Raw genomic sequence first — 247,282 nt, forward strand, 5'->3', positions numbered from 1 at the left:
CTCTCAAATTGCAGATTGAAACTTATTGCATTATGGTCACTACTTCCCAATGGCTCCTTCACTTCGAGGTCCCAAATCAATTCTGGTTCGTTGCACAATACCAGATCCAGAATTGCCTTCTCCCTGGTAGGCTCCAGCAACAGCTGTTCTAAGAATCCATCTCGGAGGCACTCCACAAAGTCTCTTTCTTGAGGTCCAATACCATCCTGATTCTCCCAGTCTACCTGCATGTTGCAATTCTTCTCCCAAGTGCTCAGGATTTGGATGGTGCTGTCTAAGGATTTTTGGTAAATTTCTGTGGTGCATCTTGTAGATAGCACGTACTATTGCTACTCAGTATTGGTGGTGGAGGGCGAGGATATTTGTGCACGTGGTGCCAATGGAGTCAGCTGCTTTGTCCTGGATGGTGTCAGGCATCATGAGCGTTATTGGAACTGTACTCATCCAGGCAAGCAGGGCATTTTCCACCACACACTCACCTGTGCCTTGTAGATGGTGGACAGGCTTTGGGGAGTCAGGATGTGAGTTACTCCCTGCAACATTCCTAACCTCTCACACACTTCCAGGAATAGCTTCTCCAGTTCCTCTAATGAGGAACCCTGATGGTAATTCGAGAAATTGACCCTGCACTCTCTCCAAGAACTTGACATATTTCTCACGTCTGATCCTCAGAACGGAACACACTATTGAAGCTGAGGATTAATCAATGATTTGTGAAGATTTGGGAAACCTTAACTAAGGATTATTAAGCTTTAACAGCTTAACGTTTCACATTCGAAGATTCAGGGTCATACTCTTCCCAGGTACTCTTTAAAATTGTATCATTTAGTGTATTCTGCATCTTCTCATTCCTTCTTGCAAAGTTCATCACATACTGAATCAGTTTGTGATGTTCTGAGTGTGCGAGAAATGCAAAACGAACACAAGGACTTTCTTGCTGCATTACTGCTGTTGTAAGGTCGTAGATTTTGCTCCAAAGATTGCATTATAATTGAAACTCATAGTGACCTGTTTTATGCAGAACCAGCTTCAGCTGGAGTGACAAGGCAAGTTCCCATTCAGCAATTCTTCGAAGTTCACTGCAGGTCTGACTGTTCAATCAGCTCCAGTCTCAGCACAGGAGACCAAAACACCCAACACTCTCCACAGGAGATCACCTGGGGTCGTGGAACCAATATTCGTGCATTTAAACAATCCACCTCCCAAAGCAACTGCATTAATCAGCCGTCCACCACTGGCTGCTTGTGAATTTTACTCTGCAAAAACAGATGACATGAAACAGTATCAGCTTGTTACCTCACATGCTGAAAGTAATAAAATGGGTCAAAGTTTTTCAAAGGAGCTTCTTCAAGAAATGATTGAAGGAAGGGTCTGACATTAGAAATTATATTAATAGATTCACAGAGACTTACAGCATGTAAGGAGGCCCTTTGGCCCATCGTATGCGTGCCAGGAATCTATTTTTTTCTAATCCCATTTTCCAGCCCTGGACCTGTAGCCTTGTTGTGGTGTTTCAAATGCTGATCTAAACATTTCTTAAATTTCCAGAGGGTTCCAGCCACTTTTAGGCAGCAGGTTCCCATTATCTCCAACCCTCTGACTAAAAGAAAAAGAATCCCCTAATCCACTCTCCCACCTCCTGTGGTTTATTTCACAACTGCCACACCTCATTACTGAGCCCTCGAACAAAGTTAAAGTTTCTTCCTATCCACTCCCCACAGTCCCCACTGTATATCTCAATCAGGTACTCTCTCAGCCTTCTCTGCTCTAACGAAAACAACCCCAGCCTATCAGTCTCTCTTCAGAGTTGAATTGCTGCAGCCCAGGCAGCATCCTGGTAAGTGGGAGATATCATGTCGAATAAGCATAGTTCACCAGGTAGGTGGGGGAGATATTTGCGGAGGTAATTTCAGAGTTTCACAACCAGGCAACGACATCAACGGTGGAGTAACTAACATCAGGGAGGCAAAGAGGATAGAGTGAGAAAGGACTGGTATTCCACATGGTTGTGTGACTGGGGAATGCAAAGACAGTGAGAAACAAGGTCATTTGGAATCTACACTATCACACCCCTCCAGATGTTTGTACATTTTTGTGAGATGACAGCTTAATCTTCTAAATTTCAGGGACTCCCGGTCTGACTTACTCAGTTTTTCATCATAGGACAGCCTCCTCTTTACAGGGAGCAGTTTAGAGAAACAATGACATTCCTTTTCCCTTCCTAGCCACTTGAGATATCCGCATACTGATGTGCTGTGATGAATGCAGCAGGACAGCCAGACCTCTCGGCGCCTCACTGTTCTGTAATCTCTAACTGAAACATGCCACATTTCTAGTCTTCCTGCCAAATTGCACAAGCACGTATCTTCTTACATTTTATTCCATCTGTCATTTTTTTCTTGCTCACTCACTTATCCCAAACTGTTTTTACAATTTCATTCCCTTCCTGCTTTTAAATCATCCTCAAATGTAGCAATGATATCGTCATTCTCTTCATTGAAGTCACTGATACGAATTGTAAGAAAATGGAGGTCCCAGCACTGATTCCTGTGGCAGTGTGCTAATTACAGCTCACGAAATCAACAATCATCCAGCTATCTCTACTCTGTTACCTAACCAATCCTGTACTCAGGTTAACATCACTCTCTTCACTTGAAGGAATTTTGTATCACCATCTTTTAAAATGTCACTTCGAAATTTCACACATCTGGAGGTGCATTTTGTCGACATTGATTCCTCAAAGAACACTAACAAATTTGTGAGGTGCTATTTCCCTTCACTAAACCACTCTGCTGCTTGCATTTTTGATCTTCTAACGGTCCTTCTATAAACTCCTGAATAGATTCTAAAAACTTCGGTGTTCCATATCGGCCTCAGAAGCCTCTTGATTTCTCCTTGCTGTCTCCTTTGTTTCTTGCATACAGAATTATTTTCTAATTTGATGGGATCTTAACAGAATAGTGAATAGTTTGGAAAGTGAGAACTCAAGCATGTAGTATCTACGCAGCTTGCATTTTGGGGTCTGAGAAGCAATGCCTATCAGATTCTCAGTATCTGTCAACCTTTCGTTCCAATCATTGTCTCTGTATGCTTTCCTGGGTTGTGATTCTTTCACGTTTCTCTCTCCTTTTCATATTTTGATTTGCTATTACATTTGTGACGTTATTTATATACAATGCAGACACACCAAATATCTGTTTATCGTTTCTGTCAATCCCTTAACATCCAATATTCACTCCCAAACCCATTCAGTAGAAGAATAATACACTTTAATTTTAGAACACTTACACTCAGAGTTGTACAGCATGGAAACCCTTTGGTCCAACTCGCCCAGATATCCTAAGTTAATCGAGTCCCATTTGCCAGCACTTAGCCCATATCCCTCTAAACCCTTCCTATTCATGTACCCATGCAGATGCCTATTAAAACGCTAAAATTGTACCAGCCTCCACCACTTCCTCTGGCAGCTCATATCATACACACACCAACCCTTTGCATGAAAAAGTTGCCCCTTAGGTCCCTTTTAAATGTTTCCCTCCCCCCCCCCCCCCCCTAAACTTATGCCCTCTAGTTCTGGATTCCCCCAACCCAGGGAAAAGACTATTTATTTACCCTATCCATGCCCCTCACGATTTTTATAAAGTTACAGAACCTCTATTTTATACTTCTTGCTAGTTTATGTTATCTTCCCATTTCATACCTTTTTTCCCCCTTCAGCTACACCATTGTTAAATTCTTTCTAATCTTCACACAATTATGACGTTTTCTCTTTCAATTTTTTGGTCTCTTTAATATTCTTAGTTAGCCACAGATGTGCAGCCTTCTCATAGAAACTCTCTTTCACACTGCAAAGTTACTTTGCAGAATGCAATGAAATATAATCTTAAATGTCTGACACGATGTCTCATTCAGTCATCCATAAACTTCATTCCGCAGTTCCCTTTTGTCACCTGTGTCTTCATAGCCTTGTCCTTGCCTTTACTTGACTTTCAACATCTACTCTTAGACCGACTCTTCTCTCCCTAAACACGAATGGGAAATTCAATCTTCCAGTGATGACTTAATGAGAGGCTACTTCATTATGAAGACATTAAATCAGGTCACGCTTGGACAGAAAAATCCAATCACTGCATTTACTTAAGAACTTGCTGCATCTCAATGGGTGGGACAACTGACTGACCTCCTTCCCACACGCAAAGCAGGTGCTGTGTGAACATGCTGATGTGTCAGCAGACAGACTAACACAACAAATCCCTCACACACTCTGAACAAGTTAATGGTGGTTTGTGAGCATGCTGATGTGTCAGCAGAGTGGCTAACAGAGTGAATTCTTTGCCACACTCCGGGCAGGCGAAAGGCCCATTCCCAGTTTGAACGTCCTGGTCTGATAGCAGCTTGGATGAATGAGTAAATTCCTTTCCACACTTGGAACATATGAACAGTCTCTCCCCAGCGTGAACCCGCTGGTGACTCAGCAGGGAGAATAACTCAGCGAAGCCCTGCCCACACTCAGGACAGGCCAGTTGTTTCGGCTGAGTATGAATTTTCTGGTGTTTCAGCAATCTGGATCCCCGAGTGAATTCTTTCCCACAGTTGGAGCAGGAGAATCTTTCCCCAGTGTGAGTTCGCTGGTGGGCAGCGAGATGGGACAATCGCCTGAAACAACGCCCACAGTGAGAACACTTGAATGGTCTGTCGTCAGTGTGAACTTGCTGGTGTCTCAGCAGGTTAGACGACAGAGTGAATCTCTTACTACAGACGGAGCAAGGGTATGGCTTCTCTCCAGTGTGAGTACGTCGGTGGGTTTCCAGCTGAGACGGATACATGAATCGTGCATTGCAGTCCACACATTTCCATGGTTTGTCCCCAGTGAGCTTATCAACACTGCTTTCTCCTTCCATGTCCAGAATCTTATCAGGCTATGATAAATTCAGCAACTCTTGTCAGACCCTGATGTGATGTTTGGGTTGTAAATCCTCCACCTCGAATGTCCTGTGAAATTGAATTAAAGCATTAAAAAAAAAAGGAACTGAGAGAGAACTCACTGGAACACAGAGGCAGGTTGTGAAATTGACTTAATGGGGCCAGCACATTGAACTTTCTCAAAATCTTGAGGTCATCCAAAACTTTGCTACCCATAGACTAACACCAAGTCTTGTTTACCATCACCCTGTGCATACTGTTCGACAAAGGTGATTAATAAGCATCAAAGCTTAAAAATGCTCATCCTTGCTTTCCTTCATAGTTATCACCATCCTATCTCTAGTCTCTGCATAACCTTCTTGCCAGGGTTGGAGGGCTTGAGCTATAGGGAGAAGCTGAATAGGCTGGGGCTGTTTTCCCTTGAATGTCGGAGGCTAAGGGGTGACCTTATAAAATCAAGACAGGCATGGATAGGGTAAATAGACAAAGTCTTTCCCCTGGGGTGGAGGAGTCCAGGACAAGAAGGCATAGGTTTAGGATGAGAGGGGAAAGATACAAAAGGGACCCAAGGGCAACATCTTCACACAGAGGGTGATGCATGTATGGAATGTGCTGCCAGAGGAAGTGGTGGGCGCCCACACAATTGCAGCATTTAAAAGGCATCTGGATGGGTATATGAATAGACAGGTTTAGAGGGATATGGGCTAAGTGCTGGCAAATGGGACTAGATTAGTTTAGGATATCTGATCAGCATGGACAAGTTGGACCAAAGTGTCTATTTCTGTGCTGTACATCTCAATGACTATCTCTGTGCTCATCAAATTCAGGCCATTTCAGCATTCCCAGTTTTAAATGCCACCTACTTGGTGGCTTTTCTTTCAGCTGCAGAGGGCTCCATCTCTGGAATTTTCTTCCTAAACCTCTCCACCTCTAATAAATATCTTTAGAGGGGAAAAAAATGAGTTCATGTTACCTTTTTGACCAAGCTTTAAGTCACTTGCCCGAACATCTCCTAATGTGGCTCAATATTAATTTCGGCTGTATAACCTTCGTGTAAAATGCCTTGGATTGTTTTCTTATTTGAAAAGTGCTACACAACAACAAGTCATTGTTGCTGACTTGGACATATAGCAATGATTCTTCAGCATCGCTGAGAATGTAGCTTGCATATCCTTAACACACAACATTGCGGGAGCACCGTCACACATCCAGTGAATAAGTCAAATAACTTCTCCGGAGACAACTGGAAATTGGAAACTTTTTCTGACTTGCTCATGACGCACAGATGTCAAGAATGAACTTTAAAGATTTATATATGTAAAATAGACAAGCATTTACAAGAAATATCTGGCTGAGTCCAGGTAGATAAAGGAAAGCTCTTTGCACTCACTGATCGTGAGAAAGTTACAAAGCAGAAATTTACAATTATGGGTAAGACCCACAGCAAGGGTGAGAGGAAGAAACTTTACGCAATGAATGCAAATGACTTTTGACTCAATGCTTACATTCAACGGCTGAGAAGACTCAGGTCGAGTGATCCTGGCAACATTTAACGTGATGCTTCTTGACTGCCAACCTTCTTTGAACAGGCTGTGAAAGCAATTCACAAAATTATCAGTCAGTCCCGGATAAGAACTGCGAAGAGACAAAGACTTAAGTCATAGTATCCCTACCGTGCAGATAGAGGCCATTTGGCCTGTCAATCTGCACCAACCCTCTGAAGAGCATCCCACACAAGCCCCATAACCCTGCCTTTACAATGGCTAATCCACCCAAGCTACATACCCTTAGACACTACAGAGCAATAGCCAATCCACCTAACCTGCACATCTTTGAAAGGTTGGAGGAAATCAGAACACTGGTAACTCACGCAGACATGGGGAAAACATGCAAGTTTCACACAGACATTCACCCAAGGTCAGAATCAAACCCAGGTCCCTGGTGCTGTGAGGCAGCAACTGTCTTGGTTTAGTTTGCTGTGTGCAAATCATCCCATTCTCATCCTCTGTAAAAGAGGATCTCACCCTTCACCTGATGAAGGAGCAGCGCTCCGAAAGCTAGTGCTTTCAATTATATCTATAATCTGGTGTTGTGTGATTTTTAACTTTGTACACCCCAGTCCAACACCGGCATCTCCAAATCAGGACTATAACCTGGTATTGCGTGATTTTTAACCTCTGTAAAAGGGCATTCCAATACACCTTCAGGTAGTAATTTACAACAATCCCCCCTCCTCCTGATTCAGGATGGCCCCACGTGTTCTCAGGGGCACTCTTCCCAGCTGGCAATCCCTCAATCCCAGGAATGACCCAGCCTGGTGAAGCTCTATGCTGGCCCTGCCTGCCACTGATTAAAGCCAGAGACCTTTGGACACGTGGGGCAGGAAGTCGCACCAGGCAGCAGCAAGAGCAGAACCTGTTTCCTCTGCCTTTCCTTTGCGCAGCCGCACCGCCCTCCCCATCAGACATTGGGTGTGAAAGGGCTAATGCAGCTTGATGGACAGGCCGTCTCCATTCTGAACAATGGGCAGCAAGCCCCGCCCACTGCTCCTCCCCAGGGAACGAGAGCGGCCGCACATGCGCCCTTGTTGACCAGCTCACCCACCCTGAAAGAAGGCTGACGTCACCACGCGGTGCCAAATTAAGAGCTGGGACCCCGTTCCCTTGCAAACGGCGGAACCGGAAGTTATTTTTCCGGATTTGTAATTCACAGAGGACGCTTACGAAGCAACTCCTCCGCCCCGTCGTCCTCCCCGGGAAGCAAGTCCTCCGTCTGAACCTCACCCTTTGCGGAGCCGAGACAAACACAGACCTCCCTCTGCGGGACGCCTTTCTGCACATGCTCTGTCCGCCGCCCGGCACGCCACCTGCGCCTCGCTTTGTTTCGCGACCAGGCTGTATTCACCGCCGCACGGAATGCTGGGTTACCCGCAACGCCATTGAATAGGCCAACCCCCCCCCCCCGGTCTCGACACTTTTTTTCAATTTTCAACTTTTAAGTTGAACTTTAAATTTCCACAGTTCTCAATTTTAAATGGTCTAGACGCCAAATAAAATGTTCAGAAGTAAAGTTTAAGGTGATAACCACGTGGGGCAGAGGCTGATGCAATATTACTCAAAAATTGTTGAGGAGAAAGTGGGGACTGCAGATGCTGGAGGTCAGAGTCGATGAAGGGCTTATGCCCGAAACTTAAGCTCCTCGGACGTAGCCGAACGTTCTGCGCTTTTCCAGCGCCACACTTTTCAACTCTTATATGTTGAGGATCTTATATTAGAGTCAGAGTTATATAGCACGCAAACTACACATTTATATAAATAATTTGGATGTGTATGTGGGAGGAATGGTTAGTAAGTTTGCAGAATACACCAACATAGGTGGTGTAGTAGACAGTGAAGAAGTTTACCTTAGACTGCGATAGGACCTCGCTCAGATGGGCTGAGGAGTGGCAGATGGAAGTTAATTTGGATACATATGAGGTGTTACATTTTGGGCAGGCAAATGAGGACAGGACTTATGCACTTAATGCTTGGATCCTGGGCAGTATCGCTGAACAAAGAGACGTTGTGTGCAGCTTCATAGTTCTTTGAAGGTGGAGTCACAAGTAGACAGGATAGTGAAGAAGGTTCAGTACACATGCCTTTATTGGTCAGTGCACTGAGTACAGGAGTTGTGATACCATGTTGTGGCTGTACAGGACATTGGTTTGGCCATTTTTGAAATACTGCATTCAATTCTGGGCTCCCTGTTATAGGAAAGGTGTTAAACTTGAAAGGGTGCAGAAAATATTAAAAGAATATTGTTGGGTTTGGAGAGATTTAGCTGTAGGGAGAGGTTGAATAGGCTGGGGCTATTTTCCCTGGAATGTCAGAGATTGAGGGGTGATTGTATAGAGGTTTATAAATTCACGAGGGATATGACAGAGTGAATAGCCAAGGTCGTTTTCCCTGGAGAGGGGAGTCACAAACTGGATGGTATTGGTTTGAGGTGAGAGCAGAATGATTTAAGAGGAACATAAAGGGCACCTTGCACTTTTTCATGCAGGGTGTGGTGCGTTTCTGGAATGAGCTGCCAGAGGAAGTGGTGGATGCTGGTAAAATTACAACACTTAAAAGGCATCTGGATGGGCACATGAATATGAAGGTTTTAGAGGGATGTGGGCCAAATGTTGATAAATGAGACTAGATGAGTTTTGGATACCTGGTCAGCATGGACAAGTTGGACTGAAGGGTTTGTTTCCATGCTGTGTAACTCTAAATGATAAAAAGCAGTGAAGCCAGCACTGATCCTTGCATCACACTACTGGTCACAGGCTTCCAGTCTGGAAAACAACCCTAAATCATCACCCTTGGTCTCCTACTTTCAATTTTCTATCTAAAAGGCAAGTTCGCCCTAGATTCCATGTGATCTAACCTTGCTAGCCAGTCTGCCATTGGAACCTTGTCGAACGTCTTGCTGAAGTCCATGTAGACAATGTCAACCGGCTTGCTTTCATCAATCTTCTTTGTCACTTCTTCAAAAAATCTCAATTAACGTATTGAGATCTGATTTCCCACATACAAAGCCATGTCAACTATCTTTAATCAGTCTTGCCTTTCCAAATGCCTGTAAATCCTGTCACTCAGAATTTGCTCTTACAATGCTCCCACCACTGACGTCAGGCTAACTGATCTATAATTCCTTGGTTTCTCCTTACCACATTTTTAAAATAATGGCACCACGTTAGCCACCCTAAAATTTTCCAGCACCTCAACTGTGCCTATCGATGATACTAATATCTCAGCAAGTGGCTGTGTAATCAATTCCCTAGCTTCCCACGGAGTTTTGGGAGATATCAAATTACGTCCCAGGGATTTCTCCATCTTTATACATTTCAGGATGTTCAGTACTTCCTCACTTTTCAATATAAATTAGAAAGCTTCCGTGCCACCCATCACATCTGCGTGGTTCTCCATATTATTTGATGCTATTTTCCTAAGTTATTTTCATACTGTTGCTAATTTTACGAGTTCAAATAAACATGTGATTCCCTTTTGAATGCCTCAATTAAATCTGTCTGTACCAAACTCTTGGGTCATGCTTTCCAGATCCCGACGATGCACTGCTTGAGCAAGTTTTTTTTTTCCTCATACACATTTGGCCTCATTTACTTCCATTTTTCCTCTCTAAATCCCGATCTAGTTATGAGAAGGAACATTCTCTCCCTATTTATTCAATCCAGACTCCCAGGATTTTGCATGTTTCACTCAGACTTCTCTACTCAAGGAAAGCAGTCCTGATGTCTCTAATCTATCTTCATATTTGAAATTCTTATCCAGGGAATTAATTTTTTAAGCTTCTCCTCTCCAATACTTTCAGATCCTTTCTTAAATGTGGCACCACAACTGTGAAAAATACTCCACTTGAGGTTTAATTGGTGCCTTCTTTAAGTTCAATGTAACCTCTTTGCTCTCAAACTCTACAGTCTCTATTAACAATCTTAGGACATTGCATGCTTGATTAACTGCTTTCACACTTTCAATCATTAAACTTCATCACTCTGCTCCTGTACATTCTTTACATTTGATCCCCTTTCTCTGTACTTTCTTTGAATGCTCATTTGACAAAAATGAATCACCTCGCGCCTCTCCTGTCTACCAATCCACCCAGCCACTAATTTGTCTAAGTTGCTTTGAAAATCCATACCAATCTAATCATAGCTTACAATACATCTAAGTTTCCTTTAATCCACACATTTCAAAATTATCCTTACACCTAATGCATGGATAATTAATATATATGGACATGTTTACATAATGGAGAAAACAAGGTCCCAACACTAATACATGAAGAAGTCCAATTCAAATATTTCCCAAAATGAAAAATGCCCATCAACCATTATTGTCTATCTCCTCCAAGCTTCAGAACTCAGTGAGGTTTCTCGTCATTTCTAGCATTGAATTTGAAACCAGACGAGTAGAACTTCTGTCTAACGTTCAGCTAAAACCTGATATGTATCTTCTTGCAGCACATCTCCTGAACAATGTAATATTATTATAGTTCCACTTTCTTCACAGTTCAAATGATAAGTGAGATATGCACTACTACAATTTTCGTAAAAAGTGCACAAGGCTAGAGTGAGTGGTATGGGATAATATGCACTGTGCATGTACGTGTAACTAGTATATTGGAGGATCAGGAAGATCAGATCCTGCTGTACTTCATACTGCAATCTGTCAACTTATTATGTTGGAATGCCTTACATTCCCTCTCTTTGATTTATAGTTAGGAGTTGAATTTGAGATCAGCCTGTGTTTACACCAAGCAGCCTGGTGTCAGGACTGGCAGAGGGAGCTTGAAATGAGGCTGAATAGAAGCAGTAGGAGAATCAGAGAGCTAATAGACCTTTGTCAGGTATTGCAATGGGAAGAACACTAAAGTAGAATGTTACATTCACAGATAATGAGACAAATTCTGAACAAGTTCTCAAGAAGGGTCACTGGACCTGAAACGTTAACTGTGTTTTCCCTCCATAGATGCTGCCAGACCTGCTGAGTTTTTGCACCAAATTCTGATTTTGTATAAGACTACAAGACATAGGAGCAGAAATAGATCATTCAGCCCATCAAGTCTGCTCTCAATTGCATGAGATCATTGCTGATCTGATGACCCTCAACCCCACTTTCTTGTCTTGGAGTCACAGCCATAGAGATGTACAAAACGTAAATAGACCCTTCAGTCCAGCTCGTCCATGCCAACCATATATCCTAAATTAATCTAGTCCCATTTACCAGCACTTAGCCCATACACCTTTAAATCCTTCCTATTCATATACCTATCCAGACAACTTTTAAATTTTGTAATTGTACCAGCCTCCACCACTTCCTCTGGCAGCTCAGTCCATAATACTCCACCCACTGCATGAAAAATTCACCCCTTCGGTCCCTTCTAAATTTTTCCCCTCTCAGCCAGTGTGGCAGTCTCAGCCTAGTGTGACGGTCTCTTGGCTGATGTGGCATTTTTCAGCCCGGTGTGGCCATCTCCTGGCCCAGTATGGTGGTCTCTCAACCCGGTGTGGAGGTCACTTGACCTGGTGTGGCAATCTCTCGGCCCGGTGTGGCAGTCTCTCGGCCTGGCGTGGTGGTCTCTCAGCCTGGTGTGGTGGTCTCTCGGCCCTGTGTAGCAGTTTCTCAGCCTCGTGTAGTGGTCTCTTGGTCTGGTGTGGGGTCTCTCATCCTGTGTAGCAATCACTTGGCCTGGTGTGGCAGTCTTTCGGCCTGGCGCGGCAGTCTCTCAGCCTAGTGTGGCAGTCTCTCGGCCTAGTGTGGCGGTCTTTCGGCATGGTGTGGCGGTCTCTCGGCCCGGTGTGGCGGTCTCTCGGCCCGGTGCGATGGTCTCTAGGTGGCCCACCATAGCCTCTTGCGGCCTCCAGATGATTCCAGTGAGGTCACCTGGCCTCGATAGCCTCAAGATGATGCTTGGTATGGACTAGAGGCTAGGTGAAGGTGTGGATTGGGTTGGAAAGACTGTTATTCTGAACTTTATTTCTTCATTTTTCTAATTTATTCTGATGATCAATAATGCTGGACACTTTATTTCTGGGGTGGCTCAGTGGTTGGCACTGCTGCCTCGCAGCGACAGGGACCCGGGTTTAATTCCTGCCTCGGGCAACTGTCTGTGTGGAGTTTGCACATTCTCCCCATGTCTGTGTGGGTTTCCTCCGGGTGCTCCGGTTTCTTCCCACAGTCCAAAGATGTGCAGGTTAGATGAATTGGCCATGCTAAATTGCCAGTAGTGTTAGACGAAGGGGTAAATGTAGGGGAATGGGTCTGGGTGGGTTGCTCTTCAGAGGGTCGGTGTGGACTTGTTGGGCCGAAGGGCTTGTTTCCACACTGTAAGTAATCTAATCTAATCTTTATTTTTCTAATTTCTGTTTCCAAAGAATTTGTACTTTAGGATGTGTTAACAAAGTGGCGCAGCAGGTGGCGACATTTCACTGTTTTCATGTGAGTGCAGGTGACAATAAAGCTAATCGTAGTTCATTCTATCCAGTCGCTCGCAGCGCCCTCTTTAGGATCGTCAAATAACAGCATGGTACGCGCTGCAGGGTGACTGGGAAAAGATGGGCAAACAGGACTGACCCATTGTCCTTTGTCTCTGCTGGGGTGACTCCCTGGTTGAAATACCAACAACACCGGTGTAAATGCAGGCCTGGCGTCATGGCTGAGGGGTTAAAGTGATCCATTGGAGATTCCTTGCGAATTCCCTAGTCGAGGTTCAGAATCAAAAACACTGAACGTGCTGGAAAAGCTCAGCAGGTCTGGCAGCATCTGTGGAGAGAAAGCAGAGGTAATGTTTCAGGTCGAGTGGCCCCTCCTCATGACTGAGGTTTCAGAGTCATGGATTTGTTATGATGCAGAGAGAGGTCACTGGCCCTCTGTGCATTTATACTTCTGTTGAAATAATTAGATTACTTACAGTGTGGAAATAGGCCCTTCGGCCCAACAAGTCCACACCGACCCGCTGAAGCGCAACCCACCCAGACCCATTCCCCTACATTTAGCCCTTCACCTAACACTATGGGCAATTTAGCATGGCCAATTCACCTAACCTGCACATTTTTGGACTGTGGGAGGAAACCAGAGCATCCAGAGGAAACCCACGCAGACACGGGGAGAATGTGCAAACTCCACACAGTCAGTCGCCTGAGGCGGGAATTGAACCCGGGTCTCTGGCACTGTAAGGCAGCAGTGCTAACCACTGTGCCACCGTGCCGCCCACAATTGCACCGAGTATGGTGGCTCAGTGGTTAGCACTGCTGCCTCACAGTGCCAGGGACCTGTGTTCAATTCCAGCCTCGGATGACTGTCTGTGTGGAGTTTGCACATTCTCCCCATATCTGCGTGGGTTTCCTCCCGGTGCTCCAATTTCCTACCACAATCCAAAAAAGTGCAGGTTAGGTGGATTGGCTGCACTAAATTGCCCATAGTGTTCAGAGATTTGTAGGTTAGGTGCATTAGTTAGGGGTAATTGTAGAGTAATAGGTTCAGGGAATGGGTCTGGTTGGGTTATTCTTCGGAGGGTCAGTATGGACATATTGGGCAAAAGGGTAGGGATCCCCACACTGTAGGGATTCTAAAAATTATCCAGTGCTGTCATGCCAAGCGGAAGGTGGTGTGTGTATGGAATGAGCTGCCAAATAAAGTGGTGGAGGCTGGTACAATTGCAACATTTAAAAGGCATCTGAATGGCTATATGAATAGGAAGGGTTTGGAAGGATATGGGCTAAGTATTGGCAAATGGAACTAGATTAGGTTAGGATCTCTGGACGAGTTGGACCGAAGGCTCTGTTTCCATGCTGTACATCTCTGACTCTGTGACTCTGTCACATGCCAGGCCGAGAGATCGATATGTGCTGAGGACTGGAGTCCAAGTCCATGCTAAGGCCAGGAATTCAGGATATTGTCGAGAAGGAAAAAGGGGGAAACACAAAAAGGGGAAAAAATAGTTAAAACAAAGAAGAAAAACCGACAGAGTGGATGAGCTCTGGCTGAGAATTGCTACTCTGCTGCCATCTTGGTTTAGTAGCGAACCTGAAATATTGACAGGAGTGGGTCTTCAACCCACATCTTCACAGAAACTGAAACACCAATGAACCTGCCTTGGACCACTTAGCCAGGCTGCTTCATTTTACTTCACTCACTGCTTTGACTGGTATTGATACTGAATTAGAAACACAACAAAGCTAGCATCAGCAAACGACCTTTTGACATATCCAGCCTGTTTAAAATGGGATGTGTGTCACTGACACCCGCATTTATTTCACACCCTAGGAACCCGTAAGGTGATGGCAGTGTATGATTCATGTAACTTGCCCAGACACCCATTACTTGGGAGAAAGTGAGGACTGCGAATGCTGGAGATCAGTGTTCAAAAGTGTACTGCTGGAAAAGCACAGCAGGCTAGGATAATTATCCAGTTCAGTGCCAGACTACTCAGACCCCTTGGCATCATTATAGCCTACAAGCTCACCAACACACTAGAACAGCAGCGAATGAACTTGGAAGACCCTATACAGACAACAAGCAAAACTAATGTTATTTACAAAATACCGTGCAAGGACTGTAACAAACACTACATTGGACAGACAGACAGAAAAATAGCCACCAGGATACATGAACATCAACTAGCCACAAAATGACCTGACCCTCTTTCACCAGTATCCTTACATATGGATGAGGAAGGACACCACTTCAACTGGGACAACACATCCATTCTAGGACAAGCCAAACAGAGATACGCATGAGAAATTTTAGAAGCATCGCATTCCAAATGGAACTCTATCAAAAAATACATCGAGTTAGACCCCAATCTACCACCCCCTGAGAAAAAGAACAGGAAGTGACATCACAACAGAAATGATGTCACGACAGGAAATGACATCACCAACCCAAGAAACCCAAACATAAAAATAGAAAGCAGGAATTATCAACAGTACTTCACCTGGAGGCCCCCACTGAAGATGTTACCTAGTAGGGTGACGAAACATCTGGAAATAAACCTTCCAGCTCAGCGAGCAAACCTACATCCAGAACCTCAACCTGAGCTACAAATCTTCTCAAAACTCGCTAAGCTCAATGTATCTTGAACCTCTGTTGCATTATTCGTTTGGCTTCACGTTAAAATGTATCAGGAGGAAAACATGCAAGAGGAGGACTTTCAGTTTCTATCCTCCAGGGAAAGGCCATTAGCCTTCGGCCTGAAGAAATATCCACAGACGGTTTCCCAGGGATATTATACAACACAGAGGAGAAAGTGAGGACTGCAGATGCTGGAGATCAGAGTTGAAGGGTGTGGTGCTGGAAAAGCACAGCATCCAAGGAGCAGGAGATATCGATGTTTTGGGCATAAGCTAACATGGTGTGACACGGAGGCACAGAGTTGAGAAAGATCTTGGCCAAACAGTTTGGGGTCCAGGAACTATCCCAGAGGAGGACAGTGTGGATTGCATGTTCAATGGTTGTTGACACAGAGCGAGGGAGTTATTGCCGTTGTAGTTTAACACATCATTTGGAGGAGAAACCAGTCTCTCATGAAATTGGCTGGAATGGAAAACCCAAACGGCAAATGGGATAAGTTGCTAACCTACAAAGTTGTTTCTTTTCCCCTCAGCTGGTGAGAGTTCAGCACTTTCATCCTGGCGATGTGTCAAGAATAGAGTGGTGCTGGGAAAGCACAGCAGGTCAGGCAGCATCCGAGGAGCGGGAAAGTCGAGGTTTCAGTCAAAAGCCCTTCATTCAGGAATGGCAGGCTCAGTCCCTGGTGAGGGAATCGCTTTGGTGTGAACTGTAGAAGGCGTGCAAATTTCCGATGGTTTCTGCGCGCAAAGCAGCTCAGCCAGAGCTGAAGCCGCAAATGTCACTGGAGTAACAGGTCAAGAACAAACTGGGAACGAGGAAAGAGAAGGGCTGTCAGAGACATTGTGAAGAACTGACTATCGTGATGGGGCCAGAGGATGAAATCTGGGCCTGGTGTTAGTGTGACAGCTCTCACCGTTCAGTGTTTGGACAGAGCTCAAAGATCACTCTCCCTCAATCAAAAGCAGCACACCAAGGCCAAATGGCCTGCTGCTGTGCTGTCAATGTTTCCCATCTTCCTGTTTCCTGACACTTCCCATTGGCTCTTTCACACTCGATGTGGCGTTTTAAACCCTCTCTGCTGAAAGGCCTTCCCGACCTTCTCACATGCGCGTCGGATCGCAGGACACTGAGACGGTTCACAGCACGGCAGAGTTGTTACAGCGCTGGAGGAGGCCTTGCCATCCACCGTGCCTGCACTTGTTTCTTCTCACCTCCATCCAAGGCCCCAAAGGATCCTTCCACATCTGGCACAGAGTTTCCTGCACCTTCAAACACCTCGTCTACTGTGTCCATTGCTCTCGGTCTCTTCTCTGTCAGGGGGACAGGATGCCAACCTGTGGAGTCTTTCAGAGAACATCTCCAGGACCCAGCCAACCCCACCGCCCTGTGGCCGAACACTTCAAACTCCCCCTCCCACTCCGCCAAGGACATACCAGTCCTGGGCCTCCTCCATCGCCAAATCATAGCCACCCGACACCTGGAGGAAGAACACCTCATCTTCCGCTTTGGGACCCTCCAACCGCACAGGATCAATGCAGATTTCCTCATCTCCCCTCCCTCCACCTTATCCCCAATCCAAACCCTCCAGCTCGGCACTGTCCATCTTCCTTTCCCACCTATCCGCTCCACCCTCCTCTCCGACCTATCATCATCACAACGCCCCCCCTGCCCACTTTCATCTACCTATCGCATTCCCAGCTACCTTCCTCCTAGCCCCACCACCGCCTCCCTTCCCATTTATCTCTCAGCACCCCCCCTTGGGCCACCCCCTCAATTCCTAATGAAGAGCTTATGTTCGAAACGTCGACTCCTGCTCCTCAGATGCTGCCTGACTGTCTCGCACTGGGCCATTCTTATTAGCACGCCTGCTGTTGATTTTCCATGGCAGTCGTGGTCTTGCCCCTTGTTTTGATCTCCGCCTGTAGGCTTTATCCCTTGCCTGCCGTGCCGGCGTTCCCTCTCCACCACTTTGTTTTCCCACCGCTGCTCTCTCTCTCTCTCTCTTTTCCCCCTTGCTTTGAGACAGCGAATTAATCCGCCTGAAGAAACCTATCGTAATAGATCTGCTCCGAAGAAGGGGCACTGAACCCGCAACATTTAACTCTGCATTCTCTCCACAAACGCTGCAGAGCTTTCTGTTTTCGGGAGCTATGAATTTCCATTGCTGACTGCATGAACTGTTAATCTACCAGCACAGTTAAAAATCACACAGCACCAGGTTATAGTCCAACAGGTTCATTTGGAAGCACTGGCTTCCAGAGCACTGCTCTGTCATCAGGTGGCTGTGGAGCAGGATCACAGGACACAGAATTTATAACAAAAGATTACAGTGTCGTGGAATCGAAATGATATATTGAACAAAGCTAGAGTGCTGTTCAGTCTTTCATCTTTTAGAATGCGTTGCATGTTTTGGTTCATTAATACGTAAATCCCACAACTTCTTTCACATCACATTCTCGAGATAACTCAAGGTTTTATTTTAAAAAAACCTGCAGAGTAACAATGAAAATATTAAACACTGTCAGTAAGTTCAGCCCTTCTTATGTCTTTTCAAACTAGGAGGAAAGCCACAGAAGATTGATGGGGACAGGTCATTGAGTGTATTTCAGATGGAGATAGATGGATTCTTGGTTGTCAAGGGGATCAGGGGCTACAGGGAGAAAGTGGGAGAATGGGGATGAGAAACCTATCAGCCATGATCGAATGGCTGAGCAGATTCAATGGGCTGAATGGGTTAATTTCTGCTCTTATGTCTTATGGCCTTATGGACCGGATGTTAGTGTACTGACCTCATACTGAGCTACAATTTCTCTCCACACTGAGAGCAAGTCTGATTGCATGTCTGGTTTTCAAGCAGGAACTCCGACACGACTGAAAGTGAATTGGACAGACACTGGGCTCAAATCAGTCAAGATGAGAAACAGAATCAACAGTGCTCGAACCTACCTGAGCAAATTTCAAATTCATCGTTATCACCACTCGACGATGACAACAGGTCACTCAGGGGTGTCAATATTTTGAATCATACAATCACAGAATTGTAGGGAAACAGACCTTTTGATCCAACCTGTCCATGCCGACCAGATATCCTAAACTAATCTAGTCCCATTTGCTAGCACTTGGCCCATATCCCTCTAAACCCTTCCCATTCTTAAACCCATCCAGGTGCCTTTTATTGTATCAACCTCCACCACTTCCTCTGACAGCTCATTCCATACACACACCACCCTCTGCATGAAAAAGTTGCCCCTACGTCCCTTTTAAATCTTTTTCCTCTTACGTTAAACCCTCTAGCTTTGGACTCCCCCGCCCCAGGGAAAAGACCTTGCCTATTTACCCTCTCCATGCCCCTCATAATTTTGTAAACCTCTACAAGGTCACCCCTCAGCCTCCGACACACCAGGGAAAACAGCCCCAACCTATTCAGCCTTTCCCAATAGCTCAAATCCTCCAACCCTGGTAACACCCTTGTAAATCTTTTCTAAACCCTTTCAAGTTTCACAGCATCCTTCCAACAGCAAGGAGACCAGAATTTCAGCCGATATTCCAAAAGTGGTCTAACCTATGTCCTGTACAGCCACAACATGACCTCCCAACTCCTGTACTCAATACGCTGACCAATGAAGGCAAGCATACCAAACGCCTTCTTCACTATCCTGTCGACCTGCAACCCCACTTTCAAGGAATTATGAACCCGCACTTCAAGATCTCTTTGGTCAGCAACACTTTCCAGGACCTTACCATTAAGTGTATGAGTCCTGCCCTCTCTTGCCTTTCCAAAATGCAGCACCTCACATTTATCCAAAATTCAACTCCATCTGCCACTCCTCGGCCCATTGATCAAGATCCCGTTGGTACTCTGAAGTAACCTTCTTTGCTGTCCATTACACTTCCAATTTTTGAGTCATCTGAAAACTTACTAACCATACCTCCTATGTCCACATCCAATTCATTTATATAAATGGTGAAAAGCTGTGGACCCAACACCAATCCTTGTGGCACACCACTGGTCACAAGTGTCCAGTCTGAAAACCAACCCTCCATCTCCACCCTCTGTCTCCTACCTTTGAGCCAGTTCTATACCCAGATGGCTAGTTCTTTCTCTATTCCATGTGATCTAACTTTGTTAACACTCTACCATGAGGAACCTTGTTGAATGCCTTACTGAAGTCCATATAGATCACATCCTCCACTCTGCCCTCATCAATCCTCTTTGTTACTTCTCCAAAAAACTCAATCAAGTTTGTGAGACATGATTTCCCACACACAAAGCCATGTTGACTATCCTTAATCAGTCCTTGCCTTTCCAAATACACGTACATCCTGTCCCTCAGGATTCCCTCCAACAACTTGCCCACCACCAACGTCAGGCTCATCGGTCTATAGTTCCCTGCCTCTTCCTTTCCAACTTTCTTAAATAGTGGCACCAAATTAGCCAACCTCCAGTCTTCCAGCACCTCACCTGTGACTACTGATGATACAAATATCTCAGCAAGGGGCCCAGCAATCACTTCTCTAGCTTCCCACAGAGTTCTCAGGTACATCTAATTGGATCTCATGGATTTATCCACCTTTATGCATTTTAAGACATCCAGCACCTCTACCTCTGTAGTATAGACATTTTTCAAGATGTCACCATATATTTCCCCACATTCTGTATCTTCCCTGTCCTTCTCCACAGTAAACACTGATGCACAATACTCATTTAGTATCTCTCCCATCTCCTGCGGTTCCACACATAGTCAACCTTGCTAATCGTTATGTGGGAGAATGGTTTGCTGGAAAAGCACAACAGGTCAGGCAGTATCTGAGGAGCAGAAAAATGGACATTTTGGCAAAAACCCTTCATGAGGAATGGTGAAGGGCTTTTGCCCGAAACATCAATTTTCCTGCTCCTCGGATACTGCCTGACCTGCTGTGCTTTTCCAGCACCGCACTCTCGACTCTAATCTCAAGCATCTGCAGTCCTCACTTTTGCCTGGTCTTTGAGGGGCCCTATTCTCTCTCTAGTTACCCTTTTGTCCTTCATGTATTTGTAGAATCCCTTTGGATTATCCTTAACCCTATTTGCCGTAGCTATCTCATGTCCCCTTTTTGCCTCTTAAGTGTATTCCTACTGCCTTTATACTCTTCTAAGGATTCACTCTGCTATCTATACCTGACATAAGTTTCCTTCTTATTCTTAACCAAAACCTCAACTTCTCTAGTCATCCAGCATTCCCTCCACTTTCCAGTCTTGCACTTCACACGAACAGGAATGTACTACCTCTGCACTCTCGGTATCTCATTTTTGAAGGCTTCCCATTTTCCAGCCATCCCTTTACCTGTGAACACCCAGTCCCAATTAAATTTTGACTCTCCATGTCTGCGTGAGTTTCCTCCCACAATCCAAAGACGTGCAGGTTATGTGAATTGACTGTGCAAAATTGCCCATAGCATTCAGGAATTTGTAGGCTAGGTGCAATAGTTAGAGGTAAATGTAGAGTAATAGATTCAGGGAGTGGGTCTGGTTGGGTTACACTTCGGAGGGTCAGTGTGGACTTGTTGGGCTGAAGGGCCTGTTTCCACACTGCCGGGATTTTATGATTCTATCACCAGCACAAGGCACCACCAGGTGCCTAGGTATAAATAAGAAAAAGGACACATTACATTACAGATATACATAATATAAGTTATGAAAATAAGAAATAAAGCTAAAAACATAGACCAAGCTGTTCTATGCTTTTGATTAACTTAAAAAACAAAAGTAAATTGAATGGTTACGTAATTAAGTAACGAATTAATTTTTCTCCTATTTCTTTTTTTTTAACTCCTTTTTTTTAAATTTTACTACCGACTAACAGCGGTCGCAGGAAGTTTTTATTCTGTTGAAGGTGTTATATAAATGCACACTCTTGTTGTTGGCTGTGTGCTCTCCCGCCCCCGAACTGAAGCCCAGCATTCCCCGCGGTGACTGTCTTCCCAATCCACAAACAGGAGAGTAGTGCGCAGGCGCGGTCCCGGGCGGTTTATGGAGCATGCGCGGTCCCGGGCGGTTTATGGAGCATGCGCGGAGCTGTTGATGACGGCGGACGGACTTTTTTTTTCGTCTTCGGTCCGTTAACGGTGAGAATGAGGTGGGGTGGGGTGGGGCGGGGCGAGAGCGACGGATGCAGCGGGTATGGGCGGATTCCTGAACACTTTGTTTTAATCTAAAACCCCGAAAAAGAATTTATCAGTGCTGTCTTTGCACGGAGTGGGGAACGTGTTGTCAACTGGAGGCTTTTTGCCAAAGTTAGGCCCCAGGGTGACTGTCGCCATCTTTATAGGGGGCACTTGGCTTTGTGGGTGGGAAGGCTGTTCGCAGCAGCCATCTTTATAGGGGGCACTTGGCCGTTGTTGGTAGGGAGGAGGTTCCCGTGTGCAGCAGCCATCTTTATAGGGGGCATTTGGCAGTTGGGCGTGCGCAGCAGCCATCTTTATGAGGGGCAATGTTTGGAATGACTGGGAGGAACTTGCTTCCCATTCTTCTGAATGGAGGTAACTTGGAGATCTTTCGCTTTTCGCACACTATGTCCTATGGATAAGGCAGAGTCGAAGAGTGTGGCGGTGGAAAAGCACAGCAAGTCAGGCAGGAGAATCAACATTTCAGGCATAAGCCCTTCATCAAGAATGAGGCTTGTGGGCCAGGGGAGCTGAGAGATAAATGGGAGGGGTGTGGGGTTTGGGGGGGAAGACAGCTGGGAATGCCATAGGTAGATAAAGGTGGGGTGTGGCAAAGATGACAGTTTGGAGAGGAGGGTGGATTGATAGGTGGGATCAGGTAGGGCAGTTAGAGTGCGGTGCCAAGTTGGAAGATTGGAACTGGGATAAGGTGGGGTGGAGAAACTGGTGAAATCGATGTTGAACCCGTGTTGTTGGAGGGTCCCAAGGTGAAAAATGAGGCGTTCTTCCTCCAGGTGATGTGTGGTTAGTTTGGTGATGGATGAGTCTCAGGACCTGCATGTCCTTGGCGGAGTGGGAGGGGGTGTTAAAGTGTTCAGCCACAGGGCAGTGTGGGTGTCCCAGAGAAGTTCTCTGAAGCGATCTGCACATTGGCGTCCTGTCTCCCCAATGTAGAGAAAACCACATTGGGTGCAACGGATGTAGTAGATGACGTAGGGAAGTACAGGTAAATCTCTTTTGGATGTGGAAGGATCCTTTGGGGCCTTGGATGGAGGTGCGGGGTCAGGTTTTGCATGTCTTCTGGTGGTGGGGGAAGGTGCCAGGAGTGGAGGGTGGATTGGTGGGGTGTGTGGTGTTGGGGGGGTGTGGACCTAACAAGGGAGTCGCAGAGGGAATGGTCTCTCCAGAACGCAGATAGGGGTCAGGAGGGAAATATACCCCTGGTGGTGGGGTCTATTTGTTAGTGGTGGAAATGGTGGAGGATGATGTGATGTATCCAGGGGCTGGTGGGGTGAAAGGTGAAGAGCAAGGAGTTCTGTCCTTGTTGCGATTGGAGGGATGGGGTTCAAGGGTAGAACTGCGGGATGTGGATGAGATGTGCTGGAGGGCATTGTCAACCACGTGGGAGGGGAAATTGTGGTGTTTGAAGGAGGAGGCCCACCTGGGATGTTCTGTGGTGGAACTGGACCTCCAGGAAGCAGATGCAGTGGAGGCGGAGGAATTGGGAATAATTTTTACAGGAGGCAGGTTGGGAGGAGATGTAGTCCAGGTAGTTGCGGGAGTCAGAGTCGAGAATGTGGTGCTGGAAAAGCACAGCAGTTGAGGCAGCATCCAAGATACAGGAGAACCAACATTTCGGGCATAAGCCCTACAAGCTGAGAGAATCAGTGGGTTTGTAGTATATGTTTGCGTTGACTCAATCACTGGAAATGGAGATGGAGAGGTCCAGGAAGGGGAGGAAGGTGGCTAAGATGGTCCAGGTGAACTTGAGGTCGGGGTGAAAGGTGTTAGTGAAGTTGGTGAACTGTTCAACCTCCTCGTGGGAGCATGAGGTAGCGCCGATACAGTCATCAATGTAGCAGAGGAAAAGGTAGGGAATGGTGCCGGTGTAGTTGTGGAAGATGGACTGTTCCATGTACCCAACGATGACGCAGGCTGGGACCCATGCAGGTGCCCATGCCTACCCCCTTTGGTCTGGAGGAAGTGGGAGAATTGGAAGGAGAAATTATTGAGGGTTCCGGAGAGACCATTCCCTCTGCGATTTCCTTGTCAGGTCCATGCTCCCCACCAACTCTCACTCCATTCCCAACACCTCCTGCCACCACAAGAATTGCAAAACCTACGCCCACCCCACCCACCTCTGCCAAAGGATCCTTCCACATCCATCAGAGATCTACCCACATTTCCGCACATGTCATCTACTGTATCCGTTGCATCCAATATGGTCTCCTCTACGTCAGAGAGACAGGGTGCCAACATGCAGGTCGTTTCAGAGAACATCTCTGGGAAACCGACACAGAGCAACATCACCCCTGTGGCTGAACACTTTAACTCCCCCTCCCACTCCGCCGAGGACGTGCGGGTCCTGGGCTGCCTCCATCGCCAAACCCTAACTACTTGACGTCTGGAGGAAGAACGCCTCATCTTCTGCCTTGGGACCCTCCAACCTCAGGGCATCAATGTGGATTTCACCAGTTTCCTCACTTCCCCTCTTCCCCCCACCTTATCACGGTTACTACCTTCCAGCTCGGCACTGCCCTCTTGACCTGTCCTACCTGTCAATCTTCCTTCCCACCTATTTGCTCCACCCTCCTCTCCGACCTGTCACCTTCTCCCCCACTTCCATCTGCCTATCGTATTCCCAGCTACTTACCCCTCCAGCCCCACCACTCCCCTCTTATTTATCTCTCGGCCCCCTTGGCCCAAGAGCCTCATTCCTGATAAATGCCTTATGCTGGGAACATCGATTCTCCTGCTACTTGGACGCCACCTGACCAGCTGTGCCTTTTCAGCACCACACTCTCGCCGCTGATCTCCAGTATCTGCAGTCCTCGCTTTCTCCGGTTGGGTAAGGCAGAGTGGTGAGATGGAAGGAAAGGAGGCAAATTCTGGATCCTCATGGCTCAGACGTATATGTTTGAACCTCTGCAGCTCTGGTGGTGTAGATACAGAACGACAGAAGGCTTACAGAAACAAATTGCTGCAGATGTTGGAATCTGTACGGAAAACGACAAATGCTGGAGACCACAGGGGGTGAGACAGCTTCATGGAGTCAGAGCAAGCTAATGTTTTGAACCGAGAGCTGAACTGTGGAGGGGACAGCATTTGTACTACAGTTTAGGGGTGGGGGCGGGTAGTGAGTGTTGGGTGCTGATGAAGAAAAGATGTTGATCGTTCAGGTTAAGAGATCGGAATATGAGAACGGCAGAACAACGGTGTGTCTCCTGTCAGACTTGAAAGGGACAGACAGTCCCTACTGGGATGGCGGGGAGGGGGAGGACATGATAACAAGCCAAAAGAAAGGGGAGAAATGGGAACTGGTTAACAATTTAAAGGTGTTGAACTCAATATTAACTCTCGAAAGCTGTAAAGTGCCTAGCCTGAAGATGAGATGTTGATCCTCCAGTTTGCGCAGTGATTCACTGGAACGCTGCAGCACGCCGAGGACAGATGCGTGGGCATGCGAGTGGGACACTGTGTTAAAGTGACCAGCTACAGGAAGGTCGGTTGCGCACAGGTGACAAAGCAGGCACCCAGTCTGCGTTTGGTTTCTCCGATGTCGAGTAGGCCACATTGGGTGCAGCGGATACAGTAGGCAAGATTGGAGGAAGTGAAATGCTGGATGGTGAGCAGGGAGGAGGTGAAAGGGGCAGGTGGTGGCACCTTCTGCGGTGACATGGGAAGGTGCCGTGGAGAGGGGGTGTGGTATTGATGGTTATGGAATGGACTAGGGTGTCCTGCAGGGAACGATCCCTGCCAAATGGAGGCGGGGGGGGGGGGGTGAGGGGAAGATGTGCTTGGTGGTGGTGGTGGTGTCTTGTTGTCTGAAATGGCAGAGAATGATCCTTTGAATGCGGAGGATGGTGGACTGAGAAATGAGGAAAAAAAGAACCCAATCACACTGTTGTGAGTGATGGGAAAGGGCAAGGACAGAAGGATGGGTGATAGGTCAGATGCGGTTCAGTGCCCTGTCAGCCACAGTGGGCGGGAAACCCCAGTCAGGGAGGATGGAAGCCATGTTAACAGCGCTGCTTTGGAAGATGACGTCATCCTAACAGATGTGATGTAGGCGAAGGAACTGGGAGAATGGGAAGGAGTCCTTGCAGGATGCGGAGTGTGCCCAGCTGTATTGGAAGTAGCTATCGGAGCAAGTGGCTTGACTGCGGATGGTAACGGGACAGTTCATTCCCTGTAATGGAGAGGTCAAGGAAAGGAAGGGAAATGTCAGGAATGGACGATGTGGAAGCTATGGAGGGGTGGAAATTGGAGGCAAAATGAATGAGGTTTTCACGGTCCTAATGGGGTAATGAACAGCACCCAAACAGTCGCTGATGTACGGAGAAGATTTGTGGGAGGGGGCCAGTGTAAAACTGAAACAAGGATCCTTCCGCATAATTGATCAGCTGGGGAAGTGGGCACGAGAAATGGCGTTTAATATAGCGAAGTGTGAGGTCTTGCACGTTGGAAAGTCAAATCGAGGTAGGGGTTTCAGGGTGAATGGTAGGGCCTCAAGGAGTGTAGTGGAACAGAGGGATCTTGGAGTTCAGGTGCATGGCTCTCTGAAAGTGGAGTCCCAGGTAGACAGGGCAGTGAAGAAGGCTTTTGGTACACTGGCTTTCATCAGTCAGGGCACTGAGTATAGAAGTTGGAAAGTTATGTTGCAGTTATATAGGACATTGGTGAGGCCGCACTCGGGAGTATTGATCTCAGTTTTGGTCACCTTGCTATAGGAAGGATGTTATTAAACTGGAAAGAGTGCAGAAGGAATTTACAAGGATGTTGCCTGGACATCGATGGTCTGAGTTATAGGGAGGGGTTGGATGAGCTAGGAAGTTTTTTCTTTACAGCGTAGGAGACTGAGAGGGGATGTTATAGAAGTGTACAAGATCATGAGAGGGTGTGGATAGGGTGAATGCACTCAGTCTTTTTCCCAGTGTTGGGGAATCGAGGACGAGAGGGCATTAGTTTAAGGTTAGAGGGGAAAGAATAAAAGGGAACCTGAGGGGCAACTTTGTTGTTTAAACAGAGGGTGGGTCAGATATGGAATGAGCTGCCAGCGGAAGTGGTTGAGGCGGGTACATTAACAATATTTAAAAGGCATTTAGACAAATATATGGATAGGAAAGGTTTAGAAGGATATCGGCCACGTGGAGGGGAAATGGGGTTAGCATGGATGGACATTTTGGTCAGCATGGACCAGTTTGGGCCAAATGGCGGCACTCTATGCTGTAGGACTCTATGCCATACCCATAAAGAGGCAGGGATAACTGGGGCCCATCTGGGTGCCCACAGCCGCTCCTTTGACTTGGCAGAAGTGAGATGAACTAAAGGAGAAATCGTTCAGTGGGAGACGAGCTCAGCCAGGCAGAGGAGTGTCCCCGGCGGATGGGAATCGTTCAGGCCTCTGGTCAAGGAAGAAGCCGAGAGCGCTCGGAGCATCCTGGTGGGGAGGATAGAGGTTTGGCGGGATTGCACATCCAGGGTGAACAGGAGGCAGTTAGGACCAGGGAACAGGGAATTATCAATACGACGGAGGGCATCACAGGAATCGCGAGCAGAGTCTGGACAAGTGGAGAGAGGTTGGAGTCAAGGTTGGAGGAAATGAGCTCAGTGGGGCAGGAAGAGGCTGGTACAATGGGTCTCCTGGGGCAGTCTGATTTGTGGATTTTGGGAAGGAGGTAGGAGTGGGCTGTCCAGGGTTGGGTGATGACTAGGTTTGAGGCAGTGAGGAGGGAGGATCTCCAGACGTAATGAGGTCAGTGACAGTCCTGGTGAGAGTTGGCATTGTCGTAATGTTGAACCTCCTTCTCCGCACTCACTCCTTCCAAAAAGTTTGGGTTTGAAGGGCCAGTTTAATTGTAGCTAACTGGGGTGGCACGATGGCTCCGTGGTTAGCACTGCTGCTTCACAGCGCCAGGGACCCGGGTTCAATTCCAGCCTCGGGTCATTGTCTGTGTAGAGTTTGCACATTTTCCCCGTATCTGCGTGGATCTCCTCTGGGTGCTCCAAGTTTCCTCCCAGAGTCTAAAAAATGAGGCCATGCTAAATTGCCCCATAGTGTTCAGGGGTGTGTAGGTTAATCAGGGGGAAATGTAGAGTAATAGGTGAATGGGTCTGGGTGGGTTATTCTTCGGAGGGTCCGTGTGGACCTTTTGGGCCAAATGGCCTGTTTCTACACTGTAGGGAGTCTGATTTCTATGATACTGCCTCAGACAAAAGGCTTTCAAGGTTAAAACAAACTTGTACAATGAAAGGGGAGTAGCCAGTTTTCCCAGCCAGCTTTTTTTTGGCTTGGTCTGGCTATTCACTGAAAGCAGTCAGGCATGGAGGAGGGTGTTCCATGCTGCCATCTCTCTCTGTCTGTCTGTCTCTCTCACTCTGTGTGTCTCTCTCTCTGTCTGTCTGTGTGTGTGTGTGTGTGTGTGTCTCTCTCTCTCTTTCTCTCTTCCCACCCCCTTTTCCTCCTCTTCCCCCCCCCCCCCTAAGTCCCTGTGTTTGATTTTATCTTTACTACCATTGGGGTGTTTAGAGGGCACTATTGGGAACACCATCGTTAAGTTGGGATAATCTGTTGGGTTTTTAGATACATTATTTTATTCTGTTCTGTTTGTGTTTCATTTGGTAATCTTGAAAATAATTTCTGTTTTGTTTGAAACGAAGTGATTTGACCAGCTGCATCCTTCCTGGAATATCTGTGTTACACTGGCTTAAAAAAACTAACACAGTTAGGGTCTGAGCTACTTTCTTGACATGTTTGAGGGGGTCTGGCCTGGTTCGTAACAAACCGGCTGGCGAATGTGCTGCTGTTGTAGTCTGGCATGCGGACTGTTACCTTGCCAGCTCTCAGACACTTCTTCCTAACTCCCCCTGACCATGACCCCACCTCTGAAAATCAATCCACTGGTGCCAGGGCTGTCACCAACCTCATTACCTCTGGCAATTCCTCCCCCCCCACTGCCTCTGACCTCACAGTCTCCCGACCCCAGACAGCCCACTTCTACTTCCTTCCCAAAATCCACAATCCAGACTGCCCTGGGAGACCCATCGTATCAGCCTGCCCCTCTGAGTTCATTTCCTCCTACCTTGACTCCATCCTCTCTCCACTTGTCCAGACTCTGCCCAGTTATGATGCCCTCCACCATATGGGCAATTTCCAGTTCCCTGGCCCTAACTGCCTCCTGTTCACCTTGGATGTGCAATCCCTCCAAAACCCCACCCCCCATCAGGATGCTCTAAGAGCTCTCGACTTCTTCCTTGACCAGAGGCCTGAACGATTCCCGTCCGCCGGGGACTCTCCTCCGCCTGGCTGAGCTTGTCTCCCGCTGAACGGTTTCTCCTTTAGTTCATCTCACTTCTGCCAAGTCAAAGGAGCGGCTGTGGGCACCCACATGGGTCCCAGTTATGCCTGCCTCTTTATGGGTATGGCATAGAGTCATCAAGTCCTACAGCATGGAGAGAGGCCCTTTGGCTCAAACTGGTCCATGCTGACCAAAATGTCCATCCACGCTAACCCACATGGGTCCCAGTTCGTTATGGGGTATTTGGAACAAACGTTGTTCCATTCCCAGACAGGCTCCGTCCAACAACTCTTTCCTCGCTACATCGACGACTGTTTCATGCCGTCCCGTGAGGATTTTGAAAACTTCATTCATTTTGCCTCCAATTTCCACCCCGCCATAACTTCCACATAGTCCATTCCCGACACTTCCCTTCCTTTCCTTGACCTTTCCGTCTCCATTTTGGGGAATAAACTGTCTGCTACCATCCACTACAGAGCCCCTGACTCCCATAGCTTCTTTCATTACAGCTCTTCACACCCTACGTCCTGCAGGGATTCCATCCCAATTCATTCACCTACGTCGTATCTGTTTGGATGATGCCACCTTCCAAAACAGTGCTGCTCCTTCTGTACCTGTAGTTTCCCACCCGCTGTGGTTGACAGGGCCCTCAACCGCATCTGACCTATCAGCCGTGCTTGCATCCCTCGCCCCTTCGCATTAGTCACAACAGCCTGATCGGGTTCCCCTTGGCCTCAATTTTCAGTCCACCAGTCTCCCCATTCAAAGGATCATTCTCTGCTGCTTCAGACAACTCCAGCAGAACGCCACCACCAAACACATCTTTACCTCACTCCTCCTCCTCTACCCCCCCCCCCCCCCCAACACCTTCAAATTGTAAACCATTCCCATTTCTTCCAGTTTGGTTTGTTACTGTGTCTTACCAACACCTCCCCCCCCCCCCCCCCCCCCATCCCAGTGGGGACTGTCTGTCCCTTTCATGTCTAACAGGAGACACACCATTGTTCTGCCATTCTCACATTCCAATCTCTTAATCTGAACTATCAACATCTTTTCTCCCCAACACTCACTACCTACCCGCACCCCTAAACTGTCCTGTAAATATTGCCCCCTCCACACTTCAGCTCTGATGAAGAGTCATCTGGACTTGAAACTTTAGCTCGCTCGCTCTCTCTCTCTCTTAGAATACCCAAGGAGGCTTCCCAGCCAATGAGCGTTATGGCACAGTACCATCTCCCTGACTTTCCCCTGTATCTTTGAATAACCTCCAATGCATTATTGAACCTGCCTTCCCTGCACCTCCAGGCAGTGTATTCCAGTCACAAATCACTCATTGTGTGGTACAGTGTCGTCTTGCATCAGATTAGTTCACTAGCCAATCACTTTAAATTTCAGCCCTGTTGTTTATGAGATTAGATACCCCTACAGTGTGGAAACGGGCTCTTCAGCCCAACATATCCACGCTGACCCTCTCTGAAGAGTAACCCACGCAGACCCATTTCCCTCTGACTAATGTACCTAACACTGTGGGCAATTTAGCAATTCATCCTGACCTGCACATCTTTGGAGTGCGGGAGGAAACCCACGCAGACACGGGGAGAATGTACAAACTCCACACACAGTCGAAGGCTGGAATCGAACCTGGGACCCTGGCGCTGTGAGGCAGCAATGCTAACCACTGAGCCACCGTGCCCACTCATTTTATAAACGGGAACCATTTCTCCCTAATGACTGCATCCAGACCACTCATGGTTTTTGAAATTTTACTTTTATCGGGAGTGCTTTGGTTCCTGACAATGCTGGTAGATAAGAGGTTATCCACCCATTGATGTTGAAGTAATTGTATCACATGTACAAATCAGCAATAAACACCTGTATTTTTACCATGATTGTAAAGTTGTTGTGGTTCTGTTCGCCGAGCTGGGAATTTGTGTTGCAGACGTTTCGTCCCCTGTCTAGGTGACATCCTCAGTGCTTGGGAGCCTCCTGTGAAGCGCTTCTGTGACCTTTCCTCCGGCATTTGTAGTGATTTGTCTCTGCCGCTTCCGGTTGTCAGCTTCAGCTGTCCGTTGCAGTGGCCGGTATATTGGGTCCAGGTCGATGTGTTTGGACTACAAATGCCGGAGGAAAGATCACAGAAGCGCTTCACAGGAGGCTCCCAAGCACTGAGGATGTCACCTAGACAGGGGACAAAAAGTCTGCAACACAAATTCCCAGCTCGGCGAGCAGAACCACAACAATGAGCACCCGAGCTACAAATCTTCTCTCAGACTTTGCATTACTTAATAATCATTCAATGTTCCAAGGCATTTGTACAGGACATTGGTTTGGCCACTTTTGGAATACTGCATTCACTTCTGGTCTTCCTGCTATAGGATGGATGTTGTGAAACTTGAAAGGGTTCAGCAAAGATTTACAAGGATGTTGCCAGGGTTGGAGTGTTTGAGCTGCAGGGAGATGCTGAACAGGCTGGGGCTGTTTTCCCTGGAGCGTGGGAGGCTGAGTTTTATAGAGGTTTATAAAATCATGAGGGGCACGGATAGGGTAAATAGACAAGGTATTTTCCCTGGAGTGGGTGAGTCCAGAACTAGACAGCATATGTTTAAGGTGAGAGAGGAAAGATTTAAAAGGAACCTAATGGGCAACTTTTTCAAGCAGAGAGTGGCGTGTGTGTGGAATGAGCTGCCAGAGGAGGTGGTGCAATTAGAATTAGTTTAAAAGGCATCTGAATGGGTACATAGAACATTTCAGCGCAGTCCAGGCCCTTCGGCCCTCGATGTTGCACCGACCTGTGGAACCAATCTGAAGCCCATCTAACCGACACTATTCCATTCTCGTCCAGTGACCATTTAAATGCCCTTAAAATTGGTGAGTCAACTACTGTTGCAATAGTAATAGACTCGCCAAATATGAATAGGAAGGGTTTAGAGGGATATGGGCCAAACGCTGGCAAATGGGACTGGATTAATTTAGGATATCTGGTTGTCATGGAAGAGTTGGAGCAGACGGTCTGTTTCCAGGCTGTACAGGTGTATGACTCTACTTCACAAAAAATGTCTGAGTGTGATATTTGACACTGGGGTGCATACAGAGATGTTGGGGCAGGTGACCAAACATTTTGCCTAATAACAAGGTATGAAGGGACGTCTTAAAGGAGGAAAGGAAGGTAAAGAGACAGGGAGTTTGAGAGAGGAAACTCCAGACTTTATGGCCTTGGTAACTGATGGAATAGCTAGTATCAGTGGAGTGATTTAATATTTATTTGGGAGTGTATTTGGATTGTTAAGTCTCCAGGAAGCAAAGGAATGGATGACGTTTCTGCAGCAGGTGAGGTTAGACTCGGGTAGAGTTAGGGGATGTTACTGAGGTGGCAATAGGTGGTCTTGGTGATGATGGGGATGTGTGGGTGGGGTGAAATATTTCACTGTGATTGTGAACAGTCTAGTTCAGCCTCAGACATTTGCCAGGGAGATGGATGGAGTCGGTGGGGGGAGACGGATGGAGTCGGTGCTGAGAGTGCACAATTCGACAAAGGGAATGAAGGTAATGGCTTCAATCTTCCAATATTGAAATGGCGGAATTTGTCTGCTAATCCTGTGCTGGCTGTCAGACAAGTGAGGATGGTGTGTGACTGGGAAGTGACGGTGTTCACATTCATCGGCTGGACTGGTCCTTCCGGATGGTGAAAATTCCAGGATTGAGAAATTTCTGATCAAGTTGGAAGCTGTTTCATATCCTTCTCCTTTACCACCTGCCTGTCCCTTTGTCTTACATTCCTTGCAAGGCCAGAGTCTTCCGTGTGTCGGAACTAGGTGTGGGTGTTGTGCTTAAGTGGTAGACTGTGGAAGAAATTTCTTGTAACCCGAAATTACTTTTAGGTTTCAAATCCAGCTGCGCAGAAAAAAAATTGATTTCTGAGAGAAATTTAGAGCTAATATTTTGACTGATGTGACCTTGCAAGGAACAAAGAATTTTATCAACATAAAATGCAAGCATTATTGAAATCAACGATAATTTATCTCTATTATGTATCTCTGCCTGTCCAAAGTCATTTTCTCTCTGCCTACAACCCCAAACGCCTACATCCCCTGCCTCATCCTATTACAGATTAGAGTTTTATGTAAGACCAAACCAGGTGGAATGTTCCCTTCCCTGAAAGACATTTGTGAACAACTGGGTATTTATGACAATCCATTAGCTTTCATGCTAACTTTCTCCCAGGGCCAGCCTTACAAATTACAAGATTTATTCAACTCGATTTTCCCAACTTCTCTTTTCTGGGTTCTCTCTCACTCATTTTTTTCTCCCCCCTCTGTCTTAAACCTATTTCACAGGATACCACAAGAATAGTGTTTGCAGTTGGGCAACGAAACCGAATGTTGAATCAGAATCTGACAGTCGCCCAGTTTGTCTTAACCTGAATTTTGAACATGGAAGAAGACAGCACCGTTCTCAGTGGAGAGAAACCGTATACAGGTTCTGTGTGCGGACAAGGATTCACTCGAGCATCTGATCCGTCAAAACCCAAATGCGGTGACGGTGGGGGGAAGCCGTGGAAATGCGGAGACTGCGGCAAGGGGTTTATTTCCCCATCAAAGGTGGAAATTCACCGGCGCATTCACACCGGGGAGAAGCCGTTCACCTGCACCAAGTGTGGGAAGGGCTTCACTCAGCTGTCTGACCTGCTGACACACCAGAGAGTTCACACGGGGGAGAGGCCGTTCACCTGCCCTGACTGTGGGAAGGGTTTCACCCAGTTCACCCACTTGCTGACGCACCAGCGCGTGCACACGGGAGAGAAGCCGTTCGCCTGCTCCGACTGTGGGAAAGGCTTCGCTCAGTTATCCAACGTGCTGCGACACCAGCGGGTTCACACCGATAAGAGGCCTTTCAAATGCCCAGAGTGCGGGAAGTGCTACAAAAGCTCCGAGGAGCAAACGTCCCATCAGCGTGTTCACACGGACGAGAGGCCGTTCAGGTGCTCTCACTGTGAGGCTGGTTTCAAGCGCTCGTCTCAACTGACTCTACACCAGCGGGTTCACACTGGAGACAGGCCGTTCACTTGCTCCACGTGCGGGAAGGGGTTCACTCAGTTAACCCATCTGCTGACACACCATCGAACGCACACCGGGGAGAGACCCTTCACCTGCTCGGAGTGTGGAAAGGGCTTCGCCCAGCTCACCCACCTGCTGGTCCACCAGAGATCTCACACTGGGGAAAAGCCGTTCACCTGCTCTGCGTGTGGCAAGGCATTCACGGCCTCGTCCATTCTGCAGGCACACCAGCGGGTTCACACTGATGAGCGACCATTCAGGTGCTCCTACTGTGGGACAGGGTTCAAGCACTCCTCTCAACTCACTGTCCACCACCGTCTTCACACGGGGGAGAGACCGTTCACTTGCTCCGACTGTGGCAAAGGATTCACTCAGTCATCCCACCTACTGAGACACCAGCGAGTTCACAAATAACTGGAGGGATTGAACGTTGTTGTGGATTCAGACTCTCTCTCGAGTGGTTTATTATTGATAATTAAGAGGTACTGTTTTCTGTCCTTAAACGTAATAGGCTCCGGGACTGGAGGAGGTGCTGACAATGGCACTGAGGGAAATGAAAATAGAAACTGCAGCGATACTGCCATAATATTCTAATCTGCCTTACACAGGGATGGTGCCAGAGGATAGAAGAATTGCAAATGTCAGGCCCCTTGTTGTAAAATGGCCATAAAGACCAGTTCAGTCAATGGAACAGCAGCAATGAGTATTCTTCTGGAAGTATTCATTCGAGACAAATTAAAGTTCATATCAGTAATTACTGGTTAGTTAATCAGAGTTAGCATTAATTTTAAGGCAAAATTGTCATTGCTGGAGATTGTTTTAAAGTTCATCAGTTAATGTGGTGTGTGTGTGTACCTCTAAAAGGTAACTGATACAATGCCACACAACAGACCAGTGAGCAAAGTTAGAGCTCATGGAATGAAAGGGACATGGATATAGAATTGGCTGAGGGACAGAAAACTGAGAGAGAATGGATGTATTTCAGCTGGAGGAATTTTAGTAATGGGTTTGTTATGGTCGGTGTTGAGATGTCTGCTTTTCCTCATGTATTGACACACAACATTTTCAACCAACTTTAACATTTACCTGTATCCATTTAGTGACTGTTTTTTAAAACCTATTAAATGCCCTGATTTAATCATGTGACTGGAATGAGCAGCAAGCTTGTGAAAGCCTGTTCAGAGTCCGTGAGACATCACCAGCTTGTATCCCTCCTGATGGGACTGCAATGATAAACTATTGTGTTAGAAACTGTTAAAAAGTTGTGTTACTGTGTCCAACAGAAAACCCCAACACAGAAGAATTGCAGTTATATCTGCCCTTCAAGAAGATCTGTTTATTGCCCCACTTTCATTGGATGGGGTATTGAGTATAAGAGCTGCCAATTGTACAAGACATTGGTTCGGCCGCATTTAGAATACTGCGTACAGTTCTGGTCGCCACATTACCAAAAGGATGTGGATGCTTTGGAGAGGGTGCAGAGAAGGTTTACGAGGATGTTGCCTGGTATGGAAGGTGCGAGCTGTGAAAAAGAGGTTGAGTAGGTTAGGTTTATTTTCATTAGAAAAAAGGAGACTGAGGGGGGACCTGATAGTGGTTTACAAAATCATGAAGGGTATAGACCGGGTGGATAGAGACGAGCTTTTTCCCAGGGTGAAAGATTCTATAATGAGAGGTCACGCTTTCAAGGTGAGAGGTCAAAAGTTTAAGGGGGATACACGTGGCAAGTACTTCACACAGAGGGTGGTGGGCGCTTTGCACGCTGATAATTCCTGTTTTCTATTTATATGTTTTAAGTAGGAATTATCAACAGTGCTCCACCCGGAGGCCCACTGAAGATGTTACCTAGTAGGGTGACACACTAGCTTTCGGAGCGACGCTCCTTCATCAGGTGATAGTGGAGGGCTCGATCCTAACACAGAATTTATAGCAAAACTTTGCAGTGTGATGTAACTGAAATTATACAATGAAAAATTGATTGTCTGTTAAGCCTTTCATCTGTTAGAATACCGTGATAGTTTCACTTCTTTCATGTGTAAATCACAAAACCCTTTTTAAAAAAAGTTGCATTCTCGGGTTAGCTGTTAACAATGGTGATAGCTAGACAATATGTTGAAGGTGTTGGCCCCCTGTGTTCTCTGTCTATGCCATGATGTTTAGATTGATTCCAATCTAAAAAGTGAGATAACAGTTTTACATAAATTCATGCAGTTTTTCAGCAAAGTGCAACCTAACTCTGTACTTTGCTCAAAAACCGCATGCATTCATGTAGAACTCTGAGCTCAAAAACTGCATGAATTTATGTAAAACTCTGATTCCAATCTAAAAAGTGAGATAACAATCTAAACATCAGGTTTAGACAGAGAACACTGGGGGGCCAACACCTTCAACACATTGTCTATCTATCGCCATTGTTAACTGCTAATCCAAGAATGCAACTTTAAAAAATAGGTTTTGTGATTTACACCTAGAATACAGTGATAGTTTCACTTCTTTCAACAGATGAAAGGCTTAAAAGACAATCAATTTTTCATTGTATAATTTCAGTTACATCACATTGTAAATTTTTGCTATAAATTCTGTGTTAGGATCGAGCCCTCCACTACCACCTGATGAAGGAGCGTCGCTCCGAAAGCTAGTGCTTCCAGTTAAACCTGTTGGACTATAACCTGGTGTTGTGTGATTTTTAACTTTGTACACCCCAGTCCAACACCGGCATCTCCGAATCATGAGAGAGGGGAAAGTTTCGCAGATACTAGAAATCTGAATCAGTGATATCAAATCACTGGAGAAACTCAGCAAGGAGAAAGTGTGCACTGTAGATGCTTGAGATCAGAGTCAAAACGTGTGACGCTGGAAAAGCACAGCCGGTCAGGCAGCAACCGAGGAGCAGGAGAGTCAACATTTTGAGCACAAGCTCTTCATCAGGAATTGGGGGCACGGGGGCTGAGAGATAAATCGGGTGGGGCTAGGGGAAGGTAGCTAGGAATTGAAGGTGGGGGATGATAGGTCATAGAGGAGGGTGGAACGGTTAGGTGGGAAAGAAGATGGACAGGTAGGAGAGTGGAGAGTTGGATCTGGGATAATGTGGGGGTGGGGGGAGGGGAGATAAGGAAACTGGTGAAATCCACATTGATCCCATGTGGTTGGAGGGTCCCTCAGCGGATGATGAGGCGTTCTTGCTCCTGGCATGGGGTGGCTAGGATTTGGCGATGGAGGAGGACCTGGACTTACATGTCCCAGGCAGAGTGGGAGGGGGAGTTGAAGTGGTCAGCTTCAACTGATCGGCCACAGGGCGGTGGGGTTGTCCACTCTCCTGTTCTTATTGGGAATAGAGGGTTTGAGTTATAAGGAGAGGCTGGGACTTTTTTCACTGGAGTGTAGTAGGTACAGGAGTGACTTTATAGAGGGTGACCTTATGTAATCACGAGGAGTGTAGATAAGGTGATTGGAAGGTGTCATATTTTTAAGCTGAGGTGAGGGAGATTTGACAAGACACCAGGGGCAGTTTTTTACTTTACACAGTAGTTTGTGTGTGGAATGAACTTCCAGAGGAAGTGGTGGATGCAGGTACAGTTGCAGCGTTTAAAAGACATTTAGGTAAACACATGAATATGTTCGAAGGGATAAGGGCCAAACACAGGCAGGTGGGACTAGTTTAGTTTGGGATTACGGGTCAGCATGGACTGGTTGGACCGAACGGTCTGTTGCTGTGCTGTATGGGTCTACGGAGGTGAGGGATGGAGGAGACAGGGGAAAGAGAATCTTTCAAAATGAACCATACAAGATGCTTTTAATGAATGTATGTGCTTAACACAAACCTGATTTGTGAAACTTTTGTGTGAATATAGACAACAGCACACAACTGTCGTTGTCAGTCACTTTGCCCATTCAACCAGCTCCCCCATTTAATAAGTTCATTACTGGCCTGATCTGGCCTCCACTCCACATTACTGAGCCCCCACCCTGTACCTCTTGACCCACTTGTTAGTAAAGAATCTATTTAACACTGCCTTAAGAATATTCAATGATCCTCTGTCCACCAGTCACTGGAGCTGAGAATTTCAAAGATTCATGTCACTCTGAGAAAGAATTCTTCTCAACTCTATATTCAGTGGGCGATTTTTTTTTAAGTGGATCCTATAGTCCCAGTCCCTCCAATAAAAGGAAACCTCCTTTCAGTATCCACCCGTCAGGCCCCTCAGGATCTTATGTTTCAATAAAAGCACTTCTTGTTTTTCTAAACTTCAGTCAATATAGGCCCAACTTGTTATTATCATGTAACCGCCACAACAGGAGTCATTTGGGGGAACCTTCTCTGAACAGCTTCTAGTAGATTTATATCCTCATGCAACGTGTCAAAATTCCGTACAGTGCACTGAATATCCTCTGATGGATACGTGGTACGACTGGAGGGAAACCTCCTACTGTGGACGCTGCAGAACGAGCATCGCACAGGACTCAACGTTAACTGTGTTTCTCTCTCCACAGACCTGTTGAGTTTCTCCAGCGTACTGTGCTTTAAGTCCCTAGTTTTACATTCCATTGCCTTGCAAAAAAAAAACCCAGTCTTGCTGCCCTCCCAATTACTTGCTGTACCTGCCTGCAAACGTGTTGGGATTCATGTGACAGGACACCCCAGATTCCTCTGTACATTCTGCAATCTCTCACCAGTCACATGCTTTTTTTTTCAGTTCTTGCTGCCAAAGTAGGAGGGTTCACATTTTATCCACCATTTCCATGTTTTTTCTCCTGCTCAACCCGTTGATATCCCATTGCACAGATTCCTTATGCTCTCGTCACAACTTCCATCTTTTGTGGCAGCAGCAAACGCAGTAGCCATATTTTAGAATACAGCGCAGAAACAGGCCCTTTGGCCCTCGATGTTGCGCCGACCTGTGAACTATTCTCAGCTCGTCCCCCTACACTATCCCATCATCATCCATGTGCTTATCTAAGGATTATTTAAATCTCCCTAATGTGGCTGAATTGACTACATTGGCAGGTAGGGCATTCCACGCCCTTACCACTCTCTGCGTAAAGAACCTGCCTCTGACATCTGTCTTAAATCTATCACCCCTCAATTTGTAGTTATCCCCTCTCATACAAGCTGACATCATCCTTGGAAAAAGACCTTCACTGTCCATCCTCTCTAATCCTCTGATAATCTCGTATGTCTCTATCAAATCCCCTCTTAGCCCTCTTCTTGCCAATGAGAACAGGTTCAAGTCTCTCAGCCTTTCCTCATATGACCTTCCCTCCAGACCACGCAACATCCTGGTAAATCTCCTCGGCATCTTTTCCAATGCTTCCACATCCTTCCTGAAATATGGGGACCAGAACTGTACACAGTATTCCAAGTGTGGGCGCACTAGCATTTTGTACAGTTGCAGCACGATATTGCAGCTCCGGAACTCAATCCCTCTACGAGTGAAACCTAGCACACGGTATGCCTTCTTAACAGCACTATCCACCTGGGTGGCAACTTTCAGGGATCTATGTACATGGACTCTTCATTCCAAGTCAGTGAAATAAACGGTGATATCCCAGCACTCCATGCCACAGGAGGATGCCTCACTTCTGCCTGCTCTCATTTTCCCGTTAGCTGAATAGCCATCTGTCACTCCTTTGCCCTGCCACTCATGTTTGTACAATGATACCTTGTTTTTTCAATCTGCAGCTAGTTTCAATTCCCCGTTGTTAGCCACGGATTACTACGTCCTTTGCTTCAGTTACTTATCACTGTGATGTACCTTATCTGAGTAGCAGAACACTGGAACCAGGAACAGGAGGAGGGTATTCACCCCCTCAACACCGCTCTCCCATTTAATACCACGATGACTGATCTCATCTTGGCCTCAACTCCACTTTCCTGACCACTCCCCATAACCCATCCAAATCATAACTATTTAAAGATCTGTCAATCTCCTCCTTAAATTTATTCCATGTCCAGACACTGGTATAACGAATTCCACAGATTCACAAGCCATTGATAGAAATAATGCCTCCTCATTTATTTTAACTCTGCCACCTCTTATGTCCCAACAAAGGGTGGGGAAATGTCTTTACTCCGTCTACTTTGTCGACCCCTTTTACTACCTGATATTCCACAATTAGACTTCCTCTCAGTCTTCTGAATTTGAGTATGGGCTCACAGTGCACAACCTGATCATAAGACAAGCCTTATCTCTGAAGATAATGTAGTGAACCTTCCCTGAATTGCATCCAATGCGATTATATCCTTCCTCAAGTCAAGGGAAAAAAAAACTGTATGCACTGCTCCACATGCAGCCTCACAAATGCCTCGTACAATTGCAACAACACTTTCCTACTTTTATACTCCCATTCTTTTAGCAATAAAGGTCAAAATTCCATTCACCTGTCTTATATCCTGCTGGGAGAAAGTGAGGACTGCAGATGCTGGAGACCAGAGTTGAAAAGTGTGGTGCTGAAAAAGTGCAGCAGGTCAGTCAGCATCCGAGGAGCAGGAAAATCGACGTTTCGGGCATAAGCCCTTCTTCAGTAATGAGGCTGGTGTGCCAAGCGGGCTGAGATAAAAGGTGGTGGGGGGGGGGGGGGGGATTTGGGGGAGGGACACTGCGAATACGATAGGTGGAAGGAGGTGAGGGTGAGGGTGATAGGCCGGAGAGGGGGTGGGGGCGGACGGCTATCCTGCTGTACCTGCACACTAGAGTTCTGCAATTCGTGGACAAAGACACCCAGAATTTTCTACACTGAAGGACTTTGAAGTTCTCTCCATTTAGATCATCATGAAATCCCTACAAGAGTGGAAAGAGGCCATCCGGCCCAATCGACTCTCCAAACAGCATCCCACCCAGAGGCAGACCATCCCTGTAATCCTGTACTTACTGCAGCTAACCCACCTCGCCTGTACACAACAAGGCAATTTAGCCTGGCCAATCCACCGAACCTGTATATTTTTGGACTGCGGGTTGAAACTGGAGCACCCGGAGGAAACCCACACAGAAAATGTGCAAACTCCACGTGACAGATGGTCACCCAAAGCTGGAATCAAACTCGGTCCTTGGCACTGTGAGGCAGCAGTGCTAAACACCATGCTGCCCCGAAGTTGGGTTTTAATTCTTCTGACCAAAAGGGATAGCCTCCCATTCATCCAAATTTAACCCCATCTGCCAAATGTTGGCCCACTCACTCACAGTGGTTAGCACTGCTGCCTCACAGCGCCAGAGACCCGGGTTCAATTCCCGCCTCGGGGTAAATGGGTCTGGGTGGGTCGCGCTTCGCCAGGTAGGTGTGGACTTGTTGGGCCGAAGGGCCTGTTTCCACACTGTAAGTAATCTAATCTACCTATATCCACTTGGAAATTTTCTATTTCTCCCTTTCAACTTATGTTCCCACCTGATTCAGTGTCATCTGCAAATTTGACTAAAGTGCATTCTATCCTTGCCTCTAAGTCATTAATAAAGATTTTAAATAGAACCATTACAAGTTATTGTTGACCAACCAGAAAAAAACCTATTTCTGCTGACTACAGTCAGTTCTGATATACTGCATTAAAAATCACACAACACCAGGTTATAGTCCAACAGGTTTAATTGGAAGCACACTAGCTTTCAGAGCGCTGCTCCTTCAGCAGACAACCAGCTGGTGAAGCAGCAATGCTCCGAAAGCTAGTGCTTCCAATTAAACCTTTCGGACTATAACCTGATGTTGTGTGATTTTTAACTTTGCCCACCCCAGTCCAACACCGGCATCTCCAAATCATCACTGATATACCGCGACAGTTAAGTTCTCGCCCAATCTTGCGTGTAAGAAAATTGTGCAATGGTCGCCCTATTGAAATGAACGGGGCCAGCATGGCGTTATAGCCGATAGAAGTGAGGAAAGTTCACGTTTTACAAATAACGGTCTAAATTCTTCAATCGCATTGAAGCCTATTTGCGTTGAAGGAACAGGCGTTACAGCAGAGCTGACTGTACCTGCTTTCCAGATGGCCAATCTTCTATTTAATATATTATCCCTAACCCCATGTGATTGGATTCTGAAATATTTTCTTGAGTGACTGCCATTGCATCTCTACTGACCTATGGTTTAACCTCATTTGCCAATTCATTTTAGCCGGCTGTGACATCATGCCCAATTTCCCTCATTTAGGTTTAATATAGAACATTAGAGTCATAGAGATGTACAGCACGGAAACAAACCCTTTGGTCCAACCCGTCCAGGCCGACCAGATATCCCAACCCAATCTAGTCCCACCTACCAGCACCCAGCCCATATCTCTCCAAACCCTTCCTATTCATATACCCATCCAAATGCCTCTTAAATGTTGCAATTGTACCAGCCTCACCACTTCCTCTGGCAGCTCATTCCATACCTGTACTACCCTCTGTGTGAAAACATTGCCCCTTAAGTCTCTTTTGTATCTTTCCCCTCTCACCCTAAACCTATGCCCTCTACTTCTGGACTCCCCCACCCCAGGGAAAAGACTTTGCCTATTTACCCTATCCATGCCCCTCATAATTTTGTAAACCTCTATAACGTCACCCCTCAGCCTCCGACGCTCCAGAGAAAACAGCCCCAGCCTGTTCAGCCTCTCCCTATAGCTCAGATCCTCCAACCCTGGCAACATCCTTGTAAATCTTTTCTGAACCCTTTCAAGTTTCACAACATCCTTCCGATAGGATGGAGACCAGAATTGCATGCAATATTCCAACAGTGGCCTAACCAATGTCCTGTACAGCTGCAACATGACCTCCCAACTCCTGTACTCAATACTCTGACCAATAAAAGAAGGCATACCAAACGCCGCCTTCACTATCCTATCTACCTGCGACTCCACTTTCAACAGCGCTGATGAGGCCCTTTTGCCCTGGATGTTGTGCCGACCTGTGAACTAATCTAAGCCCATCCCCCTACAGTATCCCATCATCATCCATATGCTTATCCAAAGACTGATTAAATGCCCCTAATGTGGCTGAGTTAACTACATTGGCAGGCAGGGCATTCCATGCCCTTACTCTAAACAGCATCCCACCCAGACCGCTACCCTAAGTCTGTAATCTCACATTTCCAATGGCTAATCCACCTAATCTGCACATTGCTAGACACTACTGTGCAATTTACCATGGCCAATCCATCTAACTGGCAAATCTTTCAATCCGTGTATGGAAACCGGAGCACCCGGAGGAATCCCATGCAGACATGGGGAGAATAAGCAAGCTCCACACAGACAGTCACCCAAGCAGTGATAACCACTGAGCCGTCATGCCATCTATAACCAAGCCACAATGGCACCCATACTGAGGCACCATGCCACCCATACTGTGGCTTAATATGCTAGACTTATACCCGCACTCCTCTCCCTTGAATCAATGTGAAACTCAATCATATCATGATCGTGGCTGTCCAGAGGCACACTCACTGAAATAGAAATAGAAACCCTACAGTGAGGACACAGGCCCAACAAGTCCACACCGATCCTCTGAAGGGTAACCCACCCAGACCTATTCTCCTACTCCTATATTTCCCCTGACTAATGCACCTCGCCTCCACATCCCTGAATAACATGGGCAACTTAGCAGAGCCAATCCACCCTAACCTGCACATCTTTGGACTGTGGGAGGAAATTAGAGCACCCCGAGGAAACCCACACAGACACTGGGAGAACGTGCAAGCTCCACACAGAGCGTCCCCTGAGGCTGGAATCAAACCGGGGTCCCTGGCGCTATGAGGCAGCAAAGTTATCCACTGAGCTACTGGGCTGCTGTGAGGTCATTGAATAATAGTGTTTCGCTGCACAATAGCAGCTCTGGCATAGCCTGCTCTCAGCATTTGTTTTCCAGAACATGCTGACCCTAAACCACTCCATGAACTCATCGTCCACATTACCTTTGCCCAGCTGATCCTGCTAACCTATACGTAATTAAAACTACCATTATCTCTTGCTGATTACCACATTGTACAGTCATGTGGCTGTTCGTTGACCTGTAAAAATCTACCACAAGTGACTTTTCGTTGTTTTTAATCCCAAAGTTATGAAGGCATTTGGGGTACTGCATCTTTAAGAGAGTTGAAAAGCTAGCAAGGACTTAGAGAAGCACACAAATTACTGGAAAATTTAAAATGTAACAGTTGGTCGAATTGCTAGCAGTGGCTGGGTTGCTAGGAGACAGAAACAAATGCAAATTCGGCCAATCGGTTTAAATTATGCCCCAAGATACCAAACTCAAATCATGTTTGAATTTAGTATTTTGACAATATGAAACGATCTGATGTTTTGGGGTCCGAGTATCAGACAGTTTGACCAGTTAGCCAGAATGGCAAAGAGAACTGCTAAGCCACAATAAATACAGGCTGCCCACTACTCTGACAGGTACCCTGATCTATCAATAACCTGTGGAACAGAAGTCCCTAAGAAGACAGAGGAAAATCTATAGAGCACACTCAGCAAGCTGACTGGTTTTGAAACTTGATTTTTTTTTTGTAAATCATAATTTTTTCATCAGACCAGACGGGAAGGTAAAAGTTAGTGTTTAGAGAAAAGAGTTGTTAATTTTTGTGAGATTTGTAGCTCGGGTGCTCATTGTTTACCACTATAAATGCCGGAGGAAAGATCACAGAAGCGCTTCACAGGAGGCTCCCAAGCACTGACAATGTCACCTAGACAGGGGACGAAACATCTGCAACACAAATTCCCAGCTCGGCGAACAGAACCACAACAACAGAGTTGTTAATTATTCTCCGTTCGACTTAAAAAATATATAAAAAGTTGTTAATTTTTACTTTAAATAGTGCCTTTTGGGATAGTCCTTTGCCTCTTGAATTTACAGCACGGGTTGAATTGTTTCTTTATTGCTGGTTCCTGTGTCATAACCCTAACCCAAACTGATTCTACATTTTGATTTCCAGAACTAAGCTCATCTCGCTTGCTATGCCAGTTTTTTTTTAAAACACTATTTTATCCAAAATACTAAACACTTGACGAGTTTTGAGAAGATTTGTAGCTCAGGTTGAGCTTCTGGATGTAGGTTTGCTCGTTGAGCTGGGAGGTTCATTTCCAGATGTTTCATTACCCTACTAGGTATCACCTTCAGTGGGCCTCAGGTGGAGCAGTGTACATGATTCCTGCTTTCTATTTATATGTTTGGGTTTCTTTGGTTTGGTGTTATTTAGAGCTGAAAATGTGTTGCTGGAAAAGCGCAGCAGGTCAGGCCGCATCCAGGGAACAGGAGAATCGACGTTTCGGGCATAAGCCCTTCTTCAGGAATCCCCAGCTTATGCCCAAAACGTCGATTCTCCTGTTCCCTGGATGCGGCCTGACCTGCTGTGCTTTTCCAGCAACACATTTTCAGCTCTGATCTCCAGCATCTGCAGTCCTCACTTTCTCCTCCTTGGTGTTATTTAGGACAAGCCAAACAGAGACACGCATGAGAATTCCTAGAAGCAATGGCATTCCAACCAGAACTCTATCAACAAACACATCAAGTTAGACCCCAACTACCACCCCCTGAGAAAAAGAACAGGAAATGATGTCACCATATGAAATGACATCACCACAGGAAATGACAGCACCAACACAAAGAAACCCAAACATATAAATAGAAAGCAGGAATCATGTACACTGCTTCACCTGAGGCCCATTTAAGATATTAACCCAGTTGGGTATTGAAATGTCTGGAACTGAACCTTGCAGCTCAGCGAGCAAACCTACATCCAGAACTAAACACTTGAACTAGGGTTTAGTTTATTATCAACAGAAACACATAACAATGAACATTTGATGAGATTTAACAGGCAAGTCCAAATATTGCAGTTACTTGTGAAGTCGCTGGTGTGTCAGCAAGTTGGATGAGTGAGTGAATCCCTTCCCACAGTGGGGGCAGGTGAACGGCCTCTCCCCGGTGTGAATCTGCTGGTGTCTCAGTAGAGTGAACGATTCAGCGAATCCCTTCCCACACTCGGAGCAGGTAAACGGCTTCTCCCCAGTGTGAACTCGCTGGTGTTTCCACAGGTTGGACGACTGAGTGAATCCCTTCCCACACTTGGAGCAGATGAACGGCTTCTCCCCGCTGTGAGCTCGCTGGTGTTTAGTGAGGCCAGATGCTGTCTTGAATGCAGTCCCGCAGTGAGAGCACGTGAATGGTCTCTCATCGGTGTGAACATGTTGATGGGATATTAGTTCCCCGGAACTTTTGTAGCACTTCCCACACTCTGTACATTTAAAAGGTCTCTCGTCGGTGTGAATCCGCTGGTGTTCCAACAAGTTGGATGAATTAGTGAAGCCCTTCCCACACTCCGTGCATGTGAATGGCCTCTCCCCAGTGTGCACTCGCTGGTGGATCAGCAGGCTGGAGAATTGAGTGAATCCCTTCCCACATTCAGAGCAGGTGAATGGTCTCTCGCCGGTGTGAATACGCTGGTGTGTCAGGAGATGGTACAACCGAGAGAATCCCTTCCCGCACTCGGCGCAGGTGAACGGCCTCTCCCCGGTGTGAACCCGCTGGTGAGAGAGCAGGGTGGATAACCGAGTGAATCCCTTCTTGCACCTGCAGCAGGCGAACGGCCTCTCCCCAGTGTGACAGCGTTGATGGGTTTCCAGTTCAGAAGGGGATCGGAATCCCTTCCCGCAAACCTCACATTTCCACGGTCTCTCACCGCTGGGTCTGCAGTTGTGTCTTGAAAGGCCAGAAGACTGGCTGAAGCTTTCTCCACACGCGGAACACGTGAACCGCTTCTCCCCGCTGCGAATGGTGCTGCTGCCTTCCATGGTCAAAACTCAATGATATTCAGGTTCGGAGACATTGGACGGCTCCATCAGATCCTGAGGCGATGTTCCATCTCACGTCCTTGACCGCAAATTCTTCCCTTGCACTGCTAATTTAAAACAGAACAGTGAGGCGGAACCCACAAAAACACACAGACAGGTTGTGAAATTAGTCTGGTCAGTGGTGGGGCCAGCACATGGAAAACATGACCAAGGAATCTGCTGGACTATCATAAAAACCTCACCGATTGACAAATATCCTTAGGGAAGGGAAGGTGCCATAGGTTAGAGTGGGCGTGGGCACGGTGGTTAGCATTGCTGCCTCACAGCGCCAGAGACCCGGGTTCAATTCCCGCCTCAGGCGACTGACTGTGTGGAGTTTGCACGTTCTCCCAGTGTCTGCGTGGGTTTCCTCCGGGTGCTCCGGTTTCCTCCCACAGTCCAAATGATGTGCAGGGTCAGGTGAATTGGCTATGCTAAATTGCCCGTAGTGTTAGGTAAGCGGTAAATGTAGGGGTATGGGTGGGTTTCGCTTCGGCGGGTCGGTGTGGACTTGTTGGGCCGAAGGGCCTGTTTCCACACTGTAATGTAATGTAATGTAAAAAATGTAATGTAATATAAAGGCACAGCAGGTCAGGCAGCATCTGAGGAGCAGGAGAATCGACGTTTCGGGCAAAAGCCCTTCAGGAAGGATGCCCTTCCTGACGAAGGGCTTTTGCTCAAAACATCAATTTTCCGGCTCCTGGGATGCTGCCTGACCTGCTGTGCTTTTCCAGCCCCACTTTAAGCTTGACACTCATCGCCAGCATCTGCAATACCCACTTCTGCTCATACACTGGACCACAGACACACCACACACACACACACCACAGACACACCACACACACACACACCACAGACACACCACACACACACACCACAGACACATCACACACACACCACAGACACATCACACACACAGACACAGACACAACACACACAGACACAGATACACCACACACACAGACACAGATACACCGCAGACACCACACCACACACAAAGACACACACACACACACCAGACACCACACCACACACAAAGACACACACACACACCACAGACACCACACACAAAGACACACACACACCACACCACACACAAAGACACACACACACACCACAGACACCACACCACACACACACACCACAGACACCACACCACACACAAAGACACACACACACACCACAGACACCACACCACACGCAAAGACACACACACACCACAGACACCACACCCAAAGACACACACACACACAGACATGCAGACACACCACACACGCAGACACACCACACACACAGATACACCGACAGACACACACACCACAGACACCACACCACACACAAAGACACACACACCAGACACCACACCACACACAAAGACACACACACCACAGACACCACACCACACACAAAGACACACACACCACAGACACCACACCACAGACAAAGACACACACACACACCACACACAAAGACACACACACACCACAGACACACCACACACAAAGACACACACACACCACAGACACCACACCACACACAAAGACACACACACACACCACAGACACCACACCACACACAAAGACACACACACACACACCACAGATACCACACCACACACAAAGACACACACACACCACACACAAAGACACACACACACACCACAGACACCACACCACACACAAAGACACACACACAACACAGACACCACACCACGCACAAAGACACACACGCAACACAGACACCACACCACACACAAAGACACACACACACACCACAGACACCACACCACACGCAAAGACACACACACACACCACAGACACCACACCACACCCAAAGACACACACACACACCACAGACACCACAACACACGCAAAGACACACACACACACCACAGACACCACACCACACCCAAAGACACACACACACACCGACATGCAGACACACCACACACACACAGACACCCAGACACACCGACAGACACCACACCGACACAGACACCACACCGACACACACACAGACACACAATACCACACATACACGACACACACAATACCACACATACACGACACACACACCCCAACACACCACACACAGACATCACACACCAACACAGACACCCACACACCACAGACACACCACACATACCGACACACACACACCCCGACACACCACACAGACTGTTTCCACACTGTAATGTAATGTAATGTAAAAAATGTAATGTAATATAAAGGCACAGCAGGTCAGGCAGCATCTGAGGAGCAGGAGAATCGACGTTTCGGGCAAAAGCCCTTCAGGAAGGATGCCCTTCCTGACGAAGGGCTTTTGCTCAAAACATCAATTTTCCGGCTCCTGGGATGCTGCCTGACCTGCTGTGCTTTTCCAGCCCCACTTTAAGCTTGACACTCATCGCCAGCATCTGCAATACCCACTTCTGCTCATACACTGGACCACAGACACACCACACACACACACACCACAGACACACCACACACACACACACCACAGACACACCACACACACACACCACAGACACATCACACACACACCACAGACACATCACACACACAGACACAGACACAACACACACAGACACAGATACACCACACACACAGACACAGATACACCACAGACACAGACACACCGCAGACACCACACCACACACAAAGACACACACACACACACCAGACACCACACCACACACAAAGACACACACACACACCACAGACACCACACACAAAGACACACACACACCACACCACACACAAAGACACACACACACACCACAGACACCACACCACACACACACACCACAGACACCACACCACACACAAAGACACACACACACCACAGACACCACACCACACGCAAAGACACACACACACCACAGACACCACACCCAAAGACACACACACACACAGACATGCAGACACACCACACACGCAGACACACCACACACACAGATACACCGACAGACACACACACCACAGACACCACACCACACACAAAGACACACACACCAGACACCACACCACACACAAAGACACACACACCACAGACACCACACCACACACAAAGACACACACACCACAGACACCACACCACACACAAAGACACACACACCACAGACACCACACCACAGACAAAGACACACACACACACCACACACAAAGACACACACACACCACAGACACACCACACACAAAGACACACACACACCACAGACACCATACCACACACAAAGACACACACACACCACAGACACCACACCACACACAAAGACACACACACACACACCACAGACACCACACCACACACAAAGACACACACACACACACCACAGACACCACACCACACACAAAGACACACACACACCACAGACACCACACCACACACAAAGACACACACACACACACACCACAGACACCACACCACACACACCACAGACACCACACCACACACAAAGACACACACACACACCACAGACACCACACCACACACAAAGACACACACACACCACAGACACCACACACAAAGACACACACACACACCACAGACACCACACCACACACAAAGACACACACACAACACAGACACCACACCACACACAAAGACACACACACAACACAGACACCACACCACACACAAAGACACACACACACACCACAGACACCACAACACACGCAAAGACACACACACACACCACAGACACCACACCACACCCAAAGACACACACACACACCACAGACACCACAACACACGCAAAGACACACACACACACCACAGACACCACACCACACCCAAAGACACACACACACACCGACATGCAGACACACCACACACACAGACACCCAGACACACCGACAGACACCACACCGACACAGACACCACACCGACACACACACAGACACACAATACCACACATACACGACACACACAATACCACACATACACGACACACACACCCCAACACACCACACACAGACATCACACACCAACACAGACACCCACACACCACAGACACACCACACATACCGACACACACACACCCCGACACACCACACAGACACACACCGACATACCCAACACACCATACATACACCGACACACACACCCGAACACACCACACATACCGACACACACACACACCACACATACCGACACACACACACACGACACACCACACACACACGACACACCACACACACAGACACACACACACCGACACACACACAGACACACACCGACATACCACACACACCACACACACCGACACACCACACCGACACACCACACACACACACCGACACACACACACCGACACACACAGACACCACACCCCGACACCATACACATACCGACACCACACACACACAGGCACCATACACACACACACCACATAGACACACTCACCGACACACCACACACATAGACACCCAGACACACACACACAGACACACACTCACCACACACAGACACACACACACACCACACACCACACACACACAGACACACCACACACACACGCCGACACACCACACACACAGACACACACACCACACACACACGCCGACACACCACACACACAGACACACCACACACACACCGACAGACACCCACACACACACCGACAGACACCCACACACACACCACGCACAGACACACACACCACAGACACCACACCACACACAAAGACACACACACACACACCACAGACACCACACCACACACAAAGACACACACACACACACCACAGACACCACACCACACACAAAGACACACACACCACAGACACCACACCACACACAAAGACACACACACCACAGACACCACACCACACACACCACAGACACCACACCACACACAAAGACACAGACACCACACCACACACACCACAGACACCACACCACACCCAAAGACACACACACACCACAGACACCACACCACAGACAAAGACACACACACACACCGCAGACACCACACCACACACAAAGACACACACACACCACAGACAAAGGCACACACACACACACCACAGACACACCACACACAAAGACACACACACACAGCAGACACCACACCACACACAAAGACACACACACACACCACAGACACCACACCACACACAAAGACACACACACACCACAGACACCACACCACACACAAAGACACACACACACCACAGACACCACACCACACACAAAGACACACACACACCACAGACACCACACCACACACAAAGACACACACACACCACAGACACCACACCACACACACAAAGACACACACACACCACAGACACCACACCACACACACACCACAGACACCACACCACACACAAAGACACACACACACACACCACAGACACCACACCACACACAAAGACACACACACACAACACAGACACCACAGCACACACAAAGACACACACACACAACACAGACACCACAGCACACACAAAGACACACACACACACCACAGACACCACACGCAAAGACACACACACACACCACAGACACCACACCACACACAAAGACACACACACACACCACAGACACCACACCACACCCAAAGACACACACACACACACCGACATGCAGACACACCACACACGCAAACACACCACACACACAGACACACCGACAGACACACACACACACACACAACGACACACACACACACCGACATGCAGACACACCACACACGCAGACACACCACACACACAGACACCCAGAGACACCGACAGAAACCGCACCGACACAGACACCACACCGACACAGACACCACACCGACACACACACAGACACACACAGACACACAATACCACACACACACGACACACACACCCCAACACACCACACACACACCAACACATCACACCGACACACACATCACACCGACACACACACCACACACAGACATCACACACCAACACAGACACCCACACACCACAGACACACACACCCCGACACACCACACAGACACACACCGACATACCCAACACACCATACATACACCGACACACACACCCGAACACACCACACATCGACACACACACACACACCACACATACCGACACACACACACACCACACATACCGACACACACACACCAAACATACCGACACACACACACCACACACACACGACACACCACACACACGACACACCACACACACAGACACACACACAGACACACACCGACATACCACACACACCACACACACACACACCGACACACCACACACACCGACACACCACACACACAACACACCGACACACCACACACACCGACACACACAGACACCACACACACCACACCCCGACACCATACACATACCGACACCACACACACACAGGCACCATACACACACACACCACATAGACACACTCACCGACACACCACACACATAGACACCCAGACACACACACACAGACACACACTCACCACACACAGACACACACACACACCACACAACACACGCACAGACACACCACACACACACGCCGACACACCACACACACAGACACACCACACACACACAGACACACACACCACACACAGATACGCACACACCGACACACACACACACCGACACACACACCGACACACACACACACCGACACACACACACACCGACACACACACCACGCACACACAGACACCGACAGACACCCACACACAGACACCACAGACACCACACCACACACAAAGACACACACACACACAGACACCACACCACACACAAAGACACACACACACAGACACCACACCACACACAAAGACACACACACACAGACACCACACCACACACAAAGACACACACACACAGACACCACACCACACACAAAGACACACACACACAGACACCACACCACACACAAAGACACACACACACAGACACCACACCACACACAAAGACACACACACACACACACACCACACCACAGACAAAGACACACACACACACACACACCACACCACAGACAAAGACACACACACACACCACAGACACACCACACACAAAGACACACACACACCACAGACACCACACCACACACAAAGACACACACACACCACAGACACCACACCACACACAAAGAACCACACACACACCACAGACACCACACCACACACAAAGACACACACACACACCACAGACACCACACCACACACAAAGACACACACACACACCACTGACACCACACCACACACAAAGACACACACACAGACACCACACCACAGACACCACACACAAAGACACACACACATACCACACCACACACAAAGACACACACACACGCACAGACACACCACACACACACACCACACACAGACACACCACAAACACACACACAGACACACCACACACACACATGCACACACACACAGACACACCACACACACACACAGACACACCACACACAGACAGACACACCACACACAGACACACCACACACACACACACAGATACGCACACACCGACACACACACACACCGACACACACACCACACACAGACACCACACCACACACAAAGACACACACACACACCACACACAAAGACACACACACACACACCACACACAAAGACACACACACACACACACCACAGACGCCACACCACACACACCACAGACGCCACACCACACACACCACAGACACCACACCACACACACCACAGACACCACACACAAAGACACACACACACACCACAGACACACACACACACCACAGACACCACACCACACACAAAGACACACACACACACCACAGACACCACACCACACACAAAGACACACACACACACCACAGACACCACACCACACACAAAGACACACACACACACCACAGACACCACACCACACACAAAGACACACACACACACCACAGACACCACACCACACACAAAGACACACACACACACCACAGACACCACACCACACACAAAGACACACACACACCACAGACACCACACCACACACAAAGACACACACACACACACAGACACCACACCACACACAAAGACACACACACACACACAGACACCACAGCACACACAGACACACACACACCACACACAAAGACACACACACACACCACAGACACCACACCACACACAAAGACACACACACACCACAGACACCACACCACACACAAAGACACACACACACAGACACCACACCACACACAGACACCACACCACACACAAAGACACACACACACACAGACACCACACCACACACAAAGACACACACACACCACAGACACACCACACACAAAAGACACACACACACACCACAGACACACCACACACAAAAGACACACACACACCACAGACACCACACCACACCCAAAGACACACACCACAGACACCACACCACACACAAAGACACACACACACACACCACAGACACCACACCACACACAAAGACACACACACACACCACAGACACCACACCACACACAAAGACACACACACACACACCACTGACACCACACACAAAGACACACACACCACAGACACCACACCACACACAAAGACACACACACACCACAGACACCACACCACACACAAAGACACACACACACACCACAGACACCACACCACACACACACACCACAGACACCACACCACACACAAAGACACACACACACAGACACCACACCACACACAAAGACACACACACACCACAGACACCACACCACACACAAAGACACACACACACCACAGACACCACACCACACACAAAGACACACACACCACACACAAAGACACACACACACCACAGACACCACACACAAAGACACACACACACACCACTGACACCACACCACACCCAAAGACACACACACACACCACTGACACCACACACAAAGACACACACACCACAGACACCACACCACACACAAAGACACACACACACCACAGACACCACACCACACACAAAGACACACACACACCACAGACACCACACCACACACAAAGACACACACACACCACAGACACCACACCACACACAAAGACACACACACCACTGACACCACACCACACACAAAGACACACACACACCACAGACACCACACCACACACAAAGACACACACACCACTGACACCACACCACACACAAAGACACACACACCACAGACACACCACACACAAAAGACACACACACACCACAGACACCACACCACACACAAAGACACACACACACCACAGACACCACACCACACACAAAAGACACACACACACACCACAGACACCACACCACACACAAAGACACACACACACACCACAGACACCACACCACACACAAAGACACACACACACGCACAGACACACCACACACACACACGCACAGACACCACACACAGATACGCACCACACACAGATACGCACACACCGACACACACACACCACACAGACACCGACAGACACCCACACACAGACACCACAGACACCCACACACAGACACCACAGACACCCACACACAGACACCACAGACACCCACACACAGACACCACAGACACCCACACACAGACACCACAGACACCCACACACAGACACCACAGACACCCACACACAGACACCACACACAAAGACACACACACCACAGACACACACACACACCACACCACACACAAAGACACACACACACACCACAGACACCACACCACACACAAAGACACACACACACACACCACAGACACCACACCACACACAAAGACACACACACACACCTCAGACGCCACACCACACACAAAGACACACACACACACACCACAGACACCACACCACACACACCTCAGACACCACACCACACACAAAGACACACACACACACCACAGACACCACACCACACACAAAGACACACACACACCACACCACACACAAAGACACACACACACCACACACAAAGACACACACACACACACCACAGACACCACACCACACACAAAGACACACACACACACCACACACACCACACCATACCCAAAGACACACACACACCACAGACACACCACACACACACCACACACAAAGACACACACACACCACAGACACCACACCACACACACCACAGACACCACACCACACACGAAGACACACACACACACCGACATGCAGACACACCACACACACAGACACACCACACACACAGACACACCACACACACAGACACCCAGACACACCGACAGACACAGACACCACACAGACACACAATACCACACACACACCGACACACCACACACACACACACCGACACACCACACACACCAACACACCACACACACCAACACACCAACACACCCACCGACACACACATCACACCAACACACCCACCGACACACACATCACACACAGACATCACACACACAGACATCACACACCAACACAGACACCCACACACCACCGACACACCACACATACTGACACACACACAAGCAGACACCCAGACACACCGACACACACACACCACACCGACACACACACCCCGACACACCACACACACAGACACACACCGACATACCCAACACACCATACACACACCGACACACACACCCCAACACACCACACACACACCCCAACACACCACACACACACCCCAACACACCACACACATCGACACACACACCACACATACCGACACACACACCGACACACACATACCACACACACACGACACACCACACACACATCAACACACCACACAGACACACACCGACGTACCACACACACCACCACACACACACACACAAAGACACACCACACACACACCACCACACACACACACACCGACACACCACACACACACTACCACACACACACACACCGACACACCACACACACAAACACACCACACAAATACACCACACACACAAACACATCACACACACAAACACATCACACACACACCAACACACCCAACACACACATCACACCGACACACACACCACACACAGACACCACACACACACAGACATCACACACAGACATCACACACCAACACAGACACCCACGCACCACACATACCGACACACACACAAGCAGACACCCAGACACACCGACACACACACCACACCGACACACACACCCCGACACACCACACACACACCGACATACCCAACACACCATACACACACACACACGCACACAGACAGACACACACACACCACACACAGACACACACCACACACATGCACACAGACACACACACGCACACCACAGACACACACACCACACACACAGACACACCACACACACACACACAGACACACCACACACACACGCACAGACACACCACACACACACGCACAGACACACCACACACAGACACCACACACACACAGACACCACACACACACAGACACCACACACAACACACACCGACAGACACCCACACACAGATACACACAGACAGACATCACAGACACCATACCACACACAAAGACACACACACACCACAGACACCACACCACAAACACACACACACCACACCACACACAAAGACACACACACACCACAGACACCACACCACACACAAAGACACACAGACACCACACCACACACAAAGACACACACACCACACACAAAGACACACACACACACAGACACACAATACCACACACCGACACACACACAGACACACAATACCACACACCGACACACACTACCACACACCGACACACCACACACACACGCAGACACCACACACGCAGACACCACACACAGACACACCACACACCCCACACACAGACACCGACACCACACACACACAGACACCATACACACACACACCACATAGACACACTCACCGACACACCACACACATAGACACCCAGACACACACACACAGACACCATACACACACACACCACATAGACACACTCACCGACACACCACACACATAGACACCCAGACACACACACACAGACACCATACACACACACACCACATAGACACACTCACCGACACACCACACACATAGACACCCAGACACACACACACAGACACCATACACACACACACCACATAGACACACTCACCGACACACCACACACATAGACACCCAGACACACACACACACAGACACACACACACCACACACACAGACACACACCGACACACACCACACACACACAGATACAGACAGACACCCAGACACACACACCCACACACACACCAAACACACAGACACACATATATACACATATACACACACGCTCACACACACATATACACACATACCCTGACACGCTCTCACACACATATACACACACACCCTGACACGCACACAGACACACACATATACACACACTCAGACACACACATATACACACACACAGACACACACTCTCACACACACACAGACACACACTCTCACACACGTGTATACACGCACATATACACATACATACACACACTCTCAGACACACACACCACACAGACACTCACACAGACACATACACACACACAGGCACAGACACACCACACACACACACACCAGACACACCGACACAGACACACACACAGACACACCACACACACACACATATATACACACACGCTCTCACACACACACACATTTATACACATATACACACATGCTGTCACACACATATACGCACACACCCTCATACGCAAACACCACCCTGAATCCCATGTGACTCAAATTTACTAACTGCAGTAGTCTCCCACATGGAACTTTGACAAAGGCTTGACGAAAGTCCGAGTAAACAACATCTACTGCTCTGCCTTCAATCAGAGTCATAGAGATGTACAGCACGGAAACAGATCTTTCGGTCCAACCCGTCCAGATATCCCAACCCAATCTAGTCCCACCTGCCAGCTCCCGGCCCATATCCCTCCAAACCCTTCCTATTCATATACCCATCCAAATGCCTCTTAAATGTTGCAATTGTACCAGCCTCCACCACTTCCTCTGGCAGCTCATTCCATACACGTACCACCCTCTGCATGGAAAAGTGGCCCCTTAGGTCTCTTTTATATCTTTCCCCTCTCATCCTAAACCTATGCCTCTAGTACTGGATTCCCTGACCCCAGGGGAAAAGACTTTGTCTATTTATCCTATCCATGCTCCTCATACTTTTGTAAACCTCTGTAAGGTCACCCCTCAGCCTCCGACGCCCCAGGGAAAACAGCCCCAGCCTGTTCAGCCTCTCCCTTCAGCTCAAATCCTCCAACCCTGGCAACATCCTTATAAATCTTTTCTGAACCCTTTCAAGTTTCACAACATGCTCGGAGACCAGAATTGCACACAATATTCCAACAGTGGCCTAACCAATGTCCTGTACAGCCGCAACATGACTTCCCAACTCCTGTACTCAATACTCTGACCAATAAAGGAAAGCATACCAAACGCCGCCTTCACTATCCTATCTACCTGCGATTCCACTTTCAAGGAGCTATGAGCCTGCACTCTAAGGTCTCTTTGTTCAGCATCAGGTGCCAGAGACTTATCCACCTTTATACTCTTTACGGCCTCCCAAACTTCCTCCTCTGTAATGTGTTTGAAAGATCGAAATTTATTTCTCTGCATTCTCTAGTTTCTATTTCTTTCTCCACAGTAAAAACTGATGCAAAATATTCATTTAGTATCTCTCCCATCTCCTGGGGCTTACACAAAGACAACCTCCTTGATCTTTAAGAGGCTCTACCCTCTCTCTCTCTACTTACCCTCGTGCTCTAAATGTATTTGTAGAATCTCTTTGAATTATCCTTAACGTGATCTGCCAATGCTATCTCATGGTTCTATTTTCACCCCCCCCATCACTAAGAAAGACCAGGGTAGCATCACCATTTCCCCTCTTCCCCCCCCCCAACCCCAAGTCACACACCATCCCAACTTGTCTAACAAACAGTCCTGGACGAGCAGGTATTTCTTCCATTGAAATCCAGGTAGTTTTTTCTATAACGTGACGGCTGTATTCTTGTGCGATCCCTGCATTATAGAAACCTCGCACTTCAGCAACAGAGCTTAAAATATTGGTAATGTAATCGCATTATAGCCAGCACGTGTTTTAAACGTTTGCACTTTCAAACCAGAGTCCCCAACTCACCAATCGCGTAACAGTGAATCCACGTTAACGAGATGCACATTATAACAGAATAACCTGTGCTAGGAAGACTTCAGCTGTCCCCAGTAAAAAACTAAACTCCCTTTCCACTGACATCATTCCTATCCCTGGTGAGTGTCTTAACACTGAACTGGACTGTTCCCAACCGTGGTGAAATATTTCACCCCGAGATAAGTTTCAACTCACATCCAAAACTCTGCTGCCAGTGTGCTTACCCACACCATGTCCTGTTCACCGATCACCCTCTGGTCACTGACCGAGAAAGACTCGGGGTTAAAAACATACATTGTAAATTTCTCGCCTTTCTGTTCAAATTGTTCTAGGAGAGTTCTCCCTCTCTCTGTAACATCCTCCAGCCCTCCCTACCTCAGCAATCTTCTCCAGCTTCATAAATCCCCACGATATTTACTCTCCTCTAATTCCATCCTGTGAGCATGCCCGATGTTTATTTCTCCACATGCTGGTAGCACCTTCCTGAGGCCTCCAGCCTCCAAATTTCGTCCTGAACTGCGCCGCCTCTCTATGTCACTTCCTTCCTGAAGATACTGCCCAACATCATGTGTCATCAACGCTAATAGAACATAGAAATGTACAGCACAGAACAGGCCCTTCGGCCCACGATGTTGTGCCAAGGATTAATATATCTGACCTGCTTGTAGTATTCTGGCTCATCGAGTCCCAGAGGTCTACAGAACAGAAAAAGGTCATCAAGTCTGCACCTTAAAAAAAAACCATCTAACCATTCTAATCCTATTTTCCAAGACTTGGCCCAGAACCTTGTATCCTTGGCATTTCAAATGAGCATCTAAATATTCCTAAAGGTTATAAGGGTTTCTGTCCACCACCCTATTGTCTATTGTCTATTGTCTGTCTATTGTCTAACAGGCAGTGAGTTCCAGTGCAATCGGTAGTGCGTGATGACATTACACACAGGAACACAGTCCATGTGGGTCTATGCAAACCAGAGGTTACCATACATTGTGAAGGATGGGAGGGTCCCTGAGAGTAATGGGGCAGAACAGTTTTACCAAGAATAGCTCAAGGGAGGAGGGATTTTAGTTACGAGGTTCAGGTTTTTTTTTATACTACAATCTGTTCTGGTGTGACACGATAGTTCTGTTCCCGTGCAACCCAGTGCTATAATAAAATTGTGTAACAGTAGCACCATTTAAACTAATTGGACAGGAAACACAATATAACCAATGCCGGTAAGGAAAGTCAATGTTCTACAAGTAACGGTCTAAATTCTTCAATCGCATTATAGTCAGTTCACATTGAAGAACTGCGTGTTATAGCTGAACCCTGTATTCATTCATGGGGCATGGGTGTTTGCTGGTTATGCGAGCATTTACTACCCATCTCAAATAGTTCTGCAGAAAATGGTGGCGAGTTGCCTTCTTCAGTGGTTGCAGTCTGTGGTGCCTGTTTGGAAAATGCTGTTGAAAGACTTTGGGTAAGTTACTGCAGTACAATAGATTAGATTAGATTACTTACAGTGTGGAAACAGGCCCTTCGGCCCATCAAGTCCACACCGCCCCGCCGAAGCGCAACCCACCCATACCCCTATATTTACCCCTTACCTAACACTATGGGCAATTTAGCATGGCCAATTCACCTGACCTGCACATCTTTGGACTGTGGGAGGAAACCGGAGCACCCGGAGGAAACCCACGCAGACACGGGGAGAACGTGCAAACTCCACACAGTCAGTCGCCTGAGGCGGGAATCGAACCCACGTCTCCGGCGCTATGAGGCAGCAGTGCTAACCACTGTGCCACCGTGCCGCCCACAATAGATGGTGCACATCGGAAATATCTGGCTACAAGAGATGGACTCTCCTTCCCAACCTCTCCCCCTCACCTGAGGCATGGTGAGCTTCAATTTAAACCACCACCAGTCACCTCTCTTTGATGAGAAAGCAGCTGTCTGGTCTAGCAGTATCATGGTGACTTTACTTCTGACACAGTGATGCTGCTGTGCCTTGGGGGTGGAGAGACTAAATGTTATAGGCGGTGGATGGGATACCATTTCGGCACACTGCTTTGTCCTGGGTGATGTTCACTTCCTTTAATACTGTTTGGAGCTGCACTGAAGGAAGGATGTGGAGGGTGTTCCAACGCAATCGGACTTGTACCTTATAAATAGGAAGCAGACACTGGGGAGTCAGGTCTTTGGAGAACCAGATCATTCTCTTTGTAGCAAAGGAAACTGACAGGAGAAACAGAAACAGAAAGTTGCTGGAAAAGCACAGCAGGTCTGTGGAGAGAAATCAAAGTTAACATTTCGGGTCCTGTGAGGAAGTGACACTGGATCCGAAACATTAACTTTGATTTCTCTGCACAGTCCTGCTGAGCTTTTCCAGCAACTTTCTGTGTTAGTTTCTGATTTACAGCATCCGCAGTTCTGTTGGTTTTTAAATTGAGAGGAGATTTGATGGAGCTGTTGATCGTAAACCGACATTAGGAGGACAAAACCTACTTTCGTCAGCTGATAGTAAAAGGATAACAGGCCACACATTTAAGATTTGGGGAAAATCTACAGAGAGAGTGCAGAGATTGAAGGCAGAAACTTTATGCAACAAATGGGAATGAGCTGGCATTCAATACTCACACACAAAGGTCGCTATTATCCAGGTCCTAATGAATTAAATAATTCTGTCAGAATTTGATGCGCGCGCATTTATTTTGAAGTTCCCATCTATAAATTCACTTGTAATGTCTGTAAAACAAGTTCACAAAATGCATCCTGTCAGTCTGGCATAGAAAATTACACCATCTCCTTCCCCTGGTTGAGGATGACCATGCACTCTCCCCGCTGCACAGTGCATGTACAGTTTGGAAACTGATCCTTCGGTCTAACTCGTCCATGCCAACCAGATATCCTAAATTAATCTTGTCCCATCTGACAGCACTTGACCCATATCCCTCTGAACCCTTCCTATTCATATACCCATCCAGATGCCTTCTAAATATTGTCATTGTACCAGCCTCCACCATTTCCTCTGGGCAGCTCATTCCATCCACGTACCACCCTCTGTGTGAAAAAGTTGCCTTTTAGGTCCTTTTTAAATCTTTCCCCTCTCTGATTTTTATGTGGATCATGAATTTCTGCCCTGGGGCTTCATGTGACTGAACAGAGCCTCAGATCCTCTGACACATGAGGCAGGATGTCCCATGAGTTAGTGGATATGTTTCTTTTTTTTAACCTGTGCCTCTGATCTGCCTCATCAACAAGGCATTGGGTGTGAAGGGCTGTTGCAGCCTGATGGACAAGTTGTCTCCACCCGGAACAATGGGCAGCAAGCTCCGCCCACTCATTCCAAACATTGCCCCCGACAAAGATGGCGGTCGCACGGACGCCCAGTGCCCCCAATAAAGATGGCGTCCGTCACCCCCCCCCGGGCCTACCTTCGGCGAATGCCTCCAGTCAACGACTCGCCCTCACTCCCCCGTCAGTAGGCCACCGCTAACTTCTTTTTCGGGTTTGCGGTTGACGCAAGACATTCACGAAGCCTCCCCCACCACCGCCCCATCGCTGGCTCCGCCCCGCCTCATTCTCACCGTTTACGGACTGAAGACAAACAAGGCGTCCGCTGTTAACGGGTCCGCGCATGCTCCGTACGCCGACCGGGCCCGCGCCTGCGCACTGATCTCCTGTTTGTGGACTGGGTCCAGTCACTGTTGGGAATGCTGAGCCTCAGTTCAGACTGAGAGAGGGAGCAATGCACACTGACAACAACAGCAATAATAATATTGTCAAAATTCCCTGCGACAATTGACGTGAGCTTTAACATTCCTCACAGTCTGGGCATATGCATTCAGTAATGGCTTGAACACACTTCTCTAACTTCCCATGCAATGAAAAGTGGGAAAGTACCAACATAACTCGAAGTCTGTTCAATGGTTCATTCGTTGTGGACGGAAGAGAAACCAATGTAGTATTTGGATACCTTTACCGTAGATTTTCCTCTTTCTGAGGAAACACTTGCACGTTTGTGGTGTTCTGAAACAACAGATGGACACAATGTGAACCTGAGGATGGTGATTCCACAGGGTTTATTAAGCAGCTGCCTCAAGCTTTGATTTTCCCATTTCAGTGTTCTGAAGGGGTCAGCTCCTTCCAAAGTACATTCCTAACACTCATCTTCTTCTGCCAGCATGTCCCCATGTAATTGCAGGTGTAAGACTCACCCTGTTATCATCTTCTTTTCTCAAGGTCCCAAATACTCCATCCAAATGAAGCAGTGATTCACTGCTCAAAATGTATTCTGATTCATATTGTGGAGACCAAACACAGACTGGGCGACTGCACGCAGACCAATTCCACTTAGCAAACAAGACCCCAACCTCCCTATCTCACTTCATAGATGCTGCCTGATCTCGCTGACCTTTTACAGCACTTCCTTCTTTAATTTCAGGTATCCATAATCTGCAATGCTTTGCATTCATTCAGCAGATAGAGTCGTACAGCATGGAAACAGACCCTTCCATCCAACTCATCCATGCCGACCTGATTCCCTAAATTGAACTAGTGCCATTTGCCAGCACTTGACCCATATCCCTGTAAGTGTTTCCGATTCATGTACCCATCCAAATGTTGTAACTGGACCCACCTCTACCACTTCCTCTGGCAGCTCATTCCATACACGCACCACCCTCTGTGTGAAAAAGTTGTCCCACAGGTCCCTTTTAAATCTTTCCCCTCTCACCTTAAACCTATGCCCTCTAGTTTTGGACTCCCCTACCCTGGGAAAAAGACATTGACTATTCACCTTATCTGTGTCCCTCATGATTTTGAATTTAATTCAGTTAGCTTTGTTGTCATTAAATGAGTAGTGAAAAGTTTACAGGTCGCCACATTATGGTGCCATCTTAGGTATAAAAGTACCTACATACAGATTCTTAAGAACAAACTCTTCAGCAAAAACAATCAAACAAAGTAAAATAAAAAGTCAAACATTACAGATCATAAGAACAAGTCAGAAAAATAAAGAACTACAAAAATTCAGAATAACAATCATTCTAATCCAGTCTATGCAGGAATCTAGCCTCCAGTAAATGAAAGGGAGACCTCCACTGTTTCACCGCCTCTATAAGGTTATCCCTTTGCCTCCAACATTCCAGGGAGAATAGCCCCTGCCTATCCAGCCTCTTGTTATAATTCAAACCCTCCAGTCCCAGCAAATCCTTGTCCATGTTTCCTGCACCATTTCCAGTTTAGCAACATCCTTGCCAGAACAAGGCAATTAGAATTGTACTCAGTATTCAAAATGTGTTCTCACTAACATATTGCATATGAATGTAGGTTTGCTCGCTGAGCTGCAAGGTTCATTTCCAGACATTTCTTTAACCTACTAGGTAACATCTTCAGTGGGCCTCAGGCAAAGCAATGCTGAGACTTCCTGCTTTCTATTTATATCTTTGGGTTTCTGTGGGTCAGTGATGTCATTTCCTGTGGTGATGTTATTTCCTGTGGTGAAGTCACTTCCTGTTCCTTTTCTCAGGGGATGGTAGTTGGGGTCTAACTCGATGTGTTTGTTGATAGAGTTCCGGTTGGAATGCCATGCTTCTAGGAATTCTTGTGCGTGTCTCTGTTTGCCTTGTCCAAGGATGGATGTGTTGTCCCAGTCGAAATGATGTCCTTCCTCATCCGTATGTGATAAGACTTAGATATTGGGAAAGAAAGTCATGTTTCTAAATTTGCTGATGGCACGATATAGCTGGCATTTTAAGAAAGTATGTTCAGAAGTATGAAAGTACTAAATGAGAGAGAGAGAGATAGACAGACAGACACTGCTAAGGGTAAGAGAAAGCTGTGGTTATGGTGACTGCACCACTAGGTGGCAGCAATGGTGCACAGGCACAAACACGGCATGGTCGCAAAAAGGTTGTTGTTGTTGTGTTGCCATAGTCTTACCAGACCATAGGGGTTGCTCTCTCATTAGAGAGAAGCAACTGGTGGTGATTTAACCTGAGGGCCACCAGACCTTAGGCGAGGGAAGAGGTTGAGAAGGAGACTCCTTCATGGTAACCTCGAACCAGCGATGGGAATTGAACTCACGCAGCTGGCATCACACGGCTTTGTAAACCAACAATCCAGCCAACTGAAGCGAAAAAAAGTCACACCCGAACAAAGATGGTGCTGTCCAGATCATTACAGCACAGAGTAGAGTCAGCTTCTCAGCATCCGCTCACTAATACACACAGACGTTTCACTTCTTCTTGCAGTAACCGTTAGAAAAATGTCAAGACAAAATCTCAAACATTGACAGTAGAGCTTAGAAATCGCAGTTCGAGCAGTTCCCCAGTTGCAAGTGGATGTGCACACAAGTCAGAATACAGTGCAAGACAACATAAAGCAGCAGTTTGTAAGTACAAGAAACTTTTGAATTTTGGATCTTTAAAGATGCTCCTCTATACGAGATCTCTCCTTTAAGCACAAGTGATTGTAAGTCAAACGTTCATAAATCGGGGCCCCCCCTGTAAATCTGTTGGAAAAATTTGGAAAGCAGGAATATAATGGGATGTATGTGACACTGCGTGCAAGATGCTCCCTTTTGATGGACAGTCACAGCAAACAGTCTAATGGGCTGATACCACAAATGTACGAACAGATCTTGATGAAAAGGGCTGTGGTGCGGCAAGGCACATCAATGGCTGGTAGCTGTTTTGCTATTTGAAGTCATCACTCCATTAGATGCATGGACCCAACTGTAACAAAGGGATTTTAATACGATGCTATATACTTTGGACATAGAAATGATGACAATAACGCAAAGTGGCCGAGCAGAGGCTCATAGTCTAGTTCGGTGCCCACGCGCATGGCTTCAACTGGGACCTTGGGTTCATGTCATGTTACTGGTGACCCTACTGCACTACATACTCTCTCTCACACACGTACACTCCTACAGACTCATACACTCACGTACACCCTCTCTCACTCACAAGCTCTCTCTCATATGCTCACACATACACTCACATGCGCACACACACCCTCTCACAGACTTATACCCCTTTAGATTCACACACATACACATACACACTCTCTCTCACAGACACTCCCCAGGTCTTTTTCAATATATAATTTCAATTACATTACACTGTAAGCTATTTCTATAAATTCTGTATCTTACAAACTTATACTCCACAACCACCTGATGAAGGAGCAACACTCCGAAAGCTAGTGCTTCCAATTAAACCTGTTGGACTATAACCTGGTGTTGTGTGATTTTTAACTGGGTATTTCCTAGACAGTGAAGAGGCGGAAGTGTGAAGAGATTTGGGTATTAAGGCACAGGCATCCTTCAAATATCATGTACAGGAGTAGGAAACAATGAGACCATTAGACATAGGAGCAGAAATTAGGCCATTCAGCCCATCAAGTCTGCTCCGCCATTCAATCATGGCTGATAAGTTTCTCAACCCCATTCTCCCACTTTCTCCCTGGAACCCTTGATCCCCTTGATACTCAAGAACCCATCTATCTCAGTCTTAAATATACTCAATGACCTGGCCACTCTTAGCCTCCTGTGGCAAAGAATTCCATAGATTTGCCACTCTCTGGCTAAAGTTTCTCTTTATCACCATTCTAAAAGGTCTTCCCTTTATTCTAAGGCCCTCTTGGGTCCTTGGCTCTCCTACCAATGGAAACATCTTCCTAACATCTACTCTGTCCTGCTCATTCAGTATTCTGTCAGAATGACAGAACAGAAACTCTGGTCACTATATCACGAGGAGTAGAATACGAGGGAGTAGAAATCCTGCTGCAGTGGCACCAAACCCTGGTTAGACCACACCTGGAGTCACTGTGAGCAACTCTAGGCTCCACTCTCGGGAAGGAAATGCTGACCTTGAAGGGAGAGCTGCGTAGATTTACCAGAATGATATCTGTTAAATTACAAGGAGAAATTCCACAAACTACAGTTGGATTCCTTGGAAGGTTAGGGGAAGATTGGATCAGAGTTTTCAAGGGATCGAGAGGAACTGATGGTGGGGAGAGAAACTACATCCACTGGTTGGCAAATCTAGGATTGGGGGACACAGACTGGAAATGAGAGCCAGACATTTCATGAGGGAAATCAAGAAACACTGGTTCACACAGAGTGTGAAAGGACTGCTGTTTATATTGTCTTGCGCAGTGTTCTGACTTGCGTACAAATCGACTTGCAAATGGCCTCTCTTCAGCAAAAGTCAATCAGTATTAAATCAACTGAAAATATCACGTTTAAGATTGCTAAAACTGTTGGCAGCTGAAGCTGTGAAGGGATGTTGGACTAAGACAGATATATGTGGCATTGTGGCTCAGTGGTTAGCACTGCTGCCTCACAGTGCCAGGGACTTGGGCTCAATTCCAGCCTTGGGTGCCTGGCTGTGCAGAGTTTGCATGTTCTCCCTATGTCTGTGTGGGTTTTAGAGAGGCAGCACGGTGGCTCAGTGGTTAGCACTGCAGGCTCACAGCGCCAGGGACCCAGTTTCAATTCGTGCCTTGGGTGACTGTCTGTGTGGAGTTTGCACATTCTTCCTGTGTCTGCATGGGTTTCCTCCGAGTGCTCCGGTTTCCTCCTACAGTCCAAAGATGTGGAGGTTAGGGTGAATTGGCCCTGCTAAGTTGCCTGTAGTGTTAGGTAAAGGGGTAAATGTAGGGGAATGGGTCTGGGTGGGTTGCTCTTCGGAAGGGTTGGTGTGGACTTGTTGGGCAGAAGGGCCTGTTTCCACACTGTAGGGAATCTAATCTAATATGCAGTTAGCTCACAGAGCAATGACGATCTCACAGAATGGTGGAACAGGCTGAGGAGATGATTGGCCTCTTCCTGCCCCATGCCCTGACTAGGGAGAGGAGAAGGTTGGGGGGGTGAAGGGGGTGTGGGACAAATGGGAAGAATGAGGGGAAGGGAGGGAAAAGGGAAGAGAAAGGTAGGGAGAGAATGGTGGAGAGGCAGCAGTGCAGGAGGCTGATTGGAAAGAGGCTGGGTGGCTGTGGAGGCATTTGACAGGAGACGAACCACCACTCGCCTCCATGCTCCATAGTCAAGTAGCAAAATGTAGGACCTACCTTTAAACACAGGCAAACTCCCTTGACAGAGTTCAGTCAGTCAGTCACAGCTCACTTGTCAGTTTGGGAACTGAAGGAAGTGAATCTGCAGTGAACTGAACTCGCTGGCAATTCAGTTTGACAAAGGATCACAAGAGTTATTTAGCTTCAAGTTCGAATTCACTTGGTTCTTGCATCAAGACACTGAATGCACAGTGAATAGACCAGTATTCACTTTACAGCCTGAATCAGACCTGTTTATGTCCAGTCACAACATGCCAATTGTCTTCATCAATTCAATCCCTTAAGCTATCCAAAGGAATTTTCAGAAACAATGATGACACAAGCTACGACTTGACAAGCGTGGACTCTGTTCCAGCAAAGGATCACCAGCTTTCAACTTCTCGGTAAAAATAAAGACTGCAGATGCTGGAAACCAGAGTCAAGATCAGAGTGGTGCTGGAAAAGCACAGCAGGTCAGGCAGCATCCGAGGAGCAGGAAAATCGATGTTTCATGCAAAAGCCCTTCATCACGAATGGAGGCAGGGAGCCTGCAGGGTGGAGAGATAAATGGGGGAGGGAAGTGGGGCTGGGGAGAAGGTACCACAGAGTACAATAGGTGAATGGGGGAGGGATGGAGGTGATAGGTCAGAGGGGAGGGTGAGGGAAGGTAGCAAAGGGTACAATAGGTGAATGGGGGAGGGATGGAGGTGATAGGTCAGAGGGGAGGGTGAGGGAAGGTAGCAAAGGGTACAATAGGTGAATGGGGGAGGGATGGAGGTGATAGGTCAGAGAGGAGGGTGGGGGAAGGTAGCAAAGAGTACAATAGGTGAATGGGCTTTCAACTTCTCAACAGCAATTTCCTGGCAAATGGGACCGAGATCAGGTTGGGATGTCTGGTCGGCATAGACGAGATGGACTGAAGGATCTGTTACCATGCTGTACATCTCTTTGACCCTATAACTCTCAAAGAACAGATAATACTGGAGCTGGTGTTGTGAGGAAAATCACCAGCCTTTGAGTCAGAATCGGGGTTCAACGACAGAGTTTATTGTGCAAGGAAATACCGGAGCTCTGGGGAGAGAGAGAAACACACCAACAGCACAGTGGTCCGCTGCGAGTCTTCTCTCAACCCAGAGCACATGTCAAGACACTTTTATACATTTTGTAATAAAAGGTCAGTGATGAGGTTATTGTCTTTGCAACATGGTTTGTTTATGGTAAACATTGCAGAATCGATAATCATTTCGGTGCAGTCATTGTCAGTTCCAGCGCAGTCTTTGTTAATTTCAGCGCGGTCGTTGTCAGTTTCAGCGCAGACATTGTCAGTTTCAGTGTCTGCATGGAAGTCCATTGCTGTCGTAATGGGCGCTAATCGCTCTTCCTCTGAAGGAGGATTACTGCAGCCCTGGCTGTTATCACTCTGTATTGAGTCTGTATCAAGCTGTTAGCATTTCTATCAAAGGTGTTGGCTGGACCCTGACACTTCGGCAGGCAGTGTACGCTACTCATGAGTATTCCCTCCCTCATCCACCTTAAACTAATCAACTAGGTTGTGAGTGCATTGTGCTGGCCCCAGGCAGTGTCTGTGTTTGCTCTGCTGTCTCTCTCTCCATATTGTGGTCCGGCGGCCATCTTGTGTGTCAAGTGGCCGACTGATGGCTCAGCGGCCATCCTGTGTGTCCGTGCGCCGAGCATCACCCTGCTCCGTGCCGTCTCCCACTTCACTGGGACTGATATATCTGTTTGTTACCAATGCCCTCGGACTTTGATGATTCTGAAACTGGTTTCAGCATTCCATCCCAGAATCCCTACAGTCTCAGTGGCATAAAGGAGATTCAGATTCACACTGACAGACCACACCATTCCAGAGGCGCCTCTCTGCAGTTTATCTGCTTCTAAAGTTCTGTCAATCCAATAAAACCTTGTTAGTTTTTTTTAAAGACTATTGCCAGGCAACAGTTTTTCAAATTAATTTACCCTTCAATGCCTCATTCAGAAATTGAGCTCCTGTTAGATCTGCTATCAGTGCTACAGACAGAATATTTTAAGTTGGGCCCTTGAAATTTCCAATTATGCCCACAGGAGGTACCCCATGACGGCGTATTCTCACCAATGAAAAATGTCTTAATGTTGATGCAAAGGTGAAATCAGCTTGGAACATTGGAATGAGACCATAAGAGATAGGAGTGGATGTCAGGCCATTCCGCCCATCAAGACCGCTCGCCATTCAATCATGGCTGATGGGCATTTCAACGCCACTTACCCGCACTCTCCCTGTAGCCCTTAATTCCTTGCGAGCTCAAGAATTTATCAATCTCTGCCTTGAAGACGTTTAACGTCCCAGCCTCCACTGCGCTCCGCGGCAATGAATCCCACAGGCCCACCACTCCTCTGGCTGAAGAAATGTCTCCTCATTTACGTTTTAAATTGACCCCCTCTAATTCTAAGGCTGTGCCCACCGGTCCTAGTCTCCCAGCCCAACGGAAACGATTTCCCAGCGTCCACCCTTTCTAAGTCATGCATCATCTTGTAGGTTTCTATGAGATCTCCCCTCAACCTTCTCAACTCGAATGAATACAATCCCGGGATCCACAGCCAGGAATGCTGCAACGCTGCCACAGCACTGATGGTAAAACCATGGTGCTGCCTCAGGTGACACACACAACAGCAGAGGGAGGAGGCTATTCAGTCTATCCAGCCCGCTCCACCATTCAACACGATTGTGGCTGATCCTCAATCTCAACCCAACACTCTTGTTGTGTCCGCTGAACACTCAGAGCCTCAAGAAATCCATTTCTTTCGGTGATCTGTCTTCCACAGTCTTCCGTGATTGGGAATTCCACAGGTCCATCACCCTCTGCATGAAGGCATTTCTCCCGGCCTGAGTTTGAAACGGTCAACCTCATTTTGGGAGTGCAGATGAGCAGAGAGATCTCGGTGTCCATGTACACAGATCCCTGAAAGTTGCCACCCAGATTGACAGGGTTGTTAAGAAGGCATACAGTGTTTTGGCCTTTATTAATAGAGGGATTGAGTTCTGGAACCAGGAGGTTATGCTACAGCTGTACAAAGCTCTGGTTCAGCCACACTTGGTGTATTGTGTACAGTTCTGGTCACCGCATTATAAGAAGGATGTGGAAGCTTTGGAAAGGGTGCAGAGGAGATTTACCAGGATGTTGCCTGGTATGGAAGGAATGTCTTACGAGGAAAGGCTGAGGGCCTTGAGGCTGTTCTCATTAGAGAGAAGAAGGTTGAGAGGTGACTTAATAGAGACATAGAAGATAATCAGAGGGTTAGATAGGATGGACAGGGAGAGCCTTTTTCCAAGTATGGGGACGGCAAACATGAGGGGACACAACGTTAAAGTGAGGGGGGAGAGGTATAAGACAGTTGTTAGAGGTAGTTTCTTTACTCAGAGAGTAGTAAGGGTATGGAATGCTTTGCCTGCAACGGTAGTAGATTCGCCAAGTTTAAGTGCATTTAAGTCGTCATTAGACAGGCAAATGGAAGTACATGGAATAGTGTAGGTGGGATGGGCTTCAGATTAGTATGACAGGGCGGAACAACATCGAGGGCCGAAGGGCCTGTACTGCGCTGTAATGTTCTGTGTTCTATGTTCTATATCCCGAGACCCGTGGCCTCTGATTCCATCCTCCCTGCAACCAGTCAGTCCACGCTTGTCGGAATTGGATACCTTTCAATGAAAGCCCCTCCCATTCTTCTCAATGCCAGCGGATACAGACCCCGTCAACCAAATTTCTCCTCTGATTGGAGAGCCCTGCCACGCCAGGAATCAGTCTGTCACTGCACTCCCTCTTTAGCGAATGCATCTTTTGTTCAGTATTTCAGGGGCACCTTTTCTAGCCCCTTGCCCACGTGGGGTGATAGTGAAGAAGGTGTTTGGGATGCTTTCCTTTATTGGTCAGAGTACTGAGTACAGGAGTCAGGAAGTCATGTTGCGGCTGTATAGGACATTGGTTAAGCCACTGTTGGAATATTGCGTGCGATTCTGGTCTCCTTCCTATCGGAAGGATGTTGTGAAACTTGAAAGGGTTCAGAAAAGATTTATAAGGATGTTGCCAGAGATGGAGGATCTGAGCTATAGGGAGAGGCTGAACAGGCTGGGGCTGTTTTCTCTGGAGCGTCGGAGACTGAGGGATGACCTTACAGAGGTTTACAAAATTATGAGGGGCATGGATAGGATAAATAGGCAAAGTCTTTTCCCTGGGGTGGAGGAGTCCAGAACTAGAGGGCATAGGTTTAGGGTGAGAGGGGAAAGATATAAAAGAGAGCTAAGGGGCAACATTTTCACACAGAGGGTGGTACGTGTATGGAATGAGCTGCCAGAGGAAGTGGTGGAGGCTGGTAGAATTGCAACATTTAAGAGGCATTTGAATGGGTATATGAATAGGAAGGGTTTGGAGGGATATGGGTCGGGTGCTGGCAGGTGGGACTAGATTGGGTTGGGATATCTGGTCGGCATGGACGGGTTGGACCGAAGGGTCTGTTTCCATGATTTACATCTCTATGACACTATGACTGTAAGAGGGCTGCTCAGCTGCAAAGAAAGCTGCCAAATGCTTTCCTATTCCTTCACCAAGAGCGAAACAGCAAAATTGAACTCCATTTCCCAAGTGCTGGTCCCTGAGTGTGACCCCACTGGTCTACTGTAAGATTGGACAACTGAGTGAATCCCTTCGCAAACTCCAGGCAGGCCTCTCCCCAGTATCTGGAGGAGAAAGTGAGGACTGCAGATGCTGGAGATCGGAGTCGAGAGTATGGGGCTGGAAAAGCACAGCAGGTCAGGCAGCGTCTGAGGAGCAGGAGAATCGACATTTCCGGCAGAAGCCCTTCATCAGGAATGAGGATTGTGGGCCAAGGTGGCTGAGAGATAAATGGGAGGGGAGTGGAGCTGGGGGGAAGGTAGCTGAGAAAGCGATAGGTGGATGAAGGTGACGGAAATGAGGAAGCTGTTGAAATCCCCTCCCCCCCCCCCACACATTATCCCAGTCCCAAGCCTCCAACGCGGCACCACCCTCCTGACCTGTCCATCACTCCCCCACCCCCCGACCTATCACCTTCTCCCTCCCCTTCATCTACCTATCCCTTTCCCAGCTACCTCCCCCCAACCACCTCCCATTGATCTCTCAGCCTTCTTGACCCACAGGCCTCATTCCTGATGAAGGGCTTATGCCCGAAATATCGACTCTCCTGCTCCTCGGATGCTGCCTGACCCGCTGTGCTTTCCCAGCACCACACTCTCGACTCTCCCCAGTATCGACCTGCTTGGGGTCCTGCGAGTTGAGATGTTTGTTTGAACTCAGTCCCGCGGTGTAAGGAACCTGAACGGTCTCTCATCCGTGTGAACACACTGATGGGATATCGCTCCCTCGAACTTTGGGCAGTGTGAGTGTGGGTATAGCAGCCCTCTGGATGCTGCAACATAGTCTTTCCCAGACTCAATGCTCTTTCCCCAATGTGAACTCACTGATGTGTAGGGAGTTCAAATAACCTTCACGCCACACAAATGCCAGGTAATGACTACCTCCAATAAGAGACAATCTAACAACCGCCCTTTGACACTCATCACTGGTACCATCACTGAATACCCCTACTGTCAACGTCCTGAGGGTTACCATTGACCAGAAACTCAACTGGACTCGTCACATAGCTACAAGAGAAGGTCAGGGACTAGGAATATTGTGGTGACTAAGTCACCTTTAAACTCCCACCGTCGACAAGGAACAAGACAAGGGGGTATTCCAAACTCGCCTGGATTGGTGCAGCTCCAATAACATTCAAGAAGTTTGACATCATCCAGGACAAAGCAGCCCACTTGACTGGCACCACATCCACATGCATCTGCTCCCTCCCCCACCAACGCTCAGTAGCAGCACCTACCGAACCCATAACCACCTCCACCTTGGCAGACAAGATATATGAGATCATCACCACCATGTACACATTACCTCCAAGCCACTCTCCATCCTGGAAATAGATCGCCATTCCTTCACAGTTGCTGGCTCAAAGTCCTAGAATTACCTCACGAAGGACATTTTGGGTCTACTGACAGCACGTGGACTGCAGTGGTTGAAGAAGACAACTTACCACCATCTTCTCAAGGGCATCTCGGGATGGGCAATAAATGCTGGCCAGCCAGCGATGCCCATATCCCGCAAGTGTCTCCTGAACTTGGTTGGGTTTTTTTGAAGAAGTAACGAAGAGGATTGATCAGGGCAGAGCGGTCGACGTCATCTATATGGACTTCAGTAAGGTTTTTGAAACGTTTCCTCATGGTAGACTAGTTCACAAAGTTAGATCTCATGGAATACAGGGATAACTCACCATTTGGATACAGAACTTGCTCAAAGGTAGAAGACAGAGGGTGGTGGTGGAGGGTTGTTTTTCTGACTGGAGGCCTGTGACTAGTAGAGTGCCAGAAGGATCGGTGCTGGGTCCACTACCTTCCATCATTTATATAAATGATTGGATGTGAACATAGGAGGTACAGTTAGTAAGTTTGCAGATGATACCAAAATTGGAGGTGTAGTGGACAGCGAAGAAGGTTACCTAAGACCACAACGGGATCTTGATCAGATGGGCAAATGGGCTGAAAAGTGGCAGATACAGTTTAATTTAGATAAGTGTGAGGTGCTACATTTTGGAAAAGCAAATCAGAGCAGGACTTATACACTAAATGGTAAGGTCCTCGGGAGTGTTGCTAAACAAAGAGACCTTGGAGTGCAGGTTCATAATTATGCGAAAGTGGAGTCGCAGGTAGATAGGATAGTGAAGAAGGCATTTGGTATGCTTTCCTTTATTGGTCAGAGTATTGAGTACAGGAGTGCGGAGGTCATGTTGCAGCTGTACGGGACATTGGTTAGGCCACTGTTGGAATACTGCGTGCAATTCTGGTCTCCTTCCTATCGGAAGGATGTTGTGAAACCTGAAAGGGTTCGGAAAAGATTTACAAGGATGTTGCCAGGGTTGGAGGGTTTGAGCTATAGGGAGAGGCTGAACAGGCTGGGGCTGTATTTCCTGGAGCATCGGAGGCTGAGGGGAGACCTTATCATGGTTTATAAAATTATGAGAGGCATGGATGGGATAAATTCACAAGGTCTGTACCCTGGGGTGGGGGAGTCCAGAACTAGAGGACATAGGTTTAGGGTGAGAGGGGAAAGATATACAAGTGACCTAAGGGGCAACTTTTTTCATGCAGAGGGTGGTATGTGTGTGGAATGAACTGCCACAGGAAGTGGTAGAGGTTGGTACAATTACAGCATTTAAAAGGCATCTGGATGGGTATATGAATAGGAAGGGTTTGGAGGGATATGGACCAAGAGCTGGCTGGTGGGACTAGATTAGGTTAGGATATCTGGTCAGCAAGGACAGGTTGAACCGAAGGATCTGTTCCTTCCATGTTAAAGGAAGGCTGAGTGTGCTGCACTTTGCTCGGTATGAAGATGCATCCCATGGAATATTGTCCCCAATATGGGGAACATAGGGTTTAGCGAGAGGGAGAGATTGAGGCAAATCTAGATCAGTCGAGAAATAGTGCTTGTCAAATTATCACAGAATCATGGAATCCCTACAGTGCAGAAGCAGGCCATTCGGTTCATTGAGTCAACTACTTGCTGAACAGCATCCCACCCAGACCCATCCCCTGCCCTATTCCTGTAATCCAGGAGTGAAGGTTTGTAAATCTCCAGGACCTGATAATCTACATCCCTGAGTTCTTAAAGAAATATCTCTAAAGATAGTGGTGGTCATCTTCCAACATTCTTTTGAGTCTGGAGCAGTTCCTACAAGTCAGAGGGTAGCTAATGGTACTATACCATTTAGAAAGGAAGACAGAGAGAAAACAGGGAATTATAAAGCAATGAGTCCAACATCAGTCGTGGGAAAGGTGCCAGAGTCCATTTTGGTTTTAAGAGGTGTATTTTGCCTTTAGAACTAGCCATTTTGATACAGAACTGGCTCAAAGGTAGAAGACCAGAGGGTGGTAGTGGATGGTTACTTTGCAGACTGGAGGCCTGTGACCAGTGGAGTGCCATAAGGATCTGTGCTGGGTCCATTGTTTTTCGTCATTTATATAAATGATTTGGATGTGAGCATAGGAGGTATAGTTAGTAATTTTGCAGATGACACCAAAATTGGAGGTGTAGTGGACAGTGAAGAAGGTTGCCTCAGAGACAACGGGATCGTGTCCAGATGGGCCAATGGGCCGAGGAGTGGCAGATAGAGTTTAATAAATGTGAGGTGCTGTATTTTGGAAAGGCAAATCATATGCATTTAATGGTAAGGTCCTGTGGAGTGTTGCTGAACAAAGAGACCTTGGTGGCAGGTTCAGAGTTTCTTGAAAGTGGAGTTGCAGGTAGATAGGATAGTGAAGAAGGAATTTGGTATGCTTTCCTTTATTGGTCAGTGCATTGAGGAGATGAGTTGGGAGGTCATGTTTTGGCTTTACAGGACATTGGTTAGGCTTACTATGTGCAATCTCGTCAAAGGCCTGGCTAAAGTCCATGGCTAATGGCTAATGTCTACTACTCTGCCTTCATGGGTACCTGATTAGATTTGATTAGATTACATTACATTACAGTGTGGAAACAGGCCCTTCAGCCCAACAAGTCCACACCGACCCGCCGAAGCGCAACCCACCCATGCCCCTACATTTACTCCTTACCTAACACTACGGGCAATTTAGCATGGCCAATTCACCTGACCCTGCACATCTTTGGACTGTGGGAGGAAACCGGAGCACCCGGAGGAAACCCAAGCAGACACGGGGAGAATGTGCAAACTCCACACAGTCAGTCGCCTGAGGCGGGAATTGAACCCGGGTCTCTGGCGCTGTGAGGCAGCAGTGCTAACCCCTGTGCCACCGCGCCGCCCACGGTGGTTACCTCTTTTAAAAAAAAACTTACTTAGTTTGTGAGACACAATTTCCCACAATTTAAAAAAACTCACTCAGTTTCTGAGACACATCCGAATCAGTCCTTGCCTTTCCAAATGCATGTATATCCTCTTTCTCAAAATCCCCTCTAATACCTTGCCCACCATTGACATCAGACTCACCAGCCTTTCGTTCCCTGGCTTTTCCTTGCAGCCTTTCTTAAATAATGGCACAACAGTAGCCACTCTCAAGTCTTCTGGCACCTCATCTTTGATTGCTTATGATACAATATTTCTGCTAGGGGCCCGGTCTGTGTCTTCATCACTAACGCTCATTGAGCAGATCTGAACTGTGGGAAGGTTTGTGGGTTTGCCTGGTCTCAGACAAAAAAAACTCTTCCTGTATCAACACAATACAAGGTTTATCATTTCAGATGTGACTCCTTGACAAGGAATGTCTCCTGCATGAATCCATCTCAATAATCCACACCCAGCCCCAGAAACACTGCTAATATCATGCTACCAAAAGAGAAAATGCTGAAGAATCTCAGCAGGTCTGGTAGCATCTGTAAGGAGAGAAAAGAGCTGACGTTTCGAGTCTAACTGACCCTTTGGGTCAGTATCTCCTTAGAGATACTGCCAGACCTGCTGAGATTTTCCAGCACTTTCTCTTTTGGTTTCAGATTCCAGCATCTGCAGTAATTTGCCTTTAGCTAATATCATGCTCCTTGATATAATTAAATTGGTACCAATTTTGACCATAACATCTGAATATATGCATAAATCCAGATGGGAAATGGATCATGCAGAAGGATGTTAAATAATGAGCTGAAAGAGAAGGAGAAAATAATAATGGGATTGGTGAATGCAAAAGCAGGGGAAACTAAAATGGGTAACAAGAAACACTGCTTATTAAAATTATTGGATTAAGTCTGGAAGACAATCAGTTTCAAGATATTTGACTGAGATAAATAGATGTGATGTAACAAATCACAAGCCCCAAAGGAAATATCATTCCGATTATATTCCAAACTAATTTATGAAGGCACAGATCACACTGAGACACCGGAATGAAACATTGAACACACTCCATGGTCTGTCAGTAAAATCAATGTATTTCATTTTTTTAAATTAAAAACTGACAAAACGTGGATGCTGGACACCAAAAGACAAAAACAGAAGTTGCGAGAAAATTGCAACAGTGTCCGTGGAGAGAAATCAGAGTTAATATTTTCGGTCCAGTGACCTTTCTTCTGAACTGATGGTAGCTAGGAAAAAGTTGTTCTTTCTGATTTGGAGGATAGGGTGGGAGAAAGGGGTAAGGAGTAAATGATAGGTGGAGATAGATCTCAAAGAGAGAGAAGAACAGTTGGACAGATAAAGAAGTGGATAATGGTCGGCCGAAGAGAATGAATGGCTGCTGGGAACTATTAGCGGCTAATAATGGGTGGTGTGAAATAGCAGAGTCAAGATTAGAGTGGTGCTGGAAAAGCACGGCTGGTCAGGCAGCATCCGAGGAGCAGGAAAATTGACATTTCAGGCAAAATCCCTTCATGGAAAAGCACAGCAGGTCAGGCAGCATCTAGGGAGCAGGAAAATTGGAATTCCTGATGAAGGGCTCTAGCCTGAAATGTCGATTTTCCTGCTCCTCGGATGCTGCCTAACCTACTGTGCTTTTCCAACACCACTCTGATCTTGACTCTGATCTCCAGCATCTGCAGTCCTCACTTTCTCCCAGTGTGATTTAGCAGACCATGTGATAACAAGGCCTGAGGGGGTAAGGACATGGGAGGAGGTGCTTCACGCCTTGAAATTAATAGATTTGATATTGAGTTCAGAAGCCTGGAGAGTTCTAAATTGGAAAATGATTAGATTAGATTAGATTAGATTACTTACAGTGTGGAAACAGGCCCTTCGGCCCAACAAGTCCACACCGACCCGCCGAACCGCAACCCACCCATACCCCTACATTTACCCCTTACCTAACACTACGGGCAATTTAGCATGGCCAATTCACCTGGCCCTGCACATCTTTGGACTGTGGGAGGAAACCGGAGCACCCGGAGGAAACCCACGCAGACACGGGGAGAATGTGCATGATGTGTTGTTCTTCCAGCTTGCACTGAGGTTCACTGGAGCACTGCAGCAAGCCTGGGACAGAGATGTTGGCCAGGGAATAAGATAGTGTGTTAAGGTGGCAGGCAACTGGAGGGTCAGGGTCCTTCTTGCGCGCAGAACATAGGTGTGAGAAACAAAAGCTCACTCACTTTAATAATTTCAGTCCGAGACAAATATCTGAATAACAGCTTCTTTTTTATTTATACACCTATAGGTGGGTGCCTTGTCTAATTACCAGGTAAGGTAATTACAGAATGCACACTATATCCAAAAAACCCTCGCAATTTATACCATATTTTTTTCCTTATTCCATTGTCTGTTCCCTGCTTCGCTTATGTCACTCATTTCCTTAAGACTTATCCCACAACTTCTGTTTATCCTGTTTTGTCCGTGACAAACTCTTATCTCTGACTCCCATAAGGGTGTTTGACGTCAGTCTATTGTAGATTATTGATTAGGCATATCTTTTCTTCTATCAGCATCTATTTCCATCCAGAGGCCACTTTGACCTCTTTGATTAGGGTTAGTTCCTGTGTCTTCAGGAAGGGAAACAGATGTTTTCCTGTTTGCCCATATATCCACCATTGTTCTGTATTCATGTCTCATGCTCACATATCCTTTGTTTTTGCTGAATATGTATTTTCTCATTCCTATTCTGTATCAGAATTTATACTTGCAGAAATAACATTAATTCATTTATATCCCACATAGGTGTTCTACAAAGTGGTCATCCAGTCTATGCTTTGTTTCCCCAGTGTAAAGGGGACCCATTGTGGGCAGTGAATGCAAAAACTAGTTTGAGTGAAGTGCAGGTTACACCTGGAAGGTGTGTTTGGTCCCTTGGATTGAAAGGAAAGAGGAAGTAAACGAGGAAGTGTTACATGGGACTGATGGTGGGGGTGATTTGGGAGTGAAGGAAGAGTGGACCAAGATGTCCCAGAGGGAACAGTCCTTGAGGAAGGCTGACAGGGTAAGGGAAGGGAATAAGTGCCTGGTGGCATCATCCAGCTGGAGCTAGTGAAAATGGCGGATGATGATCCTCTGGATGTGGATGCTGATGCGATGGTAGGTGAGGACAGGGAAGACCTTACTGGTATTGTGGGAGGAAAGAGAGAGGAGTGATGGCCAAAGCACGGAAGATGTATTGGACCCGGATGAGGGCCCTGCCAACTACGATGCTGCGGAATCCTCGGTCGAGGAAGATGGTTGACATTTCAGAGGCCCCCTGGTCAAAATTAACATCACCAGAACAGATGTGATGGAAGATGGAGGAACTGGCAGAATGGAATAGAGTTGTTGCAGGAAGCAGGGCATGAGGATGTATAGTCAAAGTAACAAGTCAGTTGGTTTCGAGTAGCTATTAATGGCCAGTCTGTCCCCAAAAACGAACACAGAGGAAATGGAAGGGGAGGGATCAGAGATGAACCAGATGAAGGTGAGAGAGCGGTGGAAATCTGCAGCGAAATTGATAAACATTTCCGATTCTGAATGAGAAAGGGAAGTAGCACCAATGATATCATTGACATACTGGAAAAAGAGTTGTGGGTGGGGGCGTTCGTTTCATTTTATGTCAATTGAGCAACTCTGTCATACCAAGTTGGAGGCACAAGGGCAAACTGTTTTAATGTGGGGAATGTTAAGGGTAATGTTAACTGTCGCAAGAACTTTTTTTTACTATATTAAAGGTGTTATGTGAATGCATGCTATAGTTATCGTTGTTGTCTCTGGGCAGTGCCCCATTGGCCTAGCTGACCCAAAGCCCAGCATTCCCCGCGGTGCATCTACAAGCCGGAGAGCAGAGCGCATGCGCACTCCTGGACGGTGTACGGACCATGCGCGGGATTACAAATGGCGGTCGATGAATGGTTCCTTTTCCTTTCCGTCCGAAAATGCTGAGAATGAGGCGGGGTGGAGGGAGCGGTAAGCCGGGCGGTTGGATGTAGAAGTTTCGCGAACGTTTTGTGTGAACTGCAATCCCCTGGTAAGAACCTCCCACTACTCCGTTGTGCACCAAACGGGGCAGAGGCTCCAGGCTTCCCCCCAGCAACAGGCCCCAGGACGTGGCCGCCATCGTTATTGGGGGCACTCGACAGGAGGACGCATGCGCAGCCGCCATATTTGTAGGGGGTATGTCCAACACAATCTGTCTGTTTCTCTTTCTTCTCTCGTTGAGGTTGGTGCCTTTTGTGGGTTCAGACCGTGTAGCATGTTCTCTTCCCTGAAGGATATCAGTTGGATTTTTATTACAACCCAGCATCTTTCATGGTAATTTGTTTCCCCAGTGCCAGCTTTACAAATTACAACATTTTTTTCAGCTCAGCTTTGCAACCTGCCATAATGTTTTTACACTCTGATTCCCTCTGTTCTATTTTAACTTAAATTTACAGGGTATGAGAAGAGGTGGATTTACAGTCAGGAAACTAAAACCAAACAGAACATCAGTATCCAGCAGAGTCGCCCACTTTAACATCACCAGAATAACGTTGGATTTTGAAAATGGAAGGAGAAAGCACTGCTCACAGTGAGGAGAAACCACATAAGTGTTCTGTGTGTGGACGAGGCTTCCCACAATTACTTGGTCTATCAGAACATAAATGTAGGAACAACAAAGAGAAACCATGGAAGTGTGGGGACTGTGGGAAAGGATTCAGTTCCCCATCAAATCTTGAAACACATCGACGCGTTCACACTGGGGAGAGGCCGTTCACCTGCTCCGACTGTGGGGAAGGATTCACTCAGTTATCCCACCTGCTGACACACCGGCGAGTGCACACTGGGGAGAGGCCATTCACTTGCTCTGAGTGTGGGAAGGGATTCACTCAGTCATCCCATTTGCTGACACACCAGCGAGTGCACACTGGAGAGAGGCCATTCACTTGCTTAGTATGTGGGAAGGGATTCACTCAGTTATCCCTCCTGCAAAGACACCAGCGAGTTCACACTGGAGAGAGGCCGTTCAGCTGCTCTGACTGTGGGAAAGGATTCATTCAGCTATCCCACCTGCTGAGACACCAGCGAGGCCACTCTGGAGAGAGACCGTTCACCTGCTCTGAATGTGGGAAGGGATTCACTGCCTCATCCACCCTGATGGTGCACCAGCGTGTTCACACTGAGGAGACGCCATTCAAGTGCTCTCACTGCGGAATTGGGTTCAAGCACTCCTCTAACCTCACCGTACACCAGAGAGTTCATACTGGGGAGCGGCCATACACCTGCTCCATGTGTGGGAAGGGATTTACTCGGTCATCCTACCTACTGACACACCAGCGTCTTCACACTGGAGAGAGACCATTCACTTGCTCCATGTGTGGGAAGGGATTCCCTTGTTCATCCCACCTGCTGAGGCACCAGCGGGTTCATAAGTAACTACATTGGTTGGATAGTGTACTTAATTCAGACACTATTATTTTATATTATTATTGATATGTAGGAGCCATTGGATAGATTATCTTAAATTTAATAGGGCACTGGGACTGAATGAGCTATATCAAGGACAGTGAGGGAAATGAAAATTGAAATGGTGCAGGCTGTGGTCATAACTTTCCACATTCAATGGTGATGCCAGTTATTACACCCTTGTTGTAAAAATAATTGTGCAAAGATAAACCTTGCAGCTACAGGCCGGTCAGGTTCATTTTGTTGGTTGAGAAACTTTTAGCAGTAATAAGCTAGAATGTTACTTAATAGCAATATTGTCAATTACTAGGAGTCTGAGGGGGGTTTGTTATAGAAGTGTATAAGGTCATGACAGGCATGGATAGGGTGAAAGCGCTCAGTCATTTTCCCAGGGTTGGGGAATTGAGGACGAGGGGGCATCCGTTTAAGGTTAGAGGGGAGAGAATGAAAGGGAACCTGAGGGGCAACATTTTTACACAGTGGGTGGTACACACATGGAATGAGCTGCCAGCGGAAGTGGTTGAGGCAGGTACATTAACAACATTTAAAAGGCATTTGTACAAATACATGGATAGGAAAGGTTTAGAAGGACATGGGCCAAGTGCAGGGAAATTGGGTTAGAGTGCATGGACATTTTGGTCGGCATGGACCAGTTTGGGCCAATAGGTCTGTCTCATGCTGTAGGCCTCTATGAGGAGAGTTATTAATTATTTAAGACAAAAGCATGCTCACCTAAATGGGCTGGAGTGTCTTGAAGAGCTAAGTGCGTTGAAGAGGGTGTTAACATGGTGTATCGACTTAAAGGGCATTTGAAATGTTGCCGCACAACAAACTTGTGTGCAAATTCAGAGTTTGTGGAATGAAAGAGACAGAAGTAACTGAGTGACAGAAAATAATTAGTGTTTCTTGGATGTTTTAGAGAATGTTTGTCATAGAGTTCTGTAGGAGTCTGTGCCGTTCCTTTTCTGCATATATGTTGTCACAATTGTGTTAGAAAACAACCTGAATGCATAAATATATATTTTGTGATTGCTGGACTGTTCGATGAGTTTTAAAAATAACATTGTCTGCTATAATCACACAAGACCTCACAACAACCTTCTAGAAACTTCTTCAGGACTCAAGCCAAGAACCTCCTGATGGGATTAGAATGTTGAACTGTTACAAATTATCAGCTTGTCTCCAAGGGAAATCTCAACTGAGAAGAATGTCCAAACTCCTCTGTGGTAAGAAGAATTTAATGGGTCCACTAAACCTCTGTGATGTGCCACAGCCTGTTTTCTTTTATTTGCAATGACGATCTTCATCTCAAAGTGTTCCTCTCCCACCACCCATTCTTCCGAAAAGAGGAGGAATGGTCAGATGACTGCAACAGTGCTGCACTTAACTACCTCCTACGATTTTAAAATTGCTGTCGGTAAACATTATTTTAAACACTTGCGATTGATAAAGATCTCTAACTCCAAATGATAACGATGAAGCCTTTTGCCTGGAAACAGCAACCCAGAGATTTGTATTTGAGCTCCCTGCAAGTCAGTGTCACGTGACAAACTTCCCTTCACCAAAACTGTGAATTAGAATTTACATTTCAGCAATATTCCTCAGATGGTATTCAAAAGGAATTTTAATGGGAAGAAACTGCCTATAGTTCTTGAACTGTCAGCTAGTTAATTAACTTCTCCCACAAAGGAATTCCAGACTGCTAACTCCAGCTTTATACTTTGGGACCCTATCATAAAAGCACAAACATTGATAAATTACTGTTCTTTGTGTTTTCACACTTAACTTGTTGCTAATTGACAAATGCTTTTAATTTTGATTTGTAATTCTCATTGCATGTTTATGAATGTGCCTTTATTGTAAATAAGTCCCACTAAACATAAGTGTGTCATATAAACCATATTTCTAGTTTAACTTTACAATAGTGTTGTTACAACAGAGGAAGAAGGAATATCCATCACCTCTGCTTAAAAACATGGTGAGGTCAAAGTCACACTCTGCTTAGTGACAAGTCGTGAAAGCACGGAGTGAGATTAGTTTCAAAACTCACAATTCATCTGAAATACTGGTTTGCATCTTCCAAATTTGCAAATTCTACCATCGAGAAGGACTAGGGCAACAGACATATGGGAACCCCATAGAATAGTATCCCTATAAGCATAGGAGGCCACCATTAAGTCCACGCCAACTCTCTGAAGAGCATTTTACCCCCCTCCCCACACTATCCCTGTAACTCATGGCTAATCCAACTAGCCAGCACATTCCTGAACACAATGGGCAATTTATTGTGACCAATCCACCTAACCTGCACACCTTTGGATGGTGGGAGGAAACCAGAGCATCCAGAGGAAACCTCGCACAGACACTGGGTGAATGTGCAAACTCCACCCAGATAGTCACCCAAGGCTGGAACCAGACCAGGGTCCCTGGTGCTGTGCTAGCCACTGTGCCACACCGTCACTAAATTCCCCAAATGAGCCACTCGCTATCTTGAGCTGAAACAATGTCAGTATCCCTTTGCGATCACAAGGTCAAAAACCTGGAACGCCTTCCTAACAACAGAGTGACTGTGCCCAAAATCAAAAGAAGGCAGCTTAACACAGCGCAGTTAAGAATGTGCAAAAAAAAATGTTGGCAATTTCAACAATGCATAGAGTCATAGAAATGTACAGCACAGAAACAGACCCTTTGGTCCACGCCAACCAGATATCCTAGCCTAATCTCGTCCCATTTGCCAGCACTTGGCCCATATCCCCCTCAACTCTTCCTATTCATATACCCATCCAGATGCCTTTGAAATGCTGTAATTGTACTAGCCTCCATGACTTCCTCTGGCAATTCATTTCATACATGCACCACCGTCTGGGTGAAAACGTTGCCCCTTGGGTCCCTTTTATATCGTTTCCCTCTCACCCTAAACCTATGCCCTCTAGTTCTGGGCTCCCCCAGCCCAGAGAAAAGACCTTGTCTATTTAGCCCATCCACCCCCCCCCCCCCCCCAAAAACCTCTCTAAAGGTCACCCTTGAGCCTGCAACGCTGCACGGAAAAAAGCCCCAGCCTGATCAGCCTCTCCCTGCAGCTCGAACTCTCCAACCCAGGCAATATCCTTGTAAATCTTTTCTGAGTCCTTTAAAGTTTCACAACATCCTTCAAATCTGCATTCCCTCCAATACATCATGTACTTTCTGAAAATACTTCTTCCCAGAACCAGTCACCAAAATAACTCCATTGAGGCCAGTATCCCATTGTCCTTTATTTACACACGTGTCGTACCCGATACTGATCTGGCTTCCACAGAGCCAGTTGCTAGAGTGGACAGAACCCCTGATACTCCTGTTCTTGTTTAGTCACCCTTTATTTATATGTGGATAGACTTTGTCATCTGATCCAGCTCCCTCAGGGCCAGCTCCCAGAGTGACCAAAACCTTGGACACTCCTTTTTTCTGTTTTTATCCCCCCACACTACCACCTAACTGCAGTTGTGCTTATTTTTTCCCCAGCACCAATGTTGAGTGTGTGCAGATGTGAGACACAGTGAAAGACACAGGTGCATGAATCTTTATTCAGTTTCCACTACCAGGAAGAAGGGAAACACCCAAGTGGCCACCGACAAGCAGTGCCCTTCACATCAAAGGGCAAATGCTGCATGATCAAACAGTGAAGGGGAGTGCAGGGGTTAAATCAAAATAGAATCGGATGGGGAAATAATACACTCCCTGCCCTGCGGTGCCCACCTCTCCCTGAACAATTCCAGGGTGTTGGTGGACATCATGTGCTCCTTCTCCAGAGACACCCAGGCTCGAACATAACCGCGGAAGAGGGGCAGGCAGTCGGCCCTAATGACCCCCTCCAAGGCCCGCTGCCTGGACCTGTTTATGCCTAGTTTGGCTAGGCCCAGGAGCAGACCCATGAGGAGGTCTTCAGACCTCCCCTCCCCCCTCCGTGCCCGAAGATCAGGAGCAGGGAACTGAAGTGCAACCAAAAGCAGTGAAGGAGGTTTTTAAGAAAATCAAAAAGCGAGTGCAAACGCCCACAGAACAAGCAGTTGGGCTGGGAATCCATGAACGACTGCAATCTGCAGTTGCAGGGGTCCACTGCGTGCGGCATTCTCCATCCCAGATCCCCAAGAGAAAGGGGGAGGACTCCTGCGTAGAGAGCCCTCCACTGGGGATCTCTAGCACCTGGTGGCAAATGGGCATGCCAAGGCATGTCCGGGCAGCCTCAGACACTCCAGGGAAAACAGCCCCAGCCTATTCGACCTCTCCCGAGAGCTCAAATCCTTCAACCCTGGCAACATTTGTGTAAATCTTTTCTGAACCCTTGCAAATTTCACAACATCCTTCCGATATGAAGGGGACCAGAATGGCACATAATATTAGGACCAGGCTATAGTTGTGAGTTTGTTTCATCATGTAGTCAAAGAGCTGGAGGGCTGAGGAGGTCAGTGAAAGGGACTCACTGAGTGCACGTCTGAAGGAGGCAGAGAACTTCCTCAGACTCTCTTTGAAGAGACTTGGCAGCGGAACAAACTTGGTTAGAGACCAAAACAAAAATTGCAGATGCTGGAATCTAAAGTAGACAGGCAGGAGGCTGGAAGCACACAGCAAGCCAGGGGGTAGCAGAAGGTGCAAGAATCGACGTTTCAGGCAAAAGCCATTCATCAGGAATACTCTGAAGGGTCTCTTTCTGTGCTGTACACCTCTATGACTATGACTCCTCGGATGCTGCCTGACCTGCTGTACTTTTCCAGCATCACACTCTCGGCTCTGATCTTCAGCATCTGGAGTCCTCACTTTCGCCTGGTTACAAAGATGAAACCCTTCCAAAACCAAACCAAGATTGAAAGTACCCCAGAATAAGACAATTCTGTTTTTGTGAATACCTCTTTTACAGCCATACCCAAATGTGGGATGTGGGAAAAATAGTGTTACTTCTGCAATTCCATTTACTTATACAAAGTAAATGAGCTCACACCAGTGTGTAATTGTTTTAGCCAAGAGCTGAGTCAACAAGAATGCAAACTATGTGGAGGAAATACAGAATTGTTGTTGTATTAGCTAAAATTGTATGCCAGAATGAAACGACTGCAAAACAATGATAGATATTACAGGCGAATAGATGGCGAATCGGAATAGGCAGGCGGGACGAGCACTGCGCCGGCTCCACCGCGTCCGCGTGACTGACGGCAGCTCCGGACCAATAGAGCAAGGGGGCGGTTTGGTCTTCCCACCAATCGGAGTAGGCAGGCGGGACTCCACGGGGCCTATCACGTGGAAGCACTGGGGCACGTCACATGACCACACAACGGCCGGCTCTCCTGCACAGGCGCAGTGGCACTGCGATTGAAGTCTTGAAGGAGAGAAGTTGGAAGAGATGGCGAATGTGGAGCTACAGCGGACAGAGGGAACAAGACGGAGCTAGTGCGCGCTGGGAGGTTTAATAAACAGGCCTGCAGATCCGAATTAGAAACTACCGGCCCCGCGTTTGCAGCAAACGGAAAAACGGCTGCGGCCCGCGGTACCGTCGCCATCTTTCTCGGGGGCATTGTTGCTCGAGAGGAGTGCGTGGTCGCCATCTTTCTCGGGGGCATTGTTGCTCGAGAGGAGTGCGTGGTCGCCATCTTTCTCGGGGGCATTGTTGTTCGAGAGGAGTGCGTGGTCGCCATGTTTGTGGGGGGCATTCTGCAGCAGGGCGCGTGCGCAGCCGTCCTTTTGCAGGCGTGTTGGAAACTGAACGCCCTGCTGAATTTCTATGCTGGACTGAGAAAGGAATTTTTGTTTACGGGATGTTGATTGGGCAAGATCTGTAAACGGGAAACGCAACGGAAGCATCGCATCTAGAGTCACTGGATTCACCAGGTACGAAATATCATTCAAATTACTTTATCTGAACTATCATCAACTTTTCTCGACCAGCATCCTGCAACCACAGCATCAATGCAGCCCCCCTCCACACTTCACTTCAGCTCTGATGAAGAGCCATGTCGACTTGAAACGTTTTCTTACTCTCTCTCCATGGATGCTGTCTGGACACGCTGTGACCTCCAGCATTTGTTGTCTTCAGGACAGATTCCAGCATCAGCAGTAATTTGTTCCTATGAAATATCATTGCCCTGTAGAAGCAGGAAGAGATTTGTCCATTCTCTCTGACGGTTGTGTGAGAAACAAAGCTCACACACTTCAATAATTGCAGTCCGAGACAAAATCTGAATCAGTGGTGTCCTTTATTTTACCCTTGCAAGAGGGTGTGATGTCCAGAGACATACACATCCCAAATTCAATTAATACACAACATTTATATAATTTGGTTTCTTTTGTTTTACATTGCTCCTCCCCTGTTTACATCTTCCACTTCCCTAAGACCGGCACCCATTACTCCTGTTTATCTCTTGCCTTATCCGGCCTTGTCTGTGACAAAATGCTGATTTCTGGCCTCACAAGGCCGTTTGACCTCATCCCGCTGTAGGTCATTGTTAGGCATATTCTTCACCATTATCTACCCCCTCCATCTGTACCTTTCCCTGATCCTTATGACCCTTTTAATTGGGGTTTGTTCCTGTGTTTCTGTAAAAGTGGGAAACAGATGTTTATACCTACTGTTTGCACAGGCGTATCTAGCTTAACTTCCTCCCCTCACAGCATCTTATTTATTCGCCTGTAATATCTACCATTGTTTTGCTGTCACGTTTCATTCTTGCATACAATTTTAGCTAATACAACAACAATTCTGTATTTCCTGCACATAGTTTGCATTCTTGTTGACTCAGCTCTTGGCTAAAACAATTACACACTGGTGTGAGCTCATTTACTTTGTATAAGTAAATGGAATTGCAGAAGTAACACTATTTTTCCCACATCCCACATTTGGGTATGACTGTAAAAGAGATATTCACAAAAACAGAATTGTCTTATTCTGGGATACTTTCAATCCTGGTTTGGTTTTGGAAGGGTTTCATCTTTGTAACCAGGCGAAAGTGAGGACTCCGGATGCTGAAGATCAGAGTCGAGAGTGTGATGCTGGAAAAGTACAGCAGGTCAGGCAGCATCCGAGGAGTCATAGTCATAAAGGTGTACAGCACAGAAACAGACCCTTCAGAGTATTCCTGATGAATGGCTTTTGCCTGAAAACGTCGATTCTTCTGCTCCTCAGATGCTACCTGAACTGCTGTGCTTTTCCAGCACCACACTCTCCACTTTCATTTTTGTAACACCCAGCTGTTGCTTGGCAGTTACCTTACATTCATGACAAAAGATGGAAAATTATAGGCCAATTAGCCTAACCTCGGTTGTTGGTAAAATTCTAGAATCTATCATTAAGGATGAGGTTTCTAAATTCTTGGAAGAGCAGGGTCGGATTAGAACAAGTCAACATGGATTTAGTAAGGGGAGGTCGTGCCTGACAAACCTGTTGGAATTCTTTGAAGAGGTGACAAGTAGGTTAGACCAGGGAAACCCAGTGGATGTGGTCTGTCTAGACTTCCAAACGGCCTTTGATAAGGTGCCACATGGGAGGCTGCTGAGTAAGGTGAGGGCCCGTGGTGTTCGAGGTGAGCTACTGGTATGGATTGAGGATTGGCTGTCTGACAGAAGGCAGAGAGTTGGGATAAAAGGTTCTTTTTCGGAATGGCAGCCGGTGACAAGTGGTGTCCCGCAGGGCTCAGTGTTGGGGCCGCAGCTGTTCACATTATATATTAATGATCTGGATGAAGGGACTGGGGGCATTCTAGCGAAGTTTGCCGATGATACGAAGTTAGGTGGACAGGCAGGTAGTACTGAGGAAGTGGGGAGGCTGCAGAAGGATCTAGACAGTTTGGGAGAGTGGTCCAGGAAATGGCTGATGGAATTCAATGTGAGCAAATGCGAGGTCTTGCACTTCGGAAAAAAGAATACGAGCATGGACTACTTTCTAAACGGTGAGAAAATTCATAAAGCCAAAGTACAAAGGGATCTGGGAGTACTAGTTGAGGATTCTCTAAAGGTAAACATGCAGGTTGAGTCTGTGATTAAGAAAGCGAATATAATGTTGTCATTTATCTCAAGAGGGTTGGAATATAAAAGCACCGTTGTGCTACTGAGACTTTATAAAGCTCTGGTTAGGCCCCATTTGGAGTAGTGTGTCCAGTTTTGGTCCCCACACCTCAGAAGGACATAGTGGCACTGGAGCGTGTCCAGCGGAGATTCACACGGATGATCCCTGGAATAGTAGGTCTAACATACGAGGAACGGCTGAGGATCCTGGGATGGTACTCATTGGAGTTTAGAAGATTAAGGGGAGATCTAATAGAAACTTACAAGATAATACATGGCTTGGAGAGGGTGGACGGTAGGAAATTGTTTCTGTTAGGCGAGGAGACTAGGACCCATGGACACAGCCTTAGAATTAGAGGGGTAAATTCAGAACAGAAATGCGGAGACATTTCTTCAGCCAGAGAGTGGTGGGCCTGTGGAATTCATTGCCGCAGAGTGCAGTGGAGGCCGGGACGCTAAATGTCTTCAAGGCAGAAATTGATAAATTCTTGATGTCACAAGGAATTAAGGGCTACGGGGAGAATGCGGGTAAGTGGAGTTGAAATGCCCATCAGCCATGATTGAATGGCGGAGTGAACTCGATGGGCCGAATGGCCTTACTTCCACTCCTATATCTTATGGTCTTACATTCCATTATTGCTTCTGCGCCTGTCCCTTGATTTCATCAGCTAACAATAGTGTTGCTTGTAATTATGGCTACATATAAAACTACCTCTATTATTCAACCCCCACCACTTCCCACTTTTTCTCCCCTCCTGGAGAAGCCGGAGATTTGTAGCAGTGCAGACCAGGTGGCAGGTTTCTTTTTCCAACAGAAACTGAAATTGCTGGAGAAATTCAGCAGGTCCAGTAGCACCCGCAGAAAGAAAACAGAGATAACGTTCTTCTTCAGAATGCCAGTTCTCAAGTTTAAGAAGGGACTCCCTGCCGCATACACCCTGTTTTGGCCCCAGCAAGTTCACGCTGGGGAGAGGCTGTACACCGCAAAGAATGTGGGACCTTTCGATTCCCACTTACTGAGACACCCGCAAGTTCACAAATAAAGACAGTGACTTGATGTTTCTGCGAATCAGATCCAAGGCTGAACCTTGTTCATTAGAGTCTCTTTCTCTCCACAGATTTTGCTAGACCTGCTGAGTTTCTTCAGCAATGTTTGTTCTTGTTTCAGATCTTCAGCACCTTGTTTTATCTTGGGTTCCTTTCCCTCATGAAGCATGTGGTGTGGGGCAAGCAGCTTTCGCGGTCACTTTGTTTTCCGAGCTTTGGCCCAATAAGTGATCGGATTCATTCAATTCCATTGCACAATCTGATTTTGGGTTTTTTTTTTCCTGAATGTTCTCTCATTCCTGACGTAAACACTTGGCAGAGTATTTGGGTCGTGCAGCTGAATCCAAACCCCACCTCCTAGGATCTGGAGGAAATGCCATTCTGAAGTAGCCTCAACAGCATCAGATTTTGAACATGGAAAATCGAAATACCGTACATGTTTCGGAGTGCAGGCGAGATTTCACCCGATCATGTGATCCGTCAAAACACGAATGCGCTCACTTTGGGGGAAAAACCTTGGAAATGTGGAGACTGTGGGGAGGCATTCATCTACCCACCCCTGTTGGAAATACCTCGGCGCAGTCACACAGGGGAAAGGCCGTTCACCTGCACTGAGTGTGAAAAGGGATTTGCTAATATCTCTGCCCTACTGAAACACCAGCACACTCGCACTGAAGCTGGGGCGAGAGGAGCTCCCGCTGGAACAAAGGGTGGGACACTCAATAAAGTAACCCTCTGAGCATGCACCTCCAGAGGCTCAGCAAGCAAGCACGTCCCACCGACAGCAAGCACCGCCCCCTCCCCCTTCTTCAGGAAGAACACCGCCTTTCAGTGCGTCTTTCGAGGCAGTGAAAGTGGTGCGGGTGCCCACCCATCCCTTGCCAAGGCCGTGGCATGTGCCTCTTTTCTCATGTCGGGCTGAATGTGACATTTGAACCCAAGCTGTTTTGTTAAATACGTAAAAAGGCATCCAGGAGGAGTGTGGGATGCAGAGAATGCATCTACCCCCTGCGTAGGAATGACTGGACGCCATCCCAGATGTTGTTTCAGTTGGTCCTGCATTCGCCACCATGCTCCCTTCTCCCCTCCCCAAATCCAGGAGCAACTCCTCCCCTCTCGTAAATAGCATGTAAAGGAAACTGGGAGAGTCCCATTAGGCTTTGTCTAATGGTCTCATGGCCTGGCAGACGGAGGAGCAGAAATTAGGCTGTTCAGCCCATCGAGTCTGCTTCGCCATTCGATCATGGTTGATAAGTTTCTCAACCCCATTCTCCCACTTTCTCCCCGTAACCCTTGATCCCCTTGGCAATCGATTTAATTTATTTCTCTCTGTTTTAAATATTCTAAATGACTTGGCCTTCTGTGGCAGTGAATTCTCTTGATCCACCACTCTCTGGCTGAAGAAGTTTCCCCTTGTCTCCATTCTAGATTAGATTAGATTAGATTACTTACAGTGTGGAAACAGGCCCTTCGGCCCAACAAGTCCGCACTGCCCCGCCGAAGCGCAACCCACCCATACCCCTACATTTACCCCTTACCTAACACTACGGGCAATTTAGCATGGCCAATTCACCTGACCCTGCACATCTTTGTGACTGTGGGAGGAAACCGGAGCACCCGGAGGAAACCCACGCAGACACGGGGAGAACGTGCAAACTCCACACAGTCAGTCGCCTGAGGCGGGAATTGAACCCGGGTCTCTGGCGCTGTGAGGCAGCAGTGCTAACCACTGTGCCACCGGGCCGCCCATAAAAGGTAAAGGTCTTCCCTTTGCTCTGAGGCTGTTCCCTCAGGGCATCGTCTCTCTTGCCAGTGGAGGCATCTTCCCAACGTCCAGGCTGTTCAGTATTCTGAAAGTTTCAGATCCCCCGCGTCTTGCTAAACTCCATCGAATACAGTCCTCAAACGTTCCTCATATGTCAAGCCTTTCATTCCTGAGATCATTCTAGTGAGCTTCCTCTGGACCCGCTCCGGGGCCAATACGTCCTTCCGGAGGTATGGGGCCCAAAATTGCTCACAATACTCCAAATTGCCTCAGGCAACCCCCATGTCTGAAGTTACAGGTCCCAAACAATTGTTTCCCCAGTGCCTGAAGGCAATAGTCACTGGCAGCAAAACAGGTCTTGGTCACAAAGTAATAATAATTAGATTAGATTCCCTACAGTGTGGAAACAGGCCCTTCAGCCCAACAAGTGCACACCGACCCTCCGAAGAGTAACCCACCCAGAACCATTTCTCTCTGACGAATGCATCTAACGCTATGGGCAATTTTACCATGGCTAATTCACCTGACCAGCCTGTCTTTGGATTGTAGGAGGAAATCGGAGTGCCCAGAGGAAACCCACACAGACATGGGGAGAATGTGCAAACTCCACACAGACAGCAACCTGTGGCTGGAATCGAACCTGGGACCCTGACACTGTGAAGCAGCAGTGCTAACCACCGTGCCACCCCGCTCCAGGATACTGTCACTCACAGGCCCCAAGCTGTTAGTATTCCAAGGCCTAAATTCTCCCCCGGTGAGGTAGTAGTCCAGTCTCCAGGAACAAGCATCCAAGGCACGAGCTGAATAGAAGTGCTGACTGCCGTGCTTCCCAGGGCAGCAACACCTGAGGCCCCAAGCTGCAGGCCCCAATCCGCAGCAGCTTCTCCCCAACACAGTAGTCGCAGCAGTCTCATTTCCTGGAGGAGAAATGCATGCCTCCATGCTTCCAAAGATAGCAGCAGCAACAGAGAATCCCAGGTTCGAGTGCCTTCCAGGCAGGCAGGCTGCAGCACCAGACTCTAGGCCTCAACCAGATCCAGCTGCTTTCAGTTGCTATAGCTGTTGACACTTCAGCATCCAAGTTCCAGTGACAGCAGCAGCAGAGTGCAGACTCCCGATACCCTGCCCTCTACAGAGAAAGCAACTCTCCACTGCCACCCTCTCTCTCCTACCTTCAAGCCAATTTTGTATCCAAATGGCTGGCTAGATCCCATGAGATCTAGAGATGGAAATGTGTTGCTGGAAAAGCGCAGCAGGTCAGGCAGCATCTAGGGAACAGGAGAATCGACGTTTCGGGCATTAGCCCTTCTTCAGGGCTAATGCCCGAAACGTCGATTCTCCTGTTCCCTAGATGCTGCCTGACCTGCTGCGTTTTTCCAGCAACACATTTCCATCTCTGATCTCCAGCATCTGCAGACCTCACTTTCTTCCCATGAGATCTAACCTGATTAACCAGTCTACCATGTGGAACCTTGTCAAGTGCCTTGCTGAGGTCCATATTGACAACATCCACCGCTCTGCCTTCATCAATCTTCGTCCATTCTTTATCATTTCTTCAAAAACCTCGTGAGTGAGACACAATTTCCCACACACACAGCCATGTTGACCATCCCTAATCAGTCTTTGCCTTTTCAAATGCATGTCAATCCTGTCCCTCAGGATCACATCCTACAAATTATCTGCCACTGACTCGGGTCCAACAGTCTATAATTCCCTGCCTTTTCTTTATCACCTTTCTTAAATTATATCACAACATAAGCCAGCTTCTGGTCTTCCAGCACCTCACCTGTGGCTATTGATGATACAAATATCTCAACAAAAGGGACAAGCAATCACTTCCCTAGTTTCCCACAAAGTACTGGGATAGACCTGATCAGCGCCCAGGGATTTGTCCGCCTTTGTGCAATTTAAGGCCACCAGCATCACATTCTCTGTAACATGGACACCTTTCAAGTTAGCACTATTTATTTTGGTTGGATTCATATCTGGCACACAGGCAGATGGTTGTGGCGTTTGGAGGTCAGTCACTTCAGCTCCAGGTTATCGCTGCAGAAGTTCCTCATTGTTGTGTCCTAGGCCTCACCACCTTCAGTTGCTTCATCCATGACCTCCTCGCCATCATCAGGGTCAGATGTGGGTATGTTTGCCAATGTTCAGCCCCATTTGTGGTGACTCAGATACTGAAGTAGTCCATCTCCAAATGTAGCAAGACCTCAACAATACCCACGCTTGGGCTGCCAAGTGCAAATAACATTCACACCACGTAGATTATTCTCCAATAAGGGACAATCTGACCAACACCCCTTGACATTCAATAGCATCACAACATCTGAATCCTGCACTATCAACGTGCTGGAGGTTACCATTAACCAGAAGCTGAATTGGACCAGCCGTATCAATGCAAATATATAAATGTGATAACAACAATACTCCTGCCACTGGAGAGCTGCATGCAGATTTGGTCCCCTTATTGGAGGTAGGATGTAATTGCATTGGAGACAATGAGGGGGGAGTTTTTCACGCAAAGGTTAATCCATATATGGAACGAGGTGCCAGAGGAAGTGAGAGCGACGGGTCTAAATTACAACATTTAAAAGGCACTTGGACAGATTCACAACAGGAAAGGTTTGGAGGGATACTGGCAAATGGGAGTAGCTCAGTTTGGCAAAGCTGGTCAGCAGAGAAGAGTTGGGCCAAAGGGCCTGTTTTCATGCTGTATCCCTCTATGATTGGAAGGATGAGAGAAGATTTCATTGAGGTATAAAAGATGTGAAAGGCGATTGACAAAATTAGACGTAGAAGAAATGTTTCCCTTTTGTGGGGGGGGTAATCTCAAATGAGAGGTCGTAGTTTGAGTCTTACCTGACAGATTTATAACGGGGTAAGGCAGAATTACTTCTTGAAAGGTCGTGAATCCGTGGAATTCACTATCTCAGGGTGTGGTGGGTGCAGAACATTGAATAGATTTGAGGAGGAGATAGCTTTTTAATTAGTTGAAGGGTTATGGGGAGAGGACAAGAAAGTGGAGCTGATGGCCAGATGAGACCAGCCGTGATCATACTAAATGGCGATTGAGGTTCAAGTGGCTGCCCTGCCTACTCCTGGTTCTTATGTGCTCTATTATAATTACTCAGTGGTCCAAAGACCTGCTGAACGGGACCTAATCTGGAGGCCAGGGACCAACTGCTACAACCAGAGTTCAGTTTGATTGAAAGCAGCTCCGAACTGATCTGTCGGTTTCTCCACTTGGTTCTGTGAGCAACACCTGCCAAAAGATACTGGAAATCTGAAATAACAAGAACAATGTCTGGAAATACTCAGCAGGCCAGGTAGTATCTGTGGACAACAAAACAAAGCAGGGTGAGCAGGCTTACAGGAATAAAAATGGTGCAGGGTTTGATGGTCACTATAAGCTGAAAAGTTGAAGAGAAATGTGCAGGAAAAGCCAATCCTGACTGCAAGATCTTTTGGGAAGATGAAACAACTTTTGGTACTGCACTACATATATAGATAACAGGGAAGATGAGCAAATGGGTTGCTGAATATTTTGCAAAATAGCAGGTATTAAGGAGCACCTTAAAAGAGGGTGGTCAGGTGCAGAGGTTTAGTGTGGAATCTGTAGGCACTGTCATTTTTTTGTGGGACTGTACTCTTAAAATCAGGAATCCTCAGCAATCTAGAATTAAAGTGCACATCTGTTGTTGAGTTTGTAAGGGATTACAGAAGTAGTGAATTTTGAGTAGGTCCTGACTGTAAGTCAGTATTTATGGTCACTTTTCCCTATATGTATCTTTGAGTTCTCTCTCTCACACCTTTTTTTAAAATGTACTAAATCAATTTCCGGAAATAATATAAGGGCAGGAGTTGCTGATGAGAAACTCAAACAATCCAAATCGCATCAGCATCTGACAGCCTCCCAATTTATTATAATCTGAATACCCTTAGATTTTGAACACAGAAGGGAAAAAAACACCGTTTACAGGGGAGAGAAATGCACACGTATTCTGTGTGTGGGCGAGGCTTCAGTCAACCACCTGACCTGTTGAGACACAAGCATGGTTACGATGGAAAGAAATCATGGAAATGTAGGGACTGCGGGTGGGAATTTGGTTTCCTGTCTCAGTTGCAAGTTCATCACCGTAGTCATACTGGAGAGAGACCATTCGTGTGCACTGCATTTGGGAAGGGATTCAATCAAACTTGCTGAAACACCAGCGAACTTGCACTGGGGAGAGATCTTTTGTTTGTTATGCATGTAGGACTCATTCAAGTGTCTGACCTGCAGCAAGACCAGAGACTTCAGACTGCGGAGAGGCCGTTCTTCTGCTCAGTGATTGGGAAGGCATTCACCAGTTCATCCACCCTGCTTTGGCACTAGTGAGTGCACACTGGGGAGAGGCTGTTCACTGCAAAGAATGTGGGAAGGGATTCATTCAGTCATTCCAACTGAGCACCAGCAAGTTCACAAGTAACCACAGTAATTTGATCTTTCTACCTATCAGATCCAGGATTGAACCTGATTAATTGGAGTCTGGTTATGCTGATGTTAAGAAGTTCCAACCTGGCTCCAGTGTCTAATATTCGGGATAAAAATCAAATAAATCAGCATTGTGTGTTGTGTCTTTTTAATATTGCTAATACAGAAGTTGTTAAAGGACTCTCCTTCTCCTCTGTGTCCTCCATCCTCACTTTCACTAACTGTGGAAGGAGTTCACTGAGCTTCTCTCTCAGTAAGATTCAGTCAATTTGATCAGCTGCCTTTGCTATTTCCCTCCCTTCCACTAACCTCACAGGATCGAACAGTCTCTAAACTTCAGTTTTGTCCGAAATCTAAACCTACATCTTTCTGCCCCTCCCACCCGGTCAGAGCTAATCCTGCTCCCCGGTTGCCCCCCTCCCATTAAACTACTTGTCACCTGAATTCCCAAGTTGATGGAACCCTCCCCTAAAATTACAGCATTTATACTCCGGGAGAAACTGCACACGTTGTGTTCTGGAGAAGGGTTCAGCTGAAGATTACACCTGGAGAGACACATGCAGTATGGGGAAATTGCGGGTAATGATTGCATTCCCCACCCGCACTGGGAAGTCTTCAACACGGTCACACTGGGAGCAGGCTGTTCACCCGCCCTGAGTGTGGGAAAGAATTCACTCAGTCATTCTGACTGTTGATGCACCAGCAAGTTCACACTTGGAGAGGCTATTTACCTGCTCCAGGTGTTGGGAGACATTCAGTCAATTATATCTGTGTTCCAAGCCAGTGAGTTCACACCAGGGAATGGCCATTCACCTGCCCTCATTCACAGTCATTCACCCTGCTGACACACCAATGTGTTCACAATTGGCCACGGGGATTGGATTCTGCTGTTATTCGTAATCCAATAAAAGATTTACAAGGATGTTGCCAGGGCTTGAGGTTTGAGCTCTAGGGAGAGGCTGAATAGACTGGGGCTGTTTTCCCTGGTGTGTCAGAGGTTGAGGGATGCCCTTTATAGAGGTTTACAAAATCATGAGGGCATGATTAGGATAAACGGACAAGGTCTTTTCCTGGGATGGGAGAGTCCAGAACCAGAGGGCATAGCTTTAGGTTGAGAGGGGCAATATTTAAAAGGGACCTAAGGGCCAACCTTTTCATGCAGAGGGTGGTGCATGTATGGAATGAGCTGCCAGAGGTGGTGGAGGAGGCTGGTACAATTGCAACATGTAAAAGGCATCTAGATGGGTATAAGAATAGGAAGGGTTCAGAGGGATATCGGCCCAGTGCTGGCAAATGGGACGCAATGAGGTTAGGATATCTGGTCAGCATAGACGAGTTGGACCAAAGGGTCTGTTTCTGCTGGCCATCTCAATGACAAGAAGGAACTGCTTTATGTCAATCCTGCTCGCTGCGTGCAGTGATGCTGCTTTGGAATACTTCAAGGTGTGGGCATCTGCACATACCATGTCCCTGAGGCAGTCTGCTCCTTATCAAAGTAAAGCTTTGTAATGCCTTATGTACTGTAACAGCCCTGTATTTACATCTGTACATAGTAGGTTATCAAAAACAGCTCTTTAAAATAGCGTCTAAGACCTACCACTTTACGTGCTCCATCTATACTGTTGTCTTCTCTCTTCCTGTCACCAGCCTCATCATGATTAGCATCAACCTGACTATACCACATGATTCATGTTCATTTTGAGATGGGGTTTGTTTCTGCTGTTGCTCATAACCCCTGTAACAGGGCTTGAACTTAACAGTCTGGATCAAGAGCTGGTTGTCTGACCAAGGGTGCAGTGTCCCTTTGAGAGCTACTGTCTGATCTTTCCTCTGAATTTCAGGAAAAGTGGCTTGGAAAAGTAAGCTTCAAGGCAAGGGCGTAATTGATATGTGGAGCTTGTTCAAGGAGCAACTATTGAGTGTCCTTGATAAGTATGTACCCGTCAGGCAGGGAGGAAAGGGTCGTGTGAGGGAGCCGTGGGTTAATAAGGAATTGGAATCCCTTGTTAAATGGAAGAGGGCGGCCTATGTAAAGATGAGGCGTGAAGGTTCAATTGGGGCGATTGAGAGTTATAAGGTAGCCAGGAAGGACCTGAAGAGAGAGCTAAGAGCAGCAAGGAGGGGACATGAAAGGTCCTTAGTTGGTAGGATTAGGGAAAACCCTAAGGCTTTCTATAGATATGTCAGGAATAAAAGAATGACTAGGGTAGGAATAGGTCCAGTCAAGGATAGTAGTGGGAAGTTGCGTGTGGAGGCTGAAGAGATTGGGGAGACACTGAATGAATACTTTTCGTCAGTATTCAATCAGGAACAGGACATTGTTGTCAATGTGAATACTGAGTCAGAATTAAGTAGAATGGATGGCTTTGAGGTATGTAGAGAAGAGGTGTTGGAAATTCTGGAAAGGGTGAAAATAGATAAGTCCCCTGGGCCTGATGGCATTTATCCTAGGATTCTCTGGGAAGCAAGGGAGGAGATTGCAGAGCCATTGGCCTTGATTTTTATGTCCTCGTTGTCTACAGGAGTAGTGCCAGAAGATTGGAGGCTAGCAAATGTGGTTCCCTTGTTCAAGAAGGGGAGTAGGGATAACCCTAGTAACTGTAGGCCGGTAAGTCTCACTTCTGTTGTGGGCAAAATCTTAGAGAGAATTGTAAGGGATAGGATTTATGAACATCTGGATAGGAATAATGTGATCAAGGATAGTCAGCATGGTTTTGTGAAGGGCAGGTCATGCCTCACAAACCTTATTGAATTCTTTGAGAAGGTGACTAAGGAGGTGGACGAGGGGAAAGCGGTAGATGTGGTGTATATGGATTTTAGTAAGGCGTTTGATAAGGTTCCCCATGGTAGACTACTGCAACAAATACGGAGATATGGCATTGATGGTGAGTTGGAGGTTTGGATTAGGAATTGGCTGGTTGGAAGAAGACAGAGAGTAGTAGTTGATGGCAAAGGTTCATCTTGGAGTGCCGTCACTAGCGGTGTTCCGCAAGGATCTGTTTTGGGACCATTGCTGTTTGTCATTTTTATAAATGACCTGGAGGAGGGGTTAGAAGGTTGGGTGAGCAAGTTTGCGGATGATACGAAAGTCGGAGGAGTTGTAGACAGTGAGGAAGGAGGTGTCAGATTACAGCGGGATATAGATAAGCTGCAGAACTGGGCGGAAAGGTGGCAAATGGAGTTCAATGTCGCTAAGTGTGAGGTGATTCACTTTGGTAAGAGTAACAAAAAGATGGGGTACTGGGCTAACGGTCGGATACTTGGTAGTATGGATGAGCAGGAGGATCTTGGTGTCCATGTACACAGATCTTTGAAAGTTGCCACCCAGGTAAATAGTGCGGTGAAGAAGGCATATGGCGTACTGGCTTTTATTGGTAGAGGAATAGAGTTCCGGAGTCCAGAGGTCATGTTGCAGTTGTATAAGACTCTGGTGCGGCCACATCTGGAGTATTGTGTGCAGTTTTGGTCGCCATACTGTAGGAAGGATGTGGAGGCACTGGAATGGGTGCAGAGGAGGTTTACCAGGATGTTGCCTGGTATGGTAGAAAGATCGTATGAGGAAAGGCTGAGGCACTTGGGGTTGTTTTCATTGGAGAAAAGAAGGTTTAGGGGTGACTTGATAGAGGTGTACAAGATAATTAGGGGTTTAGATAGGGTCGACAGTGAGAATCTTTTTCCACATATGGAGTCAGCTATTACAAGGGGGCATAGCTTTAAATTAAGGGGGGGTAGGTATAGGACAGATGTTAGGGGTAGGTTCTTTACTCAGCGAGTCGTGAGTTCATGGAATGCCCTGCCAGTAGCAGTGGTGGACTCTCCCTCATTATGGGCATTTAAGCGGGCATTGGATAGGCATATGGAGGATAGTGGGCTAGTGTAGGTTAGGTGGGCTTGGATCGGTGCAACATCGAGGGCCGAAGGGCCTGTACTGCGCTGTATTCTTCTATGTTCTATGACCTCTCATCAGAATTTAGTTCAGAATGACGCCTTGAATCTTTACTTCAATTCTCTGCTCATCTTTGGTAAGATCTTGACAGTTCAATGTTTGAAAGACTCCACTGATTAGCAGCTCCACTTCTTGCTGACAATCCTGACTGATTGCACATTCCCGGAAAGAAGGGGAATGAGAATTGGGAAAATGTAGAGTCTCCAAATGTTACGTTTCCATCTGGTACAGAAATCTCAGCACAGGAATGGAGACGAGTCCAACCAAGGACTGGAAGAAATCATTGTCTCATAAATTTGTAAACTCTGAGGACATTTCTTGAATATAATCAAAATAGTTCTCTCTCTCCTCTCTCTCAAAAAAAGATTTCCATAGCTAATTGATGGCTGACAGGCCTGTTATCTCTGCTAAGCATGTCTCTCACACCGGGACTGAAACAAGACATCACAAATCTGTTAAAGTGCTGAAGGAGGATTGGATCTCACATTAATTGACTCTCATGTGCAAGAACATCACTTCAAAATGGAACGACATTCAGAATTGATCCAGGTTATCTTCAGCCCAATGCACATGCAGGCTCCCACCACTTAGCCATCCACAGGAGATGCCAGCACCAACCACAGAGATCAGGTCTCTTTGTATCTTCTGTGTTCTCTGGGATTAATAGACCATTCTTATCTGTCACAGGCCATATGGGTTCCCTGTCTGTTTAGCTTATGCTTTGACTTTTAACTCTTGTTCCCTACTTTAAGATCATCTCAACTCCCTTTTTGAATATTCTAGAAGTCTAGGATTGAAAATCTCACCAATGTGTGCAATTGTAGAGTCATCGAGTTGTACAGCATGGAAACGGACCCTTCAGGCCAACGTGTCCATACTGACCAGGTATCCTAATTCAATCTTGTTGCATTTGCCAGCATTTGGCCCATATCCATCTAAATTCTTCCTATTCATGTACCCATCCAGATGCCTTTTAAATGTTGTAATTGCAGCACTTTCTCTGGCAGCACCATCCTCTTCATGAAAATGTTGTCCCTTAGATTCCTTTTAAATCTTTACCATTTCACCTTAAACCTATGCTGTTTAGTCTTGGACTCCCCTACCCTGGGAAAAAGACCTTGGCTATTCACCCTCTCCATGCCCCTCATGATTTTCTCAACCTCTATAAGATCACCCCTCAGCCTCTGGCACTCCAGGGAAAATAGCCCCAGCCTATTCAGCATCAAACCCTCCAAACCTGGCAACATCTTTTAAATCCTTTCTCACCCCTGTCAAAATTGAAAAGCATGTTTCCTAAAGAAGGGGGACCAAAACGGAAAGCAGTATTCCAAAAATGGCCTAAACCAATGTCCTGTACAGCCACAACATGACCTCCCAACTCCCAATACTCAATGCATTGACCAATAAAGACAAGTGTACCAAATACCTTCTTCATAACTCTAACTACCTGCGACTCCACTTTCAACCAACTATAAACCTGCACCCTAAGGTCTCTTTGTTCAGCAAAACCCCTAGCATTAAGTGTATAGTCCTGCCCTGATTTGCCTTACCAAAATGCTACATCTCCCAGTTATCTAAATTAGATTACAACTACCATTCCTCAGCCCATCTGGTCAAGGCCATGTTGTACTTTTGCCTCCCTTCAAGCTAATTTTCTGTTCATATTTTATGGAAAAAAGATACAGAGGCTCTGGAGAGTGTGCAGAGAAGATTTGTAATGATCCCAGAAATGTGTGGATTTCCCGATCAGGAAACGATTGACAGGCTGGGTCACATTTCTCTGGCTGAGGGAGTGACATAATAAAGGTATTTGATCTTATGATAGAAGGATACACAGAGAAAGTTCCCTCCTGTAGCAAAGAGACCATCAATATAGGATATTCACCAAGAAATCCAGTAGAGAATTCAGAAGAGTCTGCTTCTCTGAAACGGTGTGAGGATGGAGAACTCACTCCCGCAAGAAATGGTTGAAATGAATAGTGCTGATCTATTTATGGTGAGGCTGGACAAATATACAAGGGAATATGAGAATACAAAGGTAGAATTTGACGTGGACAAGTGGCAGGAGCCTAACGTGGAACTTAAAGGCCAGAATGGATTAATTGATCTGAATACTATGTTTCTGGGTATATCCTGAGTAGTTATATGTAAGGCCTTATCTGTAACATCCAACTTGCAGAGACATTAGGACACCCACAATAGGAAGGACTGGTGGAAGTGTGAGCGTGTGGGAAGGGATTCAGTTTTCCACTTGTCCTTGGTGCAGTCATGGTGGGAGAGACCATGAGTGGTAAGGGATTTGCCGATTTGTCCAGCTCCCAGAAACAACAACACACAAAGTGATACCGTAAGACTAGCAACAAAAACCAGTATTGCTGGGCGGACTTGGCAGTTCAGGCAGCATCTGTGCAAAGAAAGCAAGGGTCGACATTTAAGGTTCGGCGACCCTTCATCAGAACCATTAGATTTGCTCTGTATGTGGGGAGAGATTCAGTCCAGGAGAAAGCGAGGACTGCAGGTGCTGGAGATCAGAGTCAAGAGTGTGGTGCTGGAAAAGCACAGCAGGTCAGGCAGCATCCGAGGAGCAGGAGAATCGACATTTCGGGCATAAGCCCTTCATCAGGAATTGATTCAATCAGTCATCCAGTTTCCAGTTAGTCTCTGTGAGAATGATGATGACTCTTTATTAAGTAGGAGTTGTGATAAAGATTTCTGATATATTGGTGTAATTTGGGAATCTGCATTCTAAAGTAAAAGGAAGTAGGTTTTGTTACAGTTGTGAAGGGACTTTTTTTTTAAAAGTCGGAAAATCATGTTTAACAGGGAGTTCAAAATCATTACCAAGAAAACGTGAGACTTATCTGAGAAGAACAGCAAGTCACTTTGGTGCAATGGTTGCTCAGTTGCTTTTAATGAACTACAGATTAATAGATGGTCAGAAGCCCTTTTCAACTTGAGGTCAGAAGAAACAATTAGTCCAGTAAAAAGAAATTAAATTTGTGGGAAGCCTTCAGGCTGGAAATAAGCTTTATTTTTCAGTTCAAGAAGAAAAGCTGGAGAGACAAAATTTCTCTTAAAGTTCAATCAGCAGGTCAGTAGGCTCATCCTTATTTTTGAGTTTTTGGAAGAGACTGAGAGAATTACATCTGAATGAGTGTACAGCAAAGCCAAAGGGGACTGTCTGAAACTTCACCATTTAAGCAAGAAAGCAGAGAATTGTGATTCGAGCCTTTTCACTGGAGTTGAGTACTTGTAAAGGATACCATGAAAAATTGTTGAATTCTTCCTTTTCCTTGTTTTAAGCATCTTACAACTTTTTAAAAAAATTCAATCAAACTTGATGTTATTTATGTAAATTAGCTCACTGAGCTTGAAGATTTGTCTTCGGACGTTTTGTCACCATACTAGGTAACATCATCAGTGAGAGTCTCCAGTGAAGCGCTGGTGGTATGTCCCACCTCTCTATTTATAGGTCTTGGTTTCTTAAGGTGGGTGATGTCATTTCTGGTTCTTTTTCTCAAGGAAGGTAGATAGGATCTAAATTGATGTGTTTATTGATGGAGCTCTGGTCAGAATGCCATGCCTCTAAGAATTCTCATGCGTGTCTTATTTTTGCCTGTCCAAGATGTGTGTGTTTTCCCAGTCCAAGTGGTGACTTTCTTTCTCTGTATGTATAGAAACTAGTGGTAGTGGGTCGCGTCTTTCGGTGGCCAATTGGTGTTAATATATCCTGGTGGCAAGTTTCCTGCTTGTTTATCTGATGTAGTGTTTTTTACAGTTCTTGCATGGTATCTTGTAAAGGACGTTAGTGTTGCTGAGAGTATCTAATGGACTCTTTACGTTCATTAGACGCTGTTTAAGTGTGTATTGGTAGGTTTGTGGACTACCATGATGCCAAGCGGTCTGAGTAGTCTGGAACTCATTTCTGATATGTCTTTGATGTAAGGTAATGTGGCTATAGTTTTGGGTTGCGTTGTGTCTGCTTGTTTGAGTTTATTTCTGAGGAATCAGCGGATTGTGTTTATTGGATACTTGTTTTTCTTGAAAACATTGCAGAGATATTTTTCTTCTGCTGTTTGTAGTTCTTGGGTGCTGCAGTGTGATGTAGCTCATTGAAATAATGTCTTGATGCAGCTCCATTTGTGGGTGTTGGGATGATTGCTTCTGAAGTGAAGTATTTGGTCCGTGTTTGTTGTTTTTCTATAGACACTAGTTTGAAGCTCTCCATTAACCGTACATTCAACTGTCATGTCTAGGAATGGGAGTCTGTTGTCGTCCTCCTCATTTGTAAATTTTATGCAACAGACCAAAGACTTAACTAGTGTGTCTCAGCTTCGAGCCCTTGGATAGAGATTTCCAAAGATTCATTATTCACTGATTGAAGAAATTCCTGCACATCTCGGGTTTCTAAACTCTATGAAATAGACCCATTTTACTCAATGTCTCTTCAGGACCCAAGACGCTTATTAATAGATTAAACCTGGTCTCATTAATAGATTAAACCTGGTCTGCAGAGACAGATGTAACTATTATACAGAAAAAGGAAATGATAGATAATAAAAGAACTTTCTAGCAATCTTCATGGTGGTGAGAAAGAATATGAGGTATGAGCAGGTAGGGAACGAGTTAAGTTTTGGGTTGTGCGAGACAAAGGTTCAGTTTGGATCAGATAAGAACTTGTAGTAAGCAATGAGGTGCTGGAGGCAAGGGGAGTGGTATAATTAAGGTGAAAAAGCATTAATTATGTAAAGTCATTTAACAAGGTGAAGAAACATTCATTATGCAAAGTCAGTTAACACGGTGAAAGGCCTTCATTATGTGAAGCCAGTTAACAAGGTTAAGAACATTCACTGTGTCACACCAGATGGTTTAATCTTTGTTATTGACACCCGCTGATTGTAACGGTCACCCAATCAATATGTATGTTGCCTTATCTGGATGCTCCTCCTGTAAATGACTGTATAATTCATTAAGAACCGGCTGTTCCAGAGAAGACAGAGAACTCATGTCTCTGAGCACACGGGCGATCGTTCTCTCTCCCTCCAGGGCCCGGAATAAAGATGAAGGAGGTAAAACTATACTGTGTCTCTGAGCGTTTTGCTTTGTCTGAGGCGGGAACGGGACCAGAGTGGGAGATACAAAAGAAAAATATTCTGGAAATAATGGTGAAACTGAGCGTCTACTGAGAATGAGGAATTTAAAGGAATAGTATTTGAAAAACTAATGGAATTGAGTGGCGACAAATCCCCTGAACTTGCCTCCTGATGATACAAACTTTTGGTGGAGCAGCAAGAGGACTCCCAAAAGCTGTAAAAGGATGTAGACAGGTTGAGTGAATGGATAAAAACAAGGCAGATGGAATACAATGAGGTCCACTTTGTTAGAGTAGGTCAAACAGCGGAATATTCTGCATTGAAAGGGACCTGAGTACCCCTGTACACAAGTAACAGATGATCAAGATGTAGCTTTCATTCCATTAGTGCTCTGGCCTAATACAGATTCTTGGCTCATTGTTAACGTTCATCCTGAGCTGTTTTCCTGACAGTTTTCATCCACAGAGGATAGTGATCCCACTCTCAGGAGCAAGGATGTGAATGAGAGTGAGAGGAAGAATTGAATTACACACTGATAATCAAGACAACTGTGCTAACTACCCCCTTGCAAACACTAGGAAGAACAATTGGTAGCTCAGTTTTTATTACAAAGTGATAGGGCAGCACAGTGGCTAGCATTGTTGCGTCACAGCACCGAGTTTGACTCCAGCCTTGGTGACTATCTGTGTGGAGTTTGCAAGTTCTCCCCGTGTCTGCATGGGTTTCCTCCGGGTGCTCCAGTTACCTCCCACGGTCCAAAGATGAGCATATTAAGTGGATTGACCAAGTTAAATTGCCCATAGAACGCAGGGATGCTCAGGTTAGGTGGATTAGCCATGGAAAGGTAGGGTAACAGGGATAGGGTGTCAGCCTGATGGGATGAATAGCCTGCTCCCGCACTGTAGGGATTCCATAGGATTGAAAATGTCTTGCTGTAATTATACAGGGCAATAGCTGAGACCAAATCTGGAGTGCTGTGCGAAAGTTTACTCTTCTTACCAAAGGAGGGATAGATTTGGGAAGTATACGATTGATTCACAGGAAGGGTTCCTGGGGTAGGGGTCTTGAGTCATGAAGAGACATTGAATAAAGTGGGGCTATATCATGGGGTTTGGGAATCTGAATTGCGGAGGAAATCCTTCATTCAGATTGTGATGAATCTTTGGCATTCTCTACCTAAGAGGGCTCAAAGCTAAGTCATTAAGGCATATTAAAGACAGAAAGTGACAGATTTCTGGAGACGACAGACATCAGTGGATATGAAGACAGTGTGGGGAAGTAGTGATCAGTAGAAAATAAACCATAATCTTAATGAATGGTGGAACAGATTCAATGGGGTGAATAGCCTACGAATTAGAATATCAGAATAAGTGGTCAACCGAGGGGTGGCTTAGTGATTAGCACTGGTGCCTCACAGTCCTAGGGACCTGGGTTTGATTCCAGTCTTGGGATGACTGTCTGTGTGGAGTTTGCGTGTTTTCCCTGTGTCTGCGTGGGCTTCCTCTAGGTGTTCTGGTTTCCTCCCACAATCCAGAGATGTGCAAGTTAGGTGAATTGGCTGTGCTAAACTGCCTACAGTGTTCAGGGATTTGTGGTGAATTAGTCAGGAGAAAATGTAGAGTAATAGGGTAGGGGAACAGGTGTGGGTGGGTTAGTCTTTGGAGGGTTAATGTGGTCTTGTTGGGCCGAATGGCCTGTTTCCACATTATAGGGATTCTATGTTTCTGTGAATTTAAGACTGAGGTGAGGAGTGATTTCTTCACTCTAAAGGATGTCAACCTGTGGACTATCTCCCCCAGGGTGCTGTCGGGGCTCAATAATCGAAAAGATTTAAGGCTCCAGTCAATACGTTTTTGGGTCCAAAGGGATATGTGTCGGGTGGAGCTGAGCTGTAATTTCAGCCATGATCGTACCTAATGACAATGCAGGTTCAAAGGACTTAATGGGCAACTCGTGATCCCGTTTCTGATGTTCATGAAACCTCAGTCTGGATCTGTCAAAACCGCTGAGATAGCGAATTCGTGCTTTCCTGAGAAAACCACCAAGATTTCAGGCCACAAACATTGATTATTGTTGTCAAATTGCAGTGAAATGTCGGCAGAGACGTTTGTTTTTAAAGGAGACATGTAAATATAATGAGACTTATCCAGCAGTTCAACTGTAATGGGGAGAATAAATTCATAAACCAAGGATCAAAGATACCGCAGGCCAGTGACAGATTCGCTGTGAATCAGCACCAACGGGTGCTGAGTGTTCATCACAGCATGGATCGGAGTTTGAGGCGATCAACTGATGAGTTTTTAACGAGTAAGAATTCCTTTAATGTATTATTATTATTATTTAGTCATGGAATGTAGGTATCATTAGCTGGACGAGCACGTATTACCCATCATACTGTCCTGTGAGAAGATGGTGGCTGCTCTCACTGCACTGTAGGGATACCCAGAATGCTGTTCGGAAGGTAGATCTAGCCTCAGGACTGGTGAAGCGATGCCAATACAGTTGCAACTCAGGGAGGTCTATGGCCTGGACAGGAACTTGCAGATGGTGGGGTTTCCTCCTCCTTTGAGGTGGTCCTGATCGTGGGTTTGGAAGATGCAGTTGAATGAGTCGGAGTGAACTGCTGCAGCGCATCTTGTAGATGTCAGATATTTCTGCTACTGTAATGGTAGTGAGGGTCTGAATGTTGAATATATTAGATGAAATGACAGGCTGTTTCATTCTGACATTTGTCAAGCATCTTGAGTGTTGTTGGAACTACACTATTCTAGGTAAGTGGAACATATTTCACCATACTGCAGAATTGTGACTCGTAGATGGTAGGAGTCAGGAGGTGAGTTACTCACTGCAGGATTCCAAGCCTCTGAATTGTTTTTCTAACCACTATATTTATATGGCTGGTCCCATTCAGTTTCTGGTCAATGATAACTACCAGGATGTTCATAGTGAAGGATTCAGCATTGGAATGTCAAGGAATGATGGTTTTGTACATTTTTTTGTCAGAGGTGGTCAATGCCTGACATTTGTGTGTTGAAAATGTTATTTCCCGAGCACCTAGTCTAAACCTGGAAGTTGTCCAGGTCTTGCTACATTTAGACACGGGCTGCTTCAGTATCTGAGAAGTCTCAAATGCAGCTGAACTATCATCGTGATGTTCAATCATGAGTGAGCGTCCCTCCCTTGAACCTTGTGATGCAGGAAATGTCATTGGTGAAGCAGTTGAAAATAGCTGGATGAGGGCACTATCTGACACGTTCACAGCTTTGAACAGCCTTTCCGTAAAATAGCTCAAGAAAGTCAGGCAGCATCCTAGGAGCAGCCTCTTCCAAGGATGCCTACTTTGAAGATGTTCTCTTCTCTCTCTGCAAGGATCTCAGTGAGTCTGTGACTGCACCCCCCCCTCCCCACCCCTCTCAGGTCAACTTCTCTGCCCTGAAGCTCTTGATTCTCCAGCTCCTTGGATGCTGCCTGAACTGCTGTACTTTTCCAGCACCACGCTCTCGACTCTGATCTCCAGCGTCTGCAGTCCTCACTTCCTCCCTGTAAAATGGCTCAAGGATAATTACGATAGCAACATTCAGAGCTTTCACAGCCTCATCCTACAGATACAGAACACTTCTTCTTGTTAATGTACAGCTACAGGTCTGCACTCTGACGGGTTCATTGCTCATCTTCAGCTCAAGACAGTTCCAAATTTAAATTTAAAAATGATGCTTGCAGAAAGAATGATGTGCTCTTGTAAAAATGAGAGATGTTGAGGGATCATGCTTATTCTAAAAGGGGCAACTGAGATCAGAATGAAAATGGTTTAGTTCTAGATGTGTTGAATAGCAGCCATAACCAGATCCCAAACTCTGCTGTTACTGGTGAGCTCACTGATGTCTCAGCAGGTTGGATGCTGGACTATATCCCTTCCTACACAAGGAGCAGATGAATGGGCTCTCCCCAAAGTATAAATGGAATCACAGCTTTCAGCAGTTCAGCAATAAAAGGGAGAGAAACTTTAAAAAACAAGGAACAAAGGTGCCACAGGCTAGTCAGTGATTCACAATTAACCAGACTTTAAGAGGATTCCTTCAATATCTGAGAGGTTAACAGTTTTGAACAGGCTGCCTGTCAAATAGCTCCAGGTGAGATTGCCAACATTCAGAGTTTATACAGCCTCATCCCCAAATTACAGAACACACTGTCTCCTGTCAGTACAAAGCTAAAGGATTGGATTATTATTTACTGTCAATTCAATTTTTATCCGAGAGGATTTAAACGTAAAAATGATATTTGAAGACGTAATGGTCTATTCACACACGAGTAAGAGGTGTTTCGGGGCACCATTGGCTAATGAGACCAGAAACAAACCCCCCACTATCAGAATGAACATGGTTCAGTCTTCGATATGATTAACAGGAGAATCCAAACCCAGCTGTCAGTAATGAATTTGATGATAAACAAGAGAATCCTTTGCAAATGACCATTCTGTAAGGTGTTGTGAGGCCCTGTGATTGCCCAAACCCAGTCCCAACGTGAGAGGACTGAACACTTTCTCATCAGTGAAAGTATTGATGGGGCATCAGTTCATCAGATCTGTTAAAGTGCTGCCCACAGTGTTGACGTTCACTAGGTTACTCCATGTTGTGAACCCGCTGGTGTCTCAGCAGGTGGGACGATCGAGTGAATCCCCTCCCGCACTCAGAACAGGCAAATGGTCTCTCACCAGTGTGGACTCGCTTGTGTAACACGAGGTTGGAGGAGTGTGTGAATCTCTTTCCACACTCTGAGCAAGTGAATGGCTTCTCCCCAGTGTGAATTCGCCGGTGCTCGGCGAGTTGAGACGAGCCCCTGAACCCAGTCCCGCAGTGAGAGCACCTGAACGGTCTCTCATCAGTGTGAACGCGTTGATGGTAAATCAGTTCTGCAGAACTTTTAAAGCATTTCTCACAGTCTGGGCACATAAAGGGTCTCTCCCCAGTGTGAATCCGCTGATGTGTCAGCAGGTGGGTTGACCGGGTGAATCCCTTCCCACACTCAGAGCAGGAGAACGGCCTCTCCCCGGTGTGGATTCGCCGGTGTATAGCGAGGTCAGATGATCGCCTGAAGCCAGTCCCACAGTGAGGGCACCCGAATGGTCTCTCATCGGCATGAACCCGTTGATGGTACACCAGTTCGTCGGACCTTTTGAAGCATTTCTCACAGTCTGGGCATTGAAAAGGTCGCTCCCCGGTGTGAATTCGCTTGTGTGTTACGAGGTGGGATGATCGGGTGAATCCCTTCCCACACATAGAACAAATGAATGGTCTCTCTCCAGTGTGAACACGTTGGTGTGTCCGCAGGGTCGTTGAGCATGCGAATCCCTTACCACACTCAGGGCACATGAACGGCCTCTCCCCAGTGTGACTGCGCCGATGAGTTTCCAACGCGGATGGGGATCTGAATCCCTTCCCGCAGTCCTCACATCTCCACAGTTTCTCCCCAGCGTCAATGCTGCTCTCTCCTTCCATGTTCAAAAGGAGGAAGATTAACCAGGTCGAGATAAAATCAGTCTCTCTCTGTCAGAGCCAGAGTTGAGACGCGTTTTGATTTTCCCCGTCTGCAAATGGTTGTCATTTTATATCCTTTATGGACAACAACTACAAAATAAAACCCTTACTGTCAATTAAGTGACAGAAATTCAGAAGAGCCAAACATTTCCTGCAGTCTGAATGTGCGCCCTGGGGCACACTGCCCCTCATAAACATGGCAGCCCCGCGGAACATTGCCCCCAATAAATATGGCGACCGGTTTTTTTTTCACCGCCGTTTGATGCAAACGCGGGGTCGGACGTTTCTAATTTGCATCCAGAAGTCTACATTATGTGTTTATTTTTTAAAAAAAATCTCCAGTCCATAATAGTTTCTCCCATTCACTGCTGTCCGTCCCCCTTTACCGTCCTCTTCACCTCCCGCCCTGGACAGACTGTGATCGCGGTGGCTTTGCGAAGTCGCTGCGGCGGCCCAGTGGTTCCGCCTGTCGTCCGCTCCGATTGGTTCGAGCCCAGACGTCCGCCGCTTCTCATTGGTCCGAAGCTGCTGCCAATCAACTGGGATCTATTGTGACGAGGGTCTCTTTCGCTGTTGCCCTGGGATGTACAAAGTTAAAAATCACACAACACCAGGTTATAGTCCAACAGGTCCAGCAAAACCTTTTTTAAAAAGGGTTTGTGATTTACACATGAAAGAAGTGAAACTATCACTGTATTCTAACAGATGAAAGGCTTAACAGACAATCAATTTTTCAATGTATAATTTCAGTTACATCACACTGCAAATTTTTGCTATAAATTCTGTGTTAGGATTGAGCCCTCCACTATCACCTGATGAAGGAGCGTCGCTCCGAAAGCTAGTGCTTCCAATTAAACCTGTTGGACTATAGCCTGGTGTTGTGTGATTTTTAACGCTGTACACCCCAGTCCAACACCGGCATCTCCAAGCCCTGGGATGGGCTTCATCGTTCACAGTGAATCGTGCAAGCATTGGGTGGAATAGGGGCTGGTTGCCATTCAGCCCATTGTAACTGCCATCTATCCCTCTGGAAATACTGCAAACCTGACCTACTCCCCTTTTTCTTTGGCCAGAGCCCTCCAAATCTTTCCTTATTAAGTTGATTTCCTTTTGAGAATGACAGCGGAGTCTGTTTCCAGCTGCCGCTCAGTTTGTTCCAGTTTATTTTACAAAACTCGTTTTGTAAAATTATCTCCAGATGCATTATTTGGAAACTGCCTTCAGTGCTTTCCGAACATTCGGCCAGTGTTTTTATTTACTTTTTTCTCTCCATCTGTGCACATGAGATCTTCTAGAAATAAATGAACACCGCCTGAAAATCACCGCTTATCCTTCTCTGGAGAGAATTATCTGAGCTTCTGTCTCACACAACAGAAACCCCTCTTTTTTTCATTCATTCACTGAGCAGCATTTATTGTCCATCTGTGGTAGGTAGTAGTGTTGCCTTGATTCTATTGCTCTTGTCCTTCTTATTTGGAGATGTTATGGGTTGGAAGATGCTGTTAGAGGAGATTTGGTGAGTTGCTGCGTCTTAGTGGTCAAGAGATAATGTTGAAGCTACTGGATGGGATGTCAGTCAAGCATGCTGCTTTTAACTGGATAGTGTTAAGTTTTGCCTGATACTATTCTGGCAAATATTTTCTGTGCCGTCTCAGAGACTTTGTCACTTTTCTCTTGGTGTGATAGTCAGAATTGAACACAATATTTCTGCTGAGGCAGAGTCAGTGAGTTGGAAAGATTCAGGATAATTCTCTTGCTTTCATATACTATGCTTCAGAGAAGAAAGTGTTATATGAACAGCTTGATCACCAGTCATATTCATAGATTTATGTCCACACACTCCATGGACACACTGCCTAAAATTATATGACTAAGTTTATTCTGTCTCATTTCCTTCATTCTTTCAAAAGCCGTCATCGACTGTGAATCATTTTGGGGTGCTCTCAACACATGCACAATTTAGAGACCAGAACAGGAATAATAGATATCTCAAAGGACTTTGCAATATTGGTGGAGGGGGGAGGTTGCAAAACTGGAGATTACAGATACAGAGAGTGACACAGTTCATGGAGTGTGGAATATTACAGGCCCTGGAGTGAATTTCAAAACAAAATGGCAATCTAAAGACACAATTTAACCATAAGCTAATTAAAGTGAGTATTAGAGTGTTGGCAAAATGGGTCTTTGCATGAGAAAGTACACAGGCAGCAGAGTTGATCTTCTTGATTTTCAACTCAGATAAGTTTCTGCTCATCCAAAACGATGTGGAGAATAAGCAGTTTGAGAGTTCAGTGGAGGAATGGTGAAGTAGAGCTGGACATTATCAGTGCACACGTGAAAACTAACAGAGTGCTTTTGGATGATGTCACCTAACAGTGGCAGGTGGATGAAAAATAGGAGTTATCAAGGATAGATCTTTGGGGGACATCAAGACTTTGGAGAGGGAAGGGAGGGTGGAGATGGGGCAAAAGTATGAAGGCATGTTATGGTCAGGGTTCTTTGTTTGAAGAGGAGTGGTGATGCATATTTAAAGGTGAGAGGGACAAAATCAGGAGAGAGGGAACTTTTTGCAACATCAACTAACAGCTGAATGGTCACTGAATAGGGTCGGGGAGAAAGAGGAAGGTTTACACCAAAGTGAACACTGACAGAGTCTGAGGCAAGACAGGATAGAATGAGGAGAAAGATGCCAGGTTCGGATTACAACTAGGGGGAGATTAAGAGACTGTTTGGCTTAGTACCGAGTGGAAAGGAGGCAGTAAATCAGATTGTATCAATCTTATTGACAAAGACGATCCATAAATTCCTCATGTATTGTCGGAGGTGAGGATTGAGGAGGCAAGGAAGAGGGAGACGCCTTCAAAAGCAAATAATTTGTTTTCGCAAAATTAAAGACTCCACGCATACCATGTTTAACATGACCTTGATTTACTTGAGCTTTATGCTGATAGTAACCTCTAAAACTAGACTGGAATTTATTAACATCAGCAGAAGCAGACCCCAATGAACATGGCTCAGTACTGGATGTGACCCACAGCAAAATTCAGTCATTGTGGTTGCTTGTGAACTCGCTGGTGCCTCAGCAGGTTGGACGAATTAATGAATCCCTTACCACACTCAGAGCATGTGAATGGCCTTTCCCCAGTGTGAGTGCGCCGATGTATCACCAAGATGGATGAACGCGTGAATCCCTTTCCACACTCTAAGCAGATGAAGAGCCTCCCTCCAGTGTGAACCCGCTGGTGGGTGAGCAGATGGGATGACCGAGTGAATCCTGTCCCACACTCAGTGCAGGTGAATGGCCTCTCCTCGGTGTGAATTCGCTGGTGAACAGCGAGTTGAGATGATCGCTTGAACCCAGTCCCACAGTGGGAGCACCTGAACGGTCTCTCGTCAGTGTGGAGACGTTGATGTCGCATCAGTTCCCCAGAACTTTTAAAGCATTTCCCACAGTCTGGGCATTTAAAAGGTCTTTCGTCAGTGTGAACACGTTGGTGTGCGAGGAGATTTGTTAACTGAGAGCATGACTTCCCACAGTCAGAGCAGATGAATGGTCTCTCCCCAGTGTGAACCCGCTGGTGTGTCTGCAGGGCAGAGGACTGAGTGAATCCCTTCCCACAGTCAGGACAAGTAAACGGTCTCTCCCCAGTGTGAACCCGCTGGTGTGTCTTTAGGGTGGACAATTGAGAGAATCCCTTTCCACACTCAGAGCAGGTGAACGGCCGCTCCCCTGTGTGACTGCGCTGATGAGTGTCCAGCTCAGATGGGGATTTGAATCCCTTCCCACAGTCTCCACATTTCCATGGTTTACCCCCGCTGTGGCTGCAGTCATGTTCAGACAGGCCCGGTGATTGGCTGAAGCTGGGCCCACACACACAACACGAATCTGATTGCTCACTACACTGAAGGGCACTGTTTCCTTCCATGTTTAAAATCCAGTGATCTTAAAAGGTTCCAACGAATTGGGCAACTTCATCAGATCCTAATATGATTTCGGTTTCACCTTTCCGACCTCAAATCCTCCCACTTAATATCTCCTGTGAAACTGTTCTAAAACAGAAAGCTGAGAGTGAGTCGAAAACCCACCAAAAACACAAACGCATGTTGTGAAACTCAGTGGAATGACTCCAGTCATCTGTGGGACATGCACGAGAAATAGTGACTACAAAAGCTGTTGATTGTCATAAAAACTAAACACGTTCGCCAATGTCTTCTAGAAAAGGGAACCTACAGCCCAGTCTGGATTTACACCAGACACTTGTCTCGATGGGAGGACAGGAAGATAGATGTGGGAGTGGCAGAGGGATTTTATGTATTTGCAACTTGACTGGAATTCAGACGGAATCTCCCACTTCCGCAACCTCCATGATCTGGAAGGACCAGGGTAGCAGGTCTAGGTGAACACCATCAGCTCCAGGTCATACACCATCCTGATTTGTCTGACCTCCAGTTCTGGATAAGTGGAAAGTTCCTCCGTTTAAATATTAGGAAGACGGAAGCCACTGTCTCAGCCTTCACAACAAACTTTTCTCCCTCACCACTGCCCCCATCCCTGACCTTGGTAACTGTATGAGGCTGAAACAGATTGTAAACAACTATTACAAAATGTTTCACTCTAAGATGAGCTTCTAGCCACACATTCCATTATCACCAAATTGCCTGTATCCACATGGCTCCCCTCCCTATCTCTGTAACCTCCTGCAGACTCAACACTGTAGGTCTCTGTAGGAGTAACTACCCTCCACCCTAGTCTCAACTTTTCTGGTGAAACTTTTGTTTATGTCCAGACTAAACTATCCTAACACACTCCCAGCCAGCCTTCCACATTCAACCTCCCTATAATCTCGAGGTCATCCAAACGCTGGCTGGCCATGTGTCGTCTTGCACGCGTTTTCTTCATCCACCACCAGTCTGTTCACTGACATATCTGTTTAACAAGCTCTAGTGTTTTAGTCATAGAGTCACAGAGACATACTGCATTGAAATAGACTGTTCATCCCAACTTGTCGATGCTGACCAGATATCCTAAATTAATCTACTCCCAAAAACCAACATTTGGCCATATCACTTCCCCACTACCACCCCAGCCCCCAAACCCTTCCTATTCACGTACCTACCCAGATGTCTTTTAAATGCTGCAGTTGTACCAGCCTCTACCATTTCATCTGGCAGCTCATTCCATACATGCACCACCCTCTGCGTGAAAATGTGACCCCCTTCGGGCCCTTTTAAATCTTTCCCTTCTCACCTTGAACCTGTGTCCTCTGGTTTTGGACACCCCCACCCTGGGGAAAAGACCTAGACTATTTACCCTTTCCATGCCCCTCATGATGTTGTAAGTCTCTGCATGGTCACCCCTCAGCCTCTGACACACCAGAGAAAAAAAACCCCCGAGCCTATTCAGCCTCTCCCTGTAGCTCAAACGCTCCAACACTGGCAACATTCTGTCAATCTTTTCTGAACCTTTCAGGTTTAACGGCATTCCTCCTGTAGCCGGAAGACTAGAATTGAATGCAGTATTCCAAAACTGGTCTAACAATGTCCTGTACAGTCACAACATGACCTCCTAACTCCTATACTCAGTGTTTTGACTAATAAAGGAAAGAATACCAAACACCTTCTTCACTACACTGTCTACCTGCGACTTCACTTTCAAGGAACTACGAACCCGAGTTCCAAGGTCCGTTTAGTCGGCAATACTCCCAGGACCTTACCATTATAAGTCCAAAATGTAGCACCTCACACTTATCAAGATTAAATTCCATCTGCCACTCCTCGGCATATCAGTTTATGTGATCAAGGTCCCGCTGTACTATTCTGCTATACACTACACTTCCAATTTTGGTGTCAGGTGCAAATTTGCCAGCTATACCTCCTATGACAACATCCAAATCATCTATATAAATGACGAAAAGCAGTGGACCCAGCACTGATACCTGTGGCACACCATCTGTCACAGGTCTCCCAGTCTGAAAAGCATCCCTCAACCACCACCCTGTGTCTCCTACCTTCCAGCCAATTTTGTATCCAAATGGCTAGTTCTCCAAATGGCTGTCGATGATACAAATATCTCAGCAAGGGGTCCAGCAATCCCTTCCCTCGCTTCCTAGTAAGTTCTGGGATACAGCTGATCAGATCCCGGAGATTTATCCACCTTTATGCATTTTAAGATGTCCAGCACCTCCTCCTTTGTATTGTTGACACTTGTCAAGATATCACAATTTATTTCCTCAAATTCTCTAGCTTCCATACCTTTTTCCACTGATGCAAAATACTCGTTTAGTGTCTCACCCATCTCCTGTAGTTCCACATGTAGACAGCTTTGCTGATCCTTAAGAGGCCCTATTCTCTTCCGAGTTATTCTTTTGTCCTTCATGTATTTGTAGAAACCCTCTTAACCCTATTTACCAAAGCCATCTCATATCCCCTTTCTGCCCTCCTGATTTCCCTCTTAGTGGGCGGCATGGTGGCAGTGGGCGGCACGGTGGCACAGTGGTTAGCACTGCTGCCTCACAGCGCCAGAGACCCGGGTTCAATTCCCGCCTCAGGCGCCTGATTGTGTGGAGTTTGCACATTCTCTCCGTGTTTGCGTGGGTTTCCTCCCACAGTCCAAAGATGTGCAGGTCAGGTGAATTGGCCATGCTAAATTCTCCGTAGTGTTAGGTAAGGGGTAAATGTAGGGGTATAGGTGGGTTGCGCTTCGGCGGGTCGGTGTGGACTTGTTGGGCCGAAGGGCCTGTTTCCACACTGTAAGTAATCTAATCTAATCTAATCTAATCTAATTCAAAAAAATATACTCCTACTATCCTTATACTCCTCGAAAGATTCACTTAATCCCTGCTGTCTATACCTGACATATGCTTCCTTCTTTTCCTTGACCAGAACCTCAATTTCTCTACTAATCCAGCATTCCCCAAATCTACCGACCTTGCAACTGGACTCTCGTTATCTCATTTTGGAAGGCTTCCGTTTTCCAGCCTTCCCTTTACCTGTGTATATCCACCCACAATGGACCTTTGAGAGCTCTTGCCGAATGCCATCAAAGTTGGCCTTCCTCCACTTTGGAACTCTGATTTTTAGATCACATTTATCTTTTTCCATCACGATCTTAAAACTAATAGAATTATGATCACTTGCCCAAAAGCGCTCCCCCACTGACACCTTAATTATTTGCCCTGCCTTTTTTCCTAAGAGAAGGTCAAGTTTTGCTCCTTCTCTAGTAGTCCATCCACATACTCAATCAGAAAATGTTCTTGTCCACACTTTACAACTTCCTCTCCGTCCAAGACTTCAATGTTATAGCAGTACCAGTTTGTGTTTGGAAAGTTAAAAGCTGCTACTATAACCATCCTATTATTTTTACAGACAACTGTGATCTCCTCACAGATTTCCCGCTGACCATTGGGGCATAAAATAGTACAATCCCATTAACGTGATCATCCATTTCTTATTTCTCAGTACCATCCAAATAATTTCACTGGACGTACTCTCTAGAATATCCTTCCGAAGTACAGCTGTAATGTTATCCCTACTCAAACATGCCGCTCCCCCTGCCTTTGCTATCCTTCCTGTAGCGTCTATACCCTGGAACATTACGCTGTCAGTCCTGTCCTGTCCATCCCTGAGCCATGTCTCTGTAATAACTGTGATATCCCAATCCCATATTCCCAACCATGCCCTGAGTTCATCTGCCTTCCTGGTTAGGCCTCCTGCATTGAAACAAATGAAGTTTAATTTCTGTTTTCTTCCTGCCTACCTTGAACATTTGACCTGCTCCTTTCCCAACTGCACCAGCCTCAGGGTGATCCCTTTTCTCACTATCTCTCTGAATTCAACCCCTGCCTTACTAATTTATGTCCTCCTGGGTAGCTCTAGCAAATCTCCCTGCCAGTATATTAGTCCCCTTCCAATTCAGTTGCAACCTGGCTTTCTTATACGTGTCACTTGTACCCCAGAAGAGATTCCAATGATCCAAAACTGAACATTCTTCTCCTCAGCCACATATTCACGTACTCTATCCTCCTATTCCTCCCACCTTCCCTTGCACGTGGCACCAGGAGTAATCCAGTTATTATTACCCATGAGGATCTACTTTATAACCTTCTGCCTAACCTTCATTTCTCCCCACAGAATCTCATCCCTTTCTCTTCCTTTGTCGTTGGTTCCAATGTGTACAATGACGTCCTGCTGGTCCCTCTCCCCTTTGAGAACATTCTGCACTCTCTCTGAGATATCCTTGACCACGGTACCTGGGAGGCAACACACCATTCTGATATCTCATTGCCAGCCACAGAAATGTCCGTCTGTGCCTCTGACTAGAGTCCGCTGTCAAAATCAATCTCTTGGAACTTTGCATCACCCTCGTTACAGTAGAGCGAAGTCTCAGAAACCTGGCTGTCAGTGCTAAATTCCCCTGAGAGTCCATCACCACATGCGCAACATGCCTACCCCTCCTACCTTTCCAATAAATCAAACTGCATCTACATCCATGAGGTAACCCATCTAGCTGACAGGAGCAGAGCAGGGACAGGAATGGTTGTTGCTGGTTCTAGGATTTAGATGTTTCAGTAAGAACAAAGATGGTAAAAGAGGGGGAGGTGTGGCATTGTTGGTCAAGGACAGTATTACATTTGCAGAAAGGATGTTTGGGGACTCATCAACTGAGGTAGTATGGGTTGAGGTTAGAAACAGGAAAGGAGAAGTCACCCTGTTGGGAGTTTTCTATAGGCCTCCGAATAGTTCCAGAGATGTAGAGGAAAGCATAGCAAAGATGATTCTCGATAGGAGTGAGACAGACGGGGCAATTGTCATGGGGGACTTCAACTTTCCAAATATTGACTGGGAACACAATAGTACGAGTACTATAGATGGATCAGTTTTTGTCCAGTGTGTGCAGGAGGGTTTCCTGACACAGTATGTAGACAGGCCAACAAGGGACGAAGCCACATTAGATTTGGTACTGGGTAATGAGCCCGGCCAGGTGCTAGACTTGGAAGTAGGTGAGCACTTTGGTGATAGCGATCACAATTCTGTTATGTTTCCTTTGGTGATAGAAAGGGATAGGTGTATACCACTGGGCAAGACTTACAGCTGGGGGAAAGGCAATTACGATGCTATTAGGCAAGATTTAGGAAGCATAGGATTGGGAAGGAAACTGCAGGGGATGGGCACATTAGAAATGTGGAGCTTATTCAAGGAAAAGCTCCTGTGTGTCCTAGATAAGTATGTACCTGTCAGGCAGGGAGGAAGCTGTAGAACGTGGGAGCCGTGGTTTACGAAGGAAGTGGAATCTCTGGTTGAGAGGAAGAAGAAAGTTTATATTAGGATGAGATGTGAAGGCTCAGTTAGGGCGCTTGAGGGTTACAAGATAGCCAGGAAAGACCTAAAGAGAGAGCTCAGAAGAGCCAGGAGGAGACATGAGAAGTTGTTGGCGGATAGGATCAGGGTGAATCCTAAGGCTTTCTATAGGTATTTAAAGAATAAAAGAATGACAAGAGTAAGATTAGGGTCAATCAAGGATAGTAGTGGGAAGTTGTGTGTGGAGTCAGAGGAGACAGGGGAAGCACAAAATGAATATTTTTCGACAGTATTCACTCGAGAAAATGACAATGTTGTTGAGGAGAATACGGAGATACAGGCTACTAGACTGGGGGTGGGATTGAGATTCACAAGGAAGAGGTATTAGAAATCCTGCAGAGTGTGAAAATAGATAAGTCCCCTGGGCCGGATGGGATTTATCCTAGGATCTTCTGGGAAGCCAGGGAGGAGATTGCCGAGACTTTGGCTTTAATCTTTAAATCGTCATTGTCTACAGGAATAGTGCCAGAAGACTGGAGGATAGCAAATGTGGTTCCCCTGTTCAAGAAGGGGAGTAGAGACAACCCTGGTAATTATAGACCAGTGAGCCTTACTTCTGTTGTTGGCAAATGTTGGAAAAGGTTATAAGAGATAGGATTTATAATCATCTAGAAAAGAATAATTTGATTAGGGATAGTCAGCACGGTTTTGTGAAGGGTAGGTCGTGCCTCACAAACCTTATTGAGTTCTTTGAGAAGGTGACCAAACAGGTAGATGAGAATAAACTGGTTGGTGTGGTGTATATGGATTTCAGCAAAGCGTTCGATAAGGTTCCCCACAGTAGGCTATTGTACAAAATGCGGAGGAATGGGATTGTGGGAGATATAGCAGTTTGGATCAGTAATTGGCTTGCTGAAAGAAGACAGAGGGTGGTGGTTGTTGGGAAATGTTCATCCTGGCGTCCAGTTACCAGTGGTGTACTGCAAGGGTCAGTGTTGGGTCCACTGCTGTTCGTCATTTTTATTTATGACCTGGATGAGGGCATAGAAGGGTAGGTTAGTAAATTTGCAGATGACACTAAGGTCGGTGGAGTTGTGGATAGTGACGAAGGATGTTGTAGGTTACAGAGAGAAACAGATAAGCTGCAGAGCTGGACTGAGAGGTGGCAAATGGAGTTTAATGCGGACAAGTGTGAGGTGATTCACTTTGGTCGGAGTAACCGGAATGCAAAGTATTGAGCTAATGGTAAGATTCTTGGTAGTGTAGATGAGCAAAGAGATCTCGGTGTCCATGTACACAGATCCTTGAAAGTTGCCACCCAGGTTGACAGGGTTGTTAAGAAGGCATACAGTGTTTTAGCTTTTATTAATAGAGGAATCGAGTTCCAGAACCATGAGGTTATGCTACAGCTGTACAAAACTCTGGTGCGGCCGCACTTGGAGTATTGTGTACAGTTTTGGTCACCGCATTATAAGAAGGATGTGAAAGCTTTGGAAAGGATGCAGAAGAGATTTACTAGGATGTTGCCTGGTATGGTACGAGGAAAGGCCGAGGGATTTGAGGCTGTTTTCGTTAGAGAGAAGAAGATTGAGAGGTGACTTAATAGAGACATATAAGATAATCAGAGGGTTAGATAGGGTGGACAGGGAGAGCCTTGTTCCAAGTATGGTGACAGCGAGCACAAGGGGGCATTAAATTGAGGGGTATAGATATAGGACAGATGTCAGAGGTAGTTTCTTTACTCAGAGAGTAGTAAGGGTATGGAATGCTTTGCCTGCAATGGTAGTAGATTCACTAACTTTAAGTGCATTTAAGTCATCATTGGACAAGCATATGGACGTACATGGAATAGTGATGGGCTTCAGATTGGTATGATAGGCAGCGCAACATCGAGGTCCGAAGGGCCTGTACTGCGCTGTAATGTTCTATGTTCTGACAGGTGTATTTGGGGTTTTACTATCTTCCCACATCACACCCTGTGGTTCTTGTAAATGCCTCATTGCCTGTACCTGCTGCTCCAAACTATCCATGTGATCCGATAGGATTCACCATGTCAGCGTGTTTGTGACACAGTTGCCTAAATGTAGGAGTTCTGAACATTTGTCGAAATTAGAATCCCTACAGTGTGGAAACAGGCCCTTCAGCCCACCAAGTCCACACCAACCCTCTGAAGAGTATCCCACCCAGACCCATTCCTCTACCCTATTACTCTATATTCCTGAAGAAGGACTTATGCCCGAAACGTCGATTCTCCTGTTTCCTGGATGCTGCCTGACCTGCTGCGCTTTTCCAGCAACACATTTTCAGCTCTGATCTCCAGCATCTGCAGACCTCACTTTCTACTCTATATTTACCCTGACTAATGCACCAAACCTACACATCCCTGAACACTATGGACAATTTAGCATGACCAATCCACCCTAACTTGGAAACCTTTGGATTGTGGGAGGAAACCGGAGCACCTGGAGGAAACCAATGCAGACACGGGGAGAACGTGCAAACTCCACACAGACTGTTACCCCGAGGCGGGAATCGAACCTGGGTCCCTGGTGCTGGGGGGCAGCAGTGCTAACCGCTGAGTTACCGTGCCGCCCCTAACTGTAGCGGCCCTTTGGCTCATCATGTCCATCAAACATCAGTGAAAGACAGCAATAGGTGGACATGGATTCAGATCCACAACATAGAGGTCGCCCCAGCTGCAGAGCCATGGAACCTCTCACAGATAAAAGCACAGCATTAAAAGCTCGAACTTGTCAATGGACGGTCACAAATACTCACCTTTCAAACAATTATTGTGCTTTGAAAAATCCCCTACTGGAGTCGGCAGCCGGAAATCTATGGGAAGAAGTGAAGTCAGAGAAAAATCTCACAGTTCAGGAATTACCCAGTGAGTAGGTGATGTCACTTCACGTCCTTCTCAAATGTTCTGTAAGAAGAAGTGTACAAGTGTGAGCAAGAGACCGACATTCACAAGCGACAAAACATTTCACTTGGTCTGAGTTTAGTGTACATAACTCCTGCCCTGAAAAAGGGATTTCAAAACTCTATCCCTGTTAGTACGGGATAGAAATCCACAGCATCCCCTCCTCCTGGCCCAGGCTGACCGCATGGTCCCTGCTGCACACTGGCCCTCGTCGTGGTCAACAGTCTCTTGACTGAAGGCTGGCATCTGCTCAGAGTCGATAAAGTGTGGAGCTGGAAAAAGCACAGCAGGTCAAGCAGCATCAGAGGAGTAGGAGAGTCAACATTTCAGGTCAGGACCCTTCATCAGGATTGGGGAAGGGGCTGAGAAATAAACAGAGGGAAGAGGAGTAGAGCTGGGGAAAAAGGTAGGCGGGATGGTAGGAGGTGATTGCAATTCGTCAGTGGGAGGAAGGGTGGAGCAGATAGGCGGGAAGGAAGGTGGACTGGCAGGGTCAGGTCAAGGGGGTGGGGCAGAGAGGGAGGGCTGGACCTGAGTGGAGATTGGGAAGCTGGTGAATTCCACGTATGATTGAAAGCTCCCTCGGTGGAAGATGAGGCGTTCTTCCTCCAGTGTGCTTGTGGTCCAAGCCAGGACGGACATGTCGTCAAGGGAGCTGGAAAGGATAGCAACCAGAAGGTGGGCTTGTTGGTGTGTACGGACTGTAAATATTTCCTGAACTGATCTCAAAAGTTTACTCACGGTCTCTCCGATGTAGAAGAGAATACATCTGGAACAATGGATGCAATATGTTAGAGGAAGTGCAGGTGATTCCTTAGGGCCTTGGATGGAGTTAAGAGGGGAGATGTGGTGGCAGGTGCAGGGAAAGGTGCCACATGCGGCGGAGAGGTTGGTGGGGAGTGTGGACCTAATGATGGGAGTTGCAGAGGGAACAGTCCCTACGGAAAGTGGATAGGGGTGGTGGGGTCAGAATGCAGGTGGCAAAAATGGCTGAGGATGATGTGTTGGATTTGCAATGTGAGGACCCAGCCAGGGGGACTCTATCCTTGTTGCGGTTGGTGAGGGCTTTGAAAGCAGAGGTGAGGGAAATGAAGGAGGTGCAGTTGAGGCCATTACATTTCACAGGGGAAGGGAAATTACGGTTCTTGAAGTAGGCGGACAACTGGGATGTCCTGCAGTGGAATCGCTCACCCTGAGAGCAGGTACAGCAGAAGCAGAAGATTTGGGAGTAAAAGATCGCATTTCTGCAGGAGGGGCAGCGGGAGGAGATGTCATCAAGGTAGCTGTGGGAGTCGATGGGTTTGAAATAGATGTCAGTGCTAGTTAGTTGGTGGAGATGGAGATGGAGATGGGGAGGTCCAGAAAGTGGGGGGGGGGGGGGGGGAGGTGTTAAGCGATTGTCCAGGTGAATGAGTTGAAACTTTATTGCTGGAACAGCACAGCAGGTCAGGCAGCATCCAGGGAACAGGAGATTCGACGTTTCGGGCACAGGCCCTTCTTCAGGTGTAGTCCAGGTAGCTGTGGGAGTCGGTTGGTTTGTAGTAGATGTCCGTGTTGATACGGTCGCCTGAGATAGAAACAGAAAGGTCTAGGAAGGGGAGGGAGGAGTCCGAGACTGTCCAGGTGAATTTGAGGTCGGGGTGGAAGGTGTTAGTGTAGTGGATGAACTGTTCAACCTCCTCGTGGGAGCACGAGGTAGCGCCTGTGCCCGAAACGTCGAATCTCCTGTTCCCTGGATGCTGCCTGACCTGCTGTGCTGTTCCAGCAATAAAGTTTCAACTTTGATCTCCAGCATCTGCAGACCTCACTTTCTCCTCCAGGTGAATGAGGTCAGGATGGAAGATGTGGGTGAAGTTAATGAACTGTTTGAGCTCCTCATAGGAGCACGAGGCAGGGCAGATACAGTCATCAATGTAGCGGAGGAAAAGGTGGTGCTGGTGTGAATGCAGCAGAGGGATTATTCCATGTATCCTACGAAGAGGCATAGCTCAGGCCTGTGTGGGTACCCATAGCCACCCCGCTGGTTTATAGGAAGTGGGAGGATTCAAAGGAAAAGTTGTTCAGGGCGATGACCGGTTCCGCCAAGCGAATGAGAGTGTCGGTGGAAGCGCATCGATTGGGTCTGCAGGAGAGGCAGAAACAGAGTGTTTTTAGGCTCTCCTCATTGGGGGAGGGGTAGGGTGGAATACAGATGTAGAGAGACTGAATGTCCATGGTGAAGATGAGGTTTTGGGGACTGCAGAATTGAAAGTCATGGAAAAGGTGAAGGGCGCGAGTGGTGTCCTGAACATAGGTGGGGAGTTCTTGGACCAACGGGGTAGGGTGGAGTCAAGAGGAGATGAGTTCAGTGGGACAGCAGCAGACAGAGACTATTGATAGACTGGGGCAGTGATCAAAGAATCCCTACAGTGTGAAAATAGGCCATTAGGCCCAACAAGTCCATGCTGACCCTCCACAGAATATCCCTCCCAGACTCATTCCCCTACCCTATTAACTCTACACTTATCCCTGACTAATGCATACATCATTGAACACGATGGGCAATTTAGCATGGCCAATTCACCCTAACCTGCACATCTTTGGACTCCGGGAGAAAACTGGCGCACCCAGAGGAAACCCACACAGACAGAGGGAGAATGTGCAAACTCCACACAAACACTCGCCCCCGAGGCTGGAATTGAACCTGGGTCCCTGGCACTGTGAGGCAGCAGTGCTAACCACTGAGCCACCATGCCGCATCGCCCTCCACCTCCTCCTCCGCTACCTTGATGATTGTATCAGCACTGCCCTGTGCTCCCACGAGGGTGCTTGAACAAGTTCATCAACGCCACCAGTCAAGTTTATCAATTTTGGGTAGGACACAGGCCAGGAAAGGGGAATGGGAAACTAAAAGGTGGGAGGCTGCGGATGGGGGAATCTCCCAAGTCAAGTTTCTGTCCTTGGTCTTCATGTAACTGAACACAGCCACAGAACTTTGGGCCAAGGCATCCTCTGAGCTAGGGGACTGCGAGACCAGGATTTTCTTATTTTTCCCCCTCTGCCTCTGCTCTGCATCATCAGTAAGACATTGGGCGTGAAAGGCAAATACAGCCTGGTCGACAAGTTGTCTCCATCCTGAACAATAGGCAGCAAGCTCCGCCCATTCATTCCAAACATTGCCCCCGACAAAGATGGCGGTCGCACACGGACCCCCCCGCGATGCCGTCGCCCCCGACAAAGATGGCGGCCGTCAGACCGGGGCCTGTCCCTTGGGAGCAAGCTTGGAGCCGTTGCTCCAGTTGGAACAAACGGGGCACTGGGAGATTCTCATTCGGGGTTTGTAGCTCACGTCAGACAGTTTACGGGTCGTGTCCGTCCACCCGCGGCATCTATCGCCGCTCCCGTCCCGCCTCATTTGGTAACCTTTCCGGAGCCAAGGAATGAAAGTCGGTCCACGGCCATATCGCGCTCCGCGCATGCTGTATTCGCGACGGTCTCTGCGCCTGCGCACTGCTCTCCTGGTTGGTTGACATCACTTAGAATGTTGGGTGGGTGTTCTACTCATTGCATTGAGGTTTGTTCTTTATTATTGTGGAGATACATGGCCCAAATAATACTGTTATAACGTAAGTTGTACTGATAACCATTTGAGACTGAGCCTGGTGCAATTTATGTAGCACATCTTGTGTGTTGAGAAAATGGGTATATGAATAGGAAGGGTTTATTGCAGGTCAAATGGGACTAGATTAACTTAGGATGTCTAGTCAGCATGGACGAGGTGGACCGAAGGGTCTGTTTCCATGCCGTACAGCTTCATGACTCTGCAGTGCAGAGTCCATTCAGCCCATCCTGTTTATGACTGTTCTCCACACTTCCTCCTATTCTGCTATTTTCCGCCCATGGCTCTGCACATTTGATTCCCTTTCAAACAACCAGCTAATTGTCTTTTGTGGAGGTGCCAGTGTCGCACTGGGTGGACAAAGTTAGAAGTCACACGACACCAGGTTATAGTCCAGCAGGTTCATTTGAAATCACAGACACACACAAAATAGGCACCCGAGCAGAGAGATCAAAAGATCACACAAATGGTGAGAGTGGAGTGGTGTGTCTCTGCAGGTGATCAAAAGTGTCAGAAACTGTGAGTGAAGTGTCAACAGCTGAATAACAAGTGAAGGGACGACTGATTAAATGAGGCAGAAAGATATTTTACAATTAAAAATAAGGCGGTGCTGGAGATTAACCAAATGAATGAAACAACATGATAGCTATAAGAGTTACATGCTGAGGGTCTAACCAAAGTAATAAGTAATCCAAAACTGTACAAACTAATTAAGGTAAAGAAATCATAATTTGTCAAGTGATGGTGTTAAAACAGGACAGTAAGGAAGATTTTACAGATACAGAATAGTGTGGTGGGGTCACATATAGCATGATATGAACCTGAGATCACAATTGAGGCGGTCTTTATGGGCAACAGAACTTGGCTATCAGTTTCTGGTCAGCAATTCTGTGTTGTTGTGTACCTCGAAGGCCACCTTGGAGGATGCTTATCCAAAGATCAGAGGCTGAATGCCCTTGACCGCTGAAGTATTCCCTGACTGGGAGGGAACATTCCTGTCTAGCGATTATTGTCCGTTCATCTGTAGCGTCCACATGGACTCGCCAATATACCATGCCTTGGGGCATCCTTGCCTACAGTGTATGAGATAGACAATATTGGCCAAGTGATATGAGCATGTGCCACGTACATGGTAGGTAGTGTTCCCATGAGTGATGGTAGTATCCATGTTAATGATCTGATATGTTTTGCCACAGCAGGGTTGTGTGATGTTGTGGTCCATGTTGACCTGAAGACTGGGCAGTTTGCGCAAACAATGATCTGTTTAAAGGCAAGAAGTGGAGATGTAAGGATGATTTTGGTGAGATGCTCATTGTCATAAATGTGAGCGGCACGGTGGCACAGTGGTTAGCACTGCTGCCTCACAGCGCCAGAGACCCGGGTTCAATTGCCGCCTCAGGCGACTGACTGTGTGGAGTTTGCACGTTCTCCCCGTGTCTGCAAGGGTTTCCTCCGGGTACTCCGGTTTCCTCCCACAGTCCAAAGATGTGCAGGTCAGGTGAACTGGCCATGCTAAATTGCCCGTAGTGTTAGGTAAGGGGTAAATGTAGGGGTATGGGTGGGTTGCGCTTCGGCGGATCGGTGTGGACTTGTTGGGCCGAAGGGCCTGTTTCCACACTGTAATGTAATGTAATCTAATCTAAACATGTTGAAGGCTGCGAAGAACATGACATTCTCTCTTCTCTGGAGAAATACTGGATGACGAAGGTACTCTATCAGACATATCCTATGTCTGTCTGCTGAAGAGGTTGTTGCAGTTTTTCACTGTAGCACGGTGGAACTGGCGATCAATGAGTTTATCCATTGTATGCAGTTCTAATGAGGGCACCCTCATCTGCACAGATGAGGAGAAACATGACGGACACCGAAAGGTTTTGAAGGACACCCTCATAAGAATGTAAAACAGTGCTCAACTCATCGATCACCAGTTCTGACCTGCCACAAGCTCCTCCCAGCTATTCCAAACACCGCCCCCTACAAATATGGCAACGACACGGTGACCCACGATCGAGTGTCCCCAATAAAAATGGTGGCCTTATAGTGCGAACTGTCACTAGGGAGGAAGCCAAGAGCCATGGTACCGTACAGTACAAAGGGCAGGACTGGAACATTATTTTTTGGGGTTTGCAATTTAGATGAGATGTTCTCGAAGCATCACCGTCCACCCGCCCAATCTATGGACCCATCCTTCCAACCTTATTCATCATGTTTTCTGAACCGAGAAACAAAACTGTGTCTATCGCTCTCACTCAGCCTGTGCATGGCCTGTTCACTATGGGCTCTGCGTATTGCTTTCCTTTTCAATGGATGGGGAACTCTCTACCCGGCTAGGAATGATGGGGAAAGTACCCATCACTCTGTCACCCGCCAATCATTGTGTCTGAATTTTTTTTCTGTCGTGTTGCCAGACAACCTAATTAATACGTTAGGAAATAAGTTACACTGACACCAAACCTGAAACAGAAATTGGTTGTGGTACGTATCTTCTGTGTTAACAATCACAGGATTGTTACCGTGCAGAAAGAGTCTATTCAACCCATCATGTTTGCAATGGCTCTTGAAATTAGTACCTTATATGAAGCTGTACTCTCGCCTTCTTCCCAAAGCCCTGCATATGTTCCTTTTTCAAATAGCCATCCGATTCCATTTTATATGCCACAATTGAATCTCTGTGCACCACACCCTTAGGCAGTACATTCCGAACCCTAATCATGTGCTGAATGAAAAAGCTTTTCCTCAGAAGTATTTTTTTTGCATCTTTTACTTATTGCTTTCAATCTGTGCCTAACATTCTCAATCTCATCACCAGCAGGAACAATTTCTCTCTACTTACACTGTTCGGACCTCTCCTGATTTTGAGTACTTCAATCAGGACTGACCTCCATTTTCCAAGGAGAACAGTCCAATCTATCCTCGTAACTAAAATCCCTCGTGGCTAGAAATACTCACACGAAAACTTTCTGCACTCTTTCTAATACATTAACATTTTTCCTTAAAAAAGGTGAAGCTCAGAACTGCATGCAACACACCAGATCAGGCTAAAGTAATCTCTTCTACAAGTTCAAAATAATCATAGAGCTAGATTTCAACACAATTATAGATACACATATATAATCAAAGTGTAATAGAAGCATTAGGGGAAAAACATTTAAACATAGATGTGAAAGTTAATTAGTCTCAGGAACACTTGCCTTACCTCGAAAACAGATGCCTGGCACATCCTCAATGAAATAGATTGTTCACAACTAATTAGTTAAGAAACACTACAGTCGTAGTAGCTGTAAAACTCTACATACAATTAGCTTTATAATAGGAATTAATACTACAAATCTTATAGCAGTTCATTAGAACCAATTATCTTTTGTAGTGGAAAATATAAAAGGAATAACAGAATTTGATAGCATATGGAATTCAATGAACAACAGAATTCAAGCAGTCCTTAGAGATAAGCAAGTCTGGGACAGGTCCAAACGAATATAACCAGTAACTTTGGAACGTGAATTAGTAGGATGCATAGAAAAACTCGAAGCCTAGAGATTACAATGTCTGTTAAACACCTTGAGACCATGGGAACTTGGGTCCATCCATAGGAATGCCCATTATTGATTAAGTGATTCACAGGACTGGGTGTATAGAATAAGGGGGAGGACACAGTGACCACATTATGTGTGATTGTTTCAACACCAAAATGTATGAAAATACTGTATTTCAATGTAAAAATCAAACTGTGTCATTAATCTTTCTTGCAATCTGAGCCACAGAATAAGGGAACGACTGGGCTTTTGAAGATAGATTCAGGGAAGATCTTTGGCCCTCTCCCTGCATTAACCGTTTTGTTGCTTGGATGAGAATCAGGTCTACCACTTGCCTGAATCCTGCCTGTCTCCTGAGTCTTTGGGGGGGGGGGGGGGGGGGGAGTTATGCGCCTACAACAGCAAAACCAGATCTCTGGAGTTTCCTGTGAACTGTCTCAACAGGTTGGCGTACTGAGAGAAGGTCTCTCTATTGTGTGCATTTGCTGGTGCACAGTGAGGTGAGATGACACGCGAATGATCACTTGTTATTGTTCACACATTGATAGTATAATGGTTCTCAGGTTCATTTATATAACTTCCATCCATCTGGCCATTTAAAAGGTCTCTCCTCGGTGTTCACTAAATAGTGTCTTGGTACTGAATCTCTTCCGACAACACTAGATCACACTCCAGTGTGAACCCACTGATGTCTCAGCTGGTGGGATAATCTCTTCCCAAAATTTGGAGCAGATGAGTGGGGATAACACACTTCTGTGAACTCCTCCACCAGTCATTTTAACGGAGAGTTTAAATTATTTATTTGAAACAGGTTAAATGAGATGCCACATGCTTTAAAATGGCAAATGCAAGACTGCCACAAAAACATGTGAAATCTTCACAGGCTCATGACCACACTCATTTTCAGACTTGAAGCTTAAACCTGCTGGCTCATTTTCAGTCAGGAACAGGTCCCAGATTGACCCCAGTCTCTGATTTGACAGCATGTTTCCAGTGTTCCCTGGAAACCAACATGCTGTTCGTCTCTTTCAGTGTGACCCTGAAGAACTCTGATTTCTGCTCCTGCCATGGAATCCTCCATCCAGGTGATCTATGGCCCCTTAATGGTAAACACTCAGGAAGGAAAGACAGAAATCCAAACCATTGTGGTCCGTGCAATGCTGATTGGCTTTATGTTTATCCCAGAATATTAAATTCCATCCCTGTTACAGGGATCATTAACACCAGCAGAAACAAATACCTACGGTCAGAATGAACATGATTCAGGCCTAGATGTGATTATTTGCACAATTATAGCACAATAGAGGCAACTGTGAATTTACTGGTATCCCAGTGCTGCACGTGAGATGACTGAGTGAATCTGTTCCCACACCATAAAATGTTAAAAGCTTCTTACTTGTGTGTGTTTCTTTGAGCAGATCTATTTTGCTATTAAATCACTGCTCCCAGCGAGAACTTTGAAACAATTTCTTATCAGGGTGGACAAGTTGCTGTTTATTGAGGTGGGATAACAGGGTGAATGTCTTCCCACACAGGAAGTGGGTGAACAGCCTCATCCACATAGCACAGCATGAGAGAGAGTGTGTGTGTGTGAGAGAGAGAGAGAGAGAGAGAGAGAACCTGAATGGTCTCTCATCAGTGTTAACAAAAGCTCCACACAATATTTTAGAAAAATTACAGAACTCGAGACATTTAAAAAGGTCTTCCATCAGCATAAACTGATGGGTGTGACAACAGAAGAGTGAATGCCTTGCCATATGTACAGCAGGTAAATGACCTCTCCCTGTTGTGAACTCGCTGATGTTGTTGTAAGCTGCACAATCACCTGAACGTCTGCCCACAGTGAGACCAGATGAATTGAGTGGAATGCGGGGTGAGCGCTTTCGTGCACTGTCAGTGAATGCGGGTACTACAGTTCTTGTAATAATCATATGAAACCCTTTTCATTCAGTATCAACTCGGTTGATGGGACATCAATTCCCTGGAACTTTTGTAGCACTTCTCACAGTCTGGGCATTTAAATGGTCTCTCATCAGTGTGAACCCGCTGGTGTGTATAGGAACTAGATGCAAAAAGCCATAACTTCAGGGAGCAGACGAGTAAAAACCTGAGAGGCAGTTTCGCCCGGTGGGGTAGTGAGAGAGAGAGAGAGAGGGGCAGCTGATAGGATTGTGTCGATCGTAGTGACAAAGAAACTCAATGAGCTCCTCACACTTGTTGTTGCTGATATTGGAGGAGACTGGGAGAGAGGTCACCTTCAATGTGAACTAACCAGTGTTGGATGCATTAAATAAGGAAATCATGTATTTTTTAAAAATTGATTTATTTGCCTTTTATATCAGATATTTACCCCTATAATTGGGCTGGAGGTTATTCATGTAAGTAGAAACAAGACTCGGGTGAACATAGTATCGTCCAGGATAATGTGAAGACAAAAATCCATCACTGTAATTACTCATGAACTTGGTGGTGTCTCAGCAGTCTAGAAGACTGACAAAATCCCTTCCCACACACTGAGCAAGTGAACGGCCTCTGCCCAGTGTGAAGCAGATGGTGTTCAGTAAGTTGAGATGATCGTCTGAACCCAGTCCCACAGTTAGAACACCTGAAAGGTCTCTCATCAGTGTGAATACGTTGATGGGACATCAATTCCCTGGAACTCTTGTAGCACTTCTCACAGTCTGAGCATTTAAATGGTCTCTCATCAGTGTGAACCCGCTGGTGTGTCAAAAGGTTGGATGAATTAGTGAATCTCTTGTCACATTCAGAACAGTTGAAGGGCCTTTCTCCAGTGTGAATTCGCTGGTGTCTCAACAGGCTGGATGACTGAGTGAATCCTCTCCCACACTCAGAGCAGGTGAATGGCCTCTCTCCAGTGTGAACTCGCTGGTGTTCAGTGAGTTGAGATGATCGTTTGAATCCAGACCCACAGTGGGAACACTTGAATGGTCTCTCATTAGAGTGTACACGTTGATGGGACATTAGTTTCTCAGAGCTTTTAAAACAGTTCCCACAGTCAAAACATTTGAAAGGTCTTTCTTCAGAGTGAATCAGCTGATGTTTCAGCAGATGGGCTACCTGGGCGTATTCTTTCCCACACTTGGTGCAGGTGAATGGTCTTTCCCCAGTGTGACTACGTCGGTGAATTTCCACCTGAGAAGGATAATGAAATCCCTTCCCACAGTCTCCACATTTCCAGAGTTTATGAACAGAGCTTTTTCCTGCCATGTTCAAATCTGATGACACTCAAGTTATATTGTATTGGACAGTTCTAACAAATCCTGATGTGTGATGTTTGGTTTCAGTTTCACAAGTGTAAACCCTCCCCTTCTAATATCCTGTGAAACTGATTTCAAACAAAACAAAAACCAGTGACACAGAATATACAAAATGCAAATGCTGGTTGTGAAATTAAACTGGATGACTCTGGTAATTTGTGGGGTCAGCACTAGGAAAAAGTGACCATGAAAGCCATTGAATTGCCATAAAAACCCAACTGGTTCACTCCTATTATTCAGATGTATCAGTAAACCTAGTTTGTGCTGTAATGACTATGACTCATTTTTGCGGTCTTACCTCATAACTTCACCAGTATAACTGAGGTGTCATTTGATTAAATCTGCTCTGTGTTCTCTCTGAGGCTAATACAGTGTTTCCATCCTCAGGTGCACTGCCTAGAGCTAAATACATATTCCAGTCTGGTCTAACCAGAATTATGAATATCTCAGTGTTTGTTTCAGTCTCATTCATACCTGAAATCCTTTTTCAAGGATAAACATTTCTTCTTTCACATTCAAAAGCTGGTGACATTCAAGGTGCTGATGAATGGAATGACTCTGTCAAGTCGTGACGACATGTTTCGTTTGGGTTTCTCGTGGACCAATCCTTCCCATTTCCTAGAAAAGGGGTTTACCACAGAAAAATCCTTCAGACGTTCATTCTGGAATAAAATTGCAGCAGAGACTCACATTCCTCTTGGTTTGAGCCTAATCTGTGAGCGTAGTCAAAGACTGCGCACGCGCCCTGCAGCATCTTGCTCCCAATAAAGATGGCGGCAACGCGGGCGTTCACGGAATATTGCCCCCAATAAACATGGCGGCGAGAACCCGGGCCTCTTATCACCTGTCGCCCGCAGCCGTTTTCCCGTCTGCTGCAAACGCAGGACCGGGTGTATCTAATTCTCTAGGCCCGGTGGCCACCGCTAGGTGTTTATGAAACCTCCCAGTGGGCAATGGCTCAACTTCATTCCCGTTCTCGGCCGTCAGCTCCCTCTTTACCTTCCTCATGCTCTCACCCAGACTTCAGACAGGGGACAGTGAGGTCGGCAGATGCTGAAGATCACAGGCTTCCGACAGGTCCGCCCCGCCGCTAGCTCCACCCATCTTTCAGTCCTATTGGTTGGAGGACCAGCTGCCAATCGGTCCTCCAGCCCCGCCCACCTCCCCCCCCCCCGCCGGTCGGAGCCACCTTCCAGCGCGCGGGATCCCCAGTGTGACCAGGGGCGCGCGCTGGACCTGCGGCCGCGCGGAATTGCGCAGCGACTGAAATCCCACAGGGTGGGCGGAGAGGCTGCAGGAAGACTCTCCGGAGAGCCGACACGAGATGCCAAACGGTGCATGCGCCCTAGACTTCTGGCGCCCCCACGATGTGAGCAGGACGCCCACGTCCATGAGCCCAGAGAGACAATAACTTCCTCATTGAGGTTTATGATTCGCGCTCTGCACCCACACACACACGGTATGGAGAAATGAATCCAGCCGGCGTACAGCGAGGGAGTAAAACTGGAACTGGGAGATGCTACAAATGCTGGGTTTACATTTCAGCAGCGGAATGCGGGAAGAGTATGGTTTGCAGACCAACATCTCTGAGAAACAAGCTGGTAGGACGATCTCTTCCCACATTTGGAACAAATAAACGATAATACGCTGAATTGACAAGTCTGTGTGGTCTGCACACTGCTAAGAATCTTGCAAACTCTTTTTCCAGGGTAATAGGAGGAGGGGAATTTACAAACAGAAAGCTGAAACCCAATATCACGTGGAGGTTTGACAACGTCACTCAATTCCTTCCGATCAGACTTTGAATGTACACAGATTGTTCTGTCTTTTGGGAGAACTGGGAAAGCACTGACTGGAACAAGTACGAACATTGCACTTAAGCATTGCGTGTGTGGGAAGAATCTTTATCTGGTTGTCCAACCCGGACAGTAACGTTGACACCATGAAAAAACAATGGAAATGTGAGGATTGTGGTAAAGGATTCAAATATTCATGCCGGCTGGAAAGTCATCGCCGGAGTCACACTGGGGAGAAACCCTACATTTGTTCCATGTGTGGAAAGAGATTTACTCAAACAATGTCCCTGATGTCACACCAGCGAATTCACACCGAGGAGAGGCCCTACAGCTGCACTCACTGTGGGAAGAGGTTCCGGTATTCTTCCACCCTCACTGCACACCAGCGCATCCACACAGGGGAGAGACCATTCACCTGCTCAGTGTGTGGGAAGGGATTTACCCAGTCATTTGTTTTGGTGAGGCACCAGAGAGTTCACACTGGGGAGCGACCGTTCAGCTGCTCCGTTTGTGGGAAGGGATTTGCTCGGTTATGCAGCCTCCAGTCACATCACCGAGTTCACGGATCCGAGGGGAAGCCGTTCAGTTGCACTTCCTGCGGAAAAAGGTTCAGGCATTCTTCCACACTCACAGCACACCAGCGCACGCACACTGGGGAGAGGCCCTATATCTGCGCCGTGTGTGGGAAGGGTTTCACTCAGTCGCGGTACTTACTGACGCACCAGCGAATTCACACTGGGGAGAGACCGTTCACCTGTTCTGTGTGCGGGAAGTCATTCACTCAGTCCTCTCACCTGCTGTCACACCAGCGAAATCACACGCAGGAGTGTCCATTCAGCTGCGCTTCCTGTGGGAAAAGGTTCAAGCATTCTTCCACTCTCGCAGTGCACCAGAGAATCCACACTGGGGAGAAGCCCTTCCCCTGCACTTACTGTGGGAAAAGGTTCAACAGTTCGTCCACCCTCACTGCACACCAGAGGATTCACACCGGGGAAAAGCCATTCACTTGCTCTGTCTGTGAGAAGAGGTTCAGTCAGTCCTTCGACCTGGTGAGGCACCAGCGAGTTCACACTGGTGATAGACCGTTCACTTGCCCTGTGTGTGGCAAGGGATTTGCTCGGTTATTTGGACTCCAGTCACACCACAGAATCCACACGACAGTGAATACATAAATGGCTGGACTTTAATATTCTGGATACGATGCTGATTTTTGGGACTGTGGTCTCTCTGTTAATGTGATATGTGGTCTTTCCCTTTGATTCGATAACTCTCAGCTGAAACTCAATTACAATAAAATGATCAACTTTCACTTCTTTCCTATACTGACCTATGCACAATCTGCAATTCATTTGCTGAAAGATTCCACTGATGAATACTTGCAGTGTGAGAGTGCTGATTAATCGTTGCTGACTTGTTACATTCTTACACTGCGCACCTTCTGCGTGAAATAAAATTGAAGAAAATGAAACAAAATAGTTTACAGACTAAACAGTAAAAAGCTTCATCAATCAACACTGGCATTGAAGAAGTTTGGAAGTGATGAGTTCAATGATTTAAGACAACAGCAGCAACATTTGGTGAAGGAAAAGCAGAATAAAGACTTGATCTGCTCAGCAGAAGCGACATCTGTCATTGAAGAGCAATGTCTGATAACACAGTCTATACACTGATATTAATGTATTCATAGTGAAGAGAAGCCATAAAACCTACTCCGTGTGTGTGAAATCTAAATTCATTCAGTCACCCGATCTGTGAAGATAGTCAGGTTCAATTCCCATCCTGTCTGAGGTCACCATAAAAGTCCCATCTTGTTCACCTCTCCCCTGAGGCCACCATAAGATTTAACCACCACCAGTCATCTCTTGCTCTACTGAGAGAGCAGCCCAGTAATCATCTGGGACTATGGTGACTTTATCTATCGTCTGTAAGAACAATGTTTTTGTGTGTTAGGATCGTGTGTTCGAATTGTGATCTTTGAAGGTGTGTTGTTCTAGGGGGTAGAATCTGATGTCATGGTGTGAACTATCATGTACTTGTTCCAAACAGTGAGGCAGTGGATATGCTGGTGTTATTTGTAATCACAGAGGAATTTATGTACGCCAATGAACAGACCTGAGATTTGAGAAAGAGCTGCCTGACCATGCAGTGAGGTGACCCGAGACAGTTCTGAAACAAATTGTCTCAAAATGCTTGGTGCAGTGGAGAATCCAACAAAGGAAAGACAAAAGGAACAAAAATCAAGAATGTTGGAAACTAATTGAAAAAGCACAAAGGAAATAATTTTGTTCTCCTATCCTGATCTGACATTGGAAGTTTGCGGCTGGTTTTGTTCTGTAATTCACTGCCTGAATTTGACCTTTAGTCTAAATGTTTCTCCTAATAAAGCTGCTCCATAATTGAATGTTATTGCAATCTCAGATCCTGTTCTCAGCAACAGATTCATTCAGGAGAAATTGCAGGTTCACATTGAGGACACACCATGTGGGAATAGATTAATTTGAGTGTCCAACTTCACTGCAAATGTCATGTTGTTCTTATTGTAAGAGACCTTTCCATTGTTCTTACCGTGTGGAGGGTTTTCAAAGCACGAATGGTTGGTAAAATACCAATGCACTCACTGGAGTGAAAGCATTCACCAGAATCAATGTCCTAAGGGAAGTATTTATTCGTGCTGTTGTGGAAGGCTTGAACTAATATGGCAGGGGGGTGGGAACCAATGCAGGAAGTAAAGTGGGGACAGAAAAAAAGTGGCTGAGAGGGAAAGTGGAAGGCAGAAAAACCAGACAAACATCTAAAAGGGTCATATTATATCATAATTCTAAGACAGCAATACATGTCAAAAAATTTACTCTGAAGGCTCAATGTGAGGACCATTTGTAGTAAGGTGGGTGAATTAACTGCACACACAGTTATTAATGGATATGATGTATCTGGGATCTCGGAGACCTGGCTCCAGGGTGACCCAGGATGGGAACTCAACATCCGGGGTATTTAACTTTTAGAAAGACAGATGGAAAGGAAAGGGAGATGGGGTAGCATTGCTAGTTAAGAAGGAGATTAACACAAGATTAAGGAAGGACGTTAGCCAGGACAATGTGGAATCTGTACAGGTGGAACTGCAGAACATTAGAAGGGGAAAGAACGTTAGTGGGAGTTCTGTACAGACTACCAAATAGTAGTTGAGAGGTCGGGGATGGCGTCACACAGGAAATTAGAGATACGTGCAGTAAGGGTACAGTACGGGTGACTTCAACTTGATTGGACTCATCAAATCTGTTGCAATGCGATGGAGGAGGATTTCCTGGAATGGATGAGGGATAGTTTCTTGACCAATATGTTGAGGAACTAACTAGAGAGCAGGCTATCCTAGACTGGGTACTGTGTAATGAGAGAGTATTAATGAGCAACCTAGTGGTATAAGATCTGTTGGGGAAGAGTGACCATAGTATGGTAGAATTCTTCAGTTGGAATATTGCGTGCAATTCTGGTCTCCTTCCGATCGGAAAGACGTTGTGAAACTTGAAAGGTTTAAGAAAAGATTTACAAGGATGTTGCCAGGGTTGGAGGATTTGAGCTACAGGGAAAGGCTGAACAGGCTGGGGCTGGAGCGTCGGAGGCTGAGGGGTGATGTTATAGAGGTTTACAAAATCATGAGGTGCATGGATAGGATAAATAGACAAAGTCTTTTCCCTGGGGTGGGGGAGTCCAGAACTAGAGGGCAAAGGTTTAGGGTGAGAGGGGAAAGATATAATAGAGACCTAAGGAGCAACTTTTTCACACAGAGGATGGTGCATGTGTGGAATGAGCTGCCAGAGGATGTGGTGGAGGCTGGTACAATTGCAACATTTAAGAGGCATTTGGATGGGTATATGAATAGGAAGCGTTTGGAGGGATATGGCCCAGGTGCTGGCAGGTGGGACTAGATTGGGTTGGGATATCTGGTCAGCATGGACTGGTTGGACCGAAGGGTCTGTTTCCATGCTGTACATCTCTATGACTCTATTAAGATGGAGAGTGACACAGTTAAATCCGAGACTAGGGTGCTGAATTTAAAGAAAGCTAACTTTGATGCTGTGAGGCATACAATGGCTAGGATAAGGTGGGGCCAAAGATACTTAAGAGGTTGAAGGTGGATAGGCAATAGCAGACATTTAAAGAACACATGGATGAACTTCAATGTCCTGAGGGAAGTATTTACTCGTGCTGTTGTGGTGGGTTTCAACTAATATGGCGGGCGGGGGGGGGGGGGGGGGGGGGGGGGGGGAGAGAAGAGTGGGAACTAATGCAGGAAGTAAAGTGGGGACAGAAACAAAAGGCCAAAAGGGAAAGTATGATTGACCTGCAATCTTCTTCCCGACCTCTCCGCCCCCACCCCCTCTCTGCCCTATCACCCTCACCTTATCCTCCTTCCACCTATCGCATTCCCAACGCCCCTCCCCCAAGTCCCTCCTCCCTACCTTTTATCTTAGCCCGCTTGGCACACCTTCCTCATTCCTGAAGAAGGGCTTATGCCCGAAACGTCAATTCTCCTGCTCCTTGGTTGCTGCCTGACCTGCTGCGCTTTTCCAGCAACACATTTTTAAGCTCTGATCTCCAGCATCTGCAGTCCTCACTTTCTCCTATTTAGAAAGATGTGACAGGATCAGTCCAAGTCAGTATGGATTCACTAAAGGGAAATCATGCTTGACAAATCTGGATTTTGTTTTTGAGGATGTGGCCAGTAGAGTAGACAAGGGTGAATCTGTGGATGTTGTGTATCTGGACAAAAGGCTTTTGACAAGGTCCCACACAAGACATTAGTGACAAACTTAAAGCTCATGGTATCAGAGTTAATGTATTGATGTGGATAGAGAAATAGGTGGCAGACAGTAAGCAAAGAGTTGGACTAAACGAATCCTTTTCAGAGTGGCAAGCAGTGACAAGTGGGGTACCACTAGGTTTCAGTGCTGGGACCGCAGCTGTTCACAACATACATGAATGATTTGGAAAAAAATAACTGAATGAAACATCTCCAAATTTGCAGGTGACATTAAGCTGGGTGGCAGTGTGTGCTGTGAGGAGGACGCTAAGAGGCTGCAGGGCGACTTGGACAGGGGAGCTGAGTGAGCAAATACTTGGCAATTGTAATATAATATGGATGAATGTCAGGTTACCCACTTTGGTCACAAAAACAGGAAGGGAGATTATGATCTGAAAGTTTAGAAAAAGGCGAGGTGCAACGAGACCTGGATGTCATGGTGGAACAGTCGCTGAAGGTTAGCTGCAGGTGCAGGAGCGATGAGGAAAGCTAGTGGCATGTTGGTCTCCATAGCGAGAGGATGTGAGTATCAGAGTAGGAATATCTTGCTGCAGTTATACAGGGCCTTGGTGAGGCTACACCTTGAGTATTGTGTGCAGTGTTGGTCTCCTAGTCTGGGGAAGGAGATTCTGGCTATTGAGGGAGTCCAGCGAAGGTTCACCTGACTGATTCCCAGGATGGCAGGACTGACATATGAAGAAAAACTGGATCAACTGGGCTTGTACTCGCTGGAGTTTAGAGAACAAGGTGGGGATTCTCGTAGAAACATGAAATCCTAATGGGACTGAACAGGCTGGTGGGAAGAATGTTCCTGACATTGGGCAAGTCCAGAAGTAGGGATCACCTTGTAAGAATATGGGGTAAGCCACTCAGGACTGAGATTGAGCAAGAATTCCTTCACTAAGAATTGTGAACGTGTGGAATTCCCCACCACAAACAGTTGTTGGGGCCAGTTTGTTTGATATATTCGAGAGGGAGCTGGACGTGGCCCTTGCAGCTGAAGGGATCTAGGGGTATGGAGTGAAAGGAAGAGTGGGATAAGGAAATTATCATAATCATAGTGAATGGTGGTGCAGGCTCAAAGGACGAATTGGCCTGCTTCTGCATCTATTTTCTATGTTTCTAAGTTGACTGTGCAAAGGGATTTACTCAGTATCTTGACACACCTGCTAGTTACATGTGACTATCTGTTGTCCTGGCAACCGTTGAAATCTGAACCAAACAGTTCATCACTTCAATGTTGATTTCATTCTGAGCCGGCTTTCTGAACCATATCTGCTCCAAGACCCAGGCTGCCTACATCCACCTCTCTGACATCTCCAGTCAGGCTATTTGTTGCTGATATCTCATTCGTGCTTTTTGTCCCTCTCGATCCGACTATTCAGACATTCTCTGTGCTCCCTGTCATATTGGACTCACTTTAGATCCAGGGCCTGCCTTCCTATTTACAGTTAGTCCCATTCATTATTATGACTGACCTACATTGGTCCCAGGTCTGGCAGATCAGTTTTACAATTCAAAGACTTAGTTTTCAAACTCCCCCAAGGCCTATCTCCTCCCGATCTCTGTGACAACATCCAGTTCGATGTCCCTCCGGGATCGTTTTGCTCCACTTTTAGATTCTTGCATTACCCTGGCTTTTCACAGTGCGCCAGTGTTGCCTGGATGCTAATTCTCTCTCTCACCACCTCCACCTTTGTCTCCTTTCAAAGGTTTCTGTAAACCTGCCTCTTCAACTCAGCGTCTAGTCCCTTGCTTTTCTTTATTCATTCGTGGGATGCAGGTATCGCTGTCTAGACCAGCATTTATTGCCCATAACCAATTGACTTTGCGAAGGTGATGTGGAGTGTCTTCTTGACATCCTCCAGTGCTTGCAGGGTGTAGGTACACCCACAGTCTCGCTTGGAAGGCAGTCATGGGGCTGTTTGTCATTGTTGTTGCCCGTGTCTAGGTCAATGCTGGATGATTCATCTGGTTTAATAATGGTTTAACAATTCGTTGTGCCACTGACAGCTGGGGGAACTTGATAAGATTGCATTTGATATGTGCTCTGGGCTGTTTCATCTCCACTTGTTACTTACAGGGAAGGTGGCATTATGGTAATGTTAACTGATCAGTAGTCCAGAAACACATGCTCACGCTGGGGACAGATGGTTGAATCTCACCATGGCAGATGGTGAAACTTGAATTCCGTGAAAAGTGGAATAAAGCAACTGTACAACTACTGTTGACGGTTGTAAAAACTCTTCTGAACAAAGAACAGTACAGCTTAGGAACAGTCGCCTTAGCCTTTCAAGTCTGTTCCAACACATGAAACCTCTGTAAACTGAAAACCTTTTGCCTCTACGCGATCTGTACCCCTCTCTTCATGCATCTAACAAGATGCCTCTTAAACATTGCTATTGTATATGCTTCTACCATCTCCTCTAGCAGCATATTCCAGGCACTTAACCACCCTCTAAGTAAACAAAAAAGCCTCTCATCTCCTTTAAAGACCTTTCCCTTTTTACCTTAAACCTACATCCCTCGTGATTGACATTTCCATCAGGGGAGGGGGGTGGGAAAAAGAAAAATCAAGACTGTCCATTTCAGTCATACGTTGTAAGCCTTTATCAGGTCACCCCTCAGCCTCCAACAGTGAAAACAAACCAATTTTCGTTCAAATATCTTTGAAGGAGGCTATAAGCTATAACCTGACCTGGTCTGGTCTAAATGTGACTCCAGACCCAGAACAATGTGTTTGACTCTTAACTTTCTGATGAGGCAATCCAATTGGTAGCATCCCAATCCCATGAATGAATTAAAAAATATCAAATGGTTTTGTTCATTCAGAATACTGGTATTAGCGCATAAGTGGTCCACACACAGATTGTGTTACTGTTCTGCTGTTCTATAGTCAGGTGAATTGGCCATTCTAAATTGTCCATAATGTTAGGTGCATTAGTCAGAGGGAAATGGGTCTGGGTGGGTTACTCTTCGGAGGGTCGGTGTGGACTGGTTGGGCCGAAGGGCTCGTTTCCACACTGTAGGGAATCTAATCTGGGCGGCACTGTGGCACAGTGGTTAGCACTGCTGCCTCACAGCGCCTGAGACCCGGGTTCAATTCCCGCCTCAGGCAACTGACTGTGTGGAGTTTAAAATAAGGTTCTAAAAGTATATAAAAGCGAAGAGAGTAGCTCAAGGGAATGTTGACCCCTTGATGAATGGGACTTGAGGGTTAATCGTGGGTGCAGAAAAAGCAAAGTCACTCAAAGTTCTCCTGCAGATTGAGGGTATCCAAAACTGGTGAGAAACCACTTTTCCACAAACCTGGAGCAGATGTTGGAGAAGACTGGATGAGAGAGAGATCGTCAGAGGAAGGTATCATAAAGAATCAAAACAGTATTTAACAGAAAGCCTATTTATTTGATTTTATCCCACACATATAACCGAACTGGTATTTATAAACATCATCAGAAACAGACCCCAGAAAACATGGTAAAAAGCTGAGTGTCAACAGCATCAAAATCCAATGACTTAGCTACAGGTTGATGTTTCATCAGTCCCGATGACTCAAAACGGTTTTTCACACACTATGCAATCTCTACCAAGTTGCAAGTTGGAATAATGTCCTCAATCTCATCCTACAGATCCACAAATGTGTTAGAATTTTAAACAACAGTATTAACATCGACAAGAGGGCTGGGGTTATTAACAGCACAAGTGGAACCTGGTGACCATGGTTCATGGATGTGACTCGGCAAAATCCCTGGATTGCAGTTACTTGTGAACTCGCTGGTGCCTCAGCATGTGGGATGACTGAGTGAATCCCTTCCCACATTCTGAGCACGTGAATGGCCTCTCCCCAGTGTGAACCCGCTGGTGTGTCAGCAGGTCGGACGACTGAGTGAATCCCTTCCCACAGTCAGAGCAGGTGAACGGTCTCTCTCCAGCGTTTACTCGCTGGTGTCTCAGCAGATGCGATGACCGAGTGAATCCCTTCCCGCACTGCAGGCAAGCAAACGGCCTCTCCCCTGTGTGAATTCGCTGGTGTGTCAGCAGATTCGATGACCGAGTGAATCCCTTCCCACACTGTGGGCAAGTGAACGGCTTCTGCCCGGTGTGAACGCGCTGATGTGACAGCAGGTTGGAATAATGAGCAAAGCCTTTTCCACACTCTGAGCACATGAACGGCCTCTCGCCAGTGTGACAGCGTAGATGAATTTCCAGTTTGGATGGGTAAGTGAATCCCTTCCCACACTCCCCACATTTCCACGGTTTCTCCCCAGTGTGACTGCACTGGTGCTTTGACAAGTCAGATGAGCGACCGAAGACTTGTCCACATGCAGAACAAGTGTACAGTTTCTCCCTAGTGTGAACAGAACTTTTCCCTTCCATTTTCAAAATCCGCTGATAAGTGGGTTATGAGAAATCAAGCGAATCTGTCAGATCTGGAAGTGATGCTCAGTTTGGAGTTTCCTGACTGCAAATCCTCCCCTTCTGTAAAACTGATTTTAAACATAAGGAGAAACAAAAAAAAGTGAACTCAGAAAAGAACAGGCAGGTTGTGACAGAGATAAACGAATCAAGTACTGCCTGGAGCTGATACTTGGACAGTAAAGTGACAATTAAAGCTCACATCTTAAAATTTCAACCTGGTTCACTAGTCTCCTTCAGGGAAGGGAAACAGTTCGACTTGGTACAAGACTTCACAAGGCGACAGAGGTGGGAAGAGGCAGAGAGAAGAATTTAACACATCCCCGACTGTAACAGAACCTTGCTCATTCACACACCATTACGATGCTCATTGAGGTGCACAGTTTTGTAAATCCAACACCACCCAACTCAGAGTGACATGGGCTTGTTCATCCAAAAATCACTCTGCACACTGAGTTGCAAAGTTAACCAGCACCTCAGTTTAAAAATGCTCATCCACAATTCCAAATCATTCCATGCCCTTGCCCCTCAACTCCTGGAAGCCAACATCTGGGCTCTCCTAATTCTGACCAGAGGCCCTGATTTTAATTATCTTATTACCTTGGACCCTGCCTTGGCTGTAAGTGCTGTAATTCCCTGCCTGGACTCTTGTCAACTTTTAAGATGTGTCTTAGAATCTAACTCTTTGGCTGTACAGTTGATCATCAGCTCAACGCGAAAGTGCGCAATGTATTGGGAGGCGATGGCCTTTGGTGGTATTAAATCGCCAGACCCAGACTCCACAGAGTCAGGTAATGTTCTGGGGACCCAGGATTGAACCCCACAATGGCAGATGGTGGAATCTGAATTTATTTTAAAAATAAATTGGGAATGAGGAGGATTATGATGACCATGAAACTGGGGATAATTGTCAGGGGGAAATATAACATCCACCTTAACAAATATTCTTTAGGGAAGGAAGCTACTCTCAAGCTGCACAACTTAACTGCTCTCTGGGCAATTAAATATGGACAATAAATGCTGGCCTGGCCAGAGATGCTCACAATCAATCAGTGATTTTTTAAAAAAATGCCAAAGAAATGCCTCAGATTCTTGTATTATATTCAGGACAGGAGAAAAGTACATTTTATCATTGATGAAGGTATGGCAGCCTTGGGCGGCATGGTGGCTCAGTGGTTAGCACTGCTGCCTCACAACGCCAGGGTCCCAGGTTCAATTCCTGCCTTGGGGTGACTGTCTGTATGGAGTTTGCACATTCTTCTCATGTCTGAGTGGGGTTCCTCCCACAGTCCAAAGATGTGCAGGTCAGGTGAATTGGCTATGCTAAATAGTGTTAGGTGCATTTGCCAGGGAAAAATATGGGGAAGGGTCTGGGTGGGTTACTCTTCGGAGGGTCGGTGTGGACCTGTTGGGCCGAAGGGCCTGTTTCCACACTGTAGAGTATCTAATCTTTCCAAATCAGCATCACATCATCCAACAGAATTGTGGAAGCCCCTACACCAGACAGTGTGCAGTGTTTCAGACAGCTGCCCTCTGATTAGCCCCATCCAAATCACAAGAACGAAGGTCAATAATCCACACATGAAAAAATATTTGAAAATCTGTATGTCATTTCATAGATCATAGAATCCCTACAGTGAGGAAGCAGGCCATTCAGCCCATCTAATCCACACCAACCCTTCAAAGAGCATCCTACAAAGACCGGCTCCCTGATCACTTTAACCCTCCATTTTCCCAGGCTAATCCATCCAGTTTGCACATCCCTGGACACTATGGGCAATTTAGCATGGCCAATCCACCTAACCTGCATCTTTGGACTGTGGGAGGTAACCCACACAGACACGAGAACGTGCAAACTTTAGAATCCTAAACTCCTTTAATGATCTGACATTGGGCCAGAGTAACTCAAAACTCCTCATGCAAATAGCCAGCTGCTTCTCCTCCACCTCAAACCAAAATATCAAGACTATCCACACAATGGATCAGGAACTGCCCTTGTCATCCTATACCCATCCAGATTCAAACTTGCCTCTTAATGAATCCGCCTGTATGCCCAGATTCGATTCTATTAAACAATAAAACTCGTCAAAGGAAGTAGAAGAAACAAAAAGGATAACACACTGGAAACATTCATCAGGCCCTGCAACTCTCATGGGATGAGGAATGCAGTTAAGGGTCAGGTCACTGACCTGCCATCAGCCTGCAATAAAACACTGGGCAAAGACTGAAACAGAAAGTGCTGAGATACTCGTCAGGTTTGGGAGAATCTATGAGGGGGAAAGAGTGTTAGCATAGAGTCAGAGATGTACAGCATGGAATCCTTCGGTCCAACCCATCCATGCTGACCAGATATCCCAACCCAATCTAGTCCCTGCACCTGGTCCATAGCCCGCTAAACCCTTCCTATTCATAGACCCTTCATCAGAACTTTCTCTCCACATATGCTAAACTTATTCAGCATGTGGTTTTTGTTTCAGATTATTTTTTTTAAAAAGCTGCTGAATAATATAGAATTCTGACAGTGCACAAAACAGGCCATTCGGCCCAAACAGTCTCCACTGACCAGCCGGACAGCATCACCTCATCCTTCATGGAGTTTTTAAAACCATGGCTAACACACCTAATCTGCGCCACACTGGTCACGACCGGGTACTTTGTTTCTTTAAAATGAAAGACTACGGCCCATCCGCCTAACCTACACATCTTTGGACTGTGAGAGGAAACCCATGCAGACACAGGGAGAATGTGCAAACTCCACACAGTCACCCAAGGATGAAGTCAAATCCTGTGAGGCAGCAGTCTGGCAGCATCTGTGGGAAGAAAGCAGAGTTCATGTTTCAAGTCCAGTGACTCTTCATCAGAACTTTTATTCGAAACTTGGCTTAACTGTATGGTAGAATCATAGAATCCCCGCAGTGTGGGAGCAGAGTCCACACCGACCCCCTGACGACCATCCCACCCCTCTAACCCTGCAATTCCCATGGCTAATCCACTTAGCCCGCCCATCCCTGGATGCAGTGGGCAATTTAGCTTGGCTAATCCACCTAACCTGCATGTCGTTGGACTAAGAGAGGAAACCGGGACACCCGGGGGAAAACCCACACAGATACTGGGAGGACATGCACACAGCCACCCGAGGGTGGAATCGAAGTCTGATCCCCTGTTGTCAGGCAGCAGTGTAAATCACTGATGAAACTTTATTGCTGGAACAGCACAGCAGGTCAGGCAGCATCCAGGGAACAGGAGATTCGACGTTTCGGGCACAGGCCCTTCCTCAGAAATCACTGAGCCATCCCACCCTGGTATCAAACCTCCTTTCCACAGTCCCACTTCTCCAATCATATTCATGCACTGAGGTCAACCTGACGGTTGGTCAGAGCTACTTGCAGATGACAACATTCAGCTGGCTATAGTCAAGAATATGGAAAACATTGCAAAACACAGGAAGACAAGAGTTTACAAAATGCTCACTGACATGACACCAGCGAAATGTTCAAGAGGAAAAGGCAGAGCAGAGGCTGCAATATCCCACCCCCGACTCATCTCCCCCAGTGCTGAGCACTTCACAGAGTAATTTTCCAGCTCACAGCTTCCTGACCCTTCACTCAGACCTGCCAAGTAATAGGACACAATGAGAGACACTGTGCTGTACCCATTCCCTGATTCAATCATGTGTCGTTATCCCTCCGCTCACTCCCCAAGCGATTCCCATCCTCGCTGATCTGTCTCCCTGTTTAACTGGGTCATTCCTCTCCATTCCCCTGACAGTGATCCTCACACACGGACGTTGAACATCATCCCCTGCATCTGAAATGTAAACGGGAAGAAGAAAGTGAGGTCTGCAGATGCTGGAGATCAGAGCTGAAAATGTGTTGCTGGAAAAGCGCAGCAGGTCAGGCAGCATCCAGGGAACAGGAGAATCGACGTTTCGGGCATAAGCCCTTCTTCAGGAATCCTGAAGAAGGGCTTATGCCCGAAACGTCGAATCTCCTGTTCCCTGGATGCTGCCTGACCTGCTGCACTTTTCCAGCAACACATTTTCAGCTCTGAAATGTAAATGTCAAGCATCGAGTGTCATGTGGCCAGGACTTCCATTTTTAAACAAAAATCCATTGACAGGATGCCGGCATCATTGGCGAGGCCAACGCTCCCTGTCCACCCTCAATTACCCAGAGGGCATAAGGTGTTAACCACATTGCTCTGTGTCTGGGGTCACACGTGAACCAGACCAGGTTCAGGATGGTAATTTTCATCCCTAAAGGACATTGGTAAACCAGGTGGGCTTTTCTGACAATCGACAACCGTTCCACGATCATCAGTAGACCCTTCACTGTTATCCAATTCTACTATCTGCCATAATGGGATTCAAACCCAGGTCCCCGGAATATTCTGTGGGTCTCTGAATTTGTAGCGTCATAGAGATGTACAGCATAGAAACAGACCCTTCGGTCCAACCCGTCCATGTCGACCAGATATCCCAACCCAATCTATTCCCACCTGCCAGCACCCGGCCCATATCCCTCCAAACCCTTCCTATTCATATACCCATCCAAATGCCTCTTAAATGATGCAATTGTACCAGCCTCCATCACTTCCTCTGGCAGCTCATTCTATACACGTACCACCCTCTGGGAGAAAAAGTTGCCCCTTAGGTCTCTTTTATATCTTGCCCATCTCACCCTAAACCTATGCCCCCTCATTCTGGACTCCCACACCCTAGGGAAAAGACTTTGCCTACTTATCCTATCCATGCCCCTACCATACAACCCTGCATTTCCCTTGGCTAATCCACCTAACCTGCACTTCATTCGACTGTGGGAGGAAACCCAGGCAAAATGTGTAAACTCCATACAGACAGTTGCCTGAGGAAAGAAATCAAACTTGGGTCTCTGGCAATATCAGACCAAAAAAAAACTGCAGATGCTGGAATCCAAAATAGACAAACAGGAGGCTGGAAGAACACAGCAAGCCAAGCAGCATCAGGAGGTGGAGAAGTCAATGTTATGGATGTAACCCTTCTTCAGGACTGGGGGTGGGTGTGGCAGGAGCTGCAGATAAAGGGGGTGAAGGCGGCCGGGTGGTGAAGTGGAGATAAGTGAAGACAGGTAGAGGGTACAACCGTTGGTCAATGGGAGGAATGAATCCGGTTGGTGGCTGGGAGGAGTGGACAGAGGTTCACCTGCCTCTCTTCCAACCTAGTTTACTGCATCCGGTGCTCCTGATGTGGTCTTCTCTACATCGGGGAGACTGAACGTAAGCTCAGGAAATGCTCACCGAGCATCTCAGCCGAGCCCACAGGGGCCAACCGGACCTTCCAATCACCGCCCATTTTAATTTTCCTTCCACTCCCTTTCCAACATGACCATCCTTAGCCTCCTCCATTGCCACAACGAACCACAGCTCCTATTGGAGGAACACCACCTTATTTTCCGCCTGAGCACCCTACAGCCCAGAGGATTCAACAATGAGTTCTCCAATTTCAAATAACCTCCCTCCCTGTCCCCTGACTCCCTTCCCAGCCCCCCTCACGTCCTGCCACCAACCGGATTCATTCCTCCCTTTGACCAACCAGGTCATACCCACTGCCTGCCTTTGCTTATCCCCACTGCACCACCTTGCCCCAGCCACCCAGTTTATGATTAGATTAGATTAGAGTGTGGAAACAGGCCCTTTGGCCCAACAAGTCCACACCGACCCGCCGAAGCGCAACCCACCCATACCCCTACATTTACCCCTTACCTAACACTACGGGCAATTTAGTATGGCCAATTCACCTGACCTGCACATCTTTGGACTGTGGGAGGAAACCGGAGCACCCGGAGGAAACCCACGCAGACACGGGGAGAACGTGCAAACTCCACACAGTCAGTCGCCAGAGGCGGGAATTGAACCCGAGTCTCTGGCGCTGTGAGGCAGCAGTGCCAACCGCTGTGCCACCGTGCTGCCCAGTTTCCACAGAAACTGTCCAATTTGCTGAGTGTCCCTAGCATGGCTGATCTGTGATTCTTTGTGCCTGGTCCCTTAACCCGAGTTACAAAATAATGATCAAAGTTAGGTTTAAACTTGACAGAGCCCACATACACTGCCATTGTGGAAAAGAGTTGCTTTTTTTTTTAAAAACAACTCTACCTCAAGAAATGTTTCCTCATTCACTCCTGAAAGCCCTGCCCCGCATTTCTAGACTGTCTCTTTATCCTGGATTGTCCCAACAGTGGAAATAGTCCCTTTCTATTCACTCTACCAGTTCCTACTAATATCATGAAAACTTTAAACAATTTACCCACTATTCAAAAAAACAAAGAAAATGTACAGCCCAGGAACAGGCCCTTCGGCCCTCCAAGCCTGAGCCGATCCAAATGTACTGTCTAAACCTGTCGGTCAATTCCTAAGCATCTGCATCCCTCTGCTCCCCACCTAGTGGAATAGTATAAGTGGGATGGGCTCCAGATTAGTATGACAGGGCGGCGCAACATCGAGGGCCAAAGGCCTGTACTGCGCTATAATGTTCTATGTTCTACGTACACATGCGTCTGTCCACACGCATCTTAAATGAATCTACTGTGCCTGCCTCTACCACCTCTGCTGGCAATGCGTTCCAGCCACCTACCACCCTGTGTGTGAAGTACTTTCCGCATGTTTCCCCCTTAAACATTCCAGCTCTCAACTTGAAAGCGTGGCCTCTCGTTATTGAATCCTTCACCTTGGAAAAAAGCTCGTCTCTATCCACCCTGTCTATACCCTTCATGATTTTTTAAAACCTCAATCTCCTTTTCTCAACCTCTCTTCATAGCTAGCACCTTCCATACCAGGCAACATCCTTGTAAACCTTCTCTGCACCCTCTCCAAAGCGTCCACATCCTTTTGGTAATGTGGTGACCAGAACTGTACACAGTATTCTAAATGCGGCCGAACCAATGTCTTGTACAATTTTAACATTCATTTAAATTCCAGAAATGTTTCCATCCAATGAGGCCAAAAAACAAACAAACAGCAAGTGCTCAAAAGAAAACTCAGGCATGGCAGAATTTGTGAAATGGAAAACAGTTAACATTTTGAGTTGAATATCTCTCATCTTCAGAACACAGAGAGCTGATGCACTTTGAGAAGCAATGGAGAGAGGGATTACATGCTGAATTCCACCACCATTCATGGCTGCATGTGGCAGGATGATAGAGCTCAGATCTGATTGGTTGGTCTACCTGGAATGCACTCTATTGAACCAGGGTTGACCCCCCCCACCCCCCTTCCCCACTTGTTGGTAAAGGTTGAGTTGGGGATAAGCCAGGCCGTGAGGTTACAGATTGCGCTGGAGTAGAATTCTGCTGCTGTTGATGGCCCACCAGCGTCTCCTGTCTTGAATTGCTAGATCTGTTCAAAGTCTGTCCCACTTAGCACTGTGATAGTGTCACGCAACACGACGGAGGGTATTCTCTGACTCTACAAGGACTGTGCCGTGGTCACTCTCACCAATACTGCGGCACGGTGGCACAGTGGTTAGCACTGCTGCCTCACAGCGCCAGAGACCCGGGTTCAATTCCCGCCTCAGGCGACTGACTGGAGTTTGCACGTTCTCCCAGTGTCTGCGTGGGTTTCCTCCGGGTGCTCCGGTTTCCTCCCACAGTCCAAAGATGTGCAGGTCAGGTGAATTGGCCATACTAAATTGCCCGTAGTGTTAGGTAAGGGGTAAATGTAGGGGTATGGGTGGGTTGCGCTTCGGCGGGTCGGTGTAGACTTGTTGGGCCGAAGGGCCTGTTTCCACACCGTAATCTAATCTAATCTAATACTATTGTGGACAGATGCATCTGCAACCATCAGATTGGTGACCTCAACTTTATATCAGAAGATGACGGAGATTGTTCAAGGTCAGACATCCCAGCTCCACAATATCTCTGCAGGAATTCCTTACGATAGTGTCCTAGGCCCAACCACCTGCAGCTGTTTCATCAAAGACTTTCCCTACATCATAAGGTCAAAAGTGGGGATGTTCAGTGAAGATTGCAAAATGTTCAGCACCATTTGTGATTCCTCAGATACTGAAGCAGTCCCTCGTCAAACGCAATAAGATCTGGACAACATCCGGGCATGGGCTAACAAGTGGCAAGTAATATTCACACCACACAAATGCCAGAAATGCCAATCTCCAATAACAGACACCTAATCACTGCACCTTAACATTCAATGGTGTTCCATTACTGAATTCTCCCACTGTCAACATCCTTGGGGTTACCATTGAACAGAGACTCAAATAGACTTGTCACATAAACAGTGACTACAAGAAAAGGCTAGGAAAACAGTGGCAAATAACTCACCTCCTGACATCCCAAAGCCTACCTGCCATTTATAAAGGCATAAGGATGAGCAAATGATTCCCACTTGCCTGGATAGGTGCAGCTCCAACATCACAAGACGCTTGCCACCATCCAGGATAAAGCAACCCATTTGAGTGGCACCACATCTGCTTGCTCCACCACCAACACTCAATACACACTGGCACTACTATCCACAAGCAGCACTGCAGAAATTCACCAAAGATCCTAAGAGAGCATTTTCCAAACCCATGGGTGCTTCAGTCTAGAGAGACAAGGGCAGCAAAAACATGGGAATGCCATCACCTGCAAGCTCGCCTCCAAGCCACTCACCATCCTGACTTGGAACTATGATCACCATTCCTTCAATGTCGCTGGGTCAAAGTAATGGAGTTCCCTTTCCAAGGGCATTGTGTGTCAGCCCACAGCACGTGGACTGCAGTGGTTCAAGACGACAGGTCACCACCACCACCACCTTCTCAAGGGCAACTAGGGACAGGCAATAAAATGCTGGCCAGCTAGCCAGGTTCACGTCTGACAAGTGCATTTAAAACTGAAGACATCAAGAGTGTGTGCAGAGACAGACAGACCTGGAGGATAATGCGCACTAATCTTTGAAAATGACAGAACATGCCGAAAGAGCAATTAGTGAAACACATGGAATGTAAATAGAGGTAACAAAAATAAATGCAAGGAAAAGATTCTGACCTTTACAAAGCTCTGGCTAAGTCATAAGTCACGTATTGCACCCAATTCTCATTGTGATATTTCATGAAGGATGCAAGGATTGTTCACAGGATGCAGAGGTGATTTACCACCATGGGTTATAGACAGAAGAATTGTAGTTACAGGATTGGTTTGCAGAAAAGGCTATTTTTCTTGAAGGAAAAGACATCAGTGGAGTTTTGTTAGATCTGTACAAGACTATAGCCTAGATAAAGAAAAAGCCATAAATATTAGGTGACACAGACTTAAGGTTTTTGGGAATGAGGTAGACAGGCAAGTGTTTTTGTCAACTCGCTGCCTATGAGAATGACAGAAGGAGAGATGATCATTCGTTAATAAAGGAAATAAACTTGCAAGGCTTCGGGAATAGAGCGAGAAATGAGACATGTGGGAGTCATTTTGAAGGGATGAATATCTTTTAGTTCACAGACCTGAAACGTTGACCCAGTTTCTGCTTCCACAGAAGCAGACTCCATTCCTAATGAAGGGCTTGTGTCTCAAAGGTCAATTCTCCTGCTCCTCGGATGCTGTCTGACAGGCTGTGCTTTTGCAGCACCACACTCTTCGACCCGGATCTCCAGTTCTCTTTTTTTTCCCCCCACAGAAGCTGTCTGACCTGCTCAGTGCCTCCAACATGGCCAATCTGTGACCTGTTGCTCATCAATCCCTTATATTTAAACTTCAGACTAACCAACGAGTGTTTCTTCATTCACTCCTGAAAGCTCAGGCCACGAGGAGTCTTTTTCTTTATATACTTGCTGGACCCTTTCTAATAAATTTAACCCATGGAGGTGAGATGTCATTCATGCTCCCTGAGGCTATTTCTCCCTCCTCAGGGAACTGAACGCGCAACTACAGGGGTGGTCTCAGCAGGACTGTGAAAATCTGGAAGCATTTCTAGCCCCGAAACGTACCTGAAATCTTTTGCAACAGACGGATGAGTTTCGTTCCCCAACGACTGATGATATTCAGGCTCAGGTGAAACAAATGACATTGTCAGATCGTTCTCATTTTATACGCCTGTTTTAAAAAAAAACGGTGGTTACAAAGGAGAACAAAAAAAACTCTCAGAAAACACACAGACAACATTTCTCTTGGTTAGAGCTGATTGTGTGCAAGTCCCTCCCAGATGACCCACTTTCAAAAGACAGCTGCGCATGCACCCCGTCGTACCTTTCCTGTATAAAGATGGCTATCACGCATGCACCCTGTCGTACCTTTCCTGTATAAAGATGGCTGTCGCGCATGCACCCTGTCGTACCTTTCCTGTATAAAGATGGCTGTCGCGCATGCACCCTGTCGTACCTTTCCTGTATAAAGATGGCTGTCGCGCATGCACCCTGTCGTACCTTTCCTGTATAAAGATGGCTGTCGCGCATGCACCCTGTCGTACCTTGCCTGTATAAAGATGGCTATTGCGCATGCGTCCCACCGATCATAGTTCCCAATTGAGATGGCGGCGGTAACCGGAGCCGATCATCGCGTGACGCCCTCAACCTGTTTGCTGAGAACGCGTCACCGGTAGATTCTCACTTCTCATCTCTCTCTCTCTCTCTCTGGAGGTAGGCACTGGGTATTTACGAGACCTTCGGGTCCAATGTATCACCCTCTGCGCTGCGCCGCCCCACATCTGACAACTTCTTCAACAGACACGCGCGACCGACGGTTGATCACGTGCCGTATGGCTAATCCCGCCTTTCGCTCACTCCGATTGGTTGGCGGACGCGCCCGGGGCGTGAGGTAGGTGGGGGCACGTCCAGTTCTTCTATTGGTCTCTCCTGGCCGTCAATCATTCGCCGCAGCTCGCCCCTCCCTGCGCAGTGGCGGGCCAGCTGGCAGTGATTTGAAGAGCGCATGCGCTATCGCCATTTTTTTTCCTCCGGGCCGTCGACGGTCGGTGTGTTCTTTGTCTGCTCTGCCAGCGACGTGCAGCAGGCGGACAGGGAGAAGATGAGAGATAGGGCAGCGGACGCGCGGGAAGGTTCTGTACACGTCTTGGGTCAGTTCTAACGCGAAATGGCAATCTTCGTGCCTCCCGTTCGCAACAAACCAGAAAATGGCTCCAGGTTTCGTCGCGGTGTCAGATCCCGGGGACTTGCCGCCATCTTTATTCAGGGTATTGGACTGCGCGTCCGCCATCTTTGTAGGGGGCAAGGTCTGGAAGGAGTGGGAGGAGCTTGTAACCCATTGTTTAGAGTGGAGACCAAATTGTCCATGAAACTGCATGAACCTTTCACACCCAATGTCTTTATTCATGAGACAGGGCGGTGGTACAGCAGGGAAGAAAAGGAAACAAGTCCTGCTCCCATGCATTCTACTATCTCGTGGGACAATAAAGTAAAGAAAGAGCTGCAGATGCTGGAAATCTGAAACAAAAACAGAAATTGCTGGAGGAACTCAGCAGGTACGACAGCAACTGAGGAGAGCAAGCAGAGTTATCACTTTGAGTGCAGCGACCCTTCTTCAGAGCTCAAGAGGCTGCCGGCTGAATTCCTCCAGCAATTTCTACCCTGGGTGTCCAAAGATCTATGGCTCACTTCAGTCACATGAAAACCCAGGAAAGAAATCTATAACCCTGGGAAGATGTCATTCTTTGAAAAAAGGGACTGCTAATCTGAGGAGGGGCAATATGTAACAGGGAGTATGTGAGGTTATCCTTGACCAGAAAGAGGGAATATTGTGATTTTTATCCTGGATTGAAAGGAATAGATTTTGGAAACTGCTTTAATAGCATGTGAGATTAGGAGAATCTCCCACACAATGAACTGAAACAGAGGGAAATGTTTAGCTTCTATGAATATTTATCCAGGACTATCCATGATTACTTCTGTAAATTTCTTTTGTAGGATGATCTGAGGAGCTTTGAAAATGAGAAACTCAAACCAAACATCACATCAAAATTGAACAGAATCACTCTGATCATATGGACTAAGATGTTAGCAGCTTTTGTAGTGTAAGTATTTAGTTCCAGGTAATTACCATTCACTGCAAGAAATTTCTTCTTTGAATTTCCGCACTCCCGCCAAGTCGATTTTGTCCAAAGTCTTAAATCTGTGCCATAATCGATTCTCAATCATTAGATTAGATTAGATTACAGTGTGGAAACAGGCCCTTCAGCCCAACAAGTCCACACCGACCCGCCGAAGCGCAACCCACCCATACCCCTACATTTACCCCTTACCGAACACTACGGGCAATTTAGCATCGCCAATTCACCTGACCCTGCACATCTTTGGACTGTGGGAGGAAACCGGAGCACCCGGAGGAAACCCACGCAGACACGGGGAGAACATGCAAACTCCATACAGTCAGTCACCTGAGGTGGGAATTGAACCTGGGTCTCTGGCGCTGTGAGGCAGCAGTGCTAACCACTGTGCCACCGTGCCGCCCACATGATCAGTTGATAAAGACAAATTTTATCCACCTTGTCTAGCTTTAGCATGAGCACTTTTAGCAAATCTCCCCTCAATATCTTCTCCTGAAAGGAGAACAGTCTTAGCTCCTCCAATCCTGACTCCCCAAGCCCTGCCCTGCATCTACAATCTTCTTTATTCAGAGAGTAGTAGGGGCGTGGAATGCACTGCCTACAACAATAGGAGACTTGCTGACTTTAAGAACATTTAAATGTTCAATGAATAGAAATATGGAGGAAAAGTGAATAATGTAGGTTAGATGGGCTTCGAATTGATTTCATGGGTAGGTGCAACATTGAGGACTGAAGAGCCTGTACTGCGCTGTAATGTTCTACGTAACACAAAGCACATATTAGATTTAGGTTTTGTTGCCATGTGTACTCAAGTACTGAGTATAGTGAAAAGTGCACGATGTTGCCACACACCCAGTACTGTCTTAGGTACAATTGTAGAAAAATAAAGAAATAAGTTTAAAAAGTTCAGCACTACAGTCCTCTTGGTATAAAAGTGTAAAAATAAAGTTTAAAAAGTCAAACATGACAACAGTCCTTTCATATGCCTTGGCCCTGCAGACACTCCAAATTGGGTTGTCCCAAAGAGGACTTGCACTCCCCTGGACTGCACATGCTTTCCCACACTGAGCTAAGACATGCCTGTGCTCACCAGCTGCCCTCCATCAGGGCATGCTAGGCCTCGCCACCATCCTTTGCGACCGGTTGTGCTGCCATCTGGGCCCGTGCTGGGATCAGAAGCGTGATGAAGTATTCTCCACTTCGCTGAGTTAATGCAGCTCCCAATAACACTCGAGACTTGATACCAATCGGGGTCAACCAGCCCATTTGATTGGTACCACATTCACCACCTTCAACATCCATTCCCTTCACCAACAATGCATGGTGGCAGCAAGATGTACCCACCTCTCCCGACAAGGTGCATTGCAGTAACTCACACAGGCTCCTAACCCATGACCTCTGCCACAGGATAATAAGGGTAGAATGAGTGCACCACCAAGTTTCTCCAAGCCACGAATCATCCTGAATTGCAGCTGTATCAATGTTGTTCCTTCACTGTTGCTGGGTGTAAAATCCTGGAGCTCATTTCCTAACAGCACAATGGATGCAACAGTTCAAGAAGGCTGCTCTCCGCCACTTTTAAGAGAAGTTATGGATAAAGATTAAATGCGGATCACGCCAGTGATACCCACATTCCACAAATGCATAATAAACAAACCCTAATCTAGAAGCTAAAATTCCTCATCCCTTGAACCATTCTTGTGAATCACCTCTGCACACTCTCAGTGCCATATTCTTCATAATGAGTGGTTATCACTGATTTGCACAAACCCACATACTCTGCATTTTTGTGTGATTTTATTGCACTCCCTGGGTATGGCCTCAACTGAGAGACTTTTCTGTGATCCCAGCATGGGATAAAGGTTTGTGATGTGGATAAATATCATTTGTAGAGTTTGGATTTTGAACGAGTGGCATATAGATGTTGGGATCAAAAAGTGTGGTGCTGGAAAAGCACTAGGCGAAAATGGGGACTGCAGATGCTGGAGATCAGAGTCAAGATTAGAGTGGTGCTGGAAAAGCACAACGGGTCAGATAGCGTCTGACGAGCAGGAGAGTCGACATTTCAGGCATAAGCCCTTCGACAATTCCCGATGAAGGTCTTATGCCCAAAACGTCGACTCTGCTGCTCCTCCAATACTCCCGGACCTGCTGTGCTTTTCCAGCGCCACACTTTTTGACTCTGATCTCCAACATCTGCAGTCCTCACTTTCACCTAGCATATGGATGTTGGTTCCTTCTTTGTGAAAGGTTTCAGAAAGCCAAGCCTGATAGACTTGTAAACTTTCGAGAGTATAATTGAATCTGTGCTGAGACGATGGATTTACAGCAGACAATGTAAACATTGCAGCCATTAGCTTGCTTTTGGCTTAAAATAACCTAGGATTGACTTTAGCTCACAAAACCCAGAGATTGAAAGCTCCTCGTGCATTTTTTTGTGGAGACCTGACTGCGTTCAGAAGTAAATATAATTTCTGTCCTGGAAAGGATTATTGGACAAGAAAGCAGTCATATTGGTATAAAAGTTTAGATTGTGAAACTTGTAGTTCAGTAGTGTTTGATTAGAGATTTGCGGAGTATTCAGGTTAAGTCATGGAGATGGACAGCATGGAAACAGACCCTTTGGTCCAAATTGTCCATGCTGACCAGATATCCTAACCTAACCTAGTCTCACTTGCTGGCACTAGGCCATATCCCTCTAAACCCTTCCTATTCATATACCCATACAGATGCCTTTTAAATGTTGCAATTGTGCCAGCCTCCTCCACCACCTCTGGCAGCTCATTCCATACATGCACCACCCTCTGCGTGAAAACATTGCCCCTGAGGTCTCTTTTATATCTTGTCCCTCTCACCCTAAACCTATACCCTCTAGTTCTGGACTCCCACACCCCAGGGAAAAGACCTTGTCTCCAGCATCTGTAGTACTCACTTTCGCCTACCTTGTCTATTGACCTTATCCAATCCCCTCATGATTTTATACACCTCTATAAGGTCACCCCTCAGCCTCCAACGCTCCAGGGAAAACAGCCCCAGCCTGTTCAGCCTCTTCCTATAGCTCAGATCCTCCAACCCTGCCAACATCCTTGTAAATCCTTTCAAGTTTCACAACATCCTTCCGATAGGAAGGAGACCAGAATTGCACGCAATATTCCAAAAGTAGCTGAACCAATGTCCTGTACAGCCACAACATGGCCTTCCAACTCCTGTACTCCATACTCTGACCAATAAAGGAAAGCATACCAAACGCTGCCTTTGCTATCCTATCTACCTGTGACTCCACTTTCAAGGAGCTAAGGTTACTCCAAGGTCTCTTTGTTCAGCAACACTCCCTGGGACCTTACCATTAAGTGTATAAATCCTGCTAAGATTTGCTTTCCTAAAATGCAGCACCTCACATTTATCTGAATTAAACTCCATCTGCCACTTCCCAGCCCATTGGCCCATCTGGTCAAGATACTGTTGTAATCTGAGGTAACCTCCTTCGCTGTTCACTACACCTCCAATTTTAGTGTCATCTACAAACTTACTACCTTCATCTGCTATGTTCACATCCAAATCATTTATGTAAATGACGAAAAGCAGTGGACCCAGCACCGATCCTTGTTGCACTTCACTGGTCACAGGCCTCCAGTCTGAAAAGCAACCCTCCTCCTCCACCACCCTCTGTCTTCTACCTTTGAGCCAGTTCTGTATCCAAATGGCGAGCTCTCCCTGTATTCCACGCGATCTAATCTTGGTAACCAATCTCCCATGGGGAGCCTTGTCGAATGCCTTACTGAAGTCCATATAGATCGCGTCCACCGCTCTGCCCTCATCAATCCTTTGTTATTTCTTCAAAAAACTCAATCAAGTTTGTGAGACATGATTTCCCACGCACAAAGCCATGCTGACTATCCCGAAATCAGTCCTTGCTTTTCCTAGTACATGTACATCCTGTCCCTCAGGATTCCCTCCGACAACTTGTCCAGCACCAACATCAAGCTCACCGATCTATAGTTCCCTGGCTTGTCTTTACCGCCCTTCTTAAACAGTGGCACCACGTTAGCCGACCGCTAGTCTTCCGGCCCCTCACCTGTGACTATCGGTGATACAAATATCTCAGCAAGAGGCCCAGCAATCACTTCCCTCGCTTCCCACGGAATTCTCAGGTACACCTGATCATGTCCTGAGAAAGTCGAAGCTTTCAGTTTTGCCAGTATTCATTTAGGAAGTCAGCACGGTTCACAGGACAGAACTGGAAAGAAGCTGTTCATCAAGACTAAAGATTTGATATGGAAGGGGCATTTCTAAGGGTATGTGGCTCTGTAAAGTGATGGTGTTGGGGAGCAAATGAGACTGTTTTGTCTTTTAATATCTTTAAAATTGCATTCTACGTTTAGTTTTTTATTTTCTCCGAGTGTCACAATACCCGAAAAAAAACCTGCAGGTTTCTGTGAATGACTAGCTTAAATAAATGTGATCTATCAAGCCAGGTCACATTCTGGGAACTAGCCTGTCCAGTAGGAACATCAACCGGGATCATAATAAGTGGTTTCTGCCTGCAGCAGGAGATTTTAAAACTTTAGAGGGGAATAGTTTTGACCATTCATCAATAATTTTGAGCTTTTCTGTTCTGTTACTTCTGAGAGGTTCGATGTCTCTGGGGCTCGTTTAGTTTGGATTTAAATCCATATCTATCCATTGTTGTTTCACCTCTACCCACCCTGATCAACTATCTGTCTAATTTCCTCTGTCAATAATAGCGATTTTACTCAGGATTGGTATGTGAGTGTTATGTTCACCGGCTGTGACTAAATGAGATTCTCCTGCCCAACCTCTGACTTGTATGCTGTATCTTTATCTTCTATGGGATGTTTCACTGAAATAAATTATTTTTCCTGAACTGCTGGGCTTATATTGAACATCAAATTCTGTGCCATTTTTAATTAATTCTGAACATCCTGAAACATTGACTTTATTTCGATTTCCACAGGTTTCACGAAATATTGCCGGTCCCCAGTGCAGAAGATGATGTTTGAGCTCCCTGAACTGCTGCAGTCTGTCTCGTGAAGGTGTTCCCACAATGCTGTTAGGTAAGGAGTAACAGGTCATGCCCCGGTGATGATGAAGGAACGGTGATGCACATACAAAACAAGAACAGCAACTTGAATTTATATAGCACCTTATAACGTGAAATATCCCAAAGTGATTCACAGGAAGTTTAGAAAGCAGTGCGGGACCGTCTGAAGATCTTAGGGTCAGGTGACCAAAATCTGGGACAGAGAGAGAAGTTTTAAGGATTGAATTAGGAAATTGAGGTAGATGTTTAGGGATGATTCCAGAGCGTGTGGCCCGAAGAGCAGTGGTGGAGCCATTAAAATTGGGAATGTTCTGGAAGACAGAACAAGTGGAATTGAGACACCTCAGAGGCTGGAGGAGGTTACAAAGATGGGGAGGGTTGTGAGGGGGATGGGAATTACAGAGGTAGTTAGGAATTTTGAAACCTGGGATTAGGATTTCAAAATGTTGATGGTACTTAAGCCCAGAACCTTGAAGGCCAGTTTGAACAGGGGAGGTGGGTGAACACACTGGCTTCAAGATTACAGGGAGGTTGCATGTGGGAGGTATTAGGATAGTTAAATCCAGAGGTAACAAGTGAATGACTGAGAGTACCAGCACCAGGTGAGCTGAGACTAGAGTGAAATCCAGTGGAACATCCGCGAGGCCTCTTCTGGGGCCCTGCCCGGTTCTGGTCACCCTTTTATAGGAAGGATATTATTAAGCTGGAGAGGATTCAGAAGAGATTTTCCAGGATGTTGCCTGGTATGGAAGGTTTAGGTTAGAAAGAAAAGCTGGATAGGCTGGGACATTTTTCACTGGAGCATAGGCAGATGAGAGGTGACCTTTTATAGAGGTTTATAAAACCATGTTAATGATGGGTGTCTTTTCCCTAGGATGGAGGATTTCAAGACTAAGGGGCGAGAACTTCCTGAGGAAGTGTTGGATTTTGGCATAGTTACAATGTTTAAAAGACATTTGGATACGTACATGAATACAAAAAGTTTAGAGGGATACGGGCCAAGAGCAGGCAGGTGGGACGACTTTAGTTTGGGATTACGTTCGGCTGGTTGGACCGAAGGGTCTGTTTCCGTGCTGTATGATTTCCTGACTCTGTTACTGAGGTGCAAAAAGGTGGTTCTGGTAATGATAGGATATGAAATGTGGATCTCATCCTGGTGTGAACTATTTCTCCAAGGTTGTGAACAGTCTGGTTCAGCCTCGTGTGGTTACGAGGGGGTGGAGTTTGTAGCAAGGACTGAAGACAATAGATTCGGTTTTTCCAATATTTAAGGGCAAGAAATGTTTGCTGTTCAAGTACGGGATGCCTTATGTCAGGACAGTGTGATTTTGGAGGGAACTTGGAGATAGTGAAAACTACTATCTCCAAGAGGTCCTTCCAAGAGGTTGCAGGAGTATGTGAAAACTATTATCTCCAAGTTCCCTTTGGTTGCACGGATAAAATCACTTTCTTCCACTCTCTCTGTCTCATTTACCAGCTTCCCAATCATGGAGGCCACAGTCTTTTGAAGGTGAACAGTTGGGTTTTTAACGACAATACAGCAGCTTTCACCGTCACATCTCCCTAGTGCCAGCCCCACAAGTGACCGGATTTGTTCAGTTCAATTCCACAAGTTTGCAATTCCTTGTGTTACCCTGCACTCCCTGTTGTCTGTTTTGAACCGATTTTCACAGGGCTATATGAGGTGTGATCGAAAAACCCGAACCAGATGTCCCATCGTGGTCTGGTGAGGTCACTCACTTTATTGTAGCCTGGGCATCATCGGAGTTTGAACATGGAAGGTGAAGGCACTGTGCACAGTGGGGAGGAATTGTACACATGTTTTGTGTGTGGGCGAGGCTTCAGCCGATCATCGGACCTGTTAGAACATAAATGTAGTGGGGAGAAACTGTGGAAATGTGGGGTCTATGAGGGTGAATCCAGATCCTTGTCTAAACTGGAAACACACTGGCGCAGTCAGACCACGGAAGGACTTTTCACCTTCTCTGACAGTGGGAAGGCATTCACTTCCTCTTCCGCCCTGCTGGCACAGCAATGGGGTCACGCTGAGGAGAGACCTTTCAAATGCTTAGACTGCACCAAATGCTTCACAAGTTCTTGGGACCTGATTTTTCATCAATGCGTTCACACTGACGAGAGACCGTTCAGGTGCGCTCAGTGTGGGACTGGCTTCCGAACATCGTCTGACCTCCTCGCGCACCAGCCAGTTCACACTGGCGAGAGGCCGTTCGTCTGCTCAGAGTGTGGGAAGGGATTCGCGCAGAGCTCTACCCTTGTGAAACATCGGCGCGTTCACACTGGCGAGAAACCATTCACCTGCTCTCAGTGTGGGGAGGGATTCGCTCAGTCATCTCACCTTGTGAGACACCAACGCATTCACACTGGGGAAAGACCGTTCACCTGCTCCGAGTGCGGGAAGGGATTCACTCAGTCGTCCACCCTGCTGGCACACCAGAGGCTTCACACCGGGGAGAGACCATTCATCTGCTCAGAGTGTGGGAAGGGATTCACTCAGTCGTCCAAGCTGTTGATACACCAGAGGCTTCACACTGATGAGAGACCATTTCAGTGCCCAGACTGTGCAAAGCGGTTTAAAAGTTCTGGGGAACTGATGTCCCATCAGCGTGTTCACACTGACGAGAGACCATTCAGGTGCTCTCACTGTGCAATTGGGTTCAAACGATCATCTGACCTCACAGTACACCAGCGGGTTCACACTGGGGAGAGGCCGTTCACCTGCTCCCAGTGTGGGAAGGGATTCACTTCCTCATCCACCCTGCTGATACACCAGCGAATTCACACTGGGGAGAGGCCCTTTATCTGCTCCGAGTGTGGGAAGGGATTCACTGAGTTAGCCAGCCTGCTGAAACACCGGAGTACTCACAGCGAGGAGAGGCCATTCACCTGCTCAGAGTGTGGGAAGGGATTCAGTCGGTCGTCAACGCTGGTGACTCACTGGCGAGTTCACACGGGGGAAAGGCCTTTCATCTGCTTCAGCTGTGGGAAGACGTTCACTCAATTATGCAGTCTGTTGAGACACCAGCGGGTTCACACTGGGGAGAGGCCATTCACCTGCTCAGATTGTGGGAAGGGATTCACTCGATCATCTACCCTGATGAAACATCAGAAAATTCATAACTAACTTCAGTCATTGGATTTTGCTGTTAATCACATCCAAGCCTGTGTTGTGTTCACTTGTGTACATTTCTGCTGGTGTTAATAAACTCCAATGCATTTACAGGGCTTAATATTGTGGATAAAGGTCTAATAAAGTAACTTTGATTTAAATTCATAGTATGTTAAGTCTTCTTTAATATCACTGGCTGAAGTTGATCCCTTTTCAAGTGCTCACCCTCCTATCTGCCTCATCCATCTTCATTTCCAATAAATGCAAAGAGCCATGGAACAACATTGTCACTAAGATCATGGCCATCTGATCATCTGTTTCTGCTGCTTCCCTCCATTTCATAAGGTCACCAGGCCAAACCATGTCGTAAACCTCCTCCTTGTCAGAGACTTTGCCCCCATATCCCCTCCTACCCGCTCCTAAAACTGACAGGCAAAGTCCATTCTCACTTCAATGTGTGGCTACCTCAGATAATCACTGCTACCTGTCCTGAATTAATCAATTTCAGTAGCAGGAGTTTGCTTCAGACCGTAGAGTTTCCTCTGTTTAAAGCCACAAACAGACATGACCAGTTTCTCCCAAATTTGACACAGATCAGGTTCTCATTGAGAAGCAGAAACAGAAATTGCTGGGGCATGGAGAAAAAAACTTCAATGGGTCTGGCAGCATCTGTGGAGAGAAACCTGTAACATTAACTCAGCTTTGGCTGCATAGATGCTGATGTTTTCCAGCAATTGCTGTTCTCGTTTCTGATTTCCAGCATCTGCAGTTCCTTGGGGTTGTTTTATCATGATTTGGAAGTGCTGATGTTAGACTGGGGTGTACAAAGTTAAAAATCACACAACACCAGGTTATAGTCCCAACAGGTTTGTTTGGAAGTACTAGCTTTGAGAGTGCTGCTTCTTCGTCAGGTGGTTGTGGAGTATAAGATCGTAAGACACAGAATTTATAGCAAAAGCTTACAGTGTGATGCAACTGAAATGATGTATTGAAAAAGTCCTGGATTATTTGTTAGAATGACCATATTGGTTTCAGTTTCTTCATATGTAAATCCCAGAACATTTTTATAAAAGTACATTCTGAAGTGAACTTTACCAGTAGGTGCCATGTCATTCTCAGATAATGCATTGAAGATGTGAGGTGCCCTGTGTGAGTTTTTTTTTCCCCAGGTTTTCAATGAGGCAGACGCTCAGACAATGGAAGAGTTCCGGGCTCAGCTCTCCAATGTTGGAGGACCTATGCTCGCGTGTGGTCCTCCAGGCCCGCCCCCTTCACGTTGATTGGTGGGAAGACCAGGTCTTCCAGCACTGCCTTCCCTTCTTAGTGGTCAGGAGCTGCCGTCAATCAACCCTTCCGCCCCGCGCGATGGAGCATGCGCGCTGCCAGTCTGTGGCGCTGATCGGTTAAGGGCGTGCAGGGCCGCCATCTTTTGGTAGGCCGCCGACGGTCAGCCTTTTGTTTGTTGGATTCGCAAACGGTGAGCACCAGGCGATTTGGAAGGAGAAGGCCACCCGTAGGGGTTGCGCGGCTCCGCAGCGCCTTATTCAGGCACACGATCCGAGGTTGAAACTCCCGTTTTCAGCAAACGGGAGTCCGGCTCCAGGATCCATCGCGCCAGCAGAGTCTTCGGGTGATGGCCACCATTTGTATTGGGGGCACTCGGCGTGGAACGGCGCATGCGTGTCCGCCATCTTTGTAGGGGGCAATGTTTGGCATGACTGTGAGGAGCTGGCTTCCTATTGTTCAGGATGGAGACAACTTATCCATCAAGTTGCATTAGCCTTTCACACCCAATGTCTTGTTGATGAGGCACAGCAACGGCGCAAAGGCAAAAAAAAGGAAGCAAATCTCTTTGTCCAGATCCCATGAGCCCCAGTGCAGAAACCCATGACCCTGAGGAGGCACCGTTCTGATATTGAGAGGATTGCTGACCCCAGCAAAGGGCAGTGTGCAGCAGGGAGCATGCACGGTCATCCTGAGTTGGGCGTAGGGGATGTTGTGAACAGGAGAAAGCATTTGTCAGGTATAGACAGGATAGATCGAGTGAATCCTTAGAAGAGTATAAAGAAAGTAGGAGTATACTTAAGAGGGAAATCAGGGGGGCAAAACGGGGACATGGGATAGCGTTGGCAAATAAAATTAAGGAGAATCCAAAGGGGTTTTTACAAATATATTAAGGACAAAAGGGTAACTGGGGAGAGAATAGGGCCCCCCAAAGATCAGCAAGGTGGCCTTTGTGTGGAGCCACAGAAAATGGGGAGATACTAAGCGAGTATTTTGCATCAGTATTTACTGTGGAAAAGGATATGGAAGATATAGACTGTAGGGAAATAGATGGTGACATCTTGCAAAATGTCCAGATTACAGAGGAGAAAGTGCTGGATGTCTTGAAACGGTTAAAGGTGGATAAATCCCTAGGATCTGATCAGGTGTACCTGAGAACTCTGTGGGAAGCCAGAGAAGTGATTGCTGGCCTCTTGCTGAGATATTTGTATCATCGACAGTCACGTGTGAGGTGCCGGAAGACTGGAGGTTGGCAAACGTGGTGCCACTGTTTAAGAAGGGCGGTAAAGACAAGCCAGGGAACATCTCGCCTCAGAATTGGAGACCAAAACTGCATGCAGTAGTCCAGGTATGGTCTCACAAGGCCCTGTACAATTGCAATGAGGCATAGAGTCATACAGCAGGGAAACAGACCCTTCGGTCCAACTAGTCCATGCCATCCGTGTTCCTAAACTAAACTAGTCCTACTTGCCTGTGTTTGGCCCATATCCTTCCAAACCCTTTATAATCATGTACTTATCCAAATGTCTTTTAAATGTTGTAACTGTACCTGCATCTACCACTTCCTCTGGCAGTTCATTCCACACCCCAAAACTTCTGTGTTTTACAAGTTGTCCATATGTCCTTTTTTAAAACTTTCTCCTCTCACCTAAAAATGTGTCCCTGGTTTTGAACTGCCCCACCATAAGGAAAAGACCCTTGCTGTTCACCTTATATTTGTCCCTCTTGATTTTATGAACTACTGGAAGGTCAGCCCTCAACCTGCTATACTTCAGTGAAAAGAAGTCCCAGCCTATTTTCATAATCAAAGTCCTCCATTCCAGGCAACATCCTGGTAAATATTTTCTCGAACCGTCTCCAACTTGTTAATATCCTTCTTATAGTAGGGTGACCAGAACTGCAGATACTATTCCAGAAGAGGCCTCATCTGTACAATCTCAACGTGTCATTCCCAACTCTTACACTTTTATGTTGTCCCTTTCATAATCCAACTTATCGCAGCCAGCTCAGGCCTCCTACCACCATAGTTGCCTTTATTTAGATTCAGGACACTAGTCTCAGAATCAACTCTGTCAATCTCTACACTCATGAAGAATTCTACCACATGTTGGCCAGTTCGCCAAGGGGTCTTGCACAGCTAGACTGCCAATTATTTCTTTCTCATTACACAATGTCCAGTCTCAGATGACCTGTCCATAGTTGGTTCCTCAAGACATTGATGCAGAAAATCATCTCGTACACACTCCGGGAATTCCCCTTCTATGGCGTTGGGCAAATGAAATCGGTAACAGTCTATGTGGCCAAAAGTCACCTAGAAGTACAGCTGTCCGTTTATTGCTTGCAACTTTGATTGCCTGTTTAATCCCTTTCCTGACACGTTTGGGTGCCTACGTGAAACTATTGTTTTCTGTCTGTCCCTTGGTGTCCCATACCGGTCCAACTTCGCTGGAGCTAATAAACCTCCTCACTATTGTGTCAATGTACTATTTAACCAACAATGCTACCCCACCACCTTAATTTTTCTTTGTCTGCCCTTCCTAAAGAACTGATTACCCCTGGATGTTCAGTTCCCATCCTTGGGCACTCTGCAACCATGTTTCCATACTTTATAATACCCGTTTTGTATTTATTTTTTGCCCAAATACATCAGACTTGTTAGATGCAGAGCGACTTGGTCTTGTTAACTTGTCTGACACGGGTTAGTTGCTTGTTTATTTGGGCACATTGTATACCAGCAGGCTTACGTTGGAGAGAAGCAGTTCAACTGCTCTGAATTTGGGATGGGGTTGACCCATTCTCCCCCCCCCCCCCACCCGCTGCCGAGATACCAGATTCCAATTGATATTCATTCACTTGACCAGAAATCTTTCGAATCCTGAGGTTCAGCACGAGATTTTAACCGAAAGGGAAAGCAAGATGAATCGGAGAGTAAAACAAAAGAAATTTCAGTTGGAGAGCTATTCATGAGTATAGAATTATCATGTGTAATTTTGAATGTACACAGTTTGATCAAATTAGGTTACTTACAGTGTGGACACAGGTCCATCGGCCCAACAAGTCCACACCAACCCTCCGAAGAGCAACCCACCCAGACCCATTTCCCTACACCTAACACTGCGGGCAATTTAGCATGGCCAATTCACCTAACCTGCACATTTTTGGAAGAATGTGCAAACTCCACGCAGACAGTCGCCTGAGGCAGGAAGTGAACCCAGGTCTCTGGCGCTGTGAGGCATCAGTGCTAGCCACCGTGCCGCCCTTTGTACTGTAATATTCACATATCCATGTGATCTACTTTAACGCAAATGTTCTGTGCAGTGCATGATAAAGCCTTAAGGCTTGTCTTTTAACGTTCTTAGTCCCTTTTGGATTATTTTGCACCCTGGTCCTGCTTGATTCTTACACTTGAATTCTCTGCCATTTTGTCTTGTTGTTTTGCCCTCTGCTTCTATCTCGTCTGTCTCCTTGCGGGTATTCCCATTCCCCCCACACCACTTCATTTAACTTGAACCCTCCCCAATGACATGAGTGAACACTCAGCCCAGGACATCAGTTCCGGTCCTGTCCAGGTGGAACCTGTACAGCATCGAGTGGTCCCACTTGCACCAGAGCCGTTGCAATGTCCCAGGAATCCGAGGGTGAGGCAGGGTTTACTGCTTTTCACCAACTCTCTCCCGTCTTTTGAGTTTGCAGATGACACCAAAATTGGAGGTGTAGTGGACAGCGGAGAAGGTTACCTCAGATTACAATGGGATCTTGGTCAGATGGGCCAATAGGCTGAGAAGTGGCAGATGGAGTTTAATTTAGATAAATGCGAGGTGCTGCATTTTGGGAAAGCAAATCTTAGCAGGACTTCTACATTTAATGGTAAGGTCCTAGGGGGTGTTGCTGAACAAAGAGACCTCGGAGTGCAGGTTCATAGCTCCTTGAAAGTAGAGTCGTAGGTAGATAGGATAGTGAAGAAGGCGTTTGGTGTGCTTTCCTTTATTGGTCAGAGTATTGGGTACAGGAGTTGGGAGGTCATGTTGCGGCTGTACCAGACATTGGTTAGGCCACTGTTGGAATACTGTGTGCAATTCTGGTCTCCTTCCTATCGGAAGGATATTGTGGAACCTGAAAGGGTTCAGAGAAGACTTACAAGGATGTTGCCAGGGTTGGAGGGTTTGAGCTATAGGGAGAGGCTGAACAGGCTGGGGCTGTTTTCCCTGGAGCATCGGAGGCTGCGGGGGGTGACCTCAAAGAGGTTTGTAAAACCATGAAAAGCATGGATACGATAAATAGAGGTCTTTTCCTTGGGGTGGGGGAGCCCAGATACTACAGGGTATTGGTTTAGGGTGAGAGGGGAAAGATATAAAAGAGACCTAAGGGGCACCTTTTTCATGCAGAGGGTGGTGCGTGTATGAACTGAGCTGCCAGAGGGAGTGGTGGAGGCTGGTACAGTGCAGCATTTAAAAGGTGTCTGGATGGATATATGACTAGGAAGGGATTAGAGGGATATTGGCCAACTGCTGGCAAATGGTTGGGATATCTGATCGGCATGGACGAGTTGGACCAAAGGGTCTGTTTCCGTGCTGTACATCTCTATTACTCTAAGTATGTAGCAACTGACGTCTTTGAATAAACACCAAAATTGTGAAGACGTACACCAAAGAGCCATCAAAATATAGTCCAGAGTAAAAATTACTGACTATCAACTGAACCTACGGTCATCTGCTTGTTGTTTTTTGAAATGGTAGTTTCAGCTTTGTGGAATCATCAATCAAGTCTTCTGTGAGGACCTGAGCACAGTCACTGGAACACAACAGAAATTATTGGATGTAGCTCTCCAGTCACAGTTACATAGGAGCATAGAAGATATGAGTAGAAATAGGCCATTTGACCCATCGAGCCTGCCCCATCATTCAATACGATACCGAATTCCATTCCCCCCACCATATCCCTCCCTGCATTTAACTTGCCCCATCCTGTTAGAAATTTATAGGTTTCTATGACCTACCACTTTCGTTCTTCTAAACTCCAGTGAGTCCAATCCTCACTGATTCAACCTGCCCATACGTCAGTCCTGCCAACTTAGGAATCAATTTGGTAAACCTTCCCCTCACCCCCAAGACCATCCTTCCTCAGATAAGGAGACCAAAACAGCACTCCAGGCATGGTCTCACCAATGGCCTGTCTAATTGCAGCCAGACATCCATATTCCTGCACTCGAATCCTCTCATTATGAAGGCCAATGTACAGTCTGTCTCTGCAGCTTGCTTGGAATGACACCAAGATTAGTGGCATAGTAGACAGTGAAGATGGTTATCTGCAAATACTTATATCATTGATCATCATAGAATCCCTACAGTGTGGAAACAGGCCCTTCGGCCCAACAAGTCCTCACCAACCCCCCCTGCAGAGTAACCCACCCAGACCCATTCCTCTACTCTACCATCCTATATTTACCCCTGACTGTGAGGCAGCAGTGCTAACCACTGAGCCACCATGCCACTCCTTATTTTGATTTGCAAGATTCTGATTAAGTGGCCCAGTGGGCTGAGGAATGGCGCGTGGACTTTCGATAAATGTGTGGTGTTGCATTTTTGTAAGGCAAACCAGGGCAGGACTTACCTAGTCAATGGTAGGGTCCTGGGGAGTGTTGTAGAACAGAGATCGAGAGGTACAGGTTCATAGCTCCTTGAAAGTGGAGTCACAGCTAGACAAGGCAGTGAAGAAGGCTTTTGGCATGCTTGCTTTCCTTGGCCAGAGAACTGAGTATAGGAAGTGGGACATCTTGTTGCAGCTGTACAATATGTTGGTGAGGCCACATCTGCAGGACTGTGTGCAGTTCTGGTCGCCCTCCTATAGAAAGGGTATTATTAAACTAGAAAGAGTGCAGGAAAGTTTTACTCGGATGTAACCTGGACTGGAAGGTTTGGGTTATCAGGACAGGTTGGGTAGGCTAGGACCTTTTTCCCTGGAGCGTAGGAGACTGAGGGGTGACCTTACAGAGGTCTATAAAATCACGAGAGGCATACATAAGGTAGATAGCCAACAGCTTTTCCCCAGGTTAGGGGAGTCTAAAACTAGCGGGCATAGGTTTAAGGAGAGGGGTGTGGGGGAGATATAAAAGGGTCCGGAACGGCAACTGTTTCACACAGAGCGTGGTGAGTGTCTAGACCAGGCTGCCAGAGGTGGTGATGGAGGTAAGTATAATTTTGTGGATGGTACAGGCATGGAGGGATATGGACCAAATGCAGGCAAATGGAAATTAGATTAAATATGAAAACTGGGTGGCATGGACAAGTTTGGGCTGTGGACTCGTTGACTACTGGCAGCAATTGCCACGCACAGAGACCCAGGTCGCATTGAACATGCCCCTGTCTCAAACTGGAGCCATTCAATTAAGAATCTGCAAAGAATGTGGTTGTTTTAAAGACAAGAATGTTGCAGCAGTCCCTGATCATATACAATATTCATAGTTTTTATTAAGATAATTGCCTTGGCTCTTCAGCCCAGCTGAGAAAACGGTACACGCAGTCCAGGGTGGCACGGTGACTCAGTGGTTAGCACTGCTGCCTCACGGTGACAGGGACCCGGGTTCAATTCCCACCTCGGGCGACTGTCTGTGTTGAGTTTGCACATTCTCCCCGTGTCTGCGTGGGTTTACTCCGGGTGGCCCGGTTTCCTCCCACAGTCCAAAAATGTGCAGGTTAGGTGAATTGGCCATGCTAAATTGCCCATAGTGTTAGGTGGATTAGACAGGGGTAAATGTAGGGGAATGGGTCTGGGTGGGTTACTCTTCGGAGGGTTGGTGTGGACTTGTTGGGCTGAAGGCAGTGTAGGGAATCTAATCCAATCACCAAGGTCCTTGACTTGGCCTTCATATTCCCATAGCAATGAGGTGCCTGAGACTCGTCTTTAATCCCTTTTACTCAAGATTCAACAGGTTCAAACAAACTGTCCTTACAATCCTCACAACCATAACAGATAACTGTTAAGACTACAACGTAAACTAACCATAAATGGTAGGATCAGTTGGGGATTGTTCTTAACTGATTTAACCGGGACAGCAAGATAAGAACATGAGGGAAGAAGAGGCTGAATGGGCTGGGGCTGTTTTCCCTGGAGCATTGGAGGCTGAGCATGGCAACAGACCCTTCGATTCAACCCGTCCATGCCGACCAGATATCCCAACCCAATCTAGTCCCACCTGCCAGCACCCGGCCCATATCCCTCCAAACCCTTCCTATTCATATACCCATCCAGATGCCTTTTAAATGTTGCAATTGTACCAGTCTCCACTACTTCCTCTGGCAGCTCATTCCTCTGGTACCCTCTGAGTGAAAAAGTTGCCCCTTAGGTCTCTTTTATATCTTTCCCCCCTCACCCTAAACCTACGCCCCCTAGTTCTGGACTCCCCGACCCCAGGGAAAAGACTTTGTCTATTTAACCTATCCATGCCCCTCATGATCTTATAAACCTCTATAAGGTCACCCCTCAGCCTCTGATGCTCCAGGGAAAACAGCCCCAGCCTATTCAGCGTTTCCCTATAGCACAAATCCTCCAACCCTGGCAACATCCTTGTAAATCTTTCTGAACCCTTTCAAGTTTCACAACATCCTTCCGATATTCCAACAGTGGCCTAACCAATGTCCTGTACAGCCGCAACATGACCTCCCAACACCTGTACTCAATACTCTGACCAATAAAGGAAAGCATACCAAATGCCTTTATCACCATCCTATCCGTCACAGAGATAAAAAGAGAAACATCACAAAGATTAGAAAACTGAACAAGAAAATGGGAAACTCCACAACAGGTCACTCACAGTGAGAATCTGAGAAATAAATGAATCGAATTGGGTAAACGTACAGTGAAAGGTTTACAAGTTGAAATTTTCAGTGCTATCTCAGGTACAAAGGTACTTAGGTAAAGATTAACAAAGTTAAAATGTTAAAATATTACAGTCCTTCCTAAAAAATAGAAACACAAAGAAAAAGAACAACAATACATTCCATAAGGGCCTGGCCATGCTGGGTTCACAATCATCATAAGGGGCTCAATATCCCCGCTTCAGACAATAGATGGCCCGATGGCTCAGTGGTTAGCACTGCTGCCTCACGACGCCAGGGACCCGGGTTCGATTCCAGCCTGTGTGGAGTTCGCACGTTCTCCCTGTGTCTGCGAGGGTTTCCTCCGGGTGCTCCGGTTACCTCCCACAATCCAAAAAAGTGCAGATCAGGTGAATTGGCCATGCTAAATTGCCTGTAGAGACTTGGCTTCACTGCCTTCTGGGGCAGATCATTCCCTTTATCCACCAGTCTCTGGGTGAAGACATTCCTCCTCAACTCTGTTCTAAATGACCTACCCCTTATTTCCAAACCGTGTCCTCTGGTTCTGGACTCACCGATCAGCGGAAACATGCTTCCTGCCTCCAGAGTTTCCAATCCTTTAATAATTTTATACGTCTTAATCAGATCCCCTCTCATCTTTCTAAACTCAAGTGCATACAAGCCCAGTCGCTCCAATCTTTCAACGTATGATAGTCTCGCCATTCCGGGAATTGACCTCGTGAACCTATGCTGCACTCCCTCAATAGCTGGAATGTCCTATTGGCTTGACCTCAGCCCTACTGCAGCGCCAGGCTGCCCCCTCCTGCTCTCCCCGCTCCCTCTCACTCCCCACCGCCCCCCCAACTCCCTCCTCACCGTGATTAGCCACAATTGGTTAACCCCGCTCTTGGAATCTTTCCTTTGCTCAAATGGATCCACATCGCCCAAGCCCAAATCGCCTCTCACAACTGACCTCATTGCATCTCTTATTAACAGTGATACCCCACCGCCTTTTCAATCCCTCCTATCTGCCCAAAAGAGTGAATGCTACGTTCCAGTTTTGATCTCCTTGTTCCATAATGCCTACGAGACCATGCTCATTGACCTCGATTTGTGCCATCAGCCATGTGCGTACAAGAAAATTAACACTAATGAAATCAGTAAAAGCGAAACCCAGAGACAGAAAAAAAACTCTTTGCAAAAGATTGCTGGTATATTTGACTGACGGAATGTGTGATGTTACAACATGAAACATGCGAACAATTCTCAACTATATTATATTCTTGACAGCTCACATGAAGACTAAAGATATCAATTAGAAACAATATGGTGTTATGTGAGAGGACGGACAATATCTCAAGGACCGTGAGCCGTGTTTGTCAATGTTTGCGTAATTCCATTCTGATGGTGTGATCATGGCTTCCTGTTTCAGAACATGATTTGGAGGAGCCGGTGTTGCACTGGGGTGTACAAAGTTAAAAATCACACAACATCAGTAGTCTAACAGGTTTATTTGGAAGCACTAGCTTTCAGAGTGCTGCTCCTTCATCAGGTGGCTGTGGAGTTTAAGATCATAAGACATAGAATTTATAGCAATAGTTTACAGTGTGATGCAACTGAAAATATTTATTGAAAAAGACCTGGATTGTTAGGTCTCTCATCTTTTAGAATGACCATGTTGGTTTCAGTTCTTTCATATGTAAAGCCCGGAACGTTTTTTTTAAAAGTTACATTCTCATGTGAACTTTAACAACAGGTGTCATGCTCAATTGAACTAGAAAAATGTTTCAGAAGACCAGGTTATTGTCCAACAAGTTTATTTATATGCACTAGCTTTTGGAGCACTGCTCCTTTATCAGGTGGTTGTGGAGTATGATGAAGGAGCAGTGTTTCGAAAGCTAGTGCTTCCAAATAAACCTGTTGGACTATAACCTGGTGCTGTGTGATTTTTAACTTTGTACACCCCAGTGCAACACCGACATGTTTCAGAACATTGTGTGCTGGGCTGTGCTAGTAAATTGCACTGTCAGCGCCACCTGGTGTGAAGCTTAGGATCACTCTCTGCATCCTCTCACACACCACTCTACACTCATGCACACACATATACACTCTGTCTCACAGACACTCACAACCCACCATCCCAGACACACACACACACACACACTCCTACAGATACACACACACTCACACACCTGCACCCCCTCACAAACTTAGACAATCTACACTCACATACACACACATATACACTCTCCCACACTCACAACCCCTCACCCCAGACAGACACATAAACAAAGACCCACATGCACACTTTTACATATACGTTTGTGGAGTGAATTTGTACTTGCAGAGTTACATTGTACTTTGCTCAAAAACTGCATGAATTCATTACGATTCTGTTATCTCACTTTTTAGATTAGAATCAGACTAAACATTATGGCACAGACAGAGAACACAGGGGGCTAACACCTTCAACTTATTGTCTGGCTAATACCAATTGTTACACTTAAACTGAGAATGTAACTTTTTAAAAAAAGTTTTGTGATTTACACATGAATGAAGTGAAACTATCATGGTATTTGAACAGATGAAAGACTCAACAAACAATCAAGATATTTTTCAATGTATAATTTCAGTTACATCACACTGTAAACTTTCGCTATAAATTCTGTGCCTTACAATTGTGTGCTCCACAACCACCTGATCAAGGAGCGGCGCTCCGAAAGCTAGTGCTTCCAATTAAACCTGTTGGACTATAACCTGGTGTTGTGTGATTTTTATCTCTACAATGCAGTTATTTTGCAACTTTCAAAGGGAAGAGAAGACAGTCGAGGAGGTGCAGAATTCACCAAGCCATATTTCACCCCAGCCTTACTTCCACTAAGCTCAGCTTATCAGGGCTGCCTTCAGTTTCAAATGCAACTGCCACCACTCTTCCCTAAACAACGTGAACTCGCTGGTGTGTCAGCAGGGTGGATGAACGAGTGAATTCCTTCCCGCACTCTGAGCAGGTGAACGGTGTCTCCCTGGTGTGAGCTCGGCGGTGTCTCAGCAGGTTGAACGACCGAGTGAAGCTACTCCCACACTCACGGCAGGTGAATGGTCTCTCTCCGGTGTGAACTCGCTGGTGTTCTGTGAGCTGAGATGACCGCCCGAACCCAGTCCCACAGTGAGAGCACATGAATGGTCTCTCGCCAGTGTGAGTCCTTTGATGGGACGTAAGTTCCCCAGCACTTTTATAGCTTTTCCCACAGCCTGTACACTTAAAAGGTCTCCTGTCAGTGTGAACCCGGTGGTGTTTCAGTAAGTCAGACGATTGAGTGAATCTTCTCCCACACATGGAGCAGGAGAACGGTCTTTCCCCAGTGTGAACTCGCTGGTGTACAGTTAATTGAGATGAGTGCCTGAATCTAGCCCCACATTGAATGCATCTGAATGGTCTCTCATTAGTGTGAACACGCTGATGAGACATCAGTTCCCCAGAACTTTTAAAGCACTTCTCACAGTCTGGACATTTAAAAGGTCTCTCCTTAGTGTGAACCCGCTGGTGTATCAGCAGATGGGATGACGTACTGAATCCTTTCCCACACTTGGAGCAGGTGAATGGTCTCTCCCCAGTGTGAACTCTCTGGTGTATCAGCAGGGTGTGAAAGTGAGCAAAATCCTTCCCACACTCAGAGCAGGTGAACAGCTTTTCTGCAGTGTGACTGCGCCGATGAATTTCCAGTTCGGATGGATAATTGAATCCCTTCCCACAGTCCCTACATTTCCATGGTTTCTCCCCAGTGTGACTGTGCTGGTGTGTTTCCAACTGGGATGGGTAAGTGAATCGCTTCCCACAGTCCGCACATTTGCAGGGCTTTTCCCCGTAGTGAATGCATTTGTGTCTCGACAGGCCAGATGATCGCTTGAAACCTCGCCCACACATAGAACATCTGTACGGTTTTTCTCCAGTGCCTTTATCTTCCATGTTCAGAACCCAATGATACTCAAGTTACAGTAAATTGGGTAATTCTGGCAGAGCTGAAAATGTGTTGCTGGAAAAGCGCAGCAGGTCAGGCAGCATCCAAGGAACAGGAGAATCGACATTTCGGGCATAAGCCCTTCTTCAGGAAAATTCTGGCAGATCCTGCTGTGACGTTCGCTTTGAGCTTCTCAACTAGAATTCTTCTGTGTTGAATATCTGTGAAATGATTTAAAACAGTGAGAGAGGGTGCACAGAAACACAACGGCAGAAACAAAAACAGAGAATGCTGGTGAGGCTTAGCAGGTCTTGCAGCATCTGTAAAGATGTTTCTGCATCTTTCTCCAGACGCTTTCAGATCTGCAGGGTTACTCCAGCATTTTGTGTCTTTGTTCCAGACTTCCAACACCTGCAATTCTTTCTTTTATTAATGCACGAAGGTCGTCGCACCCTAATGCCAATTGATGAGATTTGGATGTGAAGGACTGATGCAGCTTGATGGACAAAGTTGTGTCCACTCTGAACAATGGCCAGCAAGCTCATTCCAAACATTGCCCCCTACAAAAATGGCGATTGCACTGTCGCCCCTATCCTTAATGCCCGTATCAAAGATGGCGATTGTCCCGCTCTCAATGGAGGGATCCTGGAGTCGTTTCCTGTTTGGTGCAAACGGCGGGGGAGGAATCAGGAGATGCGAGGTGTTTCCGAATTCAGTCCACTCACCCACTGCCCCGTCCAACGCAGAGGCCGATCAACCCAATTTCTCACCGATGGTAAATCCGACAGACCCAACATTTTATTCCCCTTTTTGTTACAGATCATTGGCAGTCCAGGGGAAGCGAGAGTGACCACGCATGCGTCGACTGTGGCACCGGATCGGGGAGCCACTGGTCAGGGACAGGTCCTCCAGCCAATCGGAGTGAGCCTGGGGCAGGCCCTCCATCCAATCGAAATGGACCTAGTACAGGTCCGCCAAGCAATCGGCGTGGTTCTGGGGAAGGTTCTCCCGCCGATCGGCGTGGACCACGGGCAGGTCCTCCAACCAATCGGGGGGGGGGTCACGTCCGCCAATAATCGGATTGGGTCTGAGGTAGGTCCTCTAGCCAATCAGGAGCGGGTCCCCCAACCAATCGGCGTGGGTCAGCTGTGCGCGGCACGTGACCGTCCGCACTCAGCGCGCAGCCGCGGTGCCGACGCAACGGAAGCCTGGTTCCAGAGCGAGAGTCGAGGGAGGTGGGAAAGTCGGAGAAACATCGCAGACCGTGTGGGCAGTGAAGTCAGTGTGGGCCTGGAGGATTGATAAGCACGTGGTGAATGTCGCTAGACCCGAGTTAGAAGCTCCCGGTTGCAGGAACGGGCAGGGGGCGTGTTTCCATCGCCATATTTCTCGGGGGCAACGTTCCGGGAGAGGCTCGTGCGGCCGCCATCTTTGTAGGGGGCAAGGTGTAGAAGGGCGCATCCGCAGGGCTTCCTTTGTCAAGTACCTGGTGTTGTGTGATATTTAACTTAGAAGGGGAAGATTTGCACACAGCAATCTGAAACCAAGTTCGTGCCTTCTGGGGTTTCTAACTTGGATTGACATTGAATGTTTTCACCTGTTGTAATCTCCTTTCCAGAGGGTATGAAATGAGAAGGATTAGCAGACAGGAAACCCAAAACAACCAACACGTCTCAGGATCTGATTCGATTTATCAGGATCTGGCGATCTGCCAGACTTTGACAGTATGAAAAGAAAAAGCTTCGGGAAAGACTTCAGGTATGGATGTGACTGGAAAAGCGTCAAGATGCTCTATATCACAGTTAGACCACACCTGGAGAAAGTGTTCTGGGCACCCACCTGAGGAAGGGTGGATTGTCTTGGAATTAGAGGAAGTGCAGAACAGATTTACAGAGCTCAACCCCAGTGATTAAATTTGGATACAAGGTTGCAGAAAATGGATCTTAGTCATTTAACTGCAAAATGTGTGCCCTCAACTCTACTTTCCAGACTACTCCTGTTGGGTACATCAAAGAGCAGAGTTTTATGTTGCATCTGCATCTGTTCCTTGTTATGGTACTCAATACTTAACTGAGGCCAAGTCCTGTATATTTAGCAAACTGCTCTCTCAATATGACCTTCAGTATGATCTGTGAATATTAACAGCCATGGTGACGTCGGGAAAGTATGCGATTGGAGGGGAATTTGGAGGTGATGCAGGCAATATACACCAGCTATCCTGGTCATTCTTTCTGGTGGAGATTGGAGAGAGTCTGTCGGAATTCTGGTTCAGTTGTAGATTGGGGAAAAAAATACTTCGACTTCATCTTGTTCTTCTTTCTCTCCTTTCTCACTCCACCCCGCCTCTCCCAAATAGGTCAGACTCTTGTGCTCATAGAGTTATAGAGATGTACAGCATGGAAACAGACCCTTCGGTCCAACCCGTCCATGCCGACCAGATATCCCAACCCAATCTGTCGCACCTGCCAGTCCCTGGCCCATATCCCTCCAAACCCTTCCTGTTCATAAACCCATCCAGATGCCTTTTAAATGTTGCAATTGTACCAGCCTCCACCACTTCCTCTGGCAGCTTATTCCATACACATACCACCCTCTGCCTGAAAAAGTTGCTCCTTAGGTCTCTCATATCTTTCTCTTCTCACCCTAAACCTATGCCCTCTAGTTCTGGACTCCCCCACCCCAGGGAAAAGACTTATCCTATCCAAGCCCCTCATAATTTCTGTGTGGTAATTCCCTTCTCTGAAGGACATTGATGAACCAGTTGAGTGTTTATAGCAATTCAGGTACTTCCCTGGTCCCTTTTCTTTCCCTAGTGCTGTTAGCACAGATTACTAGTTTGATTCAGCTCAATTTTGAAAATTTCCTTTGTGATTTTGTGGATTCTCTCACTGTTCCTTTTTTCCCCATTTCACAGGATGTTAGAGGGTGAAGATTTATATTTGGAAAACGTAAATTAAATATCAAATCAGAATCTGATGGAGGTTACCCAATCTGTACTCGGAACTTCATCTGATTTAAATGTCGAAGAAGGCACCATTCACTGTGGGGAGAAATCATATACGTGTTCTGAGTGTGGAATAGGATTCAGCCGATCATCTGGCCTGCTGAAGCACAAACGCAGTCACATCAGAGAGAAGGCTTGGAAATGCGGCGACTGTGGGAAGGGATTCAATTACCCATCAGACCTGGAAAGGCACCGACGTGGTCACACTGGACAGAAACCGTGGAAATGTGGAGACTGCGGGAAGGGATTCAATTATCCTTCTCAGGTGGAAATTCACCGACGTAGTCACACTGGGGAAAGACCATTCACCTGCTCCAAGTGTGGGAAGGAATACGCCCAGGTAGCTCATCTGCTGAAACATCAGCTGGTTCACACTGACGTGAGACCTTATAAATGTCCAGATTGCGGGACCTCCTTCAAAAGTTCTGAGAAATTGATATCCCATCAACCTGTGCACACTGACGAGAGGCCATTCAGATGCGCTGACTGTGGGACTGCATTCAAGCGATCGTCTCAACTCATTGTCCACCAGCGAATTCACACTGGGGAGAGGCCGTTCACCTGCTCTGTGTGTGGGAAGGGATTCATTCAGTCATTCCACCTGATTACGCACCAGCGGGTTCACACTGATGAGAGACCTTTTCAGTGTCCGGTCTGTGAGAAGTGCTACAAAAGTTCCAGGGAACTGATGAACCATCAACGGGTTCACACTGACGAAAGACCGTTCAGATGCTCTCACTGTGGGACTGGATTCAGGCAATCCTCTCAACTCACTGTACACCAGAGAATTCACACTGGTGAGAAGCCATTCACATGCTCCAAATGTGGGAAGGCATTTACTCAGTTATCCACATTGCTGAGACATCAGCGAGTTCACAGATAACTACAGTGATTTAGTTTTTATTCATTATTAATGAACTATGTTCATCGGTATGTGTCTGCTGATCTTCACAAATTCCAGACGATTTGTTGGTGTTGATATTCTGCATAAACGACAAAGAAATCTATCTTTTGTTAAATACAGGGTTTCTAGTCGTCTTAATGTCTTTTCAACAAATTAGTTCCTTTGAAGGCATCCTCCTACCGAGCCCCCAATCTCCATCCAAAAACAGATGTAAGTAGCTCATGATGCATCAGTTCCATTCATTCATTTGCTCTCTCTGCAGGAAGAGGTTCTCGTGATTTCCAAATCTGCAACAACATCCACGAGTTCACACTGGTGAAAGGTCATTCACTTGCTCCATGTGAGGGAAAGGATTCACTAATTCATCAGACCTGTTTGCACACCAGTGCGCTTAGGGAAGATCTCTTGGTTTTGCAAATTTAACAAAAGTGCTCTATGGATCTGTTGTTCAGCATCAATGTGCTCACTTACCAGTGACTGTTCAAGTCCTTTCACTGTGGGAGGGGGTTTAGGTGGTCACTGTATGCCATCAAATTCACACCGGGGTGACGCCCATTTTCATACTTTTCAGTGTGGGACAGGAATCACTCCATCAACCAACCTCCTGGGATAGCAGAGGGTCCGCAATTAATGAGTGTTTGGTTTCCACAGTTAATCACATCCAGGACTGAACCATGTTAATTGGTTTGCACTGATGGTAATAATACCTCAAACGTGGCTACAGTTTAGCATTTTAGGTGAAAATCAACTCAGTCAGATTTGTGTTAAATGTTGAGTGAATTGGTCTTTTCAGTCCAGGTGGTTCTGCTGTCACGTGCATTTCGCTAACGTGAATTCACTTTAACGCGATTGCCAAACTGGGGACACTGTTTCGAAAGCGCAAACTGTTAAAAGTGTGTGTTGGTTGTAATGTGATTACATGGCCAAAACTTTAAGTGCTGTTTCTAAAGCGCGATTTTTCTATAACCCAGGGTTGCACAAGAACACCACCATCATGTTATAGAAGAACTACCTGTATATGTAGCAGTAGTTGGCTGTTTGTTTATCTGAGCTCATTGAACATCAGATAGTTTCCACTGGAGAGAAGCAGATCAGCTGCTCTGAATTCATTCGTTCTTTATCCCTGCCGAGATACCGGATGGATAGGATAAATAAACTGGGGATCGGTGAGTCCAGAACTAGAGGGCATAGGTTTAGGGTGAGAGGGGAAAGATATAAAAGAGACCTAAGGGGCAACTTTTTCACACAGAGAGTGGTACGTGTGTGGAATGAGCTGTCAGAGGAAGTGGTGGAGGCTGGTACAATTGCAACATTTAAGAGGCATTTGGACGGGTATATGAATAGGAAGGGTTTGGAGGGATATGGGCCAGGTGTTGGCAGATGGGTCTAGATTGGGTTGGGATATCTGGTCGGCATGGACGGGTTGGACCGAAGGGTCTGTTTCCTTGCTGTACATCTCTATGACTTTATTTGACCAGAAATTCTTTTGAGTTCTCCGGTTCAGCACAAGACTTTAACCTGGAGGGCAAGCAAAATACTTCAGACAATAAAATGAAAGAAATGTTTGTTCAAGAACTACACATCAGTACAGAATTATAAGATAAATTTTGAATTTATACATTTTGACCAAACTAACTACATACTGTATTACAAGAGGTGCACCTCCTTAGAATCCAACATTTCTAACGTACAAATATCGCTAAATATACTTTTTGTCAAAACTTTCCACCTTGCACTCATCACAACAATTCAAGAGGAAAATCAATGTTAATATTGTTTAGCCTGAGAAGACAGTACTGATTTGTGGGCAAGTGAAATCTGGTTGGTACAAGGTGTTTGCCTTGCAGGAAACCTCAAGACCGAAAGTATCAACAAAAATTGTCTTTGGTCAATAATAATCATTCTGTGTAACCAAATGTGTGTTTACAAAAAGGGTACAACCTCAAAAGGCGATTCAGTGGGATCTGAGTGTATAGTCATTAAATGTGGCAGGACAGCTTCAGAAAGTGCTTAAGAAGCTTAACATATCAGACACATTTTTCAATAGAGGTTTTAGATTAGATTAGATTACTTACAGTGTGGAAACAGGCCCTTCGGCCCAACAAGTCCACACCGACCCGCCGAAGCGCAACCCACCCATACCCCTACATTTACCCCTTTAACCTAACACTACGGGCAATTTAGTATGGCCAATTCACCTGACCCGCACATTTTTTGGATTGTGGGAGGAAACCGGAGCACCCGGAGGAAACCCACGCAGACACGGGGAGAATGTGCAAACTCCACACAGTCAGACGCCTGAGTCGGGAATTGAACCCGGGTCTCGGCGCTGTGAGGCAGCAGTGCCAACCACTGTGCCACCGTGCCGCCGAATGGAGGTATGGAGGACAGTCATAGAATCAGTGTCGGTGACAGTACAAAATTACAAAGGGGCATTGATAGATTCGGTGAATGTGCAAAACTGGCAGACGAATTTCATTGTAGGTAGGTGGGAAGTCATCCATTTTGGACAAGGAAAAGGAAGGATCAAGATATTTTGTTGATGGTACAAAGTTAAATGTCCAGAGAAATCTGGAGGTTCAGGTGCTTGCATCTTTAAGATGAGACAAAGGTGCAAATAATGATCAAGATGGCTAAAAGGGCTGGAGTATAATTCTGCAGAGATTGTGCTGCAGCTATACCAAACCCTGGTTATAACCTTGGGGTACTGCGAGCAGAGCTTGACACCACTCCTTAGGCCTTTTGGGGAGCACAGTGTAAATTTACAACAACGATACCTGGACTTCAGATGTTAAAGTATGAGGGCAGATTATACAAATTAGGTCTCTTTTCTCTATAATTTATAAGGTTAAGGGGTGAGTTGTTTGAAGCTTTCAAGATACTACAGTAATAAGAAAAGACAGAGTTGAATTCTACTGGTTCTACAACTAAGAGGCATAATCTAAAATTTGGGCCAGACCAGTCAGGAGAGATGTTAGGAAGCAGTTCTACACAAGGGGTGATAGTGAGTAGGAATTCTCTTCCACAAACACTGGTTGAGACAAGATCAATTGATGATTTTAAACTGGAGATGATACATTTTTGAGAAGCAACAGCATGAATAGAAGAGGGAATATGGGCCAAATGCAGGCAAATGGGATTAGCTTAATTTGTGAAACTTGGTTGGCATTGGATGAGTTGAACCAAAGAGTCTATTTCCATGCTGTATAACTCTGAGGTGTTAAGGAATCTGGTCTGAATGTATTTATTCGGCCCCAGATCAGCCATGAACTAATTGAATGCCGAAACAAGCTTGAGGGCTGAATGGCCTTTCCGGTTTCTGTGTTCCCAAGTGAATGCCCTTAACTCAGGTGTTCAAAATCAGGAATGGTCTGGACAGAATATATGGGAAAAATCGTTACCCGTTGAAAAGGAGGGCACAAATGTAACATGATTACTAAAATAATCAAAGGTTATCTGAAGTGTTTAGGTTCTGGAATGCACTGCCAGAGAGTATGGTTGACGTATTGAAAAGGGAATTAGATGGTTGTTTAAAAAAATAAGAATGTGAAATACTGTGGAAAGGAGATAAGATTGAGTCAGAGTTGTACAGCATGGAAACAAACATTTGGTCTAACTCATCCATGCTGACCAGATATCCCGGATTAATCTTGGTCCATTTGCTAAAATCTGGCCCTCAAAGCCTCTCCTTTTCATATACTCATCCAAGTCCCTTTTAAATGTTATGATTGTATCAGCCTCCACCACTTCCTCTGGCAACTCATTCCATACACGCAGTACTGTCTGCATGAAAAGGTTGCCCCTCGGATCCTTTTTAAATCTTTCCCCTCTCATCTTCAACCTATGCCTTCTAGTTTTGGACTGCCCTACCCTGGGGAAAAAGACCTTGGCTATCCATGCCCTTCATGATTTTATAAACCTCTGTAAGTTCACTCGTCGGCCTCCGACGCTCCAGACTATTCAGCCTCTCCCTGTAGCTCAAACTTTCCAACCCCGGCAACAGTTTGTAAATCTTTTATGCACCCTTTCAAATTTAACAACATTTATCCTAGAGTAGTACACCAAATGGGGCCTAACCAATGGCCTATAGAGCCGCAGGATGACCACCTAACTCCTCTGCTCAATGCACTGACCAAAGGCAGTAAGTAAGATGCTCTTTTGAGAGTCAGCACAATACAATGGGCACTTTCTGAAATGCAATTATTATGTGATACTTAAAATAGGAGGTGCATGCCATATTATCGCACCAGCCTATGGCCCATTTGGATACCATATTTATTTGATGAAATTAATATTTAATCTCCGTCTCCGTGTTCCAGTTTATAAACAAAACCAAACCTGGGTTATATTCTTTCTACTGTACCTGACAGGTAGCCTACCCAGACACCCACGCGGTGCGGAATGTCCCCAAGTCGTCATAATAGGGAAATGCTGCGCATGCGCAAAGCCGCCGGTGGCTGGAGCCTGTCATGGCGACGGAGAGGTGTTTGCTTCTGAGCTGCTGAAATGTCAGGAACCAAGCGGGAAGAAATAGCCAATGGATCGGACGGGTGGATGGAGCCGCGTGGTAAGGACCTTGTATAAGATTTAAACCCCGACAGTGATCCTCCTGTTATCCCGTTTGCGCAAATTACAATGACGTCGCTAGGCTTCCTCCCAGAGGTAGGCCCCTGGTAGCGGACGCCATCTTTGTGGGGGGCGGCGGCGGCGGCACACATAAGTGGGCGCCATCTTTGTAAGGGGCATTGTTTGGAATGGCTGGACTTGGGTTGTGCTCATTCAGAATGCAGACAGCATGTCCCTGAGGCTGCATTGGTCTCACTGAATTGTCATACTGTCCTAAGATTAACATAAATGTTCGGCACATTGTGGGCCAAAGGGCCTGTGCTGTTCTATGTTCTAAAATATACATGAGAGAGTACAGCATGGAAACAGACCCTTCGGTCCAACCCGTCCATGCTGACCAGATATCCCAACCCAATCTAGTCCCATCTGCCAGCACCCGGCCCATATCCCTCCAAACCCTTCCTATTCATATACCCATCCAAATGCCTCTTAAATGTTGCAATTGTACCAGCCTCCACCACTTCCTCTGGCAGCTGCTTCCATACACGTACCACCCTCTGTGTGGAAAAAGTTGCCCAGTCATATGAAGACCCAGTACAGGAATTCACAACTTTGAGCAAGCATCCTCAAATCAAGGGACTGCAGACCGCGATGGTCTGGAAGGAATGGTGGTGGCTAGCAATGTTTCTGCAGAGAGCATGGTCATTCTGGGTCAGGAAGGGGATAGGTTTTGTGAATTTCTGTCTTGGACTGGCAGTAATTGTTTTTTAAAAAAAACTTTTACAGAATGTTACATGAGTAACTGCAGAGTGGAATCTCAAACCAAACATCAGGTCAAAATCTGACTGTCACTGATGTGTCTGGACATTCATCAGAACTGAGTCTCAAAACAGAGATAGACCATTTCGGAGCCGATTTGTATTAGGGTGAGTGTTGGTCACAGAGACGATTTAACTTGTGCCTGTGATGTCTCTTTGTTAAAGCTAATTAGTTCATTACACTCCCTGATCTGTGCTTGAAGCCCATCATTTTGACTTTGGGTGTTTATCTAATTCCCTTCCAATGCCTTTGTCCCAGTTTGACTTTGACTGGAGGTCAAGAAGAAGCTGCTTGGTTCAACCCCGAGGACTTTGGAATCTAGTCAGCCCCAGCTATTTCCAATGTGAAGTTATCAAAGAAAGAAAGATTACAGGGACAATTAAAGAGACACTGTGAAAGGGTGTTGTTTTAACAATGGGAAATTTTTAAACATGTGCTTTAGGTCTGCTTTATATTGACATATTTTAAAGCATTATTCTTGGTATTTGAGAACCACTAGCAAGACCAGACCAACTACTTGAACTTTTGCAGTCTGTGTTCTAAATACACTCCCACAATGCTGTTAGATAAGGAGTTACAGATATTCAGCCAGCGGTGGTGAAAGAACAGGACTAAGGTAAAATCACCAACAGAAAAGTGTATTTATTTAGCACCTCCCACATAATAAAACTGTTCAAGGTCTTTCAGGTTTGGGCCGTCTATTTAGGGAAGGATGGGCTGGGCTTTGGAGGGGATCCTGAGGAGGTTTGCAAGAATGATCCTGGGGTTGAAGAGCTTGTCATGTGAGGAGCAGCTGAGGATTCGGTCTGTACACAGTGGAGTTTGGAAGGATGACGTGGTCATCTCATTAAAACTTACAGAATACGGAGAGGTCTGGACAGAATGATTGTGAAGATGATGTTTCCGCTCATAGGAGAGCCTCAGAGTGAAGGGGATGAGCCTTTAGAACTGACATGAGGAGGACATTTCTCAGCCAGAGGGCTGTGAATCTGTGGAACCCATTGCCACCGAAGGCTGTGGATACCATGTCATTGAGTGTCTTTAAGTCAGAGATACGTAGGTTCTATATTAGCCAGGAGACCAAGGGTTACAGGGAGAAGGCAGGAGAATGGGTTTGAGAAACGTAGCCATGGCAGAGCAGACTTGATAGGCCAAATGGTCTATTTCTGTGCCCGATGATGGTTCCTGATGAAGGGCTTTTGCCCGAAACATCGATTTTCCTGCTCCTCGGATGCTGCCTGGCCTGCTGTGCTTTTCCAGCAGCACTCCAATCTCCAGCATGGGCAGTACACACTTCTGCCTATTTCTGTTCCCGTATCTTATGATCTTCACCAAGACATAATCAGCAACATTTGTATCTATGAGGAGATATTAGGCCTGGTGACCAATAGCATAGTGAATGCTTTCAGGGTTTTATTACAGGGAGAATGTGAGTGATGGTCAGAGAGAGGAAATTCTGAGTCCAGTTAGGAATTGTTAAAGAGGCCGGAATGAAGACTGGCGCAGAAATCTTGGGAGGGTTGTACAGCTGGAAGAGCTTACAGAGAAAGGCATGACCATAACCACAACGGGAAAGACGGACGAGAATTTGAAAACCTCTGCTTCTTAACTTGGGAGCCTAGGTTACTGAGCACAGAGGGTGATGGGTGAAGAAAACTCGATGTTAGTATCACACAGGCAGTTTTGGGTGACCTCGAGACTAAGAGGAGGTGAGTTTGCCAGCCTCATGCGAATGACTCGATTCATTCAGCTCAACTTTACATCCTGCCTTTGTGTTTTTGCGGGTGCTCTCAAACTTGATTTGTTGCGTGTTGAATCGATTTCACAGGGTTTCAGCAGGAGAGGGTGTGCAGCTGAGAAACTCAATCCAGACGTCAGCCGGTTTATTGCAACCTGAGGGTCGTTGGGTTTTGAACATGGAAGGAAACGGCACCGCTCACACGGGAGAGAAGCCGTACACGTGTTCGGAGTGCGGTCGAGGCTTCAGCCAGTCATCCGACCTGTTAAGGCACAAGCGCTGTCACACTGGGGAGAAACCGTACACGTGTCCCGAGTGTGGGCGAGCCTTCAGCCAGTCATCCGGCCTGTCAGAACATCAGTGTAGTCACACCGGGCAGAAACCGTGGAAATGCGGGGACTGTGGGAAGGGATTCATTTCCCCGTCAAAGCTGGAGACTCATCGGCGCAGTCACACCGGGGAGAGGCCGTTCACCTGCTCCACGTGCGGGAAGGGATTCACTGCCTCTTCCCAACTCCGGAGGCACCAGCGAGTTCACACCGGGGAGTGGCTGGTTACCTGCTCTGACTGTGGAAAGGGGTTCACTCAGTCAACCCACCTCCTCGAGCACCAGCGGGTCCACACCGGGGAGAAGCCATTCACCTGCTCCGAGTGTGGCAAGGGCTTCACTCAGTCATCCCACCTGCTCAAACACCAGAGAGTTCACACCGGGGAGAGGCCATTCACCTGCTGCGTGTGCGGGAAGGGATTCACTCAGTCCTCCAACCTGCTGTTACACCAGCGAGTGCACACCGGGGAGAGACCCTTCACCTGCTCTGAATGTGGGAAGGGTTTCACGGTGTCGTCCGACCTGCTGAGACACCAGCGGGTTCACACCGATGAGAGACCTTTCAAATGCTCAGACTGCGGGAAGTGCTTCAAAAGCTCCGGGGACCTGATGTCTCATCAACGGGTTCACACCGACGAGAGACCGTTCATTTGCTCTCACTGTGGGGCTGGCTTCAGGCGATCCTCGCAACTTACTGTGCACCAGCGCGTCCACACTGGGGAGAGACCGTTCGCCTGCCCCGAGTGTGGGAAGGGATTCCCTCAGTTATCCCACTTGCTGAAACATCAGCGAATTCACACTGGAGAGAGACCGTTCACCTGCAGCAAGTGTGAGAGAGGATTCACTCAGTTATCGCACCTGCTGAGACACCAGCGCGTTCACCAGTAACTGCTGTAGCGAGAATTCAGATAGTGGGATGCTTTATAATTAGTAAGGAACAGATATGAGATGCCAGATAAGAAGGTGTCAGTTAGCTTGGCTGGGCGTAAAGTTAATAGATTAAATTAGACTCCCTACAGTGTGGAAACAGGCCCCTCGGCCCAACCAGTCCACACCAACCCTGCGAAGAGTAACCCACCCAGACCCATTTCCCTCTGACTAATGCGCCTAACACTACGGGCAATTTAGCATGACCAGTTCACCTGACCTGCACACCTTTGGACTGTGGGAGGAAACCGGGGCACCCGGAGGAAACCCACGCAGATACAGGGAGAACGTGCAAACTCCACACAGTGGGTCACCCGAGGCTGGAATCGAACCTGGGACCCTGGCGTTGTGAGGCAGCAGTGCTAACCACTGTGCTGCTCCGTACCAGGACTGCATGAAATCCATCTACAAATACTGAGGGAGGTGAGAGTGCAGAAAATGCAGATTTTTCAGATCCCTTACACTTAGCAGTGGTGCCAGAAGATTGGAGTATTGCAAATGTTACATCCTTGGTCAATTATTTTAGCTTCAATGGTTGTGAAAATTAGAAACAAGAAATTGGATAAAATTAAAAATTATATAGACAAATGCTAGTAATTAAGAAAAATTACTGAAGGTAAAAATATATTTGATTAAAATACTCGTTCTTTTGAAGAGGCAATCAACTTATGTTTTGTAAAGAAACAGAGAGGGTTGATGGTGGCAAAGCTGATGGTATTGTGTCCATGACTTTCCAAAGACATTTGATACACTGCCACACAAAACAGCCAGAGAGTCAGAGCTGTCTGTATCTAGTACTGTCTCTGTCATCTTTAATAATCCTTGCAAACACGCACCCTAGCTCTACCTTCCCTTTCCTCTCCAAAGTCTTTGTACTTGGGCGTTCCCTAAGGATCTATCTCCATGCTGCCATTAGGTGACATCAGCCAAGAGCCCAGTGTTAGTTTTCACATGTACACTGACAATATCCAGCTCTATCTCCCCACCATTCCTCCACTGTTACTAAAGTGATCAAACTGCTTATCTGACACTGCTACTGGATTCGTAGAATTATCCTACAATTAAAACGTGGAAGACCAAAGCTGTTAACCTTCAATGTGTAAAAACAATCAATCCCTCTCCCTGAAGCTGAATGTCTCTGTTCACCATGTGTATGTCTTCTTCGGTGAGTTCTGACAGCTTAACCACCCCCCCCCCCCTTGCAAAAACCAGACGTTTTAATTTGCAGAACTTCATCAGTCTCCAATCCCCACCCCAGCTCACCTGGGGCTGAATCTGTCAACCGTGTCCATGTCACTTTTAATATTCTTGAATCCGATACGTTCCTGGCCAATCTTTTGCATTTACCCCACTCCCACCTGGAAACGTAACATGAACCAAACATTGCTGCTTTTGTGCTTGCTCAGACCTAAGTGCCATTCTTCCATTGTAATATTTTCGCTGACCTTCTGTCTCTTAATAAAACAAGGTCATGATTTAAATGATGGTATTATAGAAGCAAGAGGAGCAGGATAAACTGAACAATACAATTTTAATTGTACCTGGGAGTGTATGGACATAAATCTTTTGAATGTGACTAGAAGGCATTTGGTATGCTTTCCTTTATTGGTCAGAGTATTGAGTACAGGAGGTGGGAGGTCCTGTTGCGGCTGTACAGGACATTGGTTAGGCCACTGTTGGAATATTGCGTGCAGTTCTGGTCTCCTTCCCATCGGAAGGATGTTGTGAAACTTGAAAGGGTTCGGAAAAGATTTACAAGGATGTTGCCAGGGTTGGAGGGTTTGAGCTATAGAGAGAGGCTGAACAGGCTGGGGCTGTTTTCCCTGGAGGCTGAGTGGTAACCTTTAGAGGTTTATAAAATTGAGGGACATGGATAGGATAAATAGACAAAGTCTTTTCACTGGGGTGGGGGAGTCCAGAACTAGAGGGCATAGTTTTAGGGTAAGAGGGGAAAGATATAAAAGAGACCTAAGGGGCGATTTTTTTCACGCAGAGGGTGGTACGTGTATGGAATGAGCTGCCAGAGGAAGTGGTGGAGGGATATGGGCCGGGTGCCGGCAGGTGGGACTAGATCAGAGGGTTAGATAGGGTGGACAGGGAGAGCCTTTTTCCAAGTATGGTGACAGCGAGCACGAGGGGACATAACTTTAAATTGAGGGATGATAGATATAGGACAGATGTCAGAGGTAGTTTCTTTATTCAAGAGTAGGAAGGGTAGGGAATGCTTTGCCTGCAACGGTAGTAGATTCCCCAACTTTAAGTACATTTAAGTCGTCATTGGACAAGCATATGGACGTACATGGAATAGTGTAGGTTAGATGGGCTTCAGATTGGTATGACAGGTTGGCACAACATCGAGGGCCGAAGGGCCTGTACTGCGCGGTAATGTTCTAATGCCATCCTCTTGAAGGGTTCTGCCTCTCCCCGCTGTCTCCAAAAGGTGGAAGAGGCTGATGGAGATTCTTCTGTGACGAGTGTTGAGACAAGCTGATCAGCTGTTTCCCCTCTTCCACGAGCAAACTCTCTCCAATGTTCACGTAAGATCCTGAACTGACTTCTTCCTTCAGTCTCTTTCCCATCTCCTGTAATGTCCTCCCAGTTGTTCACCTTGTCCACAAAATCCGTGCTGCAGCTCTATCGAGTCTATTCTCGGGTGGCTGTGTGGTTAGCACTGCTGCTGCACAGCGCCAGGGACCTGGGTTCAATCCCAGCCTCAGGGCAGCTGTCTGTGTGGAGTTTGCACATCCTCCCCACAGTGTACGCATGGGTTTCCTCTGAGTACTCTGGTTTCCCCCCACAAACCAAAGATGTGCAGGTTAGAGTGAATTGGCAATGCTAAATTGCCCCAGGGATGTGTAGGTTAGATGGTATTAGTCAGGGACAAATATAGGGTAGGGGAATGGGTTACCCTCTGGAGGGTCGGTGTGGACTTGTTGGGCCGAAAGGTCTGTTTCCACTCTGCAGGGATTCTAATTCTAACTATCACATAAGATCCCCCACATTCACCAATTGTATTCATGACTTAGCTTCCAGTCCATATCCTTTTCAAATCTGTCATCCTTAATCCCTTAAAAAACCGAAAGAACTGCAGTTGATGTAAATCAGGAACAAAAGCAGAAGTTGCAGTGTACTTTTCACTGTGCTCTCGGACCAAGTATTTGAGCAGACAGAACAATAAAGCTGAAATCTAAAATCTAATTTCCATTGTCGCCTAGCAGGGTGGGGCTTTTCTCATGGAATCTCACCAGTGTGGAAACAGGCCCTTCGGCCCAACAAATCCACACCAACCCCTCAGCAGGTCTGGCAGCATCCGTGAAGAGAAATCAAGAGTTATCCTTCCTCAGAACTGAGCTTTTCCAGCAATTTCCATTTTTTGGTATCCAAAATCCCTCCTTGTCGCTGAGGGAAATGGTCATTTCTTAATCTTTTCGACTGGACTGTGGGATTTGTCGAGGATGGCCATGTCTCTTCCGATGCCTCTTGGTAGCATCGCTGCTTCGTCGGTACCAGAGTGGGACACCGCAGCACCAGGCCGCGGCAGCAGAGAGTGCCCAGCCTGAGGGTCGATGGCAGGAGGGACAAGACAAAGCTGCAGCTGCTTGAATCCAAAGTACTCGAGCAGAGCACAGCAAGCCAGGCAGCATCAGGAGGTGGGGATGTTGCCAGTATAGAGTCATAGAGATGTACAGCATGGAAACAGACCCTTCGGTCCAACCTGTCCATGCCTCTAGTTCTGGCCTCCCTGGCCCCAGGGAAAAGACTTTGCCTATTTACCCTCTCCTTGCCCCTCATAATTTTGTAAACCTTCATAAGGTCACCTCTCAGCCTCCGACGCTCCAGGGAAAACAGCCCCAGTGTATTCAGCCTCTCCCTCTTGTAAGTCTTCTTCAGGAATGGAGGCGGGGGTAAGGGGGGGGTGGTGTTGCAGATAGAGGGGTGGGGGTTAGGGTTGTGGGAGGGGTGAGCGGTGGCGAGCTGGTGATAGGTGGGTACAGACAGTAAGGCAGCAGCCAGTCGTGAAAGATGGTGGCAGCGGTGGCAAAGCCTGACTTGACCAATGGAGGCGGTCCTTGGTGAAGGCGGCCGGCAAGCACAGGTGGGTCTTAGCCCAACGCGGCTGATAGTTTGCCCAACGCAGAGGAGAGCGAGCCCTCTTAGGGAAAGCCCGGCTCTAATGTCTGCAGGCCCGTGGCTAAGGAAGGGGCTGGAAGGTTTGACTTTATAAACTTTGCTTCTGTATGATTTGGAGGAGCAGATATTGGACTGGGGTGGACAAAGTTAAAAATCACACAACATTAGGTTATAGTCCAACAGGAGCAGCACTCCGAAAGCTAGTGCTTCCAATTAAACCTGTTGGACTATAGCCTAGTGTTAGGTAAAAACAATGACTGCAGATGCTGAAAACCAGATTCTGGATTAGTGGTGCTGGAAAAGCACAGCAGTTCGGGCAGCATCCGAGGAGCAGGAAAATCGACATTTCGGGCAAAAACCCTTCATCAGGGCACCACCACCTCCATTCCTGAAGAAGACTTACAATAGGGAGAGGCTGAACAGGCTGGGGCTGTTTTCCCTAGAGCAGCGGAGGCTGAGGGGTGACGTTATAGAGTTTTACAAAATTATGAGGGACATGGATAGGGTAAATAGGCAAAGTCTTTTTCCCTGGGGTCGGGGAGTCCAGAACTGGAGGGCATAAGTTTAGAGCGAGAACGGAAATATATAAAAAAAGAGACCTAAGGGCTTTTGCCCGAAACGTCGATTTTCCTGCTCCTTGGATGCTGCCTGAACTGCTGTGCTTTTCCAGCACCACTAATCCAGAATATAGCCTAGTGTGTGATTTTTAACTGTTTCTCTACATTGTGACTAAGATTTTGTACCTGGGTACTTTGTCCTCAAGATGGCGCCATTGTACACTTTCCACTGTACATCTCGAACCGAGTACTTGAGCAGACAGACCTATAAAACATAAATCTAAAATCTAATTTCCATTGTCGCCTAGCAGGGTGGGGTATTCTCATAGATTCCCTCCAGTGTGGAAACAGGCCCTTCAGCCCTACAAATCCACACCGACCTCTCCGAAGAGTATCCCACCCAAACCCATTTCCCATTACTCTGTACTTACCCTTGACTAAGAAGGTAAATTGGTTTGAATGAAACTTACAGAACGCTGAGAGGCCTTGATAAAGTAGATGTGGAGAAGATGTTTCCACTACGGTGGCTCGGTGGTTAGCACTGCTGCCTCACAGCACCAGGGACCCGGGTTCCATTCCAGCCTCGGGGCAACTGTCTGTGTGGAGTTGCACATTCTCCCCGTGTCTGCTTGGGTTTCCTCCGGGTGCTCCGGTTTCCTCTCTCAGTCCAAAGATGTGCAGCTCAGGTGAATTGGCCATGCTAAATTGCCCATAGTGTTAGGTGCATTAGTCAGAGGGAAATGGGTCTGGGTGGTTTACTCTTCGGAGGATTAGTGTGGACTTGTTGGGCCAAAGGGCCTGTTTCCACACTGTAGGAGAATCTAATAAATAGATTATGGTGGGATCGTAGTAATATCTCTGGACTCGTAATGATTTTGATTATGAGCATAAGAGGTATAGTTAGTATGTTTGTCATCAGACTGGAAAAGGACTGAGACACAGACACACCTGAGTGAGAGAGTTCCAGTTAACTGAATGTGGAAAGAGCTTTAACCAGTTACAAGGACAGAATGATTGTTCAATTGAACTGCATGTGCATAGAGCTTTAGAAAGTTACATAGAGGCAGCAATTGTACATAAGCTGTCTGTGTGGACGAGGATTCAGCTGATCAACCTGGAGGCCTCTGTATCGTGGTGAAACCGTGGGGACTGTGGGAAGGGACTTAATTACCTATTTACTCTCACTACAAGACTAGGCTGAAGTGATCACCTCCCCTCACTCCACTTCAGTAAATCCATTCGGGGAGAAACTATTCACCTGCTCCAAGTGTTGGAAGAGATTAACTCAGTCTTCTGCACTGCTGAAGTACTAACAAGTTCATCAATGACTACAGGAGTTAGATTTTGATGTTACTGTCGATGTTTCATGTTTACACTGGAAGCTGGGTGAATCCTGCGATACATTAAGGAAGTGGTAATGGACACACACTTTAAGTTCCTAGAAATAAAGCACAACCTCTTGCAACTCGGTTTAGTGTCAGGAAGAACAACAGTGAACGCTGCAAATATGCTGTCAAATCAGAGATAGGGGCCAATCTGGGATCTGTTCCTGAAATAAAGTATAGTAATGCAGCAGATTTAGACTTTCTACTGCAAAAACGGTGGTAGTCATTTTTTTTTAGATTAGATTCCCTACAGTGTGGAAACAGGCCCTTTGGCCCCACAAGGCCACACTGAGTAACCCATCCCCCTCTGACTAATGTACCTAACACTACGGGCAATTTAGCATGGCCAATTCACCCTGATCTGCACATCTTTGGACTGTGGAAGGAAACCGGAGCACCCGGAGGAAACCCATGCAGACTCGGGGGAGAATGTGCAAACTCCACACAGAGTCACCCAAGGCTGGAATCGAACCTGGGACCTGCTAGCCACTGAGACACCATGCCACCTTTTATGGTCTGAGAATTTCAAATGTTTTTGTTTGACAGTCCTGGAAAAACTTGTAAGTGTTGGCAATAACAAGTTGCATTTATATGCAACCTTTAACATATTATGAAGATTAGATTAGATTCCCAACAGTGTGGAAACAGGCCCTTCAGCCAACAAGTCCACACTGACCCTCCGAAGAGTAATCCACCCGGACACATTCCCCTACATTTACCCCTTCACCTAACACTACGGGCAATTTAGCATAGCCAGTTCACCTGGCCTTCACATCTTTGGACTGTGGGAGGAAACCGGAGCACCCGGATAAAATCCGCGTAGACACGGGGAGAATGTGCAAACTCCACACAGACAGTCGCCTGAAGTGGGACTTGAATCTGGGTTCCTGGCGCTGTGAGGCAGCAGTGCTAACCACTGAGCCATTGGTATGTTATCCAAATAATCAATATTTTAAAAATTATTTATTAAATATGAAATATGAAAATTAATATAAACAGGCTACTTAAATGGAATCTAGGCAAAAGTAACGACTGCGGGTGCTGGAGAGTAAGTAGGTAATTAAATCCCTTCCCACAGTCCCCACGCTTTCACCACGATACAGAGGCCTCCAGGTTGATCAGCTGAATCCTCATCCACACAGACAGCTTATGTACAATTGCTGCCCTCTATGTAACTTTCTAAAGCTCTATGCACATGCAGTTCAATTGAACAATCATTCTGTCCTTGTAACTGGTTAAAGCTCTTTCCATGTTCAGTTAACTGGAACTCTCTCACTCAGGTGTGTCTGTGTCTCAGTCCTTTTCCAGTCTGATGACAAACATACTAACTATATCTCTCATGCTCACATCAAAATCATTTATACGAACAAAGAACCCGAAGGAAACCCACACAGACACGGGGAGAATGTTCAAACTCCCCACAGACAGTCACCTGAGGTGGGATTTGAACTCAGGTCCCTAGCACTGAGGCAGCAGTGCTAGCCACTAAGCCACCGTGCCACCCTTGGAGCAATACAGACCAAATGCCAGCAATTGGAACTAGCTGCGTTGGCACCATGGTCAGTTTGGGCTGAAGGGCCTGTTTCCATGCTGTGTTATTCCATGACTCTGTTTTGCTATTCCAAATGCCATCTTAGATACAAAATTTGAAAAATAAAGAGGTAAGTTAGAATGTTGATCGCTGCAGTTCTTAGTATAAAGTAAAAAAAATAGAGGAACAAAGTTAAAAGTTTAATCATTTCTGTTCTTTCTTAAGCCATGGGCCCACACACTCACTGTGCACTGACTGCCCTCTCTCCTGCGCTTGCTAAACTTTTATCGCGTTGGGCAGCATCCTGCCAAGCTCACCACAGAACACAAACCACTAACACACTTTGTTGCCCCTGCTCGTCCAATGCACGAGCTCTCTTCAGAAGGTGAGGAACAAACCCTAAGGAAACCTTGCACTGCCTCTCCAGCATCCTCCTCTCCCCACCCCCAACTCCCGCTTCTGTTTCTCCTTCAGGCTGCTCTTCTTGCTCAGGTTGCACTCGCTCTGGGGTGGTCTGCAGCAGAATCGCGACTCCCAGTTGGTTGTGTGCCCGCGGCTCCTCTTCTCCTGGGACTTTGGAGCGTTTGGATGGCCTTTTCTTGTCCTGAGTGTGAGCAGGTCCGCCGCTAACCTTGTTTGCTGCTCTTGGTGCACTTCGAGTGCAATGAGTTACGGTTCTGAGACCAGCCTGTCCGGCTCAGTCAGGGGGCTACGAGGGGATGCTTGGATCAAAAATCCCAGGGACATTGCAAAACTCAAACGCGGCGTTAGATCAAAATCTGACAGAATCACCCCATCCACGCGAATCCGAATGAATGTAGAAGGAAAAATATTTCTCCATTTTTATTTCCAAGCCATCAAAAGATGATGATAGCAAAATTGGAGGTGTAGTGGACAGCAAAGAAGGTTACAACGGGATGTTGATCAGATGGGCCAATGGACGGAGACGTGGCAGGTGGAGTTTAATTTAGATAAATGTGAGCTGCTGCATTTTGGGAAAGCAAATCTTAGCAGGACTTACACACTGAATGGTAAGGTCCTAGGGAGTGTTGCTGAACAAAGAGACCTTGGAGTACAGATTCATAGCATCTTGAAAGTAGAATCGCAGGTAGGTAGGCATTTGAAGGCGGCGTTTGGTATGCTGTCCTTTATTGATCAGAGTTGAGAAGTCATGTTGCGGCTGTACAGGATATTGATTAGGCCACTTTTGGAATATTGCGTGCAATTCTGGTCTCCTTCCCATTGGAAGAATGTTGTGAAACTTGAAAGGGTTCAGAAAATATTTACAAGGATATCAGGGCTGATGAAGGGCTTTTGCCCAAAACATTGATTTTTCCCGCTCCTCGTCTGCTGCCTGACCTGCTGTACTTTTCCAGCACCACTCTAATCTCCAGCATCTGCAGTACCCACTTCTGCCTTACAAGGATGTTGCCAGGGTTGGAGGATTTGAGCTATAGGGAGAGGTTGAAATAGGCTGGGACAGTTTTCCCTGAAGCGTCGGAGGCTTAGGGGTGACGTTATAGAGGTTTATAACATCATGAGGGGCATGGATAGGATAAATAGACAAAGTCTCTCCCTTGGGGTGGGGGAGTCCAGAACTAGAGGTTTAGGGTGAGGGGGTAGGATATAAAAGCACCTAAGGGGCAACATTTTCACGCAGAGGGTGGTGTGTGTATGGAACGAGCAGCCAGAGGAAGTGGTGGTGGCTGGCAGATTTGCAGCATTTAGGAGGCACTTGGATGGGTATATGAACAGGAAGGGTTTGGAAGGATAAGGGCCGGGTGCTGGCAGGTGGGACTAGATTGGGTTGGGATATCTGGTCGGCGTGGACGGGTCTGTTTCCATTCCGTACATCACTATGACTCTGTGTGCAGGTTAGGGTGAATTGGCTATGCTAAGTTGCCCATGATGTGAGGTGCATTAGTCAGAGGGAAATGGGACTGGGTGGGTTACTCTTCGGAGGGTCAGTGTGAACCTTTTGGGCCGAACGGCCTGTTTCCACCCTGTAGATAACCTAACCTAATCTAATCACTGTAACACTTTTCACTTGTGTTTTTGTACTGGAGTACGTGAGACAATAAAAAGCCTAAATCTGAACCCTCCTCTCATCTCTTGTGGCGGGAGATGACAAAACTGTTCATTGTCAGCTCAGCAGAGAGACTAGAAACAAACAATTCGGAGAGGAGGGTAACCAATGGGAATGAATGGGGCGGGCCTGGAGGACCGAGCGGGTGCGGATGGTCTTCCAACCAATGGGAGTAAACGGGTGCAAGACTAGTTGACTGAGATGGAACTTTGGCTGGATCAAACGTAGCAGATGGAGATTGCATTGGGTATGCAATGCATTTTCGGTGTGTTTTTGAATCTATGCAACCCGTCCACCTCTTCTCATCCCCCTCATCAGCCTTGCGTGCTCGAAGGTAAACAATCCCAGGCTATCCATGCTCTCTGAATTGCTCCAGGCCCAGGTAACACCCTGGTGAATCTCCTCCTTTTAAATACATCCTTCCCCTGGTGTGGCGACCAGAACTGGACGCAGTATTTCCAGCTGAGGCCGAACTAACTTAATAGCTCAATCAAAACCTCTTTGCTCACATATTCAAGGTCGATACAGCGTGGAGATGGTTAAAAAAAAAAGCACAGCAGCTCAGGCAGCATCTGAGGAGCAAGAGTGTTGGCATTTCTGACTTTACCCTTCAGGTACTCAATGCCCTGACTGATAAGGCATTTAGGAAACTTGCCTTTCTGAACAAAATTGCGTACCCATCTTCAAAGATCTTTGTACCTGCACAACAAGGTTCCTCTGATCCTGTGTCGTACCTGGGGTCCTATTCAATGCCTTGTTAGTCATCTCAAAATGCAACACCTCACGCTTTACGGAGGGGGGTGGAAAAGAGTCCATTTGCCACTGTTCAACCCATCTGATTAGCCTCTCTGTATCAGCCCATAGTCAAGGCCTTTCCACCTTGCTATTTACTCCCCCATTGATTTTTATATAATATGCACAGTTATTGATCACACCTCTGACATTCATGTTTAGATCTTTAAGAGTCATACAACATGGAAACAGGCTCTTTGATCCAATTTGTCCACACTGACGAGGCTTCCTAAACAGAACTGGTCCTATTTGTTTGCATTTGACCCGTATTGCTCTAAACCTTTGCTATCCATGAACTCTGTCCAAAGTAATAAACTCTGTCCAGCCAGCTATGCCCATGTCTCACAGGTAAATTAGAAAATTATCTCAGCAATGACTGAGTGAGTGAATTCTCTCCCATACTAGCAAGAGTATAGTTTTGCTTTACTGAACTCGCTGGTGTCCAGTGAGCTGGAATAATGCTCTGAACTCAGTCCTGCAGTGAGAGCATCTGAATGGTCTGTACCCAGGGAACTCAAATACCTTAAACTTTTTCTGGCAGCTTATTCCATACACGCACCACCCTTTGTGTGATAAATGAGTGTTGCCCCTCAGATCCCTTTTAAATATTTACCTTCTCACCTTAAACCTATGCCCTGCAGTTTTTGACTCCCCTATCTACACCCCTCATGATTTTATAAATCTCAATAAAGGTCACCCCTCAGCCTCCTAAGCTCCAGTGAAAAATGTCCCAGCCTACTCAGCCTCTCCTTATAACTCAAAACTTTCCAGATTTATTAACATTGTTGTAAATTGTTTTTTTCACCTTTTCCAAATTAAGAACATCCTTCCCATAAGCATGGTAACCAGAACACAGTACACAGTACACCATACACCAAATATGGCCTTACCAGTGTCTTGTACAGTTGAGCATGTCATTTCAATTTCTGTTCTCAATACACTGACCAATAGGGGCAAACGTGCCTAATGCCTTCTTCACCACCCTGTCCACCAGTGACACCATTTTAAAGGAACTTGGTACCTGCCGCCTTTAAATGTATATTGTGAACAGCAAGGGACCGAGCACAGAACCCTTTGTTTCACCACTGGACATAGGCTTCTAAACATAATACCCTTCAATCATCACCCTCTGCTTCCACCCTCTAAGCCAATTCTGAATCCAATTTTCCCTTGATCCAAAGGGCTCTTACTGACTTAACCAATGTCCCAGGCAAATCCCTATCAAAAGCTTCACTGAAGTCCACACAAACTACATCAACTTCACCACCTTCATAAGTACCAGTCAGTTCACATTGGGGAACGACCATTCCTCTGCTCTCTCTGTGGGAAGGGCTTTGTTGAGTCATGCAAACAGCTGAGACACCAGAGAATTTCTATTGGGAAGAGACCTTTTAAACGCCCATATTGCTGGAATTACAATAAATATTCCGGGGACTTGGTGTCCCATCAACAAGAGTCTGTTCAGGTTGCCATTCCAGCTCACTGCACACCACTGCATTCACTCCAGGAAGTGGACTTTCACCTGCTCAGAGCGTGCAAAAGGATTCACCCAATCATCCAGCCCGCTCTCACACCAGTGAGTTCCCTGGGTACAGACCGTTCAGATGCTCTCACTGCAGGACTGAGTGCAGGGCATTATTCCAGTTCACTGGACACCAGCGAGTTCAGTAAAGCGAAACTATACTCTTGCTGAGTCTGGGAGAGAATTCACTCACTCAGTCATCCAGTTTGCTGAGATAATTTTCTACTTTACTCATGAGACATGGGCATAGCTGGCTGGACAGAGTTTATTGCCTGCCTCTAACTGCCCTAGTTAGGTGATGGTGAGCTTCCTTCTTGAACCACTGTCGTCCTTGTGCTGTAGGATGACCCTAAAATGCCCTGGGGAAGGGAATTCCAGGATTTTGACCCAGTGACCATGTAGGAAGAGTGATATATTTTTAAGTCAGGATGGTGAGTGGCTTGGTTGGGAATTGCAGGGGGTGGAGTTCCCATGTGTCTGTTTCCCTGGTCCTTCTCGATGGAAGTGGTCATGTGTCTGCAAGATGCTGTCTGAGGATCTTTGGTAAATTTCTGCAGTGCACCTGTAAATACTAGACAGTGCTGTTACTGAACATTGGTGGTGGAGGGAGTGGATGTGTCAATCCAGCAGGCTGATTTGTCCTGGATGGTGTCATGCTTCTTGAGTGTTGTTGGAGCTGTACCCATCCAGGCAACTGGGGAGTATTCCATCACGCTCCTGACTTGGGCCTTGAAGATGATCAACAGGCTTTGGGGAGTCAGGTGGTGAGTTACAATATTCCTAGCCTCTGACCTGCTCTTTTAGCAACTGCGTTTATGTGGTGAGTTCACTGGAGTTTCTGCTCAATAGTAACTCCCCCCACTCTCCAAGAATGTTGATAAGGGGGGATTGAACATAGAACACAAAACAATACAGCGCAGTACAGGACCTTTGGCCCTCAAAGTTGCACCGACCTGTGAAATCGATCTGAAGCCCATCTAACCTACACTATTCCATTCTCATCCATATGTTTATCCAATGACCACTTAAATGCCCTTAAAGTTGACGAGTCTGTTACTGTTGTAGGCAGGGTGTTCCATGCCCCTACTACTCCCTGAGTAAAGACACTACCTCTGACATCTGTCCTGTGTCTATCACCCCTCAATTTAAAGTTTTGTCCCCTCATGCTAGTCATCACCATCCAAGGAAAAAGGCTCTCACTGTCCACCCTATCTAATCCTCTGATCATCTTGTATGCATCTATTAAGTCATCTCTTAACCTTCTTCTCTCATGAAAACAGCCTCAATACCTCAGCCTTTCCTCATAAGACCTTCCCTCCATACCCGGCAACATCCTGGTAAATCTCCTCTTTTCCAAAGCTTCCACATCCTTCCTGTAATGGGGTGACCAGAACCGTACACAATATTCCAAGTGTGGCCGCAGCAGAGTTTTGTACAGCTGCAACATGACCTCGTGGCTCTGAAACTCAATCCCCCGTACCAGTAAAAGCTTTCTTAACAACCCTATCAACCTGGATGGCAACTTTCAAGGATCTACGCACATGGACACAGATGTCTCTGTTCATCTACACTACCAAGAATCTGACCATTAGCCCAGTATTCTGTATTCCTGTTACTCCTTCCAAAGTGAATCACCTTACACTTTTCCACATTAAAGTCCATTTACCACCTCTCAGCCCAGCTCTGCAGCTTACCTATGTCCCTCTGACACCTGCAACATCCTTCCACTGGCCACAACTGCACAGACCTTAGTGTCATCCACAACTTTACTATCTCATCTTTCTACACCCTCATCCAGATCATTTATAAAAATGACAAACAGCAGTGGCCCCAAAACAGATCCTTGCAGTACACCACTAGTAATTGAACTCCATGATGAACATTTCCTATCAACCACAACCCTCTGTCTTCTTACAGCTAGCCAATTTCTGATCCAAACCACTAAATCGCCCTCAATCCAATTAGATTAGATTCCCTACAGTGTGGAAACAGGCCCTTCGGCCCAACAAGTCCACACCAACCCGCCGAAGCGCACCCACCCAGACCCATTCCCCTACATTTACCCCTGCACCTAACACTATGGGCAATTCAGCATGGCCAATTCACCTGGCCTGCTATCTCCATATTTTCTGCGATAGCCTACTGAAATCCATATACACCACATCGACTGCTTTACCCTCATCCACCTTTTTGGTCACCATCTCAAAAGAACTCAATAAGGCTTGTGAGGCAAGACCTACCCTTCACAAAATAGTGTTGACTATCCCTCATCAAGTTATTCCTCTCCAGATTATAAATCCTCTCTTATAATCCTTTCCAACACTTTACCCACAACCGAAGAAAGACTCACTGGTCTATAATTACCACTACTCTCCTTCTTAAATAAGGGAACAACATTTGCTATCCTCCAGTCTTCTGGCATTATTCCTGTAGACAATGACGACAAAGATCAAAGCCAAAGGCTCTGCAATCTCCTCCCTGGCTTCCCAGAGAATCCCAGGATAAATCCCATCTGGCCCGGGGACTTATTTATTTTCATATGTTCCAGAAATGCTAACACCTCCTCCGAATGAACCTCATTCCCATCTAATGCAATAGCCTGTATTTCAGTATTCTCCTCAACAACATTGTCTTTTTCCAGTGTGAATACTGATTAAAAATATTCACTTAGCGCCTCTCCTATTTCCTTGGACTCCACGCACAACTTCCCACTACTGTCCTTGGCAGGCCCTAATCTTATTCTAGTCATTTTTTTATTCCTGACATACCTATAGAAAGCTTTAGGGTTTTCTTTGACCCTACCTACCAAAGACTTCTCACATCCCCTCCTTGCTCTTCTTAGCTCTCTCTTTAGGTCCTTCCTGGCTAACTTTTAACTCTCAAGTGCCCTAACTGAGCCTTCAAGTCTCATCTTTTCATAAGCCTCCTTCTTCCTCTTGAAGAGAGATTCATCTTTGTTAGTAAACCTCAGTATCCTTGATCGACCACTTCCTCCCTGCCAGGTACATACTTAACAAGGACTCGCAGTGGCTGATCCTTGAATAAGCTCCACATTTCAACTGTGTCCATCCCCTGCAGTTTCCTTCCCCATCTTATGCATCCTAAGTTTTGCCTAATTGCATCATAATTGCCTTTCCCCCAGCTATAACTCTTACCCTGCGGTATATACTTGTGCCCTTCCATCGCTCAAGTAAATGTAACCATAATGTGGTCACTATCACCAAAGTGCTCACCTACCTCAAAATCTAATACCTGCCCGGGTTCATGACCCAGTACCAAATCTAATGTGGCCTCGCCCCTTGTTGGCCTGTCTACATACTGTGTCAGGAAACACTCCTGCACACATTGGACAAAAACTGACCCATCTTAAATACTCAAACTATAGCATTTCCAGTCAATATTAGCCAAGTTAAAGTTCCCCATAACAATTACCCTGTTACTCTCACTCTTTCGAGAATCATCTTTGCAATAGTTTCCTCTACATCCCTGGAACAATTCGGAGGCCTACAGAAAACTCCCAACAGGGTGATCTCTCCTCTCCCGTTTCTAACCTCAGCCCATAGTATCTCAGTAGATGAGTCCTAGTACAGTCCTTGATGGTAACACCATTGAATGTCAAGAGTCATTGGTTAGATTGTCTGTTACTAGAGAGAGTCATTATCTGGCATTTTTGTGGCATGAATGTTACTTGCCACTTGTCAGCCCAAGTCTGGATTTTGTTCAGATCTTGTCACGTTTGAACATAGACTGTTTCACTATCCAAGGAGTCACAAATGGTGCTGACGTTGTACAATTAATCATCAGCAAACACCCACTCTGACTTTATGATGCAGTGAAGGTCATTGATGAAGCAGCCGAAGATAGTTGGGCCTAGGACACAACCCTGAGGAACACCTGCAGAGGTGTCCTGAAACTAAGATGGCTGACCTCCAACAACCACATCTTCCTATGGGGCAGGCATGAGTCCAACCAGAGAGTTTGCCCCGTCATACCCATTGATTCCAGTTTCTCTTGGGTTCCTTGATGCCACGTCTGGTCAAGTCCTTCTTTCCATGTTTGAACCAAGGCTGTGATGAGGTCAGGAGCTGAATGGCCCTGGCAGAACCCAAACTGGGTGTCACTGAACAGGTACTGTTTGATGGAGCTGTCGATGACACCTTCCGTCACTTTACTGATTATCAAGAGTCGACTGACTGGATCTGTCCCTTTTTTTCTGTACAGGACGTAGCTGGGCAATTTTCCACTTTGTTGGGTAGATAAGAGAGTTGTAACTGTCCTGAAAGAGCTAGGCTAGAGGAGCACCTTCTGGAGTGCAAGTCTTCAGTCAGGGCCCATAGTCTTTGCACTAATGAACTCACAGCGCGGAGAGGCCATTCATTTGCTCTAAGTGAGAGAAGGATTCAGTCAGCCGTCCCACATAAGGAGACACCAGCCTCTTCACTATTAACTGCAGTGACTGGATTTTGCTGTTAATCTCATCCAAGACTCAACCATGTTCATAAACTCCAGCCCAGTTCACATTCTGGTTATAAATGAAATAAATCAGCTTTGTGTTAACCAGAGTGCGCGTGGGTGTTGAGTTTTTTTTTTAAACAGCACTAACACCGGTTAGTTACTTTAGAAGGGCTCTCCCTCTCCCTGTCTCCGCCATCCTCACCTCCAACAAATAGAACAGCTTATGGAGCTTCTTTGTCACCAACAGTGAGTCAATTTGCCTCTGCTGCTTGCATGTCTTCCCCTGGACAAAACTGTCTCTGTAATTTCCCTCTCTCTTGGTGTCAATCTGAACTCACGTCTTTCTCCAGAAGCTGTCCAATGACCCCCCACCAAATTCAAACTCCACTGCCATTACTCTTTCTTGCACCAAGTCCCATTCTCCCATCACTGTTCTATATGGGCTTTTGGTCAAGGAGTGCATTGATTTTAAGTTGCCATTTAGAGTCATAGAGATATACAGCATGGAAACAGAACCTTTGATCCAACGCATCCATGCCGACGAGATATTCTAAACTAATCTCGTCCCATTTGCCAGCACTTGACCCATATCCCACTAAACCCTTCCTATTCATATACCCAACCAGATGCCTTTTAAATGTTGTAATCGTATCAGCCTCCACCACTTCCTCTGGCAGCTCATTCCATACAGGCACCACCCTCGACGTGAAAAAGTTGCCTCTTTAGGATCCTTTTAAATCTTTCCCATCTCACCTAAAACCTATGCCCTCTAGTTCTGGACCTCCCCACCCCAGGGAAAAAGACCTTGGATATGTATGTCCCCCCCATGATTTTATAAACCTCTATAAAGGTCACCTCTCAGCCTCCAGGGAAAACAGCACCAGCCTATTCAGCCTCTCCTCTACAGCTTAAACCTCCAACATTGGCAACATCCTTGAAAGGGTTCAGAAGATGTTTGCAAGTTTCACAACATCCCGCCTATAGGCAGGAGAGCAGAATTGCACGCAATATTCCAAAAGTGGCTAAGCCAATATGACCTCCCAACTCCTACACCCAATGCTCTGACAGATAAAGTTGAAAATCACACAACATCAGGTTATAGTCCAACAGGTTTATTTGGAAGTACAAGCTTTTGGAGCACTGTTCTGAAGGCTTGTACTTCCAAATACACCTGCTGGGACTATAACATGGTGGTTGAGTTTTAAACTTTATCCACCCCAGTTCAACACCAGAATCCCCACATCCTGCCAGATAAAGGAAACATACCAAATGCCTTCTTCACTATCATCCCTGCCTGCAACTCCACTTTCAACGAAGTATGAACTTGCACTCCAAGGTATCTTTGTTCTGCAACATTCCCCAGTTCCTTACCGTTAAGTGTATGTGTCCTACCCTGATATGCCTTTCCAAAATTGCAGCACCTCACGTTTATCTACATTGAACTCCATCTCGGCCCGTTTTTTTTCCTCAGATTCCGCCTGGGGCCTGACCCCTGCCTCCTTCTGTCACTCACCAGATTGTCTCGAGTGGTTATTATCACTCCCTGTCACCTACTGTGGACTCCCTCTCCTTCTGGACCCTTCCTCTATCACACCCTCAGAAGAGGAGGAACCTGCCTCTCGCGTCACAATGAGACAATGGCTGATTGGCGGAGGCTCCGGGTCAATCGAGGGAGTGGGCAGAGCTGAGCGGCTCGGACCAATCGGAGTGAATGAAGGGCGGACCAAGCGACTGCCCACGTGATCATCCCGACGGACGGTGACGATCTGCGCAGACGCAGGGTCGCCCTGAGTGAAGAGATGGCCCAGTGCGCGAGGTTGTGGAGACGGTAAAGGAACAGAAACAGGGGCGGGGGAAAAGACAAATGGCGTCAATGTGTGCTGGGAAGTTTCATAAAAACCCGCTGTCGGCTGCCAGGCCCGATTAGGATCTCCCGATCTTGTCTTCCCGGCAAATGGGGAAATGGCCGTGGGCCTCAAAAGGTCGTAGGCCCGAGTTGGCGCCGACATCTTTCTGCGTGGCAATATGTCGCGGTACGCATGCGTGGACGCCATCTTTTTAGGGGGCAAGGTGCTGTGTGGCATTCCATTACTGTAACAGGGAGGATTTAAACTGAGAGAAAGTGAGGGCTGCAGATGCTGGAGATCAGAGCTGAAAATGTGTTGCTGGAAAAGCGCAGCAGGTCAGACAGCATCCAAGGAACAGGAGAATCGACGTTTCGGGCATAAGCCCTTCTTCAGGAATGAGGAAAGTGTGTCCAGCAGGCTAAGATAAAAGGTAGGGAGGAGGGACTTGGGGAGGGGCTTTGGAAATGCGATAGGTGGAGGAAGGTCAAGGTGAGGGTGATAGGCCGGAGTGGGGTGGGGGCGGAGAGGTCAGGAAAATGATTGCAGGTTAGGAAGGCGGTGCTGAGTTCGAGGGATTTGACTGAGACAAGGTGGGGGGAGGGGAAATGAGGAAACTGGAGAAGTCTGAGTTCATCCCTTGTGGTTGGAGGGTTCCCAGGCAGAAGATAAGGCGCTCTTCCTCCAACCGTCTTCCTCCATGGTCTGGCGATGGAGGAGTCCAAGGACCTGCATGTCCTTGGTGGAGTGGGAGTGGGAGTTAAAGTGTTGGGCTATGGGGTGGTTGGATTGGTTGGTCCGGGGTCCCAGAGGTGTTCTCTGAAACGTTCCCCAAGTAGGCGGCCTGTCTCCCCAATATAGAGGAGGCCACATCGGGTGCAGCAGATTCAATAGATGATGTGTGTGGAGATGCAGGTGAATTTGTGGCGGATATGGAAGTGTCCCTTGGAGCCTTGGAGGGAAGTAAGGGGGGAGGTGTGGGCGCAAGTTTTGCATTTCTTGCGGTTGCAGGGGAAGGTGCCGGGAGTGGAGGTTGGGTTGGTGGGGGGTGTGGACCTGACGAGGGAGTCACGGAGGGAGTGGTCTTCTTGAAACGCTGATAGGGGAGGGGAGGGAAATATATCACTGGTGGTGGGGTCCACTTGGAGGTGGCGGAAATTACGGCGGATGATACGTTGTACATGGAGGTTGATGGGGTGGTAGGTGAGGACCAGTGGGGTTCTGTTCTGGTGGCGGTTGGAGGGGCAGGGCTCAAGGGCGGAGGAGCGGGAAGTGGAAGAGATGCGGTGGAGGGCATCGTCGACTACGTCGGGGGGGGAAATTGCGGTCCTTGAAGAAGGAGGCCATCTGGGTTTAAACTGAGCAACTCATACCAAGAGAAATGTTTATTACTTCTAGACTTGTATCAGGAACCGACAGTGAAGGATTGTTTTGCTAATTCTTTTGCAGGATACTAAATTAGGAGTATTTGCAGGTGCTAAACTCAAAGACAAACATAATGGAAATACCTGGGAAAGCACAGCAGGTCAGGGTAGCATCCGAGGAGCTGGAGAATCGACGTTTCGGGCATAAGCCCTTCATCAGGAATGAGAGAGGGGGGCTGTACCTCACCACTGTCATCTACTGCATCCATTGCACCCAATGTGGTCTCCTCAACTTCAGGGAGACAGGACGCCTTCTTGCAGATCGTTTCAGAGAATATCTCTGGGACACCCACAACCACCAACCCCACTGCTCCATGGGTGAACACATTAGCTCCCCTCCCACTTCATCAAGGGCATGCAGATCCTGGGCCTCCTCCACTGTCAAACTGTTATCACCTGACACCTAGACAGAAGAATGTCTCATATTCTGCCTTGGGACCTTGAAATCACACAGGATAAATGTGAATTTCAACAGCTTCCTCATCTCTTCTCCCCTCACATTATCCCAGTCCCATTATCATCATCACTCCCCCTCTGACCTATCACCTTCTCCTTCATCAACCTATCGCTTTCTCAGCCACCTCTCCCCCCCCCCCCACTCTGAACATATTAGCCCCCCCCCCCTTCCATTTATCTCTCATTCCTGATGAAGGGCTTATGCCTGAAACGTCAATTCTCCTGCTCCTCCAATGTTGCCTGACTTGCTATGCTTTCCCAGCAACACACTCTTGACTCTGATCTGCAGCCCTTACTTTCTCATAATATAAATACCTGACAGTCACTCAATTAATCAAAACCTGAATACACCAGCCTTTAAGCATGGAAAGGTTAAGGTCTGTTCTGCCTGTAGGACAAGATTTTCAATACTTGGAAGCAGCGCGAGAAAAAACTGCATTGGTCTTTGTAAATTCACCTCCTTATTTCCCATTTGAGGTGCTCCTGAACGTGGAATCTTTGGAGGTCGCTGGGCAGAGTGGTGACTGTGGAAGGGGCATGCCTTGAGAAAGGACACAGTTCTGAATGATCTGAAGATTATAGATGTGGAATATGATAGGCCAGCAAGGAAAGTGTCAGCACTGTCAAGTAGAGGTAACAGGGGAAAGGATGAGAGTTGCAAAACCAATTTGGCTGAGACTAATGCAATTTTGCTGATATTACAGAATTGGAGACATTCCATCGCGCACACTCCTCTTTGACTGCAAGCGCACACACACACTTGCTTTTTATTGAGGCCTGAGTCTTCTGTAGGTCCAGATAAGGAGGAAAGTTCATTTCCCCACATCATAGATTCTCCAGCATGGAAGCAGGCCATATTCCCCCAAGTGTACACCAACCCTCCGAAGAGCAACCCACCATATAACCCTGCATTTGCCATGACTACACCTAACATGCACATTTTTGGACTGGAAAGACATTGTCATAAAATCTCAACTGGTTCAGCAATTCAGCAGCTTTCACAATCGTTTTTGTATTCATCGTTTCACAAATTACCAGATCCTCTCAATTCAATTCTACAAGTTTATCTCTCACTCCTATTTTTCTGTTTTAACTCAATTGACTAGGGTGTTTGAAAGGGAGGATTTGCAGTCAGAAACCTGACATGTGAAATCCCATGTCACATCAGGACCTGAATGTTTTTGGATTCAGAACATGGAAGCAAAGAGCACCGCTCAATGCAGAGAGAAACCGTACACATGCTCTGTGTGTGGACGAGTCTTTAGCCATTCCTCTGGCCTGTCGAGACACAAGCTCAGTCACACTGGGGAGAAACCGTGGAAATGTGGGGACTGTGGGAAGGCATTCACGTCACCCTCTGACCTGGAAAGGCATCGGCGCAGTCACACTGGGGAAAGGCCATTCACCTGTTCTGAATGTTGGAAGGGATTCAACCAGTTATCCAACCTACTGCAGCACCAGCAGGTTCACACTGACGAGAGACCTTTTGGATGTCCAGACTGCGGGAAGTGCTTTAAAAGATCTTGGGACCTCATGTCCCATCAACGTGCTCACACCGACGAGAGACCATTCAGATGCCCTCACTGTGGGACAGGATTCAAGAAGTCGTATAACCTTACCATACACCAACGGCTTCACACTGGGGAGAGACCGTTCATCTGCTCAGAGTGTGGGAAGGGATACACTCAATTGTGCAACCTGCAGACACACCAACGAATTCACAGTGGGGTACGAGCATTCAGCTGCCCCGAGTGTGGGAAGGGGTTTACTCAGTCAGCCCACCTGCTAAGACACCAGCAAGTTCACAAGAAAATGTGATGGAGGGATTTTGCTGTGAATCACGTCCAAGGTACAGCCATGTTCTTTGCTCATGTAAATAGACCATAGTTTAGTTATATATGTCAATATCCTGGATAAATTCAAATAAAGTCAGCTTCGTGTGACCCACCTAATGTGTCAAGTCTTGATGATCTGCACCACAGTTAGATCCTTTTGAAAGGGCTGTCTCTCTGCACTGTCTCCTCCAACCTCACACCTGCTCTGACGTCATTCTCAGCTGTCAGTTTGTCCGCCTCCATTGATCCTATTAAACGGCTAATCACACAGAATCCCCACATACTGTGGTGCGTTAATGATCCTCTCTCTGGCCCCTTTAAATCTGTCATCCTTAATCCCACTTTGATAAACAAATCCTCCAGCACCACCCTCATGCTTGAAACTGCTCTCCAACTCCCAACGTCATTTTCGTCTCTAAAGTGCTTCGCTATTTCGAATCCCTCAAGTGTGCATAGATTAGATTAGATTCCCTACAGTGTGGAAACAGGCCCTTCGGCCCAACGACACCGACCCTCCGAAGAGTAACCCACCCAGACCCATTTCCCTCTGACTAATACGCCTAACACTACGGGCAATTTAGCATGGCCAACTCACCCTGACCTGCACATCTTTGGACTGTGGGAGGAAACCGGAGCAACTGGAGGAAACCCACGCAAACATGGGGAGAATGTGCAAACTCCACACAGACAGTCGCCAGAGGCTGGAATCGAACCTGGGACCCTGGTGCTGTGAGGCAGCAGTGCTAACCCACTGAGCCACCATGCCACCCATAAAGGTGCACCAGCCCACCAAAGAGCATTCCCCCTGGACTATGCACCCCCATCCTATCCCCGTAACCCAACATTTGCCTTGTCTAATCCACCGAACCTGCACATCTTTAGACACAGAATCCACACAGACGGTCACCCAAGGCTGAAATTGAACCTGGGCCCCAGGTGCTATGAGTCAAACGGCACAAAAACAGGCCCTTTGGTCCAACCAGTCCATGCTGACCGTAATCCCAAAGTGAACTAGTCCCACCTGCCTGCGCTTGGCCCATATTCCTCCTAATCTTTCCTATCCATGTAGGTATCTAAATGTCTTGTCAATGTTGTAACTGTACCCACATCCACAACTTCCTCTGGAAGTTCACCCCGCATACAAACTACTCTGTGTAAAAAAATACGCCCCTCATGTCTTTCTAAATGTTTCTCCTCTCACCTTAAAAATACACCCCCTAGTCTTCAAATCCCCCACCTAGGGAAAGAAAAACACCTACCATTCAACTTAACTACACTTTTCATGAGTTTAGAAACCTCTATAAGGTCACCTCTCAACCTCCTACACCCCAGCGAGAGAAGTCCCAGGCTATCCAGCCTCCTCTTATAACTTGAATCTTCCATTCCTGGCAGCATGCTTGTAAATCTCTCCTGAATTCTCTCCGGCTTAATAATATCCTTCCTTTAACGGGGCGACCAGAACTGGCCACAGTATTCCAGAGGAGACTTGACCAATGTCCTGTACAACCTCAACATAATGTCCTAACTCCTCTACTGAAAGGTCTGAGCAATGAAGGCGAGCGTGCTAAATACCTTCTAAACTTCCCTATCTCTACATGATAGAAACTTCAAAGGATTATGTACCTGAACCCCTGGCCGCTACACTATGACAGTGCTAACCACTGAGTCACCAGCAGTCTTCGTAAATGCTTGCCCATTGTTCCCAGTTCGTAATATCTGAACCTCTCCACTGGTATGACCGAGGGAAACTCTTTTCATCCTCCTTGATTTCACTGCAGCCTGGGGCAAGGAGAGCCATTCCATTCCACTTCAATGATTCTCCAGTGTCCTCCAGCTGCATAAAGTCATGGAGGGCTGCAGCACTGAAAAGGACCCTTCAGCCCAGCGAGTCTATATCAGCCAAAATAAAAACCCACAACTATTCTAATCCCATCTTTCAGCAACAGAGCCATAACCTTGACATCGCACGTGTACATCTAAGTACTACTTAAATGTTATGAGGGTTGCTGCCTCTACCAACCTTACGGGCAGAGAGTTCCAGATTCCTATCAGCCTCTAGGTGAACAACAATCTCCCCACACTCCCTCTAAATCTCCTGCTCCTTAACTTAAATCTATGCCACTTGGTCATCGATTCCTCCGCCAAGGGGGAGGATATGGGCCTCTAGGAGGTAGGACAAAACGAATAAAGGAGCTGCACAAAAGGGCTTCTGCATTGCTAAATTAGATTGCTCTGAACCAGACAAAAACTAGAAACCGCAGACTGACGTTTCCCCATGCTTACCTGACTACCTATAGTTAAAGCTGTGAAGAAGCAGATGGATAAGATGAGGAAATACTCACCACATTTGCAAGCTGCAAGTCCTCGTAGAGGAATCACTAAACCACACTTTGCAAGTTGTGAATCTTTGAAAAGGTGACATAAACCAATACAACGTAACCAATATCATTGGTTCAAGCTTCTACCCATGAAGTGATACCATGTACTGATTGGTTGTAATTATGCCATCATGCTCCATGTCTGATGATGATGAATGTATCTAAACCTTACGCAAACTCTATAAGGTTAACATATAAAGTTAAAAGAGAAAAAGTATAATATAGCTAAGATAAGTGGGAAAACTGAGGACTGGGAAGCTTTTAAAGAGCAACAGAGGATTACTAAGAAGGAAATACGCAGAGGAAAAATGAGGTATGAAGGTAAACTGGCCAAGAATATTAAGGAGGATAGTAAAAGCTTTTTTAGGTATGTGCAAGGCATAAAAATGGTTAGGACAAAAATTGGGCCCTTGAAGACAGAAACAGGGGAATATATTACTAGGAACAAAGAAATGGCAGAGGAATTAAATGGGTACTTCAGATCTGTGTTCACTTGGGAAGACACAAGCAATCTCCCTGAGGTAACAGTGGCTGAAGGACCTGAACTTAAGGGAATTTATATTTGCCAGGATTTGGTGTTGGAGAAGCTGTTAGGTCTGAAGGTTGATAAGTCTCCGGGGCCTGATGGTCTGCATCCCAGGGTACTGAAGGAGGTGGCTCGGGAAATCGTGGCTGCATTGGTGATTATTTTCCAGAGTTCAATAGATTCGGGGTCGGTTCCTGAGGATTGGTGGGTGGCTAATGTTATACCACTTTTTAAGAAAGGTGGGCGAGAGAAAGCAGGTAATTATAGATCAGTTAGTCTGACCTCAGTGGTGGGAAAGATGCTGGAGTCTATTATAAAGGATGAAATTACTGCACATCTGGATAGTAGTAACAGGATAGGACAGAGTCAGCATGGATTTATGAAGGGGAAATCATGCTTGACTAATCTTCTTGAATTTTTTGAGGATGTAACTATGAAGTTGGACGAGGGAAATCCTGTAGATGTAATGTACCTGGACTTTCAGAAAGCTTTTGATAAAGTCCCACACAGGAGGTTAGTGAGTAAAATTAGGGTGCATGGTATTGGGGGCAAAGTACTAGATTGGATTGAAAATTGGTTGGCTAATAGGAAACAAAGGGTAGTGATAAACGGCTCCATTTCAGAATGGCAGGCAGTGACCAGTGGGGTACCGCAGGGATCCGTGCTGGGACCACAGCTTTTTACAATATATGTTAATGATATAGAAGATGGTATCAGCAATAACATTAGCAAATTTGCTGATGATACAAAGCTGGGTGGCAGGGTGAAAAGTGATGAGGATGTTAGGAGATTACAGGGTGACCTGGACAAGTTAGGTGAGTGGGCAGATGCATGGCAGATGCAGTTTAATGTGGATAAATGTATAGTTATCCACTTTGGTAGCAAGAACAGGAAGGCAAACTACTACCTCAATGGAATCAATTTATGTAAAGGGGCAGTACAGAGAGATCTGGGTGTTCTTGTATACCAGTCAATGAAGGCAAGCATGCAGGTACAGCAGGTAGTGAAGAAGGCTAATAGCCATGCTGGCCTTCATAACAAGAGGAATTGAGTATAGAAGCAAAGAGGTGCTTCTGCAGCTGTACAGGGCCCTGGTGAGACCACACCTGGAGTACTGTGTGCAGTTCTGGTCTCCAAATTTGAGAAAAGACATTCTGGCTATTGAGGTCAATTCCTGGAATGGCAGGATTACCTTACACTGAAAGACTGAAGCGACTGGGCTTGTATACCCTTGAATTTCGAAGATTGAGAGGGGATCTGATTGAGACGTATAAGATTATGAAAGGAATGGACACTCTGGCAGTAGGAAACATATTTCCACTGATGGGTGAGTGCCGAACCAGAGGACACAGCTTAAAAATACGGGGTAGACCATTTAGGACAGACCTCAGGAGAAACTTCTTCACCCAGAGAGTGGTGGCTGTGTGGAATGCTCTGCCACAGGGGGCAGTGGAGGCCCACTCTCTGGATTCATTTAAGAAGGAGTTGGATAGAGCTCTCAAAGATAGTGGAATCAAGGGTTATGGGGATAAGGCAGGAACAGGATACTGATTAGGAATGATCAGCCATGATTATATTGAATGGCGGTGCAGGCTCGAAGGGCTGAATGGCCTACTCCTGCACCTATTGTCTATAAGGTTGTTGGATTCTTTTGATTGCCAAGAAGTTTTCATACTTCTGGGCAAATCAGTCTGCCAACCCAGCGCTGTAACATATAATAAACGATTGTTTGCATGTTGGACAGAGTCGTTTACAGGTGTGTTAATTGACCGATCACGGAACCGAGTGACCAATAGATCATCAAGGGGAAACGCTTTTTCCTTCCACCTCGTCCATGCTGTTCACAGTTTTATACCTCTCGTCAGGAAGTTGTGAAACTTGAAAGGGTTCGGGAAAGCTTTGCAAGGATGTTGCCAGGGCTGGAGCTGGAAGGAGAGGCTGACTAGGCTGGGGCTGTTTTCTCTGGAGCGTCGGAGGCTGAGGGGTGACCTTGCAGAGGTTTATAAAATCGTGAGAAGCATGGATTAGGTAAACAGACAAAAGTCTTTTCCCTGGGGCTGAGTACCTCCCCGAGTGCAATCCTTCCTTTCAAATATACATATAGTACCTAACTTAAGTTAAAACAGGACAAAAATTGAGTGAGACAGAGCGGTCAAGCTGAATGAATCTGGCAAGTCATTAGTGCTCGCACTAGGAACAGGTAATCATAAAAGCTGCCTGATTGGTTCAGAAATCTGAGTGGTCTGGCCCTGCCCCCTATAAAGATGGCCGACCGCGCACACGTACCGCAGAACACTGTCCCAACAAAGATGGTGGCAGTAGCCAGGCCCAGCGCCGTTTTCCTCATTGGCACCAATGCGGAACCGGGAGTTTCTAATTCAGGCTGGTGGCCAACATCAAGTATTTATGAAACCTCCCAGCCCTCAGTGGTTCCATCTCTGCTATTTCTACTTAATTACCTTCTCCATTACTTCCCGCACTGCATCTGCGCTGGAATGTGGCCCGGAAGTTTATTCACGTGCCACAAATATGGTCCCAACCCCCCGGTTCACTCTGATTGGTTGAAGAACCAGCCCAGCCGCATCTATTCCCCTCGCAATTGGTTCAGAGCGGACGTCAATCAACGTGCCTCGTTGTCTGACATTGGCGGGGCGGTCGCGACCGTGCCCATTTCCCCCGTGCTCATAGTCCGAAGCTGCCGTCAATCACCGCTCCCCTTTGTTGGCTGTTCGGAGGACCAGCGCCAACCCCGCCCCATCCCCTGTGACTGGCCCAGTGCTGCCGTCAATCATCGCTCCCCGTTGTGGGTGTTTTAACAGCCCATCCCCGCCCGTTCAGCTGGTATTGGCCTGAAGCTGCCGTCAATCACTACTCCCCATTGTGTGCGTTGGAGGACCAGTCCCAGTCCCGCCCCTGCCTCCCCCTGCGATTGGTCCATGGCCACCATCAATCAACGCTTCCCATTGTATGTTGGAAAATGCGCGGGGTTCTGTTTTTTTTTGCTGCTGATCACATCCAGGAGTGAGCATTAACGCTGGGTTCGGGAACAAAGTGCATCGCATCCGCTCCCTTCCATGGTTCAGACTTCCGAGACACGGGACACAAGTTCCGGCGGGCCTCAATGTCCAGTTTGAGAATTTAAAATGTTTGTCTGATGTTCCCGATTCTCCCAATATAAGGCAAATAAGAACTTGCATTTACAGTACGTATATGAAACGTGACACATGGGTTGGTGGATAGAAAAAGGCCAGAATTGGAGGAGGGCAGGGAGTTCAGAGGGTCATGGCCTGCAGGACATTCCGAACACTGACCATCACAAAGTTACTGGCTGTCTCCATGGAGCTCTGAAATGGGACTGTGTAGGTCATGACCACAGATGCTGGAAACCAGATTCTGGATTAGTGGTGCTGGAAGAGCACAGCGGTTCAGGCAGCATCCGAGGAGCTTCGAAATCGACGTTTCGGGCCAAAGCCCTTCATCAGGAATAAAGGCAGTGAGCCTGGAGCGTGGAGAGATAAGCTAGAGGAGGGTGGGGTGGGGAGAAAGTAGCATAGAGTACAATGGGTGAGTGGGGGAGGGGATGAAGATGATAGGTCAGGGAGGACAAGTCATGAGGACAGTGCTGAGCTGGAAGTTTGGAACTAGGGTGAGGTGGGGGAAGGGGAAATGAGGAAACTGTTGAAGTCCACATTGATGCCCATGCAGGTGACGCTATCACCTTAAACTAGATGATATTTACAGTCTCCGTGGATTTACAACTGGTAACCTAATATCGTGGTTATCACTGCAGCCCCTCAGCACCAGGGTCCCTGGTTCGATTCCTGCCTCCGGCGACTGTCTGTGTGGAGTTTGCACATTCTCCCCTTGTCTATGTGGGTTTCCTCCGGGTGCACCGGTTTCTTCCCACCGTCCAAAGGTTAGGGTGAATTGGCTGTGCTAAATTGCCCCTAATGTTAGATGTATTAGTCAGTGGTAAATATAGGGTAGGGGAATGGGTCTGGGTGGGTTACTCTTCGGACGGTCGGTGTGAACTTGTTTGGCCAAAGGACCTGTTTTCACACTGTAGGGAATCTAATCTAATTTTTTAAAAAACTTTCTCCACCTGGCTGGGAGCAATGATGAATCAAAAAGTGTGGTGCTAGAAAAGCACAGCAGGTCAGGCAGCATCCGAGGAGCAGGAGAATCGATGTTTTAATCTCTTCGTATTTTGTTCAACGCTGATATGCTCAAAAGATCAATTCTCCTGCTCCTTGGATGCTGCCTGACCAGCTGTGCTTTTCCAGCACCACACTTCTTGACTGATCTCCAGCATCTGCAATCTTCACTTTCTCCGGGGAGCAATGATGTGATGCGAGTCCGTAATAGTACCGGACATATAACATTGACCTTTGCTTATTGATTCTGCCCATGCACAGGTACAAAATCATCTTTATCTGGACCGTTAGAGGTTGAAAAACAGAGTGGAGACTAAAAACATCTAAGCAGTGAGATCAGGGATCTGAGCAGCCTATCTCTACCTCTGAGCAAACCCCACAATATGCAACAGGTAGATGTGACGGGAAGGTCTGGCCTAAAAATTGGAATTCATAAAAGTGTGCACGTGAGAGTTTAGCTAAATACTATGTATACTTTTAAAAGAACATGCGAAGTGTCTTAAATATAGCATCTTCCAGCTCTTGTTCATTTTCATATCACAAGGGCTAGCTCATTATTTCACTGGTTTACATGGAGCACCATTACCACGTCCTTCATTCCTTATTTTAATCACTCCATCAGTGCCTTCAGTTGCTGCAGTTGTTTTCCTTCAGGTTAGATTAGATTACCTACAGTGTGGAAACAGGCCCTTCGGCCCAACAAGCCCACACCAACCCACCGAAGCACAATCCACCCAGATCCATTCCCCTACATTTACCCCTGCCCCTAATACTACAGGCAATCACCTAACCTGCATATTTTTGAACTGTGGGAGGAAACAGGAGCACCCAGAGGAAACCCTCGCATACATGGGGCAGAATGTACAAATTCCACACACAGTCGCTTGAAGGCGGGAATTGAACCCGGGTCTCTAGCGCTGTGAGGCAGCAGTGCTAGCCACTGTGTCACCGTGCCGCCCAATATAAGCTAATAACTTGGAGGAAGGAAGCAAATGTCAAAATTGCAGACAACAAAAAATATAGGTGGAAAGGCATTTAACAAAGGAGATACAAACAGTTTCCAGAGATAATAATTAAGTCATAGGATTCCTACAGAACAGACAGGCCATTCGGCCCATCACATCTGCACCGACGATCTGAAAAGCACCCCACGCACACCTACCCCCACCCTATCCCTGTAACCCCTCATTTACCATGGATAATCCACCCAGCCTGCACATCCCTGAACAACATGGGGCAAGTTAGCACAGCCAATCCACCCAACCTACAAATCTTTGGACTGTGGGAGGAAACTGGAGCACCCAGTTTTAAGGATTTGCCCTAAATCTTTGCAAAGTTTCTGTTTGTCATGGAACAGATTATCATGGCACATGTAAGAGTTTTGCAACTGACAGGAGACAGGTGAAGACTAAAACTTACATAACGTATATTTTGCTCAAGACAAATTAGTAATTTTGAACACACAGGGATTATATTTGTCTATCCAAATGAAACTCTGGCAACCAAGTAGAAAACAAAAGGCAGAGTCCCAGGAGGTGGGTGAGCATGGGTGGATAAAGTTCTGAGCATTATTCTTAACAAATAATAAACAACTTTTCAGGTAAGCATACATTTATTTTTATTTAATATGGTATAAACCTCATTTCTCAACATTCAAAAACTGTTAGTGTCCCATATTATGTCTATCAGCGAGGCAGATCTAGATCGATCTTTTTCAAAATGTGTCTAAACAAATACAAATGATATTTCAAACAATACTTTGTAGCTCACGTTATATAAATTGCAAAGGTCCTTCAATACAAGGCTCTAGAACATTGCGCACACAAGATATTACTTACTGCATTCTACAGGCACCAATATTGGGAGAAAGTGAGTACTGCGGATGCTGGAGGTCAAAGTTGAAGAGTGTGGTGCTGGAAAAGCACAGCCGATCAGGCAGCGTCTAATGAGTAGGAGAATCGACGTTTCGAATATAATCCCTTCATCGGGAATCCTCACTCTTAGACCACACTCTTAGACACCGGTATTGACCAGACTTCTAAATCATATCCTTCATGTCTGTAACAGAGAACTGTTTAAAGCCATCCAAAGTTGCCACAATCTCTTTGACATACTGACATTCTTCAGTTACCTCATGCCACATCTGATTTCATTTCAGATTCAGTAGGCAAAAGGTTGCATTGTGTGGGAAAATATAAGTTGTTAAATTTGGAAGGTAGAACAAAAGAAGAGTATAATTTAAACATCAACACCAAGGGAGTTGGGGATACTTGTGCATGAGGCACAGGAAGCGAGCACACAGTTGATAAAGAGCAGATAATCAGCTAAAGTCAACGATTCAAGTGTAAACCTTCTTCAGGACTGGGAGTGGGTGTAGGGCAGCTGCAGATAAAGGGAGTAGTGGGGACAGGGTAGTGAAGTGGGGATAGGTGAAGACAGGGAGAGGGAACAAATGTTAGAGATACAGTCATAGAATCCAGACAGCGTGGAAACAGGCCCTTCAGCGCAACAGGTCCACACCGACCCTCCGAGCAGTATCCCGCCCAAACCCATTCCCCCCTACCCTCTATTTACCCCTGACTAATGCACCTAACCTATACATCCCTGAACACTACGGGCAATTTAGCACGGCCAATTCACCCTAATCTGTACAGCTTTGGACTGTGGGAGGAAACCGGAGCACTTGGAGGAAACCCACACAGACACAGGGAGAATGTGTAAACTCCACACAGACAGTCGCCCCGAGGCTGCTCGAACCCGGATCCCTGGCGCTGTGAGGCAACAGTGCTAACCACTGAGCTACCATGCTGCCAACCCCCCCTATTTCAAGGAGGTTGGCGTATAAGAGTAGAGATGTCTTACTGCAACTGTAGAAGATTCTGCTGAGACCACATCTGGAGTATTATGAGCAGGTTTGATCTCCCAATTTAAAAAAAGACATTGTTTTATTGGAGTCAGTTCAGAGAATGTTTACTTGGATGATGTTTGGTATGGAAGGGTTGTCTTAACGAGCAATGGCATAATAGATTGAGACTGTACTCTCTGGAATTTAGAAGAATGAGAGGTGATCTCATTGAATTATAAAAGATTTTTAAGTGACTTTACTGGGCAAATGCGAGAGGATGTTTCCCCTCATGGGAGAACCTAGGACCAGACAGTATAGTCTCAGAATAAAGAGGCACCAATTTAAGACTGAGACAAAGAGGAATTTCTTCTCTGAGGTTGAGAGTCATTGGAGCTCCTTGCCCTGTGCAGTGGAGCTGTGGAGTAGACAGGCAGGAGGCTGGAAGAACACAGCAGGCCAGGCAGCACCAGGAGGTGCAGAAGTCGACGATTCGAGTGTAACCCTTCTTCAGGACTGAGGGTGGGTGTAAGGGGGAGCTGCAGATAAAGTGAGGTGAGGGTGGTGAGGTGAGGACAGGTAGAGGATACAATCTGGTTGGTCAATGGGAGGAATGAATCCCACTGGTGGCAAGGAGCAGGAGGGGCTGGGTCGGGAGTCAAGGGAAGGGAAGGGAGGTTATTTGAAATTGGAGAATTGACAATTCCCATTGACAAACCAGGTCGTACCCTCTGCCTGTTTTTACCTGTCCTCATCTCACCATCCTGCCCCAGCCAACCCTTTTATCGGCAGCAGCCCCTCCACCCACCCCAAGTCCTGAAGAAGGGTTACGCCCAAAACATCGACTTCTCCACCTCCTGACGCTGCCTGGCTTGCTGTGTTCGTCCAGCCTCCTGCCCGTCTACTTTGGATTCCAGCATCTGCAGGGTTTTTTTTGTCTCTAACAGACAGCTGGAGAGGCAGGGTCTTTGTGCATATTTAAGGTTGAGATCGATAGATTCTTGATCAGTAGGGAAATCAAGGGTTACAGGGAAAAGATAGGAAAGTGGATGTAAAAAATTGCCAGATTGGCGGAGCAGGCCCAAGGGTCAGAACAGAACTACTATTGTCTGTATTTCTCATGTCTTATAATTTGCTGCAGCTTTTCTAGTTGAGTGAGATCTGATCTGAGTGAGTGTGTATGGTTTGTATCACAGTGCAGTGAGATTGGATGACATGAAGTTGCTTGAGGCTTTGCAAGGAATTGTTTTGCTGCAGTGGGAGGGACAGAAACCTGAATTTACATGTGGAGTTCTGAGAAAGGTAGGGACTTTGGAGAGGAAAGAGAGCTTGGAGATGAGCTAGCAGTTTACAAGAAAAGTGGGGTTAAGGATTCGTCTGTGTCGGAGTGGGTGATTTGAAGGACCCTGAGAGAGCAGTTTAGTAGGAATCAGATTATTAGGGCTATTAAGAAGATCCAGCACATTGTGGGTTTAATGCAAAGTTAACTTATACACCTTAAATCAGAACGTTAACCACTGTAATTGGGCTGGATTTTATCAACGTCAAGAGAAACAGACCCCAAATGCACAAACTACAACAGGGAAATACAGTCATTGTATTTACTTGTGAACTCGCTGATGTTTCCAGAGGTTAGATGACTGAGTGAATCCCTTCCCACACTGGGAGCAGATAAATGGTCTCTCCCCAGTGTGAATTCGCTGGTGTTTAGTGAGTTGAGAGGATTGCCTGAACCCAGTCCCACAATGGGAGCACCTGAACGGTCTCTCGTCAGTATGAACACGTTGATGGGACATCAGTTCCCGGGAACTTTTATAGCACTTCTCACAATCTGAGCATTTAAAAGGTCTCTCATCTGTGTGAACTAACTGGTGTCTCAGCAGAGTGGACGACTGGCTGAATCCCTTCCCGCACTTGGAGCAGGTGAACGGCCTCTCTCCAGTGTGAATTGGCTGGTGCCTCAGTAGGTCAGATGAATGGGTGAATCCTTTCCCACACTTGAAGCAGATGAATGGCTTCTCGCCGGAGTGAACACGTCGGTGTTGTAGCAGGTCACCTGTACTCTTAAAGCTTTTGTCACAGCAAGAACACTGAAATGGCCTGTTATCAGAGTGAACAAATTGATGCGAATTGAGGCCAGTTAAGCAAGTGAAACCCTTCCCGCACTCAGAGCAGATAAACGGTCTCTCGCTAGTGTGAACTCGTAGATGCTCAGTGAGCCTGGATGACTGAGTGAATCCCTTTCCACAGTAAGTGCAGCAGAAGGGCCTCTTTATAGTGTGAAATCGCTGGTGAGCTAGTAAACCTCCTGCGTTTTCAAAGCTCTTGTCACAATCCGAACATTTACAGATTTGTGTTTCAGCGTGAACCACTTGATGTGCAGTGAGGTGAAATTCATTCTTGAATCTCTTTCCACACACAGAACAAGGGAATGGCCTCTCCCCAGTGTGACTCTGTCGATGAATCTCAAGCTTGGATGGGAATCTGAATCGCTTCCCACATTCCACACACTTCCATGGTTTCTCCATGGTGCGCATGTCCTTGTACCTCTCCAGATTGGATGACTGGTTGAAGCTTCATCTACGCAGAAAGGACTTGTATGGTTTCTCTCGGCTTTGTTCCACGGTCGGTGCACTGGAACACACTCTCTCAGTCTGTGCAATTGATTAAAGCTCTTTCCACAGTCAGTTCATTGGAACACACTCACTTGTGTGACTGTGTGTCTCATTGTTTTCCCAGACACCAATATTTGAAAAGTTTTTCCTCGGGATAGTTCAGACAAACATTTCTCCTTCCACATTCAAAGACCAATGATATTCAGGTCCTGACGAATCAAGATCTTGACCTGTTGCTTCTCTGAGTTTCCTGTTTGCAAATCATTTCCCGCTAATCCCCTGAAAAAGGACCTGTGAGCATCACTATCAAGTCATGAAAGACATTCAGGGCAGGCAAGACTTGTTCCAATGGAATGATTTTTTTTTTCCTCTTGTGTTTTCACTCAAACTGAAGGAATACAAAAGAAGCAACAAACAGAAACACATTCCTAACTGAACCGGAATGTTACTGCCAGCGTCTCTGAGACAATCTGCTCACTGACGTGCTCACCACTTGGGAAAAGTGTCAAACCGTTCTGCGTGAACTGCGCACACTCCCTCTCCAGGATAAAGCTGGGCAAGGACAGGGCGTGGAGGTCATTGCAGCATAGTGGAGTCTTATTGACGGGCGAGGCAGGCCCGATGAGCTGATCGGCCTGATCCAGCTCTTATTTCCTCCGTTCAGTCACTGTAACCCACCCTCGTCAGTCCTGCTCTTTGGACCTGAAGGAGGTCAAGGAGTGCATCCTCCATCTTCCTCACACATCACCCAGCCCCTCCCTTTCCACATTGCAGCGTGGGGCTGAAATGTACCTGAGGATGCACAAGCGGCTCCTTCAGCTAATTGTTCCAGGGGCTGCCGCCTCTGCCTCGGGACTGCAGAAGCATCCGCTGCAGCCTGGCACGGCCTGAATCTGCTGGGAGCTCCAAGAAGCCCCGCCCCCTTCCACCCAGGGAGCCCCGCCCACCCGCAGTGACCTCACCGGGGGAGTCTGCGCGTGCGCCAGACTCCTCTTCTTCCTCTTCCTCCTCCCCCTCAACGGGGTCCAAGATGGCGGCCGCGGGCTCAGGCCGACCCCAAGCCTCCGGAGGCTGCAAACAACTGCCCTGAAAGTCCCTGACCGTGACTAAGGCATTCCCAAGGCGTTTACGGAACCTTTTCCGTCCCACAGCCCGGTTCCAAGCCCGCCCACCCACCAAACAAACGCCCGAGCCGCCAAGCCCTCACCGGCTGCGGAGCGTCCGAAAGGCAACGTCGGTATCGGTGGCAGTGCGCATGCGCCACACGCGCCGCGGACAAAAGGGGATTGTCATAACCGCGGGGCATGATGGGTACGGGCCTCTCCTTGCCCACCCTGTGCAGCCCATCTATGGACTCAACCTGAGAGGGCAAAGAGAGTCATCCTCCCCTGCCCAGGGGGGCCTTCAGGGACGATGACGCACCCCAAAAGCTGAAATGATTTGGAGGTGCCTGGTGTTGCACTGGGCTGTACAAAAATTAAAAATCACACAACACCAGGTTATTAGTCCAACAGGTTTATTTGGAAGCACTAGCTTTTGGAGCGCTGCTCCTTCATCAAGTGGTTGTTGTTGGACTATAACCTGGTGTTGTGTGATTTTTAACCAAAAGCTGAAAGTGCATCTTCTGTTGGCGTCCACGGTGCGCTTCCAAATAAAACCATAGGACTGTCACGTGGGGGGCTTGTGTGATTTTTAAATCCACCACCAACGCCCCTCTCTTCAACCCAACACCATGCCACTGGTAGCCCAGTGATTAGCAGGGCAACATGGTGGCCCAGTGCTTTAGCACTGCTGCCTCACATCACCAGGGACCCGGCTTCGATTCCACCCTCGGGCGACTGTCTGTGCAGAGTTTGCACGTTCTCCCCGTGTCTGTGTGAGGTTCCTCCGGGAGCTCTGGTTTCCTCCCACAGCTGTGCTAAACTGCCCCTAGTGTTCCAGGATGTTTAGGTCAGGCGCAATTGTCAGGGAAATGCAGGGAAATATGTCTGGGTGGGATACTCTTCAGAGTGTGGACTTGTTGGACCAAATGGCCCATTTCCACACTGTAGGGATTCAATGATTCTATGATGTCTCCAGTGTCATTGGTGGTCCAGGATTTGGGGGTTGGCAATTGGTAACATTGGGAACAAATGTTTATTAAGCGGCAATGTATGTGTGAAGACAGAAGACACTGGTAGAGTGTTAAATTGGCACCTCACATCTGTCTTTACTTGGGAGAATGAAGATATAAGTATAGAATTCAAGAAGATGTGCCGTGTAGTTCTTCAGCATATTGACGTAAGAAGTGCGGAGGTGCTAGAGGGTTTCATAGAATCATCACAGAATTGGAAGCAGGCCATTCGGTCCATCGAGTCCACACAGACCGTCCGAAGAGCATCCCACCCCCTACCCCCAATACCCTATCCCAGAGTTCTGAAGGAGGAGATAGTGGAGGCATTGGTGGTGATCCTTCAGCAATCACTGGAGGGTTGCAGGGAACTGAAAAATGGCTAATGTAACACCGTTGTTTAAGAAGGGAAAGAGGCAGGAAACCATTAGCCAGTTAGTCTGACCTCAGTCACCTGGTAAGATTAGATAGTCCATTGATAATGATGAGGTTGCAGAGCATTTCTAAGCGCATGGTAAAATAGGGCTCAGTTAGTACCACTTCATCAAGGGGTGGTCATGTCTGACAAGTCTGTTAGAATTCTTTGAGAAGGTAATGAGTAAGTTACACAAAAGAGGCGTTGAAATAAATTGACAGCCTGTAGTGTTAAAGACAAGTTATTGGCATGGATAGAGGATTGGCTGACTGGCAGAAGGCAACAAATAGGGATAAAGGGGTCCTTTTCAGGATAGTAGCCCAGTAATGTTCTGCAGGGGTGCATGTTGGACCACAACTATTCAAAGGTATTCATTAACAATTGAGATAAAGAATTGAGGGTATTGTTGCTACGTTAGCAGATGACATAGTGTTGAGGCAGGAAAGAGAGGCTGCAGAAGAATTTGGAAAGGCGAGGAGAATCATAGAATCCCTACAGTGTAGAAACAGGACATTCAACCCAACAGGTCCACACTAACTCTCTGAAGAGCATCCCACCCAGACTCACCCCCCCCCCCCACCATATCCCTGGACAATTCAGCATGGCCAATCCACCTCACCTGCACAAAGGCACAAACAGCACACAGTTGCCCAAGGCTGGAATTGAACCCGGTCCCTGGCACTATGAGGCAGCAGTGCTAACCACTGTGTCGCCCTGTTTTATTTATTGTAGTCACATGTACCTAAGTACAGTAAAAAGCTTTGTTTTCTGAGCAGTAAAGGCAGATCATAGCAAACAAGGACATGCAGATCATAGGTGAGACATATAGGTTACAGCTTCACAAAACAAGATCAACATTATTTGAAATTAGTTAAAAATCACACAACACCAGGTTATGTCCAACAGCTTTATTTGGAAGTACTAGCTTTCAGAGCGCTGCTCCTTTATCAGGATGAGGGAGCAGCGCTCTCTGAAAGCTATGTGCTTTCACATAAACCTGTTGGACTATAACCTGGCGTTGTGTGATTCTTTGAGCTTCAGATCTTCAAGAAGTCTAAATGAAAAGAGCTACAATTTCTCTAATCTCTCCTGATAACTAAAGCCTCTCTTCCCCTCAGTGAATCTCTGCTGCGCCTCCCCATAGCCTTGACATCCGTTATGGTGTGTGGACCCTCAAAGCATGACCCAATGCAACGTAGCCAGGTTTACAGGACCTCCGTCGATTCATACTCTCCACCCGAGTTAAAATAAAATTGGGTTTTATTATCTCTGTAGCAAATTGATCAATATTCCCTTCCATTTTTATAGGTTTCTGTCCCTTCTTGCTTTGGAGATAATAACCTCGCTGAGAGACAGAGGTTAAATGTCTGGTCCGATGTATATTATAGGAAAGGGAACTTAAGTCTGAGTTTACAACTCAAACTCAGAGAGACTTTCCTGCCAACAGGTTGTCATGGCAACACTGATAAGATACTCCATTGCAAATTAGATCAGGGAAAAGGAGAGCGTTTCTCTGTCATTAAGTGCAATATGAACTTAAAACAGCGCGTGGGAGAATAGATTAGATTCCAATGTGTAATACTTGTATTTATAATTGTGAAACTGCCGGAAATAGCAACGAACAGCAGGGAAAGGAGTTTAGTGGTCATAGAATTCCCACAGTGCGGAAGCAAGCTATTCAGCCCATTGAACTTCGATTCTACTGCTCTTCGGATGCTGCCTGACCTGCTGTGCTTTTCCAGCACCACTCTCTCGACTCCAATCGCCAGCATCTGCAGTCCTCACTTTCTCCATCAAGTCCACATCAACCCTCCTAAGAGCATCCACGCAGACTCAACCCCTTACCCTATTCCTGTGACTTTGCATTCCTCATGGCTAATCCGTCTAGCCTGCACATCCCTGGACACCGTGGCAATTTAGCACAGTCAACCCAGCTAACCTGCACATCGCTGGACTGTGGGAGGAAACCCGCACAGATTGGAGGAGAATGTGCAAACTTCACACAGACAGTCGCCCTTGAATAGAGTCAAACCCGTGTCCCTGGCGCTGTGAGCCAACAGTGCTAACCACTGAGCCACTGTGTCACGGTTAACAAGAGAATTACTGGGAAAAAAAGTTAATAAAGAAATATGTCACTGCCAAGGACAGGGTTGGAGCCAGGGAGTGGAGTTTGTCATGGGTTCAATCATTTCAATCACTTCAGTCTTCTAAGCATTTAAGTAGAGGAAATTTCTAGTCATCGAGCACTAGATGTCAGATAAGTCAGGAAAGCGTGTGACTTGCTGGTGGTATTAGTGCATGGGGTTCTCCTGCTCAGACGATAAATCGAAAAGCCCTGGGGAAAATTGATGTGCAGAGAGGTCTGGGTGTTCAGGTCTATTGTACCCCGAAGGTGGAAATGCAGGTCAAAAGAGTGGTCAAGAAGGCATACTGCACGTTTTCCTTCATCGGACAGGATATTGAGTACAACAGTTGGCAGGTCATGTTGCAGTTGTATAAGACTTTGATTCGGCCGCGTTTGGAATTCTGCGTACAGTGCTGGTCACCACATTACCAAAAGAACATGGATGCTTTGGACAGAGTGCAGAGGAGGTTCACCAGGATGTTGCCTGGTATGGAGGGCACTAACTATGAAAAGAGGTTGAGTAAAATAGGACTGTTTTCATTAGAAAGATGGAGGTCGAGGGGGACCTGATTAAGGTCTGCAAAATCATGAGAGATATAGACAGGACAGATAGCAAGAAGCTTTTCCCAGAGTGAGGGACTCACTTACTAGGGGTCACGAATTCAAGATGAGGAGGGAAAAGTTAAAGGGAGATATGCGTGGAAAGTTCTTTAAGCAGAGGTTGGTGGGTGCCTGAGAAGTGTTGCCAGCAGAGGTGGTAGAGGCTGGCACGATAGCACATTTAAGATGTATCTAGACAGATACATGAATGGGTAGGGAGCAAAGGGATACAGATCCTTAGAAAATATGGGACAGGTTTAGATCGAGGACCTGGATTGGTGCAGGCTTGGAGGGCCAAGGGGCCTGCTCCTGTGTTGTAATTGTCTTTGTTCAGACATCAAACGTGCTGATACGAGAGTGCGTTCGCATCGGACAGAGACCGCTTCGGTGCTGTCACTGCGGGACAGAGTTTAAGCAGAAATACGACATCGCTGTACACGAGTGAATTGACAGTGGGGGGAGGTTGTTCTCCTGCTTGGAGTGTGGGAAAGATTTCACTCTGATGTCCAACCTGCTCAGTCACCAGCAAGTTCAGACAACTGAGAGACCTTTCAAATGTCCAGAATGTGGGAATGGCTAGTAAAAGGTCTTGGAAACTGAAGTTCCACGAACGTGTTCCTGCTGACGAGAGATGTTTCTGGTGCTCTGACCATGGGGCTGGGTTCTGGTTGTCATCCCAGCTCACAGTCCACCAGTGAATTCAAACTGGGCACAGACACACACCCTGCTGTGAGGGAGGGAAGGGATTCACTCCAGTCAGCCAATCTGTGGACACACCAGCGCACAGACAAATAACTGAAGGGACTGGACTTTGCTGTAAATCACAGATTCAAGATGATGCCGACACGGTAAAAGTCGTGTTTGGGCTTGTTGGAGCCTGACTCCAGGCCCGGCAGCATTGTTCTTTCTGTGTACTTTTCATCTTCCTTCTCTCCTTCATCTTTGGGACAGTGACTGCAGCATCGGTGGCATGGACCAGTCTCCTAGCAGTCCTGGTGGTAGGCCCGGAGCCTGGACTCCTGGTGATGGTAGGCCCAGAGCCTAAGGTCTTGGTAATGGCATTGCCCTAGCTCTTGGCAGTGTCAGTGAGGCTGTTGCGGCAGCAGAGCCGGGATCTCCTGGGGCATCGTCACTGCCGTTCCTGAAGCACGACTACTTGAGGACCAGAAAACCTTGCAGAAGTCCTAAGCTATGCCTGAGACAGGAGTTGAATTCTTAGATTCTGAGATGTACAACACAGAAACAGATCCTTCGGTCCAGCTCATCTATACCAATCAGATATCTGAAATTAATTTAGTCCCATTTGCAAGCATTTGGCTCATAATGCTCGAAACCCTTCCGATTCATATTACCATCCAGATGCCTTTTAAATGCTATAACTATACTGGCCTTCACCACTTCCTCTGGCAGCTCATTCCATACATGCATTGTGTGAAAAGGTTACCACTTAGGTCTCTTTTAAACCTTTCCCCTCTCACCTTAAACCTATGTCCTCCAGTTCAGGACCCCACTGCCCCCAGGAAAGACCTTGTCTGTTTACCCTATCCATGTCCCTCATGATTTTATAAACCTTTGTAAGGTCACCCCTCAGCCTCCGACACTCCAGGCAAAACAGCCCCAGCCTACTCAATCTCTCCCTGTAGCTCAAACCGTCCAATCCTGGCAACATCCTTGCAGATTGTCCTGAACCCTCTCATGTTTCCCAACATCTGTCCTATGGCAGGGAGATCAGAATTGAACACAATATTCCAAACCTGGCATAAACGATGTCCAGTACAGCCTCAACATGGCCTCCCAACTTCAATGGTCAGTGCATTGACCAATAAAGGCAAGCATACCAAACAAATTCTTCACTATTTTGGCAACCTGCAACTCCATTTTCAATGAACTATAAACCAGCGCTCTTTGTTCAGCAACACTCACCAGGACCTTAGCTAGTTTTCATGCAGAAACGTAGCAAATAATGCAAGAGTAGGCGCAGTGGCTAGCTCTGCTGCCTCACAGCGACAGGGACCCAGCCTCAGGCGACTGTTTGTGTGGCGACAGTCCATACATTTTCCTGATGAAAGGCTCCTGACAGAAATGTTGATTTTCCTGCTCCTCTGAGGTGCTGCATTTGGGGAAAACAAATCTTAGCAGGACTTATACACAATGGTAAGGCCCTAGGGAGAGTTGCTGAACAAAGAGTCCTTGTAGTGCCGGTACATAGCTCCTTAAAAGTGGAGTCGCAAGTAGATAGGATAGTGAAGAAGGCGTTTGGTATGCTTTCCTTTATTGGTCAGAGTATTGAGTACAGGATTGGGAGGTCATGTTGTGGCTGTACAGGACATTGGTTAGGCCACTGTTGGAATATTTGCGTGCAATTCTGGTCCCCTTCCTATCAGAAAGATGTTGTAAAACTTGAAAGGGTTCAGAGAAGATTTACAAGGATGTTGCCAGGGTTGGAGGATTTGAGCTATAGGGAGAGGCTGAACAGGCTGGGGCTGTTTTCCCTCGAGCGTCGGAGGCTGAGGGGTGACCTTATAGAGGTTTACAAAATTATGAGGGGCATGGATAGGGTAAATAGGCAAAGTCTTTTCCCTGGGATGGGGGAGTCCAGAACTAGAGGGCATAGGTTTAGGGTGAGAGGGGAAAGATATAAAAGAGACCTAAGGGGCAACTTTTTCACGCAGAGAGTGGTACGTGTATGGAAGGAGCTACCAGAGAAAGTGGCGGAGGCTGGTACAATTGCAACATTTAAGAGGCATTTGGATGGGTATATGAATAGGAAGGGTTTGGAGGGATATGGGCCGGGTGCTGGCAGGTGGGACTAGATTGGGTTGGGATATCTGGTCGGCATGGTCCGAAGGGTCTGTTTCCATGCTGTACATCTCTATGACTCTAAGTGAATTGGCCATGCCAAATTGCTCAAATAGACATTGCGGGGCAGACTTACGTCATGCTGGGGGAGAACAGTATACTCGCGAAGGAACCGGAAGGTGGGTAGGGGCGGGCTGCCTTAGAGTGGTCGGAAGGTGGGAGGGGCGGGGGCTTGCTGGGCTTGTATTGTCTGCACTTTTGTATGTAACGGTATTGTCTAATGTATAAATGTCATTGTCACTGTCTTGTCATATGTGGAACTGGGATTTGAGGTTTGTCCTCCTCTCCCTGTGAAATGGTTGAACAGTAGGGTTCGGGGCCTAGCTTTGCTGCTCCTCTCCCTTGTAAAATTGCTGTCTTTTGTGTACAGCTGTCAATGTTTTTTGTAAACTGGTTTGTAATTTGTTTAATAAAATAATATACTCGCGAAGGGCTGAATGGCCAGCAGCTGACCCCCACCCCGTGCCCAGGGATGGGGCCGAGCTGCACCACTCACCGTGAGCGAACCTCACCAGTGGGCGGTGACTGTCAATTACCTCACAATAGACTTGACTGACTGACGGCATCTCTACCAATAGGAGGACGGGGCTAGCGTTGGAGGACGCAGGGGGGTGGTCCCCGAGGAAGGGGGTGGTCCCCGAGAACCGCGCATGTGCAGTTGGCCCTCCCAATCCATCCGCGTGAATGAGTGGCGGATCATCCCATCCCCCCAAACACGTAACCAGCATTTCGCACAGGAACAGTGTCGCAGCGGTTGTGTGCGAGGTTTGTGGGGCGAACGCAAACGCGGAGGAAAAGAAGCGTAGACAGAAGCATCGTAAACATTTGGCGGAGTCCTACCTAGCATCAGGGGCAGAAGGCCGCAGGCCCGCGTTGCTGTCGCCATCTTTGTTGGAGGCAACACACGGACGCGCGGCCGCCATGTTTGTTGGGGGCGTGGAGCAGCGGGGCGCATGCGCACCGCTGCGTTGGTGAGCCTGGTGGAAGGTCTCCACGCAGCAAACCGAACCAAAAAGACAACTTCCTTTCCTCTGGATTTCTGCACTGGACTGAAACTGCTGGATTTCTGTTTCTCTGCAAACTTTTACAGCATATTAATGCGAAGGATTTGCAAGCAGGAAACGTCACATCAGGACAAGACAGTCACTTGATTCATCAGGATTCCGACTATCCTTTGTGGAAGGAAAAGAAAAGTTAGTTCTGTCACTGTTTGAAGAAAGAATCTTTCCCATCTATTCCTTTCCAGAACCTTAAATCTGTGTCCCCTTGTCTACTAGAAACAGCTTTTATTCTTTGTCTACCCTATCTAAATCTGTTAAAATCATGCACCGTCTACCTTTTCACAAATCTCCTCTCCCCTCTTTTTCTTCAGCAACCACTTCACTGCTCTCTAAACTGATCCGGCAACCGAATTTCCCCGCTTTTTGCAGCAACCTCTCTGGTAAATCTTTCTTGCGTGCTCTCCGTGCCCACCGTGCGGGGCGGCACGGTGGCACAGTGGTTAGCACTGTTGTCTCGCAGCGCCAGAGACCCGGGTTCAATTCCCGCCTCAGGCGACTGACTGTGTGGAGTTTGCACGTTCTCCCCGTGTCTGCGTGGGTTTCCTCCGGGTGCTCCGGTTTCCTCCCACAGTCCAAAGATGTGCAGGGCCAGGTGAATTGGCCATGCTAAATTGCCCGTAGTGTTAGGTAAGGGGTAAATGTAGGGGTAGGGGTATGGGTGGGTTCGCTTCGGCGGGTCGGCGTGGACTTGTTGGGCCGAAGGGCCTGTTTCCACACTGTAATGTAATCTAATCTAATCTCTCAAATTGAGTTGCATCCTTCTTGAAGTGAAGTGACCAGAACAGTTAAAGATTTATGCACTCTAACCCCACCCCCACCCTCTCTTGCAAGGCCCTCTGTCCCTGCATGTCCTGTACATTTGTGGCATTCACTATATATTTATTCCTGATGAAGGGCTTTTGCTGAAGCTCCTCGGATGCTGCCTGAACTGCTGTGCTCTTCCAGCACCATTGATCCAGAATATATATTTATTCTCCCGATTCTTTCTGTTGAAATGCATCATCTCATTCTGTGTCCTTGAAAAGTCATAGGGAACTTGAAATATTTTGCTCAATTGCTCTCATCACATATTCTGCCAAACTTGCTGAGATTTTCGAGCACTGTTCATTTTTAATCTTATTTGAAGTATGCAGCACCAGAATTTATAAGATTAAAAGCTGACTGATCAAGGTTTTCAGGATTACAATTGGAACTGGTTGGGTCAATAGAGAGTGATTATTTCCACTGTTTGGGAGATTCTGCAAAGAGTACATAGTCTAAAAATCTGCGAGCTTTCAGGACTGAATGAGGAGTCTTCCCCAGGGCATCAATGTGGACTTCAACAGTTTCCTCATTTCCCCTTCCCCCACCTCACCGTAGTTCCAAACTTCCAGCTCAGCACTGTCCCCATGACTTGTCCTACCTTTTCCACCTATCCACTCCACCCTCTCCTCCCTGATGTATCATCTTCATCCCCTCCCCCACTCACCCATTGTACTCTATGCTACTTTCTCCCCACCCCCACCCTCCTCTAGCTTATCTCTCCTTTATTCCTGATGAAGGGCTTTTGCCCGAAACGTCGATTTCGAAGCTCCTTGGATGCTGCCTGAACTGCTGTGCTCTTCCAGCACCACTAATCCTATCACTTTGAAAGAACAATCCTGTTTAGATCCACGTTACAGGGAATTAGAAATGCAGGATTTCGAACTTTGGGAACTTAAATCAAACATCACAACAAGAACTGACTCAGACATTTATATCATGGGGGTCTGAATAGCTTCAGAATTGAACATGGAAGTCAAAAACACCATTTACAGGGAGGAGAATATATACACAGGTCCTGGGTGTGGATGAGGCTTCATCTGTCCTACACGTGTGCAGACACTAATCTGAGAAGCCAGGGAAATGTGGGAAGGAGCCCCCTTTGGGCTCAAAACGTACCTGTTTTTATGACAATCCAGCAGCTTTCACGGTCACTATTTTCCCTAATGCCAGCCCCACCAATTTCGAGATTCATTCAGCTCAGTTTCACAACCTGTTTTTGTCTTTTAGTTGGTTCTGTTCTCACTCCCTTTTTTTTCTGTTTTACATCCATTTCACAGGGTCTGGGTCGATCGACAATTTTGCAGTTGGGAAATACAAACCAAGCATCACCTCAGGAACTGACAATATATTGTAACTATTATCAGACTTTGAACATGGAAGTTAAAAATGCTGCTGACAGAGGGAAGAAGCAGCACATATGTTCTGCGTGTGGGCGAACCTTCAGCCGATTATATTATCTGTCAAAACACCATTGCAGTCAGACTGGGGAGAAACCGTGGAAATGTGAGGAATGTGGGAAGGGATTCGTTTCCCCATCGAAGCTGGAAACTCATCGACGCACTCACTCTGGGGAGAAGCCGTTCATCTGCCCCGAGTGTGGGAAGGGATTCGCACAGTCATCCACCCTGCAGACACACCAGCGAGTCCACACTGGCGAGAAACCTTTCACGTGCCCAGATTGTGGCAAGTGCTTCAAAGGCTCTGGGGAGCTGATATCCCATCAACGTGTTCACACTGATCGAAGACCCTTCCAGTGTCCTGAGTGTGGGAAGTGCTATAAACGTTCGGGGAACCTGATGTCACATCAGCGTGTTCACACCAATGAGAGGCCGTTCCGGTGCCCTCGCTGTGGGAGAGGGTTCAGGCGATCGTCTTATCTCACTTTGCACCAGCGAGTTCACACCGGGGAGAGACCGTTCACCTGCTCAGTGTGTGGGAAGGGATTCTCTCAGTCCTCCCAACTGCTCTCACACTGGCAAGTACACGCTAAGGAGAAACAATCCATTTGCTCTTAGTATTGGAAAGGGTTCACTGGTTGCTGCGATGCTAGTGAGTTCGCGCTGGGAAGGAACTGTTTAACCAGGCTGAGAGTGGAAGGGGATTTATTTGTTCAGCCCATCTGATAAACTGCCTCTGAACTCAAGTAACTACAGTCACCGCACTTTGCTGTTTGTCTCATACAAGAATGAACTGAATGAATGGCATGATAATGGTACAGTTTTCAGATAGTTTAGATGAGATGAGATTCCCTGCAGTGTGGAAACAGGCCCTTCGGCCCAACAAGTCCTCACTGACCCTCTGAAGAGTAACTCAATCAGGCCCATTTCCCTCTGACTAATGCGCCTAACACTACGGACAATTTAGCATGGCCAATCCACCTGACCTGCACATCTTTGGATTGTGGGAGGAAACCGGAGCACCCGGAGGAAACCCACGCAGACACAGGGAGAAGGTGCAAACTCCGTACAGACAGTCACCCGAGGCTGGAATCGAACCCGGGCCCCTGGTGCTGTGAGGCTGCAGTGCTAACCACTGAGCCACCGTGCTGCCCCATCTGATCACTTCATGTTTGAATTTCCCAATCAGTGTAAAGAAGAGAAGAGTGGGTCTAAGACTACTGTGTGAAACTTGAATAAATCCAATAACAAGGGACTGAAGACTGAGTTGTCAAAATTGACCGAGCTAATGACATTTAGATAGATCAGTAGAGAAGCAGTGGCACAGCGCCAGAGACCCGGGTTCAATTCCCGCCTCAGGCGACTGATTGTGTGGAGTTTGCACGTTCTCCCCGTGTCTGCGTGGGTTTCCTCTGGGTGCTCCGGTTTCCTCCCATAGTCCAAAGATGTGCAGGTCAGTTGAATTGACCATGCTAAATTGCCACTGGTGTTAGGTAAGGGGTAAATGTCGGGGTATGGGTGGGTTGCGCTTCGGCGGGGCGGTGTGGACTTGTTGGGCCGAAGGGCCTGTTTCCACATTGTAAGTAATCTAATCTAATCTAATCAAAAATCTTTCCCCTCTCGTCTTAAACCTATGCCCTCTAGTTCTGGACTTCCCTATCTTGGGTAAAAAGATTGTGGATATACACCCTATCCATGCCCCCCATGATTATATAAACCTCTATAAGGTCACCCCTCAGCCTCCGACACACCAGGGAAAATAGGTCCAGCCTATTCAGCCTCTCCCTATAGCTTGAACCCTCTAATGCTGGCAACATATGTGTAAACCTTTCTAAACTCTTGCAAGTTTCACAGCATCCTTCCTGTAGCAGGGAGACCTGAACTGAATGCAGTATTCCACAAATGGCCTAACCAATGTCCTGTACAGCTGCAGTATAACCTCCACACTCCTATACATTGTTGCACTGACAAATAAAGGAAAGCATACCAAAAACCGCCTTCACTATCCTATCTACTTGCAGCTCCACTTTCAAGGAGCTATGAACCTGCACTCCAAGGTCTCTTTCTTCAGCAATATCTCCCAGGACCTTACCGTTATATGTACAAGTCCTGCCCTGACTTGCCTTTCCAAAATGCAGCACCTCACATTTGTTTAAACTAAACTCCATCTGCCACCTGATCCCATCTGATGAAAGTCCCATTGTACTCTGAGGTAACCTTCTCCACTGTCAGCTGCCCCGCCGACTTTGCAAACTTACTAACCGTACCTCGTATGCTCACATCCAAATCATTTATATAAGTGATGAAAAGCAGTGAACCCAGCACCGATCCATGTGGCACTCCACTGGTCACGGGCTTCCGATCTGAAAAGCAACCCTCCACCACCACCCTCTGTCTTCTACCTTCTGTATCCAAATGGCTAGTTCACCCTGTGTTCCATGTGCTTTGACCTCACTAACCAGTCTACCATACAGAACCTGTCATTTCAAGACATTCAGCAATGTTACTTTGCGGTTTGAAGGAGAGTTCCCAGAAGATCAGTTTGCATTGCCCATAATGGATTTTGCTTGTCGATATTTGATTGAATACACGGGTGATTGCTGACTGTAGTTAAAAGAGAATGAAAAGGGGCAGAAAATCACTGTGATTTTGGTGGCGGGGAACTCGCTCAGTTGCGCGTAATAGCAGTTCTGGGTATAAAAGCAATTGTGCATTGCTGGAAATGGGCTTTGTTTGAATTTATTTAGTTGCCTACATAGCTGTTTTACTGGTGGTGGTTAGTAGTTTCAATAATTAAAAAAACAAATCACGTTGATTTGGTGGTGGGAAAGTCACTCAGTTGTGTACGATAGCACGGAGACAGGCCCTTCGGCCCAAAAGTCCATTCACGCTAACCCCGTTTTCCTGCATTTGCCCCATATCCCTTCTAAACCTTTCCTATCCATATATTTGTCCAAATGCCTTTTAAATATTGTTAATGTACCCGCCACAACCACTTCCACTGGCAGCTCATTCCACATGCATCCCACCCTCTGTAATAATAATAAAAAAGTTGCCCCTCAGGTTCCCTTTTATTCTTTCCCCTCTAACCTTAAACTGATGCCCTCTCGTCCTCGATTCCCCAACCCTGGGGAAAAAGACTGAGTGCAATCACCCTATCCATGCCTGTCATGATCTTGTACACCTCTATAAGAAACCCCCCTCAGTTTCCTACACTCTAAAGAAAGAAGTCCTAGCTTCTGAGTATAAAAGCGAAACAAGTCCTAAAGAGTCCCCCTCACTTTGATGGTTTGCATTGCCCATAATGGTCCTTTCTTGTAAATAACTAATTGACTACATGGGTATTTTACTGGTGGTGGTGGTTCGGAGTCTAAAATGTAGACCAGGTGATTTGTTTTGGGGGGAGGTGGTTGGGTGGAAGTCGCTCAGTTGTGTGTGATAGCACCTTTGGGTAAATGTAAGAAAAGAAATGTTCCAGAGTTGTGGATAGCGTAGAAGGTTGTCAAAGAAACAGCAGGGTATAGATCAGTTGCAGAGAGGGGTGGAGAAATGACCGATGGAGTTTAATCTGGGTCAGTGTGAGATGCTGCACTTTGAGAGATCAAATGTTAACAAAAGTATACAGTTAATAGTATACAGGCCAGCACAGTGGCTCAGTGGTTAGTACTGCTGCATCACACCGCCAGGGACCCGGGTTCAATTCCAGCCTCAGGTGACTGTGCAAACTCCACACAGACATTCTCCCTGTGTCTGCGTGGGTTTCCTCCGGGTGCTCCAGTTTCCTCCCACAGTCCAAAGAAGTGCAGGTTTGGGTGAATTGGTCGCGTTAAATTGTCCATAGTGTTCACTGATTTGTAGGTTAGATGCATTAGTCAGGGGTAAATGTAGAGTCATAGGGTAGGGGAATGGGTCTGGGTGGGTTGCTGTTCGGGGGGGTCGGTGTGGACTTGTTGGGCCGAAGGGCCTGTTTCCATACTGTAGGGATTCTAATTCTTTAAAGGCAGGACCTTGAATAGCATTGACGTGCAGGGGGATATTGAGTCCATGTCCGTCGCTTCCTGAAAGTGGCCTCACATGGAGAGAGGATGATAAAGAAAGCATATGCTACGCTTGTCTTTATTGGTCAGGAAATTGAGTACAGGATGTCGTGAGGCATCTTTATAAGACTTTGGTTAGGCCACGCTTGGAGTATTGTGTTCAATTCTGGTCGGCACATTGTAGGAAGAATGTAGAGGCTTTGGAGAGGGTGCAGAAGAGGTTTACCAGGGTGCTGCCTGGATTAGAGGCTTTGAGCTATAAGGAGAAGCTAGAAAAAAACTTGGGTTGTTTTCTCTGGAGCAGTGAAACCTGAGGGGAGACTTGATCAAAGTCTATAAAATTATGAGATGCACAGATAGGGTTGACGGTCAGAATCTTGTTTACCCGGAATTGGAATATCTAATACTGGGGGAAATGCATTTAATATTGGGGGGGGGTTCAAAGATGACATGAGGGCCAGGTTTTTAAATGCAGAGTGTGATAGGAGTCTGGAACGCACTGTTGGGTTGATGGTGCAGGCAAATATGATAGGAGCATTTACGGGACTTTCAGATAAGCACATGAATATGCAAGGAATAGAGGGATATGGACCAAAGGAAGGCAGCAGGGATTGGATTAATTTGGTGTCGTGTTAAGACCATAAGAGATAAGAGTGGAAGTAAGGCCATTTGCCCTTTGAGTCCACTCCCCCATTTAATCATGGCTGATGGGCGTTTCAACTCCACTTATCCGCACTCTCCCCATAGCCCTTAATTCCTTGCAAGTTCAAGAGTTTATCACTCTCTGCTTTGAAGACGTTTAACGTCCCGGCCCCCACTGCACTTCCGTGGCAATGAATTCCACAGGCCCACCGCTCTCTGGCTGAAGAAATGTCTCCTCATTTCTGTTCTAAATTGACCCCCTCTAATTCTAAGGCTGTGCCCACAGGTCCTCGTCTCCCCAGCTGCTGGAAACAAATTCCCAGCATCCACCCTTTCTAAGCCATGCATTATCTTCTAAGTTTCTATTAGATCGCCCCTCAACCTTCTAAACTCTAATGAATACAACCCGAGGATTCTCGGTATGTTAGGCCTATCATTCCAGGGATCATCCGTGTGAATCTCCGCTGGACACGCTGCAGTGCCAGTAGGTCCTTCCTGAGGTGTGCGGTCCAAAACTGGACACTGTATTCTAAATGGGGCCTAACACTATGTTCGGTAAAACATAGTGGGTCAAAGGGCCCGTTCCTGCGCTGTACTGTTCTGTGTCCCATGTAAAAGGTGCTTTCGTCACACAGTGGTAGCGTGCATCCTGGGTTCAAATCCCACCTGCTTCAGCGGAATGTCATGACATGTCTGAGCAGGTTGATTGAATAAAGATCAAAAACGTTTAAAAATCTGCTTGCTACTGTTTCAAATGGCTATGATTGTAACGGTATCGGTTCTAACTTTGCAAAAATTCTCTCGAAATTGGAGAAGTGCTGTCAGATTGAAAAATCACAACTGTAACACTTCTGCTCACGAAAGGAGGAGGCAGAAAGCAGGAATTCAGTCGGTCTAACACCCGATAGAGGGAATATGCTGGCATCTTCTATTAGGGATGTCAAAACAGGTCAGTTTGTGGATCCTGCTGAAATTCTGCAGAGGTTTAGATGGTCTTGTGAAAGGGAAATAATATTTGATTAATTTATCAGAAAGTTTTCAGGAAGGAGCAGGTGATGTTGACCAAAGGAGCCTGGTTATCGAGTGTAATGCAGGCAGAGGCGATCATGGAGGTATTGGATATGTGGACGACAGGGGTCCTGGAGATGTGGTGCCTATCGTATGTTTTGGGGATCTTATAATTTAAATTCAAATCTGAATATTAATTTGTTAATGTGGGACTTTAACCAATGAGGGAACAAGAGATAGTCTAGTGCAATAGAGTCCGAGAGATGTACAGCACGGAAACAGATCCTTCAGTCCGACCCGTCCATGCCGACCAGATATCCCAACCCAATCTAGTCCCACCTGCCAGCACACGGCCCATATCCCTCCAAACCCTTCCTATTCATATACTCATCCAAATGCCTCTTAAATGTTGCAATTGTACCAGCCTCCACCACTTTTTTTCTGGCAGCTCATTCCATACACATACCACCCTCTGTGTGAAAAAGTTGCCCCTTAGGTCTCTTTTATATCTTTCCCCTCTCACCCTAAACCTATGCCCTCTAGTTCTGGACTCCCTCACCCCAGGGAAAAGACTTTGCCTATTTACCCTATCCATGCCCCTCATAATTTTGTAAACCTCTATAAGGTCACCCCTCAGCCTCTGACGCTCCAGGGAAAACAGCCCCAGCCTGTTCAGCCTCTCCCTACAGCTCAAATCCTCCAACCCTGGCAACATCCTTTTCTGAACCCTTTCAAATTTCACAACATCTTTCCAATAGGAAGGAGACCAGAATTGCACGAAATATTCCAACAGTGGCCTAACCAATGTCCTGTTCAGCCGCAACATGACCTCCCAACTCCTGTACTCAATACTCTGACCAATAAAGGAAAGCATACCAAACACCTTCTTCACTATCCTATCTACCTGCGACTCCACTTTCAAGGTAACACAGGGAACTTTGGTATTCTTTATAACATAAACAGTAAATTTACAGGAATACTGTGTCTTGCTTTCCTGTTCAGCTTGAAACACAGGTCAAAACTCAGTCTCCAGAGCCTCCCATCGCCTGATTGGAAGCAGGATAACTTCAAACTTCTTGCACACCTTGGTTATTAAAAGAAGCTGCTGATTAACCCTTTCCATGCCACAACCCTGAAGAAGGACTCGGGTCCGAAATGTCGATTCTCCTGCTCCTTGGGATGCTGCCTGACCTGCTGCGCTTTTCCAGCAACACATTTTCAGCTCATGCCCACAACCCCAAGCAAGATTAATTCCATCACATACTGTAGCTAGGTGAGGGTTATTGCTAATTGGGTTGAAGGGTCACCTCCCACAGTCACGTGTCTAGCTACTGATGGGGCCATCTTCATTCAACTTTGTTATTCTCGCGTCATTAAGAGAATATTTGAAATGTTCTGTAGTTTAACGAAACAGGAAGGCAAGACCACATGATGACCATCCACATCCTTCAGTTCGAGTCATGGTTCTTGCTGAATTTTGCCAAAATCCAATAAAATCAGACACTTTCTTTATCCCTGAACATTTGACCAACTTCTGCAGCTGTTAACAACAGCAGCGAAAACTTTACAAGAGCTGGGAACCGAATTCATTTGACAGATAGAAGGTATAATTGGGACCAATTCTCGTGGAAATCATTTCAAACTTTTAAATTTGAACAAATTGTGGAATAGGAACAATTGAGATTTTTTTTTTTAACTGACCATTCGGACTCTGTCAGACTTTGATATTCAGTGGTGTTCTCAGTGCTGAAGTCAGAGTTTACACCTAGCCCTGAAACCTCTCATTGCAATGAGCAACTGTCGGTAAGTCAAACCAATTTAATGTTTGCTAGACTTACCATTTGTCACTTTGCTTTGCTCCAACAGAAACATCAGGCTTTCAGAGCAAGTAATAATTCCTCCTAATGCAGAAGCAAACAATGCAGGGAGAACTTAATGGGTCAGACAACATCTGCTGGAGTGGACAAATAATGTTTTGGTCACTTAGTCATAGAGATGTACAGCACAGACCAGATATCCCAAACCCTTCCTATTCATATACCCATTCAGATGCCTTTTTAATTGTACTAGCCTCCACCACTTCCTCTGGCAGCTCATTCCATAGACACACCACCCTCTGCTTGAAAAGGTTGCCCCTTGGGGGCCTTTTATATTTTTCCCCTCTCACCCTAAACCTCTAGTTCTGGACTCCCCCGCCCCAGGCAACAGACCTTGTCTATTTATCCTATCCATGCCCCTCATGAATTTATAAA

At 46.7% G+C, this 247,282-nt stretch overlaps 12 protein-coding genes across 25 annotated transcripts; 7 read left to right on the forward strand and 5 right to left on the reverse strand.

Annotated features, from left to right (window-relative positions):
• Positions 1–3,263: 3,263 nt before the first annotated feature.
• LOC122543747 (uncharacterized) lies at positions 3,264–64,475 on the reverse strand. 5 transcript variants are annotated; one of them, XM_087974332.1, is made up of 3 exons: positions 64,329–64,475; positions 6,429–6,513; positions 3,264–4,992 (listed from the first exon to the last, which is right to left on the reverse strand). In XM_087974332.1, exon 3 carries the CDS (start codon positions 4,899–4,901, stop codon positions 4,239–4,241), a length of 663 nt encoding a protein of 220 aa, XP_087830458.1. In that variant the 5' UTR covers positions 4,902–4,992; positions 6,429–6,513; positions 64,329–64,475; the 3' UTR covers positions 3,264–4,238. The 5 variants fall into 5 exon arrangements, with proteins under 5 accessions (XP_087830458.1, XP_087830456.1, XP_087830455.1 ...); XM_087974330.1 differs by lacking the exon at positions 64,329–64,475 and adding an exon at positions 7,707–7,864; XM_087974329.1 differs by lacking the exon at positions 64,329–64,475 and adding an exon at positions 7,647–7,864.
• On the forward strand, positions 21,591–35,946 carry LOC122543477 (uncharacterized). The gene is made up of 2 exons (XM_087974295.1): positions 21,591–21,644; positions 33,316–35,946. The coding sequence occupies exon 2, from the start codon at positions 33,412–33,414 to the stop codon at positions 34,447–34,449; it is 1,038 nt and encodes a 345-aa protein (XP_087830421.1). The 5' UTR covers positions 21,591–21,644; positions 33,316–33,411; the 3' UTR covers positions 34,450–35,946.
• Positions 45,747–46,808, reverse strand: LOC148143516 (uncharacterized). Its single transcript, XM_087974296.1, has one exon. The coding sequence runs from the start codon at positions 46,784–46,786 to the stop codon at positions 45,833–45,835; it is 954 nt and encodes a 317-aa protein (XP_087830422.1). The 5' UTR covers positions 46,787–46,808; the 3' UTR covers positions 45,747–45,832.
• Positions 64,476–82,817: 18,342 nt separating the features above from the next.
• Positions 82,818–86,276, forward strand: LOC122543632 (uncharacterized). The gene is made up of 2 exons (XM_087974323.1): positions 82,818–83,091; positions 83,352–86,276. The coding sequence occupies exon 2, from the start codon at positions 83,461–83,463 to the stop codon at positions 84,328–84,330; it is 870 nt and encodes a 289-aa protein (XP_087830449.1). The 5' UTR covers positions 82,818–83,091; positions 83,352–83,460; the 3' UTR covers positions 84,331–86,276.
• A 25,916-nt stretch (positions 86,277–112,192) lies between these two features.
• Positions 112,193–126,465, reverse strand: LOC122543633 (uncharacterized). The gene is made up of 2 exons (XM_087974318.1): positions 126,326–126,465; positions 112,193–114,828 (listed from the first exon to the last, which is right to left on the reverse strand). Exon 2 carries the CDS (start codon positions 114,209–114,211, stop codon positions 113,336–113,338), a length of 876 nt encoding a protein of 291 aa, XP_087830444.1. The 5' UTR covers positions 114,212–114,828; positions 126,326–126,465; the 3' UTR covers positions 112,193–113,335.
• LOC122543505 (uncharacterized) lies at positions 117,157–126,464 on the reverse strand. The gene is made up of 2 exons (XM_087974314.1): positions 126,326–126,464; positions 117,157–118,300 (listed from the first exon to the last, which is right to left on the reverse strand). Exon 2 carries the CDS (start codon positions 118,174–118,176, stop codon positions 117,298–117,300), a length of 879 nt encoding a protein of 292 aa, XP_087830440.1. The 5' UTR covers positions 118,177–118,300; positions 126,326–126,464; the 3' UTR covers positions 117,157–117,297.
• Positions 126,466–135,908: 9,443 nt separating the features above from the next.
• LOC122543504 (uncharacterized) lies at positions 135,909–229,438 on the reverse strand. 6 transcript variants are annotated; one of them, XM_087974278.1, is made up of 4 exons: positions 181,879–182,198; positions 180,139–181,374; positions 154,617–154,621; positions 146,858–147,821 (listed from the first exon to the last, which is right to left on the reverse strand). In XM_087974278.1, the coding sequence occupies exons 2-4, from the start codon at positions 181,159–181,161 to the stop codon at positions 147,233–147,235; spliced, it is 1,617 nt and encodes a 538-aa protein (XP_087830404.1). In that variant the 5' UTR covers positions 181,162–181,374; positions 181,879–182,198; the 3' UTR covers positions 146,858–147,232. The 6 variants fall into 6 exon arrangements, with proteins under 6 accessions (XP_087830401.1, XP_087830404.1, XP_087830400.1 ...); XM_087974274.1 differs by lacking the exons at positions 146,858–147,821; positions 154,617–154,621; positions 181,879–182,198 and adding exons at positions 194,822–194,825; positions 226,963–229,230 and having other exon boundaries at positions 179,068–180,720; XM_087974275.1 differs by lacking the exons at positions 154,617–154,621; positions 180,139–181,374; positions 181,879–182,198 and adding an exon at positions 135,909–136,815 and having other exon boundaries at positions 147,237–147,892.
• On the forward strand, positions 137,963–141,099 carry LOC122543478 (uncharacterized). Its single transcript, XM_043682204.2, has 2 exons — positions 137,963–138,480; positions 138,588–141,099. Exon 2 carries the CDS (start codon positions 138,822–138,824, stop codon positions 139,845–139,847), a length of 1,026 nt encoding a protein of 341 aa, XP_043538139.2. The 5' UTR covers positions 137,963–138,480; positions 138,588–138,821; the 3' UTR covers positions 139,848–141,099.
• LOC122543471 (uncharacterized) lies at positions 158,775–185,049 on the forward strand. Its single transcript, XM_043682188.2, is given in 5 exon segments — positions 158,775–158,920; positions 159,768–159,874; positions 164,883–164,982; positions 166,447–168,106; positions 184,196–185,049. Coding segments are annotated over 2 exon segments (2,217 nt in total). The 5' UTR covers positions 158,775–158,920; positions 159,768–159,874; positions 164,883–164,982; positions 166,447–166,743.
• On the forward strand, positions 189,492–195,015 carry LOC122543634 (uncharacterized). The gene is made up of 3 exons (XM_087974294.1): positions 189,492–189,628; positions 190,414–190,553; positions 192,275–195,015. The coding sequence occupies exon 3, from the start codon at positions 192,363–192,365 to the stop codon at positions 193,398–193,400; it is 1,038 nt and encodes a 345-aa protein (XP_087830420.1). The 5' UTR covers positions 189,492–189,628; positions 190,414–190,553; positions 192,275–192,362; the 3' UTR covers positions 193,401–195,015.
• LOC148143517 (uncharacterized) lies at positions 211,646–215,569 on the forward strand. 5 transcript variants are annotated; one of them, XM_087974338.1, is made up of 2 exons: positions 211,646–211,726; positions 214,729–215,569. In XM_087974338.1, exon 2 carries the CDS (start codon positions 214,817–214,819, stop codon positions 215,438–215,440), a length of 624 nt encoding a protein of 207 aa, XP_087830464.1. In that variant the 5' UTR covers positions 211,646–211,726; positions 214,729–214,816; the 3' UTR covers positions 215,441–215,569. The 5 variants fall into 5 exon arrangements, with proteins under 5 accessions (XP_087830464.1, XP_087830462.1, XP_087830463.1 ...); XM_087974336.1 differs by lacking the exon at positions 211,646–211,726 and adding an exon at positions 211,734–211,931 and having other exon boundaries at positions 213,192–215,569; XM_087974337.1 differs by lacking the exon at positions 211,646–211,726 and adding an exon at positions 211,734–211,931.
• Positions 229,439–236,750: 7,312 nt separating the features above from the next.
• Positions 236,751–243,232, forward strand: LOC122543489 (uncharacterized). Its single transcript, XM_087974333.1, has 2 exons — positions 236,751–237,274; positions 239,224–243,232. Exon 2 carries the CDS (start codon positions 239,320–239,322, stop codon positions 239,959–239,961), a length of 642 nt encoding a protein of 213 aa, XP_087830459.1. The 5' UTR covers positions 236,751–237,274; positions 239,224–239,319; the 3' UTR covers positions 239,962–243,232.
• Positions 243,233–247,282: the final 4,050 nt, after the last annotated feature.

Source organism: Chiloscyllium plagiosum, unplaced genomic scaffold (genome assembly GCF_037043375.1).
Source record: "Chiloscyllium plagiosum isolate Xiang-an unplaced genomic scaffold, Cpla_swu_hap1 HiC_scaffold_27, whole genome shotgun sequence".
Classification (NCBI taxonomy): domain Eukaryota; kingdom Metazoa; phylum Chordata; class Chondrichthyes; order Orectolobiformes; family Hemiscylliidae; genus Chiloscyllium; species Chiloscyllium plagiosum.

Excerpts from the sequence above, each read along its gene's own strand:
- LOC122543747 (XM_087974332.1), bottom strand. The coding sequence starts at position 4,901 with ATGGAAGGAGAAAGCAGTGTTGATAAGCTCACTGGGGACAAACCATGG.
- LOC122543477 (XM_087974295.1), top strand. The coding sequence starts at position 33,412 with ATGGAAGAAGACAGCACCGTTCTCAGTGGAGAGAAACCGTATACAGGT.
- LOC148143516 (XM_087974296.1), bottom strand. The coding sequence starts at position 46,786 with ATGGAAGGCAGCAGCACCATTCGCAGCGGGGAGAAGCGGTTCACGTGT.
- LOC122543632 (XM_087974323.1), top strand. The coding sequence starts at position 83,461 with ATGGAAGGAGAAAGCACTGCTCACAGTGAGGAGAAACCACATAAGTGT.
- LOC122543633 (XM_087974318.1), bottom strand. The coding sequence starts at position 114,211 with ATGGAAGGAGAGAGCAGCATTGACGCTGGGGAGAAACTGTGGAGATGT.
- LOC122543505 (XM_087974314.1), bottom strand. The coding sequence starts at position 118,176 with ATGGAAGGAAACAGTGCCCTTCAGTGTAGTGAGCAATCAGATTCGTGT.
- LOC122543478 (XM_043682204.2), top strand. The coding sequence starts at position 138,822 with ATGAAAAAACAATGGAAATGTGAGGATTGTGGTAAAGGATTCAAATAT.
- LOC122543634 (XM_087974294.1), top strand. The coding sequence starts at position 192,363 with ATGGAAGGAAACGGCACCGCTCACACGGGAGAGAAGCCGTACACGTGT.
- LOC148143517 (XM_087974338.1), top strand. The coding sequence starts at position 214,817 with ATGGAAGCAAAGAGCACCGCTCAATGCAGAGAGAAACCGTACACATGC.
- LOC122543504 (XM_087974277.1), bottom strand. The coding sequence starts at position 227,894 with ATGCGCACCATGGAGAAACCATGGAAGTGTGTGGAATGTGGGAAGCGA. Across the intron at positions 181,079-226,962 it reads AAACATCAGCGAGTTCACAA|ACACAAATGCATTCACTACG; the intron begins GTAAATACAATG and ends TGGCCTGTCGAG.
- LOC122543489 (XM_087974333.1), top strand. The coding sequence starts at position 239,320 with ATGGAAGTTAAAAATGCTGCTGACAGAGGGAAGAAGCAGCACATATGT.